General features: G+C 35.1%; 10 protein-coding genes and 1 long non-coding RNA gene across 22 annotated transcripts in view; 6 read left to right on the forward strand and 5 right to left on the reverse strand.

Moving 5' to 3' along the window:
• Nucleotides 1-537: 537 nt before the first annotated feature.
• On the reverse strand, nucleotides 538-76,154 carry calcr (calcitonin receptor). Its single transcript, XM_051137552.1, has 16 exons — nucleotides 75,733-76,154; nucleotides 43,595-43,660; nucleotides 39,434-39,596; nucleotides 38,706-38,813; nucleotides 37,436-37,539; nucleotides 33,266-33,434; nucleotides 33,033-33,143; nucleotides 31,823-31,935; nucleotides 29,729-29,820; nucleotides 23,071-23,197; nucleotides 17,074-17,227; nucleotides 12,692-12,752; nucleotides 12,526-12,592; nucleotides 11,955-12,173; nucleotides 11,828-11,869; nucleotides 538-5,956 (listed from the first exon to the last, which is right to left on the reverse strand). Exons 2-16 carry the CDS (start codon nucleotides 43,637-43,639, stop codon nucleotides 5,735-5,737), a joined length of 1,797 nt encoding a protein of 598 aa, XP_050993509.1. The 5' UTR covers nucleotides 43,640-43,660; nucleotides 75,733-76,154; the 3' UTR covers nucleotides 538-5,734.
• A 10,810-nt stretch (nucleotides 76,155-86,964) lies between these two features.
• On the reverse strand, nucleotides 86,965-89,250 carry tfpi2 (tissue factor pathway inhibitor 2). The gene is made up of 5 exons (XM_051137553.1): nucleotides 89,066-89,250; nucleotides 88,728-88,898; nucleotides 88,350-88,529; nucleotides 87,704-87,880; nucleotides 86,965-87,589 (listed from the first exon to the last, which is right to left on the reverse strand). The coding sequence occupies exons 1-5, from the start codon at nucleotides 89,139-89,141 to the stop codon at nucleotides 87,489-87,491; spliced, it is 705 nt and encodes a 234-aa protein (XP_050993510.1). The 5' UTR covers nucleotides 89,142-89,250; the 3' UTR covers nucleotides 86,965-87,488.
• Nucleotides 89,251-90,914: 1,664 nt separating this feature from the next.
• On the forward strand, nucleotides 90,915-91,904 carry gngt1 (guanine nucleotide binding protein (G protein), gamma transducing activity polypeptide 1). The gene is made up of 3 exons (XM_051137556.1): nucleotides 90,915-91,008; nucleotides 91,104-91,202; nucleotides 91,350-91,904. Exons 2-3 carry the CDS (start codon nucleotides 91,107-91,109, stop codon nucleotides 91,473-91,475), a joined length of 222 nt encoding a protein of 73 aa, XP_050993513.1. The 5' UTR covers nucleotides 90,915-91,008; nucleotides 91,104-91,106; the 3' UTR covers nucleotides 91,476-91,904.
• A 996-nt stretch (nucleotides 91,905-92,900) lies between these two features.
• Nucleotides 92,901-113,418, forward strand: zgc:85777 (uncharacterized protein LOC405871 homolog). Its single transcript, XM_051137557.1, has 10 exons — nucleotides 92,901-93,136; nucleotides 97,053-97,173; nucleotides 104,000-104,129; nucleotides 107,109-107,215; nucleotides 109,450-109,617; nucleotides 109,717-109,890; nucleotides 110,244-110,405; nucleotides 110,667-110,821; nucleotides 111,186-111,190; nucleotides 112,960-113,418. Exons 1-10 carry the CDS (start codon nucleotides 92,942-92,944, stop codon nucleotides 113,039-113,041), a joined length of 1,299 nt encoding a protein of 432 aa, XP_050993514.1. The 5' UTR covers nucleotides 92,901-92,941; the 3' UTR covers nucleotides 113,042-113,418.
• bet1 (Bet1 golgi vesicular membrane trafficking protein) lies at nucleotides 113,343-116,449 on the reverse strand. Its single transcript, XM_051137554.1, has 4 exons — nucleotides 116,284-116,449; nucleotides 115,100-115,209; nucleotides 114,330-114,386; nucleotides 113,343-114,236 (listed from the first exon to the last, which is right to left on the reverse strand). The coding sequence occupies exons 1-4, from the start codon at nucleotides 116,300-116,302 to the stop codon at nucleotides 114,081-114,083; spliced, it is 342 nt and encodes a 113-aa protein (XP_050993511.1). The 5' UTR covers nucleotides 116,303-116,449; the 3' UTR covers nucleotides 113,343-114,080.
• Nucleotides 116,450-159,251: 42,802 nt separating this feature from the next.
• Nucleotides 159,252-165,983, reverse strand: LOC127181702 (uncharacterized). Of its 2 annotated transcripts, XR_007829798.1 has the most exons (5): nucleotides 165,657-165,983; nucleotides 164,656-164,746; nucleotides 164,362-164,472; nucleotides 164,028-164,215; nucleotides 159,252-159,693 (listed from the first exon to the last, which is right to left on the reverse strand). It is a non-coding gene; the product is annotated as an uncharacterized LOC127181702 (long non-coding RNA). The 2 variants fall into 2 exon arrangements; XR_007829799.1 differs by lacking the exon at nucleotides 164,362-164,472.
• On the forward strand, nucleotides 163,793-180,159 carry col1a2 (collagen, type I, alpha 2). Of its 2 annotated transcripts, XM_051136585.1 has the most exons (50): nucleotides 163,793-163,994; nucleotides 164,731-164,732; nucleotides 166,592-166,627; nucleotides 166,916-166,999; nucleotides 167,424-167,480; nucleotides 167,727-167,771; nucleotides 167,982-168,035; nucleotides 168,127-168,180; nucleotides 168,278-168,331; nucleotides 168,435-168,488; nucleotides 168,615-168,668; nucleotides 169,005-169,049; nucleotides 169,188-169,286; nucleotides 169,369-169,422; nucleotides 169,634-169,732; nucleotides 169,820-169,864; nucleotides 170,184-170,282; nucleotides 170,806-170,859; nucleotides 170,966-171,073; nucleotides 171,308-171,361; nucleotides 171,586-171,684; nucleotides 171,848-171,901; nucleotides 171,990-172,088; nucleotides 172,168-172,221; nucleotides 172,326-172,379; nucleotides 172,484-172,537; nucleotides 173,421-173,474; nucleotides 173,580-173,624; nucleotides 173,713-173,811; nucleotides 173,889-173,996; nucleotides 174,080-174,133; nucleotides 174,225-174,278; nucleotides 175,200-175,253; nucleotides 175,407-175,460; nucleotides 175,591-175,698; nucleotides 175,885-175,938; nucleotides 176,040-176,093; nucleotides 176,213-176,374; nucleotides 176,470-176,577; nucleotides 176,667-176,774; nucleotides 176,868-176,921; nucleotides 177,072-177,179; nucleotides 177,281-177,334; nucleotides 177,449-177,556; nucleotides 177,693-177,746; nucleotides 177,841-177,948; nucleotides 178,093-178,339; nucleotides 178,436-178,620; nucleotides 178,712-178,954; nucleotides 179,164-180,159. In XM_051136585.1, exons 1-50 carry the CDS (start codon nucleotides 163,925-163,927, stop codon nucleotides 179,308-179,310), a joined length of 4,059 nt encoding a protein of 1,352 aa, XP_050992542.1. In that variant the 5' UTR covers nucleotides 163,793-163,924; the 3' UTR covers nucleotides 179,311-180,159. The 2 variants fall into 2 exon arrangements, with proteins under 2 accessions (XP_050992542.1, XP_050992541.1); XM_051136584.1 differs by lacking the exons at nucleotides 163,793-163,994; nucleotides 164,731-164,732; nucleotides 173,713-173,811; ... (2 more) ...; nucleotides 174,225-174,278; nucleotides 175,200-175,253 and having other exon boundaries at nucleotides 166,464-166,627.
• Nucleotides 180,160-184,037: 3,878 nt separating this feature from the next.
• casd1 (CAS1 domain containing 1) lies at nucleotides 184,038-197,519 on the forward strand. 2 transcript variants are annotated; one of them, XM_051135941.1, is made up of 19 exons: nucleotides 184,038-184,704; nucleotides 186,034-186,130; nucleotides 186,220-186,340; nucleotides 187,675-187,713; nucleotides 187,840-187,902; nucleotides 188,675-188,719; nucleotides 188,804-188,927; nucleotides 189,005-189,207; nucleotides 189,296-189,706; nucleotides 189,803-189,892; nucleotides 189,991-190,110; nucleotides 190,932-191,088; nucleotides 191,212-191,291; nucleotides 191,526-191,627; nucleotides 191,730-191,873; nucleotides 191,946-192,023; nucleotides 192,268-192,360; nucleotides 195,900-196,187; nucleotides 196,259-197,519. In XM_051135941.1, the coding sequence occupies exons 1-18, from the start codon at nucleotides 184,401-184,403 to the stop codon at nucleotides 196,149-196,151; spliced, it is 2,523 nt and encodes an 840-aa protein (XP_050991898.1). In that variant the 5' UTR covers nucleotides 184,038-184,400; the 3' UTR covers nucleotides 196,152-196,187; nucleotides 196,259-197,519. The 2 variants fall into 2 exon arrangements, with proteins under 2 accessions (XP_050991898.1, XP_050991899.1); XM_051135942.1 differs by lacking the exon at nucleotides 184,038-184,704 and adding an exon at nucleotides 184,819-184,997.
• sgce (sarcoglycan, epsilon) lies at nucleotides 197,491-215,265 on the reverse strand. Of its 4 annotated transcripts, XM_051135943.1 has the most exons (13): nucleotides 215,097-215,265; nucleotides 214,618-214,704; nucleotides 208,733-208,855; nucleotides 206,806-206,963; nucleotides 206,252-206,324; nucleotides 205,556-205,754; nucleotides 204,977-205,139; nucleotides 201,962-202,176; nucleotides 201,358-201,384; nucleotides 200,783-200,971; nucleotides 198,863-198,906; nucleotides 198,536-198,573; nucleotides 197,491-198,448 (listed from the first exon to the last, which is right to left on the reverse strand). In XM_051135943.1, exons 1-13 carry the CDS (start codon nucleotides 215,131-215,133, stop codon nucleotides 198,398-198,400), a joined length of 1,404 nt encoding a protein of 467 aa, XP_050991900.1. In that variant the 5' UTR covers nucleotides 215,134-215,265; the 3' UTR covers nucleotides 197,491-198,397. The 4 variants fall into 4 exon arrangements, with proteins under 4 accessions (XP_050991900.1, XP_050991901.1, XP_050991902.1 ...); XM_051135944.1 differs by lacking the exon at nucleotides 201,358-201,384; XM_051135945.1 differs by lacking the exon at nucleotides 198,536-198,573 and having other exon boundaries at nucleotides 215,097-215,264.
• On the forward strand, nucleotides 213,572-284,540 carry ppp1r9a (protein phosphatase 1, regulatory subunit 9A). Of its 6 annotated transcripts, none has more exons than XM_051135935.1 (21): nucleotides 213,572-213,797; nucleotides 223,506-224,893; nucleotides 242,308-242,440; nucleotides 243,766-243,886; nucleotides 246,538-246,642; nucleotides 252,072-252,207; nucleotides 259,457-259,609; nucleotides 260,973-261,026; nucleotides 262,259-262,488; nucleotides 265,452-265,548; nucleotides 268,068-268,215; nucleotides 271,551-271,603; nucleotides 272,385-272,472; nucleotides 272,673-272,724; nucleotides 274,010-274,069; nucleotides 274,899-274,947; nucleotides 275,083-275,127; nucleotides 276,083-276,202; nucleotides 276,385-276,408; nucleotides 278,924-279,106; nucleotides 280,840-284,540. In XM_051135935.1, the coding sequence occupies exons 2-21, from the start codon at nucleotides 223,595-223,597 to the stop codon at nucleotides 281,020-281,022; spliced, it is 3,333 nt and encodes a 1,110-aa protein (XP_050991892.1). In that variant the 5' UTR covers nucleotides 213,572-213,797; nucleotides 223,506-223,594; the 3' UTR covers nucleotides 281,023-284,540. The 6 variants fall into 6 exon arrangements, with proteins under 6 accessions (XP_050991892.1, XP_050991891.1, XP_050991894.1 ...); XM_051135934.1 differs by lacking the exon at nucleotides 213,572-213,797 and adding an exon at nucleotides 219,005-219,199; XM_051135936.1 differs by lacking the exon at nucleotides 213,572-213,797 and adding an exon at nucleotides 219,291-219,407.
• A 2,572-nt stretch (nucleotides 284,541-287,112) lies between these two features.
• The window catches only part of asb4 (ankyrin repeat and SOCS box containing 4), a 4,824-nt gene continuing 3,578 nt past the window's right edge, over nucleotides 287,113-288,358 (forward strand). The window contains exon 1 of the mRNA XM_051137092.1: nucleotides 287,113-287,447. Within this exon, the coding sequence (XP_050993049.1) occupies nucleotides 287,228-287,447 (220 nt within the window). The 5' untranslated portion in view covers nucleotides 287,113-287,227. The remainder of the gene's footprint in view (nucleotides 287,448-288,358) is intronic.

A 288,358-nucleotide genomic window follows, 5' to 3' on the forward strand; every position in this document is an offset into this window, starting at 1 on the left:
ACACATTTGACAATATCCTCTCTCCTTACTCTCTTTATGAGGTAAGTGAAATGTTATGTAATTATTGTAACAGGCTACCGCTAGCAAACGGCTAACCATGACATTTTAGTGGCTCTGTAAAACTCGTTATTCTTTTTTCCGTAACTTACCTCTCCGAATAAGGATTCACTACTCGGACACATTCCTAAAAATGTTTACATTTACAAATTATAAAATTCACATTTCTGCTTTCAAATCATCCAAAAATGGCCCCTATTTTTAATTCCATTGTGAATCGCTGTAATCTGGATTAGCTTTTTGTATTTTAAGAAAAAAGGCATGAGTTTAAATGATTTTTGCAGTAATAAACATTATGCTACAAATGCTGTCGATTGAACTTAAATGAACATCTGTTCATAATTTCTCACTTTTCAAAAACAATAATCCACATATTTGTTCACAGAAACCCTCCGGAAAGAAAGCAAAATATGGAAACACCAGCATCGTGAGCTTTTCATAAAATAAACCATAAGTCAAGTAAAGAGAGACCACAGCAAACATTTTCATAAATATATGTCTGATTGAAATTGCTGAACAAAACAACATCAGTAGACTGTCATTTCTGCATCAATAGCAAACAAAACTCTGAAATGATTACAAAGGAAAGTGATTACAGAATGAAATGTGAGATATATTCACAGTGCATGTTTATGGACAACATAATCGATCCAGTACAAACTCTTTATATCTAAAACAAATGAACTAATTTCATGTTTTCAAAAATGCTATTAGAATATCAAGTATTCATAGTTTCTTTGCACCTAATTATCATTCACATAATAAATAATGTATCAGATGAATTTTTGTTTAGGAGATTAATGTAACAATTTGAAACCCCCACAGATTAATATAATATTTTAAGACGTCTTGTATGGGTTAAATTCGAACATATACATCGAATTTCCCATAAATTATGCTGCTGACTACAGAAAGGCTGAATATTTGATATTTATGTCATATCTATGGCCAGTTCTGCATACAAAACCCACAAATATTTTATTTATTTATTTATTTATTTTTAAAGTGAATGGGTTAACATGACTTAAAGGGACAGTTCACTCAAAAATGAAATTTAAATTAAAAATTACCCCATGATTTACTCATCCTCAAACCATCCTAAGTGTATATGACTTTCTTCTTTCAGACAAATATAATCAGTGTTATATTAAAAAAAATGTCCTGGCTTATCCAAGATTTATAATGGCAGTGAATGGCTGCTGAGATTTTAAAGTCCAATAAAGTGCATCCGTCCATCATAAAAAGTACGCCATACGGCTCCGGGGGGTTAATAAAGGCCTTCTGAAGTGAACCGATGTGTTTGTGTAAGAAAAATATCCATATTTAAAACTTTATAAACTGTAATCTGTAGCTTCCGCTAACTGCTTTGTGCACATTTATGAGAGAGTGGTGTTCCTGCAGTGTTAGGCGTAGCATAAGCTCTGATGACAATATGTTAGTTGCGTGAGAACCAAGTTTTGTTTACATCAAAAGAAAACTCCTCTTGGCTTATCAAAATCCTCCAATATTTTTCTTCACAAATCCTTGTTTTGTACTTCTAATTCGTGACTGGTATTTTGTTTCGCTCTCTCCTCTATGCTTCCACATTCGCCCACATCCAACGTCATCCACTGGACGCAAATATTTGTTTCAGATGGCCTTTATTAACCCCCTCCAGAGTTGTGCAGAGCACTTTTTATGATGAACGTGTGCACTTTATTGGACTTCAAAATCTCAACAGCCATTCACTGCCATTATAAAGCTTGGAACATTTTTTATATAACTCCGGCTGTATTCATCTGAAAGAAGAAAATCATATACACCTATAGTAGGATGGCTTGAGGGTGAATAAATTATGGGGTAATTTTAATTTTTGGGTGAACTATCACTTTAAGAATCATATTAAGAATACATGCTGTATGTTTTGTTGAATGTCCTACTACTTGTCAGTTTACCTTATGTCCAGTTATTTTAACTCTCATTAGGAAGATTTCTGAGCGTCCTAAATATTTTAACGACGGGACATAAAAACCAAGTATGTTTATCCAAATCAGTTTAATGTTAGAGGTGTTTTGATGGCTGTATCTGAATGGACAGAGGGAGGAGAGCAAACAAAGGACATTTGTCAGTCCTGCACCTGTAGAGGCTGACGTTTAGTGGATGTGACACCGGCTATGCCAGAAATATCCTCAACTGCTGTCTGAGCTTCCACACCCTCAGGCCAGATCAAACCACATCTTAGTCACAAAAGTCAATTACACTGAATGTGATTAGCCATGAAGTTAAACCTTTAAACCTGAAATGCCAAATGAAGATGCCTGGGAATCAGAAAAATGCCTTTGATTCTGTGATATGAGTAAGAGTGGTATCATGAAAGTTATGCTTTAAATAGCAAAGAATATTTGGGATGTGTGCTTGAGATATATATTTGTATGTAAAAATATACGCAAACAGGGTCACATAAAAAACTATTATCTATAAGCCATCTTTTTTATGTACAGTGTAGAGGCATGTGGAGTTTTGTACATGGACACAATTACAAAGAGGTGAAAGACTGCCAAAATAAAAATATTCATATATATATATATATATATTTTTCTTTCTGAAAGCATGGTAGTTTTTCGGTGACAACAGGAGCAGGAAATGTAGCTTTTTGACTTGAAACTTATAACTGTAGCTCAAACAAGCTTAATGACTGGCTGTATTTACACCATGATAAATCAATTTCACGTTAGACTAAAACAGTTACATGGCAAATACCAAGTCCAAGTTACAGACACAACTCACAATGAATGACCCAACTGTCACAATTTCACCTCAAACCCGTTGAAACACAACACACTATGTACAGCTAAACATCTCTTTTAAATAAAAGTACAGTGTTGTAGTCCAAAGTAACAAAAAAAATACAGAAAAAAAGACAAGCTTGTGTCCAGAGTGTTGTTGCATTGTTTATATAAAATTCACATTGTTAGGAAATGTGAGCATACTGTAAATCCTTTAAGTGATTTTTGAATGTGATCTTTAAACAATAAGGTTTTTGATTCTCGTTTAGCAGAAACTGATGCATTTGTAAAGAACATGTTTATTTGTAGTTGCACGTGTGCGTTTGATATCTGTGTAAGTTGTCACTGCATTCTTGTGACAGGCAATCCAAACTCTGTGACAGCTGCCTGTCATCACATGCACCCCAGACGCGTCTGATATGAGCCAAGAGGGTCTTGTTATCCTCACAGTTGTCCAGTCTACACACTCTTAAAAATACTGTATGTGGGCGTGTTGTTCTACATTTAGTTTTAGAAAACACCAAAGTATTTTTGAAGACATTATTTCCTTAGGCGTAGCAAGATGGGTTGCGTTGATTTTAAACGTTTTCAGACCTACAGTGTATGTTTATGTTTGTTTGTATTTATGTATCACTTGCAGTTCAAACTATTGTAGCCAATAGTTTGAACTGTATAAACTTAATAGTTTTTTTTTTTTTATATATTTTTGAAAGAAGTCACTTAAGCTGACTAAGTCTGCATTTATTTGATCAAAAATACAGTACAGTTTTTAATATTGGTAAATCTTATTACAATTTGAAATAATTCTAATTAATTATATTTTAAAATGTAATTTTTGTCCTGTGATGGTGAAGCTGATCTTTTTGCAGGCATTACTCCAGTCTTCAGTTAGACGTTTCATATTCATGTTTCATATTTTTCTTGAATCTTTAAAAATAAGTAAGTTTAGAAAAGAACAGAATTTATTTGAAATAATTTTTTTGTAACAACGTCACCTTTCAATCTTCAAATGCATACTGTATATGTGGAATAAAAATGTATTTAAAAAAAATGTAAATCTTAAGATTTTTAATGTTTTAAAGAAGTCTTTTCTGCTCACCAAGTACAACAAAAACAATAATTTTTAACATTATATTTACTATTTGAAATAACTGTTTTCTATTTGAATATATTTTAAAAGAAAACTTATTCCTGTGATTTCAAAGCTGATTTTTTTCATTACTCCAGTCAAATGGTCCTTAAGAAATCATTCTAATATTCTGATTTGCTGCTCAAAAACATGTATTATTATTATTATTATTATTATGTTGAAAACAGCTGAGTAGATTTTTTTCAGGTTTATCTGATGAATAGAAAATTCAGAAGAACAGCATTTATCTGAAATAGAAAACTTTTGTAACATTATAAATGTTTATCATCACTTTTGATCAATTTAAAGCATCCATGCTATATACAAGTATGAATTTCTACTATTTCTTTTACAGAAAAATAAAAAAATATACTGACTCCAAGCTTTTGAATGGTATAGTATATAATGTTACAAAAGCTTTTTATTTTAGATAAATGGTGATGTTTGGATCTTTCTATTCATCAAAGAATCCTGATGATAATAATAAAAACTAATAGCAAATCAGCATATTAGAAAAAAAAATAGCAAATCAGCATATTAGAATGATTTCTGAAGAATCATGTGACACTGAAGACTGCAGTAATGATGCTGAAAATTTAAATTACCTTTTAAAATGTATTCAAATAGAAAGCAGTTATTTTAAATAGTAAAATATTTCACAATATTACTGCTTTTGCTGTATTTTGGATCAAATGGGAAATATATATATATAGCACAATTTATTTTGATCTAAAGTTCCAAAATCTAAAGTTCCTTAATTTGCCGTTTCTTATTTCCAGCCTAAGTCAGCCTGTCCCAGAAGTAATTTGTGGTTGGATAAAGGCAAGTGAAGAAAAGTGAATTATTGATCACCAGTTGAAAACGTGAAGTAAATTTGGTGCATTCATGAGTGGTGGATTTTGGTTGCCAAGAGGAAATGCACTTACTGGCAAAGTAGCGCTCCAGAACACTGAAAAGATGCTTCGAAATCAGACTTGATAAATACAATCTGCACTCTAAAACGCGGGAGCTTGTTAAATATATATTTCTGTTGTTTTGTTTTTGTTTACAGAATACATTTTTGTGCATATCTATGCACAGGTTTATGAATTAGCTTTTAAGCAGTCCTAAAATTGTCCATGTTGTTCATCTTTTTCCTCCACACCCCCTTTCGCAAAACGAAGACGAGGCAGAAAAGTACAGCTGCAAAAACAATAAAGCAGTCAGGAGTCTCGCAAGACAGATAAAAAGCTATTTTCAAATGCAAAATGACCGTCAGACAGATCTTTGTAACCTCCTTTGACATTTCACCACCACCATCAGGAACAAGATTCAGGCACAGAAAAACTTTCCATTGTTCAGAGACCGATGAGTGTAGCCTGTCCTCTGGAGAATCATTTCCCAGTGGCTTTAGAGAAACACTCAGCATCCCACAAATCAACACATCCTTTGGTTTTTTGCAAAGTAACTTTTTTTTTTACTTGTGGCCACGAGCCCGAAAAGGATGTGAGAGGAGCCTGACACGAGCAGCTTTAGTATGACATTTTAAAAAACGTATCCCATGTCTGAATTTTTTCGTTTCCTTTGCGTTTCAACTCGCAGAAGCAGAGCTGTAGAGAATATAAACAAAGCCTTGGGTAATATTTCAACAGAATCGGCTTTGCCAGCACGCAGGCTTTGAATGTTCTGGTGTCAACTCTTAAGTGCTGAGATGGGGGAGTTTGCGAACGCTCACTCAACGTTGCTCCAGTCTCCAGTTTGACTGAATCTCTTCTTTCCCAGTACTGTCTTTCTCTCCAAATGTTTATGCGTATGTCTCGCCCGTCTTGAGAGCCACTAGCTCAGAGTCTTCTGTTTGTTTGCCATTCAAGTGTTCGCTGTTGCAGTCATGATGGTACATGAAAGCAGGCACCTCAGTTATGGAGGTGGCGGTGTAGGAGGTGGATCTCATGGAGCAGTGCTCACGTCGTCGCTGACCCCATTGGGCTTTGTATTGCATCCACTGTCTCTTCAGAGCTCCCTGGACCTGCAGTCAAACATCAACAATCTGTTAAAATATAACTTTTACTCATAACCTTTTTTCAAAACTTTACTGCTCATAATAACATATGTCTATGCTATAATACGACATATAGAGATTGAGGTCAGTAAACAAAAAAAAAAAAAAATTTAAAACATTCTTATGCTCACCAAGGCAAGGTTGCATTTGCTTTCAGTAAAACAGGAATATTAAAGATTATTACTATTTAAAGTAACTATTTTCTATTATAATATATTGTAAAATGTAATGTTTTTTCCTGTGATGGCAAAGATGAATTTTCAGCAGTTATTACTTCAGTCTTCAGCTTCACATGAGCCTTCAGAAATCATTCTAATATGCTGAAATTTGCCTAAATTCAAGATTTCAGCAGTTATTACTTCAGTCTTCCGTTTTACCTTGAGAAATCATTACTCATTCTAATATGCTGAAATGTAAGATTTATGAATTTGAATTGCAAGTAAAATTTCCATCTATTTGGAGTACACAGTTTAAACATATTACCATAAATTAAACGTTATACATATATACATATTTATACATACACTGCCACTCAAAAGTTCAAGATCAGTGCGATTTTTAATCGTTTTTAAAGACGTTTCTTATGCTCATCAAGGCTGCATTTGTTTGATTAAAAATACAGAAAAAATCTATAATATTGTGAAATATTATTTCAATTTAAAATAACTGTTTTCTATGTGAATATATTTTTATAATGTAATTTATTCCTGTGATACAATGCTAAATTTTCAGCATACATTACAGTCTTCAGTGTCATATGATCCTTCAGAAATCATTCTAATATGCTGATTTATTATCAACGTTGAAAACAGTTGTACTGCTTAATTTTTTTATTTTATTTTTTATTTTTTGGAATATGTGATACTTTTTTTTTAGGATTCTTTGATCATTAAATGGTTAAAAAGACCAGAATTTATTTAAAATAGAAATGTTTTTTTAACAATATACACTACTGTTCAAAAGTTTGGGGTCAGTGCATTTTTATTCTTTCTTTTTTTTTTGAAAGAAATTAATACTTTTATTCACCAAGGATGTTAAATTAATAGAAAATGATAGCATAGATTTATATTGTTAGAAAAGATGTATATTTTGAATAAATGCTGTTCTTTTTAACTTGTTATTCATCAGAGAATCCTGAAAAAAAGAATCATAGATTCCAAAAGAAATAATTGGCAGCACAACTGTTTATAGCATTGATAATTCTAATTATAAATCAGCATATTAGAATGATTTCTGAAGGATCATGTGACACTTAAGACTAGAGTAACAGCTGATGAAAATTCAGCTTTGCATCACAGGAATAAATTATATTTTATAGTATATTAAAATAAAAAACATTATTTTATAGTCTAATCACATTTTGCAATATATGTTTTTTTCTGTATTTTTGATCAAATAAATGCAGCCTTGATTAGCATAAAAGACTTCTTTAAAAAAAATTACAAGTAACTTTTTAGCGGCAGTGTATATACATGTATACATTAAAACGCAAACTAAATAAATAATTCAATATAAAAATTCTGAAATGATCCAACATATAGTAAAACATGAATATTGTTAAAGATGATTATTTATTACTATTTAAAATAATTATTTTCTATTTTAATATGTTGTGAAATGTAATTTTTTCCCTGTGATGGCAAAACTGAATTTTCAGCAGCCATTACTCCAATCTTTAGTTTACATGATCTTTTAGAAATCTTTTAATATGCTGATTTGAATCTCAAGACCATTTATTATTATTATTATTATTATTATTATCAATGCAATACATGTATTTTTATTGGATTCTTTGATGAACAGAAAGTTCAAAAGAACATTATATATTTAAAATAGAAATCTGTTTTTTTGTACTGTCACTTTTAAAAGTATGCATAAAAAAAAAAAAAATGTAAAACTTACTGACCCCAATTTTTTAAACAGTAGTATGATTTTGGCTGTTCTTGTGAATCAGCCAGTGAAATGAGTATGTGAAATGTAATTGGACACAGCTATAGCTATTTTTCCTCGTGCTGAGACGTCTCATCAGTCACAGGATTCTTTAAGTCTTTGTAGTTTTATTATAACCATCCTCAAAGACGAACTTGATTTAAAAACAATCTGTGATCAATTGCTTCATTCACCATACAACTATATTATATTTTTAAATCATTAATAAATCATCTGCTATTGAATTTAACTTTTAACATTTAATTTAACGTTTCAGGTAGCAGGTTTTACTTTAACATCTGTTTTTATCTGCTAACATCTGGTGTCCTAGAACTTTACATTGTGAAAAATGTGATTTGACAAGCTGCGCTGCACTGTTTGTGCATCAGAGTTGCTTTAATGAAAGACGTTACTTACACTTAAAGGGTTAGTTCACCCAAAAATGAAAATTCTGTCATTAATTACTCACCCTCCTGTTGTTCCAAACCTGTAAGACCTTTGTTCATCGTTAGAACACAAATTAAGATATTTTTGATGAAAAACGCGAGCTTTCTGCCCCTGCATAGACAGCAATACAAATGACCCGTTCAAGGCCCAGAAAGGTAGTAAGGACATTGTTAAAACAGTCCATGTGACTTCAACCGTAATGTTATGAAGCTACGAGAATAGTAGCAATGGTGGCTGTGTGGCTGTCTATGTTGGATCAGAAAGCTCTCAGATTTCACCAAAAATATCTTAATTTGTGTTCTGAAGACGAACAAAGGTCTTTGTGGGTTTGGAACGACATGAGGGTGAGTAATTAATGACAGAATTTTCATTTTTGGGTGAACTATCCCTTTAATTGTTTTGACTTTTAATTAAGATTTAAGTATAAATTCTGTTTCTTGTTTCATCCTCTGTGGGCAGTATATTTAGTGGATTTGGAGAATGCGGGAATTATATTACTCTATTATTATCATAACCGATTTTGATGTGCCAATTACCGCTCTGTGTATTTTTAACACGCAACAAAGAGGGATATTGGATCAGGCACAAATCTAGAGGAGACGGGGGCACAGGGGAAGGACATTAGACTAGAGCGAATCATTACGCTGAGGTAAACAAACACCACCACAAAGAAAATATTATTCTGTGTCAGTGGCCCTTTTATTGTCCTGAAACAGGATCTGTGCTTAGGACACATCCAAATAGTTTGTAGACGCGCTGATGCTGATGCGAGCTGGCTGCTCATGCATAGGCTAATAATTGACCCATTTTCCAGGCCCAGAAATAATTCAGCATGTTTAAAACATGACTTACACATAGGCGGATGAAAGGCGCTAATTCATTCCATTCAAGTTCGTGCCAAGAACCTCATGCTGAGTATTCTAATGAAACTGTCTCTTCATTGTTTTGGTTTTGTCATGCATAAGTGCTCTAAGTCTGTTTTCCTCAAGTCTGGTAAATGTACTTTGACGTGCTTGTTGGTATTTACTGCCACTTAGTACTCTTTTCATGCACCCCCTTGCTTCGACTGAAACATTGAAAGCGTCTGGCTTTCAAGTAGATGTTTGGTGACTGTGAAAATACACAAAGTGAGACACATCTCCATCTTTTGCAACTACGACCAACCCTTGAGAAAAGTACATTGGCGTCAGTATAATGCCACAGACAAAAGCTTAATCAGGTCACTCAAAAACTGTTAGGCCTAAATTTTAGATTTATGAATTTGAATTGCAAATCTAATTTCCATTCATTAGGATTACACGTTTAACATACATTACCATATATACAGTTGAGGTCAAAAGTTTACACCCCCTTTCAGAACCATTAAAAATGTAAATTATTTTACCAATACAAGAGGGATCATACAAAATGTATGTTATTGTTTATTTAGTACTGACCTGAATAAGATATTTCACATAAGAGATGTTTACATATAGTCCACAAGAGAAAATAATAGAATTTATAAAACTAACCTCGTTCAGAAGTTTACATCCCCTTGATTCTTAATACTTTTTTTTTTTTTGTTTCCTTTAGTAATAGTTGTTCTTAAGTCCCTTGTTTGTCCTGAATAGTTGAACTGCCTGCTGTTCCTTATAAAAATCCTTCAGGTCCAACAAATTGTTTGGTTTTCCAGCATTTTTGTGTATTTGAACCCTTTCCATCAAAGGCTGTATGATTTTGAGATCCATCTTTTTACACTGAGGACAACTGAGGGACTCATATGCAACTATTACAGAAGGTTCAAATGCTCACTGATACTCCAGAAGGAAAAATGATGCATTGAAAGCCGGGGAGTGAAAACTTTTGAACAGAATTACATTTTTTCTTATTTTGCCTAAATATCATATTTTTTATTTAGTACTGCCCTTCAGAGGTTACAGAAGATAGTTACATGTTTCCCAGAAGACAAAATAAGGTAAATTTACCCTTACCATTTTTATAAATTTGACTCATTTTCTCCTGTGGACTATATGTAAACATCTTTTATGTGAAATATCTTATTCAGGTCAGTACTAAATAAACAATAGCATGCATTCTGTATGATCCCTTTTGTTTTGGTAAAATAATTAATATTTTAAATGATTCCAAAGGGGGGGGTGTAAACTTTTGACCTCAACTGTAACACATTTAATGTGTTTATAATATATAAACCGGGTGATTGGTAATTTAAAACATATTACGTTTATTAGTACTATTACCTGAATTTTAGTGTTTTATATTCAGCATATATGTTTTACGTTGAGATTGTTTGTTTAGACACATAGACTTTAACTCCCTACAGTTGTTATCAAACTGTTCTTAAAAGTCACCAGTCATATCATGTGTGCTTCCTGACAGATCATAGAGGAAAGTGACATCAACCATGTCTGAATCAATGTGTCAGTTGCACAACATGACCAGGTATTCAACCAGAAACTGGCTGAACGCCTCACTGGCTTCCCGAACACCAGCCACTAGCACTTTGGTGTTTTGACAAAACGTCAAACTATACCAAAGGTCACGTCCTTCACGCAGGGGGTGATTTTGCTTAAATTTAGCCCCGTTTATAAAGATGACAGCCATTATTTTGACATTCTTTAATGTGATGTGGCAAGTAATTGTGTCATTATATAGTCACCTTCATGTCACATCAAATCTGAATGCTGTATTCTAGGTCATCTAAAGGCATTTGGTAGTTTTTATCAGAAAAAAAGTTGAAAACTATAGTTTTTCACTGATAATCTGAGGTGAGTGATTAATAACAGAATTTTTATTTTGGGTGAACTATCCCTTTAAATGTTGCATCACACCTTTGACAAGACACATTTTGCCACAATATCTTTTAGCTTGAATGTAAATTATCTGTCACAAACAAGTCTTATACACTACTTTAAATGGGGTTTTATGATGTTGCATGGAAAATAGTACTAATATTCATCAAAAACTTAAAACTAAATGACATTAGGTTGAGTAAATTATGGAAGTTTGTTGTCACCACTGGATTAAAAAAAAGAGGAAATTGCGGCTTTTTATCTCACAATTCTGACTTTTTTTATCAGAAATGTGAGAAATAAAGTCTAAATTGTGAGATATAAACACAATTCTGAGATATAAAGTAAGAATTGTGAGAAAAAAGTCACAAATACCCTTTTTATCTTTTAATATATGGCTAAAAACAACAGAATTGCAAGATGTAAACTCAGAATTCTTAGGAAAAACTCGTAGGATATGAACTTTTTGTCTAAATTGCAAGATTATTTTTTGTAATTTTGAGGAAAAAAGTTATTTGCTCTTATCATGTGCAAGTTATTATTATTAGAATTGTGACATAAAGCTGCTGTTATGTTTTTTATTTATTATTCCATGGCAGAAACAAGCTTCCACAATTTGGGTGAAATATGCCTTTATGCATTACAAGGATAATAATCTGCTCAATCTGCTTACCTCTCCATTGAAAAAGCAGAATATGGTTGCCACCAGCAATCCCTTGTGAAACAAAAAATGTATAGAAGCATTAACAAACATTTTGAGATTCCACAAGTAGAAAGAGTTAACATTCAGTCTGAGTTACCTGGTAATGCATTAATATATGCATGATGTAATCGTATATCTCTCCTGCCAAGCGGTTCTCTGGTCTCCAAGGGATGATGACGAACTGAATGCCCAATAAGGGCACCAGAATGAGCGTGGCCCTCACCGCCTTCATATACATGTTAGACTCAGCTCGATGCGTATCTCTCAGTTTGGTCACCAAGACCCGTACTATGTTTAGCAGAAAGAATAAATTGACCTACAAAATAAAAAAAATAAAAATGAACTCTAAATAGTCCTTAACTAACATGCTCTGTTTAGATTTTAATTTCACACAGCGTTGCCACAATTAAGCTTGATTAACTGTGAATGAACAAAGCCATTGACTCGATAATCCAATTTGAACAGAAAAGCACTGTAATGAGATGTTAAACGCAATATTTGTCATTTAGGCACTAAGAACATGACATTGCTTTAGAAGTTTTCCTCAACATTAAGCATACTCCAGTTTCTTTCATGATTAAAATGGTTAAATACATTATGAACGCTGTGTGAATGTATGCGAAACTCATTATAATGGATAAATATATTAAATAAAGGTGATGACTCACTAATAAAGCTGCCATGATGGGGCCGTGAACCACATAGAGCAGATGCGTCTCCACACTCATCCAGCAGCTAGTGGAAAAATATAATAAATCCCATATCAGACCCACTGTCCACTAAACCTGGCCTGTCTTCTGTATTTACTGCTGAAAAGCAGTGAACATTACTCACTTGTCATCGAAGTATTTCTTCCTCGCCACAGCATGGATGGATGCAGGCACCAAGGGGAATCCTGTTGAAAGGAGAATTGAGACATTTGTCAAACACAAAATATTATAAGTCTAATGCAAAATGACTGATAATGTTGTAACTGTTATTAGACGGCGAGCCATGACCACACGAAATGGGTAACTTGATTTATTGAAGTATTTAAAATCATAGTGGTACAAGCTCTGCATCTATAGGCCAAATAAACAAAATTGTCTTTGATATATGAGGAATTGGGCACTGGAAGGGACGATTATCAGAGAATAATGACTTACATTTCGGCCTGTTTCTCACCAGAAGTTATTAAATAACTTCAGATGACTTGGACAACAGTGCATAGATCATATTAACTACTTTTATAATACATCTATGGTGTTTTCCCCTCACTTATGGAAGCCCGTTTCCACCAGAGAATAAAAAAATAAAAAAGGTTATTTTGACTTTTTATCTTACAGTTCTGACTTTTTTCTGATAATTGCATGATATAAAGGAGAAGTCCACTTCCAAAACGAAGATTCACATATAATGTACTCACCCCCTTGTCATCCAAGATGTTCCTATCTTTCTTTCTTCAGTCGTAAAGAAATTATCTGCATTTTTTCTCCATATAATGGACTGGTATGGTGCCCTGATTTTGAACTTCCAAAAGAGAGTTTAAATGTGGCTTCAAACGATCCCAAATGCGGTTGTAAATTTTCCCAGCCGAGGAAGAAGGGTCTTATCTAGCAAAACGATTGGTTATTTTCATTGAAATTTTTTTTAAACAATTTAATTTTTACAATTTAGATACTTTTTAATCTCAAACACTCATCTTGCCTTGCTCTCATTCAACTCTGTATTCTGGCTCAAGACAGATAGGATATGTTGAAAAACTCCAATTGTATTTTCTCCCTCAACTTCAAAAATCGTTTCAAAATCATCCTTCGTCGCTGCAGAACTTCTGACCCAGTCTATGCAATGTGAACATGCAAAGAAGATCAAACACCCTCAACAAAAAAGGTAAAACAGCGATATAGGACGATTTCGAAGTTGAGGGAGAACATGAGATGGGAGTTTTTCGACATACCTGTCAAGAACCGGAACAAAAACAGTTCAAACAGAGTAAGACAAGATGAGCGTTTGGCATTAAAAAGTATATAAATTGTATTTTTTAAAATGAAAATAACCGATCATTTCGCTAGATGAGACCCTTCTTCCTCGGCTGAGAATGTTTACAACCACATTTGGGACCGTTTGAAGCTGCATTTAAACTGCCTTTTGCAAGTTCAAAATCGGGGCACCATAGCACTCCATTATATGGAGAAAAATGCAGAAATGTTTTCCTCAAAAAACATAATTTCTTTACGACTGAAGAAAGACATGAACATCTTGGATGACAAGGGGGTGAGTAAATTATTTGTAAATTGTTGTTCTGGAAGTGGACTTCTCCTTTAAACTTGCAACTGCGAGTTTTTTCTCAGCATTGCATGATATAAACTCGCAATTCTGACTGTTTTTCTTGCAAATCCGAGTTTGTATCTCACAATTCTTTTTTTCTTAGAATTATGATATATAAATTTGCTGTTGCAAGTTACAAAATCCAATTTTGAGGGGGAAAAAAGACAGATATGTTCTCAGAATTGTGAGTTTGTATCTCATAATTCTGACTTAACTCGCAATTGCATGTTATAATTGTAATAAGTCATAATTACGAGAAATAGTCGCAATTCTGAGAAAAAAAGTCACAATTGCGAGATATAAACTCGTAATTCTGAGAAAAATTGCAATTCTGACTTTTTTCTCATAATTGCATGATATAAACTTGCAATTGCGAGTTACAAAGTCAGAATTGCAAGATATTAATTTACAATTCTGACTTTCTTTCTCAGAATTGTTTTATTAGCTCGAAGGTGAAAAAAAGCAATGTTCTCAGAATTGCGGGCTTATCTCATAATTCTAACTTAACTCGCAATTGCGTGTTATAAAGTCAGAATTGTGAGAAATAGTCACAATTCTGAGAAAAATTGCAATTGCAATTGCAGACTTGAAATTGCAAGTTACAAAGTCAGAATTGCAATATATAAATTCACAATTCTGACTTTTTTTCTCATAATTGCATAATATAAACTTTAGTTATAATGTCAGAATTGCATAACAATTTTACAGTTCTCACTTTTTCTCGCAAATGAGAGTATGTATCCCGCAATTCTTGCAGTTGCAAGTTATAAAGTCCAATTTTGAGGGGGAAAAAAGACTATGTTCTCAGAATTGTGAGCTTATATATCATAAATCTGACTTGACTCACAATTGCGAGTTACTGTCAGGACTGAAATATTGTGACTTTGTTTCTCAGAATTGTGTTTATGTAATTATGCAATTCTGACTTTATAACTTGCAACTGTGAGTTTATATCACGCAATTCTGAGAAAAAAGTCATAATTGCAAGTTTATATCACAAATCAATTCTGACTTGATTTCTCAGAATTGCGAGTTTATATCTCACAGTTCTAAGAAAAGTCAGAATTGCAAAAAAGTCAGAACTGTAAGATAAAAAGTTACAATTATTTTTTTTTTTTATTCAGTGGTGGAAATAGGCTTTCATACTCAACTTTCTCTCATATGGAAAAGAGTGGCTTGGACATTCTTCAAACATTTTGCTCTTATCATGTGCGAAAGTAAGTCATATGGGGTAAAACAACACGCAAATAAGTAAATAATAACAATTTAAATTTTTTAGGTGAAATATTGCTTGGGAATACTGGGAATTTTTAATAACGTCAGAACATTTTTTAGTAGACAGACAATTGATTCTCTCTCTTTGGGGACGGATGACAGATATCATACAATCTTTAATAATGCTCCACAATTCAGGTATTTTCTCGTCCATTTATCAGGCAAGTTCCTAACCCATGTCATTGCTAATTTACAGACCAGACGATACAAGTCAGTTAGGGCCTGTGCCCGGTTGCATAAAGCACCTTAAGTGTAATTTTCCCTTAAGATCGCCCTTATGTTTCCCTTACACTTAAGGGCGTTGCATAAAATATCCCTTAAATGTCACTTAAGGGTTTCTTTAGTTGAAACGTCATAGACCCTTAGAATTTCTATTAAGTATTCCTTAAACCCCTTTAAGTGTTGCATAAAGCCCCTTAGCTGTCATTTCCCTAAGTATAACATAAGGTATGGAAAATGTCACCTTAAGTGTTAAACAGCGCGCTGATTCAATCCACGATCGTACTCTTTATATGTTAAACAGATTAATTTAGGCATTTATTCACACATAACCATTGATTAAATTACATTCACACATAATACCTCAAACAAGAGTCCGTCACACACGAGAACAAATTTATATTCGATATTTTATTCCTGTATTTTCCTACGTATTACCTGGAGATAACTTAAAAAACACACATAAACCGTATATTGTCGCAATCGTGTGTTTATTGTGTTTACGTTTCAGTTTAGCTGCAGCGATTACTGCTGTATTCCATCATAACACTTCTATGAGTCCGGATTGGACTTTCAGCGCAAGAGCGCCCTCCGGCTTCGAGTATGAATGAAACATACGCTTCATAATGTTCACATCGCCTCGGAAACTCAATAAAATGATTTTTCAGAATTTTTCGTTTTGAGTCAATTATCAGTTTGAGTTTCCGTCTCGCTTGGTCCTTCTCGTTTATATTTGGTTTATATTTTGTTCACCTTATCCGTGTTATACTGTTTTCTGTGAAAACTTACACCACTATCTGCATTACAAAATAACGTGTCCATAGCAACAATAGATTTTTTTAACGGCAAACCTTGAATAGCTGTCGTAAAACACTTAACGGTTTCCCTTTTAGTAAGGGAAGTGTTTAAGGGATTATATGCAACACCCTTAAATCATCCCCTTAGGTAAGGGGAAATCATGCCTTAAGTTTCATACTTAAGGGAAAAACTTAAGGCTCTTTATGCAACCGGGCACTGATCTTCAATTAACCGTGATAATAAAAATGCCAGTGGGAACTGTAAAGTACACCAGAATGTGAAATAAAGCATGAATCGTAAACATCCACAAATGTTCAGCACAATGTGTTCTAACAGTGGATTAGCTTATTTGTCTGTCTTTAAACAAGTGTTTGTGTCGGCGACAGTGTTTTCTGTTTATGGAGCAGAAGGACATGAGCACAAGCAAATGTATCCAATAAATAATGGAGCAAAGACTGATGAAACAGCTGCCTATAAAAACAGGTCACGATACACTCCGTGCTGAGCAAATAGGGCGGGTGTTCATATTTACAATTTAGAGTTTGCTAACAGATGGGAAAGCTAAACGGGGAGCTGAGTTCAGATGGACAGTGGGAGCAGAGCTGGCGGAGACTCACCCCAGCCCAGAAGATAATACCAGTGCAGATGCTGCTCCTCGGCAAATACGGCCACCACAATCAGAGTGTGCAGGTAAATCCCCTCACAGAGCATCCAGAAATAGTTACAGCCCAGCATGTACATGTGGAAGAAATGAAGCACCTTGCAGCCAATCTGCAGAGGGGGAAAATGAAGTAGACAGGTGCTTTAAGTTTCACTGCAACAAGCAATTTAGCCAAAAATGAAATCTGACAGGGCAGCCCTGCTGAAAAGACCAGCTTGAACCAGCGTAAATTACTATGGTCCAAGATGCCGGTTTGGTTCTGCTCTAGCTGGCTAAGATAGTAATAAATGAATGCTTCGCAAATTATCTCCTGCAGTTGATAACATTTTGTTTTATTATTATAAATTTCAAATGTACATGCTGTAATGATGCATTATTAACATTGTAAATCTACAGTTGAGGTCAAAAGTTTACATCCCCCTTTCTGAATCTGCAAAATGTTATTTTACCAAAATAAGAGGGATCATACAAAATGCATGTTGTTTATTTAGATCTGACCTGAATAAGATATTTCACATAAAAGACGTTTACATATAGTTCACAAAAGAAAATAATAGTTGAATTTAAATAACCCCGTTCAAAAGTTTACATACGCTTGATTCTTAATACTGTGTTGTTACCTAAATGATCCACATCTGTTTTTTCTCTTTAATGATAGTTGTTCATGAGTCCCTTGTTTGTCCTGAACAGTTAAACTGCCTGCTGTTCTTCAGAAAAATCCTTCGGGTCCCACAAATTCTTTGGTTTTTCAGGATTTTTGTGTATTTGAACCCTTTCCAACAACGACTGTATGATTTTGAGATCCATCTTTTCACACTAAGGACAACTGAGGGACTCGTATGCAACTATTACAGAAGGTTCAAACGCTCACTGATGCTCCAGAAGGGAAAAACCATGCAAACGCTTTTGAACAATGAAAACTTTTGAACAATGAAGATACATATTTTTTTTTTCTTGTTTTGTCTAAATATGATATTTTTTCATTTCATTTCAGATAGTTACATGTTTCCCAGAAGACAAAATAAGTTAAATTTACCCTGTTCTTCAAATTCAAAACGTTTTTCACCCCCAGCTCATGGTTTTTCTTTCTGAAGCATCAGTGAGCGTTTGAACCTTCTGTAATAGTTGCATACGAGTCCCTCAGTGTGAAAAGATGGCTCTCAAAATCATACAGTCATTGTTGGAAAGGGTTCAAATACACAAAAAACCAAAAATAATTTGTAAAACCAAATAATCTGTGGGACCTGAAGAACAGCAGGCAGTTTAACTGTTCAGGATAAACAATGAACAACCATCTCTAAACAAAAAAAACACACAGTCAAGAATCAAGTGTATGTAAACTTTTGAATGGGGTCATTTTTATAAATTCAGGTCAGTCCTAAATAAAAAAATAATATGCATTATATATGATCCCTCTCATTTTGGTAAAATGATTAACATTTTGCAGATTCTGAAAGATGGATGTTAACTTTTGACCTCAACTGTAGAAACAAATCAAGTTTGTTTATTTTTAAATAATGGACATTTATAACACTGTAACATTGTGTTTTCTTACATTGGCATTACATTTGATAAAACTAGTTAATTCCACTTGGTTAGTGTTTCTAATATAAAGGTTGAGGGAGTGACAGCAAATTTTACATCTTTCTCTATTTTCACCAACATAATCAATCTCTCAATATTTTTCTACTCTTTTGGAAAGTCATAGAAGTGCTATTATGGATTTTTGCTGTTGGGGAAGCTGAGAACACAAAACTTTACCTAAATATGACATGCTTCCAAGAACCCTGGAAATGTGAAAATGGTCCATATGTGAAGTGATTAACATGGCATAGCTGTTTAAGGCAACTGACAATTTTATAAATGCATAAACAACAGCAGAAGTGTGATTTAACAGATTGAACAAACACTGATCCAAATATTGTTTTAATTTTAGCCAAATAACTAAGTGACAGATGGATTCACATCAAAATGCCATTAAGTTTGTTTGGATGGCACAGCTTTGAGATCAAGGAAAAAAATATGGGAAGCATTTTCTCCTTTGTTTTAAAAGTCCATTTATTTTGATATATATATATGTATATATATATTGCATTTGTATTTGGTAATGTTTTTTTGGTCCCATTTTATATTAGGTGGCCTTGTACTTGCATCAAAAAATAAGTATGATGTATTGGTATTGTGTTGGTGTTGTATTGCAAAACACTTGCTGCTATTGAGGCGGGATACGGGTAAGGTTAGGGACAGGTTTGGTGGTATGGGTTGGTTTAAGGGTGGGTCAACAGTGTAACTGTACATTAATTATAGATGATATATACAATGTAAAAACATGCATGTACACAATAAGTGCATTGTATTAAATGATTAATTTAAATAAGTACATAGTAGTTAAGGCCACCTAATATAAAGTGGGGGATATTTTTCAGTTGTCCACAAGAACAGTCTAGACTAAATATTTGCAATAAAATGCAAAAATTTAAATGAGCAAAACAGAGTTTTCAAACAGTTTCCAGAATCTTAAGCTCACATTATTAGTTGAGCCAATATTTCTGCGTTGGCTAGAGTGTTTACTGGGGAATTGCCATATGATAGGCCTTATTTTACCTTACAAATTAACCTGGGATTAGCTTACTTGAAATTCACAAATACCAACAGAGTATTCATTTTGTGTCCCATTTTTTTATCTCTTTAACATGTACATTACCTTGCTCTGAATGCTTGAGTTGCCTGGCTCGTTTTTAAGACATGTGTGTAGTTTTAATTAGAAAATGCTGGCAAAAGTGTTTATTCTCAATCCGCTGAGCTCTGGATCACACACCTCCCAACAACACATCAGTCATCCAGATTAACTTTTTACCATATGTCCATAGCTTTCATCTGTCTGCTGCACCCACGCAACTGGCAGCACATTCTCACACATGTTATTCTCCACACACAACTTTCTTTCAGAAGTTGAGGCTTTTTTACTTCAATTCAGATGTCCTTGATGTACAGTGGCATTCTTGTCAGACTAAGCACAGCTTATGTCAGAAAAAGAGGGTCTAAACTAAAGTGGGTAACCCTGTCTGTAGCCTCATCTTCTTGAGTCTGGGAATGCATTCTGTATTCAGTTGGAAGGAAAAACAGAAGGAGCTTGTTCTCCGGGCTGAACAAGGATACCATAAATTAAACACCGAGAATGCACCCACCTCTGAAAGAATGCACATTTTGAGACATCTGCATTACACCGGCCTCATAAAACAGACATCACTTTGAGAAGGCATACGTAAGGATGGTACTTTGACAGGCACAGCAGTGTTTGCTTTTTAAACGGAGTCTGGTGAATGTGATAATGCATCTCTCAGACACAACTCAATATTCTCATGCAAGCAAGAACGGTGATTATCATCTTTCTGCAACTCCAAAACTACACATTCGGTTCACTCTAGTTCTTTCACAACTTCTGAATCTACTCATGTACACATGATGACAGGCCATTTGAAACCCTGTGCAAAAACTCATTTTAGACCGTCTCACTTTTTAGCTGTTTTTATATCAGAAAAAAGGAATAGACAATTCTTCTCAATCACACTAGATACAGTAGCTAAAAGTTAATGTTTTTCTTGAAACACATCTCCTCACCACACCTCTTATATCATGCGGTGCATTCCAGTGTGGCAGATTTATGCATTCCTCCATAGAGAGCAAAACCTGAAAAGATCATATTCTAAGCAAAAATCTTATGCAATGAAAATACAATGAGAAACAGACTTATATGTGTCACATCTGAAGGGCAAAAATCATATCTTATGCATGGCAAATATAGAATATTTAACTGCTGAAAACAGTTGTGCTGCTTATATTTTTGCAGAAATTGTAATACAACTTTTGAGAATTCTTTGATGCAAAGAACTATGTAAGCCATTTGTGACAGAATTGCTGATATAAACTCCCATTTGTGACAGAATTGTGATATAAACTCCTATTTGTGACAGAATTGCTGATATAAACTCACAATTCTGACTTTTTTCTCAGAATTAAGTGAAACTCAAAATTGTGAAAAATAAAGTCAGAATTTCAAAATAAAAACTCACTTTCCTTGCAAATGCAAGTTTGTATTTTGCCATTCTGTTTTTTTTCCCCTCCAGAATTGTGAGATATAAACTCACAATTGCGAGTAATAAAGTCCAGTTTAGAGGGTGAAAAAAAAAAAAGACTGATATGTTTTCACAATTGCGAGTTTATATCTCACAAGTCTGACTTAACTCGCAGTTGCATGTTATTAAGTTTATACCACAATTCTGAGAAAAAAGTCACAATTGTGAGATATTAACTTGCAATTCTGAGAATAATTGTCACAACTGAGTTTATATCTTGCAATTCTGACTTTATAACTCACAATTGCGAGTTTATATCTCACATTTCTCAGAATTGTGACTTTATTTCCCAGAACTGCGAGTTTATATCATGCGGTTCTGAAGAGAAAATCAGATTTGTGAGTTCATATCACAAATCTGACTTCATATCTCAAAATTGTGAGTTTAAAAATGACTATTCTGACTTTATAACTTGCACTTGCGAGATTAGATCTCACAATTCTGAGAAAAAATGTCAAAATTGCAAGTTTTTATCTTCAATTCTGACTTTATATCTTAGAAAAAAGTCAGAATTGCAAGTTTATCTCGCAATTCTTACTTTATAACTCACAATTGTGAGTTTATACCACAAATATGACTTAATTTCTCAGAATTGCGAGTTTATATCTCACATTTCTGAGAAAAAAAAGTCAGAATTGCATGTTTTTTATCTTCAATTCTGACTATTTCTCGCAACTGAGTTTATATTACGCAATTCTGGGAAAAAAGGCAAAATTGCAAGTTTATATCTTGCAATTCTGACTTTATAACTTACAATTGCGAGTTTGTATTACAAATCTGACTTCATTTCTCAGAATTGCAGGTTTGTCTTACAATTCTGACTTTATAACTCAGTTGCGAGTTTAGATCTTACAATTCTGAGAAAAAAAAAGTCAGAACTGCAAATTTTCATCTTGCAGTTCTGACCTTTTCTCTCGCTATTGAGTTTATATCCCACAATTCTGACTTTATAACTCACAATTGCGAGTTTAGATCTCACAATTCTGAGGAAAAAGTCAGAATTGCGAAATATAAACTGATCATTGCGAAAAAAAAAAAAAAGTCGCAATTGAGTTTGTATTATGCAATTCTGAGAAAAATACGTCCAAATTGCAAGTTTATATCTCGCAATTCTGACTTTATAACTCGCAATTGTGAGTTTAGATCTCACAATTCTGAGAAAAAAAGTCAGAATTGCAAGTTTTTATCTCCAATTCTGACTATTTCTTGCAACTAGGTTTATATTACGCAATTCTAAGAAAAATAAGTCCGAATTGCGAGTTTATATCTCACAATTCTGACTTTATAACTTACAATTGCGAGTTTATATTAGAAATCTGACTTAATTTCTCAGAATTGCAGGTTTGTCTTACAATTCCGACTTTATAACTCACAGTTATGAGGACAAAAGTCAGAACTGCGAAATATAAACTCGTCATTGCGAGGAAAAAAAGTCGCAATTACCTCTTTAAAAAAATATATATATATTTAGTGGCTTTCATAAAGAACAGCATCTATTTCAAAAAGTGATCTTTTGTAATATAAATGTTTAACTGTCACTTTTGATCAAGTTAATGCATCCTTGCTAAATATAAGAAAGAAAAATCTTACTAACATGAACTTTTAAAGTCTTTAAATGGTGAAATATGTGCTTTAGACTTTGATGGTCTACATGAATTTGTAATAAGAAAAACAAATTTGATTTGATGCATTACATTTACTCAGAATGTTTACACTGTTGCTCTAATAGTTGGATCAGCCTCTTTTTCCTGACTTCAAAAACAGAAAGCAGTACCAGCAGTAACAATGATTATGTTTGTAGAGATGAGGGCACGCACCGGATTCCTCTGCACCACTTTGGGGTTGTTGACCACAGTTATGAGGTTGACGATGGTGAAGGCTGAGTTGAGCACATACGAGCAGAATAGGTTCTTGTGTAGAGTGATTCTCTGACAGCTCAGACTCCTGGATGATACATAAAGAAAGATTAATCACTGATCATTCATGACACAAGCGGTTTTTGAAGAATAATTCAGTTTGGCAGGTCATTTCAGGATGGAAACAGACCTTTTTTTTGGGGGGTAGTTTAGCTACATAATCAATCATAAATCAAACCGCTTCTGTTGGATTACATTTTTCACAAGTCTCAAGCACTGAACTTTTCAAGATTTGCCAGATTTAATATAGATTAGTTTGTTCCTTTCTTAAATGCCTCTGCAAAGCCTGTGTTAGATTACGACTGATTCATAAAACTAGGCAAACATGCAGCACAAACTGTTGAAATTAGTCTGACATGGAAGATCAATGAAATAAACTTCAGCTGTTTGTTTTTAACACAGCGATCATTCAGTCAGATATGCAGAGTGGCAGATGCTACACGCAGCCAGAAATGTCCATTTATTTTGATATATATATATGTATATATATATTGCATTTGTATTTGGTAATGTTTTTTTGGTCCCATTTTATATTAGGTGGCCTTGTACTTGCATCAAAAAATAAGTATGATGTATTGGTATTGTGTTGGTGTTGTATTGCAAAACACTTGCTGCTATTGAGGCGGGATACGGGTAAGGTTAGGGACAGGTTTGGTGGTATGGGTTGGTTTAAGGGTGGGTCAACAGTGTAACTGTACATTAATTATAGATGATATATACAATGTAAAAACATGCATGTACACAATAAGTGCATTGTATTAAATGATTAATTTAAATAAGTACATAGTAGTTAAGGCCACCTAATATAAAGTGGGGGATATTTTTCAGTTGTCCACAAGAACAGTCTAGACTAAATATTTGCAATAAAATGCAAAAATTTAAATGAGCAAAACAGAGTTTTCAAACAGTTTCCAGAATCTTAAGCTCACATTATTAGGCAAACATGCAGCACAAACTGTTGAAATTAGTCTGACATGGAAGATCAATGAAATAAACTTCAGCTGTTTGTTTTTAACACAGCGATCATTCAGTCAGATATGCAGAGTGGCAGATGCTACACGCAGCCAGAAATGGCACAAGGTTTGCCTTGACTTTCTACACTTTTTATTTCTGGTGTTAAGGAATAATCTATCCAATTTCCTCCATATGACCTCATCAGGAATTGGCAGGCATCACTGATGTGCAAATGTGGGTGGTCGTACGTTAATATCAGAAATCCAAGGATTTCCAAGACTTCAAATTGTAGCCCAGTTTCAATAAATGGATCTTTTTTTGATTTTGAGATCTAAATGGTACAGAATGTTTTCAAAGTACAATGAACTCTTTTATGTTGAAAGATCAAAGGAAATTTGATTCATCATGATATGACCCATTTAATGTCGTAAACAGAAGAAAAATTAAGCGTCACCTGAGGCCTGAGTATCCTGGCCTCATTTCAAATAATGTGATTGTCAGATGCTTGCCTGTTTTTACTATGTATTGCTCAGTGGTTGAAAATAAAAACTCAGTGTGTTTGCAAGGGGTTACATTTAAGCAGAATTTATGAAGCTGTATAAGAACAAGGAATAGTGATCAAATTGGACTTAGAACATAAATTCTATACATCAGCTGTCAAAAGTTTTTGAACAGTAAGATTTTTAATGTTTTTTTTTTTTTTTTATAGAAGTCTCTTTTGCTCACCAAGTCTGCATTTATTTGATCCAAAGTACAGCAAAAACTGTAAAATTGTGAAATATTTTTACTATTTAAAATAACTATTTTCTATCTCAATATATTTTAAGACGTAATTTATTCCTGTGATCAAAGCTAAATTTTCAGCATCATTACTCCAGTCTTCAGTGTCACCTGATCCTTCAGAAATCATTCTAATATGCTGATTTGCTTGTTTAAAAAAAAAATTATTATTATTATTATCAATATTTAAAAAGGATTTTTTGATGAATAGAAAGATCCAAAGATCAGCATAATTCAGTAGTCAGTATAATTTTAGAGGGGAAAGAAATTTTAGAAATTAATACTTTTATTTAGCAAGGATGCTTTAAATTGATCAAAAGTGATGATAAAGATTTATAATGTTACAAAAGATTTCTATTTCAAATAAATGCTGTTCTTCTGAACTTTCTATTCATCAAATAAACCTGTAAAAATTCTACTCAGCTGTTTTCAACATAATAATAATAATAATAATAATAATAATAATAATAATAATAAATGTTTTTTGAGAAGCAAATCAGAATATTAGAATGATTTCTGAAGGATCATGTGACTGGAGTAATGATGCTAAAAATTCAGCTTTGAAATCACAGAAACAAATTACATTTTAAAATATATTCAAATAGAAAAGTTATTTTAAATAGTAAAAAATATTTTGAAATTTAATCTGTTTTTGCTGTACTTTGGATCAAATAAATGAAGGCTTGGTGAGCAGACGATACTTCTTTAAAAAAGCATTAAAAATCTTACTGTTCAGAAACTTTTGACTGGTAGTGTATATAAAGAGAGTAGGAGAGCAAACATAAACTATACAACAGCAACCAAAATATAAAACAATGTAAAATCAAAATTATGTAAAAAGGGATCTTGAAAATAGCCAATGCTATTTTGTTGTTGGTCAGCACCTGCCCCTACTATCTCTTTCAACAAACAGCGTCTGTTAAGCAAGTTTATCTATATTTTGCTGTCAAAAGATAATGATAAAATATTCTTGAAAAAATAGCTTCACCATCACCCAATTAAGAAAGTCATGCTACTCACATGATTTCACTCAATTTAACTTTAATTTGAGTGCAGAGCTGCTTCTGGAGCACTAGAGGGATGGGAGTGAAAGCTGAGCTCATTTTCCAAAGCTATTTCCCATATTCCCAACCAAAAATTTCTGGCATTATTCGGGGGGCATAAATTAAAGCTTAGTGCAGCTGTATGCTGACACGTACCTCTTCTAGCACCACATCTGGACCCAATAAGACAACATTAAGACTTTGACATCTGAAAAGATCGGACTGTAAATATCACCATCGCACGTAAAAACAAGCGTTGCTATGTTACACTTCCAGATATTGTACCACAGCAGCTAAACGCAATTTGCATAAGAAATGCAACTGCGAATGGATTTCCCATTAGTATTTAAAACTGATCAGACCTTTTTAGGAGGAAAAAACAGCATTCATCCAAAATTATGTTTAAATAGTACTTGAAATCTTTGATTTACATGTTCAGACACATGAAACATTGTATGCCATAATCAACATTGCAGAGCAAATTAATTTAATTTAATATTACATTTTAAATTACAAATTAAATTAAATTAAATTAATTTATGCTATGTGGTTGTTTTTTGTTGTTGTTGTTTTTTTAAACAAAAAAACAAAAAACAACACAATATTTACTGAGCACTAATGTTGAAATAAGATCTTAATCTAGATTTGCTTTTAACACTCTAAATAATAATCTCTTGACCTTTCAATGATTGCTTATTGCTTGAGATTGTATGTTTACTCGCTGGATACAACTGTCATACTTTGTGACATATAACTCAAAGTTTATGTGCCATCTAATGTATTTAAGACACTTTGGCTCCTATATTTAATTACCCATGAAATTAAGTTTACTCTAGGGGATACAGACATACGGAAACCAAGTCAGCATGAAATGACACACAAAACCTGACAAATAATACTCGTCATTTGGCTCAGGGCTTAGTGCAACTCTGCCAGACAAATGGACACCAAGGATTTACACTCAATAAAACACAATGATGAGAAACTATCAGGTTTTTTTTTTGCCATGCCAGAGCCAAAGGACCTTTCTCTTACGGCCTGTACGTAGTTCAAACAGTTGGGTCCTTTTAAAAGTTCATTTGTTAACGTAAATGAAAGAAGTATCTCTAAATAATTTAAATGTCCATAAAAACATGCACGCTATTTGAAGTGGATTACAATTCCTACAGTGAAATGCAATGTTCTGTGATGCTTTTATTTCAAGCACCAAATCAAAAATCTTAAAGGGGAAGTAAAAATTTCCTGATAATTTACTCACCCCCATGTCATCCAAAATGTTCATGTCTCCTTTTTTTCAGTCGAAAAGAAATTAAGATTTTTGAGGAAAAATATATTTCAGGATTTTTCTCCATATAGTGGATTTCAATGGAGATCAGCAGGTTGAAGGTCCAAATTGCAGTTTCAAAGAGCTCTACACAATCCCAGCCAAGGAATAAGGGTCTTATCTAGCGAAACAATTTGTCAGTTTCTAAAAAAAAATTAAAACTTTTTAACCACAAACACGTGGTTAGTTCTTCGTCTGTGTACTCTGGTTCAAAAAGGTAGGGTAGGGCGAAAAACTCAATCTCATTTTCTCCTCCAACTTCAAAATCGTCCAATACCGTTTAACTCTTTTTTTTGGTAAAGAGCATTTGACTTTCTTTGCACGTTTGCTTTGTAAACACTAGGTCGGTACTTCCACCTAGAGTTGTCAAAAGGTACCGGGTTCGGTACTTTCAGTACTGAAATTTTGAAAGCGTCCATTTCCCGCTCACATTTGAGCACTGTTGAGCCAACTTTTAAACATCACTGATTGGCTATGGTGTTCACGCGCTCAACAGATATGACTGTGAATGGCTGCAATGAAAAGTGTGTGAACACTATGGCCAATCAGCGATGTTTAAAAATCGGCTCAACAGCGCTCAAATGTGAGCAGGAAATGGACATTTTTTAAATTTCAGTACCGAACCCAGTACCTTTTGACAACCCTACTTCCACCTATGTCATTTGTGCGTGATTGCTACATGTGTGAGGTCAAGCTAGTGCAAGATGAGCATTTGTGGTTAAAAAAAAAGTATATACATTTTATTTTTTTTCAAGCAAATGACTGATTGTCTCGCTAGAAGCCTGTTGAAGCTGCATTGAAACTGCAATTTGGACCTTCAACCCTTTGGTTCCCATTGAAGTCCACTATATGGAGAAAAATCCTGGAATATTTTCCTCAAAAACCTTAATTACTTTTCGACTAAAGGAAAAAAAAAGAACATCTTGGATGACATGGAGGTGAGTAAGTGATCAGATACTTTTTATTCTCTAAGTGAAATTATCCTTTAATAAGTTAAATTTGTGACTAAGTAAAATAAAAATATATGAACCGAATATTCTCCATATTTTAATGCAGTTCAAGAGAAATTAATGGGAAAGAGCAGCATTTTCATCCACACTTCTGTGCCTTTAAATAGCAAAGACATCAAAACTATGAAATAAAACAAATTACAGGCCAAAAGTATCTTTATATTTTATCTTTTCTAAAGTCATCACACTCTGTTTATATTATAACTCTAGACGTTCTCTCAAACAACTTTATGAGATGTATCTTTTTAAACAGCATTGAAGTTGTTCCCATTTTTGTATTTTCTTTCACATTTCAGTCCAACTCAACTAGTAAACTTGTTTGTAAAGAAACTGTAGTTGAGTTCATTCTCTTACTGAAAGATAAACTTTCAGCCAATTAAAACAGGTTCCCCAGTAGAATTTCCATGCTTTTCCCCCCATACATTTCTCTTTTCATTTTATCAGGATGTCCAAGTTCTTTTGATGAAAAGCTTTTATTGTTTATGCATTAAGTTTCTAGGGACCACTGTTTCCAGACAGTGTTTTGGGTGGTCTGGTGTAACTTCCATGTCCAGATATTTTAAGTAATGCCGACTGAGACGTCAAAACACTTGGATATTGTTTGTACGCTTTTCATATGTCTTTGTTTACTAAATCTGTAATGTCTTCTGAATACTTCTGAATCTAAGACGCACAACCTAAATGCTTTTTAGATTAATAAAATTAATATTCAGCCATAAAATGTTGTAATTTTTAAAAATGATTCACAGCTAAGACAATCATGGATAACTTGTTAGACAAACAGTTTTTCATCTACATAAAATTATAGACTTCCAAAACAAGCAAATATTGTTTTTTCATATTCTTTTTTTATCTTCATCAAAACAATATGGCATTGAAATAACTCCTTTTGTGTTTCAATGCATATATAAACATGAATTACTTTTCAGTGTATGATTTGCAATTCAGTTAAGAGATAGTAATTCAGTCAATAAGCCCAAAGGGAGGTTTTTCTTGACTTTGTGGAAGGAATCGCAGTTGTATATAATTCAGAGGTTAACGCATGTACCTCAGAGTTCAGACTGCATTTCCGCAAGGCCATGCTGACGGGAATGCCGATCCATCTTTTCAATTTGGTTTGAATTGGCCACTGTGATAAATGGGTTAGCCGAGAGCTTCTTGGTAAATCTCTCTTTAAAAAGCTTAAACGATGACTCCGTCAATTAAATAAATCTGGGACGCCACCGCAGCAATCTACCTCTACACCGTCATCGTCAACAACTCTGACAAATGACAAACTGTTTGAGAGTAGACAACACACAGGCCTGCCAAAAACAAGTAAACAACTGAGCAACCCATCATCGAGAGGTTTATTGATCGTTCTGAAGTTACTGCAGCTGTGCAGCAGATATTTCAAGGCTTCATCAAGTCATATGGGTAGAAACAGGCAAGGAAAGATTGAAACTCACCTGAAATAAAAGAAAATGGCCAGCGAGATGAGAAGGGACACTATTGAAAGCGCATGACCCACAATCGCCATGTAATACAAAATAAACGCCATCTGAAATGAGAAACCGAATGTTATGGATAATCTCACTTCACTTTACTGTTTTAATTTTTTAGGGTCAAGAGACCCATAATAAGACCCCAGTTCAGAAATTCACCTTTTATATTCAAATATTCAGAACATTTATATTAAAGAGGAATTCCACATCCAGAACAACAATGTACAGATAATGTACTCACCCACTTGTCATCCAAGATGTTCATGTCTTTCTTTCTTCAGCTGTAAAGAAATTCTATTTTTTTAAGGAAAACATCTCAGCAATTTTCTTCATATAATAGACTAATATGATGCCCCAAATTTTAACTTTCAAAATGCAGTTTAAATGCAGCTTAAATGCAAACAATCCCAAATGCGAGTATGTCTGGTATGTAATTAGGGTATGTAAAAAAATTAAAAATCACCCTACATTGCTGTGGAAGTTCTGAACAAGTCTTTGCAAAGTGAACATCCAAAGAAGATCAAACACCCTTAACAAAAACGGTACAACAGTGATATAGTACGATTTTGACCTTGAGGGAGAAAATACAGACGGAGTTTTTCGACATACCCTAACTGTCTTGAGCCAGAATACAGTTCAGGAAGAGTAAGAAAAGACAAGTATTTGACATTAAAAAGTATATAAATTGTGTTATTTTTATGAAAATAACTGATCGTTTAGCTAGATAAGACCCTTTCTTCCTCGGCTGGGATCATTTACAACTGCATTTGAGATCGTTTGAAGCCGCATTTAAACTGCATTTTGGAAGTTCAAACTCAGGGCACCATATCAGTCCGTTATATTAAGAAAAATGCTGAAATGTTTTCCTCAAAAAACATAATTTCTTTACGACTGAAGACAGAAAGACACGAAGATCTTGTATGACAAGGGGGTGAGTATATTATCTGTCAATTTTTGTTCTGGAAGTGGACTTCTCCTTTAAGAATAGTCCTAAAATAAAAAAAGGTCCAAAATAGTTTGTATACAGAATGCACACCAGTTAAAGAATTATATCACATGAATTCATTTATCTCCAAAACTGTAATTAAAAATTACTCATACAGGGTGTCTAAATCACATTATTCTATTTATAACCAGTTCTCACAAGATTAAAAAAATAAAGCCAAAAGAAGGTTTCTGCAGTGATGCCATAGAAGCAAAGAACCTGTTAGTGAACAGTTCTTAAAAGAACCATTTTGAAGAACATTTTAAAAATGTATAGAAACTTTTTTGACTATACAGAACCTTTTCTGCATTTGAAATGTTCCATGGATGTTTAAGGTTCTTCATGGAACCATTGATGCCAATAAAGAACCTTTATTTTTAAGACTGTAGAAAAAGTATCAATCTGTTTTTCAAGGTATTGAACATAACATGCTTTTCAAAAGTGTGATACTGAACAGCAATGAAACCTCAAAGTAGTAAGAAGGCTTAAAAGTAACATTTTGTTGTGCCTTTTTCATAAACGGTCAATTTCATCTGGTCTGAGGAGTGAGGTGCTTTTATTTGAGTTTGTCTGAGCTGACATTTTCCCTGCTCTCTCTCTCACTTTCCCTCACAGTTTATAAAGCAGCAGTTGTACTGCACTGAAACCATTACATTATGAATAAGTCACAGAGTCCAGAAAAGCTGTTTAGTTCAACTGAAACTGCCTTGTGTAGACCTTCTGCTTCACTGTCACAAAGTCTGAAAGAAACACTTGAATCCAACATGCCCTTCAGGAACAGCTTTTAAATCGTATATCAACCAGTCTGAGCTGTACTGTACTATATCATATCTATGTGTATTTTTTATTTAACTATTTTTTTGCACAGAAATGATGATCCGCTAATTATTTGTCCTGTTTTATTAACGGCAGATAATCTGCCAAGTTGTAATTCAGCCCTACATGTTTAAATCACAGGAAATACAGTTTGTGTAGGAGTTTATTTTCATAACATCTGACTGTTTAATTCAGAGATATTCATAACACGATAAAATGTTAATTTAAGACAGGTGCAGAATTTAAAGATGACCTACCTTGAGCTTGTCCTTGGTATGAGCAATGCAGAGGGTGTAGTTGGACCATGTCCTGTTTGTCTCAGGGTGCCTGAACCAATTTCCTGTCTCATCACAATACTTGGTGACCTTTTCTAAATAAACAAGGATAAAGATGTGAGAATAAGTACATTTCACAAGCCATTATAATTTAGCTTTTAAAGTAACCCTGGTAACAGGAAGACCCAACGCTTTCAAAATGCTTCAAAAACATATCTGTGTTTTACATGCAAGTCACGTTTAACGTATCCTTCAAAAACCCTTTGAGAATCCTTCAAAGGGATAGTTCACCCAAGAATGAAAATTACCCCATGATTTACTCACCCTCAAGCCATCTTAGGTCTAAAAAGACTTTCTTCTTTCAGATGAATACAGTCGAAGTTATATTAAAAAAAGTCTTGGCTCTTCCAAGCTTTATAGTGGCAGTGAATGGCTGTTAAGATTTTGAAGTCTATCCATCATGAAAGTACTCCACAAGGCTCTTAACAAAGGCCTTCTGAAATGCAATGCATTTGTGTAAGAAAAATCTGCATATTTAAAACTTCATAAACCATAATCTCTTGCTTTCGCTAACTGTCAAACGCGTGTTCACAAGAGAGTGGCGTTCCAGTGGATGACGTGTGACGTCGGCGCATCGTAAGCATGAGAAGTGACAATGAGAGAGCAAAACGCTGGTCAGGAATTTGAAGTACAAAACAAGGATTTGTAAAGAAAAATGTATTTTCTGTAAACAAAACTTGGTTCTCGAGAGACTAGCATATTCTCAGCGGAGCTTATGCTATGCCTGCATTCAACGTCATCCGCTTGAACGCAACTCTCTCATGAATGCGCGTATGACAGTTAGCGAATGCTAGAGATTACGGTTTATAAAGTTACAAATATGGATATTTTTCTTACACAAACCAACCAGTTTACTTCAGAAGGCCTTTATTAACCCCTGGGAGCTGTGTGGAGAAATTTTCATGATAGATGGATGCACTTTATTAGACTTCAAAATCTTAACACCCATTCACTGCCATTATAAAGCTTGAAAGAGGCAAGACATCTGATTGTAATACTCTGATTGTATTCATCTGAAAGAAGAAAGTACATATACACTTAGGATGGCTTGAGGGTGAGTAAATTATGGGGATTGGGGTGGTAGTCTAGTACAGGGGTTCTAAAACCTAAAACACAAATGAATGAGTTGTACCAGTGGAGTCAAAGTCAGGGAAGTAATTGGGACAGTTTTGAGATGTGTACATTCCCGCTGGTGTGTCGTCCCAGCATAGCCAGCCATCCCATGTGCGGTTGCAGTATGGACCTAAAAGACAAGCACACAAACAATCAGGACCAATTCCACCATGCAATTGCTCTTTGCACTTTGCGCTATGAGTTTCTGATGATTCAATCGAAAACCTCTTCTGAGCTTCTCTGTTTTCACACCTGATTTGTTATATGGCTGGTCTCTGTTCATTTTCTCAAAGCATTTATATTGACCATCGATGATCTTCTTCCTCTCCTCCGCTTTCTGAGTCACTACGGGGCTGACCTGACTCTCAGCTGTAGGATCCATCTCCGTCTCCGTCTCTAAAAAGCCATGAACTGGTAATGTCTGAAGAAGAAGGGATTCGTTTTGAGAATACACATAAAAGAAGTATCAGAATATAGACCTACTGGATAATTGGGGGTCAAGTGCTGAAGTATCTGTTGTATCTGACATTTTCCTTTCTTTTTGATGAGAGTCTACGGCAGTCCATAAAACCATATTTAAGGTGAAATTCAGTCCTCTGACTAGAGAAGATTTGATCATTTTGAGTTCCTTTAAATCCCTCAACAGTTAAAAGCAGGGTTCTCACTCTTTCATGAACACTAGATTCAAGGACTTTCAAGGACTTGTTAAAGCACCATTTTTTATCAATTTCACATATTTATGTCAAATTCACATGCCAGCATATGTAGCGTCATGAACAACCTCTTACAGTACTTATCATTTCACTTACACATAACATTCACATTAAAAATTTCAGAGTAACAAGGTTTTGAATGTGTAGGTTGCATTAAATGTAGACCATTTTAGGCAGTCGTGTTCAAAGGAATTTTGAATTTCTCAAATATTGATAAAAATATATATTCTTGCATCATACTATTTTTTGCTGTAATTCTTGTGAAAGATTTACATTTGAAAGAATTTCTAAATTTTTAAATTAATAAAAAATGGTTAAACAGGGCTATACACTTTTCTAAAATTCTAAAAAATTCTAAAAAAAAATTAGTACAGTCAAAAATTTCAGGAGCGCATTCTAATCAATAATCAAATTCTGATCAAATATTAGCCTTCCCATTACGAAACGTAATTTACAGTAAATTTTGTTTTTACCTTTGTAATGACATTTTTCTAACTTTATTAAAAGTATGTAATCTTTTGTCAAATTCAAAAAATTATATTTATAAGCTTTTTTTAATTTCTAATTAAACAACAGAATAAAAACAAGTATAATAAGAATAAGTTACCAATCAAATGAAATCAGTAAAAAAATAAAATAAAATTGTACTACAGAGGTGGCACAGAAGAACATAAAAGTGGCTTGTAGGAGTATTTTTTAGATGGTTTAATGAGGCTCAGCAGTCGCATGAGTGCAATGAAATTCATAACTTCATGTTGAGGTTAATCTTTTATATATAAAATTTTGAATATAGAAATATTAAATGATTTAAAAAACAGAAAAGATACTTTATAATGAAAGTAAAACTGCCAGTAGGTGGCAGTAAGTCACTGATTTTATCACTGAATCGTTCATTAAATTGATTCATTCAAACGGCTGATTCATTCAGGAATGAAACAAGTGACTGTCTTTATGAATGGGTAATTGAATCAGATTCAATATCATTTGCAACCTCTCTTAAAAAAATGGATAAATATTAATTCTGCTGTTAAAAATAAATAAATAGAAACGGTGTAGGATAGTGGTTATTATGCAAGCAATGGGAAACAATATATTTGCGCAGTGTGCGCATGTAAAAAAAAAAAAAAAAATCAATTCCAATTTGAAGCTTGTGACAAACGCGCACATCAGCCCCATCACTTTATTTAGCATTTATGTAAACACTACATTCAGATTCATCAATTGAAATTCATTCAGTCAGACTGAACCAAAAATTGTGCATGTAAACGTAGTTGTGTTCAAGGAATCAACATATGTCTGTAATGCATTGCTTACCGCTGCAAAAACACACTGTAAGTACGTTAGAAACCTTTGAAGCTCCCCTCAGCGCAAGCACAAATATGCTGATAGGGTCATTTGCACTGATGCTCTTAAATATTTTTTATAGTCGCACGCAGTAGTTTTCAATCACAACTGCACTGCTTCTCCATAGGTTCATCCACCCCAATCATTAACGATGTTTCATTTAGTCTTTGACTGCGCATATAGGAAAACTTTTAAAATAGCACCATTCTACTAAACAAAATTTATTTCAAATTTATTTCAAGGACCTATATTTGTTTTCAAGTACTTTCCAGGCCTTGAATCCATGTGTCTGATATTCAGATACTTTCAAGTACTTTCAAGAAGCTTGAGAACCCTGTAAAAGTTAAAGTGTTAAAAGCTTGAGAACCCTGTAAAAGTTAAAATATTAAAGTGTAATGTTTCTGTTTAAACTTTTGATCCAAATATCAATGTACCCAGTGGTTTAATTTCTTCTTGAAAAGATATTTACATCTCTTTTGAAAGCATACATTATCTTCAGAGATTTTTGTAACTGAGTTAGATTTTTGTAATTTGAAAGAAGTCTCTTATGCTCACCAAAGCTGCATTTACAGTTGACGTCAAAAGTTTACATACACCTTTTAGAACCTGCAAAATGTTAAGTAAGTAAAAAAAAAAAAAAAGCGAGCATTTCAAAATGCATGTTATTTTTTATTTAGTACTGACCTGAATAATATATTTCACATAAAAGACATTTACATAGGTTTCTATGTAAGTATTGGTACTTCTGATTGGGCTGAGGCTGGAATTTAGTAAGTTTGAAGTAAAAGTATTTGATGGATGTATACTATGTGTCAGGAGCATTCATTATCTCATTTTTGACCGAGATGGCTTTTAGCTGGTTTTGCATCTGAACTATTCATATAGTCCTTAAGATAGAATAATACTTGAATTTATAAAAATGACCCCGTTTACAAGTTTACATACCCTCGATTCTTAATACTGTGTTGCTACCTCAGTGATCCACAACTGTGTTTTTTTGGTTTAGTGATAGTTGTTTATGAGTCCCTTGTTTCTCCTAAACAGTTAAACTGCCTGCTGTTCTTCAGAAAAATCCTTGCGGTCCCACAAATTCTTTGGGTTTTTCAGCATTTTTGTGTGTTTGAACCCTTTCCAACAATGACTGTATGGTTTTGAGATCCATCTTTTCACACTGAGGACAACTGAGGGACTCATATGCAACTGTTACGGAAGGTTGAAATGCTCAATGATGCGTCAAAAGGAAACGCAATCCATTAAGAGCCGGGGGGTGAAAACTTCTAGAAAACTTTTTAAAAGACAAAATGTAACTTATTTTGTTTTCTGGGAAACATGTAAGTATCTTCTGAAGGGCAGTACTAAATAAAAAAAAATATGATATTTAGGCAAAATAAGATGAATATACACATCTTCATTCTGTGTAAAAGTTTTCACCCCTCGGCTCTTAATGCACCGTGTTACCTTCTGGAGCATCAGTGAGTGTTTGAACCCTCCGGATCTCAAAATCATACAGTCATTGTTGGAAAGGGTTCAAACCCACAAAAATGCTGAAAAACCAAAGAATTTGTGGGACCTGAAGGATTTTTCTGAGTAACAGCAGGTAGTTTAATGGTTCAGGACAAACAAGGGATTCATGAACAACTATCACTAAACAAAAAAACACAGCTGTGGATCATTCAGGTAACAACACAGTATTAAGAATCAAGCGTATGTAATCTTTTGAATGGGGTCATTTTTATAAATTCAACTATTATTTTCTCTTGTTGACTAAATGTGAAATATCTTATTCAGGTCAGTACTAAATAAAAAAATAACATGTATTTTGTATGATCCCTCTTATTTTGGTAAAATAATTAAAATTTTGTACATTCTGCAGGGTTTATGTAAACTTTTAACATCAGCTGTATATGGTCAAATGCATTTTCTATTACAATAAAATGTTTTTCTTTCCAAATTTATTTCTTTGATGGCAAACAATGTTTTAGCATCCATTACTCCAGTCTTTAGTGTCACATGATACTTCAGAAATCATTCTAATATGTTGATTTGGTGCTCAAGAAACATTTCTTACTATTGTCAATGTTAAAACAGCTGTGACGCTTTATATTTTTCAAGTAAATGTTTGTCAACACATCCAAAAAGGACTAATAAGCAGGCCTGTGGTTATATCTCAGCAACTCTGCATATTTACATAATGCTCACAATCATTGGCACTGTGCGCTGGAAATATCTCATCAATTTGGTGAGAGCACTATCTATTGATTAAAAGTTACAAGCAGTTGTACTGTGCTGTATTTATTTTCGTATTAGGGAAATTGAAACAAATTTTAGTGGCATGACCAACTCATCATAGTGTGCTAGATTTTACCTTTATTTTCTCCTTTGAGAATGTGAGACAGTGGGACCAGGTCTTATTGATGGATGAACTGTGTACCCAGTTGCCAGATTCATCACAGTATTTGGTTACTTTTTCTGCAGGGAAAAAGAATGTTTAGTGTAATGACTTGAACTATAGTGTTCCAGTGATTAACTCCAGCCTTCGGCCTCTGGAATCAATCAATCTGTGTGTTAGAGCAAACACAGTGAGCTGAGTCTCAGACAGAGAAATCTCTATCAGCGAACAGCGGAGAATATCAATATTTCAGCACCTCAGCAAACTCCTGTTATATCCTTAGCTCAACATTGCTTTGGTCACGGCTTCATTTCACTGACATTTAGAATAAGAAAAAAATTCTCATAAATGTTTGATATGAAACTGTCCTGTAGCAAAAATCCTTTCCTTTTAGAACAACACTGCCTGTCAACTAATACAATGTTTTCACGCTTCTAAATAAAAGCTCATATGAATATTTCTTGACAGTCTGAGACAGTGATATTTATCACCTCTGTTTCATTATAGAACTTCACTTAGTATCACATTAACGAGCTGCTTGTGCTTTGAAATCCATTCTTTGATGTAACATTTTGTGTTTCATAATAGGCAGACTGACTATAGAGAGGTAGCATTGCTGCATAATTCCAAATAAATAGATTATGATCCATAAATAAATGTAAGAGTTTAAAAAAATTAAACATATTGACAAATAAATAGAATGACATCCACAAATTCTTTTTATGTCACAAACACACCTTTTCTCATTTGTGAATTACATCCTGTGCATTTGTAGATTGCTGCATGTATTTGTGCATCGCTCCCCGTATATTTGTGAATGGCTTTTTGTGCATCTATAGATTGCTTCGTGCATTTGTGTATTGTGAAACATTTCTAGCTTTGAGATGCTGATAAATCCACAAATGCATGAACCACACCCACTGTCTAATCAAGCCAATCAGATTTTTTGCTGATTAATCATAGCACGTTCTCATTCTCGCTATTTCCAATCACATTTTCTTTATAATCAGGGTGGTTTCATCCTGAAATAACTTCATTCATCTGCACTGGCTCATATAGGAAATATAACGGCCATAAAAACTGGTACAGTAAAAATGTTTAAAATAATCTATTTATTTTGAATTATGCAACAATTCTATCTCCGTAGACATGTACCAGATGTCATGTCTGCTGTAAAATCTCAATGATTTGCAGTGTCTGGAGCGCTTTGGTCTGGATTGACAATCCAGATGTGATTGTGTCTTACCCAAGGGGTCAAAGCTGGGGTAGTCTGGGCAGTTTTGTGAAGCAAAGGTTCCAGCTGGGGTTTCATCCCAACAAAGTAAGCCATCCCAGAATCTGCTGCAGAATGCACCTATAAAAGATAAATAGGCATCATAAAGAGATAATTTTATGAGGAATTAAATGTTCCTTGATCTTCTGAGATACAAGAGTTCATTGTACAGTGAAACGTACTGTAACATTCTGAACTCCAAATGTCCTCCCCAGTGAAACAAAACAAAACCTTTATTGAAACCAAGCCGCTAAAATTGCCAATCCTTGTGGTATTTCTGGCTGTGTGTAGCACCTGCACTCTGCATATCATTCTGAAGGATCACAGTGATAAAAAATAGTTTTTTGAATGTCCCTGACTATTTTAGTCTGATCCTGTTGCATTTCAACACACATTGTTTCGTGATCCTCTCACTACACTACAATGCTGAAAGTGCTACAGAACCACTGCCGAGTCAACTAATGAATGTCTTAAAGTTGTCTCTGCACATTAAACTGAGATAGGAGAAAGTACTCTAACATCCAAAAAGCTTAACGCACATCCGCTTTGAAGATAAACCTTTATTGTTTCTTTGATCACCCTGTGATAGCTTCCAGCCATTTAGTGTTCCACTAACAGCCTTGGCACTTAGCAAGGTTATGAAAGGAGTAAAAGCACCATTGTCTGTCGTTCAAATGAAAATTAATTGAAAATACAACTACCTGTTTTATTATGGGATCCATCTCGGCTCAGAAGCTCCAGACATTTGTACTGAGACTGAGTCATGATTAGTCTCTCTCCTTCCATTGCCATCAAGACAGGTGTAAGGGATAAGTCGGAGGTGGGCTCTGCTTTCGTCTCTGTTGTTCCAGCCTTTGTTATACTCTGCAAAGAGAGGGGAACTTGAGCACAGCAGCAGGGTTGGGCAAAATTCAGTATTTAAAGGGATAGTTCACCCAAAACTGAAAATTCTGTCATTAATTGCTCACCCTCATGTCGTTCCAACCCTGTAAGAGCTTCATTCATCTTCGGAACACAAATTAAGATATTTTTGATGAAATCCGAGAGCTTTCTGTGACCCTGCATAGACAGCAATGCAACTACCACGTTCAAGGCCCAGAAAGGTACACTAACCAAAATTATAAAAGCAACACTTTTGTTTTGCCCCCATTTTTCTAAGACTTTTTCTGTGTACACAAAAGGCCTATTTCTCTCACATATTATTCACAAATCTGTCTAAATCTGTGTTAGTGAGCACTTCTCCTTTGCCGAGATAATCCATCCACCTCACAGGTGTGGCATATCAAGATGCTGATTAGACAGCATGATTATTGCACAGGTGTGCCTTAGGCTGGCCACAATAAAAGGCCACTCTAAAATGTGCAGTTTTACTGTATTGGGGGGGTCTGGGGGGGTCCGAATCCAGTGAGTATCTGGTGTGACCACCATTTGCCTCACGGAGTGCAACATACTTCTTCGCACAGAGCTGATCAGGTTGTTGATTGTGGCATGTGGAATGTTGGTCCACTCCTCTTCAATGGCTGTGCAAAGTTGCTGGATATTGGCAGGAACTGGAAAACGCTGTCGTATACGCCGATCCATGCTCAGTGGGTGAGTATCCGGTGAGTATGCTGGCCATGCGAGAACTGGGATGTTTTCAGCTTCCAGGAATTGTGTACAGATCCTTGCAACATGGGGCCGTGCATTATCATGCTGCAACAGGAGGCGATGGTCGTGGATGAATGGCACAACAATGGGCCTCAGGATCTCGTCACAGTATCTCTGTCCATTCAAAATGGCATCCATAACATACGCCTGGCCATACCATAACCCCACCGCCACCATGGGCCACTCAATCCACAACGTTGACATCAACAAACCGCTCACCCACACGACGCCATACATGCTGTCTGCCATCTGCCCTGTATAGTGAAAACCGGGATTCATTCTTGAAGAGAACACCTCGCCAAAGTGCCAGACACCATCGAATGTGAGTGGGCAAATGCTTAAGTCGGTTACGACGACGAACTGCAGTCAGGTCGAGCCCCCGATGAGGACGACGAGCATGCAGATGAGTTTCCCTGAGACCGTTTCTTACCAACAGCTCTGGTGGACATTTCTGCAGTCAGCATGCCAATTGCAAGCCTCCTCAAAAATTGCGACATCTGTGGCATTGTGCTTTGTGATAAAACTGCACATTTTAGAGTGGCCTTTTATTGTGGCCAGCCTAAGGCACACCTGTGCAATAATCATGCTGTCTAATCAGCATCTTGATATGCCACACCTGTGAGGTGGATGGATTATCTCAGCAAAGGAGAAGTGCTCACTAACACAGATTTAGACAGATGTATGAACAATATTTGAGAGAAATTGGCCTTTTGTGTACATAGAAAAAGTCTTAGATCTTTGAGTTCAGCTCATAAAAAACGGGGGTAAAAATAAAAGTGTTTTGTTACCTTTTGAAACTTCAATTTGGGGTCAATTTGAGCAGATGATTTTACCATCGCCGTCATCCTCAGGGCACACTTCCACAGTACATTCAGCATCTGGCAAAATCAATACATTTCTTGCTGATAATTCTTTTGTAAAAAATATACTAACACTATTACACACCTCGGGTCTCTAGCAACCCTATCCACTTTTTACAAAAAATTAATCAGAAAACAGACATTCATTTATATTTTATTATTATTATTAAACAAAAATAATGACTTCATTCAATAATTTCTCCTCTTCCGTGTCAGTCTTTGATGCACGTTCAAGAGAGTACAGACAAAGCTATCGGATTTCATAAAAAATTATCTTAATTTGTGTTCCGAAGATGAACGTCTAATGGTTTTGGAACAACATGAGGGTGAGTAATTGTCATTTTTGGGTGAACTATCCCTTTAAGAACGGGCTCCCTTTCAATTCATGAGTTGGAATTTGAATTGGCCAAACTAAAAGAAGCTATTAGAAGGAGCTACTGGACTGTTATTCAAATATATTCAACATAGTCACGCACAGCTTTTGGAACAAAGCATGGACAATTACATAACTACTTTTTGACTAAACATAGACAAATATTCATGTATTCACTAATATGTAGAAAACAATTTTGATTAAAAATTGCAATTAAATTATTATTAGTAGCATCCTGGGAAATGATGTGTTCTTCAACCCTGGTACATAGATTAGCTTCGTAAATGATTTTAAATAATTAAATTCATGGAAATATGTATATATTAAATACAAACTGCTATAACTGACATTTCAAACACTGACTATTATGTAATGTTTCTAGGAGTAATCCATATGTTGTATAATCCCTGTTTGTTACCTCAATTCAACCTCAGGAATTAGACTGGGATTTAAAAGCCATTCTCCATTCATTTCCGAATGGCACACAACCACAGCACAAACACACCACAGTCTTTTTTATCCCCCCTTGCGACCTCATATGCACACCTACTCAATTCTGAGGACACCACATGGGCACTTGACATTTTAAGAGGTACGATTTCACACATGCAAACCGGCCAGATACATTCCTCTGCTCATATCAGTATTATGAAGATAAGAAATTCTTCACAGCCATTGGTGCATTTCTAGCAAAGAGTTACAGGGATAAAGCTTCACCCACAAAGACGGGCTTGATATCAGAATTCAAAGCGCATCTCTAACCATTGTGTTGCTGGTATGAGTCATCTTACAGTTCAATGGGAAGTCAAAGAGCCAATTCAAAAGTACTTTACTTTTCCCCCTTTTAGACACCGCACAGTAATGAATTCTACATTCATTTACGACTTAAACTTTGATGTCTTTGTGCGAAGATCTTAACTATGGCAGAACCTCTCAAACCCACCTTCCCATTAATGCCATTAAACAAATTTAGAAAAATCTGTGGCGGCTTCTTTAGTGCTGTGCGTCTGCCTTACCTGCACACAATAACGCATTTACAACACCAAATTCATCTGTGAGGTTTCTGATGTCCCATGTAGCAGTTTAGCAGCCGTACATATGATGTCACTCCAAACTTTGAAGTAAATGACGTCATACATACGACCACCAGGCCACCACCCAAGTCAGTCAGGAAAACCATTTGTCCTTCAATAGAAACTGAATGTCAAGAACGGATAACATCATGTTTCAAAACATCTATAGAAAAAAATATGGCACTTTTTTAGTAAAAAAAAAAATTTAGTAAACTTCTTTATACACCCATTAATACCAATCCACACCCTTGCTATCAGTTTTGTTGTTTATTCAAGCTTTAATTAAATGCCATTTCCCATTATACTTTTAAATGTGATGTGCTATCCTGCAAGCTCATTACTATTCCACTAAGTTAGATTTATATGCAGTCATGGGAAAGTAGCTTCAAGGTCAGAAATAAACAGAGAGGACTTAGACATATTAATGTCCACATACAGTTAGCAATGTATACTATTGGCTTGTTTGTGACTATAGTTGCAGTGTTAACATGGTACTAATGTACTGCATGCAGAGGGATTCATATGCTCCCATTTCATCATTCTGACACAGAGCCAGCTGCTCTGATACCAGCACTGATGGAACTCTTTGGAGCCACCATTTCATGCCTCAAGAGTTCTGTGGGTTTTCAGGTCACCTCCACTTGTAATTACCAAACTGGAGCAATTAGTGAGTAATGGATTTTTTCTACTGGATAGTTTTGGGGGTGGGGGTGGAGTAATCAGGAGAGAAATCATCTAATGACAGTTTTAAAAAAATAAAAACTTTAGTGGCCAGTGAAAGTTTGGTTCAAATGGTTTAAATGTCAAAGTTAAGCACAACAATGTATTTTGGATTAATTTCACTACAAGAACATATAAAACAAATATGCATTAAGTTGAATAATGAATGTGATGTTACGGTCCACTCACCAAGATAAATGATGTCAAAAGCCATAGGGTCTCTTGCCAACCCATGCTCTCAGATGCTGACTTTATCTGTAAACACACACACACAAAAAAAACATTAAAAAATTGTAGGAAAATGCAACAGACTTAGAATTTTATGTCGGCTTTTTAAAATTTGCTGGCCGTAAATAATTTTTACTGGACATGAAACTATGTATACTGTATCAATATCTATCTTTTTTTCCTTTGTAAAATGGGAATATTTTTTGAAAGTAATTCAATTTTTTATTCTCTAAAAAGTGCTATAGAATGAAAAAAATATATTTTGTAGTCAGTGCCTATAACTGTGTGGTTAGCGCACTGACATATAACACAACTGCGCCTCTGGCCGACACAAGGTCTTTTGCCGATCCTGCTCCCCTGCTCTCCACCCAACACTTTCCTGTCAGTCTCCACTGTCCAATCATCTAAAAGAAAAGGCTAAAATTTATTTTTTTTTATTCTTCATTTGGGAGGTGCTGGGTATAAAAGAAGTCATGCAATTCTAGTCTGAAAAAAATACTAGCCATTATAGATCAACTTCTAATGTTAAATTTTCCACTTTAGTAGACAGTTTCTATATCCTTCCTTGATTTAGTAGACATCTTTTAGTTTGAATCACTTACAGTACATTGCTAAGGGTAGATCATTTTTACAGTTTGACTTATAGGGATTGTTCACTCAAAAATGAAACTTAAAAAAAAAATAATACTTTGAACTTTATTCAACAATTTTTCTCTTTCGTGTCAGTCTTCGACAAGCATTCATGAGAGTACAGAGTAAGCTCTCGGATTTCATCAAAAATATCCTTAATTGTGACCCTGGACCACAAAACCAGTCTTAAGTAGCACATGTATTTTTGTAGCAATAGCCAAAAATACATTGTATGGGTCAAAATGATCGACTTTTTCTTCTATGCCAAAAATCATTAGGATATTAGGTAAAGATCATGTTCCATGAAGATATTTTGTAATTTTCTACTGTGAATACATCAAAACGTAATTTTTGATTAGTAATATGCATTGCCAACTTCATTTGGAGAACTTTAAAGGTGATTTTCTCAATATTTTGATTTATTTTGCACCCTCAGATTCCAGATTTTTAAATAGTTGTATCTTGGCCAAACATTGTCCTATCCTAACAAACCATACATCAATGAAAAGCTTATTTATTCAGCTTTCAGATGATGTTTAAATCTAAATTTCAAAAAATTGACCCTTATGACTTTGGTTTTGTGGTCCAGGGTCACAACTGTGTTCAGTTTTATGGTTTTGGAAAACTTGAGGGTGAGTAATTAATGTCAGAATTTTAATTTTTGGTTAACTGTTTCCTTAAGAACTGGCTTCCTTCTAATGATTTCCTTACTATCTTTCTGGGTCTTGAATGAGGTAGTTGCGCTGTTGTCTATACAGGATCAGCAAGCTTTTAGATTTCTTCAAAAATATCTTAACTTGTGTTCCAAAGATGGTTTGGAACGACATGAGGGTGAGTAATTAATGACACGATTTTAATTTTGGGGTGAACTATCCCTTTAAACCATATTATGTTATAATTCCTGAGTAATTCAGTTGCCAAAGTCATTTTATCCTCTCATTTGGCTCTTGGCGACTGTTAATTTTGGACCTTGAGCATGATATATCAGAGCTAGACTCTGGCTGTTAACCTACAGCACTGGCATGTCAAAACTGCTTTTATTAGCCCAGAGTGCCTTGTAACATTTTTATACAAAACTGTAGGTCAAACAGTCTCTGCCAACTTACCAGCAACAATATGCCATGCTAACAGTTTACCATCTGCATTCTCAACTCTGTCAGCACTTTATTATAAGAAAATGCAATCGCAATAAAGCAGAAGGGTGAGGAAGAGAAAAACACATTAAAGATGGTTAATCATTTAGTTGTCAACGTAACGTATGTTATGTATTTTCAGTTCAGTAGCTAAGATCGTAATTAGCATTCCTTTTTGCCTCTTTTTCTCATGCAATTTAAAACCCGTTTGCTCTGTGTAACTAGGTTTCAGAATGTTTGCTCTCAACACCTCTCTTTAGATCACAGTGGGGGTATTTCTCTGATAGACAGACAGACAGATACCAGGAATAGCTACTAAACCTCTGGATCCACTCAGCTGTGTTGACATTACCTCAGATTAACAGCAGCCAAGTCTCCACAGACTGCCCTGGTGTACATGTAGTTTGAGTTCTGATTTATTGGGACGTGGAGTGTATGTACCGCCTCAGGCCTCTTACTATGTTCTGTCACAACACATATCATTTTCAGAGAAGATATTTGGCTGAAAAATTACTCAGTTTTTCTTTCCAAGCAGGAGGATTCCAACCTAAAACGGGCCATTATTTTAAGAACAAATAAGAACAGCCTGAATCGCTTCAACTCCTTATGCAACCAATTTTTCGGCATGCAGTTCAACTCATAAAATGCCTTTAAAACGCACTGATGCATCTGTTCAAGTGGAAGAATAGTTGCCATATTTAGTTGTTAAATAACAGCTTGCAGTTAATCATAAGGTTCTAATGTAGGACTGGCAAAATTAACACATTAACACACAATATTGCTGTTAACACTTTACAGTAAGCTTGCATTTGTTAGCATTAGTTAACTGCATTAGTTAACACTGGTAATGAAAATTCTATTATTAATTTTTGTTAATGTAATTTCAGTATTTATTTATACATTATTGAAATCAAAATTTGTCTGTTAATATTACTTTATGGACCTGTTGTAGTTTTGTAATTAACCTTAACGATGAATAAATATTGTAACAAATGTTAAAGGGGACATTGGATGCCCATGCCGATTCTTTAGGGTCTTCATATCTGCAAAATACTCTGGTTAAAAATCCTCAATGGTCATCTAAAACAACACCCTTTTTACCTTATCAAAAACAGCTCTGTTCACAGCGACCCGAATTGGTGCGTGTTTCTTTAAAGGGGTCCTATTGTGCTCTTTTACAAAGTCTTGATTTTGTCTTGGGGGTGTACCAGAACATGCTCTCATGCTTGGTGGTTCGAAAAACGTGTTATTTTTCACATAATTTACATTATTGCAATACCTTTCTCCCTAGCCTGGCACAAATGGCTCGATTAGTTCCATGTTTGATGAAGGCCCGCCTTCCGAAAAACGAAATGTGTCGTGATTGGTTAGCTCTCCCAGTGCATTGTGATTGGCAAACAGCTTGGGAGTGCCAGGATAATCTGTAATATAACTCTTGATTGCATTCATCTGAAAGAAGGAAGTCTCATACACCTAGGATGCATGGAGAGTGAGTAAATAATGCACTACACTAGTGTTGGGTCCTGTCATCAGCCTGCGAGATCGCCAATACATGATATTATCGTGCTAATTTATTTAATTTATTTACATACTTCGTTTCATTGCCCGAAACCAGCTCCAGCATAAGACTAAAAACAGCCTAATGTTTTTAATATGACTTAAGTTGTATTTAACATGACAAAAATTGAATAAAAACATTATAATTTACTAATTATAATGCTTACATTTCCTTAGTTATACAAAAAGCAGCAACAGAAAACGAGCAAAGAACATCATCACCGATATTCTAATGGGCCATGTTGTAACATCATAACATCCGGAAATCAAATGCTGCAGTCCAAAGGAGCCGTTTGTTGTAGTTCTTGAAAAGGGATTTTTTAAAAACAAAATATTTCCCTTTGGAGTGGACTTTGAGATTTGTAACTCTGTAGATCTTTTTTATGCCCAAACATTCACACCACACACAGACTGAAATTCAAAAAGTAAAAAAGCATAATAGCACCCCATTAATTTTAGTCATAGGCTTTTGACTAAAATGCCATTTAGTTTTTGTCATATTTTGGTCTTCTGAATTATTTTAGTTTTAATCTAGTTTTAGTCTACAGTAGATTTAGTCTGTTAAAATCTAATGGGTTTAGTTAGTGTAATGCATCTATTATGCACTTCTCTAAAATTACCATAGGTTTGTTTAGGTTTAAAATATGAAGGTTTTATCAAGATAAACACACCAATTTAACTGGTGTGGTCTTTTTTTCAATGAAATAACAATGGTTATCTAGACTAATTATGCATTCTTTATAACTTGTTTCTTTATAACTTGTTTACCACATCCTTCATTCATTCAAGCAGACATATTTATTTATATAAATAAATTTAGATTATTCTTTATTAGAGCTACTAAAGTGATTCAGTCAAGAGCAGTGAGTGATTTTCTTTCTTTTTTTTTTTTTTTTTTTTGGCTTGATTAACATCAGTGCCACAGACAAAAGATGTAACCGAGTGTGTTTACGTGAAAGCTCTTTAAAAACGGACAATCTGACATCATTTTGTGTGTATTTCTCCGCTCATGCGATGCAAAAGAGTACTCGTGTGTTGTGTGAGAGTTGATGCTTTGGTGTCTGCACTCAGAAAACCAGACCAAATAGAGTTCTCTTTTGCATTATCAAATTTATCCATATGTCTGCTGTTCTCTTACTCCCAGATATTGACATTTTTGAATGTCTTATGAGACGTGCAGCAAATGTATGCCAGCTTATGATACAGTTCAAATGATTCATCAGATTCATTTTGAATGAATCTCTTCCCAAATCGCCCCTTCCTAATATTTTCGTCTCGTTTTTGTTTGTTGACGAAAATGTCAATAGATTTTCATCATAGTTTTTGTCATTCAAAATGAGTTTTTGTTTCATTATCGTCTCGTTTTCGTTGGTGAAAAAATGCATCCTTAGTGGCTCTATTGTCAAAGAAAATGAAGACTATTGTGTTCACTTTTGCATCCAAATACAAAACAGCACGGAGTAAATGGCGGACAGCGTACAACTGGCTGAGGGTGGAAATATGCTAATATGGGACAGTCGTGGGCGGGGCGTGAGCAATATGATGTCATACTGCTCAGAAAATCAAAATGGCTTGAGACTGTTTAGGTTTTTGGGGAGTGAATGGATTTTTATCATTGTAGGGTGGTTGTGTCCACACACTGTTAAAACACATTTATATGGAAAGTGAATTTTATATCCGATGTCCCCTTTAATGCATCAACTAATGTTATGACACCTTATTTTGTTAAGTGTTACTGTTACATTATAACCATTCCATTCAGTTCTAACTGTTCATTTGCAGACACTTTGTTTTCTCATTTGGGCCTTTTTATTGACTTCTGTTGTTTTTTACACCGGGCTAATGACCTTTCTGCATTTTTACATTTCATTAAGACACTATTTAGCATGTTCATTAAGCAGTTTATTGCGTGGGGACTAACACTAACCCAAACATCAACATAGTTGATTTAAGGTTTAACATCCTTGTGGGGGCATTTGGTCGCACATGCACTTACACACACGCAGCCCACGAGTCCCTAGCGGACCATGCTTTCTCAGAAAATGGGGTAAGACATTATTTACAAGTCATTTATTTATATACCAAACCTAAACGGGATGTTTAACAAAAGCCATTTCTTCGTACTCTGAAATTATTGTTATGACTGAAGCTATTTTCATGTGTGTTCAATGCAGGTTTGTTTATGGGTGAAACAAGCTGTTGCTGTTGCATAAATCTCCTTCAAGTTTCCTTTCAGTGTCAATATATTGATATGCAGATGTAATTCTGCTTTGAATATCATCCACACAACCCAAGAATCCAATAATTACATATTATTTAGCTTTCTCTGCTGCAAAAGAAATGAAATAGCCCTATTCTGATGTGACAAAGCACCCAGAAAAATGAATTATGAACACATCCCCATCACTGAATACTGTCTAGCTGGCAAATAAAAGAGGTGGAAATATAGAAAGATGGCGAGATAGAGCGCACAGTTCTGTTCAGCATGCCAGATGGCTGTGGTCAGTGGCACAGGGGAAAGAGGAAGAAATCAAGCTTGCTTAACTGCCTAATCGTTGTTTCCCAGAGTGCAGGAGGTCAGTTGTTTTTTAAATGCCTGCCAGTATCTGGATGGAATTTAGCCAAGATAGGAAAAGGACATGGGGGATAAGAATGGATCTGAGTCTTTTCAACTCTGTATAAGTTCTGGTTATTTGCCAAGGTAATTAACGTTCCTCCGTGAGGATGAATTAAAACTTTTCTTCATTAAAACTCATCATGTTTGCCAATAGGATGGGTATTCCCTACGGAAGCACCAGACTGAAGACTCAAACGTTACTTTGGAAGTAAAATTTGGAATTAAAAAAAAAATAGATGTTGAATTAGTAACCAAGACCAGATATTATTCATAAAAGTTTTTCAGAATGAAAGATTCAAGATGGCACTCATTCTTTCCTGAAGGGCTTTCAGAAATATCAACATTGTTTGTTTTGAAAAATGACTTTTAATCCTTTGGTGACTGCAAAACTCAAATCTTCTGTGGCCACTTCCTTAAACCTCTTTAAAATGGCTCAGTGAGGTCTGATAGGTAATTAACCAATTATTTTACATAATCTCCTGCATATCTTTTTGTATAATGACCACAAAACTTATATTTGACCCTTTCCTTTGGCAACTGCCGTAGTGTGTCAGTTTAGGTTTTCAAGTTTTTCTTTTTACAAAATATTAGTTTGCATGTAAATATGTTTAAATTCGTATGGAGCAATGCTAAAAGATACATAATAAGAAAAATATTTTATTTTACTATTTCACAAACAGATTTTATTAGCATCTTCGTAGACTAAAAAATGTTTTTGTAGGATTTACTTTTAAACAATTTGCACTTAGAAATTGCTAAATTTCACAAATAATTACAAAGAAATGCAAGCAATACATGACACCCTTGCAGAATCTGTGAAAATGTGAATAATTTTAACAAAATAACAGAGATCATACGAAATGCATGTTTTTTTTTTTTTATTAAGTACTGTCCTGAGTAAGATATTTTACATAAAAGATGTATTATAGTCCACAAGACCAAAAAATAGCTGAAATTATTCAAATTTAACCCAAATTTTGAGATCCATCGTTTCACACTGAGGCAAACTGAGGGACTCTAACACAACTTTTAAAAAAGGTTCAAACATTCACTGATGCTCCAGAAGGAAACACAATGCATTAAGAGCCAGGGTGTGAAAACTTTTAAACAGGATGAAGATGTCCAAATTTTTCTTATTTTGTTGAAATATAATTTTTTCCCCCCCATTTAGTACTGCCCTTTGGAAGCAACAGAAGATACCTGCATGTTTCCCGGAAGACAAATTAAGTACAATTTACCTTGATCTTCAAATTCCAAAAGTTTTCACCCCCCAGCTCTATATGTAAACATCTTTTATGTAAAATATCTTACTCAGGACAGTACTAACTAAAAAATAACATGCATTTTGTATGATCTCTCTTTTATTAAAATTATTCACCTTTTCACAGATTCTGCAAGGGGTTCCTAAACTTTTGCATAAAACTGTAAATGTGAAGTAGAAACACTGAAATAGTGCCTTTTTGTACAATGTACTCCAATAATTTTTATTTACAACTTTGAAAAAATATTTTTAGTGTATTTATAGGCAGTGTAGCTCATTTACTAACCACTTTCTTGATCCTAAAAACTTCTAAATTACACAGTACAATATTTCCAAAAACTAAATTAAAACTTACTTTATCAAAATATGTCTCAAACTATATCTCAATTTATCACACTTAATACATAATTTTCTGAAGGAAATATTAGCAGTGCTTGTCTTTGCAAAACTCACCTATGCAAAATTATGGGTTGGTTAAATTGGGTTAAGGGTATAATTTACACCAAATGTAGTATTGATAAGTAAAATGCTAAATAGATAAACAGGATGAACGTACTGTTTCTAAAAATCCTTTAGGGATAGTATCTTTTACGGTTACCTTGAGACTACCAAATTGCTAGAGACTACAAATAGAAAATTCCAGTGTTAAATTTTGATTTAAATGGATTCTTGCAAGCTGTGGGGGGTTTTCAGAAGGCAAATCAGGTGTTTTATTAAATCTTATTAAATCTTATTTATTAAATTCTGTTTTGCAGCTGACTGTTCCCAGGAACCCACTAAACCACCCCACTTCATTTGACTCAGTTCCTTTTTCACTTTACTGCTGTTAGAGTTTCTCATCCTAGATGTGCAATGACAAAAATCATTGAACATAATGAAAAGTGAGGCTGAAAGGAAAGCAGAACAAGGCTCCTTTCAACTTCTCTAGACCCTCCCCTGGGAGTGTTCCTACAAAAAAAGTCCCCTCTATAAACAAGATAGATTTGGGGGGAAGACAAGTATGATCCACATCGATATCCTCTCCCATTTACTAAAATAAGGCGTAAGTGAATTGCGAGCCATTACAGTCAGCCGTGACAGAGCACCTCAGTGTGGCTAAAGCACACTGGTATGAACGTTTAGTGCTATTGTGAAATGCAGTCTTGATGCCAGGGCTTTCAGTCCAACAGCACGCAAACTCAAGGCTGTTTCTTCCATGTGCTATTAGGCCAGCGATTTTTCTCTCTGTAATACTGAGCTTTCCTGAGAGCCTCATTTGTACTCTCGAAATCTGTCCTTGTACTATGCATCAGGTCAAAAAAGAGAAAAACATCTAACCTGCTGAAGTACAGCTGAAACGCAAGCGGATGAGGGCATCTAGGGTGTTTTGGTATATGAGAAGCACTACATTTCGACTCATTAACCCGGCTAATTCTCTCACTGAGTGAGATCCCCCTGTACAGCAATAAGCCATTAGCTGGCTTTAATAGGTGTCATATTTATATAGTACCAAAATGGACTGGAGTGATATCAAACAAGAGGACAGGAAAATGCACTCTGAGGGATATCCATAATTCAGAGAGCACTTAAAATGCTGTGGCACTGCTGCGTACTCCGCTCTACCCAGATTAGGCTCTCAGAGCTGCGAGCAGTAATGTGAATCAAGTGTAGACACAGGTACAGGTATAGTGTTGTGCTTTTCCTGGACTCTTTAATACTGCTCTGTGCTGGCACTAGGACTACTAAAAAAAATGTACAGCCACTCTTCGAGGAGACTTGTTTGGTGTTTACTAAAAATCCTGATTAGTAATGCTCTTGATAACTATACATAGAGATTTCTATATATGTAAGTGTGAAATCTGTCAGCTGTCTGCTTTTGGAAAAAAAGGGCAAATTACCATTAAAGCGCAATTCCATAAAAGCACAGATGGGAGGGGAAATTCTGTGTGTGATTTAGTAACAATGCACACATTGAAGAATACAGACATAGCCAGATCATTTCCATAATGACCTGACTCTCTACCAGGAGCAGCGCAAATAACTGCCTGCTTTAAGACGTTTTTTTGGGCGTTAAATAATGGCGCAAATACTAGTAATTTGACAAGCGCTTGCGTTGCGTGATTCATTTTAATACTCTCCTCCCATAAATTGTGTGTCTGAAAGGAAAACATCTACAAATTCATATTCAATAAGGTCAAAAATGTCCAAGCCTTTGCAGCACTAATTCTTCACTGCACATCTTTAGTAAATCCTGACAGTACTATTTTAACAGCATAAGATGGTTTGCACTGGCGCAAGCTGTTAGTAAAACAGGACCCAAATTAACTATGGCTAAAAGTCAGATCCAGCCATATATGGCGACTTCTGTAATCCGAATGAAACTTGTCATTGGCTGTGCTCTTGCTTTCGCTCTGGTTGATGTGTGTTTGTGCTGTTCTGGGAAAAGTGCGCATACAAGGAATCCCACCCTTTGTGATGTCATACAGGACTATACTTGAAAAAAACATTCCAAAACCCCAAAAGAGTGTATTTGGAACAGAAATACATCCAACTCGTTTTTTGAGACTGGTCATTTTAGAATGAGAATCCAATTATTTAGCAGTAAAAATAAGTCAGAATGCATGACATAGCATTAGACATCCTTATTAATTAGTCCAAGTAATTGCAAATAATCACTGTAAATAATATATATGACCCTGGACCACAAAACCAGTCTTAAGTAGCACAGGTATGTTTGTAGCAATAGCCAAAATTCCACTGTATGGGTCAAAATGATCATTTTTTCCTTTAAGCCAAAAATCATTAGGATATTAAGTAAAGATCATGTTCCATGAAGATATTTTGTAAATTTCCTACCATAATTATATCAAAACTTAATTTTTGATTAGTAAAATGCATTGCTAAGAACTTCATCTGTACAACTTTAAAGGTGATTTTCTCAATATTTAGATTTTTTTGCATCCTCAGATTACAGATTTTCAAATAGTGGTAACTCGACCAAATACTGTTCTATCCTAACAAGCTCATTTATTCAGCTTTCAGATGATGTATAAATCTTTGAAAAATTGACCCTTGTGACTGGTTTTGTGGTCCAGGGTCACATATGTATATACAATGCTGGGTAGTAACTAATTACATCTGGTTTATGTAATCAGACTCCAAAAAGTAAGTTCTTGTAATTAGTATGTTACATTTTAAAATGCTTGTAATCAGATTAAAGTTATTTTTCATGGATTACATGATAACACGTTATTCACACAAGGGCTGTAAATTATAAAATATTTACAAAAATTTTAATTAGTGCTGTTAAACGATTAATCGTGATTAATCGCATTTAAAATAAATGTTTTGTTTTTTTTACACAGTACAATATGTGTGTGTGTACTGTGTATATTTATTATGTATATATAAATACACATCCATGTATATATTTAAGAAAAATATGTTTATATTTATTAAAAAAATTATATATATTATCAATTACATGACTATAAATACATACATGTAAATACATGTAAATTTGTGTGTGTATTTATATATACATAATAATCATGATTAATCGTTTGACGGCATTAATTTTAATATTTATTGTCATTGTTGTTTTCATGTTTATTAGTATGTGCTTAATGAAGGGATTCCTGAACATTTTTTGTTACCTCTCAGAATAAAATATTTGCTTGAAACATTGCAGATGAATTTCACTTTTCAATCAATTGACTTGCAGGTACACAAATAAAATCTAAAAAAAATTATGTTTTACTGTTCAACTGTATCTGTTTAACTTTACTGTTTTACTGTTCAACTTTTTATATTAATATGGTATGTTTAATTGTAAGTTTTAAATATGTTTGATCAAAAGTAATATAAAAGTGTACTAAAAAGTATTCAGATTACATTACCTAAAATGAGTAATCTAGATTACATTACTAACTACAGTTTTCATTTATATCAATATGGTATATTAATTGGTAAGTTTTAAATAAATTGGATCAAAAGTAATATAAAAGTACTCTAAAAAGTAGTCAGATTACATTACTACAGTTTTCATCATGCAATCTGTAATGAGTAACAGACTACAATTTGTAAGTAGTCATTTCCTGACAAAAGCCTACAAATGAAATATTTACAATACAATGCAACAGACAAATGAATAATATATATTAGGGCTCATGACCACTGTGTAATATTTTAAACGCATTTTTTAAATAATAAATGTAAATAAAAGTAATCATATTAAATTAACATGCTTGTCAGTTTAGATAATACAGTACATGTTGCATTTACATATTACATTTCATAGTCTATAGAGATTATTTAGCTATACCAGTGTGACTTTGAAAACATATATAGTGTCATCATTCTTTAACCAATTGTTCACCTGTAAAGTTTACAGGCAATTCACACCCTGTCAAAGAGATACAGCTCAATGGCATGTGATGGCACACGATGAACATTATCTAAGATAGCTAAGGTCTCTTATGACCTTGTCCTCAGCCTCCGGACAGAAAGCCATTAGGATAAGCCCCCTATGGATCTTTATATTCCATCTGCGTGCTGAGCAATATACCTCCTTACCTGGGAAGATTGATTCCTTCAGTTCCCACATGTGTATATTGACTAGCGATTATTCTGTTGAAACCTTCATCATCAAACAGACTCTGCCATGTCTGTGCTTCCACACAATTTAACATTCAAACTACAGCTGTGTGTTTTCAGCAAAGGGGAGTCATGCACCTCTTCCCATGCTCAGCCAGCACCTTCTGATTCCTGGGTGTATATATATATATATATATATATATATTTATCTTCTCCGAATCGAGCCCTCTGTTGTGACGAGGTGCGTTAGCACTTAATCCATCTTAGCCATCGAGATTGGAGCCAGCCAAGTGCCACATGCGCTCCAGCTGTTCTTGACACAAACCCTGCAGCAGGCGCTCACAGACAGCGGCCAGGTGCGAGGAGACAACTGGCAGTAAAGCTAAACGGGAATAAAATGAAATGGAGGAGGGAGGCCGCAGCTCTCAAATGTAAAATGGCCCGTATTTTATGGTATCAGTGTCCCGTTTGCTTTATGAGGGACATACAGAACAAAAGCACAGCCAATGTGCTGATGATAGATCTCTAATCTTTATGGCCTCTGGAGAGTCAGACAGAGTTTAAAGATTTTTAAACAGGCCCTCTGTAGTCACCATCGTTTTGGGCCACACGCCTCTCCATCATTCACAACTGTGAATTGGATTGTAAGTTATTTTTCACAGTAAAGGTTGTAAAGAATGTAATACAGGATTCAATTATAAAACTCTGTCTTCAGGTTTTCACATTAAATGTCTGCCTGTGGGAATCTAATGGTTTCTAGAATCAAGAACAATAAGAGATACTATATTCATTTAAATCTATAAATGAGCTTTCTAAATGAGCTGTGTCCCAAATGATGTACTATAAACTATGCACTTATATTAAGCACTTATACTATGTATTCTCATTAGTGGAGCACAAAATTAGTCTATAAAATAAATGGAAATACACTACCAGTCAAAAGTCTTTAAAGTTTTTTTTTTTTTTTTTAAAAAGTCTCTTCTACTAACCAAGCCTGCATTGATTTGATCCAAAATACAGCAAAATATTGTATATGGGAATATTGTGAAATATTTTACAATTTAAATTCATTCTATTTCAATTTATTTTAAAATGTAATTTATTCCTGTGGGTTTTTTTAAGATTTATTTTTTGGCATTTTGCCTATATTACAGACAGGACAGCATCGGGAAATGTCCTAGAGTCAGGATTCGAACACGGGACGCCCGGACCACAATAGTGTTATATGTCGGCGCGCTGCCCACAAGGCTATGCTGATTTGCTGTTCAAGAAACATTTTTTATTATATATATTATTATCAATATTTAAAACAGTTGAGTACATTTTTTCAGGATTCTTTGAATAGTAAGATCCAAAAATCAGCATTTATCTCAAATAAAAAGCTTTTGTAACATTATACCATTTGTAACACTATACCATTCAAAAGCAATAAAATCCAATATGGAGTCAAAATAATTTTTTTTAATGGGATGAAGTTGGGGGCAAATTCTACTCAGCTGTTTTCAACATAATAATAATTATAATAATAATAATAAATATGCTTTTTAAGCAGCAAATCAGAAAATTAGAATGATTTCTGAAAGATCATGTGACTGGAGTAATGATGCTAAAAATTCTGCTTTGAAATCACAGAATAAATTACATTTTTTTTTAGAGTTTTTTAAAAGTATTTCAGAATTTTACTGTTTTGGCTCAAATAAATGCAGTTTTGGTGAGCAGACGAGACTTCGTAGTTAGATTACATTACATTACATTACCTAAAATGAGTAATCTAGATTATGTTACCAATTACTGTTTTCATCATGTAATCTGTAATCAGTAACAGTGCTACACATTTATTTAATATTGTATAATTAATTAAGCTTATAACTTTGGAGGGTGGTCCCCTCCAAAGTTGGTTCCATTTTAGTTTGCGATTTCACCGTCTTTATCAACATGACCTCAAAACAGTGGTGAAGTAAATTTGCCTCACCACTTCTTATGATTATAGAGTATTATTTTACTGTAATTCTACATCATGTTTCATTAAGTTTAGACCAAACATTTTATATTTATTCTTTGTTTTGAAAACTTTAAATAGGCCTTGTTTATGAAAACTGGCCATTGAAGTTTTTATGAAATTGTATTTCACTATGTTTATAAGTGGGATGTTGAGTATTATTAGCCCAGGTCTGTAAGGTCAGTTGTAGTTTATTTTTATGTATGTATGTATGAATGTATTTATTTATTTTTTAATTCACAAAGTTCAACTTTATTTTATTCTGACAGGTTGAGAAACTCCCTATATGGATGGTCAGTCCATCATAAGGCTCACACATAGATTTTAAAAGGTCATTTGTATTGAATTTTTCTTCCTTGATATCGCATGAGGTAAAAATATTTAGTTTTACTTCAGCATAAAGTGTACCAGAGTTTATCTCCATGTGGCTCAACTTACCCCTCACTGGGAGCAAGTTAAAAAGCCATATTTTAAAAGCAGCTGATTTTAGATCCAACGTTATTATTATCAAGGATACACCATATTCTGAAATGTATGTCTGTATTTAAGTTGTGCTCACTTTAAACACACTACAATTAAAACTGTCTGAACTCACCTATCTATACAGTCTTAAGTGAGCATTGACAAGACACTACTTTCGATATCAAACTTTTGCATGGTATATCTATATAAATACCAGCTAGTACTGTATGTTAAACTTGATTCTTATTCATTTTTTAATTATTATTAATTTAATGCAATAAAACAGAACAGGACTTCCCCCAGGCTTTTTTTTTTAATTCAAACTCAATATGCCCCCAACAGACAATCCTGACCTCTTCAGTGCACTGATATCACGTTCGAGTCAAATGGATGGACGAAATTACGTGATAACCTTGCCGTTTGACTCATATATCTGTGGAGTGTGCAATATGTTAGGTTTGAGAGTGAGAAAACATAGCAGATAAACCAGTGATCCGCCAGCACACGTCGATGAGAGATCTACACTTTATCTCAGCAAAATGGGAAGGTGGCTCATCCTCCTCTTCAATTCATGCCTTTTGACCTTGCTCAGAGAGCCCTTGATTTTTATCTCAATTGCTGTGACCTCTCTGTTCACAGCTGCAAAAAAACAGTGGCAGAGAGAACAGATACGGCTATGGAGCTGTTACTAGGCTGCCCAAATGCCAGCCTGTCAAGGGGGGAAAATAAGAGCGGGCATGGAGCACTTTTGCAGAGTCAGGATAAATTTTAAGGCACTTTTATCCGAGATGGCATACTGTGAGCTCATGCATTTTTCTCTTCCTTAGAAAACATGGGAGTGGGCTTGCCTCCGGTACCATAAACTCCTTTAAACTCTGGGGGAACATAAAGTAGGACTTAAGTTTCTTAGGGCACTGTTTCCTGCAGAGGCAGACATTCTCAGAAGAATATTTCCTATCTCATAGCTCAAAAAAAAAGCAAAGCGAAAAGCAGTCACAGTTTAAACCAGGGCTGTTACTCATACTTGGGTTTGCAGTGTGATTTTGAATGTAATCAACTCTCATCATCCCCATAGGGCTCTTTTTGATACATTTCGTCATAATGTGCTTCCACAAACATTTCACTGCAGAACCAAAAAGGTCACAAAAAGTTTTATTATAAACTGAAAAAGTGACTGAAAATGAATCTTACAAATTTTGTTCACCTTTTTATGGGAGTAAACTGCTCTTTTAACAATATTTATAATATTGCATTAGCTGTTCTAGCTCTTCCCTGATTCTGGGTTCTACCCATTCTGAATTGAGTTAAATCACAAATTATTTACTTAACTTAAAATGTATAAAACTGTTAATCAACAGAATTAAATGTTCATATCAATATCTGAAGGATTAGTTCACTTGCAGAATTAAAATTTCCTGATCATTTATTCACCCCCATGTCATCCAAGATGTTCATGTCTTTCTTTCTTCAGTCAAAAAAAAAAAAAGGTTTTTTGATAATGGACTTTGATGGGGATTTAAGGTCCAAATTGCAGTTTCAGTGCAGCTTCAAAGGGCTCTACATGAACCTAGCTGAGGAATAATGGTCTTATCTAGCGAAACAATCTGTAATTTTAAAAAAAAATGAATTTTTTAAATACTTTTTAACCACAAATGCTCATCTTGCACTAGCTTGACTTCACGCATGACGTAGTTACGTTGAAAAGGTCACACGTGACATAGGTGGACGTTTCGATCCAGTGTTTACAAAGCAAACATGCAAAGAAAGTCAAATGCCCTTCACAAAAAAGGCAAAACAATGATGTTGGGTGTTTTTTTAAAGTTGGAGGAGAAAATGAGATGAAGATTTGGACCTTCAACCCGTTGATTCCCATTGGAGTCCACTATATGGAGAAAAATCCTGGAATGTTTTCCTCAAAAACCTTGAAGAAAGAACATCTTGGATGACATAGGGCTGAGAAAATTTTCAAGAAATTTTTTATTCTGGAAGAGAACTAATCCTTTAAACCCAGCTAATAAAAATATGAATTCTAAGAATGTTTTGCCAACGTTCCCAGCGAGATACGGAAGTTTTGTTATATCTCAGTGCTCTCTGGGTATTCTGAAATGAATGTTTTAAAATGTTTTTTGTTGCTTATACTGTACAGATGGAACATCTCATTTTATCATCTTGCAAACATAATGGGTTACTTTTGAGTGCCCTGAATGTTCTATAACATTTAAGTAGTAATTTAAATTAAAGTTTTGAAACATTTAACTACTTAATAACATTTAAGTAGTAACTTAAGTAGTAAAAAAATGTTACTGTAGATGGACATCTAACTAAAGCATTTCAGAAAAATGCTCAATGATGATATATAAATGTTTTTGGTAACGTTTTAGAACATTTATAAAGACCGGATAACATTCTATTACCATTAATGGAAGAATGTTCATAACTTGCCATAATGCCAAAGTTCTGAGAATGTTCTCTGTTAGCTGGGAATTCATGTTTACACATGGAGTTAAATTTTTCTGTTAGCTGGGAATTCATGTTTACACATGGAGTTAAATTTTTCTGTTAGCTGGGAATTCATGTTTACACATGGAGTTAAATTTTTCTGTTAGCTGGGAATTCATGTTTACACATGGAGTTAAATTTTATGGTGCTGTATGGCAAATGTAAAATCGGTTTTGATGGTTGTTAATTGTTTCAACCATATTTAGAGACACGGGTCCAATATGCACAATCATATATTTTGAAATTATTTAATTATTGGCATTTAATTATAATATTTTGCTTGTTTAATTAGCAAAAATTAATATAATGTTTATATTTTGTCACAAAACTTGTGTTTCAAACATATGGCAGTACGTAGATCTGAAAATAATAAGATCTGCACATGAAAAATAGGCCAAACTGCTCACATGAATTTATTGTCCAGAGGCCACAAATAAAGTGCAAAAATTGCAATGGTGCAAGTGTGCAAAACGTTTTCGGGCTTGACCCTTCATCAGTGCCATGTTTCCAAACATACACCTGCACCAATTTAAAATGCTCATTACTGTAATCCATTGCACTTTTTGCACTTTATTTGTGACTAGGGATGCACCGAAATAAAAATTCTGGGATGAAACCAAAAATGCTTTGTAAGAATTATTTACTATTTTAGTAAATAATATGAAGTAATTTTGTATGATTTTTTAATTTAACTCAATAATTTTAATGATACTAAATTTTAAAAACACCAGCCAATAAAACAACCACACTTTTACAAAAAAATTGGACAGAAAATATAATAATATTAAATATCAATATATTATTTTTATTTAGTTCTATGCAACAGAATCAGATATAACTTTAACTAATTGTCCAAATAATGTGTAGTCCTACAAAGCTATTATTATCATCAGAGCATGTGAGCAGAGCATAGATCAGTGGATGAGAGGGAAGCATCATTTTACCAGTGTTGCCCAGTACAGCATGTTACAGCACAGTAGAGCTACTGCAAACAAGAACAAGTATACTACATTAACATTTCCTGTCAGCGCTTTGTTTGAGCAGACTTTGCTTTTCTTTTGAGCATGAGTGAGTGGAACCAGCGGTACACAAGCGGAACACACATTCATAGTGCTGGGCGATAATTCGAAATCGATAATTATCGCGATATAATTTTCCTCAATAAAACTGTATGAGTTCAATATAATTTTTCTGTGCCAAAAGCAGAACAAAACAGCGCGACTCATTTGAATCGCGCCACACGGACTGTTTATCCACTTGGACCACAGTTCAAACCGCCGCGCTGCGCGAGCTCACTAGAGAAGATGCATTTACTCTGTCACGCGAGCACTAAACAGTGTTGTGAGATCCAGTGTGAAACACTTGAATTCAGCAATGAACACAAATGACTCTGTAATTCAAACTAGTTTAAAGCTGTGTGTAACGAGACAGTTGGAAGGCTTTTCAGTCTATACATCTCCATAATTTACCATGGATTTACTGTAGTAACACTCACTGCACCATGGTATTGTGGCAGCAATGTGGGATATTCACTGAATTTTATTACAGGAGTAATGGTATATAGCTATAGTATGTATGTATTTGTGATTAAGCTATAGCATGTGTGCATTTATACTGAATGGTTTCAGTATACCGTTTTTAATACAAATAGCCTACCTATAAAACCATGTAGTTATATTTTTACCATGGTATTGAGGTACTATTATGTGTGGTTTTAACTGTGTTTATCATTATTTAAAATGTATGCTTGCTACTATGGGTGACCGATGCTTAATTTAAAAAAAAAAAAAAAAAAAAACTGGGTCAGAATAAATTTAACCATATTAAACTGAGGTTGCTACAATTTTTACAGATATTACTGATTGATAATGAACAAAAATTTACCTCCGCATCCTCAAGCTACTATCAAATGTGCATTTCTAAGAGACAAAAAAGTGATATTATTATTATTATTATTATTATTATTATTATCATCATCATCATTATCATTATCAGACAACCCAAACCTGTTTCTTGATTTGAAACAATATAACTCATTAGAACACGCAGAAATTAATTTTTCTATTTAGATATTTATTTTGTTAAGGAAAATTAATGGGCTGGTTTCTTTGACTTTCACTTTGGAGCAAAAATCTGACTTTAAACTTGAAAGAAATTTATCGTGATAATTATCGATATCGACTGATATGAAAAAAATTATGTGTGACCATTTTTTTGCCCATATCGCCCAGCCCTATGTGCAGTGATTTGTTTACTTTTTTTTTTTTTTTTTTTTTTTTTTTCGGCCGAAAATAGTAGAAGCCGAAAATTCGGTGCATCCCTATTTGTAGCCTCTGGGCAATAAATTAATGTAAGCAGTTTGGCTTATTTTTCATGTGCGGATCTTATTTGTTTTTAACACTGTAGAAAGCGAATGTTTTAAATATGAAGCATTATGTGAAGCAATATCCTGTCTATTTAATGAACTGAAATGGAGCCAGTTCTTAAATCCTGATCAATCTGGGAATAATATACATTTTAATTCAGGCACCTGAGATTGGAAAAATGTTGTGAAGATGAGCTCATTTTTCTGAACCTGTTATCACATCTGAACATAGACAACAGTTCACCTGCACTCATTTTTGTCTTGCTGACTTGAGTTCACATTTGATAATTGTAATCAGGAATGTTCGAGCCCCTCTGTAAATGAAGTTGACCCATTTATATTTCTACGCCCCATGTAGCCCCATCTGGCAGACTGTCAAATATTAAGTAACATTTCTCTGTCTGAGACCACTCTTGGTGAGCCGCAGTGCAAACAAAGGAGAATTAAACTTTGATTATCTAAGTGGAGCAATCTCACTTTTCTGACAGTTTTGACATTTTTCACTGACCTTAACAGGTTTCATTCTGATACACTGACTTCTGTTTCTCTGCAGATTTTTGCATAGATATGCACAATACGGTTTTAATAGCAGAAGGAAAGACTGACGCTGCTTTATCTGGCACATCCACTTTCTCCGTTTCTGAGTATTCATTTTCAGTAGTCATTTTCATTCAGTTTCCTAGAATTTTACATTTCAGCCGTCAAGAAAAAGGACAAGTCTTTTTGTTTTCCAGATGTATTTTGTGGAATAACTGGATTCTTATTATTTTGACAGACACCTTGTGTAATTTTTAACACTTTTTCATGATTTTATTTCTAAATGTACAAAAAACGTATATGGAGGAATGAAAGACAAGCTATAACTTTATTACTGTGAAGTTTCAAACATGTTTACTTTAATAGCTTTAGTAACAGCATGAACACTGTCCTGCTCCAGGTGATTAAACTGACTGCAAGATATGTAGAAATATGGAATATGAGCAATACGGATGTGCTCAGCTGTAACTGCAACGTAAATGGTTGGGCTTTACAAACACGGTTGTGAAAGCATTGGCTGAATAAAGACCGTCATTGTGCACACACAGGTACGAAAAACCCAAAGTAATCCCAACGCTAAATCTGTACAGAGGCGTTTAAAAAGTTAAATTGGCAAAGGATACGGTTTGGTTAATGGAACAAACATTACCTCTATAAATCAGATAATGGGGCACGAATGGCAAAATAGCTTTCTGGGAGCAGACAGACAAGGCACATCACAGGCAGTCAATGGAGGCTCTGGGCAGAGATAAATCAAACACAAACTAATGTTCAATGACTCCAAATTTGCTCTGTTTTTCTTATTATTTTCCAAGTATGGAAAATCGTTACATGCAGTGAGGTGAACATTAATAGCTTCACGCAGTATCCAGAAACCATAGTATACCTCCTGCAGGTTTGAAATCTATGTAATCTACAATTACCGGCAAAAATCAAATCGATAGCAGGTCTAATCTTGTTTGTGACTTCATTAAATGTCATGGAGTAAAAGTGCACACACTGTAGGTACAAAACCCTATTTCATATGCTAATTTCTAGGAGGCTGGGAAACAGATAAGAATGGGAAAAAGACAAAAAAAATAGTGACTGTTGGCAAAAATCTATAGGAACTGTGTTCATTATTCCACTGCTTTGCTGGCTCATGTAAATCAGTTTACAAGCAAAGCTTTTACGTTTATAATACATTTAATCAGAGCAGCCAATGCAAATTGGGATTCTTCCATCATAGGGGGTATTTATACTTTTTTTTTGCTCTGATCGGATAAAACTAATGCATCTTGACGTGTGGCCACATACCTGTCCATGAACTATACTCCTCCCAAATGGATGAGACAGATGGACGGAGCAGCCAAAAAAAAGGGTTGCCATATGGGTGGGCCAAAAAAGCTCCAAACAGAACATTTTGCTGTCCAGCACGAGAATCGTCACTGCAATGAACATAGGCGAAATATAAGTCAAAAGGGATTTTTATCTGTTTGCAGAGACATCCCTCATTTAGCAGCAGTCACGCAACATTGGCCCTGTTAACACCTGTTGTTAGCATCAGTCTTGCGTGATACTATCACAAGCGGTCAGGCGAGCCGGAGGCATTTCAAACATGTCGCTTTTTGGAAGGGACTACATACATCATGTTGTGCTTGTACTGTACGTACGAGCTTTCGAAAGGTTTACCTTCAAGATACACATTTAAAACACCGTTTTACAGCAGTGGTTGACTGATGAGTTAGTAGATGGTTCTTTGATGTTGACTAGAACAGATTATTGTTTACACTTCGAAAGTGATGGGATCACATGCATTTTTGAGAACCTCTAAAGGTGGTTTGATCATATGACGTTTTGAATGCTGTTTACCTACATTTATTTAGGGCTGGGTAATAATAACAAATTACCACAATAACATTTTTCATATCAGTTAATATTGAAAATGATCACGACAAGTTTACAATTTTTATTTCTTTCAAGTTTCAAGGCAGATTTTTGCTCCTAAGTCAAAGCTGTAGAAACCAGACCATTAACCGTGGTTTTAACTACTCTTCATGGTCAGAACAAGACACTTCACGTTTTTGAAATCTTTACACTTTTCTAATCATTTTTCCTTAACAAAATGTTAATATATCTTAATATAAATTAATTTCGGCATGTTCTAATGTGTGATTGGCTACAGTGTGTTGCCTGACTACAATATTATTGTTATATTTTTTGTCTCTTAGAAATATACATTTTAAAGTAGCTTGAGCTGAGTAATCAGTAACAAAACGGTAACATCTGTAAAAATGATAACAACCTCATATTTATATGGTGAAATTGTATTATTCTGACTGTTTGTGTTTTATTAAAATTAGCCATTTGTCTTCCATAGTAGCATTCATTAAGATCATGATAGTTAAAGCAGTTAAAACCACACATAGCACCTCAATACCATGGTAAAAATATAACTATATGGTTTCTAGGTATTTGTATGAAAAACAGTAGTCTAAATACATTTAGTATAAATGTATAAATGCTATAGCTTAATCACAAAAAATAAATTCCATTACTAATTTAATCCTTTAACTGTCACTCCCATTTTTAAACACAGACATAAAAATGCACTATCCAGACTTACATTTTTATAATTCATGAATGAAAACATTTTGTAATATGATTTTCATGTACATTTTCCATGGTAATTCAATGTCTGATTTTAAAATGCCTTTCAAAGGATGAATTTTGAGATTTTATGTTTTGAGCTGATATATCATTTCTTATGATTTCTAAAAAAGTGATGAAGAAAGTCTTTTGTGACAAAGGTCAGAACTCATATTATGATGTAGATTATTTTAAGTTGCACTCTTGACATATATTAATCTATTAATTTTCCTACATAATTTGTAACACACAAATATGGCAAAATATCTATTTAGGAGTCATAGACCTTTTCAACGATTAGTTTGTCATGATTAGATTAGGATTTATTTGTAATATGGTGAAGTAAACTTAACTTAGGCGTCCCACAGAGGGGACAGTGACAGTTAAAGGGTTAATGCATAATATGATAAAATAAGATATGAGTAGTGTTACTACAGTATATCCACGGTAAATGATGGTGTTCTGTAGATTGAAAAGCCTTGTGACTGTCTCGTTGTGCACAGTGTTTCTCCTGTTTGTCAGCTGTTTTATTTGAATTTAAACTAGCTTAATTTACAGAGTCATTCAGTTACTTCACACTGGATCTCACACTGTTTAGTGATCACGTGACTGAGCTCTAGTACACTGTGCTTCTCTGCTGCAGTTTGAACTTTGAGCTGAGCAAATAAACAGTCCATGCACTCAAAAAAATGCTGGATTATTTTTTTAACCCAAATACTGGGTTTTGCTTGTTGGGTCATTTTACTGGGTTATTTTAAATATTTTTTAACCAGGTGCTGGGTATTTTTTCTGTAACTCACCTGCTGGGTCATTTTCACTGTCAATACAAATGATGAACCCTCTCTACCCAAGTGCTGGGTCAGTGTAACCCAATGTTGGGTAAACTGTGCCAAACCGGTTAAAACTGTATCCACCTTACTTTTCAACACGGAAGTAAGCCGTTTTCTGTAAATGTGTGAGACTTCTGGTTCATTAGACGCTTAACGAGAAGAAAAAAAAACAGTTTGCAATATCAAGCAGCAAAACAAGCTGTTTTGTACAGTTAAAAATGGCTGGATGCTGATGAGACCTGGAAAAAAATACTGGAAAAACAAGGTGGATACATTTAGCCTATCAGCGGTCATTTTGTGTTCTGTTCTGAGAGAAAACTTGACTGATGGGAAAATTCTTGTTTAATTAAGGTTTGAATTACTGTATAAATAGGGAAACATCTGTAGTGTCTCTTTTGTATGTGTGTGTGTGTGTTTAAAAATACGTCGCAGGTAACGTCTTGGAATACTAGCTTTCGAGAAACACAGAATTCACGAATCTACGCTCAAAGCGAACAACTGTGGAAGTTTCACCATTTTACCTCCCGCCAAACGAATGCGTGACCAGGGTTGAAACACGATGTGATTTTGCAGTTACTTGTAACAAAGTTTCCATGTGCTCCACTTACAGTACAATATGAACGCTATTGATCCAGTGCACTAGCAACACAGTAATTGCACTATACGATTCATACGTATTTTACGGGGTGGCTACTTCATACAAATTTTCAGTGACGGCCAGGTTTAGGGGCGGGGTTAGGTGTAGGGCATTCGTACAAATTCGTACATACATACTGTGCAACTTGTAAAATACGTAAGTTTTAGCTAAAATCGTATGAATCTGTTCGAGTGAGGTCGTATGAATTCATACAAATTAGCCACTTTGTATAATATGTACGAAATGCCGTGAGATGGGGCTTGTCTGACAGACAAGATGGCACGAGGTAAAGCTGTCATTGATGTAGGGCTGGTTATCGAGTTTGATACTTTTTAGGCACCGACCTAAATGCCTTGATACCATAGAGTATCGAAAAACCTCTTGTCGTTAGGTACCAAACTATGATACCTAAGGGTTTCATCTCGTCAACGTCAGTGTGCCAATAAGCCTGCAGCACTAGGTGCAGTGGTGTAGTGCAGGGTACATGCAGGTATATGGCAATACCCACTTCTAAATCCCCTCTGATGCGCATCATTCGGTATTGTCCTGCATTAACCGAAATCATGACAGTCCACCACATGAATAGCTATTTCAATCACATGTGAATAAAAGCAAAAATTCTCTAAAATCACCCAGTAAAGACCGTGACGCTGGCTTCCTTTGAAATAGTGTTGTCAGGATACCAAAATTTTGGTACTTCAATATGATACCTGACTAAAATATCACGATACTACTACTGAACTGATCCCCCCCTTTAAAAAATAAATAAATAATAATAATCACATGCCAGTGCCACTACACAGGATTATGGTAAACAACTACCGAGCCTACAGGTATGTAGAGATCTTTGCTATATTGGTAAGTTAGCTTAAAGGATAAAGCCAGATCTTATTTCATGATATAGTCATTTTATTTCACAACAATTTATATCATTTTTTTTTTATATCATTTTTTATTGTTGTTGAAATAATGTGATCTTGTTAAAATGGATTTCAAAAATTGGTATCGTTCAGGAACCGGTACCAAAGTCAAGGTATCGGTATCGGCATCGATAACGAAAATTTTTGAACAATACCCAGCCCTACATTGATGTAACTTTTCAAAACGTGAATATAAGATAAGTCATAAATATAAGTCATATAATGAATTGGAACAGCTTACTGATAGCAGTTTTCTTCCCACAGATTCCCATTGGCTGATAAATGCTGCTCCTTTCATGCCCTAAAATGTTTACTGAATGTTTTTGAATATTTTATGATCTTGTATATGCTCTTGTCCTATTAAAAAAAATAGCATATTATTTATTTAAAATGAAAAACTATCAATTAGGCTGACTGACCCAGCGATATGTCAAAAAAACAACCCAGCAAAAGGGTTAATGTATAAAACCCAACAAGCTGGGTCAAAATAACCCAACATGTGTTATGTCCAATATTTACCCAGCACTGGGTTGCCAAATAACCAAGAAATGATTGTTTTTAACCCAGCGTTTCTTCAAGCGTGTGGCACTGTTCAAATGAGCAGCGCTGTTTTGTTCAGTTCTTTGCCTTAAACATATCAAACACTTATTGAACTCTTGTTATCGTTTTATCGAGAAAACTTATATCTTGATTATTATCTGTGTTTTGTCGCCCAGCCCTACCTGATCACTAGAGACTGGATAGTGCCCCAACACTAACACAGAATTATTTCCTTGATCTATATTATTAATATGATTTCATACATTTGTCTTAAAACAAAACTTTCTCCTTACTCCTGCAGTAGTTTCAGTTTCTGAGGAAAAGAAGGGTTTCCTAAACCGAAGCATAGTGATTTTAAGCATCTTATTCATACATTTTCATTTAACTTTATACTCTAATAGTTGGACATTTTGATTGTATGCAATATATTGAAAATTATGCAATAAGGTTATAGGCCTATCTACTTTACACAGTCCTGTTTTTATTTTCACCACATGAATTACATAAATCATTTTTCGTTTTTTATCAATAGCCAACTATGAGGTTAAATATAAGCCTGCACAGCTGTGTCTGTCTTTGCCTGCTGAGAAAATGTGCTGCTTGTTCTCCAGAGAGTCTTAACACAACTGGCAGCGACGCAACCGAGGAAGAGTTTTAAACAAAAGGTTGAAGTCTGAATTGCCCCACTTTTAAGAAATTAGTGTGTGAAAAATATACATTTGAACTCAACCATCTGTGCCATAAGCATTTTGAGCTCATCACTGTCAATCCCACACATAATGAATAGGCTTAAATCTATTTTGCCCTGTTTTCTTTAAAAACTGACTAAATGTGTTTTCGTCTGTCGGTTTTCTGATATTCTGTGCAGATTATGTAAAGACAAAAATTCCTATTCAGACACTATAAATACATGTTACTCTGTTTTTCCACACTGAAAATTGAGAAGCCAGGAAAAGTTTTGATCACCACATGAAAAGACTTCCCCTGTCTTGACTCTGTGACTTGGCATTGAAAATGATGCTTGGAAATGTTTGATTCATAGTTTTAAAATACTTGGTGAGCAGTGTCTGGTGCTGTCACCCTCGCTAAACACAATGCTGGAATGAATAAATATAGTAATACATAAATAGAATTGTTGAAATATAAGTAATCCAGTAGCATTTGGATCAGATAATCTTTACTTGGCAGAGGTACCAATGCATAAGGCACTGCTAGGCTGCTATAGTCAAGCTAGATTTAATGTTGACAAAAATATAACTGCTTATGCAAATGATTCAAACTTCTGATAAATTGTACAGAAATGTACAAGCACATTCTTTTTACATATGAGTTTAATAAGCCTACCACAGGGGGTAAAATAACACCCTCAGTGCTGGAATTTTATAAACACTTTGGCAGTGTGCGCACTTGGAGCCTTTTAAGAATATTGGTAAGGATGAAAATACACATAATTGCGGCTTCTGTAAGTGCAATATCTGAACTAGTCATATCCACACAAGTACTCCTGCTAAAAAAGAGATTATACTGATAACATCCCACAAGCGCTGCTTGTTTTATGTCAGAGAAAACCATTTTTAAAATTGCCGGAAGCAGATTTAGTGAAACCATCTGTTTTGTATACATCTGTGAAGGTGCTAACATAAATAGTAGCTTAAAACAAGTTGTAAATATGTTTGAGACACGGAGCACTGAGAAATGTCCTGGGACAGTTCAGAGTTTTCCACACATAAAAAATGATGTATTAAGGAATTCCTTTGGATTTTCACCTACAAAGTGTTTAATCAGTGTTACGACTTCAGCTTTCGAACTGAAAGATATTTTCTGTATGTTAGTTACAAAACATCCTACCATTTTCATTAAAAAATCTATGCAAATTACAAACGTTTATATGATCAGTGGTTGTCCATTTTCTTAAACAAGCTCATTCCTCCACCTGCCTTGACTGTTAATCATTGCTAACCAATTCAACCTTACATAAAAGCTTTATAGAGTCCATTACACAACACATATGGCAGCCTGACAGTATCTCCGCTGAGAATTCAGCCAATTCAATATGCCTGTCCCATATTTTGTCTCATCTAAGACATTACTAATACATTTTACTCCAGGAACCATAGCATTTTTTTTCTTTTTCCAATAGTGTTCAACACGATGAAGATTACTCTAAGCCATAAGTGATAGTTCATCCAAAAATGAATATTTAGTTAATTTACTTACACTTATGTCATTCCAAACCTGACTGACTATAGATATCCAGAGCAGAAGAAGATATTTTGTAGAATGTTTAAAACGTTTTTGTGCATACAACGAAAGTCAGTGGGGTTCAAAACATTTTTTGAGACATTTTTCAGCATCTTTGTTTTTAGTTCTACAAAATAAAGAAAATAATACAGGTTTGGGATAAAATGAGAGTGACTAAATGATCATTTCTCTTAAAAGCCGTGTTGCATTAGTGCCATAACTAAATGCTAATCTAAATTGCTTTTGTATAAGTTCATATGTATATAATTAAATACAAGAACCTGACATGCTGATATTGTATGATGTCCAAACCTTGAAATGAACCTGCTTCTAAAAAACCTGTGACAAACAATCTAACCTTTTTGGGAAAGCAATTAAGATTGTTCTGCGTATTAAATATATTAAGCAAAGCAATCACGAAACGGCATTGACGTAAAGGCAGTGAATTGAGCAGACAGGCCCATGTGATGCCAAACACTCCCATTACACACACACACACAGAGAGAGAGAGAGAAAGAGAGAAAGAGAGAAAGAGGGAAAGAGCGCGCTCCAAACCAACCATGCATTGCCTGCTGTCAACCTCTGCTTGTCTGTCGGCCTGCCTACCTGCCGGTGAGCAGGGAGCCACTCAAGAAAATAGAAAAAACCAAATAGGCTGTAAATGAGAACAGGCAGTACAGACCACCAGAAAGAAATTGAAGTAAGATTGGATTAACAAAATTTAGCACATAACATTGGTGAAGATGTGAGTGAACAAATAGGGTAAATAAATGGCATCAAAACAAATGGGGAAACGGGGAAATGACAGACATAGCTGAGACATAAAGGAAGGTCTTATTGTGAGGCTTAAATTAGAAGCCATTTTGCTTCATCCAACGCATACCATTTCGATTTCTCTTCCTGTGAATAATCTTTGAGGGCCTGGTTCTGAAATACAGAAATTCTCATACAAAAGAAAGAACATTTCTCATTCATGACCAAGTGCTTATTAAAACGAGTGCGTACTCTTCATGGGATGTGCTTCGTTTAGAAATACTAAAATCAGTTCAGTTAAAACAAGCATGATAATTTATATCTGAGTGAAAAAATGAACTCATTACATGAACTCATTAAATGAATTAAATCATTACAAATCGAGCATGTGACATTACTCATGAATACTTATAAGATGATATGTGCTATGAGAACAAGTAACTCAAGAGGCACTGCATTGTGAAATATGATTAAAATAACTCTTTTATTTTAATATATTTATTCATGTGATTTGGTGCATTTCTTTTTATCAATTTTGAAGAAAAAAATATGCCACTTAATATTTTTGGTGGCAAATAAAAATACAGGATTTTTTTTTATTTAGAATTCTTTTGGGTACTTTTTAGGATTTGCTAATGAATAGAAAATTTGGTAACCAGTCTTAAGTCGCTGGAGTATATTTGTAGCAATAGCCAAAAATACATTGTATGGGTCAAAATTATTGATTTTTCTTTTATGGCAAAAAGCATTAGGAAAATAAATAAAGATCATGTTCCATGAAGATATTTTATAAAATTCCTACTGTAAATATTTGAAAACTTAATTTTTGATTAGTAATATACATTGTTAAGAACTTTATTTGGACAACTTTAAAGGCAATTTTCTCAATATTTTGAATTTTTTGCACCCTCAGATTTTAGGTTTTCAAATAGTTGTATCTCGACCAAATATTGTCCTGTCCTAACAAACCATAAATCAATGGAAAGGTTATTTATTCAGCTTTCAGGTGATGTATAAATCTCAATTTTGAAAAATTGACCCTTATGACTGGTTTTGTGATCCAGGGTCACAAATAGCCAAATAGCCAAAAAATACATTATATGGGTCAAAATTATCAATTTTTCTTTTATGACAAAAATCATTAGAACATTAAGTAAATATCATGTTCCATGACGATATTTTGTAAATTTCCTACCATAAATATATCAGCACTCAACTTTTGATTAGTAATATGCAATGCTAAGAACTTAATTTGGACAACTTTAAAGGCAATTTTCCCAATATTTAGATTTTTTTTTATTCCAGATTTTCAAATAGTTGTATCTCGGCCAAAGATTGTCCAATCTTAATAAACCATACATCAACGGAAAGCTTATTTATTAAAATCTCAATTTCTAAAAAATGACCCTTATGACTGGTTTTGTGGTCTAGGGTCACCTGTCTTATTTTGCATGACCATATTTTAGATCCCTTGATCCTACATACCTAAACTTAACAACTACCTTACTAACTATTAATAAGCAGCAAATTAGAAGTTTACTGTGGAAAAACACTTAGTTAATAGTGAATATGTCTTCCCTAGAAGATTTTATTTAAAATAGAAGTATTTATAAAGAAGTACTTTAAATTATAGAAGTATTTTATATTATAGAATTTTATATATGTATTTTATATTATAGAAGTATTTAAGTATTTATCTGAAATAAAATAAAAAACTTTGGTAAAATTATAAATGTCTTTACTGTTACTTTTAATCAATTTAATGCATCCTTTCTGAATAAAAGTATTAATGTCTTAATAAATACATAAATAATCTTACTAACCCTAAATTTTAGTGTATAAATGTTCATAATTCTTTCAAATGTTTAGTATTTAAAATACCCCCAAAAATGGTCCAAAACAGACTTCACAGTCTTCTCTGGACAACTCTAGATGGCTATATAGCACATGATTGTACTTTAGCTCCACCTACTGATTCCTCACACCTCATGTGTAGCCTGTCCAGAACAAGCATGGATGAAAATCTAAGCCTGAGAGTATTGCAAACTTACCCAAATTACATTAAAATCCACCTAACAGAATAACATCAAATCTAAATAGATTACCTAACCGAAAAACTGTAATTAAATTCAGGTACTTGTTTACAGTGAGCTGAATCATCAACTGCCTCCTTATGAAGAATATTAATCTACATCCTACAGGGTGACCGCATTAAAATGCATGCTTTGTATAACAACAACGCACTGCGACTGAATGTTTTTGAAATGAACAAAACTTAATTACAGTTAATGGGCTTAATTTTCAAGCATTGTGCTTATTAAGAGCTGATTAATAAATTATAAAAGGTACTTCATGTTCAAAGGGAAATATATCCAATTACTTCTCTTGTGTATGGAACTATAAAATCCATAATCCGTCTTTACAAATTCAAATCTGCTTGTGGTCAGTATTAATCATTTAAAAAAAACAGTCCAATTATATAACAATGAATGTCACAGTCAAGTAGATCATTACTTTGCTTCTGTACAAAAAGCATGTTAGGTCCATGGCGAGTGTGAGTTTTCTGGTAGATTACCTCCATATCATATTTTAAGCAGTGCAGACATGTAACCATGGCCTGGGACAGTCTGAAACACACTAATGAATAATGCATGAACCATTAGCTGAATTGGGAGCAGAGCTCAACAAGTGAACGTCCATGACCCCATACATGGTCCGAAACTAGTCTTACATTAACACGGTATTTTTAGTCTCTATGGTGATTCACTTTTTTGCCTGCTTTCCTTCTTTTCATGTTTGAGATTAACTTGATCAAAAAGATTAACTGATCAAAAAGGATGTGTTCCCATATGTGAAAGCACACAAGCATTCTTCAAAAGCAGTCGGTATCTAAAATCACAGTCTATTCCTAGCAGTACGTCCCTGCTGTCCGCTCAACTCAAATAATGCATTTTGTACTTTTCGATTACAGGAAAGTCAAAACCTTATCTCTGCAAATAAAAATAAATCTTTTTAAGATACATCACTGCTTTGTGTCGTTGGTGTCTTATTGCTTTTTATTTGATTTAACTTGCATGCATTGTTACTAAAAAGGTAAAATATGTATCTCAACAAACACTTCCTTAAAACAGACCCCTGTTATTTTATAACCAAACTGTAAAACAACATCTGCATTGTTTTGTTTCATCATTTTTCAGATTTCCCAGTTGCAGCTCTTAATCCTATCAGTGGAATATACGGTGGTGACTCCAATTTAATCCTGTTGCCATAAAGGAGATAGAAACCTAGAAACACTGCTTCCTGTATAGGGTTTACATAATGACCCAATGTTCCACACAAATTATGAAACGGTGTGGTTATCATAATCATAATCAAAGGACGTTAAGTAGATCAGTAGTCCAGCGTGGAACTGGAAAACACTGTCAGTTTACGAGGCATCCAGGGTAATATCTGTCACTATCTGACTGTATGCCTCATATTTAAAGTAGATTTATAAAACACAGATGCTGTGGTGTGCACACTTATTATATAATTGCTAAACTAATAAAAGAGCTCAGCTCATGTTTTCAAATGGCTTTAAATTCAGTCAGTATATGCCTTTATGTATTGACAGTAGGAAATTATGAATCTATTTTTTCTGTTCTTATTTATAAAAGGCAAACATGGATGCAGGTTAACACTTGCTATTTATATTGAGTAAATTGAGAAGCTTTTTTAATTTTTATCTCATTTTTTTATTAATAAAAATATTCTATATGTAATAACAAAGCACAACACATACGCAGAAGTCACAAATCATGCAAGATAAAAAGAAACTGCGAGATTTAGGCTAGGCACATATGCAAAACATGCAGGTAACACAGCAATATAGCGCCACAGTGTTTATTCCATAATAGTAAAATAATAAAATCTTACCGTTTTGTGGATGAGAATGTAAATCCTGCGCGTACTTCACTTTCTCACACTGGGCTTCTCAAACTGAATTCCATCGTCTGGGACTGTAATAAGTGATGCTTTTACTGCATCTTGTGTTTTATCTCCGACTGGGGAGAATATCCACTCGTTAAAAAGACGTGTAATCAAAAACGTCACTGTTTTACATATTTTTTTATGAGCGGAGACGTTGTTTCAGTTCAGCAGCCGGTAATCCAAGTGCATCTAACTGCCGCTCATATCTCGCCGAGCATGTGGAGCGTGTGGGCTCCTCCTTGAATCACTGACAGCGGACTCCATCTCGCTCCAAGGCACATTCAGGTTGTGTTTCAAAACATAGTGAGCTGCCTTCCTAGACAGCCTCGCAGAAGCATTCCCAAAATAGGCTGTCTAGATATACAGCTTGTTTCGAGAATATATTAGCATGACATTAGGCAGTGTGAGAATAATTTTCTGTTGAGGTTTCACCTGGTAAACCATCATTTGCATGTTGGCACTATATATATTTATGATTTTAAAAAAACATGTAAACACAATAACGATGAACTTAGGTTTTGTGTTTGGAAGTTTAAAAACTAAGCCTGACAGAAAGCGCTGTTGCTATGGTGACTTCCCGAACGACTTCGTTTCTATTTAGCTCATGGTGGACTATTTTTGTGGTTTGTGAAACTTAGTTACTTGAAACAAAATATAGCTTATACTTATTTAAAAGGAAGAAATATCCTTTAAGACTTCCCCGAAACCAATACTGCTACACGTCAATACCTTTAACTGTGCATTTAATATATTGTGTTTATTATTTAACTGTAAACAGTTATTAATATAACTGAGGTTAGATATAGTTGTTAATTTCGCTGGAGTTTCTTTATTAGTTATATATATATATTATTAGTAGTAGTAGTAGTAGTAGTAGTAGTAGTAGTTTTACCTCATCTGCTCTTCAAATGCCGATTTGTTGAAACCTGCCGACTGACAGTCCCACGTAAAACATAAAAGGACAGTTTTAGACACCGATTAGTAGAATGAAGTGGCTGTTTGCATTGAACAGTTTCCGAAACGCGTTTTTAAAAGTTTTATCCACCTATATTTTCCGTAAGAGCGGGCGTGGGCATTTGGAAATTTAATGGGTTCATTGGCTTCAGGTGTCATTCGCTTCCAGCTATTTTTAGCTCTACAAAACAGCTTGTTTTGCTACTTGATATACTGCAAAATGGCGTGTCTTACCATATTATTTTAACGTATCATCTTAATTATGAGTACACTGGTTTGTAGTGCAAACAGTTTTACCGGTTACTCCGCTGTTCTTCTCCATATTTCTCTACACCCTGGTGAAAAAACCAGCATATGCTGGTTAGGTATGTTTTGGTGCTGGTTTATGCTGGTCCTTTGCTGGTTTATGCTGGTCCTTGACCAGCAACATGACCAGCATAAACCAGCAAAGGACCAGCTTAAACCAGCATCAAAACATACCTAACCAGCATATGCTGGTTTTTTCACCAGGGCAGCGGCAAATGAACTGGAAGTCTCGCACATTCACAGAAAACGGTTTACTTCCATGTTGAAAAATAAGGTGGATAAATGTTGAAAAAGCAAAGAGACGCAGTGCAAAAAGTCAAACATTAATACAATGACAATATGAATTGGAAAGGGTTGTAATAAATATTTGCATATGTTACATGTGGTTTATTGAGGTCATTGACTTACAGCAGTGAGCAAACATTCTTCAGTCATCTTAGAATCTCTGGAACTCCTAAAAAATAAATAATGCAGCTAAAAGTTTAAAATACATAAATAAACATGACAAAAATAGGAGAGTTTAAGCTAAAGTTCCCCTTGGGAAAAAGGCACTTTTGATTTTTTGCTTTCTCCCACAATGCTATAACAAAAAGCACCAGCACAGCATTTTCTTGAACAGCCATATTGCGATTTCCTGATGCAAGTTTTATCCACCTATATTTTCCGTAAGAACAGGCACGGGCATTTGTAAATGTAATGGTTCTGGCTTCCTTGCGTCCAGCTATTTTTAGCTGTACAAAACAACTAATTTTGCTGCTTGATATTGCAAACATGCGTGTCTTACCATATTATTTTAACATATTATCTTAATTATGAACACACTGGTGTGTAGTGCAAACAGTTCTACCGTTTAATGCACTGTTAGTCTTCTCCATATTTCTCTACAGCAGCTAATGAACAAGAAGTCTCGCACATTCACAGAGAACGGCTTACTTCCATGTTGAAAAATAAGTCAGACATATCTGTCTAGCACAGGTAACACCCAATAACTTGCATTATATCCAGTCTACGTGTAGGCAATTAATACAATAACAATATGAATTGGAAAGGGTTGTAATAAATATTTGCATATGCTACATGTTGTTTATTGAGTTCGGTGACCAACGAAATGGGATCCCAATTTGTTGGTCACCGATGTGGTGTCTCCGTTCCCTCCTTCAGGAAACGAGGGTCACATACGTAACCGAGGCGTTCATTGACTTACAACAGTGAGCGAACATTCTTCAATCATCTTAGAATCTCTGGAACTCCTAAAACATAAATAATGCATCTAAAAGTTTAAAACACATAAATAAACATGACAAAAATAGGAGAGTTTAAGCTAAAGTTCCTTTTGGGAAAAAGACACTTTTGATTTTTTTGCTTTCTCACACAACACTATAACAAAAAGCACCAGCACAGCATTTTTTTTGAACAGCCACATTGTGATTTCCTGATGCGAGTTTTATCTATATTTTCCGTAAGAACGGGCGCGGGCATTTGTAAATGTAATGGGTCTGGCTTCCGGTGTCATGCGTCCAGCTATTTTTAATTGTACAAAACAGCAAATTTTGCTGCTTGATATTGCAAACTTGCGTGTCTTACCATATTAGTTTAACGTATTATCTTAATTATGAACAGACTGGTTTGTAGTGTAAACAGTTTTACCTTTTACTGCACTGTTAGTCTTCTCAGTATTTCCCTACAGCGGCTAATGAACGAGAAGTCTCGCACATTCACAGAAAACTGCTTAGTTCTGCATTGAAAAATGTGGATATATGCTGAAAAAGCAAGGAGACGTGGTGCAACAGTCAGAAATGTCTGTTTAGCACAGGTAACGCCCAATAATTGCACCCTGATTACAGTATTATATACAATCTACATGTAGGCAATTAATACAATAACAATATGAATGGAAAGGGTTGTAACAAATATTTGCATATTGAGTTACAAGAGTGAGCAAACATTTTTCAATCATCCTAGAATCTCTGGAACTCCTAAAGAATAAATAATGCATCGAAAAGTTTAAAACACATAAATAAACATGGCAAAAACAGCAGCTTTTAAGCTAAAGGTCCCCTTGGGAAAAGGAGCTTTTGATTTTTTGCTTTCTTCCACAACACTATAACAAAAAAACACCAGCATATTCAGCCACATTGCGATTCCTGATCCTTGAGCTCATTCTGTGCAATAACAAAAGGTTCGTAATTTTGAGGAAGTAAATCTAACTTTCGAAACACATTAAAATGTGATCATTTAAATGCCACTTATAATAAGTTTTATAAAAAAAGTGTTGTAAAATTGTAATTATAATCATTGCTTGAAGTGAAAAAAGAAGTGCCGGTACTCCACGCCCCAATTAACACGCTGACGCTTTGACTCTGAGTACTGGCAACATGTCAGAGGTGCCGGTACGCACAAAAAAGTGCCAGTACGCAAAACGCTAAAATACAGATGTGCCAGTACGTACGGGACACTTCAAGCACTGATTATAATAAGTATTTTAAGACAAAATGCTTGTTTATGAGTTTATGCTGGTTTTAATTTTAGGTGATTAAATCAGTAGTTTCACAGTAACTCTTCAATAAGCACAGCAATTGTTGCTGGAGCTAAATACTGTCCTTGAAAAGGATGTGGTCATAAAGGCCACCCAAATCACTGAGCTTGCACAACAGGAAAACGCAGAATGTCAGTGCTGCAATTAATTGTTTTTCTAAAGTGAGGAGAATGGATTTGTTACAGAGAAAGTAGTCCCATATTGACTGCTCCAATTACAATGGAGATTCTTACATGAAGTATGCTCGTACTAACACAAGCTGCCAGATTAGTTAGTTACTTTTTACTCAAATATATTGTTGTATGAAAAGTATTTGACCATGGTGACTATGTAAATCACTATATACTTTAAACTATAGGGTAGAGTGGGGGAAACGCCCCCCCTTAAAGACTGTGTTATTTTGTTTTTGTGAAACAAAATTTAAATGTGTTCAGAAAAGTTATCATAGTTTTAGTGACAATGACATAAATTATAAACAAAGTATGAAAAATGTCCAGAGTTTGATTTTTTTTTTTTTTTCGCTTGTTATGCATTTTATTGAAATAGAACAGTATGACAGGAAAGTGTTGGGAAGAGAGAGAGGAGGAGGATCGGTAAAGGACCTCGAGCTGGGAATCGAACTCGGGTTGCCGTGAGTGCAGTTGCACTACACGTCAACACACTAATCACAAGGTTATTGGCGCCAACATGTTATTAGGTTTTTAACAAAAATTTAATTTGTACCAAGGGGGCGTTTTACCCCACCTATTGGGCAAAACACCCCCATGGGTGGGGTAAAATGCCCCCCCTAGTCTGACAGAGCTATTTGCTTTAAACATTTACAGCAAATTCTGAGTACAGGCAGTTTTAGCTTAAAATTAAAAAGAAAATAATCATGAAATTTTGTTAGCTAATGCTAACTGGCTAGCTAACTAGCTACCTGATGCTAACTTGAGGTATTTTTTAAATATAAAATCAAAATATTTTTATTCAACCAACTAGTTAGAATTCACTTGATGGAAAAACAAAGGATTTGATGTTCAGAACAGAGTCCCTACAGTAATTGCCCATTGCTCCCTGGGGTCGTTATATCCCACAGACCATGTTTGAGAAAAAAATCTGTCATTCTGAAAATATACAGAAAATATAATTATATTTTTTATTAAATAACACATACTCCCTATCTACAGGCCCTACTTTTCTCATATCATCTATAACTGTAATGTAACACTTTTTTCTTACTGCTGAAAATTATATAATTTACTGTGAAATCCGTTTTCTCTCTGGTACATCACGAGTGTAAGCTTCATGGTGAAAACGTCTACATCACTGTAGTCCACAGTCACAAAAAAAATGTATCTTGATTTCATCTTGTGGTTATTTTTGGAAAAACAGTAAGACTAACTTATTGTTTTTCTCGCACATATTGTGTTGCCATATCAATATTCAATCAAACAATTAAACAAAAAAAAAAGACATTTTCCTTAGGGGTGCAGGTGTGTATTGTCTTTTCAATAACCATGTCTTTCATAAAAATGCATGATTATTTAAAAAAACATGATCTTAATACAATAGCATTCATCAGTTCTCAGTTTCAGGTTTGATTTGATTGTTTCTTTTGGATCTTTAGATGTACATGCTACAAAAGTCTGAATTTGCAGGGAGGAAAAATGCCTTTGGGGTGACTGCCATTTATTTCTCACCAGCATGTTGCTCATGAGGTCTGATACCATCTCTCACAGTGGGTGAACTGAGAAAGTTTAAAGGTTCTGCTGTAGTTCAAGGAACTGGAAAATTGATGTCAAACTTTGTATGTGCAACGAGATTCAAAATGATGATAAAGGAAAGAATAAGCAGCAAATTTGAGGAAAAATATCAGTCCTGCTGTGATGTCCACAACGCTATAATCAAAGCTGACTGATTTTGACATCCTTTTAACCCACTGTTAACATCGGGTTAATATTACATACCTTTAGTGATGCATTCACAAAAAATATTAGTGTTTACTCGGATTTAGTTGTGGTTTGATATAAACACTGCGCATTTGAGCGTTCTTCAAAGCATAGCACTATTTCATAGTGCTAAAACAATGTGACACCATGACTCTTACATGAACCAAACACCCTGTCTCCTTCTGATCCACCTCCTCACCCATCTGTGCTTCTGTGCATAAATTCTCACACAGACAGGAAAAGATTTGATAAGCATGAAGCAGCATATTTATGACACATTAAAACTTTCAAAGGTTGATATCTCTATGGCTCAGAAGGACTAAACGTGCCCTATTCAGAAGCATGAGATTAAATGCTCTCGTGTCTGAGAGAGGTGTGCGAATCTCTCCATTGGAATGATCTCCATTTCTTCTTTGAAGACAGAATGGCTTTTACCTTTTACTTTGAATACTTCTTTTTAAGCAGACATTATAAATTTAGTTTATCCCAAGCCCAATTTGATGTTTTAAATGTAGAGTTTATTAATCACAACAGTAATTCCCCTTATTATATATTGTTATCCTTATCAGTCAGTCACATTCTAAAGAGATGGTTTTCAAAGTACAGTCTGACCTCAGTTAAAGGTTAAACTCAGCAGGAAACACAAAGACAGGCCGTCCTTATTTTCCCTCACAGTGGCTATCAGAGCAGAACACCAGTCTGCTCATGCCTGAAAGAAAAACTATAAGAGCCATACATGCCTCTCACAGGAGAGAGGACGAAAGCAGGCCAGCGATATGAGGTCACATCATACCTTTTTTCTAAGCAACTCTGGTCTCCTCTGAACATTGATAATTCCATTAGGATCGAATGTCTCTTCAGCACAAACTCACAGTGACCCGAGGAGACGTATGATTGAGGTGGTAGCATATTGCAAAACACTGTGTTATGGACCTCTCAGTGACAGATAATGTGGCAATTGTTGATGTCTATTATTTCATCTGATTCTAATCCATTTGGATGTGCTGTCGCACACTCCACCCGTGATATCATTACTTTGTGGGGCCTTAAAAAGGAGAAATTGGAGTGTAGTTTCCATAACAAACCACTTATGATTATGCTCGTCATCACGTCTAATGTACGCTCAGCCAAACTTGGCATGTACGTTGCAATTTGTCACAATGCCACTTACACTCCCCGAGGCACTGAGCAAATGAGATACAGGCCGTGTTGTGTTAGACGAACCCCAACAACTCCACAGTTATTTCTTTTCGATTCATGAACTGCTTATCATGTATGGGAGGTGATTTTGGTTACTCTTCCCTACATATGCATTGAAAATCTGGTATTTTTTTTAGATTTAAATGTGCCATTGATATTTATAATTAATTAGTAATAGTGAACTTGTGATTGATTATTTCTAATTAATAGATATGAAATATCCAAGGGAAATAAATACTACAAGAAAAAGTGATTTTAGTTCTTTTTCCCTTTCTGTGCATTGAAAATCTGGTATTTTTAAATATTTAAATGTTGATAAAGATCAAATTGTATTTTTAAAAAATACAAAACAGAAATAATCATTAATTATTAATAATATTATAATGACTTAATGACTGAATGGTTGTATTTTTAAAAAATACAAAACAGAAACAATCATTAATTATTAATGATATTATACTGATTCATTATTTATAATTAATACATATAAAATATCTAAGGATATACATTTTTTTGGTTAGTTTATATATTATTGAAAATATAACAAAAAAATCACACATATTGTCACTTTTATCCATCTAAAATGTTTATTTCAGTGGAATAAAAAATCCTTAATATAAATAGATATTGAAAAATAGATATAGAAATAATAATTAATTATTAATAATGACTTAATGATTAACTATTAATAATTAATACATATAAAATATCTAAGGATACAAATTTTACAAGATAATGTTATTTCAGTACCTCTTCACTTTCTGTGCACTGAATCTGGTATATTTTAATATTTAAATGTGGAAATAGAAACCTTGTATTTTTTTAAAAAATACAAAACAGAAAATCATAGTGTAAAATGAAATTTGTTTTTAAGATTCTTGCATCAAAAAAATTGGATAGATAGATAGATAGATAGATAAAAATAAAAGTGACAATCTATCTATCTATCTAATTTTTTTATTTCAGTGGAATAAAAAATCCTTTATATCCTTAATATAAATAAGTTTAAATATAATTATTTAATAATAATTAATTATTAATAATATTATAATGACTTGATGATTAATTATTCATAATTAACAGAAATAACATATCTAAGGATATGAATTCTACAAGAAAAGGTGATTTCAGTTCCTCTTCACTTTCTGTGCATTGAAAATCTGGTATTTTTAATATTTAAATGTGGAAATTGTATAATAAAATTGTATTTTTTTAAAATACAAAACAGAAAATTATAGTGTAAAATGAAATTTGTTTTTTTATGATTCTTGCATGTTTTGGGTAGGTTGAAAATATAACAAATGCATCACATATTGTCACTTTTATTAATCTAAAACTCTTACTTTAGTGGAATAAAAAGCATTAATATACATAGATATTAATATTATAATTAATAAATTAGCATTAATTACTAATAATATTATAATGGCTTAATTATTCATTATAATTAATAGATATCAAATATCTAAGGATACAAATTCTACAAGTACACAGTAAAGAAAAAAAAATCAAAGTTGTAAATGAAAATAAATTTTGTAGTCAAAAGATTATTGGAGTACTTCTACTTTGAAATGTTACACTTAATTCAATGTGTTACTTGCTGTTTCTTTGTAATTATTTGTCATTATTTGTCATTTCTAAGTGTTTTGTTAATCCTACAACAAGTTTTTTTTTTTTTTTTTTTTTTGTTGTTGTTTTTTTGGGGTTTTTTTACAGTGTACTGTGACCGAAAATTAAATACATAAATAAATAAATAATCAACAAAACATTTTTGGAGCTCATCTAAAAAGAAATCGAAATTTCAGACAACCTGTAACTTATGAGGTGTTCTGCATTATTAAACATGTCTTATTCGGTTTTGCCGTCTCTGCGAAAAACTGTCACTTTCAATTTAAAATGTGTCATTGCAGAGAAATGAAAGTTCCAGACTTGTGATTTACATAAAGCACACCTTTGCTGATTGACTGATTATTTATTTCATGGGAGTATCCTGCTGCTTCTTAGCAATCTCACATAAAATAAGACTTTATTAAGCTGCAAATTCAGTTGGGCTGCTGTGCAACCTGCTAAACCTGCTGAGAGCCAACAAATCTCTTTTTAGTATAAAACTATTAACCTTTGCAGACTTCAGCACAGGACATGCAGACTCTGCGAAAGACGTACGATTGTAATCTAACTCCCTACATAACTGAAATGAATTCACAGTGAGGCTAACAGAGGGCCTGCATCTCTGGAAACTGTTACTGGAGGAAATGCTGCAGCTTATCAGAATGTATTCTAAACATATCATAGTCCAATTATCACAGGAAGTTAGGTTTTTAACCTCAAGGGAGGATGTTGCATGCTGTGTCTTTAACCCATAAGGTACATATTTAGAGAATTTTTCCCTTATTTAGGGAGGGCAAAACAGCACTTTCTAAAATGCAATAAGACAACTGAAAATATTAAGCTGTTGAAATGCGTTTTAAAAAGTAACCTGTGTACCTTTAACAATGTAAAAAATTACCGTGAAGTGTCACACCAAAGGAATTTCTTGAAGAGTTCCTGTAACAGAGCATTACACTGCATGAATACAGAACTCCACCTTGTGGTTGTTTTAGCCATCCTGAATATGAAGCCGTTGACTGCGTTACAGCACGGGACTGACACTTGTTTGTGGAATATTAAGATTCCAAGTATGTTCATTAGAATTTCATTGTTGCTTTATTGATCTTGACATTTAATTTAATTTGTGTCTGTGACAGACGCCTCAGGCTACTTCACGTCTAGACTGTTTATATTTATCTGTTATTTACTTGATTGATTAAATACACTAGGGGGCGCTATATATAGACCTGCAAACAACGGTTCATAACCATAACAAATTCTATAGAACGACATGTGGCCCTGGACCACAAAACCAGTAATAAGGGTCTTTTTTTATTTAGCTGTATACATCATCTGAATAAATCATCTTTCCATCGATGTATGGTTTGTTATGATAGGACAATATTAGGCCGAGATACAAAAAAATCTGGTATCTGGGGGTGCAAAAAAATCAAAATATTGAGAAAATCGCCTTTAAAGTTGTCCAAAATAAGTTCTTAGCAATGCATATTACTAATCAAAAATTAAGTTTTGATATACACTGTTTGGAAACAAAAGTTTGGACTGTTGTAGGAAACGTGAAGTCCCTGATAAAGCCACCCACTTGGCTGATGCTTTTCATGCAGCATCTCTCAGCTCTCGTCAGGTTTTGTGCACTGATCCAGGGCTCCCACTTTAAGGGGCCCAGGCACAGGAGCTATTCATCATTAATGAACAGCAGAAATTAGCCTTGTTAGTTGTAGCAGGACAGAAACACTTAAAAATAGTTTAATCCTAATTGTTCCTACACTGCCCTGCAAAAGTTTGGAAACACCCCTGGCAAAGTGTGGTTTTGGACAATATCAGTATAAATCCTTATCGTTTTTTGGTGCAAATACATTAAAGTAACTTGACATTATCATTGAAGACCAGCAATAAAAATTTCATTTTGATTACATAATAATGGCAATATATACATGTCAAAGTCAGACATGCCTCTTTGCCAGCTGTGATGCCTGGTTACTGGTTTAAACTTGGCCCAGGTTTTTAAAAGATTTTTGGGTCAGCACACCTTAACAGCTTCAACAGTTGATTGCCAATTAAGTTTAGAATACAATGAATTTAGGCCCAGATTATGCAGAGCTGTAATAGCTGCTAATGGTGCATAATTTGATGAATTGAAAATTTACGTTTTTTCTATGTATAAATTGTTTATGTAATAAAATGTGTTTTCATAGTTTGTGTTGTCCCTTATCAGTGCAAAATTATTAAAAATTAAAAAGGATTCATGTCAATATTGTCCAAAACCCCACTTTTCTATGGCGTTTCCAAACTTTTGGAGGTCAGTGTATTTGCAAAATATCTTCATCTTTAAGAAAATCGATCATTTTGACCCGTACAATGTACAATGTATTGTTGGCTATTGTTGGCTGTTGCTACAAATATACTCGTGTTACTTATGACTGGTTTTGTGGTCCAGGGTCACATATATTGCTTTCATTTTTCACATAGGATGTACTTTCACAGAGATAATGTAAATAACATAGATGGTACTGCATTTTGGAAACTAGAATGGGTGTACGGGTGATTATGCTAGCTGATATTATTATTTCTGTGATGATTTTTATGTGACAACATGAATCAAACTGATTAGAGAAATGATAATGCAGACAAAAAAGTCGTAAATGATTGTATTCCAGCTTTATTTGTCATTTTTTAGCTTTGATATCAAGTGTCATTAAAGTCATGAAACCCAATATGATTTGACTGAAAATGTATATTCATGTATTTTTTTAGATTAAGCTTTTTGAAATCACTATCATGTTCTAAACATGTTCTGGCTGAAGAGAGAAAAATACTACATTTAATATCTGGAGTATAAAACATCAGCATATTAAATACTGTTGTTTATTACTGTCAGTTAAACATTATTTTGTCGCTTACACAGTGTTAGACTTTACATAATACTGTATGTAATAATACAAATAATTAAAAATAGTACATTTATATTTTATTAAAAAAGATTTTACAAATGCATGAAAATACATGAAAATATTAAACTAAAATATAAAACAAATCTTTTTAAAAAACAATATCAATATCATATACACAGAGAGTGAGATGTGTATGAACTGCTGCCTTAAACTTCAAAAAATCAGTGCAATCATATTTGTCAGTAATACAGTGCCAACGACCATATTCATAAACCATTATTTGGCCGACTTCTCTCTTGGTGGCTGGGCCTTTTGTCGTCCTAGGAATCCTTTGGGAACTCTTACAGACTTTTTAGAGGGAGTCCAACTTTTGCTCCCTGAGAACAACAAAACACCTTGTTAGACATTGAAAATAAAGCTAAATAATAATAAAGTCTTGACTTGATAAAGTCTCATATTAATACAGACAAACCTAAGGTGATCAAACTTACCATTTTTACCACAAACATCCATGCAGCTTTGTTTGGAGATGAAGTTATTGTTGCTTCCTCCGCATCCAGTGTATATGAACTCCTCGCATGTCTTTGTGGCAAAGTTGTAGTAATACCTTGGTATGGAAGCTAAGCACTTTCCTTTGTCCAAGTTTTCAGTACAAATCACAGGGATTGCTGAAAAAAATAAAAGACCACAAAAATGTTTAACTTTTGATCTTTTCTAGGAACCTCAGATATGTTCTAGGTGAAACCAGGGTCCATTAACTAAGCAAGGCAAGAGACTGGAAACCATTTAGACGTGATGCTCATTAAACAAGCTTGTTGTGCTGATGATTTGGAAAGATGAGAATAAAAATACCTTAATGTGTTCCAATAAAGACAATTAGGGTTGCAACAAGTAATGTCCTCTTCTATGTTCCGCTCATCAATTTTATTAATGCTATTGACTTTCCCTCACCAAATGTTTATCAAGATTAAAACTGTATTCCTGCTATTTTTCTGAAGATGGCAAAACACTTTCCAACTATTTTGTCTTTAAATACATGTGTATGTTTTTTTTTTTTCATTTGCTTTTTAAATATTATAGAACGCAAATGCCTAAATGAAAGACTTTTTAGAAATGCTAGTGTGTCTCAACACTTACTTTTAGGAGGTCTGCAGTATTCCATACATTCCTGAAGGTTTTGAAAACTGTTGGCATTCCCTTTGCAACCACCATAAGTGAAAGGCTCACACTGCATGGAGGTCATATTGAAGAAATAACGCTTGAAGAGGCCCCGGCAGGGCCCCTCTTCCTTTTGAAAACGACAGATCTGGGGGATTTCTGTTGTGTGGAGAAGAAAGCATGTTAAAGTGAGCATTTCGCATCGTTTGCACAAATAGAGTGAACAAAAAAAGCTTCTGATATATTCTTTTCAACCACCTGCCCTCGAACTCGCATAAAAAGTCAATTTATGATGCTATGTGAATTGTTTACATAGCATATGTGTGTATTCAGAGTGGACGTTTAAGATAAACGTACTTGGTATCCTGAAGCATGACTTCTTACATTCCATAATAGACTTAAAGTTGTTTGCGTTTCCTCCACAACCGCTATAACTGAATTTTTCACAGCTTTGGGTGATTGTATTGTAGTAATAGCGCTGGATGTCGTCATTACATGTTCCTTCTTCCAGCTGCAACAGGCAAACTTCTGTTGGGAAATAAATTACGCATTAAAAAAAAACAAAGATAAACCTCACCCTATATTCACATGCAACTCCGGTTTCAGTGTCAGGTTTCAACAAAACAACGCATCTGTTTCGCCCATTTTACTACAACTTTGAGGAAGGCATTAAAAGAGTAAAATGTTATCATTACCTTTGGGTTGTAGTCCGACGGCGCTTTGCAGTACAGCAACAATAAGCAAAAGACCTCCAAGCATATCACACGCCATTGTGATAACTAGACTTTGGATTTTAAGTTCGCGTCTGGTATGTTACTCGCCTGACCAAGTTTCTAACTTGACTTCTTCCCATCGTTGCCTTATAAATGGAGAATTTTTCAGGGGTGGAATTGGAAGGGCGGGCTATACTTAGTCATTTCCATGACAATTCCACGCAGTTCTTCAGCAAACTACGTCTATTCCCAAAGTAGGAAATAAATAATGACTTCATATTTCATGACCTTGGAATTATATCAAATCCAAACTTACTACTACTACAACCTTTATACTATAATAATATTAATAATAATTATAAATAATCTGTAAATAAAAAGATTGTCGGAGTATATTTTAACTCAGAAATACTATTTCTACTTTTTTTTGTTTAATTCACTCTGTTATTCGCCTTTCTTTGTATTTGTGCTTATAAATAGTATTTATATACATTTTATTTTTAGTAAAACACAATTTCAGTGTAGCATTACAATGTGTATGTGTCTATAACAATATAACGTATTATTATATAATGATAGTAAACAAAAATGACTAAGAACAATTTTTAAAATATCATTAAAGAATTAGTTCACTTACAGAATAAAAATTTCCTGATAATTTACTCACCCCTATGTCATCCAAGATGTTCATGTCTTTCTTTCTTCAGTTGAACAGAAATTAAGGTTTTTGAGAAAAACATTACAGGATTTTTCTCCATATATATCTTCAATAGGAGCCAAAGAATTGAAGGTCCAAATTGCAGTTTCAATATACCTTCAAAGGGCTCTACACAATCCCAGCCAAAGAATAAGGGTCTTAGCTACCAAAACAATCTGATGTTTTCTGAAAAAAATAAATAAATAAAAGATATATACTTTTTAACCACAATTGTTCTTCATGTGTGTACTTCGGTTCAAAAATGTTAGGTAGGGCGAAAAACTTCATCTCATTTTCTTCTCCAGCTTCAAAATCGTCCAACCTCGTTGTTTTACCTTTTTTGGTAAAGGGCGTTTGACTTTATTTGCGTGTTTACTTTGTACTTCTGCCTGTGTCACACATTCACACATGACGTTTACGGGCTAGTGCAAGATGAGCATTTGTGGTTAAAAAGTATAGAAATTTTAATTTTTTTTAGAAGATGACCAATCATTTTGCTAGATAAGACCCTTATTCTTCGGGCTTGGATCATGTAGAGCCCTTTGAAGCTGCATTGAAACTGCAGTTTGGACCTTCAACCTGTTGGGCACCACTGAAGTCCACTGTATGGAGAAAAATGTGGGGGTTTTTTTCCTCAAATACATTCATTTCTTTTCGACTAAAGAAAGAAAGACATGAGCATCTTGGATGACATGAGTAAATTATCAGGAAATTTTTATTCTGGAAGTGTTTGTATTGTATAATGGCTGTTATATAATGATACAATTAAATGATGGATTCAGAAAATTCAGCGTTTTCCCAATGTGACCAGGAAGAACAAATATGAAAATCATTTTTGGAGAGAATATGCTTGTCGTATCTTGGATGATGCGTTATCTAATGTGACAGGTCAGGGGTAAACATGGATTATCCTGTAATACTTTCTATGTCCCCTTGACCTACATTGCAATCCAAAAATCTTCGGGAGAATACCTTAATCAATTTCATTATGTCTGGGATACGTTTCATTTGTTATGTAAATACATACTTTGTTGAATGTGTGGTTGTTCACAAGAACACCTGAGCAGAAATTTTTTAAGAAGACTATGGAAAGATAAAATAAGAGTGCTTGTTTTAATGAGATTAAGAGATTACAGTGTTTATACAGATTACTTTATAAACCAGATTGAGAGAGGTGCAGAATCTCTGTCCATTTTCACAGGTGGAGGAGACCTCATCGTAAGCGGCAGTAAGTCTGGTGATCAGCAATATATTGTAGAATTAAATATCTCAAACATAAATTCCCTACCACATGTGATGTGATCGTTTGATTTGATTTCTCAGAAAATGCCGGTCATAAATGTAGAAGATCTGACAGACCTGGATAAGGCTAAAATGGAAGTTACCCAGCTCAAACTTGAGGTGAAGCTTGAAAGGGCGAAGGTAAGCATTTAAATCCACTCATTACACAAAATTACCTACATCAAAGTTGGATGGGCATTATTGGTATGTTGGTTTGCTCTTTTTTGTTTGTTTGTTTGTTTGTTTGTTTGTTTGAGTGTCGCTTCAATTACTTTTTTTTTCCATTAGGTGTCCAAATGCTGTGAAGAGATTTCAGAGTACATTCAGGGCGGAGCAGATGAGGATCCTTTGATCAAAGGCATTCCAGAAGAGAAGAACCCATTCAAGGAGAAAGGTGGATGTGTCATTTGCTAATGTGGACAGAGAAACCTCCAACTTTTGCAGTTTAGTGTTCAGTGGACACCTGCTAAAATTTAATCATAGCTGGAATCCACTCTGCTACCTGAAAAAGGACAATCACAAACATGGATAGATGTTCAATTAATTCTAAATGGCTTTGTTCTTCCTTGTAAATGAGTCCCCAGGATCTGGACCCTGATATATTGTGTATTCCTCTTTGAGTGTTGTAATAAACGAGACTACCATTGTGCACTGATCACCAGAGACTTGCTTGATGGACTAATGCATGTATTTCTTCCTTGGGCAGTCAGCCAAAGGGTAACATCTGTGTGAAAAAACAGGGTGAAAGTGAAATGTTTGAGCTTGTAATTCACATGATAAATCAAGGCTTAATTGGTGGAATATTTTAGCTATTCAATAAAACCACATTACTTGGCAAAGGGCCACTACAGTTTCTGAGTGAAATTTTTGTCATCCCAAGACATTAGAAATTTACAGAGTAAACTTTTCTTTTTCTTTTTCTTTTACACCAAGTGTAAAAGGAGTCATAATATTTGGACACACTTTCTTGTTAATTACAAAATGTAGCTACTACGGTAACTTCCAAAATACCATACTGTACTACTAGTCAAAAGTTTTTGAACAGCATCTCTCTTCTGCTCACCAATCCTGCATTTATTTGATCATAAGTACAGCAAAAACAGTAACATTTTTAAGTTTAAAAATGGTTTTCTATTTGCATATATTTTAAAATTAATATAATTAGTATAATGTAATTTATTCCTGTGATTTCAAAGCTGCATCATTGCTTCAGTCACATGATCCTTAAAAAATCATTTTAATATTCTGATTTGCTGCTCAAAAATATATTATTATTATTATTATTATTATTATTATTATTATTATTATTATTATGTTGAAAACAGCTGAGTAGATTTAAAAAAAAAAAAAAACTTTGTTCATCAAAGAATTCTGAAAAAAAGTACTTAACTGTTTTAAATATTTATAATAATAATAAATGTTTCTTGAACAGCAAATCAGCATATTAGAATAATTTTTGAAGGATCATGTGACACTGAAGACTGGAGTAATGATGCTTAAAATCTAGCTTTGATCACAGGAATAAATTACATTTTAAACAATATTCAAATAGAAAACAATTACTTTAAAGAGTAAAATATTTTTAAAAATTTGCTGTTTTTGCTGTACTTTGGATCAAATAAATGCAAGCTTAGTGAGCAGAAGAGACTTCTTTAAAAAAAATAATAATCTTACTATTCAAAAACTTGTATTTATTTAATAAATAAATACGGATCTTGTTTTATTTGACTCTTACCCCACTTCAGGTTTATTGTAGAACTATAAATATATTGACTGTAGTTATCTTGATAAGGCGCTGACAGCATAGTGTACATTCGAGTTTTACGTGAAGCGTCTACTGCGCATGCGCATGTCAACAGTTTTGATTTCAGTTTGTAAGTATGGCACTGCAAGCGAAGCTCTTGAGATTCAGTTTGGCTGTGAATCGCAATTTACTCAAAACAACTGCTGTCAGCAGCAAACGGTACTTGTCAGAAAAAGCGTCCTCCAATCCGAAAGCATCCGTTTCTGCCGAAAATGCCGATCATGTTCTCTACACAGAGGAACATTTTGCATTAAAGGCATCTTTGAGAAAGGTAGATATGACCGCGTGCTTTTGTATTGTTTTTTAATAAATATATAATTCTATATCGAGATAAAGTGTCTTGCCACCTGATTATAACACTCGCATGAATGTGCAGGTCGAATCTTTCATAGCAAATGAATGTAGGTAAGAGGTCAATAACTGTGTAGCTTTTGCACAGCTAGTTGCAGCCGGGTCGGTTATATTAATTGCTGGGGATTTTATTGTCAGTGTCGTACATAATTAAAGGATTATATGGAAGGAGTTATTTCATATAATGATTAACAGATGAATTCAAGATTAACCGATTTGTTTTGATACTTCCAGGAAGCTCCGATTGTCACGTGACGCTCAAATTGATCATGGGCTGCTGTCAACTCGAAACTAAAAGTTTTTAGAAAAACTAAACTTTCTTTCTTTCCCAAATACACAAACGTTTATTTTTCAGATTATATACATTGCATTTTCGATTAATTTGTAAGTTGTAAATTTGTAATGACAGTAACCTTGCTGTCTTCTCTTTTGCTGTCATTTCAACCACACCAGCCATTTTAGAAAATAAATGTTTATTTTCCCAAAAAAGTTTGTTTGATTATTAAAGAAGGCTTGCATTTATGTCACAATTTGTATGCAAATCCATATCAGCCATACTCTGATGTAAACAACAGCATGGACTGCACAGTTAATATACTACGATGTCTAAACCACAGAAAACAGGTTTGAAAGCTGCTAAGTCAACTTAGTAAGCAGGAAAGGGTGCAATATTTTGACAAACTAAAGTTAATAGATGTTAAAGAACGAACAAGCAGTATTAAGATATTAGCCTAATATTTTTTTTATCTACCTGACTGGAAATGATAAAAACAAGCACGAATGTGTCAAGATTCTTGCTCTGGAAATCCTGGTATCAGTTTGTTCAACCACAAACGCACCTCAGACAGTTTTATGCACTCTTCTCCTTGATTTGTTATAACTTTTGGCAGTCTATAGTACCCCAAATGTTTTACCGGTCCGACCGATTAGTACCGCTCAAAACATGACAATAATTGACCTTTTTCAGCAGCATTAATCAGCAAAATATACGATTTTCATTCAGTTCACTGGCATTTTTTACATTAAATGCCGCCAGTATGGCCGATTGATGACGTGTTGTGAAAACACGAAATCATCAATGAATCTCTCTTTATCCCTTTAAAAAAAAAAAAAAAAAAAAAAAAATCACATTTAATTTACTAATAAAAGTCCCTTCCATCATACATTATTACCTTCTCTAAGGCATGGGATGAATGTTTGATGAATTATATTTAAATTAATACAACTGAAATGATTGAAAGCCATTATAATTATACTGTCATATCACCTGTATAGACTATAAAGGGTTACAGGGCTTAGGAAGGAAGTTGCTTTCTCTAATTCCCAGTTGCTTTAAGTGTATCGGAATAGGCTAGTGTGAGAAAGGATATAAGTGGAAAGCAGAAAAAGAAACGGATAATGAAAACAATGCCGTAGCGTAAAGCTCAGGGACTGAGTTTATTAAAAGAACTCACCAGAGACAGTGAAACATTGAAAACAGGGTAGAAAAGTCCTTGACTTGGAAGCATGTAATGTTATTATGCATCTAAATGAAAGGAAGGGCTGGTGTGAAATTTAACAGCGCATAGTATTTGCAAGCTCGGTTTATTTTTCAGCTTTTACTCATACTTAAGGTATTTTACAAAAAAATGCACCTTTACTCAAGGTCATCTCATGACTCAAGAAATTCTTTACACCGTATTCATCACGTCAGTTGTGTTCAGATTGAAATAAAGGGAGTATGATTTAAAATATCAAAATGTTTCATGCACAAATAGGGTTACTATTTCCAGGAAACATCACCTATTCAGTTTAGTTCAATGGTCATGTCTTCTGGGTGCATGGTGTTGACAAACCATAAGTCAGAATCCTGGACTCCACCAAACAATTCTCAGCTTGAACTGACAAGAGAATTGTGGAATGTATAACCAACCTCATAGTGTAGGTTCGAACAGGGTGGACCACCCTTCCTTTCGGAGTGTATTATCCAGTCACGGTCTTCTGGGTTTTTAGTAAACCTACTTTAAGTAAGACGCTTCCGTTATATGTTCTCTGCCAGTTTTACCTGCCAGTTTCTTCTGCTGAAGAAATCTGAACTAGTTCACACTGAGTTTGTCAGTGTACTGTTGACCCTTGGCTTCCTTTCATTTTTAAAAGCTGTTTGTTCTGTCTATACTGCTTTTGAGTCAGGACGTTTTTGTTGGCCAGTAAAGCAGCACATCTGCATGTTTTTGGGAAATGTGGTGCTCATCCATCTGCAGTATTTTTCTAACTTTTCACAGCTTATACTGAAACAGGTTTTTTGTCTCTGTCTGTACCCATTAAATGTTTTAAGCGTGACATATTAGCTCAAGAGGAGACATTTCCACTGCTGATAAAGTTTATAGCCTTAAAATTATTGACTCATCAACTTAGTTTTATTTCTCACGTAATGCATTATTGGGAAAAGAATTCAATTCCTTCTCTGCTTCATTTGTGTAAGTAGTTTTTAATGAATTGCCTTACTTTCCTTGGACTCCCCCGTTGCAACATTATAGTGTTCTTGTGATCAGACACTAAAACAGTACAATGAGTATTACAAGGTCTGTTGACTTTTAATTGCATTTGTTTTAGAGACTTCTGCTCCATCTGTTTTAAACTTAATAGTTCAGCCCAAAATACTCAACCTTATGTCTGGCTGTTGTGACAGTTTCTATGGGACATAAAATAAGTTATTAAACGGTTCATTCAAAAATGAAAATTATAGCAGTAATTACTCACCCCCATGTCGTTCCAAACCAGTAAGACCTTTGCTCATCTTCGGAACACAAATTAGGATATTTTTTAAAAAAATCTGAGAGCTTTCTGACCCTGAACTACCCATTTCAAGGCCCCAAAAAAAGGTAGTAAGGACATTGATAAAGTAGTCCATGTGACATCAGTGGTTCAGTAAAGTACAAGAGTATTTTTTGTGCAAAAATAATGAATTTATTCAACAGTTTCTTCTTTTCTGTGCTAGTCTTTGACGTGCGTTTACAAGAGTACATAAAGCATTTTGGTTTGGTTAATTTTGGTTAACAGCATCTTAAATTTCAGTCTGTTCCTCTCAAAAGTATTTAGCATAGTTTTGGAAGAATTTTAAATATGGAATATATTTTTATATACACCTTTTTTATAGTGCATTGCTTTTTGGAACTTAATTTTTTTTTTCAGTAAATGTCACTCCTCTGTCAGGAATATTTTTTTTTGGCAGTGCTTGGTTCAAATGTGCATGGAGTATTGCTGCAGACGCTCCGTATATTTCACAATGGTTATGTTATTACAACATGCAGACGTCGTTAAGTGACTCAGAAGGAAGTTGAGTGTCTAGTCCCACTTTCAAGGAAGCAACCTATTGTAGTGCTATTGAACTCTATATAGCTTAAGGAACTTGAAGACTTTTATTATTTTTGGCCTTTTGTTTTTTTATATAGAGGGGGGGAAGTAATGAGTAAAAGGGAGTGTATGGATTAGGAAATGACGTGAAACGGATTGTCATTGCCAATGTGAGCTAAGTGCTAGGCCACATGCCTGTCAAAAATTAAAGACTGTTGATATTTAGTTACACTGAAAACATTTTGTGATTCATTGCTAATTTTAGGAATGCTAGATGTCAGTTTTTTGATGAATTACTTTAACTTAAGTCTGAATGCATAGTAAAGGTGTAAATGTTTTGACTGTTAAACAGTTTCTTTCATGTTGGAGACATCAAAATCCTGCTTCAGTGTGTTTAACTGGAAACAAGGTGTTGATGTCATACTTTCCCTGGAATTTAAATCAGATCATATTCATGTCAGTTCAGTTTCTTATCAGCATTCTTATCTATGTTTGTGTTACAGATCATTGATCAAGAGATCAACCCTTACGTAGACAAATGGGAGGAAGAAGGGCTATTTCCTGCTCATAAGATCTTCAAAATTTTGGGTAATGCAGGATTTTTAGGAGTCAACAAACCTGTGGGTAAGTAGACGTTTGCTGATAAGATTTTGATATCTTCTTCATCTTTCATTTGCGATAAAGGAGAAATTCACTTCCAGAACAAAAATTTACAGGTAGTTTACTCGCTCCCTTGTCTTTCAAGATGTTCATGTCTTTCTTTCTTCAGTCATAAAGAAATTGTTTTTTGAGGGAACCATTTCAGGATTTCTCTCCATATAGTGGACTTAAATGGGGCCCCGCGAGTTTGAACTTCCAAAATGCAGTTTAAAGGGTCTTATCTAGCGAAACGATCAGTCATTTTCTAAAAAAAAAAAAAAAAAGACATTTTATATACTTTTTAACCTCAAATGCTCATCTTGCCTAGCTCTGTGTGAACTCTCTGTGTATTATAGTTCAAGACAATTGGGGTAGGTCAAAGAAATCCCATCTCATTTTCTCCTCCAACTTCAAAATCATCCTACATCGTTGTTTTACCTTTTTTTGTAAAGCGCGTTTGATCTTATTTTCATGTTCACTTTGTAAACACTGGGTCGGTACCTCTGCAGCAGTGTAGGATGATTTTAATGTTAAAGGCGAAAATGAGATGGGAGTTTTTCGACCTACCCTAACTGTCTTGAACCAGAATACACAGAGTTCACCCAGAGCTAGACGAGCATTTGAGGTTAAAAAGTATATAAATTAGTTCAGCATGATAAATCAAAATAAAATTGAAATGGCGATTAAGCAAAAGCTGCGATTGTCGTGCGCATCTTGTCAGGGAAGCACAGTACTGTGATCAGTAGTAAATCGCCATCTGAAGACCAGAGGGTGCTCTCATGCACAAACAGCTGTCATTATCGTGAACAATTTCTTTAGATTTCAAAATCGCTCCATTAAATCATCTGCAATAATGGACTAAATGTGTATTAAATGCTGCTACATCTGAAAGCAGGTGCTGGAGACTACCTACTTTTTACACAACCGGCTTTACTGACAAAATGCGCATGACAGTCGCCTTTGATTAATCGTGCAGCCCTAATTGTCAATTTTTTATGAAAATAACCAATTGTTTCGCTAGATAAGACCTTTGAGTCCTTTGAAGCTGCATTTAAACTGCATTTTGGATGTTCAAACTCACTGGGCACCATAGAAATCCACTATATGGAGAGAAATCCTGAAATGATTTTCCTCAAAAAACAATTTCTTATCAACTGAAGAAAGAAAGACATGACCATCTTGGATGACAAGGGGGTGACTACATTATCTGTAAATTTTTGTTCTGGAAGTGAACTTCTCCTAATAACTTGGTTTTCCATGCTAGTTTTCTTCTTTTTCTCTCTGACATTTAGAGTTAAACCAGAAGTTTAACCTTAACCGTATCCCTATCTCTTCACCCACTCTTTCCTAAAACTGGGTCCTTCCAAAGAATATACAGAGCAGCAGTTTGTGTGCTCATATGTTTCAGATATTTTGATGTCAGGACACAATTTTAGCACAAGCAGTTTGTGCTGCTTAAAGTATGTTTTCTTTTAGTACTGTGAACTCTATTTGTTCTATTCTATCGCACAAGACAGAAAACTTGATAAGCACGAAAAATATTATATGTGAAAATATTGCTCTTTCACAGGAAAATATCTATTTAAAGCACAAACTGGAATATTTGGATGTGCTAGTAATGGCAGAATTACAGTTCCAAGTATCCTCCTTCAGAGAATTAGAGAAAAAGAAGATTGTAGGATGCCCTTAAAGACTCTAAGGTTTTTATGTGAGCACAGATGGATTCATGAGAAAATAACAAGGCTCCAAGAAGCAATTAAGAGAACGGTGGAAAACACCTTGTACCACAAAATAGATTTGCAGCCTTACACATATCAAAATGTCAGTACATGACTTCTTACCATACGGTTCAAAGCATTGCTATAAAATCCCAATACACAAAAAGAATAAAGAACAACCAAAAGGAAATACAATTGGTGCCTGCACAAATTCTAAAAGCCCATGGGCTCTCTTTGCTCTATTTTTGTGAATGCTCTTCTATGCATTTCATTAATGTACAACAGATTATCTTGATACGTTTGTAATCAAGATATCAACAAATATACAATCCAAATCTAGGATTATAAAAAATTCAGCAAACAATCAATGACTGTTGAGTCTCAAGTTTTAGTAATTAAATGTTAGGAATACAATGCGGTATAATGGCGAGGTGGCTTGAGGCTCTGGGGAAAGCAGCTTCATAAATCTGTAGGTCAGTGGAGAGCAGCACTTGCATTAAGAAGTGCTGACACTGTGACACTTCTGCATTAGCAGGCTGGATTTACAGCATCTTCTTAGACAGAGGATTAGCACTAGGAGCGTTGCCTCAACTCTTTTGATATGTGCAGCTGAGATACACCAGCAAGTCTCTAAACAATAACGTTAAGTCTGTTCAGGTGAATTGTGATTTGACTGCTGTAGGCTAAAGCAGAGCTTTTCCTGTATGTGCTCTATTTTTCATTTCTCGTCTGTGCGCTCACTCTCGAGATTTGGGGGAGTTGTAGATATTTTTTTATACTCAAAATCCACCATCATCAGTGACTACAAAGTGTACATTCATAGAATATCAGAAATTATGTAGTTACACATTTATAGAAACCCGCACCATTTTAGAATCTACACAAACACTTATTGAACACTTCCATGGTATTGGAATACTATAAAATATACATATACACATATGTGTCAGCAGGGCTTGTTGTTGCATTATTTGGGGTAAGTTGTTCCAATCTACCTATTATAAGCAAAATTTAAACTGTAAAACTGTTAAGAAATACAGTTCATGAAACAGCAAAAGGTAAATAGTAATGTACAAAAATATTAAATCATTATATTGGCCTACCAATATTGTAAGTAATTACGTACGTTTATGAGTTCTGATTTAAATCACTTTCCCTAACTTGATATTTATTAAAAATACCCTCGTTCTGACAATGTTTCAAATTTTAGTTGTCTTCGTTATAAAGGAACATTATGTCTCAATAATGTCTCAGTAATATGTTTCAGTCTTGTTCAGTTGTGTTTACTTGTTTACTCCCCTGCTGAAAAATAACAATAGAAACTATCACAGAAATTCTAATGGTTTCCAAAAGTCAAATACCATTACAAACTATCAACTATTAACCATTAAAACCATTAAAAATGGTTTCCTGTGGTGTGTTTTGGGATATATTCTATTAAGAGTTAGTGGCTTTAAATAGAAACCCGTTTCTGGCACTGAATTAAAAATAAAAAAAGGTTGCTACTCTGACTTTTGTCTTAGAATTGTGAGTTCTAAAGTCAGAATTGTAAGATATAAACTCGCAATTGTAAAAACATGTCAGTTTTTGTTTTTTTTTACCCTCAAAATTGGACTTTCTAACTTGCAATTGCAAGTTTATGCTACCAGTCAAAAGTTCTTGAACAGTAAGATTTTTTTTTAATGTTTTTAAGTCTCTTCTGTTCACCAAGCCTGCATTTATTTGATCCAAAATACAGCAAAAGCAGTAATATTGTGAAATATTTAAAATAACTATTTTCTATTTAAATATATTTTAAAATATAATTTATTCCTGTGATCAGAGCTAATATTTTAGCAGCATTACTCTAGTCTTCAGTCTTTATTTAGCAAGGATTCTTTCAATTAATCAAATGTGATGATAGAGACATTTATAATGTTACAAAAGATTTCTATTTCAGATAAATGCTGCTCTTCTGAACTTTCTTTTCATCAAAGAAACCTGAAAAAATTCTTCTCAGCTGTTTTTAACATCATCATAATAATAAATGTTTTTTGAGCAGTAAATCTGAATATTAGAATGATTTCTGAAGGATCACGTGACTGGAGTAATGATGCTAAAAAATCATCTTTGAAATCACAGGAATAAATTATATTTTATATATAAATATATTCAAATAGATAGTAAATAATAAAAATAGTTATTTTAATTAGTAAAAATATTTGAAAATATTTACTAGGGCTGTGCACATTTATGCACGATTATCATGTGCATTTTGTCAGTAATGCCGGTTCCGTGATTAGTCATAAATCTCCAAACATTAAAAATCTTACTGTTCAAAAACTTTTGACTGCTAGTGTATATCACGCAATTTTTGAGAAACAAAAATGAGTTAAAATTCAGTCACCAATAAAAGATGACAGAGACCCATATAGAGACCCACAGGGACCATTACGGTTTCCATTAAAACCAATTCCCATTATAATCAGTAAAACCACTGCAAATTCTGTGATGGTGTTTATTGTTTTTTCAGCAGAGTCAGCAGCTACAGCAGAAATATGGTATTCCCATTTTAGTGTCAAAAATGGGTTTGTGTAATTTAACTCAACAAACCCTTACAGTCAGTTACTGAGAAATAGCTCTTGTGAAAACTAGCTCCAGCCTCCCATATATATCATCATGAGCCTTCAACATGCACACAATGCTACATGATCTTAGGTTTGCATTGATTTAAAGGAGAAGTCCACTTCCGAAACAAAGATTCACATATAATGTACTCACCCCCTTGTCATCCAAGATGTTCGTGTCTTTCTTTCTTCAGTTGTAAAGAAATTGTTTTTTTAGGAAAACATTTCTGCATTTTTCTCCATATAATGGACTGCCCCGATTTTAAACTTCCAAAAAGCAGTTTAAATGCGGCTTCAAATGATCCCGAATGCGGTTGTAAACGATCCCAGCTAAGGAAGAAAGCTTATCTAGTGAAACAATCTGTAATTTTCATTAAAAAATATAATTTAAATACTTTTTAATCTCAAATCCTCCTCTTGTCTTTCTCTCCATGAACTCTGTGTATTCTGACTGCGGGTATGAAAAAAGAAGGGTATGAAAAACTCCAATCGTATTTTCTCCTTCAACTTCAAAAATCATTTCAAAATCATCCTACATCACTGCAGAAGTTCCGACCCAGTCTTTGCAACGTGAACATGCAAAGAAGATCAAACACCCTTAACAAAAAAACGTAAAAACAGTGATATAAAACGATTTCGAAGTTGAGGGAGAAGATGAGATGGGAGTTTTTCGACATACCCTAACTGACATGAACAGGAACAAAAACAGTCCAGGCAGAGTAAGACACGACGAGCGTTTGGCATATAAACTGCAAAAGTACATAAACTGCATTTTTTAAAATGAAAATAACCGATCGTTTCGCTAGATAACACCCTTCTTCCTCTGCTGGGATTGTTTACAACCGCATTTGGGATCGTTTGAAGCCGCATTTAAACTGCATTTTGGAAGTTCAAAATCGGGGCACCATATCAGTCCATTATATGAAGAAAAATGCTGAAATGTTTTCTTTAAAAAAACATAATTTCTTTACGACTGAAGAAAGAAAGACATGAACATCTTGGATGACAAGGGGGTGAGTACATTATCTGTAAATTCTTGTTCTGGACGTGGACTTCTCCTTTAAAGTTTGAATCTTAGTTTTAGAGTTTCTCTAGTTCCCATAACAACTTCTTCCTTGTGGAATCGCCGCTTTCACAACCTGGCTGAAACAAACCCCATCTTTACAGAACACTGGCGTAAATCCAGATTGTCTGTTTTTCCAACCCTGGCAACCTCAGATAAGGCACTAAGACTCCATTCTTATCCGAACTGATCAGTCTTATGACATGTACTCCCAAAATATGTGGGGGTACACGGCCTGTTGTTTTTCTCTCAAAATATATCTCATTTCACTTGTATGTGTACTGTGCAAGGTTACGCCACCAAACAGGAAAATCAGTCTCCACAAAAAAAAAAAAATTTGTTCATGTTTACATGCACACAGCGAATGGAAAAGTTGACCACCTTCCAATAGCTGTCCTTCGTAAAGCTCAGATCTGTTTGTTGACATATGACATTAAACATCCTTTTTCTATTTTGTTCCAACTGTATATGCTAGTATTTCATACTATACAAACTATGTAAGACTATTACACAATATTTGCATTGTAATGTGGAAATCTATCACAGTGTTTTATGTAACGATCAGTTCCTTCTCCTTAGTCATCCTCCTTAAATGTTGTCCAAGGCTCCTTACGCAAGTTAACATTAGTTAAGCTAGTTTGTGTCAGGATAAACAAACCTTCCATTTAGATGCATCTCATGTTTGGATACTGAATTGTTGGACTCCAGCTGTTCCTGTGCAGCTGTATCTGTTTCCTCTGCTCTCTGGCTTCTCTTTTCCTTATTTTGCCACACCAAATGTCGTCCACAACCATTGTGGGACCTGATGACAGAATTAAGCGGCCTGTAGTTCTGGGGGAAATAAGCGTAGGGTTCACCACAGTCACTAAAGGACTTGTTATTCAGCATTATTGTTGCCCGTATTGCTTTCACAGAATTGAATCATTTCCTTAATGTTGTAATATTTGTTTCCTGAAGGAAAATGCTAAATGAAATGGAACATGAAATGACATGAATAAATGCATGAAAGTATTGTGGAAAACAGTATTTCTTTTATTACGGACAAATGTAATGGCTTATGCCACGTTTACGCAAGATATTGTAGTACGTTATAGTGATGTCTAAATGGACCACAGGGGTGTGAAAAGGGCATGTCAAGTTTTAGATTACTACATGGCGAAATATGTAGATGACTCTGACATGATACATATTTGACTTCAGTACTGAATTAAGCAAGTTCAGCTGAATGCAGTCCAAGAACAAGGAGACCTGATAGAACGGTCTAAATTACACCTGCTTCGCCATCAAAATGTTCAAAGATATTTGTTTAAAGCATTCATTGTTCAAATGTTTACATGCTCGTTAACAAAAAAAGAAAAGATGAAGCATCCAGGTGATCTGCTCACTGGACAGTCACTTACCTTATTTTTTCTCACTGGCTGCAGAGTATGGAGGTCTGGGGTTGGACTTCAGCTACAGTGTGGCTGTTGCTGAAGAACTGGGGAATATCAACTGTGGAGGAATTCCCATGGCCATCGGAGTGCAGAGTGACATGGCTACACCTGCGCTGGCGAGGTATTTCTCCTGCTAGTATTCTTAACTTTTAAAACGTTAGTTGACCCATAAATTAAAAGTCTTTAATTATTCATCCTCATGTTGTTCCAAAGCCGTAAGACCTTTGTTTATTTTAAGAACACAATTAGGTTATTTTTGATTAAATCTGAGAGCTTTCTGACCCTGCGTAGACAGCAAAGCAACTCAAGGCCCAGAAAGGTAGTAAGGACATAGTCCATGTGACATCAGTTGTTCACCCGTAATGTTATGAAGCTATGAGAATAAAGCTTTGTTCAAAAATTTTAACAATCTTTTTGGGCCTTGGATGTGTCAGTTCTGTTGTTGTCTACGCAGGGTCAGAAAGCTCTCGGATTTCACCAAAAATATCTCAATTTGTGTTCGGAAAATGAACGAAGGTCTTACAGGTTTGGAACGACATGAGGGCAAGTAATTAATGGGGCTTTCCCCTAATAGTCGACTAACTATTGGTTGATGAGAAGAGGCTTGGTCGACCACAATTTTATTAGTAGCAGAAAAAAAAAATTCCACAGGAGGTGGCAAAATCACGCAGTTCATGATGGACAGATCGTTAATGGCTGGTCTATGTGGTAATACAGTATATCGGGCAGGGCATCTAAACGCTCGCCTGTCATTCATCAACCTCAAATAAGGCTTTTCATCTACATGTTAGTAGTAACAACCTTACATGGCCGCTCAATCTGATGTTAACCTAGAAAAATGTGCAGTATTTGTGCGGAGTGCGGAAGCTGAATAGTAGCGTGTTTACTACATGACAGGTGAAGGGCCAGTGTGGTCATTTGCTCTTAAAATACTCCATCATTTTTAGTCATACAGATAAAAGTAATTCATCTTTCAAATCCATAAAGACTCTACGTTCATTTGTGTGCACTCACAATAACAACGAAATGCTGTGCTTTTGTAAAATAATTAAAGCAAACAGGTTGCGCTTTCTGCTGTCTCGTTATCTGTGAACATGGGCACCAAACTTTGAAACTCCGTGTACAATTACCTTACAGACATGAAAAATATATCTATAAGTGAGTGAAATGTCTACTTCCAAATTAACCAGTTTAAATAGAAAACCAATATTCTCAGATTACGTAATCCGTATGAAACAGTGTCAGTGTCGCTGACTTCATCTCTTAAGCCGAAAACAAAGAAAGCGCTAGTTTATCACTGCTGTTTTGCACTGATAAAGGACAACACAAACTACGAAAACATATTTTATTACATAAACTTTAATTTTCGATTCATCAAAATATCCACCATTAGCACCTATTACAGCTCTGCATGATCTCTACAAAATTCATTGTATTCTAAACTTAACTGGCAATCAGTTGTTGAAGCTATTAAGGTGTGCTGACCCAAAAATCTTTTAAAAACCTGGGCTAAGTTTAACCAGTAACCAGGCATCACAGCTGGCAAAGGGGCATGTCTGACTTTGACATGTATATATTGCCATTATTATGTAATCAAAATGAAAATTATTGTTGCTGGTCTTCAATGATAATGTCTAGTTACTTTAATGTATTTGCACCAAAAATTATAAGGATTTATGCTGATATTGTCCAAAACCACACTTTGCCTGGGGTGTTTCCAAACTTTTGAAAGGCAGTGTACGCTTCTAAATATAGTTCCTTATTGGCATCAATGGTTCTGTGAAAAACTTTGAACATCCATGGAACCTTTCAAATGCAGAAAAGGTTCTTTAAAGCCTACGAAGGTTCTTTAGATTTTTAAAATATTTTTTAAAATGCTTCTTTTAAGAACTGTTCACTGAAAGGTTCTTTGGGGAACCAAAAATCGTTCTTCTATGGCATCACTGCAAAAACACCCATTTGGAACCTTTTTTAAAGAGCGTGTAAGAGATAGTCACTAATTTTTTACAGAACATCTTGAATTAAATTGCTCAACCCAATTGCAAGAAGTCCCTTTTTTTCTAAATTAAAAATAAACAAGATTTAAGAAAAATAGTCTAAGAAAAACAAACCTTATTTAAGAATCATTGTCTTATAAGAAAATACATTATGCATTTTTGCTTTTCAAATAATTGTGTTTTTATTTATTTACTTAGGTGTATTTATTTATTTTTAATTTTAATGTTGAGTTTATTATTGACTAAGAACAAGATTTACTATCAGCATGTGCCAGCTTAAACCTCGTTTGGCATTAAAAAATTACTATCAGGATTTACTAAAGACACGCAGTGGGAAATAAGCGCTGAAGAGGCGTGGACAGTTATTTTTGCGACTCACCTTAGTGAATATCCATTTGTTGGAGCTTCCCTTTCAGACGCAGAATTTAAGGGAGCAGAGTATTTAAATAAGATTTGTGCTTGTCAATTCACTAGTATTTGCTGCATTATTTAACGCCCTAAAAAAGCATGTCTTAAAGCAGGCAGTAATTAGCGCTGCTCCTGGTAGATTGCGCTAGTCATTATGGAAATGAGATGTTGCTTCTGTGTTCTTTAATGTGCACCTTGTCAGTAAATCACACGCTGAATTTTCCCCTCCCATTCCATCATTTATGGAAATTTCCTGTAATGCTAATTTGCCCTGTTTAGTAAATCTGGCGCTAAATAGGGTGTCTCTTCACCATGTGCTGACAGACTCTTGAAACTAATCACCTTTCATTTCTTATAAATAAACACTGAAGTAATCTGGATGGTTCATTTTCCTCTTTTTAGCATTTGACATATTCTGACTGCAGCAGGTTGTAAGCTATCACTGAGGGGATATTACCGCACTGCGCTCGCTCTTTGGAAACAATAATGTTTCTATGCATATTTGTTTTGGCTATTTGGATTCAGAAAATCAAGAATTTTGATTAGTGTCCTTTGTGACTCTGCCCTATCGAACAGTTTCTGAAATTGCATTTGCTGCTAATGTGATATAAATGCTTTCTGCAACCCATGCTGTCTCATGTGCTTTCAATCACAAAATAACTGAGGATGTGATTGTAACCTCTGTGATGTTGTAGGTTTGGTTCTGCAGAGCTCAAGAAAGAGTTCTTGCAGCCCAGCATAATGGGAGACGTAGTGGCCTGCCTTGGGGTGAGCGAAACGGGGGCCGGCTCTGATGTAGCAAGTAAGTATTTTGCTGGAGATAATGTACCTAACATGCTCTTTGTATTGCCATGGGGGTGTTTTAAACAAGATGTAAACATACACCAGACGCAAATCTAAAATTAATTACTTTCCCAAATGAAGATATCAAAGCATTTCAGGCTAGGGAGATTAAAAGACTTGCCCGCATGGGAATATGCACACAGGGGGGGTGCGGATCTGTTTTTCATAAATGTATTAAAATTTGTTTTTGAAGCAAAGCTGGTACTAATCACAACTTATTAATGAGTTGTTTTGAGGTGAATTTAATGTAGTATATACTTTATTTTACATTTAAAGCCAAGTATGATCTAAAGCAGTAGTTCGCAACCTTTTTGGCTTGAGAGCCCTTCTTTGTCCAGCAAAAAAAAAAAAAAAAAAAAAATTTCCTCTGTTAATTCATTTTGTGATTCCATAACAGTGTTGTTATTGCTAACAAAAAGGATTAAAAATATTTTCTGGTCATTTTTATTTTATTAAAATAAAATAAGATATAAATATTAGTTGAAAAACTTGACAAAATTACAAATACTGCTTAGGCAACTAACTAAACTAAATAGAAATAAAAAATAAAGATAGTTAAATTACCATTCATTAGGTATTAAAATTACTAAAACTTAAAAATAAAATAAATAAAGCTATATATAGATATATTTGTAAAAAAAATAATAATAATAATAATATTAAAAATTTTAAATAAAGATGAAACTGAAAAATATGAAAATAAAAGCTAAAAATTAAATTGTAAACTGAAAATATAAAAATAGAAAATGAATTTAAAATACTAATAAATACTATAATAGTGTATATAAATATTAAAATAACATTCTCCAATAAGTTTCTCGTTCTTTAATAAAAACAATAGTTACTGTGAGGAAAAAATAAAAACATTTCCAGTAATAAAAACTTGAATAGTATATACACAATACCAAAGAATTGTGTAAGTAAAAAGAAACATAATTTAAGATAACAAAAGGTATATTATGCAGTTTTGCTTCTTAAGTCAACTGGTCTTTTTGATATTTTTGCTAAAAAAATTTAAATTTGAAAATAATAATAATAAAGAATTACTAAAATTTTTTAAACATTAAAATGTAAACTGACAATATAAAATCTAAACAGATTTAAAATGCTAATAAATACTAAATATCAAAATAACATTTTTAACAATTTTTAAGAACTCATAGTTGAATAGAAACAATAGTGGGGAAAATGTTTTAAAAAATTAAAGCTAATTTCAAATACTAATAAATACTATAATAGTATATAAACAATACGAAAAACTGTGTAGGAAAACTAAACTTAATTTAAGATAATAAAAAATATATTACGTAGTTTTGTTTTTCAAGTCAGTTGGTCTTGTTTCAATTTTTTATATTTTTGCAGAAAAAAATATTAAAACTTTTATAATTATTGTAAACTGAAAATATAAAAATTGGAATTAATTTAAAATACTAATACAAGCTATAATAGTGTATGAACACTAAAATAACACTCTTCAAGAAGTTTCAAGAACTCATTCTTCAGTAAAAACAATATACTATTGTGGGGAAAAAATAAAAAAAAATTAAAGCCAAAATCCTAATAAATATTATAATACTATATAAAGAATATGAAAAAGTTGTGTAAGAAAACAAAACTTTATTTAAAACAACAAGAAATATATGAAGTTTTGCTTCTCAAGTCAACTGGTCTAAAAAAAAAAAAATTTAAAAATTTAAAAAATTAAAATTAAAAAATTAAAAATTACTAAAACTTAAAATAAAAATGTAAACTAAAAATATAAAAATAGATACTAATTTAATGATTTTACTGATAAATACTATAATTTCTAAAAAATAAATAAATAAATAAATAAAAAGAAATCTTTAAGTAGTTCCGGGAACTTGTTCTTCAATAAAAACAATAGTTACTGTGGGGAAAAAATATTATATATATTAACTGAGGATATATACTGTATTATTATTTACATATATAATAATAATTAGTTAATTAGTTTTAAATAATAAGTACTATAATAGTAACAATAGTAAACAAATAATAATTAAATATTTAAAAATAATAATAATAATATAATTATTAATAATAATATTAAATTCAATCATTTTCAGTGACCCCTGAGTGGGTTTTCTGAAGCCCACTAGTAGGCCTCTGCCTCCTAGCTGAGATCCACAGATCTAAAGAGTCTAATTTAGAAAGAAATACTGTCTCCTCCAGGCATCAAGACTAAAGCTGTGCGCAAAGGAGATGAATTTGTCATTAATGGAGGAAAGATGTGGACTACTAATGGCACTCAGGCAGACTGGATGTGCCTCCTGGCCAACACCAGCGATGGCCCTTCACACAAGAACAAATCCCTAATCTGTTTACCTATGAATCTGCCAGGTAAGACTTACTGTAATGCAAAAGCACAAAACTTTTGGAAAAGACTCAATCAGTCGTCTGCCAAGGAAAACATGCTAACCATTTACCGTACGTCCGCAGGCGTTCATATCGCACGCAAGATCGATAAAATAGGCATGCGGTCGTCGGATACAGCAGAGGTGTTTTTCGATGACGTCCGTGTGCCCTGCAAAAATATCATAGGCCAAGAGGGAATGGGCTTCACGTACCAGATGCTACAGTTCCAGGAGGAACGACTCTGGGGGGTGGCCAATAGTAAGTAATCCTTTCCAACTCCTACACATCCATCCGCACGCCAAACATCTCTCTTCACTGGCACGGGCGTGACGTCAATGTGTTAATGTCAGTCGTGCTTTGTGTTTATAATAAAGCCAGATCACTGTCCTCTCAGGCCCATCAGTGAGTCAAACCTGTGTGTTTTGCTTTAAACATCAAACAAGAAAAAGGTCTGGCATGTTCTAGATGCTCTTTTGACATCATCAGCAAACATTTCAGCCTTCCGGTCTAGATATCGTCCAGGATTCAAATCCTACAACTATTTCCTCTATCAAATAATTTGCTGAAAAACACATCGGAATTTTTCCTATGACTCGATATTGTTTTTCTAGTTCTGACGACCATGGAGAAAGTTGTCCAAGAGACCATTAATTACACCAGACAGAGGAAGATCTTCAGTCAGCCCATTCTGTACCACCAGGTCGTTCACTTTAGGCTGGCTGAGCTCCAGACAGAAATTGAGCTGTTGCGCTCCCTTCTGCATCGCGCCACAGGTGAGTCTGGCCGTTTCGTAAATTATTCCGAAATGATTTTATAGGCCAAGGCAGCTATGCAATTTCATGGGTTTGGGTCTGGCGGGTCTACGGGACTGCCAATTTCCGAATTAATAATGGAATGAAATGGTGAGAACACTGACTTGCAATCAGTTCGTTTTCATTTTTTTTCGCCCTCAGGTTGTGAAGTTAATAATTGGAGCTGAATCTCAGCATGTATGCCTGAAAATGAATACCTCTTATGTTTTTTTTTTTCATTAGCTTTGTACATTAAGGGAAACGATGTGACAAAGTTGGCGTCAATGGCCAAGCTGAAGGCAGGACGACTGGCCCGAGAGCTCGGTGACAGCTGCCTCCAGTATTGGGGTGGCATGGGCTTCACCAGTGATGTCCTTGTCAGCAGGTTCTACAGGTCAGTTTCTGTCACCTGAAGTGAGGTGAATGTGCTCTCAGAGCTGCAGTGACATCTAGTGATATTTGAAAGCAACAGGTTTGGATTGCATGTATTCACTCTTGACTATTGGCAGAATGAGCCATGTCAGTTTGAAATCAAGTGTGAATGCAGGTAATTGAACTTCGAAACGAAAAAGTCAGAATTGTGACTTTTCTCCCAGAAACTCACAACTGCAAGAAATAAGAATTGTAAGATAAAAATGTCCAATTCTGACTTATATCATGGAATTCTGTGGGGAAAAAAATTCAGAATTGTGAGTTTATATCTCGCAATTTTTACTTAATCCAACATTCTGACTTTGTTTTTATCAGTTCTGAGAAAAAAAGTCAGAGTTGCAAATCTGGATCACAATTATGAGAAAATGCAAACTCACAATTGTAAGAAATAAAATCAGAATTGTGTGACTTTTCTGACAAAAGACAAAAGACTTTTTTTCTTGCAGTTGCGAGTTTATATCTTGCAATTCTGAGAAAAGTCACATTTCTGACTTTTTTTCTCAGAATTGCATGATATAAACAGAAATAAAGTCAGAATTGTGACAACAACTTGTTTGTATCTCACAATTCTGACTTTATAACTCAGTTGCGAATTGAGTCGGAATTGCGAAGTGAGATGTAAAGTGAGAATTGTGAGATAAAAAATGTGCAATTCTGACTTATATCATGGAATTTTGTGAAAAAAAAAATTCTGACTTTTTTCTCGCAATTGCAAGTTTATATCTCACAATTCTGACTTTATAACTAACAATTGCGAGTTTGTCATGCAATTCTGAGAAAAAAAGTCAGAATTGCGAGATACAAACTCACAATTGTAAGAAATAAAATCAGAATTGTGTGATAAATACTAAAAGACTTTTTTTCTCGCAGTTGCGAGTTTATATCTTGCAATTCTATGAAAAAAGTCACATTCCTGACTTTTTTCTCAGAATTGCATGATATAAACAGAAATAGTCAGAATTGTGACAACTTGTTTTTGTATCTCACAATTCTGACTTTATAACTCATAGTTGTGAGTTGATATCTCAATTCTGAGAAGAAGTCAGAATTGCGAAGTGAGAAATAAACTGAGAATTGTGAGATAAAAAACGTGCAATTCTGATTTTTCTCGCAATTGAGTTTATATCTCACAATTCTGATTTTATAACTCACAATTGCAAGTTTATATCATGCAATTCTAAGAAAGAAGTCAGAATTGCGAGTCTGTCTCAATTCTGAGAAAAATTTTTGAGTTTGTATCACAATTATGAGAAAAATTAAATTGCGAGATATGAAGTCACATTTTGTCGCCTTTTTTTTCAGAATTGCGTGATATAATCTCCATTGTGATGAAGTCAGAATTGTGACAAAAACTTGCAATTCTGACTTTGTAACTCACAATTCAGAGTTTATATCTTGCAATTCTGACTTTATAACTTGCAATTGCAATCATGAAATTCTGAGAAAAAAAGTCCGAATTGTTAGATATAAAGTCGCAATTAAGATTCGATTTACAGGATTTGCTGCTATTTATACTACTTATTGAAAATAGTGGCGATTATTTGCACCTCAGTGTTGTAGTACATTATAAAACAGTATACAGCAATAACAAAACCAGTCTTAAGTAGCACGGGTATAATTCCACCAATAGCCAAAAATATACTGTATTGGTCAAAAATATAGTTTTTTCTTTTATGCCAAAAATCATTAGGATATTAAGTAAAGATCATGTTCTATTAAGATATTTTGTAAATTTCCTACCGTAAATGTATCAAAGCTTAAAAAAAATGACCCTTATGACTGGTTTTGTGACCCAGAGTCACAAATGATCATTTTTATTAAAATTATTTAATGGATGCCACCTTATTGGGACAAAAAAAGCCCTCTTACACCTACCCTTAGCCTCAGACGTCATGCCCATGGGGAAAAAAGTGGATTCGAACTCTGGTTGATCACATCAAAATAACTGCGCTACACGCTTTACCAGCCGTATTTTGTAATGTTTTCTTGTCAAACCCCACATTTGTGGGTGGAGTTAGTGTAAATAGCCTCTGCCAACAAGGCGGGCTATTTGCACGTAGTGTAAATAGACACAAATTTTTTTTGTCTTAACAGGGACTCCCAGATTATTGTCCATTGGTGCAGGAGCTGATGAGGTGATGCTGTCAATCATATGCAAGTACATGGACACTCTACCCAAGAAGTAACATCACTCATATGAGCTCAGTTTGAAAAACAAAGTGCACTCAAAAGGAGAATCTGACACTAAATATAAATGAAGTGTAGTTGTATCAGATATACAAGCAATTAACAACTTCAAGTTGGATGATTTATACCTTGCAGTAAAAAAGGGTTACATGTAGTTATATATAACATATGTAAATTTTGATTGTAGTTGTAAATTACTGTTAATATGCATGAAAAAATGAAGTTTTCATAATTCTAAAGAAGCTTGTAAGATTTCTGAGAATTGTAAATGGAATATATGAAAACAAAGGAACTATGTAATAATTCTCTCAAAAATGACATTTATTTACAAGTTAGTTTCTGAAACTGAAATAAACCATGCATTTTGTTAACCATAGAGAGCTGAAGGGACTTCAAAATTACTTAAGACATTTCTGAAATAAACAGAATTCTGGGGTGGTTTTTGACACAGTTATTATACATCTGCATTGCACATAATCTCACATCTCAGTATTGATTTCACAGTCTGAATATCAGCCCTTTGAACATTATATTCACACAATTTTGTGGCAACTCTTTCCAGGATGTTGTGAAGACTTGCACAGTAATAAGTCTGTGTGATTTTGTTTGCACCTAATCCAGCTGGGCAGCTGTCATAACCTGAATGTCCAACTATATGATTACAGGGCTGCTGTGCTTGTGTGACACTCAAATGCATTTATCCTAGACACTAGCACACATTAATAGTTTTCCTAAAAGAATAATACTATTAAACAAAGGTCATTATTTTTGAATAAAAGAAGGAAAGATGCAAGTTAACCTGACCAGTATTAAACAATTAGCATCATCTCTGCACTGAAGGGACACAAATTTTTGGTAGGGTACGACAGAGTTTTGTCTCATATTGCACATTGTCACTCAATGGTTCAATTTCTTGTCCAATGGAAAGAAGAATCCTCAATTAGCTCAGTCCTAGTCATCACTGCGAGGATTCTGACTCTCTATCCCAAATGAGCATGGCACTAAGAAAGGTCCTGAAGAGTCTCATCAGTCTTACGATCACCTCAGTTTTATCACCCAGTACAAGACAATAAAAACAAACAGGGCAAACAGCAGCATGTAGCAGTACACCTTGGTTTGGCTTCCCCTGGAGATGAGCTTCAATCTACCTATGGTGGCTCCCAACAGACCTCCAGTTGAGTCGAAGTCCGTGTCCTTGAGGAGAAACAAACGTGAGATGTTACAGCTATTAAAATTAATTTTTTTTATGAAGAGACTACCATAATGAACCATTTCCCCATCGCTTACCATTTCTCCCAACATTTTATTCTGGTACTTGACTTCATTTCCAATGTCAATTGAAAGCTGAAATAGATAAAAAGTATAGGTTATTTAGGATTCAACACTTGCCATAACATAGCTAAACAAATGTACTGTTTGCATAATTACTATATGTGCTAGAGAAAAACTATATTTTAAAACTTATACATAGTCCAAAATATAGTTTTTGTTCTGTAGATAATGAAATGAATGAGTAAAAAAAAAAATTAATACCATAAAAAAACGAAATAAATAAAAACTAAGGTAACAATATAAAAACAATATAAAATACATGAAAACTAAATAAAATAAAACCCTGAACTACAAAACAAAACATAAAAAGCAAGAGTATATTTGTAACATTTGTAGCCAATGATACACTGTATGGGTCAAAATTAATTTTTTATGCCAAAAATCATTGGGATATTAAGTAAAGATCATGTTCCATGAAGACATTTTGTAAATTTCCTACCATAAATATATTAAAACTTAATTTTTGATTAGTAATATGCATTACTAAAAACTTCATTTGGACAACTTTAAAGGTGATTTTCTCAATATTTTGAATTTTTGCGCCCTCTGATTCCAGATTTTCAAATAGTTGTATCTTGGCCAAATATTGTCCTACCATAACAAACCATACAGCAATTAAAAGCTTACTTAGCTTTCAGATGATAACTGCAAAAAATTGACCATTATGACTGGTTTTGTGGTCCAGGGTCGCATATATCGAATCAAACATGTTCAAGTTCACTTACATGTTTAAGTGCATTTACTTTAGCCTTCAGTCCCTCCTGCAGATGTTCGTTCTCCTCCTCATACACACTGTATCCACTTGCAACGTAATTGCCTGGAGGGCCGCCTTCACCTAAACAGCAAAAAAACAGTTCAATTGGCTAGGTAAGACTGGTGTTACTCAGTATTTCAAAATCCAATATTCGAATATTGCAAATTATTTTAAATGTTCATACACTGACATGTATGAATTGATTTGACTGTTCATGTGTTTGCTAAGGTGGGCAGGGCAAATCATTTTACAGAGGCTGACTGAAAAAACACTTACGTAACGTTAAGTCCCCTAACACGCTGATTGCAACTTCAAATAAGAGTTATATATTAATCAGAAACTACTGAACGTCTAAAAATGAGGAACTATTAAATTTCCATGATATTCAATAAGAACATTTCCTAAATAATTTACTTATTTTGTGTAAAATCAATTTATTTTAGTTATTCAAAAGTTAAAATTAGCCCCTATAAAGATCATTTCATTTTCAAATCTGTTTAAACACCATTGAAGGAATCTAAATTTAGGCTTGGATATGTCATTTTTATATTAATCGCTGTTTCTCTGTCCACACAGAAACACCTAGAAATGAGGAACTATGAATTAAAAGTTGATGATCTTCAAAAGACATAAGAGATTTTCCTAAATAATGTACTTATTGTGTGTAAAAGCTATTTATTTTAGTTATTCAATAGTTAATATTAGCCCCTTTATTTTATAAATAAAGAATTTTAAATTATATTTTGATTGTTCTTTTTTAATTTTATTTAAAAATGTTTAAACATTATTGAAGGAATCTAAATTTAGGTTTGGATGTGTCATAGTTATATTGTCGGTGTTTCTTTGTCCACACTCATTCTTCGTCTGATATAAACATCTGTATACGTCAACCCGACCTATGAAACAGTTGGTCTGAGATATAGAAAACTAGACAATTATTGGTTTCTCAGATCACACCGTTTCGGCTTGAGTCTCGTATCGTTATTTATACATATAGTTCGCCTAACCTGGATATTGTGGTTAACTATTTCGCATAATTTGGTCATTCAATGTTTGTTTAATGTCGTAAACTATGACTGATATGTATCTGAACTGAACACTTAGCTTAGCATAAGCTTCAAATATTACGACATGTAAAGAGAAACGGTTACTTACCCAAACCTGCACGCCTCATTATCAGCCGGAAACCTTTATATGATATACGATCACTGTAGTTTAAACTTAATGAAACGAATATTTGCTTATCTTCCTATTTAACGCCGCTGTACCTTCGCCTTCGCACTCCACAAGCGCCACGACACCTTACGGAGGCCGCAGAGGATTAAGCCACACGCGAAAGCAGAAAGGGCGTATGGGTAGTGAAGTTTTTACCAGTTCGTTTTCATTGTTTTTTTTAATTTTTTATTTCTATTTTTTATTTATTTTTTTTCTTACTTGGTGTCACAAATGTTTAAATGCTTCACCTAAAACGAATCAAAATTTCAGTAGTTTCTCTGCTGTACAGTGACCTTGATAAATAACATGGACTCTTTTTATTGCATCAGGGTTAAAATCTATTGGCCCAGTTTAGATTTTTTGGGTGCACTAATTGGGGTTAAGGCTAGAAGGAATACAGCTCTACCTACTGGGCATGCGCACATCAGTCTAACGTTATTTTTGTCGGACTGTACAACAATAAAACTGTTTTTGTATTATAGTAAGGGCTAAGTTTATGGTTGGGGTAGATGTAGACGTTACAAAAACACAATTCAATAGGTAGAACTATTCATTTCATTGTTAGTTTCCGGTCAGAGCTGTATCCCTTCTAGCCACAACCACTAATTTGTTCGCAATTTCCTCCATTTCTCAACATTTGTTAACATACACTACCAGTTTTTCAACAGTATAAGATTTTTTTAATGTTTGAAGGTATTCTCTTTTGACTGCTCACCATTTGATCCAAACTACAGCAGAAGCAGTAATATTGTGAAATATTTTTACTATTTAAAATAACTGCTTTCTATTTGAATATATTTGAAAATGTCATTTATTCCTGTGATTTCAAAGCTAAATTTTTAGCATCATTACTCCAGTCACATGATCCTTCAGAAATCATTCTAATATTCTGATTTGCTACTCAAAAAACATTATTATTATTATTATTATTATTATTATTATTATGTTGAAAACAGCAACAGTAGGTGAATAGAATTTCAGAAAAACAGCATTTATCTGAAACGGAAATCTTTTGTAACATTATAAATGTCTTTATCATCACGTTTGATCAATCATACCTGCTAAATAAAATATTAACTTCTATAATTTATTTCCCAAAAAATAAAATAAATAAATGACACTGACTCCAAGCTTTTAAATGGTATAGTGTATAATGTTACAAAAACTTTTATTTCAGATAAATGCTGATCTTTGGATCTTTCTATAATAATAATAATAATAATAATAATAATAATAAATGTTTCTTAAACACCAAATCAGTATATCAGAATGATTTCTGAAGGATCATGTGACACTGAAAACTGGAGTAATGATGCTGAAAATTTGGATCAAATAAATGCAGGTTTGGTGAGCAGAGAAGAATCCTGTTCTGTTTAAAGCTTTAGTGTACCAATTCAACATTTTTATATAGTACAAAACATCTGTATAATATGTCACTCCCTTGTCTTATCTATTAAAAAAACTTATTATGATTTGTGTTAAGCAAGGGGATAACAATCATAAGTAAAAACAGCTCATATGTTTGACTGTGAGTCTTCCAGGACACAAATGCTCAAATAAAATGTCTTATTGTTAACTAATTCCTAATTTTACTAAATAACCAAATTAACGACTACTAATGCAAATTGAATGACTACTGCAAATCGTCTATTTTGTGATGCACTCTGAATTAGTATTTTCCACCAACAGAAGTTCCATTATAGGGTCTGGCTCGTCCTGAACCAACAGCGCATCAGTGTACTGAATGTGTCTCCGGTGTTTTTCCATGTACACATTATCCTGCAATTTCACAGAGCACTCAACAAAAAAAAAAAAGCTTCAGATAGAACCTCTAAAAGAGCAATTTCCGTGTTCCTGACTATCACCCAGTAATCCATGTCTTTCCGTCACAGGTTTCTTAAGGTTCAAAGTTCATATATTGCTTTGGTCCAAGTCTGGTCCATTGTCAAAAGTAATACAGTTTTGATTCTGACTTGTGATTTTTCATATTATAAAAAATAACAGATATTTCACTCATATTGTTTGAAATGGCAAAGTTACAATATTTCCTTTTAGTTTTGTCAGTACATGACAGTTTAAATACAAACTAGTATGTCAGTGGATCCAGATGTCTACGCTGTCGTCTTGTACTCTGAAATCCCAAATCCCTTCCATTTCCTTTGAATTATTTCCTACAACAATCATTCTGCTCATTTAGAGATGAGTTCAAAAATATGTGACATAGAAAATCTCATAATGCTGATGTCGCTCTCGTCGTCTCTGAGGAATCTTTGACAGACAGCTACAGAAGCCGAGAACGTGCAGGGAGTTTGGGATCCTGACAATCATCCTGACATATTTCCAGATATATCATCTCAGCTGTGAGTCACAGCTAAACAGAGTCTCATTAGCATTCACCATCACAGTCTCTAATCCATTATTTCGCAATGCTTAAGTCGGGTAAACATTCGCAGAACAATGTACGTCTTTTCTTTGGCCATTCGTATTACACAGCTAAGACACTATTATGTGAGGATTATCCTTTCATCCATAGGACATATTGCTTGTCTTACAGACGACAAAACGACAGTTGTGGAATTGTAAACTATTTTGTACTGAACATATTATTAGTAAACCTAGCAAACTACACAAATACGAGTTATCTGATATGTTTCTACATGAGATTAAAAAAAAATCCCTTGGTTTACTTTTAGAACATGTTTTTCTTGTCATATCTGTTGCAGGATAAACAGAGAAAATTCTCAGTATACACCATACACCAGATGTTCTGCTCTTACTGTGACATTAAACACAGATACACAAGATGCTAAAAGATAAAAAATAAATAACCACATTATCGTTAAAAATGAAGGATTTCTGATGTTGGTTATAAACATTATGATGCTCATAACTCATTGCCAGCCTTGAGCAAGTATACAAGTGTTTTAATTAAATTTGCAGTGCAGCAATAAGGTTTCTGAATATGTTTTAGAGTACGGACTACAAAATGACTCCATATGTGAGAGAAGTTATTTGTCAGTATGCCTAAATACACAACCCTGATTAGATGCATTCATTTTCATTACTAATACTATCTGGATTTATCTGGATTCCAATTTAAATATGTGAGTTTTGTATTAAGTTGCAGAATAATGTTCAGACATTCTCCCACTTTTTACACAGCTACTTATCAAATAAATGAATATGTAGACGTAATAATTTGAGTTGCAATTATTATAAAGTTTTACCTTAAGCTTCTATCTTTAACTTCTACTAAAAAAATAAGTACACTGTGCAAAACAACTGGCCTTCCAGCAAGACAAACAAAAATTAGTTAACCCAAAAATAAAAATTCTGTCATTAATTACCCATCCTCATGTCGTTCCAAACTTGCAAGACCTTCGTTCATTTTCTGAACACAAATTAAGGTATTTTTGATGAAATCCGAGAGATTTCTGACCCTGCATAGACAGCAATGAAACTATCACATTCCAGACCCAGAAATGTAGTAAAGACATTGTTAAAATAGTCCATGTGACATCAGTGGTTTAACCGTAATGTTATGAAGCTACGAGAATACTTTTTGTGCATAAAGAAAACAAAAATAATGACTTCATTCAACCATTTCTTCTCCTTCATGTCAGTCTTTGATGCACATTCACGACACATGTGTGTGCATTACATTGCTTGTAAACAATACACAGCGCATTCAGGTTCTGGTTTGTTTTCTTCACGCACAAAAAAATATTCTCATAGCTTCATAATATTACGGTTAAACCACTGTCGTCACATAGACTATTTTATAGATGTCGGCTGCCCCTAATAGTGGACTAACCGTTAGTCGACGAGAAGAGGCTTGGTCGACCAAAATTTTATTAATAGATGCTTATTCGCGGAAAAAAAAACACAGGACAGTGACAGATTGTTAACAGCTGGTGTATGTAGAAACACAGTACATCGGGTAGGACATCCAGTTGCTCACCTATTATTCATCAACCTCAAATATGGCTTTTCGTCTGAAAGATGCATGTAGTAGCAAATTTACGTGGCAGCTCAATCTAAGGTTAACCTAGAAAATGTGCGCTATTGAAGTGTCTACACTGTAAAAAATAAAAAACACAATTTGTTGAGTCAGCTTAAAATAATTTGTTACCCTGCTGCCTTAAAATTTTAAGTTCAGTCAACTAAAATAAGTTTAGTTAACTTGAAATGTTAAGTTGTACTAAGTAACAACTTAGATATTTTTGTTTGCTAAACTTAACAGATGGGTAAGTGACCCAGCTGCCTTAAAATTTTAAGTTGATTCAACTCAAATATCTTAGTTGTCACTTAGTATAATTTAACATTTCAAGTTGAATAAACTTTTTTTGAGTTGACTGAACTTAAAATTTTAAGGCAGTCAGGTTACAAATTATTTTAAGTAGACTCAACAAATTGTTTTTTACAGTGTATGCAGAGTGTGGAAGTTGAACAGTATCACGCTCACTGCATGACAGATGGAGGCACCTTGCGGTCACTTGTTCTTAAAATACACTATAAGTTTTAGTCATACAGATAAAAGTAAAACATCTTTCGAATCTGTAAAGACTCTGTTTATTTGTTTACACTCAAAGTAACAACAAAATGCTGCGCTTTTGTAAAATAATTAAAGCAACCAGGATGCGCTTTCTGGCGTCTCTGTGAATTTGAGTGCGAAACTTTAAAACTCCATGTATACTTGCCTTACAGACATTAAAAATATATCTATAGAGAGTGAAATGTCTACTTTTAAATGAATCAGTTCAAATAGAAAACAAATATTCTCAGATTATGTAATCGGTATGAAACATGCATAGAGGCGCATCACTACTGTGGAGATGATGAATCAGTGTCGCCGTCTTTATCTCTTAACCTTTTAACTGTCACCATCCCCTCAGTGGGACGCCCAAGTTTACTTCAATAAATTATATATCAACTTATAACTTATATATCCACTGAAAGCTCAAAACCTCCAAATTCATCATGTGAAAGCCATTTTAAAATCAGACATTGCCTTACCATGAAAATGGTACTTTAAAATCATATTACAAAATGTATTTGTTCATGAATAATAATAATTTAGGTTTGGATAGTGTACTTTCATGTTCAAAAATGGGAGTGACAGTTAAAAGAGTTAAGCCGAAAACAAAGAAAGCACTATTTTAATCAATCAGTTCTCCTTGCTGTTTTTCCCTGACACATTCATAATTATTATATCTGCCAGCTTTTTTTGTGTGCACTTGAGTGCTTATTAGGCATATATAGGCAATTAAAGGTTCATTATTATGATTCATATAGTTTATTAATAAATGTGCGACTAATGGTCAACCAATGCTTAAAATGAACGACTACTACTCAACCAGAAAAATCTTTAGTCGAGGGCAGCCCTAGGCCTTTTTGGCCCTTGAACGTGTCAGTTTTATTGCCATCTATCCAAGTTCAGAAAGCTCATGGATTTCATCAAAAATATCTTAAATTGTGTTCTCGAAGATGAAAGAAAGTCTTACAGGTTTGGAACGACATGAGAGTGAGTAATTAATGTCAAAATATTCTGCAAACTATCCCTTAAAGTCATTTTGAATACAGCCTATAACTGAAATGCTAGATGGTGCCAGTTGTGTTCGTCTGAAACAAGAAAGAGCAAACCCTCTGTAAAATAGCTGTGTCCTAAATCAGGGGCTGCATCCACAAAGGTCAAACCAAGCGTTGTTAAATGGGACAGTCTAGCCTTTAGATGACTGCTCTTGTGGTCTAAGAACTGTGACAGGTGCCGTTGATAAGCAGCAGTAACATTTGAACTGTCTGAAAAGAGACACAACCTAAATATGTTCACCTTGGACCATTAACATACACAATAAAAAAATATATCTAAAATTGCATTTTAGTATGAGCGGAACAAATACATCAGAAAATATTACATTCAATTAGAATCAAGTGCTTCAGAGAACCTGTTATAAATGCTTTAACTCAACAAAATCACAATGTATCACATGCCATATGATGTGAGTTTGAGTTTATTTAAATATTTGTGCCTAAGAGTGTCATGAAATTTAGCCAGTAATATTTTAGCATGCTAATCAAGTCTTTTTGCTTTTGTATCTGGCTTGATTGACTCATTTAAGAGCATTACATGAAATGATTTTTTGATTATCTCTGTGTGCTTCCAACCTCTGTACTGATCTGCACAGATGAACTAGTTCAGATATGTAGTTTAAAGCCAGTTTTAACCACATGCAGGGCCTCTGAAGCTGTCAGATAAGAGCACAGTATTAATCTCCACACTAATGGGCCATGGCCGATTGGATGGTCACATTCACAGTCCACTTGCCTGATTTGACAGTAAGGCTGCTGTTCTGAATTAATAATACTAAAAGAGACAATATAGATTATTTAATAATTTGACTGAAAGGTCAGTTCTCTTGTGCTCTAAAGCTAACTAAACTAAGGGAACTTCAAATTACGAAGAAACATTTGCTTGCAGAAACAGAAAGCAGAGGTAAAACCAACAATAAAACCATTAAACAATTTCATTACTTGAAATAAAACAAAAAATTAAAAAATAAGAACTAGTAAAATTTTCTAAATTTTCTTTAGTTTCAGCTGAGGTATTAAAAATTATAACAATAAAATTTAAAGAATGCAAAAGAAGATATTTTGAAGAATGTGGGTAACCAAACAGTATGGAAAAAATACTATGAAAGTCAATGGCATAGACTGTAAAAAATATGGACGTATGTCCGTGATGTCACCCGTAGGTTTCTGAAGAGCATTTTTGAAGCTCTTAGTGGGCGGGAGTCGGCCGTCGCCATCTTGGAATCGCGTCACTTCACGTCACTCCCGAATAATCGAAAATGGGCAAAGGGCAGGACGTGGGTGGAGCTGGTTGCTGAAACTACGCCCACTTAGCGCAACGGTGTTGATAGCAGCGGCAATCCACCTGTCACTCAAATGGCCACGCCCTAAGTTATGCAGAACTTAATATAATATAATTTTAACGGATGAGTTAGAAAAAAAAATTCACCCCCCTCACAGTTGACATGAAGGGCAAAATTAGCTATACAGACCAAAACCACTTTTTGAACCAGGCTGTAAACATATTTTTTTCTGCTGTAAAGTTGGGCATTTTAACATGGGGAGTCTGTGGGATTGACTCCCTTTTGCAGCCAGTCTCTACCGGACAGTCGATGAATTGCAGTTTTAGTCACTTCGGTGTTGGCTTGAAGAGGGAGACCGGGAGGTTGCCGCTTGGTCAATGGCTACCAACACATTTGGTTACCCACATTCTTCAAAATATCTTCTTTTATGTGCAATAGAGGAAAGAAACTCATACAGACTTGGACCAGGGTGAATAAATGATGACAGAAATTTCATTTTGGGGTGAATTCCCTATACAAAATGAATAATAATTTTACCAAAAATGAATAACATTAGTTTGTGCTTGTTTTAGTTGTTGATCTATTAATGGGGACCTAGAACTGAGTCAATTATTGATATTTCACTGAGGTCCAGTTAAGGTCAATTCTGTATCTTCAAATGCAAAAATGAGAGTGTTTGAAATGTATAGCTTGAAGGTCACCTGCAACAGCAAACTAATTACTTGCTCCACTGGCAGCTAGAAATTTCAATTAACATTCAGTCCCACTGATTTCATTTAAACTAATCTCTTATTGTGTCATAGTACATACTGACCAAATATATCATTATTGGTTTTCTGCATAATGCATAGATAAGCACGTGACATTTTAAAGCATACAGTACTTACTTCCTCTTGATTAGAAATAGTGAAAAGCTGAGGTAAAACAGTCTTTTCCACAATATTATTGTTGCATGTAACATTTTCTCAGGAACTCACTCTGCCTCAGAGAGCTCAAAAATGAAATGGGAACACGTCAGTAGAAACGCCAGAGGAGGAAACGGCTCCGTCATTCTGTTTTTGGGTAATAGGATGTGATTCCAACTTGACATCACTTTGAACTGCAGATAAGGAAAGAAATGTCTGTAATATTCACATCTACAGCTATTTAATTACAAATGAATCTGGGCTATGGGATCTTCAGAGCTCTTGGCTCTATTATAAGCCTTTATCATTTCCACACTTTGTAATAATAAAGCAGTTAAAGTGCATTCGTTTTTATCTCCTTACAAGGGAGGAAGGACACTTTTCATACACAATATAAAAAGCTTTTAAAAAGTCATTTTCATCCCAAGCTGGGATCAAACTATATTCTTAATGTGGTTTCTTTATTTTACTTATCACAAGACCATTCTCCCTTCGTCACATTTTGCTGTTAAATTATATAAATATCAACCATATCAACAATGTTTTATTAAAGCTAAATTACTTTTCTTATATTCAACCCTAACATCATCCGGAATGCATTAACATTACTTATACCAACAGAAAAAGAATAGAAAAAAAACTATATTATTTTATATTTTTACATTAACAATGTAATCAATATTCTATTTATTAAAGCAAAGTATGAATCTCATCAAGTTAGTGTTTTTAAGTTGCGACTGGGCTAGTTTTGAGTAGGAATTGGGTGGGTTTTGTTGGCATGAACCAATCACAGCTCATCATACCCAGTCATATCCAATCATATTACAATGGAGGCCTTTTCTCCATTCATTCTCAGTTACCCCCCACCAAACTCACCGCCAGTGTTGCCAAGAATTAGGCTACTTAACCACCTTTCTGCAGGTTGAAGCGACCCCAATAATGTGATATTTATCCCCTGGAATGTAGATTTTACTAGGGGAACCTGGCAGAAAAACGTGTATTTTACCCCACTGAATGCAATTTTTGATATGGGTTTTAGAAGAGGGTGTGGCAAAATGGCTCGATAGCACCATCTATAAAATTTCAACAAAGTGCCCCTCGAACTATGTTTCACGTACGTGTACAAAATTCGGTAGACACACGTAACACAACAACTACTCATTTTTTTTCTCATCCAATATTTTGAAGAGGCACTGCCTCTCTTGCTTCTTCAGAGGTAATGCCCCTGATATATACATACAGTGCTGCTTGAAAGTTTGTGAACCCTTTAGAATTTTCTATATTTGTGCATAAATATGACCAAAAGGTTAATCAGATTTTCACACAAGTTTTGAAAATTGAAAAAGAGAACCCAATTAAACAAATGAGATGAAAATATATACTTTGTCATTTATTTATTATGAAAAATTATCCAGTGTTAAATATTTGTGAGTTGCAAAAGTATGTGAATCTCTAGGATTGGCAGTTCATTTGAAGTTGAAATTAGAGTCTATCTGTTCAGAAGTGTTTTCAGTCAATATCATGGCAGTTAGGTGTTAGTTTATGCCCTGTTTTATTTAAAGAACAGGGATCTATTAAAGTCTGATCATGTTTGTGAAAGTGAATCATGGCACAAACAAAGGAGATCCCTGAGGACCTCAGAAAAAAAAGTTGTTGCTCATCAGGCTGGAAAAGGCTACAAAACCATCTCTAAAGAGTTTGGATTCCACAAATCCACAGTCAGACAGATTGTGTACAAATGGAGGAAATTCTAGCCCACAGCTACCCTCCCCAGAAGTGGTCCACCAACAAAGATCACTTCAAAGCAAGATGTATAATAGTTTCAGAGGTTGCAAAGAACCCCAGGATAACTTCTAAGCAACTAAAGGCCTTTCTCACATTGGTTAATGTTAAAGTTCATGAGTCCATCATCAGGAGAACAATGAACAACCATGGTGTGCATGGCAGGGCTGCAAGGAGAGAGCCGCAACTCTCCAAAAAAAACACTAATGCCTGTCTGCAGTTTGATAAAGATCATGTGGACAAGTCAGAAGTCTATTAGAGAAATGTTTTGTAGATGGATGAGACCAAAATATAATTTTTGGTTTAAATAAAAAGAGTTATGTTTGGAGAAAGAAAAACAATGCATTCCAGCATAAGAAGAACCTCATCCCATCTGTGAAACATGGTGGTGGTAGTATCATGGTTTGGGCATGTTTTGCTGCATCTGGACGACTTGCCATCATTGATGGAACAATAAATTCTAAAAGGAAAATGTCAGGACATCTGTCCATGAACGAAAATCTAAAGACAAAGTGGGTCAAGCAGCAAAACAATGACCCCAAGCGCACAAGTCATTCTACCAAAAAATGGTTAAACAAGAACAAAGGCAATGTTTTGGAACGTCCAAGTCAAAGTCTGGACCTTAATCCAATTAAAATGTTGTGGAAGGACCTGAAGCAAGCAGGAGGAGGAAACCCACCAACATCACAAGGTTCAAGTGTTTGTGTACTAAAGACTGGGCTAAAATTGGTTGTGCAGGACTGATCAGCAGTTACAAAAATGTTACCTGCAGTTATTGCTTCAAAAAGGGGTCACAACAAATACTGAAAGCAAAGATTCACATATTTTTGTACCTCGCAAATATTTAACACCGGATTATTTTTCTCAATAACTAAATGACAAAGTATATACTTTTGTCTTGTTTATTTGATTAGATTCTGTTTGTCAACTTTAAGGACTTGAGTGTGAAAATCTGATGATGTTTTGCATTACATTTATGCAGAAAAGGGTTCACAAACTTTCAAGCAGCACTATATGTTGAAACATTCATAATAATGTCTTGAAAATGAAAATGCCAAAGATGTATTAAAGCTGGAAATGGTTACTGGCAACACATCAGAAACTATTAAGCATACAAAACCTCCTGATCTCATGAGCTCATTATGTTTTTGATAAAACAGCACTGTAACCATACAATCATTCTGCACAGCTTACATGTCTGGCATCCTGCACCACCCAGCATCCAACTTGGCCACTGCAAACAAACATATTTTCAGAACTTTGTTCATTCATTTGCACAGCTGTGTTCCACTTCAGTGAATATAATCTCTGTTTACACTCTGTGCTGTTTTACCTCCATTAATATACAGGTTTTAAACTGTCCCTAGATTAATTCTGTGCACAGACCCACATTAATAAAGCAGTCTGAGAGATAAATAATCAGCCAAAATATCAGCTATTGCCCAAAAGCTTTTCTTTATCAACTCACCAAACATGCTTTATCTGTTTCTAGAAGTCATTCATAAGATTTCTGCACTTAGATCAAAATCGAGTACGTGCAAGAAGAAATATCAGGATGTTTCTTGTACAGTAGATGAACCCTACCCTCAAGATAACAGATAAACGTTCTACTTTTCTCGCAGAAGGTGAAATCACTATTTTCAGCAGAGCTGGTGTATAAATTCTTGATGACTTGAAAGGAAAAATACAGCAAGTGAAGAGAGAAATTCAAGCAGTGACAAAGACCTGCACAGCAGGCCAAGAACATTCTTCTAATGGAAAAGTAATGCTTTTATCATAGCAATGAAAGAGCTCTGACCTCCTGATGTATTTAGAGGAAACTACAAACTCAACAAAACACTTTCATATCACACTTCCACATGCAGCAATTTCCTTTTACAGCTACAACAACTTTGCTTGAATGTGTTTTTAAATGTAAGCGTATAAGTCACTCTGACCTTCTTAAGTCCTCGCAAAAAGCAGAGAAGCCACCAGGCAGACAGAAAAGTCTTTTAATTAATAGTGGATAAATCGGCATCACCGTTAATTAATCTGATTAAGGTAAACACGACATGGACTAATTAGATTTTTAAGACAGAGAAAGACGGGACTGGATTGCTTCACATCACACGAGCCACCATTGCAGCATAACCCAAGTGATAAAAGGTGAAGTTAATTATTCCTCAAATTAAAATACATCACAAGTGAATCCATTAATAACATCGTGCCTGAGGATGCACGATAGACTGAGAAAATGGCAAACATCGCAAAATTCATCAGCTAAAAGGTTCTTATCTCCACAGCGGAGGCAGGTGAAACGTTAAATGAATTTTGTTTTTTAGGCACCTAATAAAAGCGATTTCCACAATATTCCTTGGTTGATATCTACAGCTCTTTTCGCTTTTGTCCTTCTCAACAGGTCTCTTTCATTTCATTCTACTAACTAACTCCAGATTCAATGAGTTTAACAGGTAAATTGTTGTTTGCTGGACAGAGAAAATTGCTTTTGCAAATCCCCTCTGCATGAAGTGCCCCGTCTGGTCAAACATTTCTTGTTATATAACAAAAGCAAGCACTTTTCATTCCAAAGGCAACACTGTAAGGCTGTAACTGCTTTTTTTATTAAAACTAAAAGCATAGATGGGCAGTCATCATTCGCTGGATGAATTTCCCCAGAGCCTCTGTTTGAAAACATATGCATAGGGGATGCAACCATCTGCTTAGCATGAAAAGGCTTTGGTTCGTTCAGAAATGATGAAACTGCAACAAGCAATGTTTGAAGTTGCAAATGCTGATCATCAAAATGAACAGAGCGGCAGAGTGTTATTAAATGTATAGGAGGGAAACCCCAGATTCATATGCATCATTCATGTTCTGGGAGTACTGAATACCTCATTAAGAGAGTGGGGAGAAAGGGGGAAGATGATAATTAAATATAGACTCTTAATGAGCTTTAGTGCCAAATTTGTGAATAGCTCTCAGAAAACCCTCTTAAACGAATAGTTTACTCAAAAATGGAAATTTGCTGAAAATTAGTCACCCCCCGGGCCATCCAAGATGTAGATGAGTTTTAGTTTTTAATCAGAAAAGATTTGGAGAAATTTAGCATTACTTCTGTTGCTCACCAATGGACTATGTTATGGATTATGTTTTTTTTTTTTGAGGAAAACATTTTAGGAATTATCTCCATGTAATGGACTTCCAAAATGCAGTTTAAATGCAGCTTCAAAGGGCTCTAAACGATCCCAGCCGAGGAAGAAGGGTCTTGTCTAGCAAAACGATCGCTTATTTTCTAAAATATATACTTTTTAACCTGAAACGCTCGTCTTCTCTAGCTCTGTGTGAACTGTTTTTTTCCAGTCATGACAGTTAGGATACGTCTAAAAACTCCTGTCTCATCATTTTCTCCTTCTTCAAAATCGTTCTACATTGCTGTTTTTAATCTTTTTTTTGTAAATGGTGTTTGATCTTCTTTGCAGTTTTTAGACGTACCCTAACTCATGACTGGAACAAAAAAAAACAGTTCACACAGAGCTAGACGAGACAAGCGTTTGAGGTTAAAAAGTATATATATTGTAATTTAAAAAAAATAAAAATAACCGTTTTGCTAGATAAGACCCTTATTCCTCAGCTGGGACTATTTAGAGCCCTTTGAAGCTGCATTTAAACTGCATTTTGGAAGTTCAGATTTGGGGGCACCATAGAACTCCATTACATGGAGAGAAATCCTGAAATGTTTTCCTCAAAAAACATAATTTCGTTACTGAAGAAGGAAAGACATGAACATCCTGGATGACAAGGGGGTGAGTACATTATCTCTAATGTTTGTTCTGGAAGTGAACTAATCCTTTAAGGCATTTTGTTTTTAAAGTGATAGTTAAAGAAAATAAATCAAAATGAACAGTTGACCATAGTCATTGACTTTCATAGTATGGAGAAAAAAAACAATATGGAAGACAATGGCTACCATCAACTGTTTGGTTTCCAACATTCTTTAAAATCTTCCTTCTTTTTTTTTTCTTTTTTTTTGTTCAACGAAAGAAAGATATAAATATATTATAATGTAATTTATTTCTGTAATTAATTTCTGTAACAGAAAGTTCAATGTATTTAATGGAAACCAATTTATTTATTTATTTATTTATTTTTTGGAACATTACAAATGTCTTTACAATCAATTGATCAATTTAATGCATCCTTGCAGAATAAAAGTATTAATCTTACATTTTTAAAAATCATACTTAGGCCAATCTTTTAATTGTAGTGTATTATAATTTTCTTAAAAATATTAACCAGCAATACTGTTTTCAACATGATAATAATAAAAGTGTTCCTTAAGCAGCAAATCAGCATATTAGAATAATTTCTGAAGGATCATGTGTCACTTAAGACTGGAGTACTAGCTGCTGAAAACAAGAAGGAATAAATTAATAAATTAATAAATTAATTTTAAAATATATTCAAATAGAATAGAATGTAACAGAACAGTTGTTTTAAATTGTAATAATGTGTTAAGATATTATTGTTTTACTGTATTTTTGAATATTGAGTATTAAATGAATGCAGCCTTGGTGAGCAATAAAAAGTTAAAAAATTGTAATTATTTTAAACTTTTTGCCAGCAATGTATACATTATATAAGTATTAAATATATAGCAGTTATAGAATACATCATAACAATATGTAAGTATTACATTCACAATAATCCTTGGATGCTGTGACAGAAAATAGTCATGTAAATGTTTCCTATTGGTGGTGTTGTTTTTTTGTTTTTTGTTTTTTTTTTTTGTCAAGGAGCAACAGTGCCATCTAGCCTATTACAGATACATTACAGCAATTATCTCTCTTATTTCTATACTTGTTTGAGTTTCTCACTACAGAACACTCTCTTACAACCAAAGATATACAACCTGATGCATTTTAAATAAAATCCTAACACGTTATTTAATCAGAGACATATGTTTTAACAAAATATGTATGCACAAAAAATAATTAAAGTATTAAAGTTTGATGTCTCTTTTATAAATACGTAGGGCAGGTTGTCATGAGAGGAAAAAAAATCATTTTAAGCCCTTTGTGTTGTTGTGTTTTTCATTGTCATTCTATACAAATATCAGGACGTGTCAGAGAAAATGAAAATGGTGATTAAAGCACAGCCATCTCTGGCAGAGGCTTTCTAACCTAATCTCCTTTCATGTTTCACAAAAATCTCTGTGCTGTCTGGGGAAATGGCTTTCTCTGACCAGCAAAATATACAAAAGAAAAACAGGGACATTTTTTGATCTATGGAGTTCAACTGAAGTGTGGCGAGCAAAATAACACTGTCCCACTATTTCAGCATTCAGTCTCAGATAAAGGCGTAGAAAATAAACACACTTTAGGTTATAATACTACTACTTACTTGGTTAATAATAATAAACAATGGGAATGCCATCTAAATTATACTACTGGCAAGAGAAATCATTTTTAAACCTTTTCCAGTGAAAATGATGCAACATAAAGCAATGTTTTAGCCAAACAGGAAAGACTGATAACTAGTTGTAACAGAGCTAGTTATGTCACCCTTCAATGTGTATTGTCAAAATTGTTCAGCCGGATGTCTTTGTATGAGCAATTCAACATGTTACCTCATAGACGTGGGCTCAGTATAAAAATATTAAAAATCAGAAAATCAATACACTCTAGATTACTCAGTATTATTTCAGTTCTATTTGTATAAAAGCATTTTTCTGACCAAACAAGTCTGTCACTTTCTTGGTTTTGGGGGTAAATAAATATTCAAAATATATCATTTGAAAGGTATAAATTACACATGACATAAAGGTACGCTGAAAACATCTTCATACTGATACACTGTCAATCAATGCTATTTTAATATTCCTTGGATCAGATCAGAACAGACAGCATTGGTCAATTATTGCTATGGAAACACCTAATCTAGAATCTGCATGTCTGCTTCCTTTCATTGTTATGCACTGGGGCCTCAGTGGACTAAGTGCTGAATAAATGTGATAACAAACTGTAGCACAAATCATAGTGACAAGAGCCCACTTCTGCTACTGGACTCTGACGCTTAATTAATCAGAAATCTTACATCAGTTTTATTTAAGAAGAGTCAAATGAATCAGCTTACAGTAACATAAGAATGCAGTTGCTCATAATTCAAAATGACTCAGTCCATTTCAAGATACTAAAGTGGTGAGTCAACACTGAATGCTATGGTTACATAAAACTAAAGATGGAATTTTCAAAAATGGCAAGTGTATCTGTGAAGTACAATATGGGGACAGACATGTTGAGAGATCACATGATCAGGCGCGTCTTGAAAACTTCTGTTATTGGACATTTTGAAGAGAAAAAAATGACTGAGTGCACTTTTAACTAAGTATTACGTTATTGCTATAAAAATATGACTTAAAAAGCCATGCACTCAAATACTTAAAAAGTATTATTCATTTAATAAGTCTGAACGAACCGATTCTAATGCTTTACACACACGGACGGTTTACAAGGCGCGCTATTAGGATGAACCGGTTCACTAAAACAGGGGTACCCAAACTCGGGCCGGAGTTTAGTTCCAACTTGCCTTAAAGGTTCATGAAACCCCAGACTACTTTTTCTGAGATTTGGGCTACAATTGATTTCATTGTTAGTGTCTGGTCGGAACTGTATCCAGTGTTCGAATTGAGGTGGGGCTGGGCGGGGGGAGACCCCCCATAACACCCAAAAAAAAGGGGAGGGGGGGTCCCCTGGTTTTTTAATAAAACTATAATTCTTCAAACATGAAACTAGTGAAAATGAAAAATAAATGAAAAGATTAGTTTGCTGTATTAAATCAAGACCTGCTCACGTCACATCATATTTTATTTTTGCGTATTTTTACAGCGTTGCTCATTACAGCCAATCACACACGAGTTTAGAATGCAGTGGCCAATCAGAGGCGTTCAGAACAGTCAGCTGAAACCCCGAGTCTTGTTCAGACTGAATCTCGTGAATTCCCTCATCATAAACAACGAAGTGCAGACGTACGAACGATTCATTTGAAAACATCAGGGGCTAGTGGTGGTGGATGGGAGCTTTCATAGTAAAATTTTGTTCACAAAACGTGGATCCTTCTAGGGCAATGCAAAATTTGAGATATTTTAAATTTTAAATTCATTAATCTGGTGTACTTTAAGAGTTCAAAAATAAGAGCTCCAAGTTAACCCATGTTCAGTGTGCAAATTAAACAAAGAAAAATGTCAATGACCTGACTCACCCCTTATCTGATACTCTGAAAACATCGGATCATGAACTGATCATGTGAGCAAAGTCATACTGTGCTTTCGATTTTAGTTAATTCCACAGATACTTTGCCAAAGCAGTGGCACAAAACAGCGTTGTTACACTATGAAAAATAGTATAGTAAATAATAAATCACTGCAAATAGCAAACAAAAGTATTATAACAAAATTATAACTTTACAAAAATACATTACACAAATACAATAATACATTTGAAAATGTATTTACAACTGTAACAACTATATATTTGCATGCAAAAAAAGGGCCCCATTTTATTTTTTCCAAATTCATTTTTTTTTTCTGTTTTAATGGTTAAATTTAATGTTATTAATCGAGAACAACAACAAAAACATGTAATTAATTAAAACAACGAAACTTTAACATCAATTTATTAAAAGTTATGTTTAGGGCCCTTTGAAATTGTTACCAAATTTGTTTTGGCATGTCTATTTATTTGAATGCATAAAACAACTGTATATATTTTTTTTTTATTATTATATTTCTACAACATCCTTATGAAATTCTGTGTTGTGTATTTAAATTTTCAAATAAAGGCATAAAATATTAATTTATCTTTTAATTAATGAAAATTAAATTTTATTTTTGGCAAATAAAGGGGATGTACTATTAAAATTTAAAAGATGGAAGAAATATTTTGTAACAAAGTTTTATTAAATTTTCAACAGTTGCAGTAGTAGTAGTATTATAGTACATACATTCTACTGAATGATAAAAGCAATATATAAAAAAAGTAATAATAAAGTATAAAGTAATATATTTCTGGCACAATGTTTACAAGCTAAACTTTTACTTTGACGAATAATGACTTATTCATTAATAGTGACTTGGTGCCCTCTACTGGCGGTTTTCAAATTTAAAGTCCCTTATCATTTAAAAATAAAAATAATAATAATAATTTAATTTAATTTAATAGGATATCAGCATTCAACGGTTTAGGATTAAAATATCAAAACATTATTTTTGCTTTTAATGCATTCATGTCCTGTATTAAACAGTGGGTAATACATCTGTCTGTGCTTCCTCTCCATTGAAAAGATGAGTTTTGTTGATAATAATTTTATTTATTTGGTAACAGTCTAAAATGTCATAATATTTGAATTGACTTTATTGATTGAATATAAGAATTTGATGCAAAAGATAATGCATACTTTTACAAAAAAGAAAGATTTTATAAAGGTAAAAAAAACATGCACATAAAAGGTAAAAATCACTTGTTGGAAAATATTAATTTCTGTCACTGCTGTGAACTCACCACACTGAATATGAAGAATATCAAGAAGGAGTCAGCTGTCCACGGCAGTCCTGCAGTGCAACACACTCAGCAAAATACCATCTGAATATCTGAGTAATTTTGTGTCAATATCGCACGTTCCTTGACTATGAATCATATTTATATAAGGGTGTATTTATTGATTTATTTTTTGAAGGGCTGGCTGTATCTGTTGGGAAGTTTCTAGTATACCTAGTAAGAGCTTGATTAGCTGGTTCAGTTGTGTCTAATTGGGGTTAGAGATAAACTCTGCAGGACACCGGCCCTCCAGGGCCGAGTTTGGGCACCCCTGCACTAGAACGAATCGGACTTTCCAATAGTATCTTAGAGAGCGCTGGCAATGTAACTACAATTATTTAAACTTTATTCCGCTTAGTTTATCTTATTTTATTGCATAAAGCCTATTAAAACCTCCAAACATTGAGGGGTACATGTATTCATTGCCTCCTGTAGGCTATCAGATTCATGGTTAATGGGATTTTCAAATTAATGGGTTTTTCAAGTATTTTTACTGTAGAGTTACTGTACGTTGCTACTCAAAACGAAGCAACTTTTTCTCTCTGTCTCTCTCTAGTGTCTAGGCCATTATCTGAGGTCCCCCCCCCACCCCCACACACAAATCTTTCCGAAAACCTCCAGCACCATCATTATTTATAAGCTCCATCATCTGTATCCTGCTAATTTCCAAGTTTAATTCTGCAGATGACAGACATATTGAGTTTCTAACTGTTCTAACTATGGTCCAACGGTGGACCTTTGGAAGTAAACAATGCAAGGAAACGTGTTCAATCACATCTACACAAAGCTCTAAATATAGCATTACAGATCACAAGAATGATATGTTATTCTAATGGAGATTAATAGCGATGAGGTGCAGAGGTGTATCTCACTAGGAGAACATTCTAGAACTGCAGAACTATTGCAACGCTATTATAAACCCAATTCACATATTTAACTGTACTTTGATTTAAAGCATTTTTAATGTTCTAACATATTACAACAACTTTTTAAAAAATATTGTATCTGAGGGCACTGGGAATAATTGTTACAAGTAACGAGTGGAGACTGAACTTCTCAGTCAATAGAAATTCTCTTACAGCTCCATTTCTGTCTATGAAAGCGATTTAAAGAAATCAGTTTGCAGATCTCATTCAGATAACATCTCATCTGTTGACCTTTGTCTGTTTTACGTCACGAAGCCAAAATTCCAACATAGTCTTAAGGAGCATTTCTAAATACCTTAGAACCAGCATAGACACCATGTTTCTTCTTAGGCAATTATGTAAATAGGCTTAAACTTGCATTTTGTTATTTTTGCATCACTTCATGAAACACTGCAACGGTAACTTACATGATTTACTCTGTTTATCCTTGCAAGATCTGTATGCCTCAAACACATATCTGGACTTGTTTTGAAATATTAGTCACACAAGCCATGTGGTATCAAACAGCTTCAGCCTCCTGTTACTGCACATCTGGTGTTTAGATGTTGATCTGAAAGATAACAAGCTTTCAAATACGACAAGATAAAAAATCAAAAGATGTTTGTTGATTTTTGTCTCTATTAATGTCTGCCTAAAGCAGAAGTAATGGGGGTAGGTCCTACAATAGGCCCACAATTCAATGATCAAGGAGACAAAAACAAGGCAGTAGGCAGGTTTATCCATCACAAAAAAAAAACGGGTTTGGTCATGACATATGCTCACTGAAATATGAAACAACATATCCCATTTCATATCTGTGAGCGCCACCCAGTGAAGACAAATGGAACCATTTGAAAGAAAAACAGTACAGTAGTACATACAGTTTATGCTTAGCCAAGAGATTCTTGTCCAGTATTCAATATTCTCATCCTGTAAGAAAACACAGAATCCGGGAGATGAGCTCATTTGTTGGAGGGTGCAAGAAAGTTCAGAAATAATACAGCTTTTGCTGCAAGGTCAAAATGGATTGAAAACGGTCAACTAATTTTTATATACACAAATACATTATCTCGAGTCTTGCTGTCTCAATAGGTTAAAGCTGAAGTACCCAAGCTCTGATAATTAGAAGTTAAGCTTTTTATTAACACACCTAGTTAATTATTAATGTATTTATACAGTACTGTCCAGAGCAGTAAAAAGTTAAAGCTTTCATTTCAGCACTGACTGCAAAACCTTTGAGCAGTTCTTCAGTTGGGCCTTCTTACCAGAAGGGGTTGCTGCTCTCTCATTCATGGAGTTTTTGTTCGGCGAGACCTAGAGGAAGATCCAGAGATGCTGATCCTGTGAAGGGTTGTTTTCTTACAAAATCTGCTTAACCAAACTGCGTTTATGTCTGGTAAACTCTTTACTATACTCTGTTTAAAAATGGGATGCAAAATAAAAGGCCAATATATATATTTAAACCTGAATAATATTTTGTAAATTATGAAGTCTCACTGATTTCTGAATGACTGCTTTAAAACTGTAAGGAAAAATATTCATGAACGTTAAAAAGACTCTTTCCCGAGTTTATTTTTCTTTATTTCGAGTTCAGTCGGTTAACCTCACTTTTCTGTTTTCTAGCTTGTCTGGTGAAGTCGTTTGGGAACGGCTTGAGAATAGGGGGAGGTGCTGAATACCTCAAGTTTCTTAGTTTTGTTCCAGGGCTATTAGATGATTTCTTTAACGCTTTTCTCTCCATATGCACTTACTGGCCAAGCTAAACAAATAATATGGATGGTATCAAAATTAAATAGGCCTACGTTATTCCACATCAGCATAAAAAGCCTCAGTAGTTACTCGTTTGAATTCACCAATCCAGCCTTTAAACCAAACTTTATTCAAATTTGAACGCAGGATAACTTTGAGGTAAAAGATTAAAATGAATAGGTGACTACAGAAAAGTATCTTCAGATTATTACAAAACAACACTGACTGCAGTTTGTGAACTGTTTTAGCTGTTTTCCTAAAGGTCCAGTGGTCTACATAAGGTATCTAGCAAATCAGCATCTCTTCAATCGGTGTATTTGCAGTAAAGGATATGATTTACTGTCCCTGTAATCATCAACCACACTGAACCTGTGATCTGAGATGAGGGCTTTTCCACAGGTATTTCGCTAGATCACACTATAAAAGGTTGTGTTTTCTCTTGTTTTTCTGTCAAATTGTTCTTAAATGTATTTGAGAAGCAAAACTGAATAGGACAACAAGGCTTCTTGGTGCTCTGGACGTTGATGACATGGTGGTTTAGGATGGCATTGAGGTCAAATTGCCCAGGAAGTGCCTGAATTACACTGCCTCCTCCTGGCCCCGAAACAACCACATCTTAAGTCTGAAGTGCATAGAGCTAAACATCAGGGAGGTCAGAGAGCATGTCAGAGAAAGAGATGGGATGGTACGCCAGCAGGGAAAATGCGGAGGGAGAAATAGGCGTGAGAGACAGGGAGGGGAATGAGAATGAAGGAGACAACGTGGCAGTGTGTATTCCTGTGCTACTTCTGGAGACAGTCAAATTACTAAAGGTTCATCTGAGGTAGCAAAGACGACCATGGCCTATTTAAAAAAAAAAAAAAAGTGTCACAGTAGAGCAAATGAGCACGAACTCCCTATGATCTAAACACCTATTGGTTTAAAAGTTTGGGGTTAGCAATTATTTTAATGTTTTTAAAAGAAGTTTCTTTATGCTCACTATGGCTGCATTTATTTGTAGAGTAGTAGTGTACACTATTGCATTCATATTTATTTGAAATATAAGTCTTTTGTAACATTATTAATGCTTTTATTGTCATTTCCTCTTTCTGAACCCAAACTTTTGAACAGTAGTAGCCTATATACTGCACATGCACAAAATGATTCAAAGAGTTTTGATGTCCACTTCCTTGTACTGTACTATAGGTGTCCAGGAAGACAGATGCAAACTGCTGGTAGGAGAGCATCCCAAACCCATCTTTCTATTTGAAGTTTATGACCCCTGAGATGGAGCCTCTGAACATGTAATCACTCCACACGTGGCTCTAAAGAGCAGGTATGTCGTGCCATAGGTGTGTAATTTGATGGGCGGCACAGTCCCAAACTCGGGCTGCACCACAGACCGGCTGTTAAGGAAAGGGTACATGGATAGCATTGCAGGATGAATGAAAATGACACCTACAGATAAATCTAGGTTACAAGTATGGAGCCATAAAATTGATAGTACTTTGCTTATATTAAACTACATCAAAGATTTGAAATAATAATGATTTTTTATTTTTAAATAAGTCTCTAATGTTCACCAATGCTGCATTTGTTGGTCAAAAATATAGTACAAACAACAAAACTGTAATATTATTACCATTTAACATAACTTATCTATTTCTGGTGACACAAAATGCTTCAGGAATCATTTTAAAATGCTGATTTGATGCTCAAGAAACATTTCTTTTTTATTATAATTGTTTAAAACAGTTCCTGCTTGATATATTTGTGGAAATCATTTTTTTAAAGATTCTTTGATTACTAGAAGTTAAAAAAACAATGAATAGGGTAAAAAAAAAAAAGAACTAATAGTTATCGCCTTACCCAGTCGAATGATTACATTGATAATTGAAAACTTTTTTTATTACAAGTTTTCTAAAATGTTACATTTAAATATGCAAATGAGGCGTTAATTACTGAATTATGCATTAATTTGCATACATTTCTAGTACCAAAATCTAAACACTGGATGAAGCCAGTTTCAAAATTCTTGTTTATTTTTTTTATTATTATTTTTTTTTTTTTTTACATATTAGAGTCAAATGTTTTTACAGAGGGAATTTTGGGTATTTAATTTTTGTCACTCCATAATTCAGAAAATACTTAAAACAGAGAGAAAACAATTTATTTTCACAATTTTTGGGTTTAAAATGTTGCATAAAATGCATACAAATCCCTCTGTAAAAACAGGATATAAATAGGAATATGAAAATTTGGTGTGGGTAAGTGCTACTGAAGTGGAGATGTATAGCTAACAGTGTTTTCTGGATGCTTTCTTTCCAGTAGTCTGAAAAAACACTTTATGAAAAACCAAAAAGCCCAAAATTGCAAACTTTCCAGGTGCATGAAAAAACAGCATTTCTGCCTGCAGTGTCTCCCCTTAAAAAATAGAATTAATCTGAAACCTTATAAATGTCTTTATTGTCACTTTTAAAAAAATTAAATGCATTACTGCATAGTATTTATTTAGTGTTTTATTAATGTTGAAATTAATTTATAGGATTTATATCACGTTAGCAAAACGTGTGTACAATAGATTCTACAAAAAATGTTAAGCAGTAAAAACACTTTTTAACATTGATAATAATAGGACAAAAATTCTTGAGCACAAAATCAGCATTAAACATTGCTGAAGGATCATGTGACACTAAAGACTGGAGTAATGGCTGTTAAAAATTCAGCTTTGCCATCACAGAAATAAATCACATTTTAAAATATATAAAAACAGAAAACACTTATTTTAAATTGTAACAATATTTCAAAATATTAAACTTAAAAAACGTTATAGTTTTAGTCTCAAAATACAAAGTTCATGACCTAAGATTTATATATATATTTAGATATATATTAGGATTAGAATTTAAATATGATCTTTTTAGTGTAAATCTACATGGTTTCTCCCATGCAAAATGTATAAACTAGGCACTTCTGATGGAGGGGCTTACTTTTTTTTGTTTGGGTGGGGGAAGACACAAAGTGTGAAAGTTCAGAAATGGGCGGAGTAGAGACGCCATTCAAAGGAGGGGTTTCTCCAAACACTATTTCTTTCAGTGACAGACATTAACTCATAAACTCCTCCTCCTTCATCAAGTCTGGTCCACGCCCCCCCCCCTAGAATGAGGGTCTTGCGCCGTCAGGGTCCCGTAAAACCCCCTGGCTGATCGTGTTTGCTGCCCACTGACCATTACAGGCCCTGATCAGGGAGGGGCTGAGAGGAACGACGTCCCACCATTATCTGTGTGTCTGCGTGTAGCTTCAGGCCACAGGATTCCATTCCTTCCTTCTGCTGTGTTTTTTCCAGACCTGACAGGCAGGCTGAGGCACTGCAGGAGTGAGAGAAAAAGAGAGCGAGACAGGGGAGATAGTGAGGGAGGGGGGCCTCAAGATGTCTGTGGAAAATGAATCACAGAGGCTGACTCAGGGGAGAGGGAGAGAGAGACGAGAAACACATCTGGATAAAAAAGGAGAGCAAGAAAGGAAAAAGGAAAACTTTCATAGACATATCTAACTTTACGTTTTCACTAGATGTGTCTTTTATGCTCTAAAAGTTAAGAAAATTCAGTGACATTTACAGTTTTTGTTTAGCAAAACGTGTGCCAAGTTTTATTGTTCAGCTCATCTAGACTCTGCAATTGAGTCAAGATCCCTTCCATTACAGTAAGAAGCAGTCTGGGATCTATAGTCTAAACATTCAGACGCAGTTACAGGCATCAAGCTCTCCTCGCCATCCTCGGGTTCCTTTAATGTCATGTTTTTTCAAGGCTGCAGACTGCTATGTAAAATACTAACCATCCTCCACAATAACAGATAGAACAGCACTGCTAACTTCAGCTGCCAATGCCCAAATCTCTTTGGCTCGCCACACATGTCATTACAGTTTTTTTTTCTTTCCTCTTCCTTTTCTTACTGGAGGTGTGTGCTACTCAGTGCAGTAAGGTCATGAAAATCTTTGTCTTCAGCCACGTCATCTACTGCTGAGAGTTAAAGAAGCATCTTTTAGGCAGACGTGTAAAGGAGCTACTAGGCTACTTGAGTAAAATTGGAATATACAGAAGTAAATCAGAATATATAGTTGTAAAACTATATATAGAAGTAATTCAAAATATATACAGTAATCAACATTTGAAGTGGATCAAAACCTTTCATTAAATTTGTCCTAAAACCAAAAAGAATACCGGTTCTTGTCTTTGGACAATTTTGATTAACTTTTTTTTGATCCACTTCAAATGTTGACTACTGTATATTTTTATAAATCTGAATATATAGAATTAAATCAGAATAAATTTTGTATAAATCTGAATATATAGAAGTAAATCAGAATATGTTTATAAATCTGAATATACAGAAATAAATCAGAATATATTTTGTATAAATCTGAATGTATAGAAGAAAATCGGAATATATAGTTGTAAGTGTGAATATATAAAAGTAAATCAGAATATATTTTTTTATAAATCTGAATATATAGAATTAAATCAGAATATATATATATATATATATATATATATATATATATTTTTTGTGTATTTATTTTTTTTTTTTTACTTAAGAAACTTTTTGTAACAGTATTGTACAGTATTTACAGTACTGTAAAATATGTTCTATTTCAAATAAATGCTGTTGTTTTGAACCTCCTATTACTCAAAAAATCCTGAAAAATATGTCACGGTTTCCAGATAATATTAAGCAGCATAACTGTTTTCAAACTGTTTTCACTGCTTTCTTGACCAACAAATGAGCATATTAAAATTATTTCTGAAGGATCATGTGACACTCAAGACTGGTGTAATGAATGCACAAAAAAAAAAAAAAAAAAATTACTTAACTAGACAACAGCTATTTTATGTTGTAATACTATTTCAAAATTTTACAGTTTTTACTGTAATACTGCAGTTTGGACAAATAAATGCAACCTTGATGAGCATAAGAAACATCTTTAAAAATAAAATAAAATGAAATAAAAATCTTACAAACCCCAAAATACTGGCATGAGAAAAACAGAGCAAAGCATAATAATAAAAATAATAACAAATAAAAAATAATAAATAGAAATGGAATTTATGACATTAACCAATTAAAAGTACATTATATTTTATTACATCAACATAATACAGATATTTAACTTACTTGACATTAGTTAGGTAAAAAAATCTAAATACAATAGTGTAAGCAGATAATAATAAAATGTGCTAGAAAAGTGCTAGACATAAAACATCACAGTGGAAAACCAGACTAAGATTAGTTGCACACATCCCTCCCCTTTTTCTCTTTTCTCTTTCCTTTTCTACATGCTTTGCAAATTCCCTTCCTCCATGACATAGTCCCGAACATGCTTTATACTAAATTACATTTTTACTTTATATTTTAGATGCCTGATTTTATTCTCAAAATACTACTGCTGTAGTACTACAGTACACTATATACGTTTCCATCTATAACTGAGACAGGACTGTAGTTATTATAAAGAAGTATTGAAGCTTTTTAGGCAGTGGTAGTGGGTGTCAGTGTATTTTGTAGTCAGCATGGCCAGAAAGAGCCCCGTCACTTCCTCCAGTCCACACTTACATATACACTCTGATCACACATGAAGATCAGACGAGAGAAAACACAGCGTCCATGTTGAGAACTTGCGAAGAAGAGATCTGGGTCTTAGGCCAGCGTATGAGTGTGTTTACCTAACTGCCCCTGGGACAAGCAGAGGAAACCGCTTTGATTCCAGCTCAGTACGGCTTATCCTGCTTGGTAGGGGCTAAACTAAACGTCCCACACAACCCAGTCACAGACACACACTCCGGCTGAGGCTCAGACATTTTCTTAACCTGTGTGCGGTATAAAGTATCTGCTTCATCTAAGAGTCTGTTAAACTGTGAGAAATGGTGACTAGCTGATGGCATTTGTGAACGACGAGCAGCTGAATTCCTCCAGCGTGCAGCCGCCAGTCCTGTCAGCTGTTAATCACCCCAAAAAAGCCCATCAGCACTCTGATGCTCCGCTGTAAGGAAGCACACAAGAAGCTACACAGACAGACACCACATTTAAAAAGCTTTAGGTTTAGGAGTCTGTCATCACAATATGTCTAAACATTTTTTTTTTAGAAAATGACAGATCGTTTCGCTAGATAAGACCCTTATTCCTTGGCTGGGATCATGTAGATCCTGCACTGAAACTGCAATTTGGACCTTCAACTCGTCGGCCACCACTGAAGTCCACTATATGGAGAAAAATCCTGGAATGCTTTCCTCAAAAAAACTTAAATTCTTTGCAGTTGAAGAAAGAAAGACCAACACATTCTCACTCCCAACTCGTCACATACTGACGCTTGGTCAGGACCCCTTGGCGTCACTTTTCAACGTTCACAGTATGCCTTTTGGATGTGCAGGGTCCTCAGTTGCTTTTAGTTGTTTGCATTATACATCACATTTAATGGTTTGCATTTGCAAAAATAGAAATCATTTTTTTTTAGATTTGTTTTTGGGCTTTTTTATGCCTTTGTTTGGACAGGACAGTGTAGATAAGACATGAAAGCATTGGGTGATGAGAGAGGGGAGTGGGATCAGCAAAGGACCACGAGCCAGGATTCGAACTTGGGTCGCCGTGAGCGCAATCGCACTGTATGTCGGCGCACTAACCGTGAGGCTATTGGCATCGACTAAAAAAATAGAACAACAGGCAAATAAAAGTACAGTGACAGGTATTTATTGCAAAAACTGACCAAGAAAAGCACTATAAAATTATTACAAACAAGTCGCATGGCATTCCAAGTCCAAAATCTTTATGCGAAGAACAGAGTAAATCATAAGGTTTTATTCGCTGAAAATGATCTCACTCCTGCACATATCACATTTTAAAATATTACTTCGAAACATATTTAGCATGCAAAATACTAAACGGTCACGAGACACACAAGAGCCAATGGCATTTTACAACCAACGCTGACGTAATGATGGATGAGGATGAGCTATGGCTGGGTGGAGATGACAATTGTGTCTATTCCTCTCAGAAATCTTTTGCCTTGGAAGATTTGGGATATTAATACTTTTTAAATAAATTGTGATTGTAGTTTTATCTGCCTGTTATATTCTGTGTTTTATATTAATGGTTAGGTTTAGGGGCAGGGGTTGGGTTACATGCTCATAAATGTTAAAAAATAAATAAATTGACTGTTTACATTGGGGAAAAAAAAAAAAACCAACATTAATTTAATCATGACAATAAAATTCCCAATGCCTTTCATGTCAGCATATTGACACCAAAGGTTTCTCATTTAAAGCAATGTACACTGTAAAAAACAATTTGTTGAGTCAACTTAAAATACTTTGTAACCTGGCTGCCTTAAAATTTTGAGTTCAGTCAACTCAGAAAAGGGCACCTTAAATGTTCTTTACACTAAGAAAGTGATTCTATAAATTTGTTTGGTGAACCAAAAATGGTTCTCCTATGGCATTTATGCGAAAACCCATTTATGGTCCTTCCTGTCATCTTTATTTCAAGACTGTGGTCTGTAATAACAGCACTGAAGTATAAACATTAGAGCCTTGGATCTTTATAATATGAAAGAACTTTAATTTGGGGTCTTGTGTCTACTAGCATGTCTGGGGATTTCAACAGGTACTAATAAACCAACACTCCTAATAATTTCCGATAATTTTTTTTTGTCAAAAAACTATTTATTAGCATTATCCTGCTAAATGTAGGTGGGATTTGAACATTAGGCAATATGCTGAGCACATCCATTGAAGTCTCAGCAGGACTGGCAGGTGTTCCCTATAAAGAGCACCCCAGAAAAGACCCTAATTTAACCACACTCAACACATGGCCACGAGGTGACACTCACCTAAAACGCTTCTTCTTTTACAACCAGTCCTTCAGATTTAGAATGTAAAAGCGTTTGGTAAATATTTAAAATTAGGGAAGAATACTAACATTTACATTCTACGTGCATAACTGCTACTGCTCCATGATTTTAAACAGGCATTTTGATGTTTAGATGATTTAAAGATGTTTAGAAAATCTCATTAGCTCATCAGATTTTGCTACTGATGTGTTTAAACCTGGTTTTCCTACCAAAATTATAATAGAGTACATTTGGGTGGAGGTACTAATACATTAGAGGTGGTAGTGAATGAGAACTGTATAATTGTTTCAAGGTTTGTTTTGTATCACTAATTGCCTGTGGGTTGTAAATGTTATGGATTGCATTCTAAAAGAGGAAATATGGTAGAAGACTCCCATAATGAAAAGTGAGGACGACAAAGGCTATTATAAATACTGATGAAGAATACATTTTCCACACATCTATAAGATTGTTACTTTTAAAGACGTAGATTGGAAGGAAAAACAAGAGGGAGAAAGAGTGAGTGTAATCTGAGTCTGTGCAGACTGCAGCTGCACCAGTCCTGGCCTGTCCTGTCTTTTTCAACCCTCCACACACACACATAAAGAAAAGCACAGCTCATGACCTGAGGGTTCCCATTCTTGACTCGTACTAACCTTCACTGCCCCCCCCCCATACCTCCCAGGAAATACAACTCTTCAATTGCTTTCACACAGAAGCCTGTTTGCACCAATCTATCCTCAATAAAAATTAAACAGACAGACGTTTCAACAGAGTTACAAGTTGCCACTTTATAACCACAAACATTATGGACTAATAAAGATGCTAAAAGAAATACAACAGTCATTATTGATAACACAGTGCTGTATTGAAAATAAAAAGCCAGGAGAGGCTATGTATAGTGTTTTTAAGGCACGACAAAGCTTATTTTTTTCATGAAAATACTTAAATTAGTATTTGGCTTCAGATGACTATACATGTCTTGAAAAGCTTCATAAGTTCATAGCGTTCAGAAGACTATACATATACATAAATACATGTCTTCTGAACTTACTGAACTGAAATTCTTCATAAAAGTACCATAAAAGTCTTGTGTGGATTGTACACACACATGCACAAATACATATATTTATATACGGTCTATACACACAAGTATTTTATGAGATGTTTATGGAGCTTTTACATTCTTTTTTAAGCACAAAAGCTTTATAATTACATGTAAGGAAACTGTCCTTTTTATACAGTCTGGATAGCTGTACCTTTTAAAATATATGCACAACTGTGCATTTATAGCTAATTTACAAGGACTTTGACTGCAAACTTTACATTTTTTATATTTAAAAAAAAACAATATTGTACTATGGTTTGATCTTGATCAGCTGATCAACAACTGTCTTCAGTTAGAATCACCCATTTATTTAGATTTTTGGTGTCTGAGATATATGAAGCTCAAAACAGCTGAATATCTATACATAAACACAAGCACAAATATTCACTTTCCTTTCAGGCAGTCAGCTCATCTAAGTATGTACAATATGTAATATAAATCTCAGGTGTCCCCAGAATTTGTCTGTGAAGTTTCAGCTCAAAATACTCCACAGATCATTTATTATATCATTTTGAAAATGCCTATTTTGAGTGAAAGCAGAAAAAGGTTGTTTTCATGCATGTTTCTTTAAATGCAAATGAGCTACTGCTCCCCACCCCCTTTTCCAGAATAGAGCTGTGCCTTTACAGTTCGGACCTCAGATACTCTGCTAAAAACATCTGTTTGGTTTTGTTTACCACGTCTATCACGCTGAAATTATGCGTTTTGACCATTAGTTTAAACTTCTGACATAGGATTTTCTGAGCGCACACATTAGAAGCATGCATGCAGAAAGCGGCTGTCACACAGCATGTGAGTACGAAACTAAGTTCTCTTTCGTGTCTTATTGCGCTTAAACTGTCAAATCTGAGTAGCCAACGACAGAACAGTTAGCATGCTTTGCTCAAACTTTCGCCATGGTGTTAGAACTGGTACAATTTTTATCGCTTGCGAAAACAAAACGGTGGTGCAGTGGGTGCAAACGTGCAGATTAATGGGTGGTAATATTATAACAAGATCCCTTCCTACGACATGGGGGAGCGAAATCTGACACACTAGTTTTTTCATATGCTTGCAGAAAAAAGCTTAACAAAACAAAGTTACTGGGTTGTCCTTTTTTCTGGGTTGGTATATGCACTGGGGACCCAATTATAGCACTTAAAGGAGTAGTTCAATTCCAGAACAAAAATTTCATCATCCAAGATGTTCATGTCTTTCTTTCTTCAGTCGTAAGGAAATTATGTTTTTTAAAGAAAACATTTCAGGAATTATCAACATATAATGGACTTCAATAGTGCCCGTGAGTTTGAACTTCCAAAATGCAGTTTAAATGCAGCTTCAAAGGACTCTAAATGACCCCAGCTGAGGAAGAAGGGTCTTATCTAGTGAAACGATCTGTTATTTAAAAAAAAAAAAAAACAATTTATATAATTTTTTTAACCTCAAATGCTCATTTTGTCTAGCTCTGTGTGAACTCTGTGTATTCTGGTTCATGACAGTTAGGGTGTGTCGAAAAACTCCCATCTCATTTTCTCCTACAACTTCAAGTACCGACCCAGTGTTTACAAAGTGAATGTGAAAAGAAGATCAAATGGCCTTTACAAAAAAAGGTAAAACAGTGATGTAGGGCGATTTTGAAGTTGGAGGAGAAAATTAAACGGGACTTTTGAGACATACCATAACTGTCTTAAACTGGAATGCACAGAGTACACAAGCGCATCACAGAGCTACACAGGACAACCATTTAAGGTTTTTATTTTTATTTTTTTTAAGAAAATGATACTAGACAAGACCTTATTCCTCGACTGGGATCGTTTGGAGCCCTTTGAAGCTGCACTGAAACTGCATTTTAGAAGTTCAAACTCACAGGCACCATAGAAGTCCACTATATGGAGATAATTCCTGAAATGTTTTCCTCAAAAAAACATAATCTCTTTAATTAAAGAAAGAAAGACATGAACATCTTGGATGACAACGGGGTGAGTAAATTATCTGTAAATTTTTGTTCTGGAAGTGAACTACTCTTATAAACATGGAAAAAGTGGAAAAAGATTTTCATGATATGTCAGCTTTAAAAGTTAATGTGCAATAAGAGGAGAATTTGGGTCAATGGATTACTGTTTTCCTTGGGTAAAAAAAACAAAAAACTTTTACTTTGTTCAAATACTGTTGACATGCATATGTGACGGATTCAGTGAGTTAAAAAGGGAAAATGCTCCTCCTCTACAGTAAATCTAGAAAAGAAATCATCTGGTGAAAAAGCAGCAATGAAAAAGGGGGACACACCCATGACCTTGTAAAGCATTTCTCCATGCAACAGAGGGAGAGGGGCAAGCCTATACGTATCCATTCTGAAATGTAATGTATATATTCAACATAAAAGATAAATTGTGTGATTCACTTGGAAAGGGAATCTGTCTAATGTAGTTTTTCCTCTTTAAGTCGTTTTGAAGGTTACAAAAATTGGGAAAGAAAAAAAAAGAGTGGAAAGTATTCCTTTTGATTCTTTCTTTTGTGACCTGGCAAGTCTACTATAAATTCCAGGCTAGATTCCTTCATAGATCAAACTAAAAAACAGTTGATACCTACAGTATTGTATTACTGTAAAGGAAGAAATGCAGTAAGCAACTATGTGGCGACTAAAAAAAAGGGTTGAATATTTTTGCACATATGATGCAAGGTCTGTTTCAGCAAATGCTTAATGTTCTTTTAAATTCATTAATGCATATAAACAGTTCAATCCCCTTTACAAATATGTGCATGCCTGTGATGAACATAAATGTTTGCTTAGGAGACTGAAAAACTCTGTTTTCACATGAATCGCCTGTTTTTCTTTGTTTAGAGAGAGAGCTAACGACAGAGGGGAGGGAGAGGCAAAAAGAGCCGAGAGAAAGGACAGGAGATTTCTACCAGATGCAGCGGTTTCACGCTGGAGAACGGCCAGTGAGAATGTACTCATGCTTTAGCTATTTCATGGGCAGCTCGATCTTTTGTGGGGGGAGGGGCTTGTAGTTACAGAGTTCAAAAAAACTTTCATCCTACTTTCAACACTTTCAAAAATGCAGATGTTGCCATCTCTCAGACAGCCGCATCTCTTCAGAATGATGCTTTAGATACATCATACAGTATGTGAAGATATGTCTGCAACAAGCACTGCAATGTTATTATTGAGCTATTTAGTGGCGACTGGCTCTCTTTTCCATTTAAGAGGGCCGAGAGATGTTAAGCACATAGAAAACTGCATCTGACATTATCCGTGACTGTGATTTTCCACTGCGAGAGCTCTTGGAGAAGAAAGGGGGAGGGACGAGACAAAGGAAGCTGGAAAAAATAAATTCGTCTGCAGTTCTCCAAGCTGGAATTTCTGGCATCATCAACCAGGCCTCTGAATGTAACCAAACGGAGGGGCAACAGAGAAACAAAACGACATTTTAAAACCTTCTGAAGAGAATTTCTGTATGGTTGATGAAGATAACCTTCAACCTTGTATATCAACTTATTATCATGCAAACACCTTTTTGAACGTTTTCTCTCTGATTTTCTAAACATTCTGATCATCTTTGTTGACTGATGACATCATATACATCTCGATGATGTCATCCACCAGACCAAACGACCTCCCACAGGCTCTTCAATACCTTTAAGGCACCAGTGTGGAAAAATGGAGCTGTGGCTCTTTAAAACTTGTGTGGCTCCATATGTTTCCTCACGGATATAATGTCTTCCAGGTGTCCTTAGGGATTTTTATGGCCCTATGATATGGCTTCCTTAACCCTGGGATTGAATTTACAACTAACTAACTAAGCTAGTAGTTGTTAAACAGTGGTCTACTTTTTATGAAAACTCAATCTGATTCATGCTCCATATTTGCAGTTAAATTCCCTCCTTCTTCCTCATCCCTAAACAAGCCAACAGAACAATCCATCAACCCTCAGCTCTCAGTGGCTCTGACTTATTCCACTAACCCAAAGTTTCTCAGATCTGAAAATGCTATGCCACGTTTTTCACATAATCCACCATAAACAACCAACAATTCACTAGCGCAAATTCCTTAAAAACATACCGTTTTTATGTTTATTCTCAATTGTTTTAGTAGTAAAATCCTGCATGTGCAAAGAATATACTTCAAAAACACTGACTGCTTTGTTTTTGCTTTTTAAATGCAATGCATTATATTAACTGATTGAAATAGGACAGATCTGGTGGAAACCGAGAAGGTCTAAGTGCAGCATATTTGGGCAAAACACTGTTTTATTAGGCAAAATAAATGTTTAGATTTTATTTCAGCAACAGACAAGCTGGAGAGAGAGGAAAGATCAGCGGGAAAGGAGAAAGATAGTACGCGAGACAAGTTTGAGGGGTCACATATGTTGCTTATAAACTCACTGAAAGTGGAGAAGTACAGAGAGAATTGTCTGTTTCGGCGTTTGAGAGTGACCAACATGTTGTGCTGAGTTGCCTTCCCCCACACTGACAACATGGAAAATGTGACACAGCATGTGGAAAACTCACTTTACAGGCAGGAGAGAATGACCCTAAAATTTAGATGAAAAAAATCAAAACAAAACAATGAAAGCAAGACATGTTATAAGTCAAATACCTAAAACTATATAGACATAGTGGATATTTCTTTTGAATATTAATCTCCTTCAACTCAGTATCATTTTAAATTGTGAGTAGTGCTTTACTGGACCTGATAGAAATCACTGAGTTAATCTTGCACTGAATAAATTATAGCATGACATTATAGGAATCAACATAACAAGAGAAATGTACAGTATGTGTGTGAATGTGTTTGTGTGTTTATGGTGTGTGTGAGTGAGTTTGAGACTGTCAGAAAATATGAGACTACTCCTCATAAATCTCATCATAATGTGATTCAACAGGATGAAATTGTTTATGTACAAAGAGATTTTTGCAACATGATAAAATAAAAAAAAATTAAAAAATAAAACGTGTGATGGAGTAGATGGTTTTGTCAGTGGATCCTCACATGCTTATTTATCTTGCACCATTTCAAATGGGTGTTCGATCATGTTTATAAATGAAGACACTTTGGCAACACGATCAAAACATTCATAGCAAAATAAAAAACAATAAAATAAAATAAAATAAAATAAAACCTGTGATGGAGTAGATGGTTCTGTTAATGGATCCTCACATACTCTTTTAACTTTGTACAATTTTAAATGGGTGTTGGATCATATTTATAAAAGAAGACATTTTGGCAACATGATAAAAACAAATTTATAGCAAAATAATAAAATAAAATTAATTAAAACCTGTGTGATGCTTTGTTAACTTTGCACATTTATAGCAGAATATAATTAAATAAAATAATAAATAAAACCTATGTGATGGAGTAGATCATCTTAACTTTGCTTTTATACTTTCTTTTAACTTTGCACCATTTTAAATGGGTGTTGGAGTGAGTTTATAAATGAAGACACTTTGGCAACATGATAAGAACTAATTTTTAGCAAATTAAAAAAGAATAAAAAATAAAATAAACTGTGTGATGGAGTAGATGGTTCTGTCAGTGGATCCTCACATACTCTTTTAACTTTGCACCATTTTAAATGGGTGTTGGATCGTGTTTATAAATTAAGGCATTTTGGCAACATAAAAACAAATTTATAGCAAAATAAAAAAATAAAATAATAAAATAATAAAAATAAAATAAAACAAAACCTGTGTGATGGAGTAGATGGTTCTGTCAGTGGATCCTCACATTAACTTTTTAAATGTATAGCAAAAATAATTTAATAAAAATAATAAATAAAACCTATGTGATGGAGTCACGTTTCCCATATTGGAAAACTCTTTTAACTTTGCTTTTATAATTTCTTTTAACTTTGCACCATTTTAAATGGGTGTTGGAGCAAGTTCATAAATGAAGACACTTTGGCAACATGATTAAAAAACAAATTTATAGCAAAATAAAAAATAATAAAATAAAATAAAATAAAACCTGTGCGATGGAGTAGATGGTTCTGTTTGTGGATCCTCACATAGTCTTTTAACTTTGCAAATTTATAGCAAAATAAAATTAAATAAAATAAAAAATAATAAATAAAACCTGTGAGATGGAGTAGATACTCTTAACTTTTAACCATTTTAAATGGGTGTTGGAGCGAGTTTATAAATGAAGACACTTTGGCAACATGATAAAAACAAATTTTTATCAAATTAAAAAATAAAATAAAACCTCAGTGATGGAGTAGATACTCTTAACTTTGCTTTTATACTTTCTTTTAACTTTGCACCATTTTAAATGGGTGTTGGAGCGAGTTTATAAATGAAGACACTTCGGCAACATCATAAAAACAAATTTTTAGCAAATTAAAAAATAATAAAATAAAATAAAACCTCTGTGATGGAGTAGATACTCTTAACTTTGCTTTTATACTTTCTTTAACTTTGCACCATTTTAAATGGGTGTTGGAGCGAGTTTATTAATGAAGACACTTTGGCAACATGATAAAAACTAATTTTTAGCAAATTAAAAAAGAATAAAATAAAATAAAACCTCTGTGATGGAGTGGATAGTTCTATTAGTGGATCCTCACATGCTCTTTTAACTTTTTTAAACCATTTTAAATAGGTGTTGGATTGTGGATTGTGTTTATAACTGAAGACATTTGGCAACATGATAAAAACTAATTTACAGCCAAATAAAAATAAAATAAGTTTGATGGAGTGGATTGTTCCTCACATACTCTTTTAACTCTATACCATTTTAACAGGACTGGTGATAATTTTATCAGAAGGCTCAGTGGTAGTTAAAGGTAAACTAGTTAGGGACAGTTTTGTTTGACAGGTGGGAGTCTAATTGTAAACAGGTGTCTGACATTGCTATATTTGCACCAAATTCAGGAACTAGTTGTACTTCAGTTGTTGACCAGTATGCACACACACACTTATATATGCCAATTGGAATAGCGCACAATTTCTTTTTACAAAAAAGAACAGCTTTTGAATCAGACATGCATTTTTTTTCCTCACGTAAAACGTATTTGCCCTCTTCAACCATAACTCACTTCTCCAGCTGTTTACATCTGAGCTCAGGCTGTGTGTGGGGGTTTGGGGTGTGGAACGGGACAAGAACTAAGGACTTCTGGGCTCTAAAGGTCTAATGCCCTGAATACAAAATATAAACTGTATTCAAAAGTATCTTTTCCCTATTGACAGAAAATATGAAAGAATTAAGAGTTGCTTGCATGACTGTTAAAATAGTTGAAGACAAAGGAATTTGTGTTGGAGAACATGATATGTGGAATGATAGTTTGACAGGGCAGCCACGTTTCCCATATTGGAAAAGCAATGAGTCCAGCCTCCTCTTTTAGAAAGAACCAATAGGAATATTTTCTCTATGCAAGAGTTTAATCATTTATATCAGGTTTCAGATGCATTCATGACATCAAAACAGTTTCGCCTTCTCTCATTTCATTTGAAGGTGGAGCCAAGTTCCCAGTTCCCTCCCCGTTATTTTTGACAGACAGCTGAGCGGCAGCCAATGAGCTGAAAGCGATGTAAATCGCTGCGTTCTATCATTGGCATTCACGTTTCCTTTGCTTCCCACACTGTTGGAGACCACAGTACCAAAGAGCTGTAATTGCATGTGTTTACAGAGTGGTATATTGGTGCTTGGTGAAGTTGGCAGGACAGCTAGCAATACTCAACATCCCATGCTTTTTGACAGTTTAACACTTTTGTCTTCTTTTCTTTTGAGATCAGAAAATCTTAGCTTACAGCTTTGTCTTGCTGCAGCCGACCAAAGTGAGTTTCCCAGATGTGTGATGATATACTGCACCACATTTGCCCTCTTCCAGAGTTAGAGGAGAAGGGAGGTGGGAGAAAGAGAGAGAGAGAGAGAGACGGTCCAGACAGCTGGACTCACTTAAACTATTCCTCATGTGTGCTGTTATATGGAAAAGATTTCACCGTTTGCCTTTACTGAGGCTGCTTTAGCTTAACCATTTAATGGCCCACTCATCCGCAGGATCCAGCTTTGCTTGGGCCTGAACAAATACAGTCTTAAGCTTGTACGAATCAACTAACATTATAGTCTTTACCTTGTAACTGCACAGAAATATTGAAGATTTGAATGCATTCATAAACAATATAGAAAATATATATTTTTTAGAGTGACTCAGTAGTTGCATATCTAGAATCGCGCATCTTAGTTAACCCTTTAACTGTCACCGTCCCCTCTGTGAAAGGTCTAAGACTCCTAAATAAATATTTTACCATATTTTTGTGTTACAAATTATGTAGGAAAAGTATCTACATCATAACATGAGATCTGACCTTTGTTACAAATGACTTTCTGCTTTGCCTTTTTCCCATCACGTTTTAGAAATCATTAGAAATTATATATCAGTTCAAAACTTAAAATCTCAAAATTCATCCTTTGAAAGGCATTTTAAAATCAGACATTGCATTACCACGGAAAATGTACATCAAAATCATATTAGAAACTGTTTTCATTAAACTATAAATATTTAAATCTGGACAGTGCATTTTTATGTCTGTGTTCAAAAATGGGAGTGACAGTGAAAGGGTTAAAATAAACTAGATTTATGTAGTGTGTGATTTTTAAATAAATGAATGAATAAAAACTTCTAAAATAAATTTTTATAATACAATACAATATATTTAAAATGCAATAAATATTTTTAATATAATAAAATAAAATGTAATATAATATTGTGCAGGACATTTTATTTGATCTTTAAAAATTATATTTGTACAGTGATATTTTTAATAAAAAAATTACCAAATTACGTTATAGTTTTATGTATTGATTTAAAATAAATAAATAAATATTTTTTAAAATACAATAAAATATATTTTTTATAAAATAAAACCTAATATAATACTGTGCAAGACATTTTATTTCATCTTCAAAAATTACTAACTGATATTATAGTTTTTATTTATTAATTGTTAATAAATACATAAATATTTTAGAAACACAATAAAATATTTAAAAAAAAAAAAATAAATAAAACAATGTAATACTGTGCAGGATATTTCATTTGATCTTCAAAAATTATATTTATACAGTGATATTTTTAATTAAAAAAACAACTAACATTATAGTTTTTATGTATTAAGTGAAAATGAATAAATAAATCTTTTAAAATATATATTTTCTAAATAAATATTTGTAATAAAATAAAATAAAACCTAATATAATACTGTGCAGAACATTTTATTTGATCTTCAGAAATTATATTTGTACAATGATATTATTAATAAAAAATAGCAACTAACATTCTAGTTTCTACTTTTTAATTTTAAATACATACATACATAAATCTTTTAAAATACAATGAAATATTTTTCATAAAATAAAACCTAATATAATATTGTGCAGGACATTTTATTTACTCTTCAAAAATTATATTTATACAGTGATATTTTTAATTAATTAATTAAACAAATAAATCTTTTAAAACATATATTTTAAATACAATAAAATATTTTATTAAAATAAAATAAAACCTAATATAATATTGTGCAGGACATTTTATTTCTTTTAATTTCTTTATGACTTTTAATTTCTTTTTATTAAAAGTTATATTTATACACTGATATTTTAATAAGAAAATACCAACTAACATTATAGTTTTTACTTTGTAAATACAACAAAATATATATTTTAAAATACAACAGAATATATATAACAAAAAATAAAACCTAAAATGACACTTCAAAACATTTTATTTGATGTTCCTAAATGAAAAATGTATTTATAGTATTTTTAATAAAATACCAAGATTATAGTTTTTGTTTAATTGCACTAAAATACTGAAGATTTAATTTGCATGCATGCATAAATGTGAAACTACACTACAGATATTTAAGAGTGAATACTTTTATTAGTGAAAATTGCATAGTCCTAGTTTATCAGTAAAACACGTGTGGTTTTAATAAATTTAAATAAATAAGATCTAAATTATTTCAAACGAAAAAAAATTTTTTGTGCAGAACATTTTACTTGATCTTCATAAATAACACAAAAAAATATATATATATACTTATACACTGACATTTATAATTAAATCTTATTGCAGTAAATAAATACATTATTAGAATAATAATATATTTAAATATTTTCTTTTATTCTACTAAATGGTCAATATGCTTCTTGTGCTGGACAACTCATTGCCGGTCTTAAAAGGTATTATATGTTAGGTCTTTACTCTCAAACCACTGCAGGCCCATCTACCAATTTAACTGGCTGTGCACTCCTGCGACATTGTGCTTGTGTATTTTTATACCGCTTATTATGCCTTTGCTGACCAGACTTTGAGTCATGTGGACACGGAATAAAACTAACTATGTGTTAGGAAGAAGCTAGGGTGGTTCCCAGCTCTGATTCTCTCTTCTCCTCTCTTTGGAGAAGGCTACGTTCTCGACTTATCTCACAGATTAAGAATGCTGGATCTAGCTGTCAAATGACAATGGTGTTAAACTGCATATTTAAGTTAGGATTTAATAGTGACCAGATAAGCTGGTCATTTCAGCAGGGATAATGAGGAAACAACAAATATCAAATGTCTAATGGATGGCCCTATAGAACAACAGGTCTGTTTAGGACCTAAGGTTATAAGTCCTTAAAGAAGCAAAAACGTCAAAACAGCATTAGTAGCACTGATGTGTCACTCAATATGATTTGCTCTGCTCATTTTTGCTGCAGATTTTCTCTCTTTTCATATGGAAAGGTCATCACCACAGAGCCCAAAGTAAGGAAAAAGGATATCAGCCTTGGAGCACAGCCTGTAATTTTAAAACCTCAGTCTACTTTCTTTCTCTCTCTGTGCAAGCGTGTGTGCTCTTCTCAGTCAAATGAGCTCTAAATTATGGGAGTGTGTGCTCCTCCTCCTTAATGACCTACTGTCTAGCAGTGTTTTCTCAAAGATAGGATAATTCACATGCCACACCAGCAGTCTAGCGCTCTTGCTGCTCACCCACAGTGCCTGTGTATCCCATATACAATCTACAATGCATTATACTCAAGATAAATCCATGACAATATATACACTAGGTAATAAGATATGAGAGTTGAGGGAGTTAAGCACAGTGTAAAGCATTCCTTGCAATACCTTATGAATATTGTAGCACGTCCTAGTCTATTTGCTTAGTTTTATTAAATGTGTAGCACAATTTGACAAATGCTTTTATCCACTTTTTAAATAAAGGTTCTTTATTGGCATCAATGGTTCTATGAAGAACTTTGAACATCCATGGAAATTTTTAAATTTAGAAATGGTTCTTTATAGTCAAAAAAGGTTATTTACATTTTTAAAATGTTCTTCTAAATGGTTTAGGAACTGTTCACTGAAAGGTTCCTTGGAGGAAAATTGATTGTTCTATGGCATCACTGCAAAAACACCCGTTTGGAACCTTATTTTTAAGAGTGTACTGGGAATTGAACACATGTACCATATTCTACTGTTTGAATTACATTTATTCGATTCATTTAATTTTACTTTTTAAAGTCCAACATTACAACTAACAACAACAGCATTAGCTAGACATTTTGCCTCAACTGATACTAAATCATGTATTTTAGCAAGGTTGAACAGCTGTATATTGACCAATCAGCATCCAGGATTTGAACTATCCATTAAATAAATAAATAAATAAAACAAAAGGTTAAGTAAGGTTAAGTATAACAATGAGTTATACTTCATTGTCCTTTTGCAAATAATATAATATAAAATAGCATAATATAATATAATATAATATAATACAATATATAAATTACTACATGTATAGTTACCCTAAATGTTTTGGGGTCAGTAAGAGGTTTTTATTTATTTTTATTTTTTTTTAAGAAATTACAAGTGATTACTTAATAATTGCATAGAAATGCTAATAATTTACTGTGCATGCATGCATAAATGTGAAACAGTATCTTCAAACATTTATGGGTAAATCATTTTTTTTTTTGTGAAAATGCATATAGTCCTAGTTTATCAGTAAACGTGTGTGATTTTGAAATAAATAAATGAAAAATAAATGTAATTAATTAAATTAAATTACATTTATAATAATAATTTTGGCAGGACATTCTATTTGATCTTCCTAAATAACCAAAAAAAAGATACTTATACACCGATATTTATAATAAAATATTATTATAATAATAAATATATTAAAATTAATAGTGATTTAAAGTGACAGTAAGGACATTACAAAATATTTGTTTCAAATAAATGCTGTTCTTTTGAACTTTATATTCATCAAAGAAAAATGCAACTAGAATTAAGAATTATGCAACTAATAATTCAAAAACAAATCAATTAATATATAAAAATAGAATATTAAAATGATTTCAGAAGGATCATGTGACACTGAAGACTAAAGTAATGGCTGCTTAAAATTCAGCTTTGCATCACAGGAATGAATTACATTTTAAAACGTATTAAAATAGAAGCTGTAATAATATTTCACAATATTACTGTTTTCACTGTAGTGTAATATAATATAATAAGAGGTTTTTTTTTTTGGTTAATATGAAATTAAATGTGATTTAAAGTGACAGTAAGGGCATTTATAGGACAAGGATTTACATTTCAAATAAATGCTGTTCTTTTTAACTTTGTATTCATCAAAGAAAAATATGCATCACAAAATGCATAGTTTCCACAAAAATATTAAGCAACTGTTTCAACACCAACACTAATAATTTAAAGCAAATAAATTAATTTAAAAAAATTAAGCAAATCAGCATTTTAGAATGATTTCTGAAGGATCATGTGACACTGAATATTTCAATAGAAATTTTAATATTTCACACTGTTGCCTTTTTTACTGCATTTATATGCTCAAATAATCTAAAATGCCATTAGATAATATAGTTATAATAACAATATATATATAAATACATACTCTACACTATTCTATGCCAGCAGCACCTAAGCGGTTGTTTAAAGGCAAGTTGTTTAAATGCACGCTTGACTGAGGATGCCTCCCTTGGGCGTGTCTCCTACCTTCAAGAATGACAGATCTTTAGAAACTCTCCTCAGGGGAAGCACTAGTTCAGTTTGAATATGAGCACAATCCTCCCCTATAGCATACGTCTCTTTAAAAACTAATATAGAGTTTTTTAAACTGTACTGAAAATTTGCCATTAGTAACTAAGCACTGACAGGACTTTATTGCACTGAAAAATCCATTATAATAAGTGTAATACATATTAAAAAAAAAAAAAAAACACTAAATAATCAAAATGCTCAAGTTGGTTTTGGCCCCCTTTGCCATCTATAGTTCAGCTGTGAATGTACATTGTTTACATTTGGTTTTCACACTTGTGTTTGACTGCATTAGATACAAGCTGTGACAGCCACACTGGTATGATAGTCTTGTACTGATCATGTTGCAGCTAGCTGGCAGGTGTACAGTGGATAAACTCTAACATGAAGCTTTTTGTGGTCCATGTACCTCCTCTGCTCTGCCTCTGGATGTGGAGAAATCTGAGACGCGGGAACTGGGTTGAGCGCGCAGCCAATCGCATGATGCCTGAGCTAAGCACATCTGGAATCCAACAACATACAGCACTTGCAAACCATTCGCAGTCTGGAGACCTCAGTGGAAAAAGGAGAAATCTGCAAAATGGCCGACAATAAAAACTAAGCATGAGAAAAGAGATACAGACATAATATCATTAAAATGAATGGTGCACGAACAAACAAAGTTAACTAAGCCTTTATTCTGTTTCAGAAACATTTTGAATCTACTATGAGTATGAATTATTGTTACACATTGTTTCACTGCAAAATAGGCATATGACAATATGTTCAGCACAATGCTGAGACCAGAGCTGTTTAAATAATATGCAATCTAAGCCATGATGCTTTTATAGTAAGAGTTTTCAGAACAACTTCTGACAACATCATCACTGTTATAAATAAGGTCAGTTATGTAGTCAGCAAGTTTTTTTCTAATTCATCCTCTACTATATGCGCTGTATCCTCAACTCTTCATCTCTCTTGAATCTGTTGAATTCCATGTTTGACTGAACATGCTGCAGTGCCTGACCATCTTTGAAACACATTTGCTCTCAAACGCTCCTCCCCCTCATTGCTTTCCCTGCTTTAACTACAAGCGAGTTGCCTGGACATTCCAGCAATGACTAATATTTTTCTGGCTCAGAAAAGTGAAGCCCAATGGAAAAGAAACAGTAGGGCCGCCATTTTAAGAAAACTTGTTATTCAGCTTCTTTAGGCCTAATAAGTATACAGTAACAAGTAAACAGAACAAGTAGTTGTCAAAAGTATGTGAACTCAGACATCATTAACACTGGTGACAATAAAAGGTGAGACAGAGTGTGTGTTACCATCCTGCTGAGGAGTCTAATTAAGCACTCACAGTCTATGAACTTTCCCATCCTGTCCAATTATACATTTAAACAGTGGGTGGGCTGTAACAGACCTCAGGAGTTATTACACTGAAGAAAACAAACGTGCTTGCGCATCAATTATCATCATGCAGTTTCTATTCACACTAAGTGCAAGTAGCATCTAACATTATTTAGACTCATGCTATTTGCATTGTAGTATCTGCTCATGAAGTGCCAAGTGTTTGTTTCAAGAAGCAACTTCTTATAAAAGTGCAACTTGCAGTTTATTGACAACAGAACATTACTGTAAACTGCACGGAAATATCCTGTAAGCAACAATGACTGATGCTTCTAACCAGTGGCTACGTTCACACCGTCAGTTTTTGGGACTGACAACCGCATTTACTTACAGGTGTGAGTCTCGAAATGTCCCGTTCACACAGCAGCTTAGAGTCCAGTTAAGCTGTGAGTTCATTCATCAAACCCTCATTAACCGACAGCAGCTTTAATATTTTGGTGAAGAGCAGAGTATACTATAAAAAATAAAAAACACAATTTGTTGAGTCAGCTTAAAATAATTTGTTACCCTGCTGCCTTAAAATTTTAAGTTCAGTCAACTAAAATAAGTTTAGTCAACTTAAAATGTTAAGTTGTACTAAGTTACAACTTAGATATTTGTGTCTGCTAAACTTAACAGATGGGTAAGTAACCCAGCTGCCTTAAAATTTTAAGTTGATTCAACTCAAATATTTGAAAAAGTTGTCACTTAGTATAATTTAACATTTCAAGTTGAATAAACTTTTTTTGAGTTGACTGAACTTAAAATTTTAAGGCAGCCAGGTTACAAATTATTTTAAGTTGACTCAATAAATTGTTTTTTACGGTGCATTTGAGCCGCTCACAGAACACAAAACTGACGGGAGCGGCTCCGGTGGAGACTTGATATAAAACTTTCAGATGACACAGTTAATTTCTCCGTCACTGTAAGTTACCAAAACCACACATGATAGCACGCAACACACGGTAGACACTCTCTTGCACTTATTGACTTGATGGACAACTAGTTGTCCAGTCCTGTTCGGTTCACACAGCGCGTGTGTTCCGAGTTCCGGTGTGAGTTCAGTCAGAGGTTTTATATATATTCGGTTATAAATGAAGAGTTCAGATGCAAAGGCCTATAAATCTAGCCTCTAAATTTAGCGAGTTTGACGTAAAAGTATTTGATGGATGTATACTATTTGTTGAGAGCATTCACTCCGTATCATTATCTCATTTTTGACTGAGGAGGCTTTTAGAGGGTTTTACATCTGAACTCTTAATATATATGCGGTTGTCACACCCATAAATAACCATACTGCATGTGAACGCAGCCATATTAAGGACTCAAATACAGGACTGACAACCGTATTCTGCTGCTGTGTGAACGTGGCCTGTGTACAAATAGCATCTAACATTATTTACACTCATGCTATTTGCATTGTAGTATCAGCTCATGAAGTGCCAAGTGTTGCAATGTCTTCAAGAAGCAACTTTTTATAACAGTTTTTTATGCAGTTTATGTGCAATAGAACGTTACTGTGTGCGGAAATATCCTGTAGGCAACAATGACTGATGCTTATAATCAGTGTGGGGTCACCGTTTTAGCTCTGGAACAGTACAACCAGTTAAAAAAATTATTAAAAGCTTGAAAGCATATGCATTTGACTTTTTTATGGTATTCCTATTGGTAGTCATTTTAGATTGACAGAAAATTTTTCTTGAATTAGATTGAAAACACACACACAGGTAGACACAGTAAATGTGTGTTTTGGTGAACATGCCATAGGGTTTGTGCGCTTTCAAGCTCTACATTCTGCAAAGGACTATGTGGAGGATTCTGGCTGCAGACATGTCTGGTCCTGTGGCCAGAGCTGCAGTGAAGAAGGCAGGATCTGAAATTAGATCTCTTAGACTGGCCTTAGTCTTCTGTCTAAAAGTGAACTGAAGCAAAGGTCTACAGCGAAAATAGTCAAAAGAGTTTGAAGAACAAAGAAAAAGCCTGAGGCTTGGTCATCTATGCATGGGTAAATGACAATAGGAATGGAAACTTTAAAAATCTAGTCTACCAAAAGTTAGGTTTAAGGTTTAAACATAAGCTGTAATTTCAAACATATTAGACAAAACATGGCTTTTCATAAAAGTGACAAATATGTGATTTAAAGTCTTTTTTAAGTCATGAGGGTCTAAAGGGGTCATCAGTGTTTTTCTTGTCACATGACAACAAAATGGCTTCCTGCATGTAATTTACGCCACATTCACTTTTTCCGCACTGATTCGCAAGAGAAATGTTTATTTTATTTTTTGTTATACTTTAAAGAAATTGCTCAACTGTTTATTTTCTTAATAAACAATAACCAAACAACCAATTCTATGTCAAACAATGTAATTTTTCAGTCTTTTTTTTTAGTCAACAACTGTTTTTTTTTTTTTTTTTATTATTATTATTGGCCAAGTATTATTGTTTTTACATTCTTATTTTTTTTTTTTTCTTTTTATCTATGGACAGTTACACAACCCAGACTTAAACCCCACAAAATTGTCATGACTTAAAAACACATTCGTGACTAAAGAAAAGTCATTTTGTCTGAATTCCATTAATGCAATAACAGATCCAGGGGAAATAGATCGTCACGTCACTGACCCATATACAGTACACTGTATGGTTGAGTAAAGCTTTACTTTAGACAAAGTAAAAACTAATTGCAGACTGTGTCAGCCTGTAAAGTCTGCACATAAAAACGAAAAAATGTGATGATTTCAGCTGGTATCTATGTGACTGTGCAGATAACTTTAGTGCGTAATAAAAGACAGAAAGATGCCACGGTTCCTTTCAAACACATGCGCATATTGGCGACCTGTTTATACAGTAATGCGCGTTTTTTGCATTTGAAATCAAAGTGCCGGAAACGGACTTATTACGCCTGCATACAGCGAGTATTCTTCAGTTAGATATATCTCCCGTGAATCCGGGGTCAGGAGAGCATTGTGAAGATGCGTCAAATGCGCAAAATGTGCCTGAAGTGTCCGCTGGACGCGCTCAGACCCATCCGTTCCACATGAGCTATAAGCGCCATTGAAAAGCCTGAGAAAAACGTTAAGCTTTTCTCTTATAAAGCTCGAGCATGTCCACGTCCTCAAAAGAATGGATCTAATTAAAACGTTGTACTCGTCATCATTGTCAGAGCATTGCCAAAGTCTGAGAGAGAGAGGCAGGGATGAGGGCAGTACTAGGATGAGAGTCATATAGAGTCTCTCTCTCCCATTGGTTTGGGGGCTCACTTTGGACACGCAGTCAAGGGAACCTCCTGCCATATAAATAGGGCTGGTTGCTCTTTATTATTCTAGCATCACGGCAGCAGGTTCCTGCTAAGCTTGGAGTTTATACCACAACTGTATGCCTGCTTGAAGTAGTTAAACCAGGGCACTGCAGCACAAGGAGTCTGCATGTCGATTTAGACATGCTCAGCTTTGTGGATACCCGGATTCTGTTGCTGCTTGCAGTGACTTCGTACCTAGCAACATGTCAATGTAAGTTTGAAATATGCTCTTTTTTTGTCTTACCAAGGATCTTAAGGCTTTTTCTTTCTTCTACTGGATTTGCTGCGCTTGCTTGGTTGAACCTTGCTGGGAAATTACCTCAAGGAAAGCTAGAACTACATCTGAGGAATTGAGGCGTTTCCTTTTGGCTTGCCACTGTAAAATCCAGCGGATCTTTTTAATGGATTCTCCGTGGTCTTGGATATTTTCATCTGTTGCGATTGAGAAACGGAAACACATGGCATAGATATCAAAAACTATTAAAAAAGTTAAACAAAAAATATATATATAGACTAGACTAACACAGACAGCTGGTTAAACGTGTTTATTCTATAAGGTCTAAGTTAGGGCGCTGTACCTCATCATTGTCCCAGACTCCAGAAGTGTTTTTTTAATTATGGGGGTCTGTAAAATCCGCCCCCTGCTGGCTAAAGTCTGTAACATCATTTTTAAGCAACATCCTATAAAACTGTTAATAGTCTGATTTAAATGAACTGTTTTCAGTAAGCAAAAAATAATAAAAAAGCAACAGCTGAGATTATAAGTGATACCTAAAAGTTAAAACACACTTCAAATGTAGGCCTATTATAAAATAGATTGTATGCCTCTAAAACATACAAGCGTTAAAACTGATTTACTAAAACAGACTTACCTTTTTTATTTTACAGCTGATTTTTGGAAAACAAAGAAAATTGGCATTTAATGCAGCAATTAGGTCATCACCCAGCAGTCAAATACGCCACCTGGTGGGGAATATGACACGTAACTGCTCCCACTGGGTAAAAACTATTTAGTCTGAGTGGGTGTCACACTTGGCATGGCAACCGGAAGGCCTAAGCATGTAAACAATAACTTATAACCTCTACAGGGTTAGTAGTACTTGATAACTACTGCCTGTGGCTCACTTGCTATAATAAATCAATAAATTCAGCCTATGACAGTACTATATATATATATATATATATATATATATACACACAATGCAACAGGTTATATTTAAATATTATATATATAATCAAAAATATGCATATTTGCTTATCCACCTAAAAGAAATTATGCTTAGAGAAAACACTCTGCTTTGCACTTTAATTGGACTTATTAAAGTAATTAAAACATCAAAGTAATGTTTAGTAAATTAGTTAAGAACATAAGTATATTAAGATTTTAGGATATTATTTTTAGAAAGTGCACTATAAACGCTCAATCATAAACACAAATTAAACTGCAAGTAAATAATCTAGCCACGTTGATTGTTTTAAACATAGATGTAAATGCACACAATTCAATCCAGGCCTACTAAAATCACATCCTCTTATTTCGGCAAAAAGACAACGCCAGTGCATAATTTTTCTTTTTGACACATTAATTTTTGCATGTAAGGTTATTGTGTTTAGCACAAACATTTGAGTTTTTCTATTCAGATTTTTCTAAAATGCTTAGACTTAGTGAATATAGCCTGGAATAATACATAATAGCTTTTTTGTAAATGTTTTTTTAACTGTTACTGTATTTCAGCATATGGAGTGCATAACTAATCGATCACCTCTGTCTCTCTCTCCTCTCTCTGTTTTTCTGTTTTTCTCCACCCCCATCATACAGCGGTCAGTACACTTGCATGAAGTTATTATTAAATGTATTAATAGAGATACTTACCTTATCTGATTCCAAATCTCCAAATGGATGATGATATTCGGTGAGAAGATCCTTTGGTCAATCCCAAATATACCAGAGCATTATGGATTATCAGAATTTCTGGGGTTTTTCCTTCTTGCCTGTGACGGGAAGGAGGAAAGCACCATTGGCTCAAGCAAATGTCAGTGAAACTAGAGACCACCCTATCCTGCCTACCAGACAACCTGGGCACAATGGATCTTTTTAGATGGCCTGCTGAAGAGGTGGACTCAAAGTAACAAAATCAACATGCTGCAGAAATTCCTCCAACCTGGTGGATTTTGCCCAGCAGTTCCCTCAAGTGGACAATGATAGCATAGATTATTAAAACTGTCATAAATATTGACTATTATTTGGGATTGAATCAAATTTCTCACCTGAATATGCTTTAAAAAAAGAAGGTGCTTAAAGGAACATAATGAGAAACATCACATTACGGTCAGTGGAACAGGCTTAATGTCCTGTTCTTGTGATGTAAACTAGGCCTCTGAGCTCCTTGAAGTACCTTGGTTGAATGTGGCATCACATGACTGAGTCACTGCTACATTTAATATCTAATTAAGTTCCAGGCATGAAGTTAATAGTAGTTACTGATACATACTGCACTGTGCATGTTATAATTGTTCTGCAAGAATAATTTGCATGTCTGTAGTTTAAAGAATACAAGAAATGCTTTTGATATGAGCTATTGCACATCACATGACATAAATAAATCCTGTATTTATTTAGTCATTTTTCTATGTGCAATTATATGAAGATAAGCCTGTGGCATAGCATATCTAAATGTGACTTAAACCTGAAAATGCATTTTGCTAATACTCTGAGCATGCATAGAAAAAAAGCAAGTGATCTTCATATGAAGCAGTATTAATATACTGTTGGACTTTAAAACATAGTTGTCTGATTTTTGTAAATAGGGCCCCAGGGGACCAAAAGGACCCAGAGGTGAGAGGGTAAGTTTATCCCATAATTTTCCAGCATTATATTTAAATATAAAATAGGCCGAAGGCTGAATTTCGAAGGATTATTATATGGTGTTTAACTTAACTGTTATCTATAATGACATAAAATGGATACATAAAAGCTATTCTGTGTATTTTTGGTATCACCAATTTCAGTTTCACTACATTAGCATGGTGGCTAGTTCATGTCAACATAACAGATTTAGGCCACCTCACATTTTAAAACATTAGAACAATCACAACTAGCTTAATTTTGTTACTTGTTTTTGTGCTACATAGGGTCCTAAAGGACCAGATGGAAAACCCGGCAGACCTGGACTCCCTGGGCCTCCCGGCCCCCCTGGCCCCCCTGGTCTTGGTGGAGTAAGTTTCCATTTTTAAACTAAAAACTTTTCCGGAACCAAAACCTGTTTATAACATAGCGGTTAAATGATTAAAGCTTGCGGGTAGTTATATTTGAGTCTCATGATCCTCCCGTTACCCCTTGACCCAGTCATATTTAACATTTGACCTTTAACCTTTGCCTTGAGGCTTGGCCTAAAAATGGCTTCCAAAAGAGCTGTATTTATTTCCAATGCAAGGAAAGAAACAGTGTCATAATTTAAATATGAAAGAAAAAACATTGTCAATAAAATAACTAAAGCATCCCATTTCTTTCTGAATGTTTTTAATTATATTGGAATATTAAGTTATAATGTTTTAAAATTAAAACTGTATTCTTGAAAAATGTATTGCTCAACATGTTTTATTTATTTAGGCTAAATATTTTGCCGTATTTTTTCTGTAGAACTTTGCTGCTCAATATGATGGCGCTAAAGGACCTGACCCTGGCCCTGGACCTATTGTGAGTACATGTGATTTAATATCAGCTTCTTTTCAGTTGATGCAAACCCTCTCTGCTATTAAATATATTAATATTACATTTATATTAAGTGTAACCTTGTAGACTGTAGTACTGAAGTATGGCGACACCCAAAACATGCTCTGCAAATGAAACACTGGACCTTTTATTTTATTTCATCATAATATCTTAACTGTTGCTAATCATATTGAGTCCTTAGGCCGCTCATTTTTACTTTCACTTTTTCAGGGTTTGATGGGACCTAGAGGCCCATCTGGACCTCCCGGTTCCCCTGTGAGTATTTCCTTTTGTTTAACTGGATTACAAATTGATTGAAGTATTGATACCTTTTAAATCAAATTTATAAATAAAAAAAAATTACTTTAGATTTAGAGTAGGTTATCAGTTTGATAATCAGTAATTTAAATAAGTAGTGTTTTTGAGTGTTTATGGCTCTAAAAAAAAAACTACTAAAAATATATTCTCTTTTCCGTGAATATATAGGGACCTCAAGGATTCCAAGGACATGCTGGTGAGCCTGGAGAGCCCGGTCAGGCTGTAAGTAAACTTGGTCAACACTTTTTCACATGGTTTGGAAATGACCTTAGAAATTCAATGTTCATTTCTCCCTATTATCATTTAATTACAGGGAGCTGTTGGTGTTCGTGGCCCTCCTGGACCTCCTGGCAAAAATGGTGACGATGTGAGTGCTATGATACCATATATTAAAACTGAACTTATAACTTGACCATGCATTGCCCCATTTTTTCCTGACATTCTCTTTTATATTCTTCTCAAAGGGTAACAATGGCAGACCTGGCAAACCTGGAGATAGAGGAGTCCCTGGAGTACAGGTAAGGGCATCAAAATGCACTTTTTTGTTTAAACCAAGCACGTTTATATCTACCTTAGTAATATTTCTTACAAGGAGCTTCATCTTTGCTCTTTCTATTTCAGGGTGCTCGTGGTTTCCCCGGAACTCCTGGACTTCCTGGCATGAAGGGACACAGAGTAAGTGCTTAGTATTAAGGCACTGAGGGACATCATTTCCAAAAAACAACATTTCTAATACAAGATGAGTCATTTCAATTGCCTACGGAGACAAAATAACCATGATCTTAATTTCTTGTTCCTCAGGGTTACACCGGTCTTGATGGACGCAAAGGAGAGCCTGGTGCCGCTGGTCTTAAGGTAATAATCAAAGGTTTAACATCCTAAAACATCTCAGACTATAAAGAAATGCACCTGCCATTTTAAAAATGCATAAAACAATTCAATTTAGTGGAATCAGAGTGCAGAAAGACCAACTTTCATGCATGCATGAAAGAAACTGCACTTTCTGATGTTTTACATTAAAAAAGGGTTTTGTTTTGACTTGACTATGTTTTGAAGCTGCATTATGTGTATGAAAGGTGCTATACAAAAAAAAAATAAATAAAACACTTTCACCACATTTTATATTGCATAAAATGAAGTCAAATATATTTTGTCATATTTTAAAGGCTTATGTTTGTCTTTTATTAACAGGGCGAGAATGGTGCTGCTGGATCAAATGGAACCCCCGGACAGAGAGTAGGTCAAACATTATAATTTCTGAAAATTTCAATTCAGCCTCCAGCACAAATTACTTTATCAGCATAAATGGTCTTAAATACATGCCTACTTCAACTCTTAATCTTAAGTTCATGTCTCCTTCCTCTTGTTGCACAGGGTGGTCGTGGTCTTCCTGGTGAGAGAGGTCGTGTTGGCCCTTCTGGCCCAGCTGGTGCTCGTGGTGCTGATGGCAACACTGGTCCTGCTGGCCCTGCTGTGAGTGGACTGGCTGCCCTTTGACCTTTCCATCTCCTAAAATGTGCCTTATGGCATAGTCCTAATGTTTCTGTCTTCTCAGGGTCCTTTGGGAGCAGCTGGTCCTCCTGGTTTCCCTGGTGCCCCTGGACCTAAGGTATGAATGACAGCTGGTGAAATCAAAACTGAATAAATTCAAACAAATTTGATGTCTGCCTGGCACCGCTGCATAAAATAATGTGCCAGAAGATTAATAGAAATGCTAATAAAAGCCAATACTGCCAGTTCATTTAATTCGAATAGATCTCATGCTCTACACATTCCCTCTTTTACATTCTGAAATAGACAATGTCTATAATATTTGACAGGGAGAAATTGGACCCGCTGGTGCCACTGGCCCATCTGGACCTCAGGGACAAAGAGGAGAGCCAGGCCCTAATGGTGCTGTGGGCCCAGTTGGACCCCCTGTAAGTGCTACTTAAATATTTGGAGATAAATTCATCTGATTTTTATGAGGAAAAAATAATAATCTGTCTCTCTTTGTATTTTTACAGGGCAACCCTGGTGCTAACGGTATCAATGGTGCTAAGGGAGCAGCTGTGAGTTTCCATATTATTCATAATACTTAACTGAACTAAATATGTTGTGTAAAGAAATGTGCTAATCAATAATTGCCAGAACCATTTCTAAATATTTCTTTTTGTTTGTTTTTTTAAATATGTTTATTCTAAATCAATTTTAAGAAAAGTGTCAGAATTATTATTATACCATTTTAACGGACTTAAACAAGTATTAACTGCTTTATCTTAAAGTAGCACTTACTATAAAGTTAACTTTAACTATAAATTCAATGTTTGTTGGAAAGCGTACTGTAAGTTCTTAGTTTTTTCAAATGTATTTTTTCTTGTATTCCAACAGGGCATCCCTGGAGTTGCTGGTGCCCCTGGTTTCCCTGGCCCTAGAGGAGGCCCTGGCCCCCAGGGACCTTCTGGAGCCTCTGGCCCAAGAGGTCTTGCTGTAAGCACCATCTGATTTTTCTGGACCGCTGCATTTACAATATATATTAGTGATGCACCAAAATGTTTGCTGCCATTTTTTTGGCTGAAAGAAAAATTAAACTGGAAGGCTTTATCGGAACTGTTACTTCAACAGATTCATTATCAGACATTTTGATATCAGCAGCTTTGAGTGAAAACATCCTGGTTTAGTTAGATTAGTCATTTAAAAAGTCAAAAGAGGTCAAATTTTTAGTTGATAAGACAACACAACTAAACAAGAAGCACAGCTGCACAGCAATCATGATATGGAAGTATTTTTCACTCAACTTTATATAACATAGATCAACAGTAACATAATTACATAGGTTTTAGTTCTATACAGTCATTTTAGTAAAAAAAATTTTTCATTGAAATTTCACACATTCAAATTTTTCATTGTGGTGCACAAGTCTATTTATTTTTATTCATGCATTTTTCATAGTGAATTTCAGATTTGTACATCTTATAAAATGGTCTAACCTTTGAACTGTTTCGATGCTCAGGGTGACCCCGGAATCGTTGGAGTGAAGGGAGATGCTGGTGTCAAGGGTGAGCCTGTGAGTATACACACTGACAGCTATCTCATCAATTTATAAAGCATATAGTCTGTGCTATGGCTGAATGTCCTTGTTCACTTGTTCACTTTGCCTTTTTCCTGCACAGGGTAGTGCTGGTCCTCAGGGACCCCCTGGTCCTTCTGGTGAAGAGGGCAAGAGAGGCTCAACTGGTGAGCAGGGAGCTACTGGACCCGTTGGACTGCGTGGACCTAGAGTAAGTTAGATGTTTTCAATAAGATCAAAGATCAATCACCACTTTTAGTTAAATAGTGGGTCAGGGACTATACAAGATGTACAGAATATCATTACAGAATACTGAAATTCAGTAGATTATGTGAGAGGTCTTCCTGTAAAAATAAAGCTATATATTTACAAATATTTATGTAATTGGTTATGTTTATTTATTAATTTATTTTTGCTAATCTATGTATATTCATGTTTCTTGCAGGGAGCTGCTGGTACTCGTGGTCTGCCTGGTCTGGCTGGAAGATCTGGCCCAATGGTAAGATTCAAGTGTTAATAAAAGACCTGCTCTGTATTGATCAAGCTATGGAGTATATGTAGAATGTAACAGTGGTTTAGCCACTTTGGACAAAAGCATAGATTATTATCAAATAAAAAATATGTATACATATACAATATATGACAGATTTCCTGACAAATCCATGCAGTTACATAGCTCTGATGCTTTATTTTAAACACTAATCTATGAATCTTGTACCTCAGGGCATGCCTGGTGCCCGTGGTGCTACTGGTGCCCCTGGAGCCCGTGGACCTCCTGGAGATGCTGGCCGTGCTGGTGAGCCTGGTCTTGTTGGAGCTAGAGTGAGTATCAGCTTCCCACTACTTTATATCTGTCCAGTTCATTATGACAGGGAAAATCTGTAAATCACAAAGCAAGAAACACATGAAATATCTCCTATTTATCCTAAGTATGCAGTGAGACCAATCATTCTCAACTTGTGACCATCTCTTTATATCTTTTCAGGGTCTCCCTGGTAGCCCCGGCAGTTCTGGACCCCCTGGAAAGGAAGGACCCGCTGTGAGTACAATCAGAGTTTATATATGTTTTATACGCATATTTTGATATATATAATATTACTTACACCACTTTATATGCTATTTTCTAGGGTCCCGCTGGTCAAGATGGCCGCACTGGTCCCCCTGGCCCAACTGGACCCAGAGGCCAGCCCGGTAATATTGGATTCCCCGGCCCTAAGGGACCTTCTGTAAGTATTGTTTTTATTTTGTGCACTTTATCTTTATATAGAAATTCAAAATGTAACATATCAATGAACCTCCTCACAGGGCGAGGCTGGCAAGCCTGGTGAGAAGGGACCTGCTGGCCCCACTGGACTGAGAGTAAGTATTTCAGATACAGAAATATCCATTATAAACATTGTTCAATATCCAGTCTCAGTTATTAGTTTTTGAGCTGCTCTGATTCCCTTTCTCTTTTCACTTAGGGTCTTCCTGGTCCCGACGGTAACAACGGCCCTGCTGGTCCCGTTGGACTTGCTGTAAGTAGGCCATCTGAAATTTTCTGAAAAGACTATCTATGTGGATGAGTACATAGCCTTCCACTGTTTTTCAGTGGTAAAAGTATTGTTGTCTTCTCATTTAGGGTGCCCCAGGTGAGAAGGGAGAGCAGGGACCTTCTGGTGCTCCTGGTTTCCAGGTCAGTGTCACGTCATGCCCTCTGATACTTTTACTCTTCTTTCAAGGTTATACAGTCTTTATTCAAGCTTGAAGTGTGAAGTCTAGCCTAGTGGTTAATAAACAGAACTGCATGCGTCTTGTGGAAGAACATTGTGTATGATGAATCATGCAGGTACTGGGCTAGTCCGCAGGACTGTAGCTTTAAATATAAGACATGTTTCCCAGCCATCTTGGAACCCCATAAGTAGGGCTTAAGTAACAAATGTGGCCACAAATGATCTCCTTTAATCAATACAGTAAGTGAAAATGGGCTAATCAAGTAGCTCAAGCTTATTTGTCTTTTACAAGCTTTAAGTAGTTGTATTCTGAAGAAATCCAGACAAAATGTGACCCTGGTCTTAAGTAGAGCCAAGCAAGAGCCAAAAATAAATGTGTGGGTCAAAATGAACGAGTTTTCTTTTATGCCAAAAATCATTAGGATATTAAGTAAAGATCATGTTCCATGAAGATATTTTGTAAATTTCATACCGTAAATATATCAAAACTTAATTTGGACATTTGGACAACTTTAATGGCGATTTTCTCAATATTTGATTTGCACCTTCAGATTGCAGATTTTCAAATAGTATCTCAGCCAAATATTGCCCTATCCTAACAAACCATACATTAATGGAAAGCTTATTTAGGTGATATATAAATCTCAATTTCAAAAAAATTACTCTTATGACTGGTTTTGTGGTCACAAGTAGCAAAATCACAAGGTTTCCAAGGACTCCCTAGGTGTATCCATGGTTGGGAATCAGTCAAATAGGCAAACAGAATAACATAAATTTGTATGATTTCTTCCTGTTTATGTAGTGTTTGAATCTTAGAAACCTGTTTTTCCTGCTCAACCTTAACAGGGTCTTCCTGGCCCCGCTGGACCTGTTGGTGAGGCTGGCAAGGCCGGAGATAGAGTAAGTATTCATGGCTCAGATATTATGCAGTTTTTGGTTCACTTGCTTAATTTTTGATGCACAGTGTCATGCAAATCATTGTAATCATTTAATATCTCTCAACAGGGTATCCCCGGAGATCAAGGTGTATCAGGACCTGCTGGTGTGAAGGTGACTTACCTTTCTCTGATTTCTTGTATCTCGCATGAGATAAAATGAGCCTCTCTTACGGTTCTTCTACCCTTTTATCACTGTTTAGGGAGAGCGTGGTAACCCCGGACCCGCTGGTGCTGCTGGCGCTCCTGGACCTATTGGTGCTCGTGGCCCTTCTGGTTCTCCTGGCCCTGATGGAAACAAGGTATGTACACGTCACCACACGTGTCATCTAGACTGTTCATTTTTAGGAGTGTAACTGACAAAATCTGTCTTCTTCAGGGAGAGCCTGGTGCAGTTGGAGCTGCTGGTGCCCCTGGACACCAGGGAGCTGCTGGTATGCCTGGTGAGCGTGGTACCGCTGGAACTCCTGGACCTAAAGGAGAGAAGGTCTGTTTTGGAGCAATGCTCCTGGCACTCTATGTGAATATGTGGCCAAATCTGTATGTCTAAAACATTTCTCTTATACACAGGGTGAGCAAGGATACAGAGGACTGGAGGGCAATGCTGGAAGAGATGGTGCCCGTGTAAGTATACCAAATACCTTCATCTCATTTCATGCAAAATTGCACACGTTTTGTAGTCGTGATTTTATGGTACTTTTTCCTTAATTTACAGGGTGCTCCTGGACCCAGTGGACCCCCTGGACCCGCTGGTGCTAATGGTGACAAGGTAAAGAGCATTCTCACAACTGTTATGTCAGATCAACACAAAGTATCAGTGCTATCACCGTAAATCATTGAAACTGAACATTTGCACCAGTCCAAAGGGACTTTCTTTTTATTACTTTTTTATGGATCTTGCATGATGAATCGCACATCGTAATGTCAAAAGTGACATCATAAAAATAAACAGGATTTGAAATTCAAAATCACACTGACATTCATTTAATGGCACACCACTAATGGAACATATGAAGATTCTTACCTTCTCAAGGGGCGAGTAATTTGCCTCCTTGACCCAATTAATTGAAGAAGAAACCCTGCAGACAACTGTCAGAACTACTGATGCCCCCTGCTGGAAAGTTTAAAAATAGGTGCAACAACAATCAAACATTGCTACATTCATTTAAATGTGGTTCAACTCTGCGTGAAGAGGAACAAAAATCAAACAATTTCATTTCTAAAAAAATCAACTATTCCGTTCTATGCCACTTTTTGCAATGTTACTTCAATGTAAACATGTTGGAATTTATGTAATTTTTAAGACAATTTAATTCAACACAATTAAGTGAGTTTGATTTACCCTTGAATCATAAAATCATTTTTAAATTGCACTATATAAAGCATTGCACAGGTGCAAAAATATTTACCCCCGGTTTCACAGACAAGGCTTAAGCCTAGTCCCAGGCTAAAATACAAGTCTGAGCTGTTTCAAATTAAAGAAACTTGCATTGACTGATCTTAAAATATGTCAGTGCCTTTGTTTTGTCTCAAGATAGACACCAGAAATGTTTTTTTATAAGGCACCTTTACAAAAATTACTTAAATGTCCTAATTGAACTATGGCAAAAGTGGAAGACTAGCAAAAGTACCTACTTCAAGTAGCGGTAAAGATCATTTTAATTAAACCTAACTCTGTGCTCTCTTCCAGGGTGAGACTGGCTCTTTCGGACCTCCTGGACCTGCTGGTCCTCGTGGTTCTCCTGTGAGTATTATGATCAGTTCTTTACTACACACTGAAGCAATGATTATTTCATTATTTAATTATTTATGATTGTCCAATATTAAACAACTGTGCATCAACTATAATTCACTTCAGAATCAAGCATTCATGCTCAAATCTTGGCATGTATTTTAGGGAGAGCGTGGTGAGTCTGGCCCTGCTGGACCTTCCGGATTTGCTGGACCCCCTGTAAGTCCATGTGAATTCTCTTAAAGTCTTTGTGATTCATACATTCAAGTTTAGACTTCCAAATCGGCTGTTTTAAAAACTCTGAACACATATGCAATAAAAACTGACAGGGACACAATGTGTCTTGTAGGGTGCTGATGGCCAGACTGGACAAAGAGGCGAGAAAGGACCTGCTGGTGGAAAGGGTGATGTTGGACCTCCCGGCCCTGCTGGACCTGCTGGCAATACTGGACCCCTTGTAAGTTTAATATAGCTCATTTAATGGTGATTTACGTGAATTTACTTCTTAAGTATAATTGTACAAATCTGAAATGCATTGTAGTTTTGACATTCACCTCATGTCTCAGTCAAGAACAGCTGGATGACACATCCAATGTATTTTATGATTCTAAACTTTTTTATGTAATGTCTTGTGAATCTTTAGGGTGCTGCTGGTCCTGCTGGCCCACCTGGTGCCCGTGGTGACAGCGGTCCCCCTGTAAGTATGCTTTTATGGATTTATATATTCATTTATTTTGCTTTTTTGTTTTGTTGAGCAACATTTCCTTTGTGACCCATGAATTTCTGGCTCTATCCTAGGGTCTGACTGGTTTCCCTGGTGCTGCTGGCAGAGTTGGACCTCCTGGTCCCGCTGTGAGTAATATCAGATAAATTTAAATTAACTGACCTAATGTTTCATGCTAGCACTTGCTTCAGTTCAGGATATATCTTTATAGTCTCACAAGTAAACTCATTTTCTTCCCATTCATTAGGGTATTGTTGGACCTCCCGGTCCCACTGGTGCTTCTGGAAAGGATGGCCCACGTGGTCCTCGTGGTGATGTTGGCCCTGCTGGTCCCCCAGGAGAGAATGGACTGATTGGACCACCTGGTCTGGCTGGCGAGAAGGGATCACCCGGAGAGGCTGGCTCACCTGTAAGTACTAGCTGAACAACTTGCAAAGTAATTGCAAAATATTACCTAGTATAATATAACATCCAATGATAACTTTTTTTCTTTTCAAAATTCAGGGAGCTCCTGGACCTGCTGGGCCTCAGGGTCAGCTGGGATCTCAGGGATTCAATGGTCTTCCTGGCTCTAGAGGTGACCGTGGTCTTCCTGGTGGCCCCGGCGCTGTTGTAAGTTCACTGACCTCTTCATTGTGTCCAAACAGGTCAAACCTAACTTGTTAAAGGGTACATCTTAATCGTTTTTTTGTGTTCTTTAGGGTGAGCCTGGAAGAGTTGGTCCTTCTGGTGCCCCTGGTCCCCGTGGTCCCCTTGGCAACATTGGCATGCCTGGTATGACTGGTCCTCAGGGTGAGGCTGGACGTGAGGTGAGTATTACCTCTAGTTCATTGAAAGACAACTCTACATTGTAGAGTATTTTTTCATACAGTATTAACATATGCCTCCTTGTTGTTTTGTAGGGAAGCCCTGGTAATGATGGACCTCCTGGCCGTCCTGGTGCTGCTGGCCTTAAGGTATACAGCCCTGGTGTGACTTCTGACTGTGCATTTCTTCATATCTGACCATCTTCCGTCTTGTAATAAATCCTGAAGTTTTAATTACTAGACGAGGTTGAGTAACATATAAAAGAAAAAGTAAATGAACTGGACTATTTCAACTACCAGGGTGACCGTGGTGAGCCTGGATCCCCTGGACCCGCTGGAGCTGTCGGCGCTCCTGGACCCAACGGACCATCAGGCGCTGTTGGCAGACCCGGAAACCGTGGTGAATCTGTATGTGTCACTAAGTCACAGCATTTACTAAATTATGCACAGAAATGAGAGAGACTACCATACAGGTAATCAATCCATTTTCTCATTTACACCTCCCTTAGGGACCTGTTGGATCTGTTGGCCCTGCCGGACCTGCTGGAGCAAGAGGTGCACCTGTAAGTGTGTCAGACATAATCTTTCTCATTGCATTTTCATTTAAGGACCAGTCAATGGCTTCTATGAATATTTCTCGCCTTCAATTTCTTCCTTCTTCTCTTTTTGATTAACAGGGACCTTCTGGACCCCGTGGTGAGAAAGGTGTTGCTGGAGACAAAGGAGAAAGAGGCATGAAGGGACTTCGTGGACATCCTGGTCTTCAGGGAATGCCTGGACCCAACGTAAGTTGCACAACTTTAATAATGAGCTTCAACTGCTTTTTCCTGTAAAAAACAGTTTGTTTAGTTCTCATACAGATTAGCTAAGTGAATCAGCATAAAAGATTGCAGAACAAAAACAAATGACACTGTATTACAGGGTCCTTCTGGTGACAGCGGCCCTGCTGGTATTGCTGGTCCTGCTGGTCCAAGAGTAAGTAGCCTTCTTATTCTTTCTCATTCCCACACAGGATTTTGTAATAAAAATGTGGAAATGTGCATAATTGTTGTCTGCATTTTGTCTTTAGGGCCCAGCTGGTCCCAATGGCCCCCCTGGTAAGGACGGTTCAAATGGTATCCCCGGTGCTATTGGACCACCTGGACACCGTGGTCCTCCTGGACATGTTGGACCTGCTGTAAGTAAACAAACATTCGAGTATTGCTCTTGAAAATAAAAAATATTTATTATGAAATACAACATACAGTAGAAAATACCGATCTTGCCTTGAGATGGAATGTAGAGAAGACATCAAAGTTAATCTACTGTATCATATGTTTAGGGTCCTCCTGGATCTCCTGGTCTTCCCGGACCCGCTGGCCCAGCTGGTGGTGGATATGACACATCCGGAGGCTATGATGAGTACAGAGCTGACCAGGCCTCTCTCAGGGCTAAGGATTATGAGGTGGATGCCACCATCAAGTCCTTGAACACTCAGATTGACAATCTGCTTTCCCCTGAGGGCTCAAAGAAGAACCCTGCCCGTACTTGCCGTGACATCAGGCTCAGCCACCCAGAATGGAGCAGCGGTAAGTGACCAAAGCAGTTTAAGATCTAACCCATCTTCCAGTAGTTCTAACACTCTGACTTTCCCTAATAATCTGTATTGCTTTCTTCCCCTGTAGGTTTCTACTGGATCGACCCCAACCAGGGCTGCACCATGGATGCCATCAAGGCCTACTGCGACTTCTCTACTGGCCAGACCTGCATCCACCCCCACCCAGAGAGCATCCCACGCAAGAACTGGTACAGAAGCTCCCAGGAGAAGAAACACATTTGGTTTGGAGAGACCATCAATGGTGGTACTGAGGTAAGTTGCAAGACCTCAGAAAGGACAAACCTGTTCAAGATTTATCAAGAGAAAGCAGTCTGAAGGTTGCCTTCTTCCATTCCCTTTTCAGTTCGGTTACAATGATGAGACCCTGAGCCCACAATCCATGGCTACTCAGCTGGCCTTCATGCGTCTGCTGGCCAACCAGGCAGTCCAGAACATCACCTACCACTGCAAGAACAGCATCGCCTACATGGATGCCGAGAACGGAAACCTGAAGAAGGCTGTGTTGCTGCAGGGCTCCAATGATGTCGAGCTCAGGGCGGAGGGCAACAGCCGCTTCACGTTCAGCGTCCTAGAGGATGGCTGCAGTGTAAGTTCTCCTTTCGCACTTGGATTAAACAGACAAACAAAACCTTTATCCAGTTTGCACGATATGAACAAAATAAGAGATTTTCAACATGCATTTGAGATTACGTGAGCTAGCCAGGGCCTTGGCATGTTTATGACGGTTTGATGTTTGTCAAAAAAACAAAAGATAAGTCACTTAACGTGTTTTGTCTTTTTGTTGCGTCCCCGCAGAGACACACTGGCCAGTGGAGCAAGACAGTCATTGAATACAGAACAAATAAACCATCTCGCCTTCCCATCCTCGACATTGCACCTTTGGACATTGGTGGCGCAGATCAAGAGTTTGGTTTGGACATTGGCCCAGTCTGTTTCAAATAAATAGACTCATGATAAATTAAACGAGAGAAAGAAAGAAAAAAGAAAAATCTCTGCCCTTCTGTCTGTGTTTTTTATACTGAATGCTGATTTTATCTGCAAATCCACTTGCTTAAGCTGGGCTCTATCGGAGAGGACCAATGGACTGAACGGAGCATTGCGCAATGCAAATTAATACAGCAGCCCAAAGAGACACGGGATAACACCATGTTATGGGACATGTCATCATTTTGTAAAAATTGAAGTGTAATAAAAACAATGAAAGTATACATCACTTTGTGGTCTTTGTATATCTTCCAAAGAGGAAGTTTAAAACCACAATTTCCGTAAGGTTTAAACTACCTCATGTGTAAAGGAAAATATTAATCAACATCCTAGTTGTCACTAGTTGGTACTAAGGCTTCAAGTTCTGTCCTGTTTCAAAGGTGCTCCAATACTTGAAGCAGTGATATTATATGGTGCTATACATGCAGCTGTGGAGGAAACCACTGTTACTGTATTACTTTGTATTGTCTCTGAGGAATATTGCACAGGTCCCCCTGATAACCCCATTTTTAAGCAGGTGGAATATTCCTAAACCTGATGTTTGTCTGGTTTTTACTTTTGTTTTGTTCAGTTCTGTTTTTGTTCGGATTTTTTTTTTGGTTTGTTTTTTTGTTTTTTAGGCATTACATTCTTTTACGCCCCCAGTGTTAATACTGACAGCACAGTTCGTCCATTTCAAAGGGTTGCAGAGGCCTCTCTCAAAACAAACCACAAAGTTTATTGTACCTATTTTGTATATGTGAGATGTTTAAATAAATTGTGAAAAGTTCTGAAAATAAAGCATGTCCAATGTTCCGAAACACATTATTCCATGAGTTAAGTGCTTTAATGTTGGAAAAAAGATGTTTGACTTAACTGGCCATTTTGAATGTCTGCCTGATTCATGAAATGGGTGTTCTGTTTTATTCAAAGAGAATGGGTGTTTTGTTTCTTACCAGATATACTCTGAGTCTATTGCCAAATAGAGCTCTTTATCCTCTGTTTTTAGTTATGACATGCTTTTCAGATGGCAAAATCTTTCTCACTTTTGAATCAAATAAAAAGGCAGTCACTGCAACTTGGCATGTTTGTATTTGTAGAGAATCCAAACATGTATATTTAAACGATGGCATTAAATGCTACACATTGTGTATGTGCAGTCTTTTAGATATTTTGTTTAACAACACCCCCACTAACCATTCCCACTACTAACCAGGCAGCATAATTTATCTCAGGGATCCACATTTCCATTAATGTATGGTTTGTTGGGATAGGACAACTACATTTGTCCTACAGGATAACTATAAAAATCTAAATATTGAGAAAATCACTTTAAAAGTTATCAAATTAAGTTCTTAGCAATGCATATTACTAATCAGAAATTAAGTTTTGATATATTTACGCAGTAGGAAATTTACAAAATATCCTGATGGAAACTGATCTTTACTTAATATCCTAATGATTTTTGGCATAAAAGAAAAATAATTTTAACCCATACATATTGTTAGCAATTGCTACAAATATACCCGTGCGACTTATGACTGGTTTTGCGGTCTCTCTTTAACCTATTTAGGGGTTCGTTTTTAGACTGACAGAGAAAAACAGAAAAGTTGCCAGGTTTTAACTGGCAAGATATTTAGTATTTTGGTATAATCTGGTAAGGTTCAAGGTTCAAGTGAGCAAACATTCAGATCTAGCTACTGTGCATTTCTGACCCAGAAATTAGCCCTGTGCCAACCAATCCCAGACTCCCCTACTACAGATCAGATTGATCTGATAGCTCTGATAGAGCCCAGCTTATTATCCAATCATTCTTCTCACCTACTCATGTGACCCAAAATCGTAATATGTCCAGGAAAACATTCCAGTGTAAGTTTAATTAGATATTACATATAATTAAAACATAAAGTGATGCGTATTTTATTGGTACAGAGATGATTTTGTAAAATGTTTGCAGTTGCTTTTTTTATCACTTAATTATATTGTTTTGTCTGTTACAGTACATAATGACTACAGAACAGCTCTATAAAAACTTTACTTGCATTTTTTGACAACACTGTACGCCCAAAGTCCAATCAAGTAATTAAAAGTTCTATAGGGGCCATTTTACAGAATTGGTCCAAAGCCAGAGTTGGAAACGTCTTGAAAAAATGTCTTTTTCCAAACAATGGGTATGTATGCAAATTGTATAATATCCATGGCACATATTTCTAGTAATTGTGCAGTTAATTCTCATATTGTATTTTCAGAAAGTTTTGGAATATCTGTCCTCTCCCCAAATTTGTCACTACCAAAACACTGTAATAATAATTTAATTAGAAGGGTTATACTGACCTATTAAGATTTTGCTTACATCTAAATTGTATTTTTTTTTTTTAAGCTATTTTGTTAACATTTTTTTCAGAGGTAAATCCATAACAATATTTCAAGTGTAATTTATGAGATCTGTTGTATTTGAAATCTAATTTTTCTTTGTAAAAGGCAAAAAGTTGATCATACGGATTTCAAAGTTAAGGATTCATTAGTTTGAATATACATTGAACCAAACACTATCATTGCATCTTAGTTGATATTTCAAGATACTTATTTTCGACAAAACATCACATGTTTTGGTAGTGCCTAATGCTTTGGTAGCAACCATGTCACATTACTAAAATACTTTACAGATTTTTCAGTCTTTTGAACACATTTACCTTAAAATGATGAGACCTATCTTCCCATCACAGGAACATTTCCTGATCATAAATTTATGGGCTCAGTTAAAATCAGCCTCGGCCAATAGACTAAATCATACACTGTTTCAGGAGTGACATGAAAAATGCAGGAAACATTTTTGTACTTAAAGTTTTATAATCTGAAAAGAAAATATAAAATAAATATATTTTTTAAAAGAATAAAAAAGATACTTTTAAAAACAACAATGGAAAAAATACAAAAAATATTTAAATATAATTTTCATAAATTGACATTTAGGGCTTAGGGTTTGGGACAGGCACCTCCTAATTAAAAGTACCCAGTAAATGATGATTTTATATATATATTAAGCTTACTGATATTTTAAATATTATTGTGGATTTCAATAGATTATAGAAGGATCTTAATAAACATCTAAGATTTGAATACTTAAATGCTTTTTAAATGTGTTTTTTGGTTGTGGGACAGCAGTTTACACTAATTCAAGAAAAATAGCCTATGTACACTTGGTCCAAATACAGCAATACATTGTGTAAGAAGACAAGTGGTTAAATACAAAGACTGTAAGTGCGGGTATTGGGACAGGCCAGATGCATGAATTGCAGCATCTGGCCAGAAGATGGCATCCGCAACACTTTTGGGGTAAAGGCTAGAAGGGATACAGCTCTGGCTACTGGGCATGCGCACATCAGTCTAACGTTTGTTTTGGTTTTCACTGGTTTTCATTCCCTGCTCATTGGACTATGGACACATCCTTCCTAGTCCAGTCCTTCTGAGGCTTCAAAGCTAGAGTCCTCTGAGACTGAGGTCTCTGCAGAGCAAAAGTGGGTGTTTTCAAACTGCTGGGTGTGTCTAAATCATGCAATGAAATTGATCCCCCTTGCCTGAGCCCGTCACTATGACATTCAGCCAATCAGGTAATATGGTCTAAAAACGCCCCAATCTGGTAACTCCCAGTATTTTCATGCAGAGACCATACTTCAGTCCTCCTACTCAGCATTAAACGCTAAAATGAAACAGTCTAGAAAGTGCACATAGCCACATCACATAAAATGTCTCCACCATTGCAGTCACAGCACAAAATTACTATTAAAATTGTAATTTGAAGAATATAAACATGTTCATATTAACTGGCTTTCTATTAATGTTGTACAGGCAGGCTAATGAGGACTGTGGTACATTAGGAACAAAGGATTATAACACAAAGGATACTGATGTATCCTTCAAAACAGGCTGAATGAAGGATGCAAAATGAAGGCCCTCTTTCAAATAGCACACTTCATGTGTACTTGCGGTCTTGCAGACTTACAGACTTACAATGGCCACCGCATACACATGTCTGTTAAGCTTACTTAAGTTTAGCTTTCAGATGGGTGCTTATGAACATCCCTTTTGTGGGCACAATACACCCTCGTGCGCACTTCTGCCAAGCCCGTTCTGAGATGATATCCGGAGGAGACTTCTACCCAACATTCAAAGCAGAATTACGTCACAAAAGCGTAAACTCACTGGAAGACTATGAGGGTACAGGGTGCCATTTGGGACTAAAATTTGATGGGACTTGATGATGTGGCAGCTGACGCAACCTGTTCAAGTTTGAGAAGAGATCATTGGACTAATGAAAAGTGAATGAGGATACAGGGAGCTATTTCAGATATTAGGATATGAGCGGGGCTAGGGGTCGTGGGACAGGAGCTCTAAAATGAGCTAAAATCTGATTGGCTCCTTTAGAGCTTCTGTACTGGTTCATTATTGGTGCCTGGGAGCAACATAATTCTTTAAGGTTTCTTTGGTATGGCTCTAATACTTCTTGACTGTTCAGTATGAATGTTATTAAACAGTAACTGGAATCATATAAGATGTGCAAGTGATAAGCTATGCCACCTGGTTAGTATCATAAATGAAAACAATGTCAGTTAGGGTGGTGGTTAACCTCCCTCCAGTCATTTTTTATTGGACAAGTAATTTCCCACACCCTCAGAAACTATGTTTGGCACTGTGTTCGTTTTACACAACACAATGTTTAGTCCCAACCAGCACAACCTGACGTGCAAGATAGCAAGTGAACTCTACGCAACCTGTTCACTGATGAGGAAGGGCATGTCTAATTCAACAAAGCAGTTAAAAGGTTGTGCGTCTTGACCACACATTATATATTGGATGTGGCGGTTCAAGAAATAGAGGAAATAAGTTTTAAATTTAACAGGGTGTGCTAGTTTCCTTCACTGGGCAGGACACCGAAAAAAGAAAGAACGAAAGTAAAGAAGTAACATTAGTTTGTAGTAACTTTTCATTAATTTGAAAAGTCGGTAATATTTGGAAAGCGTTGGAAGGCGAAAGAAAGCAATCAGGGAAAAGTAAAACCTGATGTAGATATGATAGCTGAGGCAAACGCAGCACAAAGAGCACAAGCGGACTCCGACCAAACTCCTCTGACCGCAACAGAACCTGAGGCACACGCGGGAAGCGGGCACGCGCCGCTCGGCTCTGACATCGTCAGCGTCGCCGCAGCTCGTCTGTCTGCCTGTTGTCATGGAGGAGCCAAGATGGCGGTCCTGGCCTATAGCCTAGGCAAACGGGAAATAAATCAATATTTCACTATCAAAAATGCAAAATTGCTATCTGTCGCCGCCGTCGTGATTCTCACTGTGTTTCACACAGCTTCTCGACACTATGGAGGTGAGTGTTTATGCAGTGGTGCGTGAGCAAGAGCTGCGTGTTTGTGTTAGCGTCTATGCTAATGCTGTCAGTCAATGTTTTCAGTGAGCGTGTGCGCGTGTCTGTCATTGCTAAATAACAGCTGCAGCTTTACTTGTGAAAACACAACTGAACTCTGGACGCTTTATCAAAACGGACATCTGTTCGGCGTATTTTTATTGCGAAGCATAGTATTTTACCTGTCAAGCATTCTAGCTAATCAATAACGGATCAAAGCCTAAACCAGTTTTGTCGCTCAGCTGGTCTGTCATCAGGTTTGCATTTCCAGTTGGACTTCATTTTTGGACGCATAGCGCCCAGTAGGCCTTATCTTAAAAACAGGTGCCTAGGAAATATTTTGGAGAACGTTATAGGCGTGTCTGACGCCCGAAAATAGTTCACAAGATTTTGAAATCTAGCTAAACGCATGTTAGTTTAAGATCTATTCCAGGTATCTTCATTATTAGAACTTTTTGATGGAGAGACAGTCATTTCTGGATGATCATTCATCTAGTCTCACTTGTGTTGCCTGAAAATGCAGCATTAAATTGTTATCGGTCATATCTTTATGTTTAGGCATGTTCAGGTGACAGTATTGTGCTTAATATTGTCAGGATTGCGCATTGCATATATCATTTCCTCTTATAATCAGGGATGAGGATAAAAAAAATCACCTAAAAATTAAAATCTTTATTGTATAACATGATTTGAAATACAAATATTATGTGCAAATGTGCTCTAAATATGTGATATGATATCCTCTCCTGCTTATCATGTTGGCATAGAAGCTGTATCCTCCATAGAAGGCACATGGAGGAACAAAATATTGAAACTGAAATACTTATACTCTATTTTTAAATTATGGTTTTATGTTGTACACATATCAGACAGACATATTTGGCCATTGTGCATTGTGGTTTACTGATTTGGTGCTCGTGTGAACAATACATTTATTTTAGTATTTATTCATCTTTGTTAATGTTAGTAAAAAGTTGTTCATGTTAGTTCACAGTGCATTAACTAATGTTAACAATGCATTAGTAAATGCTGAAATTAACTAAGATTAATAAATGCTGTAGAAGTACTGTTCATTCTTAGTTCTTGTTAGCTAATGTAGTTAACTAATGTTAACTAATTAACCTTATTATAAAATGTTTCAGAAATTTTATTTGTGTCTATGTAAAAGATTTACTGTTGCTTTTGATCAATTAGATGCACCCTTGCTAAATAACAGAATAAATGTGTGTTATTATAAATATTGTGTTATTCTTGAAATGTTTATTCGCTATAATTATGCATTGTTTGTTTCAGGCGGTGACACATGTGACTGGCTTTTATCCAGTGGACGTTTTTTAGGGGACAATGTATGGCAGCCCTACGGCTGCATGCTACACAAGTACAAAAGCACGTAAGTCATGTTGTGATTGTCACTGTACCTCAGTGACACATGGGATGGAAACGTGGGCTGGAATTTACTGTTTTTTTATTGTCTTTTAGTGAAGCAAAGTTGTGCCTCAGAGAGAAGAGAATAGCATTTGTAGGAGACTCTAGAATACGCCAGCTCTTCTATTCATTCATCAAAATGATGAACCCTGAGGTGAAAGAAGTTGGGAACAAGGTTTGTTGTTGCTGTTTATTTCAATAAGTGTTCTGTTGGTTAACTGATTTAATTTCACACCAGATTGAATGTTTTCTCCAAAGTCATATTTTGTTTAATGTAGGATGGCCCCCAAGCAACTGCGACTTTAATAAAAGTGCCATTCAAAGGCTGCAGTTAAATTAAAAAGGAAAGGGTGTAATTGTTCCTGTTTACCAGAATATTACCACTGGTCTTTGAAAATATGCCCCAGACAAAAGCATTTGTTTATAGACACTAACCTTGGTGCAGTCTTTTTTTTTGTTGTTGTTGTTGTTGTGGCAGACCTTTATAATATTTCATGACTTCTATAAAACATGATTCATTTATTATGTGGGTGGAAGTGCAAATGTATATCATTTAAGGTCACAAAATATTTTTTTTTTTTTTTTTTGTTTAAAAAAAGTGCTCCATAATTTTTCAAATTGCCTTCACCATTCCCTTTTTCTACGATCCGATAAATTCCAAATGAACAAAGTCAGATCTGTATTTTTTTTCTCTTTCGATAGCTGTTTCACTTATATGTATATGACAATAGTGAAGAATAGGTGATCACTGTTTCCGCTTTAAAATGCTCAAATGGGTCCACGCTGATTTTCTGCAAGTTAACATCAACTTCATAAACTGAAATTTCATGTCACCCTCCACAGATATGATTACAGCATGGCAGTTTAAAATACTTTTTACTGTCACCAAGTCTCTCAAACACAGTCACAAACATCAAATTGTACCTCTTGAGCTGTGATTTCTTTACACTGTGCTGCTGAACACTCTTACAAAAATATTATTAATTAAAGTTGACATGAAACAATTGTCTTTTCTTCACTGTCGTGACACATCCTGACGAACTGGCTTCTCAGATGAGAAAATAATGTAGGGTGGGACCTGATTTTGTTCATCTAAAAATTGATTTGATCATTGTTTGCTCTTGCTGGAATCTCAAGTGAGTGACAGATTGCTGGAGGGGAGAATTCATTGTCCCGCCCTTGTGCCACTGAACACGTCATCAAAGAAGAGATAAGATGTTGTTGCAAGTGGGAGGGGAAGTTATTTTGATTAAAGGTTATGAGAAAAAATGCACATTGATAAATAATTTATAATAAAAACTAATCCATTAAAAAAAAGAATGTGCCATTTACTTGATTTAAAGGCAAAATGAATAAGAATAATACATTTTATATTATTTATAATACATTCAATGCTAAAGTTTTATTATTATGAATTTACAGTAGATGCGATAACGGTAATAAATATATCAATTATTCTGATCAAAGTTAATTATATATATTTTTCCTTCTTATCAATTGTTCCACCAGCATGAAAACATCCCTTTTGTAGATGGTGATTCCACTGTCGTAAGTGTTTTATAATTAGTTTCATCCTATACAATAAAAAGTTTCCTTTTATTTGAGCCGTGATCCTTCACAGTTATTAACTGTTATATAACAACTCCAAATATGTTCCCTATGTTTACCTTTTAGGACTTCCTGTGGTATGCTGAAGTGAACAATTCCTTGAAGGAGCAGTTGATGTCATGGACAGAGGTAAGGACAACTCCGTTGTACTGGTTAGAAATCAGGCAAGTTATTAAAGGAGAAGTTCACTTCCAGAATAAAAATTTCCTGATAATTTACTCACCCCCATGTCATCCAAGATGTTCATGACTGTGTTTTCAGTCGAAAAGGTTCTTGAGAAAAACATTCCAGGATTTTTCTCCATAGAGTGGACTTCAGTGGGACCCAACGGGTTGAAGGTCCAAATGTTTCATTACAGCTTTAAAGGGCTCTACACGATCCCAGGCAGGGAATAAGTCATATCTAGCAAAACAATCTGTCATTTTCCAAAAAAAAAAGGAAAGAAAAAGTACATATTTGTCTTGCACTAGCTCGACCTGATGCATTACGTAATCACGTTGGAAAGTTCACGCATGACATAGGCAGAAATACCAACGTAGTATTTACAAAATGATTGTGCAAAGTCAAACTAAAATAAATTATTTATTTATTTTAGAAAATAACTGTTCATTTTGCTAGATAAGACGCTTATTCCTCAATGGGGATCGTGTAGAGCCCTTTGAAGCTGCAATGAAACTGCAATTTGGACCTTCAACCCGTTGGGTCCCATTGAAGTCCACTATATAGAGAAAAATCCTGGAATGTTTTTTCTTTAAAAAACTTAATTTCTTTTCGATTGAAGAAAGACATGAACATTTTGAATGACATGGAGGTGAGTAAATTATCAGGAAATCTTTCTGGAAGTGAACTAATCCTTTAAATCACAGGCTTAAGAATCTTTCTCATCTCTTAATAATTCTAGGGATCTGCTTCCAAACCACATGTCATCATCATCGGTGCTGCTACGGTGAGTTCCTGTTACAGTCATAATGCATTCAGGTGCTGTTACTGAAAATCCTTCTAATGACTTGTGTTTGTATTTGTCCAACAGTGGTCCATTAAGTTGCACAATGGCAAAAGTGAGGCGCTTTTGCAGTACAAAGCGAACCTCACAGCTATATCCGACACACTGGAAAAACTAGCTGAGCACAGCGAAGTCTATTGGGTTCTGCAAGGTGAGTTTTGAAATTCAGATCCTCTAATGGTGGCTCTACATTCCTGTCTCATGTGCTTGCCTTTCCTGTTTGTATAGATCCTGTTTATGAGGACGTGCTAAGTGACAGTCGAAAGATGATCACAAACGAGCAGATAAATCTGTACAACGAGGCGGCGGTTAGTACTCTGAATACCAGCAAAAAGAAGATCAAGTTCTTAGAGGCCTCTCGGCAAGCTGCTATGGAGACCATTTCCCAGTCTGTGGATGGTTTGCACCTTCCTGAGAGCACAAGAGATGTTGTAAGCCTCTAGTTGAGACTAGTTTTACAATTAATAGCTACATTTTATTATTTATAACTAATGTGACTTCTATTTATCCACTTCTCAGGGCGCCATGGTTCTGATGAACTCCCTGTGCAACAAGATCTTAAAGCCCATTGATGGCTCTTGCTGTCAGAGCGCTCCTCCTCTAAGCATCCTCCAGATGTTGGCTGCTGTTCTCTTCCTGATGGCCGTCGTCTGGTTCCTCGTCCTAGGCTATAGTAAACATCGTAAAAGCAGACCTGTTTCTGATGTGGAGAGCGGAGAGGAGAAGAAACCCCCTGCTGTGGGTCAGCTGAACTCAAAGGGACCTTTACTGGCCATCTGCAAAATGAGCCTTATCATGTTGTACTTCTACCTGTGTGACAGGGCAGATATCTTTATGAAGGAACAGAAATTCTATACACATTCTACCTTTTTCATCCCTCTCATCTACATCTTCGTTCTGGGGATCTTCTACAGTGAGAACAGCAAGGAGGTAGCGCACACTCTTGGGAAATTGTTCTAGTCTGAAAAAGATCTCGATCCTGTTTAGATGTTCATATTGACATTCTTGTACAATTTCTCTTTCCAGGCGAAGCTCCTGAACAGAGAGCAAACGGATGAATGGAAGGGCTGGATGCAGCTGGTCATCCTTATTTATCACATTTCTGGAGCTAGCGCTGTACGGTTATTAATAGCTTGGATTTAACTGCATTGGATTACTTTGCTTTACTCTGGTATCACTAGTGACTGCACTCTTAATCTCCTTTGTTTTCCCAGTTTATACCTGTGTACATGCATGTCCGTGTCCTGGTAGCTGCGTATCTCTTCCAAACAGGATATGGACACTTCTCATTCTTCTGGCTGAAGGGAGACTTTGGACTTTACAGAGTGTGTCAGGTACTTGTTGCCAAACTTTACTTATCTTGAGTTCCTGTATGCATGTAGCAGTGACACGTGGTCTTCTTCTTCTAAAATTACGAGGCAAAGTCCTCTGTTTGTTTGTTTGTTTTTTTTGACCAACAAACACATTTTAGTTTCATTTGATGTTTACTGAAAAAAGTAGCACATTAGAATGATTTCCAGCGATTTCTGAAGGATGATGTGACACTGAAGACTGGAGCAATAGCTGCTGAAAATTCAGCTTTGTCTTCACAGGAATAAATTAGATTTTAAAATACATTAACATAGAAAACAGCTGTTTTAAATTGTAATAATATTTGACAATATTACTGTATTTTTAATAAATAATGCAGCCTTGCTTCTTATAAGAGACTTTTTATATAAAATATAAAAAATAAAATGCTGTTGACCCCAAACTTTTGAAGAGTAGAGTATATTAACACTGTATTTCTTAAAGCTAAAATCACAGTATGACATTTGTTATTGATATTATACAGTATTGTGCAGTATTTTAACATTATTTGATAAAAGTTTAACATTTTTACATTATTTCAAAATATTAACTAATAATATAGTAACTTATGAACTTCTAATAAATGTGAACTGTCATCTATTGTTTTCAGTTACTTAACATATGAATTATTACTAGTTCATATTTCATCACTAGATGATAGCTTTGTTGGCTTTCTTTTATTGTGCAATGTGGGAGATGGTTCTAGGTGTGACCAAATTGCTTAGCAGTGTAAATACTAATAATGGTAATATTTATAACTGCACTGTATGATATAAATAATGACTCCTCTCTGTGTTTCTTTTAGGTTCTCTTCAGGCTAAACTTCCTTGTGGTGGTGCTGTGTCTGGTTATGGACAGGCCTTATCAGTTTTATTACTTTGTGCCTCTAGTCACCTTTTGGTTTGCAGTTATCTATGCTACAATGGCATTGTGGCCACAGATTCTTCAGAAGCAAGCCAATGGTAATTGAAGTCATAACAATATTTGCTGTTATTTGTTTAATAGACGCCAAACAATCCTAAAATGATTTTTTTTTTTACACATGAAACACTGTTTCTCTTTTTTTCTCCCTCAATTATGTACAGGTAGTGCATTCTGGAATCTGGCACTATTGTTGAAACTTTTGGGTTTGCTTCTTTTCATCTGCTTCTTTGCATACTCACAGGTGAGCTTCTAACCTCCTTGTCATCCAAGATGTTCTTGTCTTTCTTTCTTCAGTCATAAAAAAAATTGTGTTTTTTGAGGAAAACATTTCAGGAATGTTCTCCATATAGTGGGCTTCTATGGTGCCTGCGAGTTTAAACTTCCTTTAAAGTTCAAACTTTGAAAGGGAACTTCTTTTTTTTAAGACTAGTTTCGATTCAAGTATGCACATTTCAATATTTTGTGTTTGTTGCAGGAACTGTTTGAGGCTATTTTCTCTTTGTGGCCAGTTTCAAAACTCTTTGAGCTGCAAGGTAGCATCCATGAGTGGTGGTTCAGGTGGAAACTGGATCGATTTGTGCGTAAAACAACCTTTCCTTTGAATTAGTATGAACTCTGAAACATTTGTCAGTTTCATATTTTAAAGTAACAGATTTCTTTCTGCTCTCTTGTATGCTAGGCTGTGATCAATGGGATGCTCTTTGCCTTCATATACCTGCTGCTGCTGCAGAAATGTCAGCTGCTGTCTGAAGGGAAAGGAGAGCCTCTGTTTTCCAACAAGATTTCCAACTGTCTGCTCTTTGTCTCTGTGGTGTCTTTTATGGTAAGGCTTATTCTGTCTCTCTCTCTGAAAATAGTAATTTGACTTTTTAACAATTGATTCTTTTGTTTGCAGACATATTCCATTTGGGCCAGTGGGTGCAAAAACAAGTCTGAGTGTAATGAGATGCATCCATACATTTCGGTTGTCCAGGCAAGTACCCATCCCACTACTGTATATTTTCTTTATAATTGCACACTATGTGTGATTTTATCCAAAACATAAAAAAGAAATAAAACTGACTGTTCATAACCACACTAACCTTTATCACAGTTGATTCAGACAGTCAGATGGCTTTTTGTAGCCTAAAATAATGGATTTCAAAGGGCTTTTTGTTTTATTCTGTTGTGCCTGTGAGGCTGCTGACTTTTGATCACACTGTGCTTTCTGCCCACAGATTCTGGCTTTCATTTTGATCCGGAATATTCCTGGTTACGCTCGCTCTTTGTACAGCTCGTTCTTTGCGTGGTTTGGAAAGATTTCCCTAGAGGTGAGACAGTACAAGCTTTGCTGCAAACAAACTTTTAAAAGATTATTCTGGGTTATTGTCAGTGTCATATTTATGGTCTACTGTTAATTAAAACGGATGCTTACAACTTGTCCCGCATTAAAGTGATAGTTCACCCAAAAAGTAAAAATTCTAGGGCTGCCTCCTAATAGTTGACTAACTGTTAATCAACGAGAAGAGGCTTGGTCGACCAAAATTGTATTAGTCGCTTAGACGCAGAAAAAAAAATCCACAGGAAGTGGTGGAGTCACAAAGTCCATGACGGACAGATCGTTAACAAGTGGTCTATGTGGTAAAACAGTACATTGGGCAGGACATCTAAATGCTCGCCTATCATTCATCGACCTCAAATATGGCTTTTCATCTGAAAGTTGTATGTAGTAGCAACTTTACATGGCTGCTCAATCAATCAATTTTTCAGTTGTTACCTAGAAAAACTTGTGCAATTCAAGTGTGCAGAGTGTAGAAGCTGAACAGTATCACGCTTACTGCATGACAGATGGAGGTGCCGGTGCGGTTACTTGCTCTTAAAATAATTATTTTTAGTCATACAGATAAAAGTAATACATCTTTCGAATCAGAATAACAACGAAACATTGCGCTTTTTTAAAATTAAAAAATTAAAGCAAACATGATGCGGTTTCTGCCGTCTCTGTCTCTGTGAACTTGAGTGCGAAACTTCGAAACTCTGTGTATGCACTGCTTACAGACATGAAAAATATATCTATAGAGAGTAAAATGTCTACTTTTAAATAAACCAATTTGAATAGAAAACAAATATTCTCAGATTATGTAATCCGTATAATCCGTGAGACAGTGTTGCCGACTTCATCTCTTAAGCCGAAAACAAAGAAAGCACTAATTTATCAATAATTATTAAAATGTCAGTGCAGTCTCCTTGCTGTTTTTCTCTGACACATTCATAATTATTATGTCCGCCGGTGCACTGTAGCAAGCTTTTTTTTGTGTGCGCTTGAGCGCTTATTAGGCTATGCATGTAAGCAATCAAAGCCTCATTATTATGCTTTATATCTGTGGTTCTCAAAGTTTTTATACCAAGTACTAACTCAGAAAGTATTTGGCTCTCCAAGTACCACCATAATGACCAACATTAAAATACAGTAGCGTAGTAGGCCAAACTATTCTGCTGCAGCTCTGCACAGTTCAAAAATGAGGCAGTTTTATTGCTAATAAGAATATTTACTGTTGTCAGCCACTTTAACATTGTAAAGACTGGGCAGTAGGGATGGCTCGATACTATAATTATGGCTTCGGTACGATACCAGAATGTAATAACTCGGTATGTAGTAACTATGGTGTCGATACTAAATCAAATAACCAGCCTCAAAAGATAGGTGAATTGAAAACGATTTTATAAAAATTAAATAAATAATACAAACATATTTATAATCTTCATACCTTTGTATCAAACTGTAACAAAAAACCTACAGGCAAATGTTGCTTTACTGTAAAGTGTTAGTCTAACAGTCAAAGTAATATTCAAAATCACGTTATTATTTCTCTCTCTCTCAGATTGTTTTTAGATTTCAGACTCGGATAGCCAAGGAAAAAGCATTAAATACAAATCTCGTTCTCTCAGTTGCTTCATATTAGCACGGCAGAAACATTCCCTTCACATTTTTGATACTAAAATAATATAGCAAAACTCTTGCTTAATTCAAATTCAGTTAATATTCGATTGTATGAAATCTGCAAGTGACCAGGATTTCACTGGTTCTAGCGTGTCACACAAGCACGTTTGAGCTTTCATTGTTACTGTGTCACATCTTATGTATGTGCATTGATCAAATAAAAGTAAAAAATTAAATCTGATGAATGATGCACTCACCTGTTGATCTCTTAACTCAGATCAGGATTAGCAAGCGAAAAATAGCTTTTATGTGTTGCCTCCTGTGGCAGCACATTATTTATAGCAATTTCACTTCTGCTGTTCTCTTTATTTATTAATTTCGGGCGCATTGAAAGAGTTTCATCTGTTTGAACCATCACGTTCTGTTGTCACATTTACTGGTTGCGCAGCAATTTGGGAAGCACTGCCACATACAGGTGCACTTCGCAACAGCAGCGTATGAAATACAGAATTAAGCAAAATTATGATATTGTACCGATTGAAGTATAATACATACCGGTATTTTTCCAGTACCGGTATACCGCACATCCCTACTAGGCAGTGCTAACAAATAGGTAAATTAAAACAAAAAAGAGATTAAATTAAAATCTGTTGTACCTGAAAGTTTAATAAATACTGTACTGTAAAAAAACTTTACTCAAATAGGTTAAATGTATTGTGTTTAAACAATAATTTATATTTAATTTAATGATTCCTCTGTGTACCCCTAGAGGGAGCATGAGTAACACTAGTGGTACTCGTACCACACTTTAAGAACCACTGCTTTATATGGTTTATTAATAAACGTGCGACTAATAGTCGACTATTGCTTAAAATGAAAGACTATTAGTCGACCAGAAAAATCTTTAGTGAAGGGCAGCCCTAGAAAATTCGGTCCTTAATTACTCACCCTCATGTCGTTCCAAACACATAAGAACTTTGTTCATCTTTGAAACACAATTAAAGATATTTTTTTATGAAATCTGAGAGCTTTCTGACCCTGAATAAACAGCAGCGCAACTGACACGTACAAGGCCCAGAAAGATAGTAAGGACATTGTTAAAATACCCCATGAGACATCAGTGGTTAAACTGTAATGTTATTAAGCTACGAGAATACTTGCAAACGAGAATACTCTGCAAAGAGAACAGAAATTACGGCTTTATTTACAACAGTACCACGTCACATGCGTGTGGTGCTGCTAAAAGACATTTATGTTCTACGTCAGAACACCGGCTCCAACGTCAACAGCACGACACCCATGCGTCATGATACTCATGGACTATTTTAATGATGTCTTTACTACCTTTTTGGGCCTTGTGATCTGGGTTGCCAGGTGTTCACAACAAAGTCCAGCCAATTGCAAAAACTAGCCCAAATTTAGCCCACTTGTGTTTCAGGGCAGTCCCCTCATAAAAATGCATTCTGGGGGGTAAAATACAAAATTTTTGGCGGGGTTCCCCTGGTAAAATTCATATTCCAGGGGCTAATTATCAGGTTATTGGGGTCGCTTCAACCTGTGGAAGTAAAAAAACAACCCGCAGTAGCCCAATTTCACAGGAAAACTACAGACTTGGCAACACTGAACGTGGTAGTTGCGTTGCTGTCTATACAGGGTCAGAAAGCTCGGATTTAATCTAAAATATCTTAATTTGTGTTCTGAAGATGAACGAATGTCTTACAGGTTTGGAACGACATGATGATGAGTAATTGCAGACAGATTTTTCATTTTTAAGTGAGCTATCCTTTTAAGTATAAAATTAACTACATTTACCGCAATATACTTATGGAGGTCCAGGAGGCAAGCAGGCACCACTGTAAATAAACAAACTATTCCACCATTTTGAAAGTACTGCAACCATTCCAACATGCTTTCTGTATTCTCCACCAGCTCTTCATATGCCAGTATCATATTTGGCTAGCAGCGGACACCAAGGGCATCCTGGTCCTCATTCCTGGAAACCCCACTTTAAACATTATTGTCAGCACATTCATCTTCGTCTGTGTAGCTCATGAGATTTCCCAGATCACCAATGACTTGGCCCAGGTGGCCATTCCTAAAGAGAGCGGGCCTCTACTGAAGAGACTGCTGGGGGCAGGAGCCTTTCTAGTGCTGGTACTGATACTGTCCCGAAACGAGTAATCCAGGGCAATCAGAGACAGTAGCACACCTCGTTCGGTGAGGATCCTAATCTGTATAATATTAAAAAAAAACTCGACCTGCCTAGAACTTTTTTTTTTTTTTCCTAGGAATTGATCCAGGGAATTCTTACGGCATGGGTCTATATATAAAAAAAAAAACTCTGGAGCCAAGAACCGTGGAACAGAAGTGCTTCAGATGATCAAACAACGATTATGGAAGCAGGATGTTTGCAGTAGACAAATTACACATACTGTGTGTAGATGATACCTGTACACCTCTGCTCTGTCCTCTCTCTCACAGCTCTGAGATGCGTTTTATGGACAGTATTTAATAATTTATGTTTTATACAGGGGTATGTATTTGTGTGTCCTCAACGTCTCCCAGTTCTCAGTTTTTTTTTGTACCTGACGCCCATGACTGCAAAATGTGAAGGAGTAATACATTCCTGCCTCTCACCTTTTAAAACTGACAGAACTCTATCGGCATCAAATGTTTCTTTACAATTATTTACATTCATATCACACCAGCAGCTTGTGAATATGAAACCTTTGGATTATCGAAAGGTGAACATCCATTTCTATGCCGTTGTAAAAACTCCCTGGCAGTGAATTTCTTACCACTACTAATGGGATCCATAAGCATGCACTGCTTCCATCAGAATGTTTTATAGAGGGTGACTGTTTGATCAGTAAATTTTAGGTGGATGTTAGAGGAACGGCTACTGATGTGAAAGGTAAACTTGAACTGTAAAGGAACACTCCACTTTTTTAAAAAAAAAAAAAAAAAAAAAAAGGCTAATTTTCCAACTCCCCTAGAGTTAAACAGTTGAGTTTTTTTTTTTTTGTTGTTGTTTTTTTTACCGTTTTCAAATCCATTCAGCCGATCTCCAGGATTGGTGGTCTAATCAGATTCAGTGATCTATGCTAAAAGTGCTACCGCCAGACCCGGCGATCGGCTGAATGGATTCGAAAACGGTAAAACTCAACTGTTTAACTCTAGGGGAGTTAGACAATGAGCCTGTTTTTTTTTTTTTTAAAAAAGTGGATAGTTCCAAATGACAAAAGAAGTCATGCACTTTGATCAGACACAGTCAGAACACGACGCCCTCTTTTGAATGCACTGAGTCCGTGAGCCAGTTATTGTTCGGTTTTCTTGCCATACGAGTTTACTCAGTTTATACAAATACAGATAAATGTTAGAGCCAGCTTTGTCTACGATCAGTGACCTCATTATTTATTGTTTAATGTATATCTTCATATCCTCTCAAACTGCTTGAAATGCAACAGCTGAAGCCTGAAGGTCACGTTCAACTTAATGTATTTTTTATGTATTACATGTAAAAAAAAAAAAAAAAAAAAAGAGAGATAATTTATCAGTTTACTGATAATGCTGTAAATAGATTCTTCATTATGTGCCATTGAGAGACAGGTATATTGTTTCAATAGTGGTACATTGTAGTTAAATATCAGACATTTTGGCTGAGAAGTTGCATTTATTATGAAACGGTCACATTTTTAAATCTACTTTTCATAGCAGTTCAATATATGTGAATTTAAAAGGGTATATTAATATTTTGTTTCATCAGTTAAAATGTTTTCTAAGCAAAGCAAAATTTGTACAGTGTGCCATCAACTGGCAGATCCATGCAACTAACTGATTTTTTTTTTTTTTTTTTTTTTTTTTTTTTGAGCAACGTCTGTTCATAAAACAAATTATTTGTATAGTTCGCTTTATTATTTAAAGAAACCCCAAAGGCCTCAAAGGAATCTTCTGTGTGTGTATACAGTATGTCCTAAAATGTGAAAATGCTCATTTAATTTGAAAATGCCTTCATCTTGTACAGTCAATGCTGACGATAAACCCCTTCTCAAAAACGTGATCATCTTCATTTTTGTTTAAATGTCTTACAGAACAAACATACGCCAGTGGTTTTATTTAGTGGCAAGTGTATTAATTTATCAAAACACATTTACTCACATAAGAGAACAAAATGATCTGTTCAGATCTCATTAAATGTGCCTCCATTAGTGGCTCATACCAAAAATTTAGAACATTTGACAACATATTTAATGTGGAAACTATTTTAAAGATTGTTTTAGTGTGTCCATCCAACATTAGCTGAAAAGTGTTTGGATATTGCACTTTTACATGTGTGCATGAGAACACAAAGGCATTTAGCTTGAAGCTACAGCTACACATGCACATTTGGTGAGATAAAACAGGTACAAAAGTGAAGCCACATGAGATCACAGGTTTAGAGCTTCGGCCACTTTTCTCTCCTCAAGAATACCATTTACCTACAACGAGAGAGACATTTTAGAAACATGAAATGGCTCTTTTTCTTGTTTTAAAGCATTATCACAGATGTGAAGAGTAATACTTGCCTCTAGTCTCCGAAAAGTCGACATACAATAATTATCTCCTTTGTTAGCATGAATGAATGAACAGCATGTTAGACAGGAAGAGAGTTCACAGCTGTTTGATGGCAGTTCATTATGTGTACACTGGGGTTCAGCAGAGAGCAATGAAAGAGAACTAAAGCACCATGAGTGCAATTAACATCTCCACTGCCAGGAAAATGAGAACAGCCTTTAGTTTTTATGGATAATTTAAGAAAATGTCTAACTCTGTTTCTGTGCCATCTGGTATCAGGTGCCGTTCGTATCAATGGAATGAAAAGCTTAGGAATTGGGTTTAAATACTTCACTTACCAGAGGACTGCTGCTGTGGTATTTGAATCTGGTTTTGAAGATTTCTGTGAGTAAACACAAATCTTTGGTCAAGATCCTTATTACTATCATTGTTTTAGGGTTAGAAAAAGAACCAATTCCATTAAGAAAAAAAAGAATAATGAGGGTCGTTGCATTAAAAGCTCTTGCATAAACTAAAAACAACAACAGTTTCATGCACTTATTCTGCAACAGCGCAAAAGTAAGAGTCAGTTCTTTACAGTAAATAGAAAAAAAAAAAAATGAAGCCCATTTCCAGAATAAAAAATAAAAAGGTTATTGTGACTTTTTATCTCACAATTCTGATAAAAACTTGCAATTTTGACTTTTTTCTTAGAATTGAAAGATATAAACTCGCAGTTGCGAGTTATAAAGTCAAAATTCCATGATATAAACTCGCAATTACGAGCTATAGTCCAATTTGTGAGACTGAACTCTCAGAATTACATGACAAACTCACATTTGCTAAAAATAAAGTTAAGTAACTCAATTCAATTGCAATCAAATCAGTTCGCCATTTTTTTAAAGAATTGCATGATATAAACTCACAATTACAAGCTAAGACTTTTTTTCCTTAGAATTGCATGAAAAACTGCTAGAAATAAAGTCAGAATTACGCAATTCTGACATTTTCTCGCAAATGCAAGTTTGTATCATGCTATTCTTACTTTTTTCTCACAATTGCAAGTTTATATCTTGCAATTCTGTGAGACTGATGACTGATGTGTTCTCAGAATTGCAAGTTTATAACTCAGAATTCTGACGTAACTCACAATTGTGTGGTGTAAAGTCAGAATTGCAAGATATAAACTGTCATTCAAAATAGATAAAAGTACTAAAAAACATGCATGCAACCATTCAGTAACTGAAATCTTTAGATTCACATTCCAACTACTTTCTTCTGCATCGTCTTATCACATCATTTTAGGTCAGTCTAACTGATGATAATACGCATATGTTGTGATGTTTGATCTGCTTTAATCTCTCCAAGTCATCAGTGACTTAATACCAGGGCACTTGGAGATTCAAGCTTGTTTTTAAAGAACACTGGATTATAGTAACCTACTTTCTCAACTCTTCTTAAGGGGGTCATCAGATGCCCATTTTCCACAAGCTGAAATGATTCTTTAGGGTCTTAAAGAATATACTTTGGTTAAAAATTCTCAGTGGTAGTGTAAAACAACACCCTTTTTATCATCAAAATGATGCAAAAATCAACCCATTCTGATGGATTGTTCCTTTAAATGCAAATGAGCTCTGCTCGCCCCGCCCCTCTCTTCTCTCTGTGGAGTGACGAGCCTGTTTAATTCAGCCGCATTTAGCGTGTTTAGCCGCGAAACTTGCCAACTAACACGTTATTAGGAAAGATGATTGCAGAGATTCATAAAAAAACCCTTACACTCACCTTCTGCTGTAGGTGAAGCTGGATCACGAGTGATTTGCGTTTGCATTTATGTAGATCAGGAGGCGCATTCCCTTCACAAACAAACGTAATCTACTGCATCTTCAGCGGTTCAAATGTCGGGAGTAAATGATGACTACTATGTTCATTATTACATCCAGCAACACAACACCTCAATCGCTCAATCAGAGATATTCTTGTCTAACGTACATCCTTGCTTCGGCATCAAAACAATGGAGGTCGGACTGTTACAGCTGATTTAGGGCGGGTCTGAGGTAAGACGCTCATGTCAATCAACTGTCGTGGGAGCGGCCTCTGTTGGTGTGACGCTGCATGGATTTTTAGCATTATAGGCTAGATGTGTACATACACTGCCAACACACATTAATGTTCAAACAACATGTAAAAGTGAACTTTGCATCCGATGACCCCTTTAAACCAGATCCACCCTTTCCAAACTCAAATTATGCCTGTGATTAAAGCAAAAGTACCAGACTCACGTCTGCGTCTGCATGAGCGGCATGCTGGTGGTCTCGTAGTTGTCAGGATGGATGGGCGGCACCACCTCTCCGCTCACAGGATGGAAGACCGGCAATGTCGAAAGAGGCCACGAAATCTCCCGGTTCTTAGACATGCTGCGAAGCTCCTTAGTAGACTTCTGAATGGAGCTGTGGTGAACCAGCTGAATACTGAGAATGGAAGGAACAACTAAATGACTATTTAAAGCAAATATAAGCACAAAAAGTATAATAAACAATATCTGAAGTTCTAGGCATAACATTGGGTTATTTGTCTACTTTGCAAAGAGCTATTTGATGAATACTTGTCACACTACCTCATTCCACAATATGAATTATTTACAATTATAATAAGCTGACATATATCTCTGTCACTGAAGCAGCTGCCCATTGATGACACCATGGAGACACAGAGGCGATCGTATGAATGAGATGGAAATGAACATGTCACCATGATGAAGGATTTGAGATAACAAAACAGGGAAGAAAAAAACAAAGGGACCTATCCAAAGAAAGGAAAAAGAAAAAGCCAAGACCACAGGAGAGGGAACACTTACTCTGGTGTTTGCATGTTTCTTTTTTCCCTAGAAACAAAACAAAATGACTGAATTAAATTCTAATATTAATAGTTAAAGACAACCACACAAAAGCCAATGGAGAGCGAGTCAGGAGGGGAATGGAGAATGGTGAATGGATCAACTGAAGTCTGGTGATGCAGGGGTCTCCTTCAGGCTGCGGTAGCTCTGATGGTGGGTGACATCATCAGGAAACACACTGGGATTGGCTGATAATGAAGAGGAAACATCTGCCGGAATGGCTCTAAATACAACAGATGGAACCTTTGGACTGACAGTGTTTCAATTAATGATTAAATGGTGAAAAAAAACTGATGCTTGATGAAGATGGTAAGCTGCTTTTTGGCAGGGATGCGACCCTGTCTTGCCTTTCAAAACTTGACATATTCTAGAAAAGCCCTCACTTAATTGATTCAAAAGATGCTGTACTGGCACTACTTGGTTTATTATGATCAAAAAGTAATTTAACGTTTAAATGTTGATCATTAAACAATGGCAATTGAGTACTAGAATTAAGTATAAGCAGATTCGTGCTTGCTCGTGTATGTGTTTCACTTTCACCAACAGTTTAGCACAGCGAACTTACACCCCTTCCCGTCGGCAGCACATGGAGTAGCCGAGGATGATGAAGAGGACCAGGGCGACGGCTGAAGGCACCGCCAGGGTGATCAGGAAGTCAGCGAAATAATCTCTGCTTTTCAGCAACTCGGAAGGCGGGTTGTACTCGCCGATGTCTGGCAGCACTCCTGTGCCGGGGTCTGGACGGTTACTGTGCACAGGAACAACCTTAGTGATGTCCACCTTCAAGAACAAAAACAAACTGGGCTCAGCATAAATAAACATTTAACGTGGTTAGAAAATAAAAACATTGCATTTTAGCAAGTTTGTGTGCAAATGTGTTTCTCAAAAAATTCTAAAAAATATTTTGAGGTACACTACAGTCCAAATCGTTGGGGTTGATAAGATTTTTAAATGTTTTTTAAGGGATAGTTCTCCTGAAAATCAAAATTCTGTCATTATTCACCCTCATGTCATTCCAAACTCTTAAAAATGTTCATTTTCGGAACACAAATTAAGATATTTTTGCTGAAATCTGAGAGCTTTCTGACCCTGCATAGACAGCAATGCATTCAAGGCCCACAAAGGTAGTAAGGACATCATTAAAATAGTCCATGTGCCATTAGTGGTTAAACTGTAATTGTATGGACTAGTTTAACAATGTCCTTACTTCCTTTCTGGGCCTTGAACGTGGTAGCTGTGTTGCTGTCTATGCAGGGTCAGGATGCTCTTGGATTTCATCAAAAATATCTCAATTAAAGTAATTATAATTTTCGGATAAACTATCGCTTTAAAGCAGAAGTCTGTTAAACTCACCATGGCTGCATTTATTTCATCAAAAAATAGTAATATTGTAAGATTATTACAATTTAAAATAACTATTTTAAATTGTAATATATTTTAAATTATAGCTTATATTAATTTAAATTAATTAATAATTATTTTATTAATATGATGCCAAAGTCTAATTTTCAGTTTTTAGTGTCACGTGATCCTTCAGAAATTATTCTAATACGCTAATTTGTTGCTTAAGGAAAACATTTTATTTTTATCAATGTTGTAAACAGCTGCGCAGGCTAATATTTTTGTGGAAACCATCATACTTTTTTTTCAGGATTTTTTGATGAGTTCCACAGAACATTTATTTTGAACAGAAATGTTTTTACTGTCTCATTGATAAATTTAATATAGCAAATAAAAGTACTAAATTCTTAAAAAAAAATCTCACTGACACCAAATGGAGAAAAAAAGTTGTTTTTGATGTCCAGTTTTTTTCTTTTGCTGACTAAGGTTTGATGCCTCTGATATTGAGCTTATATTTACTTTATCTCTAGCTTTATTTCGACTTTTATGAATAATTCATTTGATCCAAGATGGCGCCGCAGGCGGCTGCCTCGTTGGCCACAGTTGTTTTTATGTTTTTGTTAGTTTGTCCTATTTTTAGCTATATTCCTGCAATCTTTAAATATTTTTTTGTATTTTGTTATTCCTTATTTACTTATTCTATTTTTATTCTTTTTATTATCTGTGTCTTGTCTTGTCACTGTCACCAGATCAAATTTCTCATATGTGTAAACATACCTGGCAATAAAACTCACTCTGATTCTGATCATTATAAATTGATATAATTAGAATTCTGCTTTATTGTGAAAATAATCATTTAATAATGGTAATAATCATTTAATAAAAGTCTGACTTCTATTAAATGTTTATTTAAATGTTATAATGTTGTTTTGCTAATAGTAAACTTACTTTTGGCACGTACAGCCTAAATGTTTCTTAATGGGGTGATCGGAAGTTCACTTTTACATGTTGTTTGAACATTAATGTGTGTGCAGTGTATGTACAAATCTACCCTATAATGATAAAAATCCATGCAGTGGTTTTTAATTAATCCGTAAAAATAATATTCCCTTTTTCAAATCAAGCCATTCTCAGATGCCTGTCGTTGTGGCGTCACACCCACAGAGGCCGCTCCCACGATAGTTGATTGACATGAGCGATTTACCTCGAATCAGCTGTCACAGTCCGCCCTCTTTGTTTCAGTGCCGGAGCAGTGATGTAAGTTAGACAAGAATATCTCAGATTGAGCGATTGAGGTGTTGTGTTGCTGGATGTAATAATGAACATAGTGGTCATCATTTACTCCCGACAGCCGCTGAAGATGCAGCGGATGACATTTGTTTGTGAAGGGAATGCACCTCCCGATCTACATATATCCGTCTATATTCCCGCGAATCATTCATGATCCAGCTTCACTTACAGCAGAGATGAGTATAAGGGTTTTTTCATGAATCTTTGTGATCGGCTTTCCTAATAACGTGCTAGTTAGCAAGTTTAGCGGCAAAATGCGGCTAAAGTAAACAGGCTCGTCACTCCACAGAGAGAAGAGAGGGGCGGGGCGAGCAGAGCTCATGTGCATTTAAAGCAGCCTCGACCAGAATGAGATGATTTTTGCAGATCTGATTTTGACATGGTAAAAAGGGTGTTGTTTTACACTGCTATTGAGAATTTTTAACCAAAATATATTATAGACTTTTCATTAAGATCCTAAAGAATCATATCAACTTGTGGAAAATGGGCATCCGATGACCGCTTTAAGACAAAAGATGGCTATTGTTGGATTAGATTCAGTGATGGGAATAACGGCGTTATGAATAAACAGCATTACTAACGGCATTACTTTTTCAGTAACAAGTAATCAAACAAATTAGTTTTCCCCGTTATAACGCTGTTATTGATATTGTTATTTCTTCACATAAAAATAGTATTTTTGTAGCTTAACATTATGGTTAAACCACACACGTTAGTTGCGTTGCTGTCTATGCAGGGTCAGAAAGCTCTCGGATTTCATCAAAAATATCTTGTGTTAATAATATGTGTTTCTGAAGGTCTTACGTGTTTGGAACATGAGGGTGAGTATTTAATGACAGAATTTACATTTTTTTAAAAAACTACCCCTTTAACTTGCACACAATGAGGTGACAACATAGTGGATCCCACAGCATGATACAAATCAGAGCCAGAGATCTGGTGTGCTCACCAGGGAGATCTTGCACCAGTCGATGTTAAACTGAGCTCTGAACTTCTTATCGCAGCTGATGACGGGCTCCATCTCCTGACTGCAGCGCAGCTGGTTCTGTGGAGTCTCCACCTCTCGAAGGCACGACGAGAACTGCACGTCTGCTCCCACCATCACATACACACTGTGAATGACACAGGAACTTACTGAAGGTCAAGGCTTTATACACAAATTTTAGAGTAAATTAGCACTTAACATAAGCATGCTGTACAGAAATACACCATGGAGGCAAGACATGGAGGAACTTGTGCCAACGCATGAGGGAATTCCTCTACAGAAATGTGAAGTGAGAAGGGCAGCCTCTTACGTAAATTTACCACAGTCCAATACACACTGTTCTTCTCCCTTCTGGGACAAAATGTTCTCCCTTTCTCGAGTTTTCTCAAGAATGAATAAATAATGATTTAATTTGAATAATTTCTACAGTTGCTAAACCACTTGTTAGCATAATTAAGATTAGCCAGAAGATACATTATTGCTTCATATTTGTTGATTTATACCACAAGTTCTGTGACAATAAAATTTTTATTTAGATCTCACCCCTCTTTCAGGTCGTTGATGGGTAATGGCACTCGTCCGCCTCGGTCTAGAGCTGAAGTGATGTTGATGGCATTGAGTCTCTCCGGTTGCCACACGTTCTTGACAGCACCGAGAAAATCTCCCAGCACTTCACTGGCCAACATCTCCTCAACGTTCATGTTCTTGATGAAGAACTCAGCCTGATAAGGCAGAGGAAATTCTGCCAGAGAGCAAAAGAGGAAAGACATGAACATATCTTCTTGTATGCATTTAGAAGTAACCCAAACTAGGTTACATAACACTTGGATAATAAGGCTGTCATGTTGAAGTGTCTCTTTGTGGCAGATGGTGGACTGCGTCACAGTAAGGTCACATCTGCACAGAAACATTCGCTCAGCTTAAAGCTAAACACAGATCAGGAACAGGGAATCTCACAGCATTTAGTACAAACATAAAGCAGATCTGCCTGTGAAAGAGACAGCGAATACTTAGCAAAATGTTTCTGAATATAATGTGGTGATAGTAAATCAGCTGTTAAAATACACAAATAAACAACGCTATTGTATATATGTCTGGCTGGTAGATTCATGAATCTTAAAATGACCTGTTCTCCATACTTTATGATTATTCTCCAGTCAAACAACAGAGGATTTCTTTGAGCATATGGCTGTATTTTATAATGAGATTTGCAAAATCAAAACTGTTCTTGGCTCTCACCTTCTGTAGACATGATGTTTATGACCAAGTTGTGCCTGGCAGTTTCAAAAGTGCGTTTATTATACGCGGTAATCTGCAACACGCAAGAGGGAAAGTTTAAGCCCGGCTCAGGGCAGCTTTACATTCATACCATGCACAGGATGTTAGAAACAGATGCAAACACATACAGTTTCTCAAGGGTAAAGAAGAATAACAAAGCCAAATCCTTACATGAATCTAAAGCCTTAACAATACACAAAGAGATAAGCATTCTCATGCATACAAATTCAACTTTGCCCTGATACCTTTTATGTTCCTAGAAAAAAATGATTCGATTTCTTTCTACAAAAATAAATACTATACACTACCATTCAAAACTTGAATCGGTAAGGCTTTTTATAATGTTTTTGGACAGGATATATTTACAAAGAAAAATTGCAATATTATAAATGGCTTTAATGCCACTTTTGATCAATTTAATGCATCTTTGCTGAATAAAAAGAGAGAAAACCTTTGGGGCTTGCCCCAAACAGAAGTGTATGTGGGGTCAGATGTGTTTATACATGACTACACACCTCGATGATGGTTGGCTTGCCAACATGCTCAGCGGTTGGTGATCCATAGAGGACTCCATCACTATGAGGGGTTCTTTGAATGTACCGCAGCCATCCAGGCCTGTCTGGATAGCCTTTAAGGTTGGTGTTAAATGTGATGGGGTCATTACTCGAATCACCTGAAATGAAGAATAATTTCAGATGTATTTGCTTTAAGGATTAGTTCACTTCCAGAATAAAAATTTCCTGATAATTTATTAACCCCCTTGTCATCCAAGATGTTCATGTCTTTCTTTCTTCAGTAGAAAAGAATTTAAAGGAGAAGTCCACTTCCAGAACAAAAATGTACAGATAATGTACTCACCCCCTTGTCATCCAAGATGTCCATGTATTTTTTTTTCAGCCATAAAGAAATTATGCTTTTTGAGTTAAACATTTCAGGATTTTTCTCCATATAATGGCCAGTCCTGATTTTGAACTTCCAAAATGCAGTTGAAATGTGGCTTCAAACGATCCCAGCCAAGGAAGAAGGGTCTTATCTAGCGAAACGATTGGATATTTTTATTAAAAAGATGAAAAACACTCGTCTTGTCTTGCTCGAACTCTGTGTTTTCTGACTCAAGACAGTTAAGGCATGTCGAAAAACTCCAATCGTATTGTCTTCAACTTCAAAAATCATTTCAAGATAATATACATCACTGCAGAAGTACCAGCACAGTCTTTGGAAAGTGAACATGCAAAGAAGATCAAACACCCTCAACAAAAAAGGTAAAACAGCGATATAGGGCGATTGTGAAGTTGAGGGAGAACATGAGATGGGAGTTTTTGGGCATACCCTAACTGTCATGAACCGGAAAAAAAAACTGTTCAGGCAGAGTGAGACAAGCTGAGCGTTTGACATTAAAAAGTATATAAATTGTATTACTTTTATGAAAATAACCGATCGTTTCGCTAGAAAAGACCCTTCTTCCTCAGCTGGGATCGTTTACAACCACATTTCGGATCGTTTGAAGCCGCATTTAAACTGCATTTTGTAAAAAAGGTCAAAATTGGGGCACCATAGCAGTCCATTTCATGGAGAAAAATCCTGAAATGTTTCCCTCAAAAAACATAATTTCCTTACGGCTGAAGAAAGACAGACTTGAACATCTTAGATGACAAGGGGTGAGTACATTATCTGTCAATTTTTGTTCTGGAAGTGGACTTCTCCTTTAAGGATTTTGAGGAAAGCATTCCAGAATTTTTCTCAATATAGTGGACTTCAATGGGAGCCAATGAGTTGAAGGGCCAAATTGCCTGGAAAAAGGGTCTTACCTAGCGAATCGATCAGTTATTTTCTAAAAAAACTAAAATTTATATACTTTTTAACCACAAATGCTCGTCTTGCACTACTGTGCACTACTGTGATGCAGGTCTGCAACTTCACACATTTCGTAATCACATTGGAAAGGTCACACGTGGTTAGTTCTTTGACTCTCTTTCTGCATTTGCTTTGTAAATACTGGGTCGGTACCTATGTCACGCGTCATCTTTCCAACGTCGAGTTAATGCAAGATGAGCATTTGTGGTTAAAAAGTATATACATTTTTATTTTTTTTAGAAAACAACCGTTCGGCTAGATAAGACCCTTATTCCCCGAATGGGTTCATGTAGAGGCCTTTGAAACTGCAATTTGGACCTTCAACCAATTGATCCCCACTGAAGTCTACTATATAGAGAAAAATCCTGGAATTTTTTTTAACTCAAAAACCTTAATTTCTTTTCAACTGAAGAAAGAAAGACATAAACATCTCCAATGACATAGGGGTGAGCAAATTATCAGACTGACATTAACATGTTTAGTATACAAAGTAGCTAGCAAGGTGAACTGGTGTTTCATAAAAACCAATATTGTGAAACATTTATCTTGTACAGGCATATTATTAAGCAAGCAGTGCAGTAAATATACCTGCTTTTGGATATGGTGGGAACTCTCCTTTAAAGTATTCCCTCTCTAGCACATGAACGAAAAGCACTCCAGCAGAAGGATAAACGTTGCGGTCTGCATGTGACTTAGAGAGGATGGTGACCACTGTTGCGGATAGAAATAACAAAAGAATTAAATGCAGTAAAATGTGGCAGACAAAATTCACCTACTGTACAAAAAAAAAAATACACACAGGCTGGGGGTCAGTGCAGTTTAAAAAAAAAAAAAACTTTATTCTTCAAGGACATTAAATTGATCAAAAATGACAGTAAAGAAATGTATAAACTTTACAAACTAGTATTGATAATAAGTGTTTCTTGAACACAAAATTATCATAATAGAATGGTTCTTGGAGGGTCATGTGACATTGAAAACTAGTGTAACGGCTATAATGAAATCTTCATTATAATTTCAAAAAAAAAAAAACAAGATTTTGTTGTATCATAATAAACAAATTGATGCTTGAGACAGACATAACAAATAATGTTATAATTTGGGAATGTAATTTGGAGAAGTTTAACAGTGATTCATAATTTTTTTCCTTTTCCACAACTGTAATGTAAACTCTCTATTTTAACTTGTATTTATTTTTAATGCATTTATGTAACAGGGTGTGTTTCTTTCTTCTAAAAATCATCTGAGTAGGAGTGTGTGAGAATGTTATGTGAGCGAGTGGGTGAGTGTGTCTTGGGGATTAGGCCACTGACTCTCATTGGATGGTGGACGGTAGTACATTGAGTCACAATCTCAAACACTGCACGCTCAACACACCTCTCGTACGCCATCCCCCCACTCCTCGCTTCGCACATCAAACCCCTTTCTCTGGCACAATACACAGATACTCCCCATTCAAGCATTATTTAAGATAAAAGCATTTTTTCAGCAGTTTATAATAGATACTGGAGAGATGGTTGCCAGCATGCTTTTACAGTCTCTTTTCTCACTTAAAGTCAGCTGGAAGGAAGCTGGTTTTAAATCACCACAGGGGAGCGTGCTGCACTGGGAGAAAGCTACTGCAGCGATGCACTACAGAAACAAGCTTTTAGATACAAAACTAGTTCTTAGTACATCACTCAAGGCGGAGAGTGTGCTTACATGGAGGCTGTAACTTGCTCAAACACATTAAGCTGTTCAGAACAGCACAAACAAGGGGATTACACAAAAAGAGTTGACATAAATACGAACACACGAAGATAAAATAATCTTTTGATACATCAACAAACAAACAAAACTGTACTGTGGATTAGAACCAGCCTAACCCATAAATTCAAACACACACACACACACACACCAGCATTCATAATGTCCAGTGTTTGGCTGTAACTAGTTATCAGTAGTGCATTATAGTAATAATATTACTGCACTTTCCCTGGTAACTAGTGGTGTAACTAATTACTAATTAGGGATGCATGATATTATCGGCCAATAATGGCTTTAAATGTAAATATGAAAAATTATACCGATATGTTTTGCTGATAAGAGGGATAACTCACATGTGCTAGCGATTAGATCATGTAAGCAGTGTGGCTCATTCTTGACGCAAAGTTTTGCCTGAATGATGATTAGATTCACTGTTTTGGATCGCTACATTTAATTTGAGAATGCACATACAGAATGATGCGTTTGGTGTGTGATAGAGTAAACAGTAATAGCAGGTGCAGTAGCAGCAGCGGCAGCCTCCCCGGGTCATAATGCCATTTTAGGAGCATTTAGTTCTGTAGGGGGCGCTGCTGGCCAACTTCTAATAAAATGAAAGTAAAATACACAAATAACATTTAGACTGTGTTTCCGATTAAATTACATAGTAATTGATCACAAGTATGTTTTGATTTAAGGTCAGAAGCTATAGTTTACATGAATGACAAAAATCACAATCATGACACTTATAAATTAAATAATTTTATATATATATATTGGTTTATTCATTAATGTGTAATGTTATTTTAAAAGATTTTCAGAAATCTTTTGCTTTAGACCACCTATAAATGTTAAATTTTAAAATAAAATGTTAAGCTCACCAATGCATTTTTCTGAAAAAAAAAAAAGGTAGAGATTATAGATAGTTTATTTATAATTATTTTCAAAGCTTCGATGTACTGTCATTAGAAATGCATTATTGTTTGTTTAATTTTTATTTAATTCTAACAAATAAGTTCTTGTTAAAAACTAACCAAAATAAAAAATAATTCGCTTAAAAGGTCTGCACAGGAGAGACCAAACAAAAGGAAATACATCGGTATCGTCATCAGCTATCAGCCAAAATAAGTTGAAAAATATCGGCATATCAGATAACGGCAAAAATCCAATGTCATGCATCCCTAAAAATTACAGTTACCATCCAAAAAATGGCTAGTTACTAGTTACTTTTTAAAAAATTGCTAATGATTTAAAATTCAAAATAATTCCTATCAATTTTCAAAATCAAAAAATATATTATAATCATGACAAACTATTCATTGTTGGAAAGGTCAAAGACTCCTAAATAGATTAAATATTTTAAATTAAATATCGTAAATATTTTACCATATTTTTGTGTTACAAATTGTGTAGGAAAGGTAATAGATTAATATATGTCAAGAGTGCAACTTAAAAAATCTACATAATAACATGAGTTCTGACCTTTGTCACAAAAGATTTTCTTCGTTGCCTTTTTTCCTATCATGCTTTAGAAATCATAAGAAATTATATATCAGTTCAAAACTTAAAATCTCAAAATTCATCCTTTGAAAGGCATTTTAAAATCAGACATTGCATTACTATGAAAAATGTAAATCAAAATCATATTACAAAATGTTTTCATTTATGAATTATAAAAATTTAAGTCTGAATAGTGCATTTTTTATGTCTGTGTTCAAAAATGGGAGTGACAGTTAAAGGGTTAATGTACATATTTGTATTTAAATGTGTGTAAATTATTTTTTTAAATGTTTTTCATTTTTTAATTTTAATAAGAAAATATTAAATAAATTTTTATTTTAAAGTTTTTAAATGAATAAAATAAATGTTATTTTAAGTTGCACTTTAATTTACACATTTTGCAATTAACGTTATGCTATTACTACTGTAGAAAGCAGACTGTAAACAGATTAATTATGTACAATTTCTGGTGATTACTGATACAATTTATTGATCCAATTATGATCAAATGATGAAGAAGACCATCTAGGCTATATCCAGACAACCAGGGAAAAATTTAATATTTTATAGAACCGATTCCATTATCTGTATCACAACAATAAATTCACACACATCAACAGACCTATACATTGTGCGTCAAAAGATATTTCTACATATTTTAAAATATTATTAGTGGTTATTTTATGCAATTTATTTACATTTGCATTTAAATTAATTAATTTAAATTAATTTTTAATATTTTTTCTTGGTAAATTACTCCCTATTCAAAAAAGCGAGTGCAATGAATGTTATGCTGTTGTTGTTGCAGAAGCAGGCTGTAAACGCGATGTTTATGTAAATTTCTTAGCAATTACTGATGTCGCAAATTATCAAATAATGATTAATTGATAATTATAATGGAATATTGTAACTGGGTACAGGATATATTCAAACAAACGGTGCAGACTGGCGCACTTTTAAAATTTTATATAGCTGATTCAGGTTTCTGGATCGTATTGTTGGAGTGATGCTGTACAGTCACACTGATGTATGCAGGTTTCGGTAGTCAACTGCATCCTCCACTGCATTATAGAGCTTCTTAGCATGTTTGCATGTTACCTCATTTGCAAAAAATCTTTAGTGAATCAATACAAGCATGCATATTTCACATGTAATGAGTTACGAAATTATGCCCATAAAGGCCTGTTCACACCAGGACCAATATTTGGTGTAAAAATTCGTGTGATACACATTTTCATTTGAATGAATGGCTGTGTATGCATATGTTCAGGCAGATACGACAATTCACATGCTGTCAACATGACAGTTTTGTTTGTGGAAAGGTGTTCTATTCTGTTTTCCATCACTCTGAGAAGAAACCACCCAACCAATAAGACTTGCACTTCTGGTCACATGTGCAGAATTCTGACATAACTGCTCAAAAACAGACTATTTTGATAAGCAACAGCAAATAGCTGAGGAGGAGTCTGGAACCGGCTCTCTCGTCTCTGCACTGGATTCAGTGTTGTTTGATAAACACCATAGTGCATTTTTACTCCAAACATTTGTTTTGGTGTAAACAGGCTTAGAAATTATGCAAAGATCTACTTTAATGTGCAGAGATCACAGAAATCCACACTGAAGGCAAACATGCATGCACTGCAGGGGCTTGTTGAACAGCTGTGTCATTACTAACGGTTTTATCCACGGTGGAGTTATTGATCTGTTTCTGGGGTGTTGGTGGCTGTGGTTTTGCGCGCACGGGGTCACAGATGCATGCTTTGAATAATTGGAGTGCCAGATGGTTTATTCTGTCACCCTGAGGGCGACCTTAGCCCAGAGCCTGATATAAACCCAATAGTGACAAAACCACATCCTAGAGTCTATAAAATGATTTGAATACTACGTGAACTCAAGGCAAACTGAAGGTGATGCACAACACTATATTCTAATGGATCAGCCATTAATGGTTAATGCCAAACTTTGCGACACTAATGGCAAAGCGGATGCGCACATGCGCAAACACAGCAGTAGAAATGGCTAATCCTGGTTTATGATTTTATGAGCCGACCTTGTGAGGGCCAAATGAAGATATTCATCATGTGCTAACTGAGAAAAGACACTTTCTCTTTCACTCCCTCCCTTTCTGTGACACAGCCAGGGATGTCCTAATGAACTGTCGAATCAGCGCTGTGCTGACTTCTCTTTTCCGGTCAAAGGGGAATTCATGCACTTCACGATTCATTAGGAAGAAAAAAAAAACAGTCCAGACTAATTGCAGGATTGTGAAGACGTCAAACTGTTCAAAGTACTGTGCCTGGAAGTCAATGTTATGCACAAAACTGGGTCAACCTGTCATGACTAAGCTGTGGCCGAGAACACACTCAAGGTGAAGTGACAGAATGCTATTCTGAAGCTGTCCACTTATCAGGTAATATCTATTTTAATTTTAACACATTTGAAGAAGTGGATAATGGTTTTAATATCAATGCATTCATTTATAATGGACAAAATGCAAAACGTATTATGTACATCAAAAGGTTTAACTGTAAAGCATTAGAAAACATGTTATATATTAGAGGTTGAATAACTGGGCTACTGCATGTTATAATATACAAACAGTGGTTTTGTTAAAGGAGTAGTTCTTCCCCTACTACTTCAAAAGAGTCAAGAGGAAGGTGAATTATATAGGTTGGTGATTCAGCAGGTTGGCAGGTGTTAAGCCCAAAAAGCTTTGCACAGCAAAGTGCTGTGCATGTGTTATGATCGCTTCAAACATATCGGCTTTGTCTCAAAATCTAGTGAGCTGCCTACCTAGTCAGCATTTCGAACATCGCACATACCGCACATGGGCATGTGTCTGTGCATGCCTATAATGCCCAAACCTTCTGTATAAGTAGTAGTTTATAAATGAATCAACGTACTGAATGAATATTTAAAGAGAATGAATCACTCTAGTTCGCTTTTTAAAAGTATACGACTGCTTTAGTTGATTATTGTTGTTTTATTTCTTAATAAAAGCAATTCACAGCAGTTCATTATATTTTGAAAGACAACGACAGATCTGTTATGCTGTTTTCTTGGGTCTCCAAGTCGATTTGTTACTGTAAACAAAAATAAAAACGTTAATGTAGCATAACCTACAGAAAAGGCCAATGAACCGATTCAAAAGATTCGAGTCACTGATGAATCACTACTACGCAGGCAGCATTCAAGTTTTTGAGACACAGCCAGTCTTTGCAATCACTCACCGCCACTCTGAAACACAGATCTCTGTTTGGAGTCGATTAAAGCCCGGTTTTGGCCGTGAATGCCACCGACAGAACGAACAACTACGGCTTTTGCAACGGACAAAGAGGAATAATAGAGAAAAAATAAAACCATTTAATAAGAAAAACAGCGTCGTAGTGTTACATGACATTCCTGTTGTTCAGGCAAAAGAACCAAGTGTATTTATGTTAGCTAACAGTATAAATCCAGCGGCATGTTTAAAATAATATACTATTAGTGGAATCTGCTATGTTAACGTAATATACACGTAATACAGTTCATATGAATTAACGATTACCGCCAGACTTTGAATTAACGATTAACTGCCAGTAGGTTTATCCATATGATGTAATGTTAATGAGAACGAGAGCTATTCCGTTAGCCAGCAGGCTAGCTATCATCCAACGGAAAAGAACGAGTATTTCTCCTCAGTGTCGTCGTCTCAGGTCTATATACGTACCCACTATGAGCCCCACGAAAACGCCGACCGAGACCATCGTTCACTTGCCGCTGTGGCTTTTAACATCACACATTTGAAGTGTCGCTGGTGGTCCTCGGGATGTGACAGCCATAAGCATCATCCTCCGCTGCTCGGATTCCTCCCACACACTGAGGCTGATGGGCGCTGGTTGGCTGAAACATCTGGCGCAGATGCTGGAAAAAAATCACAAGCTATATTTACAGGGGAACCCAGTTAGGACGGAATGGAAAACATATGTAGCACATACCATACAATAGGCCTAATTATTTTGTAAAATGCGAACCGAATTGTGTAAGCATGTATTATTATTATTATTATTTTGGTTTATGACGTAAGATTTAAAGATGCTAAATACATCAAATGTTTATATTGCCTAATTTGCATAATATTTATGCTATCTATTTATACATTTTTCTCTTATATATTATTATTATATTATATTGTATTATTATTACTATTTATTATGTATTTATATGAATATATATATATATATTCCGTAATTATAGAAGAGTAAGAGTAATTTTCAGTAATCATTTGCATTTTTTTATGTACTTAAACACTTTGCTTAGATTAGAAAGCATTCTTGATGAGATTTCCGATACTGTAAAATCTTACCAAATTATGATATGTGACCCTGAACCACAAAACTATCATAAGGGTCAGTTTTTTTTAAATTGAGAAAATTTAGAATCTGAGGGTTCCAGATGATAATATTGAGAAATGGCCTTTAAAGTTGTCCAAATAAAGTTCTTAGCAATGCATATTACTAATCAAAAATTAAAATTTGATATATTTACGGTTGGAAATTTACAAAATATCTTCATGGAACATGATCTTTACTTAATATCCTAATGATTTTTGGCATAAAAGAAAAATTGATAATTCTGACCCATACAATGTATTGTTGGTTATTGCTACAAATTTACCCGTGCTACTTACGACTGGTTTTGTGGTCCAGGGTCACATATATGATCTTTGTTTAGCTGTTGTATTTACCCCCTATTCATTCATTCATTTCGATGCAACACTGTTCCTTATTTGTAATTATAAATATGCTCAGTGGGAAAAAATAGGTGTTTAGATAATTAAATATAATTATACAATAACAATAGTAATAGTATTAGCAATATTAATAATTATAAAAAATAACACAATATTCTATTGTATTATATAATTTGAAGTGGCTGAAAAAAGTGCAATAAGTGTATCATTGCTTTTTGTAACTGACACCACTTTGATTTTACTTTCAATTTTAAAATTGGTGACTTGTGTACACATGCATGTGATTTATTTATTTATTTGTAACAATGGACCACGAAACCAGTCATAAGGGTCCTTTGTTGAGAGTTGTGCATCTAAAATTAGAATAAATAAGCTTTCCATTGATGTATGGTTTGTTAGAATAGGACAATATTTGGCTGAGATACAATTTAAAAATCTGGAATCTGAGGGTGCAAAAAAAAAAAAAAAAAAAAAAAAAGAGAAAATCACCTTTAAAGTTGTCCAAATGAGGTTCTTAGCAATGCATATTACTAATCAAAAATTAAGTTATGATATAATTACAGTGGGAAATTTACCAAATATCTTCATGGAATATGATCTTTTCTTAATATAATAATGCTTTTTGGAAAACCGAGAATTTTGACCCATATAAAGTATTTTTGGCTATTGCTACAAATATATTACCATACTACTTATGACTGATTTTGTGGTCTAGGGTCACATATGGTTTCAGCATAGTTGCAAATGCAGTGTTGTAAGACACAAATGGAACCTCTCTCTAAGGATAATACAGGAGGCTCCTCCCTCCCCCATCCATCATGCCCCATAAGCTCTAAAGATGACAATGAGATAAGGTCTATTAAAATGTATTCAACCCCCCGTGGAGAGGCTGAGCACGCAGATGGTCATGGGCATTTGCACTGTGCACAATGCAGCACAGCTGGACAGCCTATAGTGAGCACCATGAGTGATACAAACCTTCTGTTGGGTCTGTGAAGGTTTTTTTTTTTTACCTCACATGAACAAAAGTGCTACTAGGCTGCATCCAATGGCATCAAGATTTTAGGTTGCTAAGCAACATATCCAGACATCTGTTGACAGGAATACAAGGGGATCAAGTGTTATGCAATAAATAGTAAAAATAGTGTAAAAAAATGTGCATTGTCTATTGTGCTGCTACCCACAGCACAGTTCAGCAGTTTCCTTGGCAGTCTTTAGGTTAAAGGCACAAAATCAAAGAAATAGGATTGTGATTCAACAAACAGAAAGTAAACAAAATCAATGTAGGCCTAAAATGCAGTAAACATCACTAGCCTAATCCTTGTAAATAAAAATCAGATTCTCTTTTTCTATGAACAATTCATTATTTTAATAGACTTTTAACTTTATGCTACTATGCTTATGCTGCAAAGACAGCACAGATACTGTATCTGAAAAATGTGCATTTAGACTATTTCATGCTGTGGCAGCATAAATGCATTTATTACAAAGTTAATTTTGTAATAAATGGATTATTATTGGATAATGAATTTGGTTTAGATTAAATATTAAAATGTTTTACATTTAAAAATTGTAAATATTAGAAACATTACATAATGAAAGCAAATATGGAATTATACATATGTCAAAAAATTATAAAATATATACAATATATACTCATATTTACAATATATATGTGACCCGGGACCACAAAAACAGTCAAAAGTAACACGGGTATATTTGTAGCAATAGCCAAAAATACATTGTATAGATCAAAATTATCGATTTTCCTTTTATGCCAAAAATCATTAGTATATTAAAGATCATGTTCCGTGAAGATATTTTGTAAATTTCCTACCATAAATATATCAAAACGTAATTTTTGATTAGTAATATGCATTGCTAAGAACTTTATTTGGACAGCTTTAAAGGCCGTTTTTTCAATGTTTTGATTTTTTTTTTTTTTTTTTTTTTTTTTTTTTTTTGCACTCTCAGATTCCAGATTTTCAAATAGTTGTATCTTGGCCAAATATTGTCCTATTCTAACAAACCATACATTAATGGAAAGCTTATTTATTCAGCTATTAATTTTTTTATTTAAATATAATACCATTCAGCGCTCGGTGAAATATGGACAAACCCAGCGATTAGGTCATTTTGACCCAGTGTTTGGGTTAAATATTTAACCCAGCCTTCTGGGTAGTTTTATTTAACTTAACTATTGCTTAAAAATGACTATATTTCTTGCTTAAAATGAACCCAGAATAGGTTGGAAATTACAATTTATTAATATGTTTAATAAATGAACATTTATTATTAAATCGAATAAATAATTAATTAATAATAATTAAATAACAAACATTTTTAAATAGCATCTTTGTATTAAACATTTAACCCAACTGCTGGATCAAAACAACCCAGTCACTTGGTTTGTCCATATTTCACCCAGCTCTCGATTGTATTTAACCAATGTTCCCAAAATTACTCTTTGATCTGTATCTAAACTATTTGATCAGCTGATCACATTAAAGATTGTATCCTTCTTGTCACCACGTGGCCTCTAATGCAACCACTGTAGCTATTATGCTGCGATTTTAATTACTTTCCTTTGCCAGACTGCAGTTTGCTCGTTCCCTCTACACAGATTACTGGACCAAACCATTCTTGAAAATTAAGGTTACACACCTGTCACACTGTTGAAGCGCACATAAAAATAGTACACAGGCAAGTAACACAGCTGGTTTCGGTAAACAAATTTAAAAAAACGGAACTAGTTACGTTTGAGTGATAATAAGACTTTGAATGGTACTGTGTATCAACACCCCTACTAAGGGAATGGCGGCATCACCCCTCGCCTGCAATGGCGTTGTCTAGCTGCGCGTTCTCGTGTATGTGTGTGTGTGTGTATGTGTGTGTGTGTGTGTAAAGCCCGGCTTGTATGTCATATTGTGTCAATTGTCTGGTGAAGTCCAGCATGGCAGCTTGATGCTAATAGCGGAGCTGAATTAAAATGTTATTCAGTGTCATTCCTCTTTGCTTAATGATTTAAAGCGAGGATACATTTATTCCTGGGAAAACTGACATTGCATTTGAAGGCGTAGGTAAGTGACTCTTTTGTTTTGGAGCAACAAGGGAGTTAAGCAATACTTCTGCCACTTCTGCTTCGTGTTTGTGTACGATGTTTTGCTAGCTGTGGCTAAATACACTCGTTGGAATGAGCTAGGTCTGTATTTTCGGAGTGTTTATGCATACTGGGTTTGTAGGATGGAGCTGTCAGTGATGCAGGCGATGTGATGTGATGCGCGTAAGGTTGGTTGTTCATCATCTTTGAATAGCGCAATGATCGCACTTTTGCTAAATGCATATTTACATTAGCCTCAAATGTGTCAAAATTATTTGCGCTATGCATGTTTTGCGCGCTGTTATCTAACCAACAACAACTGTTTTACATCATGCAGGTTGCGCGCACAGTTATATTTTGTCCTTGTGTTGGTTTGAAATGTGCATCTGCCTTTCCATGCTTTTATTATCGATATCAAATATTAATTCAGGGAATGTAGGGTGGATTTTAAACACATCCTGGCAGCCTGAAATGCAGCGGCTGTCTGCGGTTGACACGATGGGTGATGGAAGGCAAATCTAATCTCTGAGTCATATCGAGATCTGCGTCGAAAACACGTCGGTGCATCAACAACCTCGCGCTGAAATTGAGTGCTCCGTCGGCCCTTATGGCAAAGTGATGATCACGCATTATGTTCAAGAACCAGGGCGGTGGACTCTAAGAGCCAGTGCAAAGGCATCTTCCAGCATCCGAGCCCCTTTTGAGGTGTTGTTTACAAACTGATGTGCAGAGTTGCTTTAGAGGTGTTGTTTTCATCTGCCCTGCTGCTGTTCAATATGCTACTGTAACAACGAATTTGGGGAAGTGACTGTATCAAGTCATTCCAGACCTAAGTTTGACATGTTTTTCTGTAGATATGTGAGCAGACTTACAGTAAAGTGGAAGATTCGAGTCTCATCAAAACACCAACATAATGAACAAAATTCAGAGTGGGCTTATAAAATGCATATAACCAAATAATCCCACTACACATTTCTAATGTAAATGCTTAATAGTATTAGACATTTAGATTTCGATTTATTTTTGATTAGTCAGCATGAGTCATTAAAGTGCTAATAATCAACTACTCAACAAAGTCCAAACATTCTCAATCTGTTGTTACTTTAACCTTACCATTGTATCTCCAACCTGTTCTTGTGCTGTATCTTATCTTAAAGTCAGTCAGTTTCTTGACACACTCTCTTCTCTGGATGAGCATCTATTTGGACTCCTTTGCTTTCTGTCTCAGGTCATTCTATCAACTCCATATTTCCTTGCCAAGGCTGCAGCTTGTTGTGAGACTTATTTTTAGACTCCTGATTTTTTTTCTCAGTATGTCTCCAAAATAAAATAGAAGTGGGTAAAGTTCTTGAACTTAAAGGATGTGTTCTGAACACAGTGAATTCAGTTAATGCTTTTATAAGACGTTCAGTAGGTTTTTATCTTTGTGAGCCTGTTAGAAACAATATAGGGATCAATGGAGTAGTTCCTAATGATCTGGCTTGACAAAGAAATTATGTTTCTGTGATTATACTCACAGACAGATCATTAGGTCTTTTATTGGCTTAAGAAGCTGCTATATATGTTGTTTTATGTATATTCTGAAAGGATGATGTGACACTGAAGAATGGACTAATGACTGCAGAAATGACACAGGAATAAATTTCATTACAAAAAAAATAGGCTTAAAAAAATTACCACATGATTTGCTCACCCTTGGGCTATCCTAGGTGCATATGGCTTTCTTCTTTCAGATGAATACAGTAGGAGTTATATTTAAAAAAATGTCCTGGCTTGTCTATTTTTAGAATGGCAGTGAATGGCTGTTGAGATTTTGAAGTCCCACACGTTCTCACTCCCAACACGTCACATATTAACACTTGGTCAGGACCTTTTGGCATCACTTTTTGACTCTCAGGGTACCCCTTTAGCATCACTTTTGGAAGTGCAGGGAGCTCCATTGCTTTTAGTTTTTTTGCATTATGTGTCACATTTAATGGTTTGCATGCATTTGCAAAAATAGTTTAAAAATAGTACAAATAATTTATACTTTCATAGATATTTTGGAGCACCTAATTCCACCACTATCCTAAACCTACCTACTTCTGAACAATATAAAACACGCAACAGGCAAATAAAGGTACAGTGACAGGTAGGCTATTTATTTCAAAAACTGACCATAAAAAGCAGTATAAAAGTATTACAAACAAGTCGCATTGCATTCCAAGTCATCTGATATCTTTATGCAAAGAACAGAGTAAATCATAAGGTTTTAATCACTTAAAATGATCTTACTCCCGCATATATCACATTCATGATGCAGTCGGTCATGAGACACAAAAGAGCCAATGGGTATTTCACAACGAAGGCTGATGTAACGCTTCTTCTGGCGGCATTTTTTAAATTTGTGCACAGACTGCACACAGGATGAACTTTACGGTGGATAGAGATGGCGGTCGCTCCTTTTCCTCTCAGAAATAAACAGTTTTGCCTCTGAAGACTTGGGATATTAGTGCTTTTTAAATAAATTGTGACTGTAGATGTATCTGCCTGTTATATCCTGTGTTTTATATTGACAAATGGTTAGGTTTAGGGGCAGGGGTTGAGTTACGTGCTCATAAATGTGCAAATAGTGTAATGTAAAAAAAATTGTTGTGACTATTTACATTGAAAAATCACACCAACATAAATGCAACAATGGCAAAATTATTACCCAATATATAATTTAATCATGACGATAAAATTCCCAGTCCCTAACGCATCAGCATATTGGCAAATATTTCTTATTTAAGGCAAAGGAGTTCCTGCACGTCAAATTATGACGCTAAAGAGGAACCCTGTGTGTCAAAATTGACGCCAAGGTGTCCTGACCAAGCGTCAATATGTGACGAGTTGGGAGTGAGAATGTGTTGTGAAGTCCAATAAAGTGCATCCATCCATCATAAAAAGTACTCCACATGGCTGTGGGGGTTAATTAAGCCCTTCTGAAGCGAATCGATGCGTTTGTGTAAGAAAAATATGCATATTTACAACTTTATTAACCGTAATCCTTTTTTTCTGCTAATTGTCGTATGCAAATTTACATATGGCTGATATCAAAATGTTTGGAGAGACTTTACTTGTGAGAACTCATTTTGTTAACAGCAAAGGAAAACTAGTCTAATTCATGATATCAAAATGTTTCTTTACAAATTCTCATTTTGTACTTCTAATTCATGACTGGTGTTTTATTTTGCACTGGACTTCCGTGTTCATAATTTCCATGTTCATCACTGCGTTCACCTATGTCATCCACTGGAATGCCACTCTCTTGTGAGCTTGTGTAACAGTTAGTCGTTAGTAGACAGTTTTAAATATGGATATTTTTCTCACACAAACACATCGATTCGCTTCAGAAGGCTTTTTATAATGGATGGATGCACTTTATTGGACTTCAAAATCTCAACACCCATTCACTGCCATTATAAAGCTTGAAAGACCCAGTTCTTTTTTTAAATATAACTCTGATTGTATTCGTCTGAAAAAAGAAAGTCATATACGCCTAGGAGCAATGAGTAAATCCTTGGGTAATTTTCATTTTTGGGTGAACTATTCCTTTAAGTTCACTCTATAAGGTCACAATATTTGGTTTTCCATATAAAGTTGCGAATTTGACTTTAGCGCAAAATTGAAATATCACATAAAACATTTGCAAATAAGCACCATTTCTATCCAACGAGTCAGAGAGAACAAAATCGCCACTTCCTAATAAACTGGCACTATAAATCACTAAGAAAAGTAGGAGAAGCCACTGAATATAATAATTTTCATAATAAACTTTGTCTCAGAGCAAGCAGACGAAACAAAATAAATGCGGTCATTGTTTTGAGAGGTGGATGCCTGCTGTTTGGGAACGCAGTTGTGTAAGACAGTTCTGAGAGGGAATTTAACATAAAAATGACATTAGAAATACTTTGATTACAGACTTTGTGCGGGCATTTAGAATGACCATAACAACATTTCAGATGCTGTGGAATGATGCTGTGGAATTTTTTGATGCACATGGAGGAATTTATTTGGCAAATGCGTTTCCACCTCCCATTATTCGTATTAACCCTTTTTCGCACAAGTCAAAAACCACCTCAAGTGAGCGTAAAAACTTTTTTTGCAAATGAAGGGATTTTTATTCGAAATTTGGCGTTTCCATCACTCGTTTCTGATGTGATACTTCAAAATGCGCATAAAAACAGGGTGATGGAATATATGTATGGTTGTCTGCTGTGCAAAAATAATTGCAATAGAAATAACTTTTTTGTAATTGTTTTCAGGAATCCCCAACAAAATGTGATTGCACCCAACAAACGTTCTGAAGGAATGTTACTGTATATTTGAGAAGACCTCCATTGTCGAGGCTAAGATGTTGAAGACAGAGGCCTCGGCAGAGAGGAATACCCTGAGGAGCGCTTCCCCGCACCGAAATGCCTACAGGGCGGAGTTCCAGGCTCTAAAGAAGGCGTTTGACCAACCGAGACAGGATGGAGACCCCAAACACAAGGACCCGGAGGGCGTCAGGCAGCCTCGAGGGCGGCAATACGGGGCCCATGTCAGTCGCATCAAGAACATGTTCATGCAGATGGGGACCGAGAACACTGGGTCCAGCAGACGGTCGAGGGATGAGACCTCCCCACAGAAACTCAACAAGCCAACAAACTTCATCAACAGGGCGGATGGGTCTGTGGTCAAGTTCCAGCATGGCAATGGAGAGCGGACTGCCGCTGGCCAACATAACTCAAAGTTCTCCGAAACAAGGAAACTCTTTGAGCAGAGCTCCAGAGATGCCTCACAGTCGCCTGTGTATTCGTACGGCCGGGACAAGAGAGGTTCTCACGAGCATTTGGATGACTGGCGGGGGGCGCGTTCAAACCGAGGCAGTACGGACTCTTTAGACAGTCTTTGCTCCAGGACAGAGGCCTCATCTCCCACTGTGAGTCAGCTCAGTGCTGTGTTCGAAAATATAGACCAACAGGGCTCCGGTGCTACGTTCAAAAGAGGCCACGGAAGTGGAAGAGGGCTGTACTCCCCAGATGGCTTACAGAAACATGGAGAGGCCAGCGAGGACGACGCAAGTGCGCGACAGTCTCCGTCACGTGGTTTTTACAGGACGCGAGTGGGTAGCAAGCACAATCTGCCGGTTTCTTCATCTTCTGAAGATCTTCTCAGTCCTAGTCCTCTGCCGGAGGCCGTGGACCAGGTGAAACCTGATGACAAGAAGTCCCAGGAAACCTCTGAGGTGGTTGATGGATCCAGTGAACCCAAACCAAATGATGAGGTAAACTCAACCAAGGCTGTAGACGGTTCTTCATCTGCGGCTGAAGTCAGTGACACTGCAGGAAATTCACATGAGGCTACGGCTACCAAGGTACACGAGGACACAGACGGTCATGTGAAAGAGGAGTCTAGCCGGATTACAGAGGATCAAACTGAAGAACCCAATGAGGAATACTGTGGCAATGAGAGAGTTATTTTCAATGCCGATGGAGATGCTTGCTACCAGGGCTGGGGGGAGAGCTGCACCGACCCAGAGGATGACCTATATGATGACGATCTTTCCTATGACCCAGGATCAGAGATTACAGAGATTCCCGGGCTTCCAGAGGAGGAAAAGGAGGATATTCCACAAAAACGGAAAATTCGATTCAGCTCTGCTCCCATAAAAGTAAGTTTATTGCTGGTCTTTAACCATATTTATGGGTCAATGATGTGACATTGGAAATTCACTCTGTTTCCTAAATGCATTTTATTGCGAACAATTAATCCATATGTTATTCCATTTTTAAATTTTTAATTAAAATGTCAAAAACTCAGTTTTACAGTGAAATAACTGCTGTCTTTCTGGTGACGTATGACAGACTTATTCAATTATTTTGTATTATTCAATTACCTTGCATTCAGATCTGGCTTCATCCAATCAACAATCAATGGATAAAACCAGTTCCCGCCCTACATTTGTTTTGTTTTTCTATCGGATGTATGCGGATGTATGACATTTTGTATGCGGTTGTCTTTTTTTTAACTTTTTTTTTTTTTTTAAATATTTATATTTATGACAATTGTAGTTTTAGTAATTTTTGTATTTTAGTTTAAACTCATTTCAAAATTTCAGTTTGTTGTGTAGGCAAAATTTCAAATTCCCATTTAAGTTTATTAAGTTTTCATTTCATATTTTAGTTTTATTTCAGCTTTATTTTGATTATCAAAAATTAATTAAAAAAAATTTAGTTTTAAAAATAACACACTACACTTATTCAAAAATACATTTTATACATGCACTGGCGTAAATACTTTAATAGCTCTTATATCAACAACTGCTTATGTTTTTAAATGATGCTTCTTAATCATTTTTCATTCTTTTTTGGAAAAGTATATTCAAAAATTTTGAACATAGTGATTAAGGTATGTGCACTCAATAGCATAAAACTTTTTCAAAACATTATAAAACTAACATGAATACAAAGATTACAAAATGTATTTTATATGTTTCCTTTCCTTTCTATTTAAAAGAGTTTTCTTTTCTTTCCTTTCTTATTGACGCTCTTAAAAGGAGGAACTCGCTTCCAGAACAAAAATTTACAGATAATTTACTCACCCCCTTGTCATCGAAGATGTTCATGTCTTTCTTTTTTCAGTCGCAAAGATATTGTGTTTCTTGAGGAAAACATTTCAGGAATGTTCTTCATATAGTGGACTTCAATGGTGCCCACGAGTTTGAACTTCCAAAATGCAGTTTAAATGCAGCTTCAAAGGGCTCTAAACGATCCCAATTAAGACAGAAGGATCTTATCTACCAAAATGATATTTACATTTTATATGCTTTTTAACAGCAAATGCTCGTCTTGTCTAGCTCTGTGATGTGCATGCGTTGTTTGTGTAATCCGGGTCTATACAGTTAGGGTATGTCGAAAAACTTGCATCTTATTTTCTCTTTCAACTTTGTCCTATCGTTTCATATCGTCATGTGACCACTATAATATTGAGATTGCTATCTCGATATCATGATATTGATCAAAATCGTCCTGCATCACTGTTTTACCTTTTTTTAAAGGGCATTTGATCTTCTTTGCATGTTCACTTTGTAAACACTGGGTCGGTACCTTCTGCAGTGATTTAGGATGATTTTGAAGTTGGAGGAGAAAATAAGATGCAAGTTTTTCGACATACCCTAACTGTATTAACCCGGATTACACAGAGTACGCACGCACATCGCAGAGCTAGACAAGACAAGGATTTGAGGTTAAAAAGCATATTAATTGTACATTTCTTTAGATCGTTTTGCTAGATAAGACCCTTCTTCCTCGGCTGGGATCATTTAGAGCCCTTTGAAGCTTCATTTTGGAAGTTCAAATTCACGAGCACCATTGAAGCCCACTATGGAGAACATTCTTGAAAATTTTTCTTCAAGAACATAATTTCTTTATGACTAAAGAACGACATGAACATCTTGGATAACAAGGGGGTGAGTACATTATCTGTAAACTTTTGTTCTGGAAGTGAACTTCTCCTTGAAGTCTCATTGGCCCTAGTTTATATTTTCCAAATCTAGGTATGCTTTAAATTTTCTTAAACAGACTTGCTTAGAGTTCACCTGTATCTTGTTATTGAGTCCCTGTTGTTCATCTTGTCTTAAAGCATAGTCATAATTGAATCTATAGAGGCCATTAATGCCTTTTTTATTGATTTTCTCCAAATCTAGTGAGAGCAATTCTCTGTTTTGCCCGCCTATGTTAGTGCTATTTAGATAATGAGCAGACAGGGCCATAAACTGACATTCAGAGGCCCACTCACGCCTGCAGGGAGATGAACACATATAGCTTCTGTCCTCACATGCCTCGCTGGCTCTCCTTGCTGTAACTTTTCACACTTTTCACCATTGTCTGTCCCCACGCTCGTCAATTCCCGCTTCTCTAGACTATGATCAAGTCACGCTCCCATGAGAACACGAATATCCGCTGTGTTCGCAACTTTTTTCAAAGGTAATTACGGTCTGTCTATCGATGTCTTGTGTTTGGAAGGAGGCTATGGAACCGCATTGTTTAAGAGGGGACTTTTATGACGTTAACTTCCCAGAAATGCATTTTACAGTCAATTAGAGTTTAGATAAATTCACTTAGCCAGCATTTAAATCAATTATCTTTGATTTGGCTATATAATAGCACAGCTGTGGACCAGGACTGTTGTCATTGATTGGTTGCGATATCATGAAAATCGCTGTTGAATGTTTGAGCTGCTGGAAATGTGTTTACAGCTCCGGCTATTAACTCCGATCGGAAGCTGGATGGAGATGTGGAAAATGCTTGAAAACAAACGTTCCCCTGGTTGGATCAGTCCCATTAATACCCTTAAGCTGTGCTGGACCAGTTCCCCTCCTTCTCTCAATGGGTAAACGTGATGTTTGCTCGCTAATCTCCCTCACACGAGCTGAATTTTCGTTTCGAGCGGTCGTGTGCCGGTATTAACTGAATTAAAAGGTCCATTACGCCCAGTTTGTACACCTTTTTTGTTCTTGAAGTATTGTATTCTTAGAGTCCCTTAATCAGATCACATCCCAATGCTACTCTCTGTTTGAAATCTTGGATCTTGGCTGCTAATTATAAACGTGAAATATAGGTCTTCACAGCTGCAGAATGACAAATTTGTGACGGTGCATTCAAACATATGGTTTAAAACTGGCATTTGGTACAACAGAAGTGTCCTTTAGCTGTGTTCTTTCATAAATATTTATGAACTAAATATTATTAAATAAAGCATAGTACTGTAACACGTGGAGCGACCAGAAAATGCCAGCCTTTTGTAAAATGGCATTGTGCCGGCTGGGTTAACTGTCAACTCGACTGAACTGCCCTGGTCGTTAGCTCGACAAAGAAAGACTTTTTCATGAGTCAGGGAATTTTGAACCCGGGCCACATGGTTTTTTTGCAGACACGGAGGAAATAACAGTCTGTGGTCTGTGTTCAGACTTGAGAAAGGGTCTGATTTGTGGTAAAACATTGTCAATTCACCAGAATAGACTGGCTCTTCGTTACATAGAAGTGTCAGTCGTTAATCATACTGAACATTTTCTCTCTCGCTCATAATATTTCTTAGTCGCTCATTAAGTGGATCGTTTCCATATTAAAGGCGATTCAAAGCGTAATTAATGTAGAGTTACTGTAAGAGGCTCTTGTGCGAGCAGCTCTAGTGGCTGTGTGGAATAACAGCACTACCAAAGACCCTTCCCTCCATTTACTCTGACAATTACAGGTTTATCAGTTTCAAGATGATCACAGCATAATTCTCTGATTCATCTTTTTCAATTTCATGCAATAAATTAGGCTTGTTTTATTTATCTTTTTTCCATCTGCATGTTTGAGTTTGTGATTAATTACCTAGCGTTGTGCTTGCCAAATGGAGTCATGGGTCTGTTTACATGAGGTTTTTACCTAAATTTAGGTAATTAAATGCAAATAAATAAATAAAATGCCTATTTAGCATAGCAAAATTAACAGGCTTGAGTTTTTAATAGGGAAGTAACCATATCAAAATCTCACAATATGATAATACACAGTGTGATATTTAAAAAAAGACAAATTAAGAATCTGATTTTTTTTTTTTCATTTTGTACGTATTAAAGTTAAATTATTCTATCTCATGCACTTTGAGCGTTTAAAATGAGAGCTCCAACCCATGTTCTTAACTAAGAAAAATTCAGTGACTTGTACCTGAACTTTAAAGAGGCTCAACCCTCTTTTTATTTGTGGTGTACTGTCTTAGTCTAAATTACATTTACACTGGTGTTTTAGGAAGCCAATCAAATTAGAATATAATAATAATAACAACAATGACAGTAACATTTATATATTGTAAAACAGTTGCACTATAAATAAATGAACAGTAGGGAAATTACAATATTTCCTTCATAATTTCTACACTTGAAAGAGATATTTTGAATTTGGACTGCACGTTACTCATTTAAACCACTAGCTGTCAGCAATTCATACTGCACTTTTAAGCTTTTATTTTGATGGAAATGACACGAGAGCTTTTATTTTGAAGGAAAACTCCAGCTTCCGTGAAAACAGGCTTACAAAAACACATCTCACTGCAAATTTAGTGAAATGCTGTAATCATCTGCTGGGAAAATAAAGCATAACTAACGGCCGTTGCGTTCTCAAATGCGCGCTAAACTCACAGCACATGCAATAAATGAGTTCACTGCCTTCATTCACTGTGAAAGGAGCCGTTCCGAGGCACGGAAAACACAAGATCACAAGCTGATTGCCTGAATGAGGTGCGCACTTGATGAAAGGATTAAGCCATATAGCGCTTTCGGTTTTATTTCGTTTGACAGATACTGTGTCAAAGCATAATGGCCCAAAACACAACTTTAAAAACTTTTTATGTTAGAATAAGAAGTATAAATATTTTTTAAAAACTACACTTTTTGCCCAGAAGACCTATCGTTTCATATCGTCATGTGACCACTATAATATTGAGATTGCTATCTCGATATCATGATATTGATAATATTGTTACATCTCTAATTTTTAACTTTTAAAAGGACTGTCAAAAATTTTAGTTGTTAAAGGGGTCATGAACTGAGAAATCACAAATTCCCTTGATCTTTTGACATATAAGGTATCATTGTACTTTAAAAACATCCTGTAAGTTTTAGAACTCAAAACTTTCTCATTAGTCTAAAATCAGTTTAAATTGAAGGCGATCTGCCAAAACGACAGGCTGTACAATGTACCACTTTATGATCTAATAGTGTGGCTAAACTCCACCTCCACAGAAGAAGATCAACGCCTGCTTCTATATCACTGCCTGTTTATCCCCGGCCAACAATTTGTGCATGTAGTGTAAATAATTACAAACAAGGCACAATTTGACACAGGATTTTCAGAAAGATTAAAACTAAACTATATTGCCAACTATAGTGCCAACTATATTGGATATGACAGTAAAGTTGCACCACACAAGTGTGAGTAACTGTTTTTATTATGTGGTCACCATTGATTTGTCTGTTATTACAGATCATTTGATATGTACTGAGTAGGGTTGGATGATATGACCTAAAATTAAATTCTCAATTAATTAAACGTTTTACTTCGATTACGATTAATGAACAATTATTTTTAATGTTTAATTTTATTATTATAGTTATAGATGTGAATCTAAGTCATTATCGCTGTTGCATGTGATCTCCCTCTCAGCAATCTTGTCCTGTCACTCTATATGCGCAAGTATTTACAAAGCTTGCCCCGCCTCCGTGGTCTTCTGATTGGTCTACTGTTTCAGAACTGACATTGATAAGCAGCGATGCGTTTAAAAGTTTAAATTATGGCGTCTTAATCGCACCACTCACATGCGAGACGCTGCAAAAGACACAAGCGCAGTGGTCATACACGTACATATAACGCCAACTACACACACGGTAGTACATTTTTAATGGGAAAGTATATATAGGATTAAAAAAACAAAATTACTGACGTGGGAAAATTGTGTTGGTTAGAGGTTTCGAAATTTCGGATAGAAAGTGTGTTTGATGGATTGTACATGTTTCTATGTTTAAAAACATACATTGTAAAAAACAAAAAACACAATTTGTTGAGTCAGCTTAAAATAATTTGCTACCCTGCTGCCTTAATTTTAAGGTCAGTCAACTCAAATAAGTTTAGTCAACTTGAAATATTAAGTTGTACTAAGTAACAACTTAGATATTGTGTTTGTTAAACTTAACAGATGGGTAAGTAACCAGCTGGCTTAAAATTTTAAGTTGAATCAACTTAAAAAGTTGAATCTAAGTTGTCACTTAGTATAACTTAACATTTCAAGTTGAATAAACTTTTTTTTTGAGTTGACTGAACTTAAAACTTTAAGGCAGCCGGGTAACAAATTATTTTAAGTTGACTCAACAAATTGTTTTTTACAGTGTACTGATTGTTCGGCTGACGCAACATCTTTCTGAAAAAAAAAAATAAATACTTACAGTAGACAGAAACTCCATAATACAGTTTTGTGTTTTAAAATCATTTAGGACTTTTACAGTGCATGCCATTATAAAGACTGCAAGTCTGTCCCTCAGGTTTGTTTGCATCTTTGCTAAATTCAATATGATTTCTAGCCTGAATAAGGTCTGTTCGTGGGTGTGTGCAGTTTGTGGTACTGTAAAGTTAATAATTTGGTTGATGAAAGGGATATTTCACTGAAAAAATGATTTTTTTTCACTGTCATGTTGTTACAAATCTTTGTGACTTTTTCTGCCGTGAAACACTAAAGGAGGATTTATGCAGAATGTATAAAGTACTGTATAAAGTACATCTTGCTTTCAAACTTCAAAAGGGATGTGAAAGCACTATAAAAATAGCATAAAAGTACTATATTGTGGGCTTTTCTGAAGTCATATGATAGCTTTGGGTGTGAAATTTGAAAATTTAACTTAAAATTTCCCCTTTTGTTTTCCACTGAAATAAAGAATGTCATACGAGGGTGAGTAAATGATCATTGAATTTCCATTTTGGGATGAACTCTGCCTTTCAGGATATTTCTTCATGCATTATAATAAAAAAATGTTAGTACTGTGATGGGTCACCACATGATGTCCAATATAAAAATCAGGATCTTAAAGGCAAAAAATCACTGACCTAGCTGACTTTAATGGATTTATTCCACAGGGGTTGTTTTGTAACCACTGGAGGCAGTGGAGGGCACTTCAAGTCAGTTTCACTGACCTGACTCAATGTGCACATCCTGTTAGTCTAGCTCTCATAATGAGGACATGGCATGCAGTAGCCAAGTCCTCTGCCTGTCCTCTTGGTAGATGGATGTTAGTTGCACAAAGCAGTTTTATTACTTTTGCAGCTTTTCACCCATTATGTTACGAAAGCATGCGCCTTGCCACTGCAAAACAAGAAATGAAACAAAAGAAGAAAATGTTACATTATCATGGGAAGTGTGAACCCAGTGTCTAATGTAAACTCAGATGTGTTTACATTCACTGGTTTTGTTGTAACAACATTCTACAACTGTAGGTTTTGAACATGATATACTTGTCTGTTTGTGTAGTTGAGTAATTTCTGTTATACATATTTTCTAATATTAGATTGAAATCTGATTCAAAAGAATGTAACCAGATCCCATCAGATAAAGCATCAAAACACGTGTCTGGTCCTGGAGCGACTGTCGGTTTTACAGTCAGTTGTTTGTTTAGCTGTGGCCTTTGTTACATCCGTCCTGTCATCATCCACCTACATAAACTGCACTTGCAGGCTGAATGAAATATGACATTAGCTCTGCTAATCTCAGCCTCTTATTATGGCATATTTATTCTTTCTTGATTCTCTAATGGATTTAAATGGATTTGAACAACTGGGCTGCAGTTGAATGACTGTTGATGATTCAATGATTATACACTCCATTCTGTGCTCAGATGCACATACTGTATATAGACCACACGGGTCTCTCTGAATCAATCCAGCCTTGCACTATATGAACTCAGTCCTGTAATTTAGCTAAAAGCATGGATTGCTATAGTGTAATTATTAGCCATATTTAAGGGTTGTATTAAATATATATAAACATACCCTTTGTAACTTAGACAAGAAAAGTCTGAGCTGAGCAGAGGATGTATTATTCATATTCACTTTATTTTAAAAGAGTCATCGGATGCCCATTTTACACAAGTTGATATGATTCTTTAGGGTCTTAATGAAAAGTCTATAATATACTTTGGTTAAAGATTCTCAATGGTTGTGTAAAACAACACCCTTTTTACCTTTCATAATGAACTCTGCAAAAATCAACCCATTCTGAGGGATTGTTCCTTTAAATGCAAATGAGCTCTGTTCGCCCCGCCCCTCTCTTCTCTCTGTGGAGTGACGTGCTGCTTGGAGAGATTGTTTACTTGCTATCTAGCACGTTTAGGGCACATCTCTAAGGATATTTTTTACTGGCCTGGTCGGGCCAGTGGTTCAAATTTTTACTTGCCCAGTCAAAATTTTTACTGGCCCTACCACAAAAAATTTAATAGTTGCTGTTATCATTGTTTTTGGCTCATGTTATCTTTTATTTGAATAAATAAGCTTGTATGACACCAAAATTTTACATACCAAATAAAACTGTACAATTCTCAATTACAATTTCGATACCACACCTAAACCTATTTGCCTAACTAAAGTCCAAACATTATTTGTTATTATTATTAATATTTTATTAAAAATGAAAAGATGCTTTAGGGAAAAACAGCAGAAAAAACGCTTACGGAATAATAGTGATATTACGTTTCTGTGGTTACTGCTGTAAACAAAGCAGCTCCGTGCTTATGAACGCTACTTTAAATACATCATACATGGGCAAATGAAAAGAAAACGCCATGTAAACAGTCAGTTCCCTTCACAGATACATTCTCATAAACCACAGTTTCAGTATTTATGATTATATTTTGCACATTGTACACCGTGATCTTGGTCTGCCTGCTACAGTATGTTTTTCTCTTTGCGTTCGTCTTTAGCGTCTTTGGCCTGGTTAACGGATGTTGTCATATTTCTACACACGTGATATTTTGAAAGAAGATTACATGCAGTTGGTTTGCAAGCCCAGAATAAGAGATTGTTTGAAATATGTCTGGTCGATAAATTATGTATTGATCATTGTTAAAGCTAATACTTTTGTAGGCTATTTGTCCGTCAGAGACGCGCCTCTCTGTGATCGCTTAAAATTTTAAATTATCAAGGTTAAAAAACACGTGCAAATGATAAACTTTCATGACGACGTGGCAGTGGCCCGATCGGGCCAGTGACAAATTCGTCAACTGTCCCGAGCGTCTTTCACGCTGGTCCCAGGCCATTGGGCACTCCTTATTGTCGAGCCCTGACGTTAAAAAAAAACCCTTATACTCACTTCTACTGTAAGTGAAGCTGGATCACAACATTTTTGCGTGAACATAGACGCATTTATGTAGTTTAGGAGGCGCATTCCCTTCACAAACAAATGTAATCTACTGCATCTTCAGCAGCTCACATGTCGGTAGTAAATGACAACCACTATGTTCATTGTTACATCCAGCAACACAACACCTCAATCACTCAATCGGAGATATTCTTGTCTAACTTACATCCCTGCTCCAGCATCAAAACAATGGAGGTTGGACTGTTACAGCTGATCTGAGGTATGACACTCATGTCAATCAACTATCATGTGACGCCGCAACGACAGACATCTGAGAATGACTCAATTTGAAAAGGGGATATTATATTTACAGATTAATAAAAAACCACTGCATGGATTTTTATAGGGTAGATTTGTATATACACTGCCAACACACATTAATGTTCAAACAACATGTAAAAGTGAACTTTGCATCCGAAGAGGGATAAGGGATCTTCAGTAGATCAAGGTATTTTTAAAAGTAGTAGACGTGGCTAGAGTAGATTAAGGAGGCTTTATGTAATTGGAAAAAGGCTATTTTAACTTTATACTGTGGATAAAGTGTCTCAGTTGACCTAAGTAGGGGTCTACGATAATATCGTAATTGCTGTTTAAACGATATGTGTAAAACAATTTACGCATTGCAAAAGTCATTCAGCCGTTCTTACAGGAGTTGCATAATCAATGGGAAACTGATTTTGCTCATTTGTTGAATTTGTTTCACAGAACAAGCTTGCCGTCATGACATATCAATGTAGAGTTTGTGCACTTCGCGGGTTCAGAAAAAAAAAGGCAATCAAGCAATTGACTTGTTCTCGTGACAGCGATTTTGAAGCTGTAGTCATTGGCAAAGATCTGTCTCGCCATGCATTATGAATGCTGTGGTATTTTTTATTTGCTTGTTTCTCTGACATCTGACCCGTTTTGGAGATGAATTTTTAATGACTGTGGAAACAGAAGACAGGCCTGTGGTTCTGACGCTGTGCCGTTTGCAGCTGTCCGTGTCAGGCGCTAATTCTCTACAGCTCTCCCTCCGCCCCCCGTCACAGGCCATCACTGAATCTATCAGAGGGTGCAGTTCCTGCTTTTTTCCATGCTGGAAACAAGGAGGTGTTCAATGCTGACACAGTGTCCTGTATTGTTGTGACACAGTCAGGCCAAATGTGGACGCTGCGTGTTCACCCAGTTGTGTAAAGTGCCATTTTTCCCTCAGTGTGCGCCCATTGTACTCAGGAATATCTATTTTTTAATGATGATGATATTTTAGAAAAATAATTTGTATATTTTATTTCATTTATTAGTTAGGTGCTATGGTTGGCAGATCTTTAATAGATCTTTAAAAAAATTAATCTTTCTATGAAGTAAGGGTGACTACAAAGTTCAAAGCATTATTAAATGCCTATGTATAATGTATGCGTGTTTAGGCTAATAGCTGGAACTAGCTCGCACGAACACGTTGCCTGTGAATGTAACACTCTCACCCACTCATGTGGTCAGTTGATGAATTATGTATTCATCAGACCATGTTACTGATCATGTGAGAAGACTCAGCCAACACATGAGAATGAAGCATAAAGTAAGCAATTGTTTGTGTCTTGTTTATCCCCTTATGCTAGTAGCTCCCCCTCGCCGCGCTAGCGTGCTACGTGTTGGCGGGTGGCGAGGCCTCCAGAGGTATTTTCACAAACACAGGATTAAAAAGAGGGCAAAATGACATTCCAGGCCAGATAAACTGAAAAAAAGAGTCAGGAGGATGAACATAACCATACGTTTTGAAGGAGCTGTGGTCTTGACACAGAGCTAAAGGCTAATTGTGCTGGAGAGTTTCATATCACCTGACTCATCAGTTCACGTCTCCTCCATGACTAAAGCGTTTTTTAAAGTAGATAAAAGATAAAATGGCTTTTAAAATAATGCTGAGACTCACAGAATGCTCTCTCTGAAAAGGGTTTTGCCACATAGATGAATGGCTTTTATTCATTTTCAGCATTAGCAAACATTTAAATACTTGTCATGAAACTGGTGATTCATATATTTTTATGGATGAGTGTTTCTTCTACTACAGATACTTTTGCATAGGCTATGTTCCAGGTGTTCATTTGTATTCAATAGAGGTCTTCAATCTACTTCCTTTATTCATATATTAAGATTTTATTGTTTTACACTAACAAATGTAGCCATATACTGTTCAAACATTTAGGGTTGGTATTTTTTAATTTCTCTTTTTTTATTTTATTTTTTTTTTTTTAAAGAAGAGCTTACACTTAACAAGACTGCATTTTTTTTATCAAAATACAGTAAAAACAGATATTTTATTACAAGTTAAAATAACTTTTTTTCTATGTGAATATTTTAAAGTGCAGTTTATCCTTGTGATGAAAGCTGAATTTTTAGCGGTCATTGCTAAGTAACTTTTTTTTTAAAATAATATTATTGTAATATTTTTGGGGAGACAATATGCTTTTTTTCTTCACTTTTGAATGCATCCTTGTTGAATAAAAGTATTAATTTCTTGAAAAAAAAAAACAAACAAAAAACATATTACTGAATCTATTCAGCATTCTAGCTATTAATATTTTTTAATATTTTGGGGGAGACCATATGATTTTTTCTTCACTTTTGCATGCGTCTTTGTTGAATAAAAGTATTACTTTATTAAAAAAAAAAAAAAAAAAAAAAAACATATTACTGACTTTATGCAGGATTCTAGGTATTCAATTTTTAAAATATTTTGGGGGAAACCATATGATTTTTGCATCCTTGTTGAATAAAAGTATTCATTTCTTAAAAAAAATGAAACAAAAAATATTACTGACCCTGCTCAGGATTCTATTCATATTTTTATAATATTTTTGTGGAAACTGCATGATTTTTTTCTTCAGCAGGGTCAATAAGTTAGTTTAAGAAATTAATACTTTTAGTCAACAATAAAAGTATTAATTTCTTTAAAAAAAATTACTGTCCCTATTCAGGAATCTAGCTATTAATATTTTTTCAATATTTTGGGTCAGACCATAAGATTTCTTTCTTTACTTTTAAATGCTTCTTTGTTAAATAAAAGTATTAATTTCTTTTAAACAAAAATACATTTTTATTATGACCCCACATGTATGCTAGCTACAAAATGTGCATTAGCAAAAGTTGTTTAATGTCATTTTAACCACAGAGTGCATTTGTTTCTTTGTTTTAATTAAAAAAAAATGACAGAATTCTCTTGCGATGCCTTCTTAAAGGATAAATAAACTAGTGAGAGTGTGAAAAGTGAATTTTTCCACAGACCCACAAGTGCCTGTACTTGAAGAAACACCCATATGTTCATATTTTAAATGTATTCCTTAACAATATGGTAGAATGATAATTAATTTGACTTTGCCAAGCACCTCATTTTGGAGTAGCTTCCTGTTTTCAATAGTACAATAATACAGAAATGCCTGTCTACAGATTCGTCTGTTGCATGGTTAAACCGTTCAGCATCAGCCTCGGCGTTCCTCTGGGTGTGAGCTGTGTGTGAATATGTGTGTGTGGTGACACTGGGCGTGCTGGCACTGCTGCTCGACTGTAGGCCCATTTAATGCGATCAGTTGTAGTCAGCCAAACTCTGAGCCACGCAGCGCGTTGCCAGTCCATGATACAAATGCCGACAAACACTTTCGGTCGATTGTTCTTCTATATCCCTCTCTGTTTCCCCTCGGCCTGCCCCTCGGTTAATCCTGGGACTGTTCCCCGCAAGCATTGCACTCCCCCACGATGCAGATTGAGGCGTGCTGGTGTAATATGCTGCATCAGAGGCATACCGATGAGCCATGGCTGCTCCGCTAGAAATGCAGTGACACAAAGAAGGATGAGAGACGAGAGGGATAATGAAGTAATGAGCGAAGAGGGACGAGGAAGAGAGGGGGAGTAGAGGGATGGATGATGGGCCTGGCTCAGTTTCACTCACCCCTGCCGTTGTGTAGAAATGCGCAGAGGAAAATGAGAAGCTCTCAGAGCCTTTGGTGGGATCTCACAACATGCAATAAAAAATTAAAGTGCTCTCCGAACAGCAAAACGCTTATACAAGCTTACATTTCTTGGCTATTATACAAGGTAGCAGTTGGAGCCAAAGACCTCACAGGCTGCTGAGTTTTAAATATAAGACTGCAGTATGCCAGAGTGTGTGAGCGATAGATAGAGGATAAAGAATCAAGTGAGAGCTGATCTACTGTATGATGAGAAGACAAAAGTGATGCACTGCGTTCGTTTGAAGCTAGCTAACGGGTGTATTGATCTAAATGGAAAAATGACAGGAGACGGACAGAGGTGAGGCAGATGATGGAAAGGTGAGTTGAGTGGGATGAATCAATGTTACTTGATGGGTGAAGATGCACAAAGATGCTCACAAAAAGTATCGCTGTTAGTCGGACCAAAGCCAAGAGCAACTACGTGGATACATCCTGAAGTAAACTGAAAACTGTTGGTATTTTATTTGCATTTTCATTGAAAAATGATTTTAAAAGCAGGGTATTATGTGTAGTACAGTATTATGAGAGAGAGATGGACTGAGCGAGTGTGATTACCTGCATTTTAATCAGCAGCATTCATTCTTCTGCTCAATCTCATATTCACAACAAAAAATGTTGAGGAAAGCGATATATTTGTCATACTATCTTTTCATTTGTTAAGGATGATTTCTGATTTTTTGTTTACTGCATTTTACAAGGTGTTGATGAAAGTAAAAATAACGTCTTTTTTTTTTTTTTTTTTTCAAAAAATTAGTCTTGTTTACAAGAGTGTTTCAGTATCTTTCAATATAAAAGTCTTTACTGCTGATTCACACATTTCTCTTTTCGCCATCTAATTGCGGACAATGTTATTAAAATTACCATCACGAACACACACACATTTCTTAATACTAAATACTATTATTAAATACTACTATTATTTATATAAAAATTGTTTATTGAATAATAATATTCAATAAACAACTACAACAGCTATCATAAAAGTTACTGTAATTTAGTCAAAAGTACAAAGGTAGCGCTCTGATATACAATATTAAAATATAACGTGATGAGATTTTGCCCTCAGCCAAGACTATTTGCTCTGGAACAAATTTGCGACCAAAGACTGCCTGTTAGATTTACCCAAAAATAATTATATATCATGTTTAAATACTATAGACATCAGAGGTAAGGCTGTTCTCAGCGGGTTCATGAGTGCTGGTGCTCTGGAGCTCACATCTCCGAAAACAATGAAGCAAATTTTTTAAATAAATGTTATCTTTATTAACAAATTGTACATTTGAAATCTAAACAAGTACATTCTTGCCTTGCATTCTGTGACACAAAAACACTGTTATATGCCAGTTTGATTCATGTATGTTTTTTGTTATTTACCTCAAAAGAATGGAAGTGAAATGTGAAAACATGCCCCGTAGGTGGAGTACGTTGTAGCATCTGAGGGGCATGTTTTAACACAACAATAGGACAGCCTAAAGTGTTATCTGATCTAATGAAAAAAATACAAGACAAACTAAAATATTTTGTCAATAAAATAATTAAGTTTGACAGTGAACACATCGCAACCATGCTACAATACAGTTCAGAACAATGTGTGCAAATGAAGAAACACATTCAGAAAAACATGAAAAAAATGGCCGATCGTTTTGCTAGAAACTGGGATCGTTTAGAGCCCTTTGAAGCTGCATTTAAACTGCATTTTGAAAGTTCAAAATCGGGGCACAAATGAAGTCCATTATATGGAGAAAAATCCTGAAATGTTTTCCTCAAAGAACATAATTTCTTTACAACTGTAGACAGAAAGACATGAACATCTTGGATGACAAGGGGGTGAGTAAATTATTTGTAAACTGTTGTTCTGGAAGTGGAGTTCTCCTTCAAAACTCTTAAAAGTAAATGGTGTAAATTACGTCGCTAATGTCACAGAATAGCATAGTTTAATAACTGCAGGGCACATTGTAACGCAGTGTTACAATGTTCCCCATCAGCACGACTGGAATATAAAACTGTTTAGTGTTAGCGAAGCATTACAAAACTATTTAAACTGATAAATAACATATTGGAAATTAAAATAATAGCAGATTTGTCTAATTTTAAATGAATACTAAAACCTTCAGCCAGAAATTTACTTTTACTATGGTAAAATAAATATTCAGCGACATCTTTAAAAGACTTTTGAATTTTGGCACACTTTTTTTCTCTATATATTTTTGATATGGCAAATAAATACCATAAATTTGGTTATGCTAGCTGTGGAAATATTTAAGCCATGTGTGTTACAAGTAACCGTGTTAGTTTGTGCCCTGTGCTCCCCTACCTCAAAGAAAGTGATACAAATGGTGAAATGGTTAAATTACGCTTCAGATCCAATGTTTATTCGTTTTTGGCATCTGGTGACAAACATTTTTGTGTCTTCATATCATCATATGTAGTAGACCATTCAAATTTTAAATTAAACCATGTAATTATATTAAAACAAACCATAAAGTGTCCTAGACAGCTGCTGTATAGATGTCTATAAAGAATACAAGAGAAGATTAGAAATATTATGCTCTCATGGCATGTCAGACCTGACAGTAGCCTTCAGCACACTGCCCACACTTTGTCTGTTACGTAGAGCCCCTCATGGTTGTCATGTCTGGCAGATTCACAAAAGACAGTCGGCTGCTGAGCCTTTTTTTAGCCAGCTGTGGAGTGTGGACTGTCAACACAGTGATATTTCATTGAGCTCAGGAGAATACTCTGGAACAGATCCACTGAATGCATAGATAGATGTTTCTAGAAATGTCTTCACTTCAGGTTAGACTTGGAATGTTTCTGGATATGTCCTCCTGGCATCTTTGTATACGAGTCTAAAGCTTCAAGGCTAAACATCTTAGTCCAGCCCGTACTACAGTATGATTTTCATCAAATCCATTGAAGGACTGTAGACAAAGGGCCCATTACACTTCAGCTAATCATTCGGTCAGCTGCTCAATAATGCATAGCTGTTGATCAGTTTACATTATTGATGTTGTAAAGTGCACTAGAGATTATGTGTGCTTTTGTCCCAGCGCTTGGATACCCTACGCTTTGGTTTCGGAGTGCTTCCTACCACCTACTATTTGGATTTGTTGGTTTAGGCTTGTAATTAGCATAAAACGTCAGATTTGAGTCTAATTGGTTTTCTTCACAGATGAGATAGCTTTGATTCTGCTATGATCAGTCATGGTTTAATTGAAGCTGATGATTCTCATGGTGGCAGCTGGACACACTGACAGCTGCCTGCTGGTGAATGCAGCTTGTTCATTTTCTCAGTGGTAGAGCAGTGTGTATGTTTTTTTTTTTTTTTTTAATATTGATATTTATTATTTAGAATATTTATTTGAATTATTTTAGAATGTGTTGTTTATCAAATATTTTATTTCTAAAATATTTTATGCATATATTTCTGTTCAATTGTGTGGGATTTATTTTTATTTTTTTTGAAAATAAATTAATAGCCTACTTTTAGTCAACAAGCATGCATTAAATTGATCAAAGGTGACCGTAAATACATGTTTGTTTGTTCTTTCTTTCATTTATTTGTATTGTGTTTTTGAAACTGTTCTTGAAAGTCTTGAAGTGTTATTATTTCTATATTAACCCTGGTACTTGCCTTAGAAAGTATGGTTTTTTTTAAATAAAATATTGTTGAATCTGGGTCGAGGAAACTGATTCTGTGTCACCATGAAGCTACAACTGATCCAATGAACCTGTTTTATAAGGAAGCAGATAAGGAGGAGGCCGGCAAGTGTAGCACTGGCATGGCGCCGATGTTTGTCCGAGAACCTGCTTAGGGGACACAGTTGTGCGTGACTGTCCTTTCACACCACGGTGCACAGGACCATCGCTTACACTGAGGAGATGGCAAATGACAGTTTGTGTTTCAGACGATAAGCGCCATTATGACGCTCTGATGCAACCAGAGACGCGGAGATAAAAAGAGAGAGAGTATGTGATCAGTGGAGTTGTACCGTATATATTTGAACTAAATCCTTTCAGTGGATTAATATTTAGAAGAAACATACTCTCTAACCCTGCATGGTTCACATACTCCATCCTTTGTAACTGAAAAAAGTGCTTTACACAGCTGTTTTAATCATGTGTGCTCAGTATTATGACACTGGCCTTGACTTTTTCTGGCTCCCAGGTGTTCAAAACCTACTGCAATGAAGATTATGACAGGAGGAATGAAGAGGTGGACCCGGTGGCATCCTCAGCTGAGTATGAGCTGGAGAAACGGGTGGAGAAGCTGGAACTTCTCCCTGTGGAACTGGAAAAAGGTGAATAGCGGGGCAACTGTGTCACAAAAAGAGATTTCTCTGCACTCTAAAAAATGCTAGATTAAAAACAACCCAGTTGGTTATTTGGCAACGCAGCACTGGGTAAATATTGGACAGAGCACATGCTGGGTTATTTTGACTGATATTACCCAACATGCTGAGTTGTTTTATTTAAGTCAATTATTGTTTAAAAAATATTATTCTCCTAGCTTAAAATGGGCTGAAAGTTAAAAATCACACACAGAATTATAGAGGCAACAAATATAATCAAAAGATGAACATTTATTATTAAGCAAGAACACCCATGGACAAAAATATAAGAGAAATTGAATTTATTTGGGTTAATACAGCATAATTTACAAAATTTAAAACATTGTATTCAGCCATTCTCTATAATCACTTTTCACTGAAATAGCGCTAATTCTCGTGCCGGTGTGTCGACAAAATCTAAGCCGGTGATGGGCTGCTGTTCGCCTGGGGAACTGTGAACCTCAGACTGCTGCTTATGTTTCACTCGTAGCTGAAAGTTGCCGTGACTGACTCCATAACCTACCCATAAACAAACTGAGATTAGAGAACATATTTTAACATCAAATTAAATTCAGTTTATGATTTCATATACAAGGCAGCTGACAGACATCTCGTCCTTGTATGTTGCAAGGTGTAAAATAATAAAATTTACAGCACAGTAAAGACTTTATAAATAAAATAAAATGAGGAAGTGCACGGTGACAAAAAGCCTGCTTTGACTGTAACTCAGTAGCTGGGATGTTTCATCAGAGAAAGGCTGAACTCGGCGGTTGGGTAGAAAAAATGACCCAGCCGTTTAGTTACAGAAAGACATTTTTTAAAAACAACCCAATAAAATGACCCAAAAGGCTGAACCCAGCATTTGGGTTAAAAAATAATAATCCAGCATTTTTTTGAGTGTGAGGTTAAACACTACTTCTAGTCAACACACTTTTGACTTCAGAGAACAGTATAGTATATATATAGTGTAGTATAGTATATATTTTGACTTTACTGAGATTCAGAATAGCCCCTGTGACAACTAGCCCCTGTCTTCCCTATAAGCTTTTTCAAAAAAAAAAAAAGTGAAATAAAAAAACAATATAGATACAAATATGATTTTAGGGAAACTTTCTGCATGTATCTGCATATTTTGAGCACTGTGAGTGAATCAATGGCGTGCCTGGAATATTGATCAGTTACAGTAAACGTGCATCCATCCATCCAAAGATTTATTGAATTGTCATTCTTTCCATTTGCTCACCACTAATATTTTTCCTTTCATTGATTTGTGTATGTTAATCTGTGTATGCCAGATGACGACGGCCTGGGCATCAGTATTATAGGAATGGGGGTCGGCGCTGACGCAGGCTTAGAGAAGCTGGGCATCTTCGTCAAGACTGTCATAGAGGGTGGAGCAGCAGAGAGAGATGGAAGGTGAACTAAACTGCACATAGAAAGTAGTGGCAGACATACATATTGGTATTATATTGCTCTACTTTCAGGATATCGATGTATTTTGCGTGTAGAAAAAACCCTTTTGGTCAAACCGTCGTAGAAAATAATGGGTTTCTTGTCCTTGCTCTTTTCAGCTGCATCCAGAGAGAGTGAATCCCTTAGAGTCCCTCATGAGATTTGCACATTGCCTAAAATTAAAGCGAAGCTTGAGGCTTTATTACTGATTGTAGCTCAGGAGTTTGACTCTCCTAAAGAGGAGTATGGGATGTGAATGAAAGCAGTCAGTCCATCTTGCCAAACATTTTAGTCTAGTAACTTTAGTATTTTTGCCTTACTAAAACTGACACCACTAATGGAAATGTAGCGTTTTTCTAATTTAATTGAGTAAATTAGAAAATAATTTGTTTCTTTTTTTTTATTTAAATTATATTAGCAGCACAACATTTAGAGTGAAATGTTATTTAACGTCTTTGGTTTGTCTCCCTGTAGTTTTAATGGCAGCAGCAGTCAGCAGATTAGACAAGACTCTACACGTTATGTAAAACCTGTCATTCATGTTTTCCTGCATTTTGAGCTTCAGTTGAAGAACATTTGACATGTGAACATTAGCTTTGATTAGTTTACATTATAATGTTTCTTTAAAGGGGACATCGGATGCCTCATTTTCCACAAGTTAGTATAATTCTTTAGGGTCTTCATATCTGCAACATACTTCGGTTAAAATTTCTCAGTGGTCGTGTAAAACAACACCCTTTTTACCTCGTCAAAAACAGCTCTTTTCACAATGACCCGTTTTAGTGCATGTCTCTTTAAATGATAATGAGCTACTGCTCACCTGCCTCTCTCTTTCATATTTTTGTGTATTCTGTGGCGCATTACCATCAAAAACAAAACTAATCCACTGCGTTTGGTTTAACTCGAAGACATTGTGGCAGAAATATATTACTATTGTTCAGCAGAATGTATGTAATACTACTACTAAAATTATTAAGACCTTATTTGTTAAGGAATAATCATACAATATTTCTACGGCAATTTAATTGTAATAGTAAATTCCCTTTATCTGCCAAAAAAATGAAAAGATAACTTAACCTTCATTTATTAAGCTGAACATTTCATAATGTTATTGTAAGAATAAATTAAACTTGTTTTTATGCGTTCAAATAATTAGACATGCTAAAACAGAATTTGGTAAAAATAAAACATAAGGTTGGAAAAAATAAAACATTTCATCGGGCCCTAAACGTCATTTTTATTTTACTTTTAATAAACTGATGTTAAATTGTTTAAGTTTCATGATTTTAATTAACTAGACATGCTTTTTGATTAATACAATTTAATTTAACCATTAAAAAGGAGTCTAGAAAAATTTAAAACGGAAAAAATGGAATTTGGGACAAAATAAAACAGATTTCATAGGGCCCTACATACTGCTAAGAAAATCAAAATCACTTGATATTTGAGACCGTTTAGATTTTTTGGGGATTAAAAAAAGGAGTGGATTTTTATCATTGTAGGGTGGTTGTGCACACACAGATTTTCTTGAAATCATGAATTTTTCTGTTTATTTCCAAGTTTAAGATTTTGAATTTCAGTCTTTTAATGTGGTCTTATCTTTTCACTGAGTGGCATCAAACCCTGCTGAAATCTTCAGAAATGTTTACTTGTTTCAAAATTACCAAGCAACCGCAAGCTTTGCAGTCAGGTTTCAAAAGGACTGTTCAATAGCCAGAATGTAATTTCCTTCACCATTAACTCAGGCTGTTTCTGAGCTAAGTGTAACAATGTAGAATTCACAGTGACATTGAAATCTTTGCACTGGAGTCCTTATTTTTTGTATAGAGCAATTATAAATTCCTGCTTTCAGTATTAGTATTTTGGCGACATTGCAAAATGCATGTGAAGGTCAAGCTGTGCTTATGCCACACTCTTTAGGTGAACATTAGGATTCAATCTTGCAAGCATCCCTCAGTCTGCTTTCCCTGCATAACAGACGGGATTTACCAGGAGCTCGATATCCAGACAGGAATCAAGGGTCAAGGCAATTTGGTCAAACTCACAAAGCTCATTACAGATATCACACAGTTGGAGCTCTTCATGCAAACACTGTAGCATTCTGAAAACATATTATCACATGTTGTTAAGGAGCTTAATCGTACTTGTAATCCTATATGATTGTAATTCCTTCTGTCTTGTGAGCATTACTCTTTAGCTGCTGAAATGAAGGCATGTGACCACCCAAGTCCAATTGAAAACATAAAAATATTGTTTCAGGGTCTTAACCTTTTCTGTTCTTTTTTAAGTCATATGACCTAAATTATTTAGGTGGAGTTCTTTGTCAAACTCTAGGGGTTCACAAACTCTGGGAAACCCTGTCCCAGGATGTACTGTGTCCTTCATACATCAGCATATTTGATGCACTGAAAAAATTAATCATAGCAGAGTAATGAGAAGGCCTTAGGCAGAACATAATTAAGCTTTTATTAAAAAAGTCATCTCGGAATGACAGAGAAATCGCTGTTTAGTATTCATGCAGACGGTATTATACAACCCTGTTTTAGAGATTGCACAGTGTCTTAATAGTGTCACTCTAACAAGCATTACAAAATAACCACCTTCATTTTCCACAGAATTAAAGTGAATGATCAAATCGTGGAGGTTGACGGCACCAGTCTGGTGGGAGTAACTCAGAGCTTCGCTGCTTCTGTCCTAAGAAACACACAAGGAGTGGTCAGGTAAGATGTGAGATGTCTAGTCGTTTTTTGCTCGCCCTATTAATCCCAGGTTTGCCTTTGAATGCTGACCACAAGATCCTCATATTTCCACATCCAAATCCTCACCCTTGGTCTACAAGCTGCTAGAGTGATCAATGTTATTATTAGCGTATGAAATAGCATGACATGTCATCGTCTTTCCCTCCCACTCATCATTCTTGTGAGAAAAACACGGACTTCTTATTAGTGTATCTAAACTCCCTTTAGACACGACAGCTGAGAGCGTGTCTTTGAAAAGCATATCGGCCAGCGTCACACTGTGAGAAAACAAGACTCTTCATTAACAATAGAGCTGCACAGCGTGATGGAGCGTATTGTTTTTAAACAGATGCTGTCAGTGGTGTATTATACTTCCTCTGTAAATATAAACACACTGGGAAAAATGTGCTTGTTTGGAACTATGAATTTACCTTTTACCTTTAAATGTATGTTTATTTAAGAGGGTTTAATTAAAGGGATAGTTCATCCAAAAATGAAAATTCTGTCATCATTTACTCACCTTCAAGTTGTTCCAAAACTGTATGTATTTCTTAGTATGGAAAAAAATACTATGAAAGTCAACGAGAACCAGGAGCTGTTTGGTTACCAAGTATCTTCTTTTGTATTCAGCAGAAGAAAGAAAGTCATATAGGTTTGGAGCAACTGTAAATGATGACAGAATTTTTGGGTGAAATATCCCTTTAAATGTGACTTTCTGAGAGGGACAGAGCCTTCTTGATTCGCATGATTTCATATAGCCAGGCAGATACTAAAAAATCTTGACCAGTACTTTTGTCTTATTTTCTAGTAAAAAAAATGCTTTGTCTTCAAATATTTTCTTCAGATATTTTTTCGTATATCTAGATTTATGTTTAAAACAGAGTTAACAAAAAATAAAGGCCTGTATAATTAGTATAATATATTTGTAATAAATATAAATATGAAATAATAGAATTAATATATTTTATGATCTATAATCTTAATCAGTAATTTTTCTGTATGTCTAGATTTATGCTTAAAACAAAAAACAGCTTAGTTAAGAAAAATAAATATCTATATAATTTGTATAATATACATGTAATAACTATAATTATGAAATAAGACAATTAATATTAGGGATGCACTGAAACGTATCGGCCGAAATGCTTGCACGTTTTGTCAGTAAAGCCGGTTAAATGCCATCAGGTGCGTGATTTCACGTTGAGCCGTATATACTACACACAGCCGTTGTTCACTGACGAGCTGCGCAAATCCATGTTCATTATCAGTGTGAATTTGCGCAGCTCGTCAGTGAACAACGGCTGTGTGTAGTATATACGGCTCAACGTGAAATCACGCACCTGATGGCATTTACCGCTGATTACAGAACCGGCTTTACTGACAAAACGCGCAAGCATTTCGGCCGATACGTTTCGGTGCATCCCTAATTAATATATTATATAATCTATAATAAACTATAATCTTTCCATATATATAGATTTATGCCTAAAACATGAAAAACAGCTGAGTTAAGTAAAATATTCTATATAATCTGTGTAATATGTATATGTAATAAATATAAATATGAAATAATATAATTAAAATATTTTATTTTATCTGTAATCTATAATAATCTATCATTTTTCTGTATATCTAGATTTATGCTTAAAACAAAAAACGACTGAGTTAAGAAAAATAAATATATAATTTGTATAATATATATGTAATAACTATAATTATGAAATATTACAATTAATATATTACGTAATCTATAATAAACTATAATTTTTCCATATATCTAGATTTATGCCTAAAACATGAAAAACAGCGTAAACAGAGTAAAGTAAAAAAAATCTATATAAATTGTGTAATAAATATATTATGTAATAAATATAATTATGAAATAATATAATTAAAATATTTTATTTTATCTGTAATCTATAATCATTTTTTCTATAAATCTAGATGTATGCTTAAAACATAAAATAGCTGAGTTAAAAAAAAAATCTGTATATGTATATTTTATATAATATATATATGTAATAAATATAAATATGAAATAATATAATGAATATATTTTATGATCTGTAATCGTTAATAATCTATAATTTTCCATATATCTAGATTTATGCTCAAAACATAAAAAAACAGCTGAGTTAAGAAAAATGTATGTCTGTATAATTTATATAATATATATGTAATAAATATAAATATGAAATAATATAATTAACATATTTATGATCTATAATAATGTATAATTTTACATATGTCTAGATTTATGCTTAAAACTTAATGCTTTAAAAAAAATGTCTCCATAATATATTTGTAATAAATATAATTATGAAATCATATAATTAATATATTTTATGATATACAATATAATATAATATAATATATCATTTTATAAAGTCTATATCTTTATATCGTCAGATTTTTACTGGAAAACATCAGTTGCATCTAGTACTATGATGTTCTCAGGAAACGCTCTGTGTGTATCTTTGTTTTTCAGCTGTCTGTCCTTTCCTGGTTTTGATTTATTCCCTCCTGCTGGTTATTTCTCTCTGTTCTCACCGATGAGTTAGTGTGGCCCAGATTTGGAATTTGTGCTATATTTAACCTACTGTAGGAATTAAGGCAGGTCTTAAACTCTGTCTGCACCAGTGACCACCAATAAATACATGAAGATTGACACTCTATTAAGAGCGATTCATTGCTGTGATGATTCAGTGTCAGTCTAGGGATTTTTATAGCAAGTTGGCAGGAACACCTCCTCACTGGGTGAGGTGATGCGTATATCCTGAAATGCATCCTGTCACTCCAGATGTAAGTGAATAATAACGGTGGGTTTTGCCAATAAGAAAGCACTATCCCAGAGCAGTTGGGATCCCTGCGTGTGGTATCGCGATTGAAGAGACGACTGTTTCCAGGTCAGCTGTGCTGCGAAAGCAGAAGAGATGCTTGGCATCACACGGTATTGGCCCAGTTGTTGCTTCAGATGTAGATCAAATTTGGGGACTTATCTGTGCCTAATTCAGGATGATTAGGACTCCATGCTGAGCGCTTCCCCGCTGGTTCTCCAAAACATGGATTGTGTGGTGCAGAGGATGGGGTGAATATTATTGGAGGGAATTGTCTTTTTTGTATCTCAAATTATTAGACATTTCCACTTCTTTCGTATCATGGCTTATAAATGATAAATGGCATTAAAATGCTAAACTGTTGAGTCAAATAACTAAGGTATAGTTCACCCAAAAATAAAAATTAACCCATGATTTACTCAACCTCAAGCCATCCTAGTTGTATATGACTTTCTTCCTTCAGACAAATACGATCGGAGTTATATTAAAAAATGTTCTGGCTCTTCTAAGCTTTATAATGGCAGTGAATGGGGGTTGAGATTTTGAATCCCAAAAAATTGCATCCATCCATCCTAAAAGTACTCCACACAACTCCGGGAGGGGATTAATAAAGGCCTTCTGAAATGTTTCAATGTGTTTATCTAAGAAAAAAATGTATTATTTGTTAATACTCAGTTTTGTAAAGCAGGCCATTGTCAGGATCATGGACATGTTTTGTCTTGTTTTGCCCCTGTCTCTGTTCCTGTTTTTCCTTATTTGGTCTTGTTCCTGTCCTCATTTGGTTTGATTATTATCCCATGCACCTGAGTTTCCCCAATTATCCCTTGTATTTAAGATCCTGTCTGTTCAATTCTCACCTGTCAGGTCTAGGGAGCTTTTAATGGACCTGGGTATAAGGAAAGCTGAGGTAGACCTAATAGACTTGTATGCTGACCTGACCTTTTCGGAGCCCTCGGTCACCCCTGTTCCCACATCCAGCCTAGAGGGGGCTCCCGTTTCTGAGTTTAGTCCAGAGAGAGCTCCTGTTTCCAAGTCAAGCCCTGAGAAAGACTCTGTTTCCAAGCCCAACCCAAAGAGAGACTCTGTTCCTAAGTCCTGTCCAGAGAGGGTTTCTGTCCCCAAGGGCATCCCCGAGAGCCCGGAGGCTCACAAATGCCCACCGTCCCACCCACTCCTGCCTCCTCATCCGCTGTCATCTGGCAGGCCCCTTCGCTCACCCTCAGTCCTCCATCAGTGCGGTGGGCTCGCAGCTGGTCTGCCAGTCTCCATCAGCATTACGGCTAGAGCAGTGGTTCTCAACTCCAGTCCTCAGGGCCCACTGTTCTGCATATTTTGTATGTTTCTGAATCTGACACACTCAGTTCAGTTCATGGATCTTTCTCCTAACGAGCTGATGATCTGAATCAGGTGCGTTAAATGAGGGAGACATACAAAATGTGCAGAGCAGTGGGTCCCAAGGACTGGAGTTGAGAACCACTGGGCTAGAGGATCCCCAGAGTCCAGGATTTCGCCTTGGCCCGTCGGCCCAACAGCTCCACCATGGCTCCTAGCTCTCTCCTCTCTGCCGTGGCCGGCAGTCCACTGGCTCCACCGGAGTCTCTCGTCCCTCCGGCTCCATCCTCCGGCTTTGCCTTGTCCCTCCGTCCCTCCGGCTCCACCAGGCTCCTCCATCCCTCCGGCTTCACCTTGGTCCTCTGTCGCTCCGGCTCCACCGTGGCCTCCCGGATCCATGCTTCCATGTCGGTCACTGGCGCCATCGGCTCCACCTCGGCCCTCCAAAACCTCCTTGTCACCCTGGCTCACTGGCTCTCCGTCTCCACCTCAGGCTCCTCCGCCGCCGTCGGTCGGCCCCCTGGAGTCGTCAGCCCTTCCTCCTCCATGGCTCCTCCCTCCGTCTGCTCCACCATGGGTCATTATTATGGCAGTGGCCTGGGTCCTGCCTGGCTCCTCCTACTCCAAATCCCTCCTGTTGTCTCCCTGGCTCCTTCCTCCGTCGTCTCCACCTTGGGTTCGTCGTCTCCCTCCCGGGTGTCCGTCCTCCTCCCGAACCTCCTTCCAAGTTCCCACCCAGCCCTCCCTCTGTTGTTTCTACGGCGCAATGACGTGGCTTCCTTCAAGTTTTCAATGTTTCAGCAGAAATTTTTCCCCTATTTTTAACAAGTAGTATTGTTAACATTTTTAAACAGTTATTACATTCACTTTGTCACAGTCATTTATCACACTGACCTTGCAAGAATTACCTCCTGCCACGTTCATTGATTTATATGGTATATTATAAAAGATACAATCCATCAGTGAGGTGAGAACAAAAACGCTTGTTGAAGCTAGACTCTGGAACAAAAGAGCTTGACATATTCCACTTCAATGAAATAGAAAAGACCACTTTTATACCTTTCTCTATTTTACTGAATGACTGCAATTTCACCTTCCACATTTTTATACTCACCTCATTTATGTAAAACCTATTCTGTTCTTTGTCTCCATTTGAAAATCAATAGCCATAATCTTTTGTAGCCTTTGCCAAACTGCATTTGATCTCCTCCTTTCTCATTGGCATTTTGTTTGTGTTTGCAGGTTTGTGATTGGCCGGGAGCGTCCAGGGCAGCAGAGCGAGGTGGCTCAACTCATCAGTCAGACTCTGGAGCAGGAGAGACGTCAGAGAGAGATGATGGAGCAACAGTACGCCCAGTATGATGCTGATGATGACGAGGTGAGCGCTGAACAGGTCTCACGTCACAGCTTGTCTGAGCATGTCTGTGACTGTCTAAACAGGTTAATCAACCGTCCCCAGCCAGTTGGAGCAGGTTCAAATCTATTATCCATGATTCGTCCATGCTACAAGCCTCAACCTGTTACAATTTGTCACATCAAAGCGCAGCAGGATGAAGCAGTTTTGCTAGTCAAACTCGATAGAAAATCAAGCTGTAACCTGTCTAGTCATATAAAAAATTATACTATGAATTGATGGGTTGCGCAACTCTGGTTCATCAACATATCTGTTGTATAATTTTTTTCACAATATTCTACCACCAAATCTGTTGCTCCATCTCCATCCTGTTGAATGGAAAAATCTCAAATATAAATAATAAATAATAAATAAATATAAAAATATAAAATATAAATGTCAGTTTTCACAAAGAAAAGTGGGGCTAATTTGAGTTCTTTGATTAAAATAAAGTTCAAAAGAAAATAATAGAAATTCTTTGCAACACACATACAAACACACACACACATGCATATATATTAATATTAGGGCTGTCAAACGATTAATCGCATACAAAATAAAAGTTTGAGTTTGCCTAATAAATGTGTGTGTGCTGTGTGTAATTATTATGTATTTATAAACACAAACACATTCATGTATATATTTAAGAAATATTTGCAAGTATATGTATTTATTATAATTTTTATATAATTGATATTATTTATAAATAAAAATATTTTGTACATAACATATTTTTCTTAAATATATACATTCATTTATTTGTATTTATATATACATAATAATTACACACAGCACACATATATTTGTTAGGCAAACTCAAACTTTTATTTTGTTTGCGATTAATCGCGATTAATCGTTTGACAGCCCTAATTAATATTTAATAATATTTTACAGTTATTTAAATATTTAATTTAATTATATTTAAAATATAAAATAATAATAATAATTACTATTATTGTTATTAGCTCATCACCATGCGAAACACGATCATTTTGAAATATTAAAAATAGATTTTTTTATTTTGTTTTTTATATATGTATATATGTATATGTGTGTGTGCACAATTATGATTATTAGTACTAGTAATGTATATTTGATTTTTTCAGATAAAAAAATAAAAATAATAATTAATAATAATTTAAAACCTAATAAATAATGAATATGATAATAATAATAATAGTAATAATAATAATTAGTATTATTATTTGCTCTTCATCATGCATAATACAATAATTTTTCAGATTAAAAATGGATTTTTTTCAAATTGTTTTTAGATTTTTATTTTGTGTATCATTTTATGTGTATAAAACTTTAAATAAAATTAATAATCATTAATCATCATTATTATTGTTAGCTAATCATCATGCATAATACATTATTTTTTTAATATTAAAAATTGTTTTTTTTTATTTTGCAAAATTAAAAAAAACAATTTTTATTTATTTTATTTATATATATTTTATATATATATATATATATATATATATATATATAGATAGATAGATAGATAGATATAGATATGGATATACACACACACATTTTTTACTTAGTAATTTATATTTTAACAATTTTATTTAAAAATTTAAAAATAGTGATTTATGAGAATAATGAAAATTATTAGCTAGCTCATCATTATGCATAATTTTTAAAATATTAGGAATTGCATAGGAATATTAGGATTTTCTATTTTATATATATATATATATATATAATTTTATTATTTAAAACCTAATAATGTTGATAATAATAATAATAATAATAATAATGATGATTATTATTTATTATTATTTATTATTACCTCATCATCATGCATAATACAATATTTTATTTATATTAAAAAAGGATTTGTAACATTTTTATTTTTTTATTTTGTTTATCATTTTATATGTGTTTAAAACATTACATTAAATTAATAATAATAAATAAATAAAAATGATAATAATGATAATAATAAAATTAGTAAATTATATATGAATTAAAAATGTATAACAAAATAAACGTATATAAATGAATAATGTATACCAAAATATTTTTAACACATTTACCATATGACGTATTGCTGTTCCACTCAGACTTTACCATGAAATTAATGTTTACTCAAGCTTATTATTATTATTATTATTATTATTTATTATTATTATTAAATGTCCATCTCTTCTTCTCTGAGTAATTTTTTTTCATAATTTAACAATTTCTTTGACTGTCATTCAACAAAAATATAATTTTAAAGTAGAAAATTTATAATATCCCACTTGATATTTAGTTTTTCCAAATACTAATAATCAGTCTTACTACATAAAAATATGATATTTCTCCATTGTTATATCAGATTAGATTTCATTAGATTTCAGCAGTGTTACAAAGTGTGCTTAGGTTGTTGAGAGATTCTTATGGAAAAACACCCACAGTGGCAGCTTTCTTCTCCATGGAGAGTTGATGGGGTTTGTTATATTACTAGTCACCGAGCAGTTATTGCTCAGTTCTCATTAGCGGCCTGGCTTTTCAAACAAAAGGGCCACAAGTCTGTTGCTGCGATCTGGTTTCAAAGGATTCAGAACGGTGCATTACCATAATGCATGCAGGTCTGTCACCACAATGAGATACTATACGAAAGCGCTGATGACTGACTGAAGAAAGCGTTGAATTAATTGTCTGCTACGATTCAAAGATAATTACATCAGTAACCCAGGCAAAGCAATTTCTACCTTGTGATTTGGGGGACACAGACAATTTAACATTATAGGCTCTCGTGCAGCGCAGAATGATGCAAGACTCAGACGTGCTAATGCAAGAGTGAATTTTTAATGCCTTGCGTTATTTGTCAGTGAGAATCTAGGATGTGTGCGCTGATTACAGATTGCATCAAAATCTCACATTTATACGTTTAGCTGATGTCATTCTTAAGTACCCGCATGGTTTTATGTGTTCCTCCTCTGCGGTAACGTCTGGATATTGTGTGGCGGCTGGCTCGGATGCAGACTGCGCTCTTGAAATGGCTGTGCGATCAGCACTGTTTTATAATTCTGGCACCGGCGGCTTCTCCCAGCAGACGGGCTGCCCGTAAGGAATTGTAATGAATGTAGCAGTCCTTCTAAAAGATTAGCATGTTTGCGTGTGGGTGGGTGGGTGTTTGTTCGTGTGAATGTGCCATGTGTGTGCTTGAGCGTCAGCACATGTGAATGTCTGTTTAAATGTGTCATATCGGTGTTGTGTGAGAGAGGCCTCGCAGAATGAAGGTTTTGGGGCTGGTGTGTTTACTGAGGTAGAATGGCGTGAACCTTCCTGAAATCTTGCTGTGCTGTGGATAAGCAGCTGCCAAAACCATTCACAAGCTGCCTGCCAGCAGTAAATGGCCTTAAAACAGCAGGGTCCTGCAGGATATAGTGGCTATAAGGACATCCGAGAAAGGTGCAGAAAGGTTAGTGGTGATGGAACAGGCTTACAGTAGCCACACTTACAGCATTATATAATATCAAACCAAATAATGAAAGTTACTGTTTTGTAACCTTATTTTTTCACTCATTTTTGCAGTTACTTGTAACCAACAGAGTTCTTCATCAGCGTATAGATAGTTTTTTTCTATGGATGCATAAATAAGCAGACATTTATAATGCTACAAAAAAAACTTTTGAAAAAAAAAAAATTTTTATTTATCTAAGAATTTGGAATTTGGAAGTGATTTTGGTTGGGAAAAAGAGAGTTTATTATATATTTATTTAAATTATATTTTTATATATTTCAAATTTAACAAATGTGACAGTAAAGACAGTTTTAATGATACGAAAGATTTTTATTTAAAATAAATTTTGTTTTGATATATATATATATATATCTTTTTATTGGATAATATTGACAGAAAAATATCCCAGTATCAACCAGTAATTTATAATATATCACATTTAATTAATTAAATATATAAAAAATATAAATATTAAGAAAATTGCTTATTTTTCCATTTAGTTACTTTACATTTACTGTTAAAGTAACACATAAAGTTAAACTTTAAAAACAAATAACAGTTACATTTATCTTTATTATGAAAATATCCATTTTCATACTGTACATTATAATGTTGGCAAATTCACATGTAGTGTTTGAAAATATTTATTTAAATTTTTAGTGTTTTTATTTTTAATTTAGACACAATATTATAGAATTTTACAATGATATAAAATACAGTAAATAGAACTTAGTTTGATGTTTTGTTATCTGATACAGTGACATTCATACTTTTTTTTTTTTAGTGTGGGTTAAAGGGATAGTTCACCCAAAAATTAAAATTCTGTCATTAATTACTGACAGACGTTCCAAACCCGTAAAACCTTCGTTCATCTTTGGAGCACAAATTAAGTTATTTTTCTGTGCCTTGGCTGTGGTAGTACCCTTGCTGTCTATGCAGGGTCAGAAAGCTCTTGGATTTCATCAAAAATATTGTAATTTGTGTTCCGAAGATGAATGAAGTTCTTACGGGTTTGGAACAATTTGATGGTGAGCAATTAATGACAGAATTTTCATTTTTGTATGAACTAACCCTTTAAGTACTTTCTCTGCCCCTGTATATGACCTTCTTGCAATTAGTTTCCTCAAACATGTGCGGTACGGCAACCACCAGCGTGTTAAAAGGATGGTGACACATAAACTAATTGAATGTGACACTCCAAAATGAGCTAATTTGCCCCTTGAGGTTATCTGAGAGGTAATATCACGCTGATGATATTGAGTCTGTGTGCTACGCTCCATGTCCTCTCATTTAACGTGTGAGGGGATGAGCAAGAGAGATGAGGAGATACAAATGAGATACAACTGAGAATGCTCAGGTTAAAGCAGTACAGTAGGACAGAGTTATATCTGGCCTCCTGCTAGGCTGAATAATTTGATCTGGAAAGTAGGCCTCCCAGGGAACAGCCCTGCCCTGCAACCAGATACAAGCCTCAGCCAAGCAGAACCAACCTGTCTGTGTGTGTCTGCACATCCATCTGCCTAAAATAACTTTGGCAGACCCACACGCAAGCAGAAGAAATAGATTCTGCATGAATTGTTTTTATTTTAGAAAGATAACAGACCAAATCTGTGCAAAAGTTTGCGATCGTTGTATTCTTATTCAGCAAGGATGGATTTAATTTAACAAATGTGACAGTAAAGACATTTATAATGTTACAAAAGATTTATATTCATCACTGAAATTAAATTGAAAAAACTGTTTTCACAAAAATAGGAAGCAGCAAAGCTGTTTTCAACATTGATAACCATAAAAAATGTTTCTTGAGATTGAAGATTGGAGTAATGACTGCTGAAAATTCAACTTTGCCATCACAGAAATAAATTACATATTAAAATATAGTCAAAAATAAGCCATGTATTTTAAATGTTAATAATATTTCACAATATTGTTGTTTTTAACTGTATTTTTTATCAAATAAATACAGCCTTAGTACGCATGAGACCAAAAACAGACCAAAATTGTTGAACAGTAGTGTGTTTCATACATTAATTCCACATTGAAAACAGACTCAATTTTTCAAATTTATGCACGTGTTGCTACAAAATCACTAAGATGTTCAGAGTGCTTGCTAGAGCATTGCTACATGATTGCTAGGGTGTTTTGTGGGTTGCTCGGTCGTTGTTTGCTAGCTCAAGTCAAAAGATTGATTGAAATTTTGTTTGGCATATAGGATTTGTTTTATTCGTTTGTACTTTTTTGTGGTTTGCCTTGTTTAATCGTTTTAAAATCTAATAGGAAATTTCAGTGAGCAGTGGAAATTGAGGTGAAGTTCACATTTCAATTGGCTAAACATACTAGTTAGTATAAAATCAAAGCTAGTTTTTTGCAGCACGCTGACATATGGCGCAGTTACGCTTCGGGTGTCCCAAGATCGAATCCCACCTTGTGTACCTTTCCCGATCCCACCCCCCTCTCTCTCTCCCACTCGCTTCCTGTCCTATCTCCACTGTCCTATCTAGAAAAATTGCGAAAATGGCCAAAAAAAAAACAAAAAACAAATGGCCTAGTTTCTTTGTTTGTTCTTAAAGGAGAACTCCACTTCCAGAACAACAATTGATAATTTACTCACCCCCTTGTCATCCAAGATGTTCATGTCTCTCTGTCTTCAGTCGTAAAGAAATTATGGTTTTTGATGAAAACATTTCAGGATTTTTCTTCATATAATGGACTTTAATTGTGCCCCCGAATTTGAACTTCCAAAATGTAGTTTAAACGCAGCTTCAAAGGGCTCTAAATGATCCCAGCTGAGGAAGAAGGGTCTTATCTAGCGAAACGATCTGTCATTTTTTTTCGGAAAATTTGTATACTTTTTAAGCACAAAAGCTCGTGTAGCACAGGCTCTGGTATGCACGTTCACGATGCTACATACTATTGAATCATGTCGAAAGGTCACGCCGAATGTAGGCAGAACTACAGACCCAGCGTTTACAAAGCGAACGCGGAGGAGAAAATAAGATGAGTTTTTTGCCATACTCTACCGTTTTTTAGCCGGAGTACACAGACGATGAAAGACGTGATTCGTAGCAGCGATGGGACGTTCGGATCATTTTACCGACTCGGACCTTTGAGTCTCGTTCAGCAAAATGAACAAATCTTTTTTCGAGTCATTTCATTAACTTCAGCCAAATCAGCATCACGTGACAGCCCCATAAGATGAACAAACGACTCTCAAAACCCGGAGACTCGAAACAGGTGAACTAATTACAGTACAGAACCTAATAGGATGTTGCGCATGCGGGACTGAACGAATCACTTCCAGAGACGACTCATTCTTTGCAAGTCACATTAAAGGTTCATTCAAAATGAATGAATCATTCAAGAACGACCCGTGGACGCGCATCCGAGAGCCTGTGCTACGCGAGCTTTTGTGCTTAAAAAGTATACAATTTTTTTGGGATCATTTAGAGCCCTTTGAAGCTGCATTTAAAGTACTTTTTGGAAGTTCAAAATCGTGGGGGAACAATTGAAGTCCATTATATTAAGAAAAATCCTGAAATGCTTTCCTCAAAAACCGTAATTTCTTTACGACTGAAGACTGAAAGACATGAACATCTTGGATGACAAGGGGGTGAGTAAATTATTTGTAAATTGGACTTCTCCTTTAAGAAAATACAGCATCCTGGACACACAATGTAAAGGTGTTCAGCCTATTGAAGATACAGTAGAAACCCTACACATTGATTGCTCTAGTAAATGCAGTGCGGATGTTTATTCCCATGTGTCCGTGCTTAGACAGGGGAGTACGCCACGGATGAGGAGGAGGAGGCGGGCCAGACAGGAACAGACAGAGATGTGGCCATTGAGGTTTTCGATTTACCCGAAAACGAGGACATCATCTCGCCATCAGAACTGGACGCCACCAAACTTTATCAGAAGTTTCGAGAGGTAAATCAAGACTGCATGCATTTTTTTGACAAATGATCAATGAAAGGTACTTGTACTTGAAGCAGTAGTTTACTCAAAAATGAAAATTCTGTCATTGATTACTCAGCTTCATGTCGTTCCAAACCCATAAGACCTTTCAGAACAAATAACAAGAACAAATTAAGTTATTTTTGATGAAGTCCGAGAGCTTTCTGACCCTGCCTAGACATCAGTGTAACTGACACGTTCAAAACCCAAAAAATGTGGTCAGGACATTGGTAAAATCCATAATTCAACTGTATACTTTTTGTGCTCAAAGAAAACAAAACTACTTTATCCAACAGTTTCTTCTGTTCGTCTCAGTCTTCGATGCGTGTTTACGAGAGTACCACGTTCTGACATAGAACGTCCATCTCTCTTATTTCATCTTCTCGTCTGTATGGTCTGGTTCAAATAAGTAAGGATGGGTAAAAAAATTGCAAGTCATCCGCTCTGTCAAAATCTTCAGACATGTTTACAAAGACTGTTTTATGTTCACCGTGTGTCATCTTCTGCTTGTAAACAGGGCGCATTCGGAATATCATTGAATGTTTTAGTTGTGTTGCTGTCTATGCAGGGTCAGAAAACTCTCGGATTTCATCAAAAATATCTTAATTTGTGTTCTGAAGATGAGCAAAGGTCTTATGGGTTTGTAACAACATTAAGGGGGGTGGGAAATTAATGACAGAATTTTCTGGGTGAACTATCGTTTAAACCTTTAGAAAACCTGAAAAGGTCAGGCTAAATATTAAGTCAGCTGTCAGCTTTATTTTCTGTCTAAATGCAAATTTTAATTTTGTTGTTTTAATAAATTCCAAGTTAATTGTGTGTTAAATAATAATTTTTGCTTTCTAATCATCAAAGAATATTTTCACAAAAATATTAAGCAACTGTTAATGTTTGTTGAGCAACAAATCAACATATTGCAATCATTTCTGAAGAATCATGTGACACTGAAGGCTGGAGTAATTGCTGCTAAAAATCTTGCTAAATACGAATAAATTACATTAAAAATATATTACAATAGAAAACAGGTATTTTAGAATGTAAGACAATTGTAAACTGTAAAAGTCCCTTCTGCCACCCTGCCATGACAGGTTAATCAACCTAGAAAAAACAGACCATGTAAATACTGTAAATCCTAGAATTCACTCATTCCTCAGCTGTCTCAGTCTTTTTTTTGCTTGCTCTTTGCTGTTCTTTCTCTTGAGTCTGGATTTGCAGAGAGAGAGAGTGTGTTGTCACGCAGAAAGAGCCTCTCCGGTCAGTTCCCTTTGAGAGGAGGACTGTCCTTGATCATCCACTCATCTTTCTTCTACTCTCTCTTATTCCTTTATGTCTACAGCTGCAGATTAAACACACTGTCACTGAAGCTGAGATTCAGAAACTCAAGAACAAGGTAAGAGGCTACCGTATCTGTTTTTCCCCCCCACAGAAAGCTACAATTTACGATTTTTTCCCCAACTGGCATTTGCAGTAAGTTGAAGGAAAAGAACAACTGGTTTAGTTGCAAGTTTCCCTTATACTTAAAACTTTTTTGTTTGTTATCAATAATAAAGCAAGAGGAAAATGCACCCACAGGACTTTAGTCAATGTTAGTGTTATTTTAGTATTATTTACTATTATACAGTGTTATAATGTTTATTAATATTTTGCATTCGTTTTATATTTATATTGTCAGTTTTCATTTTAAATTTAGTTTGGGTTTAAGTAATTTTGTAATTAGTTTTTGTCATTTTTATTCATTTTTAAATATTTATAGAATGCTTTAATTACTATTTCAGTTTTAGTTTTATTAATTTTAGCACTTATTTCAGTCAGATTCTAAGGCAAAATGGCAAATTTTTATTTTGAATTTTTTATGTTTAGTTTTTCGTTTAACATTTATATGATTTTTAGCTTTCTTAATTTACTGAAAACTAGTTTTAATAGTTTTTTAAAAATCTGATGTTTGTGTTGCAATCAGCTCAAATCTGTTGTGTATTTTGTAGTCTGAACAGCAAAAACAACAACCCAACTAGGGTTTTTATCATTTAAAGCATGGGGCATATGAAAACCATATAATATGTTGTCTTGATTTCCAAGTGTACCCTTTTTTTCTTACATTTTCCTCATAGCTAGTGACATTCACTATGTAGTGATATGTGAATGAGTGCATGAGTCAGCAGTTTTGGACAGTATATGCATGAATGCACCTTGTGAATTCAGTGGCAAATGTCATGATAGACATGAGCAGAATCAAAAATCGCAGCTTTCCACACTGACAGCAACTCTCAGTTGTTGTCTGAGAAAATCTCTTGGCGTAGTGCTTACGTTTACATCATTACCATAGCAACCCATGTAGACGCGCCAGATATTGACTATACTGTCTGAACAAACGTCAGATTTCATCACTTGTAAAATAACAGCGCAGACAGTCAGGGCAACAATTTGCATTTGTTTATGGTGTGAACGAAGCCATTTATATTCTTCTGGCTCACATGGACACATGTTGACATGTCTATCTATTATTCTATCATTCTATGTATCATTCCTGTAACATAAACGTAGTATGCACATTTCTTGAGTTTCTTCATGTTCATGTTTACCTTCATTTCTTCCCTGTGTCTCCATCCTGGTCTCTCTATTTAGCTGGCCGCGGTGGAAAAAGAGAAGTCACGGTGGGAGAGAGAGAAGACGCAGCTCAAGCAAAGCATTGAGGACAATAAGGAGAGGATGCTAAAACTGGAGAGTTATTGGATCGAGGCTCAGACGCTGTGCCATACGGTCAACGAGCATCTGAAGGAGGCCCAAAGTCAGTATCAGGCCCTGGAAAAGAAGTACAACAAGGCCAAGAAGCTCATTAAGGACTTCCAGCAGAGGTACAGAGACTGAAATGACAGAAGTGTACTTTATCCATGTCCTCTAAACATAAGAGAATTCATAGAGATTACTAATTACATTTTAGGTAATTATGATACCAGTGCAGTGCTGAAGAAAAGGATCTTGATTATATGGTGGCTGTTTTATCACAAAAGACCACAAAATGAGCTCATTACCATAAATGGCAGCAAAAGATCTTCTGAGTTTTTAAACTAGCGGTTTTCTTAAACTCTGTTAGTTCGCTTGCTGTCTGCTACTTACATAGGTAGCTGGCATCTTAGGTAGCATCCTAATCATAATGGAACCTCATAGGCAACCCAAATTGGAAACACTTATAGGTATACACTCTAATGTTCAAGGTTTGGTTCATTGTCACCAGTAGCACAACTATCTCATTTTTTTCTTGACAAGAAGTGTGTTTATTTAGTTGCAGAATGTACATGTACAGAAGGTACAGGTGACGAGGGAGCTTCATTAGAACAACTGTGAACTGTGGTCAGATGAGATTTTGTCAGGCCATATGTCAGTAAAAACTAATTTTCCTGTCCTGTCAGCTGCAATTCTGTGCTTGTAGCACATGCACTTCAATTGCACACACAAATGCGGTGGCATGCACTGTAGCCTGTATCATTTCATATTAAAGCGCAAATTAAACTACGAGCATGTGTGTCAGATACGCGTCACGTTTAGCAACGGCGGCTCTTAAAGTAATAGCAGCCAAATAACCTAATAACCCAGCTGCTGTCATGTTTGTTAAAGAACAAAAGAAAAAAGAGGAAATCAATAACTTTAAGGACTCATCTGTATTTGATTTATTATTTAGTGTTTGATTTATTTATTTTTTTTTTCAATTTCTGTATATTTCCTACTTGCTGAAGGGCACAAATGAATAATGGGTTTATGTGAAGATTGTTTTGAGTTCACTTAAATAAGAAGTTATTTTTTAAGTCCAGTAAATGTTAGAATTGATAGCTATTAATTATATTCTAATGTTAAATGACTAAAGTCAGTCCTTAAATATTAGGGAAAAAACAATTTTCTAGAGACATCAGTAATATTGGTATCAGTGGTACTCACCCTCATTCATATAAAAACTGAACAAATATTAAAAACATACTGTCTTTATGTAGTTTCTACATTAATCTGAAGATTGAATGTGGAATTATTGCAATATAAAAATAGATTTAATGTTAGGTGGGATTAATTGCGATTAATCATGATTAATTTCAGAAAAAAATGTGTGATTAATTAGTAGGGCTGCCCTTGACTTAAGATTGGTTGACCAATAGTCATACATTTTATGAGATTAGTCGACTAATCGCATGTTTATAATGGCTTATTATTAAGCCATTAAATCATAATAATGAGCCTTTAATTGCCTACATAGCCTATTAAATGCTGAAGTGCACACAAAAAAAGCTTTCCACAGCGCACCGGCAGAAGTAATGATTATGAATGTGTCAGGGAAAAACAGTAAAGAGGCTGTATTAACGTTTTATTAATTTATTAATAAACTGGTGCTTTCTTTGTTTTTGGCTTAAGAGATAAAGTCGGCAACACTGACTCATCTTCGATGTAGTGATGCACCTCTTTGCATGTTTCATACGGATTACATAATCTGAGAATATTTGTTTTCTATTTGAATTGGATTATTTAAAAGTAGACATTTCTCTCTGTAGATATTTTTTCATGCCTGTAAGGCAAGTATACAAAGAGTTTTCAATGTTTTCTCAAGTTCACAGAGAGCGCATCCTGTGCACTTTAATTATTTTACAAAAGCGCAACATTTTGTTGTTATTCTGGGTGTGCATAAATAAACATGGCGTCTTTACAGATTTGAAAGATGTTTTACTCTATCTGTATGATAAAAATGACAGAGTATTTTAAGTGCAAGTGACTGCACCAGCGCATCCATCTGTCATGCAGTGTGTGCTACTGTTCAGCTTCCACACTCCACACAGACACTTGAATAGCACACATTTTTCTAGGTTAACATTAAACTTTTGGTCAAACCAAGCCTCTACTCATTGACTATTGGAAGGCAGCCCTATTAATTAGTTAATTTTTTTTATTGATTGACAGCACTAATTTATCTTTAACATTTATGTCACTTTGCCCACAATCTAGGATGGATGTTGCAGTGCATTGTAGGATTGGCTTCTCCACAAATGATACGTCTTGTTAAATTTGAACAAAAATAAGTCTTAATAATCTGCATAATTATGCAACCTATTTTTTGTAACAGCCTTTGTGTTTGTGATTCTGTACATAGGCATCTCTCTAGGTTTTGGCACAGAGCCCTAGTGACAAGAAATGGCTTGTAGCTGTTTATATGCAAAGTCTGTAAAACAGTTGTCATGCTGGAGCAAGTATATGCTGACGTAGCTGGTGAAGCTAGTTGATTAGAATGGTAAAGCTAGAAGATTCAAAGTGCATTTCAACAGGATAGATTTTGTACTTAAATGCAGCTTAGGTTTTAAATGAAAAGATATGTTGCGATTTTATAATTGCGAACTGTGAGTTTAATCTTCATAATGTCTGTGTGGCTGAAGTTTGTGAGAATCGCAGAGTGCATTTCTCAAGCCTAAAAGCGTGAGCGGCAGAGTGTGTGATGCTGTGAGCTGATCTCTGTGGTCATTTCGATCACAACTCTTCTCCTCTGGAGCCTGACTGCCTTTAATTGTGGTTTCCCTTCAGGCATTATTGCTATAGTTAACTGCGGAGTCGCTGTCTATCCATGCTGTCAAGCCTGAGTAAGCAGTCATGGCACTCCATTGTACGAGGAGTCTCTCAGTAGTTTGATGGATTTGTTTTTTGTTATTTGCTTGATAATGAGGGTTTCTGCTCTAGATTCGAAGAACTTCGAAATAGACTAATAGGTCCACGCAAATCCGTCTCAGCCCATATATGTACACAAACATTATTGCCCTTTTGCCAAATCTCTGTCTTTGCTTTCTTTCAGAGAGATGGAGTTTGCTCAGAGGGAGGATGCAGAGAAGAAGAGGCTGGAGGAGGCGGAAAAGGCTCATTTGGCTGAAATCCAGAGTCTTCAAGTTAGGGTAATTATCTGCACACACACACACACACGTCAGTGCACTTCACTGAATTTCATAGCAACTGTCTCGAACTGTGAAATCATCCAAAGTCTGCTTGCATTATTCAGTTTGTGAGCCCGCATAGAAGACGTATATTGCAACTGAGCAAGAGAATTAAAGGGATAGTTCACCCAAAAATAAAAATTCTGTCATTCATTACTCACCCTCATGACTTTCAAAACCTGGAAGACCGTTCATCTTCAGAACACAAATTAAGATATTTTTTATGAAATCTGGGAGCTTTCTGACCCGCAACTGACACGTTGGCAAGGCCCAGAAAGGTAGTAAGGACGTTGTTAAAATAGTCCATGTGACATCAGTGGTTCAACCGTAATGTTCTGAAGCTAAGAGAATACTTTTTGTGTGTTGCATCACAGTAATAAAATATAGCTGCAAGCAAAGCACATGTGAAAAAAAGACATAATTTAGCTAACCTGTATCCACATAAATCATTTATTTAAAAAAAGCACTTTTGGCAAATCCAGGTAATTTACCATAGAAGTATTATGTTTTTTTAACCTTTATGACTGTTATAGTGCCAGCTATAGTGCCATGCTTGTTTAGAATCACCTGTTGCATGTACTCAGCAAGTTTTGAGTTTTTCTTTTTCTTTTTTTTTACAGACTTAAAGATTAAATTTCAACAATTTTTTAACAATTATTGGCCTAGAGAGTCCAGAGAATTGTACTGCAGTGTTTTTTTCCAGATTGAATGAAAAAACTAGGACTAGTTTGGTTTAGTTTTTTTACATCTTCAATAATTTAATAAATGATTTGATTGACAGCAGTGGTTCTAAAGGCAAAGTTGTCCAGAATGAGGAGTTGTATCGTATGGTATAAATATTGCATGTACGTGTGAAAAACCATGTGACGTACAATAGTTTACGCCTTTGAAAAATGCGATATCACCCCTCAGTGGCTGATCTTTTTCAAATTTCTCTCCGGGGTTGTGAGTCGAACGGGTTTGTTTTGGTTTACTGTTATAGTGCCAGCTGTGGTCCAATCCCCTTAAAACTTTACATACTTGTTTATAATCACCTGTCGCATGTGCTCAGCAGGTTTCATGAAGTTTTGAGTTTTCCTTTAGGCTTTATAGGATTTGGGGTAAATTTGGGCTGGCCTCTTTTCTAAATGACCTCAAAGGGTAAATTTCAACATTTTTTTTTTTTTTTTTTTTTTTTGATAGTTATTGGCCTAGAGAGTCCAGAGAATTGTGTGTTTTTTTTAATATTGAATGAAAAGCCTAGGACTAGTTTGCAAAAGTATTTTTTTTACATTTTATCAATCATTTAACAAACGATTTGATTGACAGCAGTGGTTCTAGAGGCAAAGTGGTCCGGAATGAGGAGTTGTATTGTATGAATATCATGTGGATATGCAAAAAAAACGTGCATCGTACAATCGTTTACACCCTTGAAAAATGCGACATTGCCTCCAGTGGCCAATTTCTTTCAAATTTCTCTCAGACCTTTAGGGCCGTGAGTCGAACAGGCCCACCGAGTTTCGTTCCGATCTGCCTCCGTTAACCTTGTCTAACAGGTGCTCAAATATCGTCGGCCAATGTCGGCCTTGTTTTTTGAGATACGCAAAAGTCCTTCTAGACACATGTGGCACTTTGGGCCAAGGCTGTGCACACCAATTTTCATGTTGATAGGACAAATGTTTTTTTTCCCTCTAATAGCACCACCACGATTTTTTTTCCTGTGACCTCAAATTGAGCTCCTACATAAATGTTCTGAGTCTGGTGAACATGTCTCATTTCATTCAGGAGTTACAGACATTTTGCTAAAAGTGGCCTTGCCATCGGTGCCAATAGCCTCGTGGCCCTGCCCCTTTTAAAGATTTTGCCGTTCCTTTGCAACAGTGAGTCAAATGTTAAACCTTTTTTTGATAATTATTGATATTCACTCTCCAGAGAATCTTTCTGTGTTGGTTTGGTTCTGATCGGGACTAGTTCGCAATTGTAGGTTTTTCAAAAAATGCGAAATACCCGAAAATTTCGGCAGGCTCACGATCAAATCTGAGGTGTGTGTTTTTGTCATGAGCCAAGGATTCCAACGACACAAGACCTTGAGTCTGTGACTGACGGTTTAGGAGTTATGAATGATTTCATACATTTTTTCGCTGTAGCGCCCGTCAGGCCGATTTGGGTGAGCCTGGGTCACGTTGTAGGTGGTGTTAGTACTACCATCCCTCCAAGTTTCAAGTCTCTATGACTTACGGTTTGGTCTGCACAATCAGTTTTATGTGGAGATTGCTGATCCGTGACTACTCTAACTATTACAAGCGTGCAGCGCATTTTAAAAGATACATATGTAAAAATAGAAAACTGTTATTTTAAATTATAAGAATATTTTACAATATTACTGTTTCTACTATATTGCTCATCAAATAAATGGAGCCTTGGTGCTCATAAGAGACTTCTATACTGTGTAATCCATATGTATATTGTATAAAAACTATAGCATGTATTGTTTTGTATAGATTGCTACTCTGGAGTCAGAGCTAATGCAGCTGATGAAGCAAAATGGCATCCAGGTAAACAATAACAACAACAGTGCTGAGAGCCGAGCCCAGCTGACTGAAAGACTGACGGCCTTACAGTGTCCAAGGAGAAGTGTTGCTGGAGGGGGTGAGTCACAGAAACACACAACTCAACACTCTCACCCAGTAACTCATTACTTAAAATTTAAAATGTATCTAATAAAAGCCAGATTGCTTTGATTTTTGGTCTTTATTCTCATACAAATAATCAAAACAAGCTGTTAAAAAGGCAACTGAATAGGAATTGTTAATATTAAATATTTTTGGGAATTTGACATGTCTTGTGGTCTAAGAAACTCCATCTAAAATGACAAAATATTGATAATAATATGAATAATACAATAATTAAAAAGAAAAAAAAATATATATATATGTATGTATGTGTGTGTGTGTGTGTGTGTGTGTGTATATAAGTAATAAAATAATAACTATTTAATTTTTATATAACAAAAATATATATATATTTTTAGTATTTAAAAATTGTATTATGCATGATGATGAGCTAATAATAATAATAATAATGGTAGATGATTGTATTATACATTGATGATAACAATATGAAAAAATATATTATTTTTATTATCATCATCATTGTGCATAATACAGTAATTATAAATATTATATATACATATATATATATATAAATATAAATAAAAAAAAATTATAATATTTATAAATTATTGTATTACGCATTATGATGATAATATAATATATTCTTCCTATTTTTTTCATCATGCATAATACAATAATTTTACATTTAATAATAATCATTCCATTTTTAAATAAAACAAAATATTAACAAGAATATTTAATATACAATAAAAATATATATTTTTTAGTACTTTAAATTGTAATATGCATGATGATGAGCTAATAATAAAAAAGTAATTATAATTATTATTATTATCATTGTTTTTTATTTTATATAACACAAAAAATATATTTTTAATATGTAAAAATGATTGTATTATGCATATTATGATGAGAAAAATATGAATAATATATTATTCTTACTATTTCATCATGATGCATAATATAATAACATATATATATATATATATATATACATACATACACATTTAATAATAAAAATAATTCTTCTGATTTTTAAATAAAACAAAATATTACAAACAAAAATTTACAAACTATGCAAAATTAATAAAAATAAATATTTTAAATATTTTTAAATGATTGTATTATGCATGATGATTATTATTATCATTAGTTTTATTTTTTAAATAAAAAAATATAAAATATATTAGTAGTAGAAATGTAACATAATAATAATAGTTATAATAGTTATTAATAATAGTTACTAAACAAAATAATAGTTGAATAAAAATAATTTGATAATAATATTAGTAATAACAACAATATTAATTAACGTGAAAATTATTTATACGTTATTTGCAATACACTGGCAGCAGAACAAACAAAATCCAGGGAAATAACAGTGCAACATATTCAAAAAATACTTCTGTTACTCATAGCCTCACTTGTGACCACTTTCTGCTTGTTATGTAACAGTGTCTCTTTGTAATAAACTCTATAACCAATTTGCATCAATGCCTCTACACCCTCTCTCGCTTTGACAGCTGCGCACAACTGAGGTTTGTTAATGAAATTAAAGCAGCATCGTTCATCTCAGGCACTTGATGTTTCACACCTCACACACTCAGTAGTAATGGGTGCACTGGCCCTTCAAATCTGCCTATTCTGAATCCACTGTGATCACTGTGATAAGAGTGGACAGCACTGGGAAGCTGATTGGATACATTGTGACTGAATGAGGCAGATTACGAGGAAGTGCTGCCACAGGGACGGCCTCAGTTCACTGAAAGGCTCTTCTGCAGGAAACCTCTCAGCCCTTTTTCCAACAAGAGCCCATTTCATTTCAAATATCCATAAATAGCATATGGCGCTACGGGACATTGTTTCATATAAACAACCTAGCCAGAAGTCTGTTGTAGGATTATATGTTTTCATCAGCCAAAGCACTTGATATTTGATAGTGTATTGCTGTCCTTTTTTTGCTTGAAACATTTTTTTTGTGTTAAAATACTTTCTCCTATCTTAGTTAAATGAGCAGTGGGAACTACAGTTGCAGGAAAATGTGAAAAGTATGTGACTTTGGTTATAAAATTTGATCAAAATCAAAACAAAAGACAAACACCATTTGCTCAAGCAACACTGAAACAATGATATGATTTCATGTATGTACTGAACACACTATGAAAATATGCACAGTACCAGATGGAAAAAAAAAGAATGTTGGAAAAAGTTGTGGTTGTCCCGCCCTAAACCTCCACCAAACGTTTCCCATAATCGCAGATCAGGCCTGCATTATGGTTGGGAGGAATTTTGCCCTATTCCTCTTTCAGTATAGCTACAGTTCTTGTGCTGTCTAGTGTGCAGCGCTCTCTAGAGGTCGGCGCAGTCAAGTTGAGGTCAGAGCTCTGACTGGGCCACTGGGCCAGAAGATGTATTTTCTTATGTTAAAGCCACTATGTGAGTGTTTTTCACAGTTTGGGCTCCAGGTTATGTACATAGACATTATGAGTTATTAGAAAAATGTACATACTTTTCCTACACCGCGCTGTGTTTAGCATAGAATGCAGTTTAGGTCAGCACATTTTTTAAATGTTTTTGAAGTCTCTTAGGCTTACCAAGTCTGCATTTATTTGATCATTTATTTTGTCATTTAGTTCTGCCCTTCAAAGCAGCAGAAGATACTTGCATTTTCCAAGAAGACAAAATAAGTTAAATTTACTCTGATCTACAAATTCCAAAAGTTTTCACCCCCCGGCTCTTAATACATCATTTGGAGCATCAGTGAATGTTTGAACCTTCTGTAATAGTTGCATATGAGTCCCTCAGTTGTCCTCAGTGGGAAAAGATGGATCTCGAAATCATACTGTCATTGTTGTAAAGGGTTCAAATACACAAAAATGTGGGGGAAAAAATGAAGAATTTGTGGGACCTGAAGGATTTTTCTAAAGAACAGCGGGCAGTTTAACTGTTCAGGACAAACAAGGGACTCATGAACAACTATCACTAAACAAAAAATTAGCTGTAGATCATTCAGGTAACAACACAGTATTAAAAATCAAGTGTATGTAAACTTTTGAACAGGGTCATTTTTAAAACTTCAACTATTACTTTCTCTTTTGGACTATATGTAAACGTCTTTTACTGTAAGTGAAATATCTTATTCAGGTCAGTACTAAATAAAAAAATAACATGCATTTTGTATGATCTCTCTTATTTTGGTAAAATAATTTACATTTTGATGATTCTGCAAGGTGTATGTAAACTTTTGCCCTCAACTATATATCTACACATTTTAAATAATTAGAATTTATTCAGTGTCACATCTGCTGTTTTGGTGCTCAAGAAATATATTTTTATTCTTTTGTGTGCTAGAACTGGGTGAGCTGACGGGAACCAGCGGAACTCACCCTGAGAGAAACGATAGGGTAAGACTCACTTTCACACACACCAAACACCTCTCATTCAGGTACAGGACATTCAAGCCAGATGAATATAGAGTGTAAGTCAATTCTAAGTTCATACTTAATTCACGAGTATGTGTAGAATATGTCAGGTTTCTGTGGTTACAAAATACTCCATTAACATTAAAGGGATAGTTCACCCAAAACTGAAAATTCTGTCATTAATTACTCACCCTCATGTCATTCCAAAGCCGTAAGACCTTCATTCATCTTTGGAACAAAAAATAAAGATATTTTTTATAAAAAAAGAACGAAAACGATTCAGAAAACTCTCGGATTTTACCAAAAATATCTTAATTTGTGTTCTGAAGATGAACGAAGGTCTTATGGGTTTGGAACAACATGAGGGTGAATAATTACTGACAGAATTTTCATTTTTGAGTGAACTATCCCTTTAAATGCATTCATGTTGTATTCATGGTCATAGTTGTAACTTTATTTATTTTTTACTCAGAATTAGTTTTCTTTTCCATCAGTAGTTCTTGGGTGAGGGTGTTTTTTTTCAGTTTTTTTAGGTTTCCTGAGTAAACATTATTTACAGTGTTTCCTCTCTCAGAATCAAAAGCCACACTGTATTTAGCCATTGTAAGTGTCTGTAATAACCATAATACGTCTCTACAGAGAAACAGAAGGAAGTACTGTTGGGTCAGCAAAAACTGACAGGAAACAGCTTATTGTTACAAAGAGCTTTCTTTTGGATGGTTAACACTTCTGTCTCTCTTTCTCTCGCTGTTGCTGTCTGTAGGGCTCTGGGCCTCAATCCTCCAGGGTGGCCGGTGCCACAGAGGCCAGGCTCAGGCACCCGCAGCCTCAGCAGGGACCTGATAATGAGGGTAAATGCACCAAACCATTAATACCTGATTAGAGCTCAATTACAGGCCTAATGAATTATGCTTAAGGCCTGAGAGACACAATAAGGGAAAGTCCCCAAAGAAAAGATAACATACCAGGAGGAACACCTGTAGTAATGAATATGGCTCCTGCACAGTAAATGTTGTTGAATGCTAATTATCTCTACCTGATTTTTCTACAGGCTCTTCAGCAAGTCGAGATGAGAAATCTGGCAAAAAACTACTAGACTTGGGGTAAGATGTATAAAAGTAGAGCTTTATGTAAAAGTCAGAATTAATGGAAAAGACACAAAAGTATTAGTTTACTTCCAGAATAAAAATTTCCTGATCATTTACTCACCCCCATGTCATCCAAGATGAATCCAAAGAAATTAAGATTTTTGAGGAAAACATTCCAGGAATGTTCTCCGATTGCCGATTGGTCATTTCTGTTGAAAAACAAAAATTTGTATATTTTTTAAGCACAAAAGCTTGTGTAGCACAGGCTCTGGGATGTGCGTCCACGATGCTACGAATTAGTGATGAACGAATCTTTAATGTGATTTGGGAAGAATGAGTCGTCTCAGGGAGTGATTCGTTCAGTCGCGCATGTGCAACATCCTGTTAGGTTCTGTACTGGAATTAGTTCACCTGTTTCGAGTCTTCAGGTTTTTCGAGTCGTTCGTTCATCCTATGGGGCTGTCAAGTGATGAACGAACGACTCAAACCCGAAAACTTGTAAGATATGTTTGTTATAGCATTATAGTTTTGTCTTGTTTGTAGTGTGATCACCGTTTGTGTAAGCAGTAGATGTGTTAGGGAAGTAACACGTAACATCTTATTATTTTTTGCTAAAATGAACGAAATGACTCGGAAAAAAAGATTCGTTAATTTTTCTGAACGCGACTCAAAGGTCCGAGTCGGTAAAATGATCCGAACTTTCCATCACTACTACGAATCACTTGTAAGTTCATCGTCTGTGTACTGAGTATGGCAAAAAACTCCATCTTATTTTCTCCTACAATTTGAGAGGAGGACATCGTTGTACCTTTTTGTTTGTAAACAGCGTTTGACTTACTTGCACTTTCTTAGTCTTCGCGCGTTCGCTTTGTAAGCACTGGGTCTGTAGTTCCGCGTGACCTTTCGACGTGATTCAATAGTACGTAGCATCAGAGCCTGTGCTGCATGAGCTTTTGTTCTTATAAAGTATAAAAAAATTATTTAATGAAAAAAAAAATGACAGATCGTTTCGCTAGATAAGACCCTTCTTACTCGGCTGCGATCATTTAGAGCCCTTTGAAGCTGCATTTAAACTACATTTTGGAAGTTCAAAATCAGGGCACCAATATAATCAATTTAATGCATCCTTTCTGAATAAAAGTATTTATTTATTTTTAAAAATTATAATAACAAAATAAACAAAAATATTATTGACAGCAAACTTTTGATTATTAGTGTAGTTTTAATAAAGAAACTGTGTATATTACTGATGGAAATTCTCTTGTCGGAAATCGCAACAAGCTTCTTGTAATATTTTCAGATCTTCTCTGAGGAAAACTAAAGGGAAAGAGCAGGATCTGAAAGGATCTTCTGGCAAAAGGTAAATAAAGAACCAAATGCCTAATATAAGTGGTTACATAAAGCCTACCCATCTGTGAAATTTTTGAAATCCTTTTCATAGTAATCTCGGTATAAATGCATTGTAACTTAAATCTCATAAATCATAAAATACGTGCTCAGCTGTGCTTTAAAACTGAGGTCTCCTAGACTGCAAGATGAATAAAAGGACACAAGAGCCTCCACACTGAATCCAAGGGAAAAAAAATACAAAATCTGCATTGAGGTCAAAATATACTCATGTGTCCTTAGAGACTTGTAAAAAAGAAACACAAATTTTCCTTTTACTGAGCACTTTTTGGCTTTTCGGCTAGGTTTTGTTAAGATTTCGTCCTTGGATTTAATGTGCAAACCTTTTATCCTCATTTCATTTTTCTTGAGCTTACACATCTAATTAATACGGTCTAGTCTGAACGTCTCAGCTGTGCCAAACTGCAGGACATACACACACATTTTGCATTTGAATGAATCTTCAATGATTCAAAGAATTGCTTAATCGATGATTTAAGAGAATTGCTCAGCAGATGCAAGGCTAAATAAAGGTTGTATACCCTTTGGGAATATACAGATGACCAGTTATATCCCACAGCATCACATTCCCTGGATTCCAACCATGAATTGCAATGAACTTTTAACAATGGAAATTTGTAAGAAAAACATAAATTAAGGCCGAACCGTAAGTCTGTAAAGCAGTGATATAAATGCAGCTCTCGCCTGTGAGTATGATCTCTCTCAGCTTTTGTCAGCATCTGTGCCATGTACCAGTCCTTCAGTCATTGTGTATGCTTGAATAACCAGTCCCCTATATTTAGCTCCACAGAACCTTCAGGAGAGAACAGCCCTGAAAGATGCAAGAGCAAGGTAAGAAAAGTCACACAGATGTGTATGTGTTGTGTGTATATATATATATTTTAGATTGTTTTAGTTGTTTAAAATATGAATGCTCACTGCCTGTTTAATAACCTCCCTCTGGTGTGTTGCATTTCCCTTGAACAGAAGTCTTTTTCCTGGCCACGCCTCCTTTCCTATTCATATTATGTGGTACTGTAACACGTCTTGTTTGCTCCGATCCAAGGCTAATCAGATGTTTCTCTGATTTTAGTTGTAGACATACAGTAGTTGCGCACTATTGTTGAATTATAGAGTTTTACAAATCTAAACAGACCAATTTGATCCTAAAATTGGGGAGTTTCATTCAGCTGCATGTATTCTGACTCATCTTATAATAAATGTGACCTTGCTCTGTTGCTCAGGCTCCTGGGATCAAAAAATCTTGTATTAAGTCCAGACATCAGAAAAACCATGGCCTGCAATTCCTGCTGAGTCAAGGCATTCAATTAGCTTTGAAATAATCATGCAGGACAACATATTCAGAGTATTTTCATATTCAGTTCAGAATCCCTCTCACAGACTTTGAGGTGTTTGAGACAAGCAGACTGGTAAACATGTCCATCTCATCTGTGTGGATGGTCTCTACAGGGACAAAAGTGTTTGACGTTGAGAAACTCTAAGCTCTTCAGCAAGATTTTACAGAGAAAAACAACTGGTGAACATAATGCCATTGATTTGTGAAACTGTGACCTTGTGTTCGGAACATCTGACCAGAATCATATTCAAATGTTCGTTGATTACGCATTATGTTGAAAGACTTTCCCTAAATGCATTCATTTACAAATGCAAATGAATTTACTCGGTGACAAATTATTACGATCATCATATGAGTGACAGTATCGGTGTACACAAAGCATTTTGTCTGGTGTGCATGTCTGCTTTTGTCTTGTTAATCTTAAGAGACTTAATTGGCTTAACTGTCAATCAATAGTAATTACACTGATAATTCTTTGTCAAAGTCAATAAAACAATCAGAATCAAGGAAAAATGATTACCCTCCAAGTAATAGAGAAACAATTCAAGCGAATCAAAATGATACACGGGTAAATGTGTCAATCAGATAACTAGTGTGTCTTACAGGTGTATTTCTGTCTTTGTCTTCTAGGGTCCTGGTGTCACTGATGACATCAGCCTCAGCAGCACTAGCTCCACAGAGATCAGTGGCGTCTTGACTGACGCCAAGATGTCCGGCCGATCGCATACGCTAATGCTCTCCTCAGATGAGGTTTGTTTGTTTGTACACTTGCAGCCTGATGTCAAGATTTCGTTCCAAACCTGTATGACTTTCTTTAATTGAATTATATCTAAAGGATCACTTGCATGCTAAATTAATCTGCCTGGAAAGATCAGCAAAGGCTTTTTCGGGTTCAGTGTGTGTTTTTCTTGTCTTTACGCTGCGTTTATTAGAGTGTGGATATGATTGAAGATGAGGTGAGACATTGTTTTAATGAGTTTGAGTGAATTCTTATATTTAGTCTTGAATTTCTTGCATGTGCTTTGTGATCTAACAACTTTTTTATAAAAGTGGACATTGGATGCAAAATTCACTTTTACATTGTGTTTGCATTAGTGTTGTCACGATACCAAAATTTTGACTTCGATACCTGACTAAAATATCACGATACTACTACTGAACCGATACTACGGAAAAAAAAACATAGAACAGGAAAAGTAATTGAATAATAGATGATCCAAATGGAGATCATAGTTATTTTATCTATTAAAACAAAATAAATAAATAAATAATAATAACATGCCAGTGCCACTACACGGGATTATGGTGAACAACTACCGAGCCTACAGGTATGTAGAGATCTTTGCGATATTGGTATGTTAGCTTAATGGATATAGCCAAGTCTTATTTCATGATATAGTCATTTTATTTCACAACAACAATTTATAGCATGACAGTCATTTTTTGTTATTTTATCTTTGTTATTAATAATAAGAACCTAGATGCCAGTAACAAATTAAAGGACAACTACAATAAAACAAAGACACAAATGAAATAAAGAGGGTCCTTGTCACGCTCAGACGAAGCACACGAACAACGACGTAAATAAACGAAAGGTATTTAATAAATCCAACAGGGAACACAGGAGACACAGGAACACAGGGTAGTAACATTAACGTCCAACAAAGCAAGCAGGGAAACACATGCTATATATACACACAGACTGATTACAGACACAGGTGTTGACAATGAGGGAGAAACCAAAATACACAGAACTGCAGGGGAGATGATGGGAGAAACCAACTAGAAAGTCCAGGGGTGTGACAGTCCTATGAAATCTGTTTTGTTTTTTCCTAAATTCCATTTTAAATTTTCTAGACTCTATTTTAATGGTTGCATTAAAAAGATATTTATCAAAAAGCATGTCTAATTAATTGTAATGATGAAACTTGCAGAATTTAACAGCAAATTATTAAAAGTTTAAAAATTACATGTTTTTAAGGCCCTATGAAGTACGTTTTAATATTTTTTTTTCATTCAGTTTTGTTTGTTAATCTCTGTTTTCCATTAATTTTCTGGATTCTATTTTAATTGTTTCATTACATTTTAATAATCAAAAGCATGTCTTATTAATTTATAAGGAAATAATTAGATGTGATACAGACTTAATTTATTATAGGCTATTTCTTTCTTTTTTTCAGAAATACTGTGTTATGTATTTACAGTTTTCTGGTAAATTAATTCTGGTAAATATTTTTTTATGGTAAATATTACTTAAACATTGTTTGAATAATATTTTAATTAGTAGTAGTACTAACTTTACATTATGTAATATATTAATATATTTCTGACTGTCAAGTTAAACCAAACTCTTATTTTGACGGGTTGCTGTAAAGACCTTTAGGTTTCTGTTTGTATATTATATGACGATAGTTTTCCGCAAAAGAAACAGTAAAATGCTCATGAAGTGACTCTCAGAGCAGTTCTAGAGATTTTGTTCATGTGTTCATGTACTCATATATTGAGGTGGCAGAGGCTGAAAACACAACGAGCGTCACACATATGTGTGTAGTAAACAAAACTGCACGTCTGCGCCAGTCACGAACACAAACATGCAGAAATACGGCTCTTATTAAAATGCATTCTTAAAGTACTAGTAAAATGTGGAATCATACCATTTTTAAAAGCAGGGTATTGTGATACTTTTTAAGCACCGGTATATCGTGCAACACTAATTTGCATGTAAATGTGTCTTAGCAGTGTGTGGACACAACCACCCTAAATGATAAAAATCCATTTTTTAATCCCCCAAAAAACTAAACAGTCTCAAGTATCAAGCTGTTTTGATTTTCAGAGCAGTGTGACATCATACTGCTCAGGTCCCGCCTACAACCGCTGACGGACTGTCCTGTATTAGTATATTTCCACCATCAGCCAGTTGTAGGCAGTCCACCATTTTCTCCACACTTGAGCAGCTGTAGCGACAACATCTTGTAAGCAATGCAGGATGTAAAAGTGAAAACAAGAGTGTTCAGATATCAAAGCCACTGAGGACGCAGTGGATTAGTTTTGTTTTTGATGGTAATGCACCACCAAATACACAAATAAACAGAAGAGAGGGGTGGGGTGAGCAAAGCTCATTATCATTTAAAGAGACATGCATCACCACCGAAACAGGTTGCTGTGAACAGAGCTGTTTTTGACAAGGTAAAAAGGTGTTGTTTTACACGACCGTTGAGGAATTTTAACCAAAATATGCTGCAGACATTTCACAAAGACCCTAAAGAATCATACAAACTTGTGAAAAATGGGCATCCGATGTCCCCTTTAATGATATTTTTTCTTTGTATACTGTATACTCTGTATACTCTATATACTGTAATGATTTTCTTGAAATTCATGTAAAATTCATAGAAGCCGATCTACGTGAATTATTCATCCGTGCTGATGACTATGTGACCTTGCCTAGCTAGTGTTGCATGTGTGTGTTAGATTCTAGATGACGGTCCTCCTCCGAAGCCGTACCAGTGGCAGAACCGTAGTGTGACTGAATGGACGTGTCAACAGGTGTCATGCTGGCTCATGGGTCTGAACCTGGAACAGTATGTCTCTCTTTTCACTGCCAAGAATGTAGATGGAGAACAGCTACTGAAACTGGACAGCACAGCACTCAAGGTGAGGATAATTTAGTGTGTTAACTCACTATCGTTACTATTGCGTATGGTGAAAATCAAGCAAATGATGAATGTAAGATGGCAAAAATACAAATTGTCAGTGATCAACAGATGACTTTTAACATCATTAAAGGGTTAGTTCACCCAAAAATTAAAATTCAGTCATTAATTAGCCTCATGTCATTTTAAACCTGTAAGACCTTTGTTCATCTTCGAAACACAAATTAAGATATTTTTGATTAAATCCGAGAGCTTTCTGGCCCTGCTTAGACAGCAATGCAACTGAAACCCAGAAAGGTGGTAAGAACATCATTAAAAGTGGTTCAGCCGTAATGTTATGAAGCTACGAGAATACTTTTTGTGCACAAAGAAAACAAAAATAACTTTATTCAACAATTTCTTCTCTTCTGTGTCTGTCTTCGACGCACGTTCAGGACAGTACCATGATGTATGCGTGTTATTCTGGTGATGCAGGAGCTGGCTTTCTTACATAGAACCCGGATGTGTTGCGCCTTGTTTACACGAGTCGAGAAAGACGCAGGCTGTACATAAAACAGTTTTTGTACACATGTCTGAAGCAGGGTTGCCGGGTTTTCACAACAAAACCCGCCTAATTGCTAAAACTAGCCCAGTCGCGGTTTGAAGTGGGTCTCCTGGTAAAAATCACATTTCGGGGGGGAAAATAAATTTTCAGAATACATTTTTGGTGGAATTCCCCTAGTAAAATTCACATTCCAGGGGATAAATATCACGTTATTGGGATCATTTTAACCTGCAACATGAAAAACAACCTGAGGCAACAGTGTAAAAAGTAACCCAATTCCAAAGGAAAACCACAGATTTGGCAACACTAGTCAGAAGATTTTGACAGAGATGATGACTTGCAATTTTTTGCCTAGCCTTACTTATTTGAACCAGAATATGGTTCAATGAACCATACAATGAACTAAGACAATGAACTAAGAGAGATGGATGTTTTACTTATACGTCATGGTACTTTGATGAACATACATCGAAGACTAACATAGAAGAGAAGAAACTATTGAATAAAGTTGTTATTTTGGTTTTTTTTATTGCACACAAAAAATTCTTGAAACTTCGTAACATTTCGGTTGAACTGCTGATGTCACATGGACTATTTTATTGATGCCCTTACTACCTTTCTGGGCCTTGAACGTGTCAGTTGCATTGCTGTTCCAAGGATGAATGAAGGTCTTACGGGTTTGTAACAACAGATTTTAATTTTTGGGTTAACTAACCCTTTAGCTTTATTCTTGCACACTTAGAGTCATAAATTATTTGTGAAATACAGTAATAAATTAGCTAAATCTTTCAAATCAGTATTTATATTTAGATTAAACTTAACATACCATGCACATTTTTAAGATTTAAAACTATCTATGTTTTAAACATTTAAATTTACAACAAAAGCTTTAACTTTGATACATTTATTAATTTATAATTTATCAAAAAAAGTTTTTGATTTAATGAAGTCCATTTTATACCAGGAAATTAAATCAAAAATTTTTTAAACATTAAATTCATGCAGTAGATGGTTTAGTGTAGTTTTTATCCATCAGAATGACTGTTCCTCCTGCCATATGCTTAAATTGCTAGAATAATTCATGTCCCATCTGCTTTCCCTGCAATGAGAAAGTTGTCTTTAGAGATTAGCATAGTTTCTTCGGACCCATCTGAACATCCTGTAAGTGTGTCTGTGCATGTTTTTGGCAGGCTCTGGGTGTAGAGTCCTCTCAGGATCGGGCTCTGATTAAGAAAAAGCTGAAGGATCTGAAGGTGTTGATGGAAAAAGCGCGAAAAAACAGAGAGAAAATGGACAAACAGCGCAAAAAGGAACTGGAGCAGGTCCGGAAAAATAGCAACTCCTCCGGACCAGGAGAGGGCGCTACTGAATGACATTACTCACCGCACTACTATCTCACCATTATAAGTACAGATGAGTTCAGCATTTCACGGAACTGAGAGTTCATTGCAAAAGGGGCTATTGAGCTGCCATTGGATGAATTGAAACCAAAATTTCCAGATATGGATTTTGTTATTTTTACCGAACAATATTCAGGTTTTTTTTTTTTCGTTTTAGCAGAATGATCACTGCTTTTTTGGTTTCCTATATTTTATGTCTGATTAATATCTATTTATTTGCATATGGAGAATATGTATATATTGAACCAGAGCATATCAGCTCATAACTCATCCATGACAGTTAAAATCTCTGCATTACAAGCACCTTTAGACAATGTACATATGCAGAAAGCATATACATGAATATGTCTAACGTGCCATTTTTCTATCAAAAGCAGGATAGTTTGTTCAAGGAACGCGGAAAGTTTTTAATACGCTGGCTTTGACAAAGCACAGGTCATAGAGATGGACAGTGTCGCTGTCGAGTGTCTCTTCACCTCAAAGAGTTTGAGTGCTGCTCCCAAGAACCACTACAGTCTGATTCACTGGCAAACACAAACCTTACTGTGAGAAGAAAGCCATTCCGGGTAATGAGATATTACGGACCCTCAATGTGGATATTTCACTGTATACTTTCAACCTCCTGTTTGGATCTCCTTCATCGACCTGCCAGTATTCGAGATGAATACAACTGTCGTGTATGTTCTTCTCCGAGCTTGAATCCTCCGAATGATCTTTGGAAGAAAAATGGTGGCAGTGGGATACTAAATGTTTTCAGGAGCCTGCCATTTTAAACTCTTCTCCAAAGATGCAAGACTTATATTCCAAAAAAAAAAAAAAAGCAAGAAAAAAGACCCTTTGCTGCTTCTGTTTCACAGCTACCTGCTTCTAGCCCTCTCCATCGCCCTGAGCTAGATTCTCAGTTAGACCCAAGTGCTGCCTTTTGAAGTGCTGTTTAGATTTTTAGTTGATTTTTTATGGTTTGAGGTTACAGTCTGGATCACACCAGATTGTGTGAATGCACCTCTGTTTTACCAGTTGTAGAGCAGATGACAAATGTGCACTTAAAATGGACCTATTTATGTACAGTACACTACCATTCAAAAGTTTGGGGTCAGTAGGATTTCTAAAAGAAATGAATGCTTTTACTCAGCAAGGTTGCGTTAAACTGATCAAAATTGACAGTAAGGACATTTAAAATATTTTATACGGGGCCACTGAATGCTTGAATCTGACTGGCTGACGAAGGTTTCTAAGGTGTGCAGTTATTTTTGGGGAAACGCACAGGCTCGGCGAACGTAGTTCCAGGTCGCTCTTGACGGCATTATATGTCTATCACTTTGCCACATGATTTGAAGTCCCCATGAAATCAAAAATAAATGTTTTTTGCTTTTAGTATGAATATGTTAGCCTTAAGGTTATCTATAAACTAGTGTGCTTCAAAACAAGGACATAATTTGTGTTTACAAGATATAAGCAATCAAAACTTACAGTCTCTCGCTTCCACCAATATGGATCAACGGTTTTGATGACATCACGCTGCACTTCAGCTTCTCATCAAACATTCTGTCCAATCAAATGCTCTCTAGAATCTGAAGCGTCCTGCCCCCGCAACTATAAATAGACGCTGAAGCTGAGGCTGAGATCGGTCGCTTGTTTACATTGTTAGTATATTCAGGGAAACGCACGGCGAATGTAGTTCCAGGCAGCTCTTGACCTCATTACATATCTATATCACTTCGCCACATGATTTCAGTTATTTCAAAGGTCCTTAAGTTAACCGCCTAAAACAGCTAAGTAGCCCACAACGACACTGGCCAAATAAATAAATACAGTAATTAACAGGATAAAAACGACAGATTATTTACATGTTTTGCCACAAAATTACGTTTTATTATGTACGGAAAGCACATAATCTATTTCTCCCACTCTCTCTCCCTTACAAACACACACACACACACTATACAGTTTGCACACACTTTAACATAGGCACTAATGTTGTTAGCGCTGCTCTGACGATTTGATCAGTAACAGTTCAACAACTTAAAAATATATTAAGTTTTAAAACTTAGTATTTTAAATTGTAATATTTCACAGTAGTATTGTTTTATTCTGTTTGTGGTCAAATGCAGCCTTGGTGAGCATAAGAGATTTACTGACCCCAGACTTTTAAAAAGTAGTGTATGTTATTCCATCAGGCTAGGTTTTATTCAGTTTGATCCCGTTTTCTTTTTTTATCAGTTATTTGTCACATTCACAAAGAAAGCACCATGATGTAGTAAATAAGTATTTTGTAATGTCATTTACTGCATAGACTAACCAGTATCGCCTCTATCGGTTTATCTTGGTTGTACTTTTAAATTTATGCAACACATTTCCCATATGTATCGACTGTAAGTATACAAAACACAGTAGCCTACAGATATCGTTTTGCATTTCAGAATCCACTTTGATGAGTCAAATTAACCCTGTTTAACCCACATTCTATTCACTGCCCAAATTTATATGTTCGTATCACATTTATCTAAATTCTGCATTCTTGTAAACATGCTGTTTTCCCATCCTTGATGATACATATTGTTCAAGTTTACATTTGAATTTCGGATTATTTCCATAAGCAACACGAAGGCAGCTTCAGTGGTACTTGGGCACTGTACAGAGGACATTAGGCAGTGCCTTTTGACCCTGTGGATTTATTACAAGCACTCAAATGTGACCATTTAAGAATATATTATTGCTAATTACTGAATTATTATTTATCTCTAATAATTTTAAGTCTGTCATAGTCTATTTATTTTTTTGTTCCCAATCGAAATGTTTGTAAATCAGTTCACAGTATTTATTTACAAAGCAAAAATTATTACCAAAAAACTTTAATCAACAAGTCTGAGAATTAGGAGATTGTATGTTCGTTCATTAACTCACAATGCTCTTGTGAACATATCTTTATTATTGTAATTGCAATAAGACGCTCGTCTTAACATTACGAAATCCTTTCTAGCCCTCTGCTATGAATCAGCTGAAAACATAACCTGCTGTAGATCCAAATCTAACCTGCCTATCCATTTACGATATACTGACTTTTGTATGTGAAAGTTAAGCAATAGCTTTTATTCCCAGTGTTTTTTTTAATCGATTCCATGAGGAGACCGAAGACCGGGTCTGTCTGTTTGAATGTGTCTGTGTGCAGGGATAATCACGTACGGATCTAAGGACAGAAGTGTGGTTCTCTATCATGGGTTATTTGTTGTTTTCACTCTATATGGCAGAGTCAGTCAGGGTATATAGAGGAACTGCACGCAACGCCTGAGAAAAGAGCATTAACCTGTGTATTTTTGTTCGTCATACCCGCATGAGGGACCTCAATGTGCCATACCCATTCTTTCCAAGACTACTAAATTCTATCCTTTATTTTTGTTCATGGAAAATTAAAAGCCTTGTGAAAGTTTGTCATGTTGGACTGTAAATACACTTCAAATGACATATTTGGTCAGAGAAATACAATGAATGATCATTCCAAACCCGTCTCGAGTTGTTCATGTGCAAGCAGTTTGTGGATTCAAATGTGGATGTTTTGAATATATTATAGACTTCTGTGAAAACATAATTTAAAAGTATGTTTTAAGGAAAAAATTTAAAACAAAGAAAACATGAAGATCCACCCCTAAACCTAACCCTCAGTCAGTTTTACAAAATCTGTACAAATTTGCCAAATGTAAAGCTTAATTGACATGAAGAGTGTTGAACATTATGTAATATGTTTAATTAGTAAAACACATTGCAAATTTAGACCCATTATTGCTTAACTATTTTTAGTTCAAATTTACTTGTGATGCCCTGTTTTCTTTCAGTTTTCAAGTAGTCTTGTTACACAGTCCTAAGGGAAATTCTTCTAATGTTTTGATTTATTACTTGAGGAACTTTTATTGCACATCTGAAAATGGCTGTGCTACTTAATGACCTGTGAAATCTCTTATTTTAGCTTCACTGGTGTGTTCATCTTGAAAAATGCAACTTTATGTCTTTATTTCACCTTTTCGTAATGTAATGTCTTGTTATCTGTCACTTTTTTGGCCTCCAAAAAGGCTGGTAAGACGGATAACAAGATGTGACCTTGCTACACTTTTGGGATGTTTGCCATTGGTAATGATTTTGCCCAAAATATTATAACATCATACAGTAATATGATGCCTTTAGACTAAACCTTTACGAAATTTAACCACAGTTTCACTACAAATAACCAAAAACAATAGTTCTTCAATGGAGAAGTAAGCTTATGGGTGAGACGTCTGGTTCATTAGCCACTATAGAGGGTTTGCACTTACATCACGGTTTAGTCAGTTACCTGCATCCGTGGCCATATTGGCGAAACTCGGATGTAAACAACAGCATGGATTGCACGGTTAATGTACTACTGAATATGTTCTGCTAATTTATGCTGTCTAAACCACAGGAAAAAACATGTGGAAGCTGCTAAATCATATAGAGAAGGACTTAGCAAGCAGGAAAAGGTGCAATATTTTGGCAAACTAAAGATAATAGGTGGTAAAGATACGTACAAGCAGTATTAAATAAGATCTTAGGCTAATATTTCACCTACCTGACCAGAAATGATCAAAACAAACACGAATGTTGTCAAGATTCTTGCCCTGGAAATTCCACTCTTCTTTATTTGTCAGAACTTTTGGCAGTCTATTGACTAATTTCGAGTAGACGTCACATTGACGTAATTTGCAGCTGTGCACGTATACAGATTTATTGCAGAAAAACACTGGTAGCAAGTGGAGGTAAACAGGTAAACTCCATGGAATAAGAGAAAAAAAATATTTTGTGCCTTTTGATGTCAAAATCGTAATGCAAATAATTTTTATACAATACTGTAGTCAAAGATGCCATTTGAAGCTAAACGCAGATGTTTAAACGGACATACTATGGATGAAAACTGTTATGATTACTCTACTTTTAAAGCACAAATTTGATTTAAACATAGGGGATGTACTGTATTAGCCCTACAGTTACAGCATGAAATATTATTTAAACCTATTACTATTAACATTTTTACATAACATTTTTTTAATTTTATTTCACAATTCAGATTTTTGTGTCTCACAAATGCAAGTTTATATCACCTAATTCTGACTTTATAACTCGATTTAACAAAACTAGTGAGTTTGTTAATTCTGAGGGAAAAAAGCAGTAGTGTGGGATATAAACTCTGAGCCGAGGGGAAAAGAGAGAATGACGAGTTGTTTTTCCTCTAGAGCGGTGGGATATAATCTCGGAATTGCGAAAATAAAGTCAGAATTTTGAAATATAATATCAAATTTAATTTTCTTTTATTCCATGGCTCCATTGCCACTTGAACCGCCCATAAAAACGTCATCCCTGTTTTGGGTCTGTAAGACTATCCCACTTTAACGTCAATTTTATTAACTTTTATTGGGTGACAAGCTGTTGTAAAATGTGAATAACCATGAAAATGACATCTAATCAATATAATGATACAAATCTAAGTATTTTGTGTCGTTGACCATTTTCTATCTCTCAGCAATAATCAGCAAAAATTGGTCTAAAGTACTCCAAATGTTTTTCGGTCCAACAGATTAGTACAGCCCAAAACGTGACAATTTGAGTTCTTTCAGGCATTAATTACATTTCAGTTCTTTGGCATTGTTTACATTCAGTACCGCCAATATGGCCAACTGATGATGTGTGGGAAATGATGAGAAGAATAACAACGTGCAGTAAACAGTAAAACTGCACTACAAACCAGTGTGCTCATAATTAAGATAATACATTTAAATAATATGGTAAGACACACTAATGCAGCAAACCATAGTTTTGTAGTAAAACTGTGGTTATACAAATGGAAATCAATAGGTCAAAAAAAGGACTAATTTTAAGTTTTCAACATATTTCTCAAATGCAGTCAGTATTTTATTGTAGTAATAATAGTATTTTGGCATCCCCAGTGTAGCCCAATTTTTGTAAACTTTTAACGTTTGTTTGGTCCATTAGGCTACAGTATGTTTTGACCTCTTCCCCTCACAATCTATTAATAGTCAGACTGATGTGACTGACTCGACACCGATTGTGTTTCACACACGCTTCTGACTACTGGAATTCACAAAGCTTTCTGGAATTACTTAAACAGACCGAAAGAGTGTCTCCTGCGGATTAATCAGTGTATGTGTGAGATATGAGCGGAAGGCCTCGAGCAGTTCTTGGTTTAGAGGAGGAAGACAACCGGACTTTGTCGCGGAGGGAAGCTGATAACCTTCTCAAGACACGCTTTCTAGAAGCGCTCACGCGTAACGATGCAGTTGAGGTTGCAAAAATCCTTCGCTCCACCAGCATTGACATAGACACTGTGTTAGACGTGGAGGACCGCGATATGATCCTTGCCTCGTATAAGCAAGGTAATTCATGTTGACGACACAATAGTCGCTCTTTTTACCAGAGGGATTATTATACTGTGAGTGCAGTTAGTTATCCAGCCACAGGGTGGGGCTAAACTGCTAATAATAGAAAATAAACGTCGTCTATAAAATCACTTTCAGTGAAGAGTGCACAATAAGGGTTGATACATGATATTGAATTTGATATCAGCAGTGTAATATACACTATATTTGTTATAAAACTATTTAAATAGCATGTGTTCAGTTGCATAATTATTATACAAGTGATGTTTTACCTCAAATGACAATATCAAGAGGCTTTTCGTAGCGTAAATTCATGTCACACGACCCTTAAAATAAAAATTCTTTTTAAGCCATGTAACTCTCATTTCTGTACTACACAGATTTTTGTCTGATCAGATGCTCAGTATGCCCTGCCCCCTAATGGGCTACCACATGTAAGCAATTAGCAAGCTGCTTTTCCCCCCCTTTTTAAATAAGAAATATGTTGTATAGAAAACCGTTTAGTGATCTGCTAAAAAGCCAAAAGGTGAAAAGGTTTCGTTTTAAGTTTTAGTAATTTTGTTATGTGCTTTTGTAATATTTATTTTTTTAAATAAATATTTCTATATAACTTTTATTTTAATTTTATTTCAGTTTCAACTTATCATTGTCATTTCAGTTAGTTTCCAATCCAACATTACTTTAGTTTTTCTTGTATTTATACTTTATAATATTTCAGCTTTATCTCAATTACCAAAACTTCTTTTTAACAGTTTTAACAACACTACAACCAGTTATGTCTAAAAATGATATATTTTCCTATATATGTGTATTTACACTAAACTACAGATTTTTAATCTTTTCTGCTCACCAAGCCTGCATTTATTTGATCCAAAGTACAGCAAAAACAGTAAAATTTTGAAATATTT

Source organism: Labeo rohita, chromosome 19 (genome assembly GCF_022985175.1).
Source record: "Labeo rohita strain BAU-BD-2019 chromosome 19, IGBB_LRoh.1.0, whole genome shotgun sequence".
Classification (NCBI taxonomy): domain Eukaryota; kingdom Metazoa; phylum Chordata; class Actinopteri; order Cypriniformes; family Cyprinidae; genus Labeo; species Labeo rohita.

Excerpts from the sequence above, each read along its gene's own strand:
- calcr (XM_051137552.1), bottom strand. The coding sequence starts at position 43,639 with ATGGGTTGGCAAGAGACCCTATGGCTTTTGACATCATTTATCTTG. Across the intron at positions 31,936-33,032 it reads CCCTGACTTTGACTCCACTG|AAAAGGTCACCAAGTATTGT; the intron begins GTACAACTCATT and ends TTGTTTATTTAG. Across the intron at positions 5,957-11,827 it reads TCTGCTTTTTCAATGGAGAG|GTCCAGGGAGCTCTGAAGAG; the intron begins GTAAGCAGATTG and ends GTTTGACTGCAG.
- tfpi2 (XM_051137553.1), bottom strand. The coding sequence starts at position 89,141 with ATGGCGTGTGATATGCTTGGAGGTCTTTTGCTTATTGTTGCTGTACTG. Across the intron at positions 88,530-88,727 it reads GTCATGCTTCAGGATACCAA|AAATCCCCCAGATCTGTCGT; the intron begins GTACGTTTATCT and ends TCCACACAACAG. Across the intron at positions 87,881-88,349 it reads ATACTGCAGACCTCCTAAAA|CAATCCCTGTGATTTGTACT; the intron begins GTAAGTGTTGAG and ends TATTTTTTTCAG.
- gngt1 (XM_051137556.1), top strand. The coding sequence starts at position 91,107 with ATGCCGGTCATAAATGTAGAAGATCTGACAGACCTGGATAAGGCTAAA. Across the intron at positions 91,203-91,349 it reads TGAAGCTTGAAAGGGCGAAG|GTGTCCAAATGCTGTGAAGA; the intron begins GTAAGCATTTAA and ends TTTTTCCATTAG.
- zgc:85777 (XM_051137557.1), top strand. The coding sequence starts at position 92,942 with ATGGCACTGCAAGCGAAGCTCTTGAGATTCAGTTTGGCTGTGAATCGC. Across the intron at positions 104,130-107,108 it reads GCTACACCTGCGCTGGCGAG|GTTTGGTTCTGCAGAGCTCA; the intron begins GTATTTCTCCTG and ends GTGATGTTGTAG. Across the intron at positions 107,216-109,449 it reads GGCCGGCTCTGATGTAGCAA|GCATCAAGACTAAAGCTGTG; the intron begins GTAAGTATTTTG and ends TGTCTCCTCCAG.
- bet1 (XM_051137554.1), bottom strand. Across the intron at positions 114,387-115,099 it reads AAGTAAATGCACTTAAACAT|CTTTCAATTGACATTGGAAA; the intron begins GTAAGTGAACTT and ends TATCTATTTCAG. Across the intron at positions 114,237-114,329 it reads ATAAAATGTTGGGAGAAATG|GACACGGACTTCGACTCAAC; the intron begins GTAAGCGATGGG and ends TTTCTCCTCAAG.
- col1a2 (XM_051136585.1), top strand. The coding sequence starts at position 163,925 with ATGCTCAGCTTTGTGGATACCCGGATTCTGTTGCTGCTTGCAGTGACT. Across the intron at positions 169,865-170,183 it reads ATGGTGCTAAGGGAGCAGCT|GGCATCCCTGGAGTTGCTGG; the intron begins GTGAGTTTCCAT and ends GTATTCCAACAG. Across the intron at positions 171,074-171,307 it reads TTGGACTGCGTGGACCTAGA|GGAGCTGCTGGTACTCGTGG; the intron begins GTAAGTTAGATG and ends TGTTTCTTGCAG.
- casd1 (XM_051135941.1), top strand. The coding sequence starts at position 184,401 with ATGATAGCTGAGGCAAACGCAGCACAAAGAGCACAAGCGGACTCCGAC. Across the intron at positions 187,714-187,839 it reads TAGATGGTGATTCCACTGTC|GACTTCCTGTGGTATGCTGA; the intron begins GTAAGTGTTTTA and ends TTTACCTTTTAG. Across the intron at positions 189,707-189,802 it reads ACAGTGAGAACAGCAAGGAG|GCGAAGCTCCTGAACAGAGA; the intron begins GTAGCGCACACT and ends TTCTCTTTCCAG.
- sgce (XM_051135943.1), bottom strand. The coding sequence starts at position 215,133 with ATGGTCTCGGTCGGCGTTTTCGTGGGGCTCATAGTGG. Across the intron at positions 206,964-208,732 it reads CCCACCATATCCAAAAGCAG|GTGATTCGAGTAATGACCCC; the intron begins GTATATTTACTG and ends TCTTCATTTCAG. Across the intron at positions 202,177-204,976 it reads ACTGGTGCAAGATCTCCCTG|GTGGACATCACTAAGGTTGT; the intron begins GTGAGCACACCA and ends TTGTTCTTGAAG.
- ppp1r9a (XM_051135935.1), top strand. The coding sequence starts at position 223,595 with ATGTTGAAGACAGAGGCCTCGGCAGAGAGGAATACCCTGAGGAGCGCT. Across the intron at positions 252,208-259,456 it reads ATGATGCTGATGATGACGAG|ACAGGGGAGTACGCCACGGA; the intron begins GTGAGCGCTGAA and ends GTCCGTGCTTAG. Across the intron at positions 259,610-260,972 it reads TTTATCAGAAGTTTCGAGAG|CTGCAGATTAAACACACTGT; the intron begins GTAAATCAAGAC and ends TTATGTCTACAG.